This window comes from Oncorhynchus mykiss, chromosome 10 (genome assembly GCF_013265735.2).
Source record: "Oncorhynchus mykiss isolate Arlee chromosome 10, USDA_OmykA_1.1, whole genome shotgun sequence".
NCBI lineage: Eukaryota > Metazoa > Chordata > Actinopteri > Salmoniformes > Salmonidae > Oncorhynchus > Oncorhynchus mykiss.
This window is the reverse complement of record NC_048574.1, coordinates 26066338-26344234: the sequence shown is the minus strand read 5'-3', so window position 1 is coordinate 26344234 and position 277897 is coordinate 26066338. Positions and strand designations below refer to the sequence as shown.

At 43.3% G+C, this 277897-nt stretch overlaps 8 protein-coding genes and 1 pseudogene across 15 annotated transcripts in view; 3 read left to right on the top strand and 6 right to left on the bottom strand.

The window, feature by feature from the left end:
- Nucleotides 1–53708: 53708 nt before the first annotated feature.
- Nucleotides 53709–57988, top strand: LOC110533555 (biotin--protein ligase-like). Its single transcript, XM_036989963.1, has 5 exons — nucleotides 53709–53813; nucleotides 53969–54123; nucleotides 55195–55309; nucleotides 55504–55716; nucleotides 56086–57988. The coding sequence occupies exons 1-5, from the start codon at nucleotides 53750–53752 to the stop codon at nucleotides 56226–56228; spliced, it is 690 nt and encodes a 229-aa protein (XP_036845858.1). The 5' UTR covers nucleotides 53709–53749; the 3' UTR covers nucleotides 56229–57988.
- A 4316-nt stretch (nucleotides 57989–62304) lies between these two features.
- On the bottom strand, nucleotides 62305–79970 carry LOC110533554 (single-minded homolog 2). The gene is made up of 12 exons (XM_021617884.2): nucleotides 79598–79970; nucleotides 78491–78747; nucleotides 75721–75803; nucleotides 73055–73144; nucleotides 70335–70443; nucleotides 69093–69178; nucleotides 67372–67571; nucleotides 67117–67223; nucleotides 66627–66774; nucleotides 66142–66307; nucleotides 65321–65756; nucleotides 62305–64830 (listed from the first exon to the last, which is right to left on the bottom strand). Exons 2-12 carry the CDS (start codon nucleotides 78663–78665, stop codon nucleotides 64049–64051), a joined length of 2382 nt encoding a protein of 793 aa, XP_021473559.2. The 5' UTR covers nucleotides 78666–78747; nucleotides 79598–79970; the 3' UTR covers nucleotides 62305–64048.
- Nucleotides 79971–107320: 27350 nt separating this feature from the next.
- On the top strand, nucleotides 107321–189628 carry LOC110533553. 4 transcript variants are annotated; one of them, XM_021617881.2, is made up of 22 exons: nucleotides 107322–107621; nucleotides 116115–116205; nucleotides 124559–125109; nucleotides 157668–161016; nucleotides 161135–161179; nucleotides 164136–164251; nucleotides 168544–168703; nucleotides 169215–169354; nucleotides 170762–170888; nucleotides 171127–171162; nucleotides 171303–171424; nucleotides 172192–172321; nucleotides 173250–173395; nucleotides 175792–175918; nucleotides 176101–176136; nucleotides 176259–176368; nucleotides 176583–176709; nucleotides 177834–177961; nucleotides 178224–178347; nucleotides 187872–188030; nucleotides 188290–188449; nucleotides 188879–189628. In XM_021617881.2, the coding sequence occupies exons 1-22, from the start codon at nucleotides 107506–107508 to the stop codon at nucleotides 188977–188979; spliced, it is 6201 nt and encodes a 2066-aa protein (XP_021473556.2). In that variant the 5' UTR covers nucleotides 107322–107505; the 3' UTR covers nucleotides 188980–189628. The 4 variants fall into 4 exon arrangements, 3 of the variants coding, with proteins under 3 accessions (XP_021473556.2, XP_036845855.1, XP_036845856.1); XM_036989960.1 differs by having other exon boundaries at nucleotides 116091–116205; XM_036989961.1 differs by lacking the exons at nucleotides 107322–107621; nucleotides 116115–116205; nucleotides 124559–125109 and adding an exon at nucleotides 154602–154784.
- A 2793-nt stretch (nucleotides 189629–192421) lies between these two features.
- Nucleotides 192422–202581, bottom strand: LOC110533552 (B-cell CLL/lymphoma 7 protein family member B-A). The gene is made up of 6 exons (XM_021617880.2): nucleotides 202338–202581; nucleotides 201791–201866; nucleotides 201621–201723; nucleotides 199589–199753; nucleotides 199346–199422; nucleotides 192422–193741 (listed from the first exon to the last, which is right to left on the bottom strand). The coding sequence occupies exons 1-6, from the start codon at nucleotides 202427–202429 to the stop codon at nucleotides 193652–193654; spliced, it is 603 nt and encodes a 200-aa protein (XP_021473555.1). The 5' UTR covers nucleotides 202430–202581; the 3' UTR covers nucleotides 192422–193651.
- A 2029-nt stretch (nucleotides 202582–204610) lies between these two features.
- On the bottom strand, nucleotides 204611–210798 carry LOC110533549 (transducin beta-like protein 2). 4 transcript variants are annotated; one of them, XM_036989958.1, is made up of 8 exons: nucleotides 210681–210798; nucleotides 209791–209880; nucleotides 208618–208733; nucleotides 206447–206631; nucleotides 205905–206056; nucleotides 205616–205742; nucleotides 205378–205530; nucleotides 204611–205248 (listed from the first exon to the last, which is right to left on the bottom strand). In XM_036989958.1, exons 2-8 carry the CDS (start codon nucleotides 209876–209878, stop codon nucleotides 204789–204791), a joined length of 1281 nt encoding a protein of 426 aa, XP_036845853.1. In that variant the 5' UTR covers nucleotides 209879–209880; nucleotides 210681–210798; the 3' UTR covers nucleotides 204611–204788. The 4 variants fall into 4 exon arrangements, with proteins under 4 accessions (XP_036845853.1, XP_036845852.1, XP_021473554.2 ...); XM_036989957.1 differs by having other exon boundaries at nucleotides 210676–210694; XM_021617879.2 differs by lacking the exon at nucleotides 210681–210798 and having other exon boundaries at nucleotides 209791–210241.
- On the top strand, nucleotides 210286–213046 carry LOC110533551 (annotated as a pseudogene).
- Nucleotides 213047–218127: 5081 nt separating this feature from the next.
- On the bottom strand, nucleotides 218128–228474 carry pom121 (POM121 transmembrane nucleoporin). The gene is made up of 13 exons (XM_036989956.1): nucleotides 227665–228474; nucleotides 226712–226927; nucleotides 226355–226522; nucleotides 226143–226223; nucleotides 225761–225932; nucleotides 225408–225499; nucleotides 225223–225302; nucleotides 224965–225077; nucleotides 224771–224870; nucleotides 224410–224685; nucleotides 222858–224297; nucleotides 222570–222677; nucleotides 218128–222139 (listed from the first exon to the last, which is right to left on the bottom strand). Exons 1-13 carry the CDS (start codon nucleotides 228228–228230, stop codon nucleotides 222039–222041), a joined length of 3513 nt encoding a protein of 1170 aa, XP_036845851.1. The 5' UTR covers nucleotides 228231–228474; the 3' UTR covers nucleotides 218128–222038.
- A 20245-nt stretch (nucleotides 228475–248719) lies between these two features.
- ypel2a (yippee-like 2a) lies at nucleotides 248720–264327 on the bottom strand. Of its 2 annotated transcripts, none has more exons than XM_021617876.2 (5): nucleotides 264151–264327; nucleotides 253741–254033; nucleotides 251468–251511; nucleotides 251221–251329; nucleotides 248720–250672 (listed from the first exon to the last, which is right to left on the bottom strand). In XM_021617876.2, exons 2-5 carry the CDS (start codon nucleotides 253846–253848, stop codon nucleotides 250583–250585), a joined length of 351 nt encoding a protein of 116 aa, XP_021473551.1. In that variant the 5' UTR covers nucleotides 253849–254033; nucleotides 264151–264327; the 3' UTR covers nucleotides 248720–250582. The 2 variants fall into 2 exon arrangements, with proteins under 2 accessions (XP_021473551.1, XP_021473550.1); XM_021617875.2 differs by having other exon boundaries at nucleotides 253741–254020.
- Nucleotides 264328–272297: 7970 nt separating this feature from the next.
- Nucleotides 272298–277897, bottom strand: part of LOC110533546 (protein SMG8) — an 8844-nt gene continuing 3244 nt past the window's right edge. Inside the window, exons 3-4 of the mRNA XM_021617874.2 lie at nucleotides 273093–273992; nucleotides 272298–272800 (exon numbers count right to left, since the gene is read on the bottom strand). Of these exons, the coding sequence (XP_021473549.2) occupies nucleotides 272585–272800; nucleotides 273093–273992 (1116 nt within the window). The 3' untranslated portion in view covers nucleotides 272298–272584. The remainder of the gene's footprint in view (nucleotides 272801–273092; nucleotides 273993–277897) is intronic.

Below are 277897 nucleotides of genomic sequence, written 5' to 3'. Positions count from 1 at the left end.
GTTCGTCTAACGGTTTCAATGTTATGATCTCTAAGGACTTTCAATAGTAAAAGTCCCAAACACACATTCTAAGTGTTTTGCAATGGTATTGTGTTGGGTTTAATGGTAAATGTCACTAATCACACAACATATAGAGAGAAATGTTTTCTACTAATTTTATTGAAAAACATAGCGCCTTCAGAACGTTTTCATACCCCTTGACTTATTCTACATTTTGTTGCGTCACAACCTGAATTCAAAATGGATTAAATAGATGTTTGTCTCACCAATCTCCACACAATACCCCATAAAAAATGTTTTTAGAAATGCTTACAAATGTATTTAAAAAATGAAATACAGAAATATCTAATTTACATAACTAGTAAATACTTTGTAGAAGCCCCTTTTGGAGCGATTACAGCTGTGAGTCTTTCTGGGTAAGACTCTAAGAGCTTTGCACACCTGGGCTGTGCAACTTTTGACCATTATTCTTTTTAAAATTCTTCAAGTCCTGTCAAATTGGTTGTTGATCATTGCTAGGCAACCATTTGCATGTCTTGCCATAGATTTTCAATACGATTTAAGTCAAAACTGTAACTCGGCCACTGAGGAACATTCACTGTTGTCTGGGTAAGCAACTCCAGTGTATTTGGCCTCGTGTTGTAGGTTATTGTCCTGCTGAAAGGTGAATTTGTCTCCCAGTGTCTATTGGAAAGCAGACTGAACCAGATTTTCCTCTGGGATTGTTTTACCCCCCATCCCCCCCTCCCAACAAAAAAACTCCCTAGCATACCCATAACATGGAGTGGATTCCATGCAGCGACCCAAAAAAAAAACAACTCCGAAAAAGAGGGAAACGAGGCGGTCTTCTGGTCAGACTCCGGAGACGGGCACATCGTGCACCACTCCCTAGCATTCTTCTTGCCAATGTCCAGTCTCTTGACAACAAGGTTGATGAAATCCGAGCAAGGGTAGCATTCCAGAGGGACATCAGAGACTGTAACGTTCTTTGCTTCACGGAAACGTGGCTCACTGGAGAGACTCTATCCGAAGCGGTGCAGCCAACGGGTTTCTCCACACATCGCGCAGACAGAAACAAACAACTTTCTGGTAAGAAGAGGGGCGGGGGCGTATGCCTTATGACTAACGTGACATGGTGTGATGAAAGAAACATACAGGAACTCAAATCCTTCTGTTCACCTGATTTAGAATTCCTCACAATCAAATGTAGACCGCATTATCTACCAAGAGAATTCTCTTCGATTATAATCACAGCCGTATACATCCCCCCCAAGCAGACACATCGATGGCTCTGAACGAACTTTATTTAACTCTTTGCAAACTGGAAACCATTCATCCGGAGGCTGCATTCATTGTAGCTGGGGATTTTAACAAGGCTAATCTGAAAACAAGACTCCCTAAATTTTATCAGCATATCGATTGCGCAACCAGGGGTGGAAAGACCTTGGATCATTGTTACTCTAACTTCCGCGAAGCATATAAGGCCCTGCCCCGCCCCCCTTTCGGAAAAGCTGACCACGACTCCATTTTGTTGATCCCTGCCTACAGACAGAAACTAAAACAAGAGGCTCCCACGCTGAGGTCTGTCCAACGCTGGTCCGACCAAGCTGACTCCACACTCCAAGACTGCTTCCACCACGTGGACTGGGACATGTTTCGTATTGCGTCAGACAACAACATTGACGAATACGCTGATTCGGTGTGTGAGTTCATTAGAACGTGCGTTGAAGATGTCGTTCCCATAGCAACGATTAAAACATTCCCTAACCAGAAACCGTGGATTGATGGCAGCATTCGCGTGAAACTGAAAGCGCGAACCACTGCTTTTAATCAGGGGAAGGTGTCTGGTAACATGACCGAATACAAACAGTGCAGCTATTCCCTCCGCAAGGCTATCAAACAAGCTAAGCGTCAGTACAGAGACAAAGTAGAATCTCAATTCAACGGCTCAGACACAAGAGGCATGTGGCAGGGTCTACAGTCAATCACGGACTACAGGAAGAAATCCAGCCCAGTCACGGACCAGGATGTCCTGCTCCCAGGCAGACTAAACAACTTTTTTGCCCGCTTTGAGGACAATACAGTGCCACTGACACGGCCTGCAACGAAAACATGCGGTCTCTCCTTCACTGCAGCCGAGGTGAGTAAGACATTTAAACGTGTTAACCCTCGCAAGGCTGCAGGCCCAGACGGCATCCCCAGCCGCGCCCTCAGACCAGCTGGCCGGTGTGTTTACGGACATATTCAATCAATCCCTATACCAGTCTGCTGTTCCCACATGCTTCAAGAGGGCCACCATTGTTCCTGTTCCCAAGAAAGCTAAGGTAACTGAGCTAAACGACTACCGCCCCGTAGCACTCACTTCCGTCATCATGAAGTGCTTTGAGAGACTAGTCAAGGACCATATCACCTCCACCCTACCTGACACCCTAGACCCACTCCAATTTGCTTACCGCCCAAATAGGTCCACAGACGATGCAATCTCAACCACACTGCACACCGCCCTAACCCATCTGGACAAGAGGAATACCTATGTGAGAATGCTGTTCATTGACTACAGCTCGGCATTCAACACCATAGTACCCTCCAAGCTCGTCATCAAGCTCGAGACCCTGGGTCTCGACCCCGCCCTGTGCAACTGGGTACTGGACTTCCTGACGGGCCGCCCCCAGGTGGTGAGGGTAGGCAACAACATCTCCTCCCCGCTGATCCTCAACACTGGGGCCCCACAAGGGTGCGTTCTGAGCCCTCTCCTGTACTCCCTGTTCACCCACGACTGCGTGGCCACGCACGCCTCCAACTCAATCATCAAGTTTGCGGACGACACAACAGTGGTAGGCTTGATTACCAACAACGACGAGACGGCCTACAGGGAGGAGGTGAGGGCCCTCGGAGTGTGGTGTCAGGAAAATAACCTCACACTCAACGTCAACAAAACTAAGGAGATGATTGTGGACTTCAGGAAACAGCAGAGGGAACACCCCCCTATCCACATCGATGGAACAGTAGTGGAGAGGGTAGCAAGTTTTAAGTTCCTCGGCATACACATCACAGACAAACTGAATTGGTCCACTCACACAGACAGCATTGTGAAGAAGGCGCAGCAGCGCCTCTTCAACCTCAGGAGGCTGAAGAAATTTGGCTTGTCACCAAAAGCACTCACAAACTTCTACAGATGCACAATCGAGAGCATCCTGGCGGGCTGTATCACCACCTGGTACGGCAACTGCTCCGCCCTCAACCGTAAGGCTCTCCAGAGGGTGGTGAGGTCTGCACAACGCATCACCGGGGGCAAACTACCTGCCCTCCAGGACACCTACACCACCCGATGTCACAGGAAGGCCATAAAGATCATCAAGGACATCAACCACCCGAGCCACTGCCTGTTCACCCCGCTATCATCCAGAAGGCGAGGTCAGTACAGGTGCATCAAAGCTGGGACCGAGAGACTGAAAAACAGCTTCTATCTCAAGGCCATCAGACTGTTAAACAGCCACCACTAACATTGAGTGGCTGCTGCCAACACACTGACACTGACTCAACTCCAGCCACTTTAATAATGGGAATTGATGGGAAATGATGTAAATATATCACTAGCCACTTTAAACAATGCTACCTTATATAATGTTACTTACCCTACATTATTCATCTCATATGCATACGTATATACTGTACTCTATATCATCGACTGCATCCTTATGTAATACATGTATCACTAGCCACTTTAAACTATGCCACTTTGTTTACATACTCATCTCATTTGTACATACTGTACTCGATACCATCTACTGTATCTTGCCTATGCTGCTCTGTACCATCACTCATTCATATATCCTTATGTACATATTCTTTATCCCCTTACACTGTGTACAAGACAGTAGTTTTGGAATTGTTAGTTAGATTACTTGTTGGTTATTACTGCATTGTCGGAACTAGAAGCACAAGCATTTCGCTACACTCGCATTAACATCTGCTAACCATGTGTATGTGACAAATAAAATTTGATTTGACATGAGTACTCAGTGATTTGTTGTGTTTGGTTTGCCCTAAAAATAACGCTTTATATTCATAACAAATGTCACAAGTTGCAAAGAAAACCTGCTGCCTCCACTATTGCAACACCATTTCAACTTCAACATGTCAATATCATCAATACAACTATGCTTAGTCTAATACAGTGAAGACTAAAAGATACCAATAACTAATTAGTCAAATCAACATAAGCTTAAAAAGGAAGTGGCTGTCCATGGTTCTGATTTCTGTGTGTATGCGTACGTTCATTCGTGCAAGTAGAAAAAACATGTTGACTCACCCTACTTGTAGAGAAACGCCAATGACATCCTCCTCTTGTTCATGTTGACAAAACAGTCTATGACTCTCATACAGTATGCGCTTTTAGTTTTTGTTGTCCTAGGCTACCTGGCTAAATTGCTTGCTCGCTAGCCTAACTTCCTTTCATGGGCAATGATGAGCCAGCTAGTTAACATTAGCCTACTACATCTAGCTACATATTGAACTTCCATCCTGTGAGGCCAGGGTCACAATGTATATGGTTGGATCAGAATTGCCGTTATAATCATTTGCCAGTACGGAGAATTAATTAAAAAGTCAAAATCCCTATCTCCGTCCATGGCCAATTTTAGCTAGCTAGCTAGCTAGCTAGCCACCATAGGACAACGACACAACGAGATGCAACAATATATACTTTTTCTGTCAATGACGTTTTTCTTTTGATGTGAGTGGTGTGAAGCCAAATCCAAAATGGCTTCCCTTGGCACTTTATTTTGGTGTGCCAGGACCAACGCTGATTGGCTATAATTGTATAATTTTTATTAATCAAGGGAGGCCAAATGCTCGCTGGCTTACCTTGCATTCAATGCTACGGGCGGCAACAATATCATACTATTTTTGACCATACAGCATCAGATAGATGGGCAAAGTATATTGAGACAGAGGGGCGCTGTTTCACTGGCTCGGATGCTTTCTCCGGTGAGATACATTCAGCCTCTTGTGAATTGAAGGAACATTATGAAACACAGAGCGATGAAAGATCATTTATTACATTTTATTGGTCATTTTTTGGAGGAAGCCTGGCTTCCCTTAGCCTCCATGAATACACGCCAGTGAGGGACCTTACAGATAATTGTATGTTGGGGTACAGAGATGAGGTAGTCATTAAAAAATCGTGTTAAACAATATTATTGCACACCGATTGAGTCCATGGGTTGTGCCGTGGCGGAGATCTTTGTGGGCTATACTCTGCCTTGTCTCAGGATGTTAAGTTGGTGGTTGAAGGTATGCCTCTAGTGGTGTGGGGGCTGTGCTTTGGCAAAGTGGGTGGGGTTATATCCTGCCTGTTTGGCCCTGTCCCGGGGTATCTTCAGATGGGGCCACAGTGTCTCCCGACCCCTCCTGTCTCAGCCTCCAGTATTTATGCTGCAGTAGTTTATGTGTCGGGGGGCTAGGGTCACTTTGTTATATCTGGAATACTTCTCCTGTCTTATCCAGTGTCCTGTGTGAATTTAAGTACAGTGCCTTGCGAAAGTATTCGGCCCCCTTGAACTTTGCGACCTTTTGCCACATTTCAGGCTTCAAACATAAAGATATAAAACTGTATTTTTTTGTGAAGAATCAACACCAAGTGGGACACAATCATGAAGTGGAACGACATTTATTGGATATTTCAAACTTTTTTAACAAATCAAAAACTGGAAAATTGGGCGTGCAAAATTATTCAGCCCCTTTACTTTCAGTGCAGCAAACTCTCTCCAGAAGTTCAGTGAGGATCTCTGAATGATCCAATGTTGACCTAAATGACTAATGATGATAAATACAATCCACCTGTGTGTAATCAAGTCTCCGTATAAATGCACCTGCACTGTGATAGTCTCAGAGGTCCGTTAAAAGCGCAGAGAGCATCATGAAGAACAAGGAACACACCAGGCAGGTCCGAGATACTGTTGTGAAGAAGTTTAAAGCCGGATTTGGATCCAAAAAGATTTCCCAAGCTTTAAACATCCCAAGGAGCACTGTGCAAGCGAAAATATTGAAATGGAAGGAGTATCAGACCACTGCAAATCTACCAAGACCTGGCCGTCCCTCTAAACTTTCAGCTCATACAAGGAGAAGACTGATCAGAGATGCAGCCAAGAGGCCCATGATCACTCTGGATGAACTGCAGAGATCTACAGCTGAGGTGGGAGACTCTGTCCATAGGACAACAATCAGTCGTATATTGCACAAATCTGGCCTTTATGGAAGAGTGGCAAGAAGAAAGCCATTTCTTAAAGATATCGATAAAAAGTGTTGTTTAAAGTTTGCCACAAGCCACCTGGGAGACACACCAAACATGTGGAAGAAGGTGCTCTGGTCAGATGAAACCAAAATTGAACTTTTTGGCAACAATGCAAAACGTTATGTTTTGCGTAAAAGCAATACAGCTCATCACCCTGAACACACCATCCCCACTGTCAAACATGGTGGTGGCAGCATCATGGTTTGGGCCTGCTTTTCTTCAGCAGGGACAGGGAAGATGGTTAAAATTGATGGGAAGATGGATGGAGCCAAATACAGGACCATTTTGGAAGAAAACCTGATGGAGTCTGCAAAAGACCTGAGACTGGGACGGAGATTTGTCTTCCAACAAGACAATGATCCAAAACATAAAGCAAAATCTACAATGGAATGGTTAAAAAATAAACATATCCAGGTGTTAGAATGGCCAAGTCAAAGTCCAGACCTGAATCCAATCGAGAATCTGTGGAAAGAACTGAAAACTGCTGTTCACAAATGCTCTCCATCCAACCTCACTGAGCTCGAGCTGTTTTGCAAGGAGGAATGGGAAAAAATGTCAGTCTCTCGATGTGCAAAACTGATAGAGACATACCCCAAGCGACTTACAGCTGTAATCGCAGCAAAAGGTGGCGCTACAAAGTATTAACTTAAGGGGGCTGAATAATTTTGCACGCCCAATTTTTCAGTTTTTGATTTGTTTGAAATATCCAATAAATGTCGTTCCACTTCATGATTGTGTCCCACTTGTTGTTGATTCTTCACAAAAACATACCGTTTTATATCTTTATGTTTGAAGCCTGAAATGTGGCAAAAGGTCGCAAAGTTCAAGGGGGCCGAATACTTTCGCAAGGCACTGTAGTTTCTGTTGTTAGAAACCAATAAGATAAGCATTCCAGCAACATGATTTTGTTGAAAGACATATTCAAGAAATATCATACCCAATATTACATTTGGACCAACCCCTTCTTAACAACGATTAATACATGAGAAATCCAAATAAATGGTCAAAAGCCACCAACAACCCTTCACACCACACACCAAGCCCACCCCAACATCCAGTATACAGTATCAGTTCTCTGTTTGACAAGTAGTATGAAGCTGTGGCTTGGAGCATTGTTTATTCATAATAATTCATAATCATGTATTCTCAGTAAATTTGGGGATGGTGTTTTTCCCCTGTTCAGAGAAATTAGTAATTGAAGTAGATTGCATTTCCCCCCATAAATTAGCATGAAAGTACCAGATTTTGACCACCAGATGCTGCTGTTCCTGCTACTTCCATACTGTTTAATCCAATTTGCTCTCTTGTGTTTATGAAATGTATCACATTTCCAGGAAACAGCCCCTATGTGTGTGGATTATTCCCATTTAAAAAAGTCTGGATTAGACCATTCCTGGTAAACAAGCAAGCCATTAGGTTACAGCTGTTGCAATGGTTTCAATGTTGTGGTCTAAATGGGTCTTCAATGGTAAAAGTCCTGAACACTTTATTGTGTTTGGTAATGGTATTGTGTTTGGTTTAATAGTAAATGTCACTAATCACACAACATACAGTGCTTTCGGAAAGTATTCAGACTCCTTCACTTTTTCCACATTTTGTTACGTTACAGCCTTATTCTAAAGTTGACTAAATACATCTCCACACAATACCCAATAATGACACAACAACAACAGGGTTTTAGACATTTTAGAAAATGTATTTAAAAAATGTTTAAATGATTTCACATTTACATAAGTATTCAGACCCTTTGCTATGACCCTTTGCTATGAGAATTGAGTTCAGGTGCATCCTGTTTCCATTGATCATCCTTGAGATGTTTCTACAACTTGATTGGAGTCCACCTGTGTAAATTCAATTGATTGGACAGGATATGGAAAGGCACACACCTTGCTATATAAGGTCACACAGGTGACAGAGTGCATGTCAGAGCAAAAACCAAGCCATTAGGTTGAAGGAATTGTCCGTAGTGCTCCGAGACAGGATTGTTAAGTGGAAGAAGTTTGGAACCACCAATACTCTTCCTAGAGCTGGCCTCCTGACCAAACTGAGCAATCGGGGGAGAAGAGCCTTGGTCAGGGAGGTGACCAAGAACCCGATAGTCACTCTGACAGAGCTCCAGGACCTCAGATTAGGGTGAAGGTTCACCTTCCAACAGGACAACAACCCTAAGCACACAGCCAAGAAAATGCAGGAGTTGCTTCAGGATAAGTCTCTGAATGTCCTTAAGTGGCCCAGCCAGAGCCCGGACTTGACCCCAATCGAACATCTCTGGAGAAAACTGAAAAAAGCTGTGTGGCGATGCTCCCCATCCAACCTGACAGAGCTTGAGAGGATCTGCAGAGAAGAATGGGAGACTCTAGCCATATACAGGTGTCCCAGGCTTGTAGTGTCATACCCAAGAAGACTCAAGGCTGTAATCCCTGCCGAAGGTGCATCAACGAAGTACAGAGTGAAGGGTCTGAATACTTATGTAAATGTTATATTTCAGATATTCCTGTTTTTGCTTTGTCATTATGGGGTATTGTGTGTAGAGGAAAATAAACAATTTAATCAATTTTAGAATAAGGCTGTAAAGTAACAAAATGTGGAAAAAGTCAAGGGGTCTGAATACTTTTTGAATGCACAGTATACATATGTTTTCTAATAATGCAATGGTTTATAATTGTATTATTTTATTAGGGTTGTCACAACAGTCACTAGCCCATTTCTCCATAAAATGTTTGGGCTTATTGGGAAAGTCTTCATATGAGAATTGCACCATAGGGATAGCCCTCTCAGAGAACTGCCATTACTCAAGGAGAGTTGGGTTGAAACATTAGGTTGCTAAGAGAGGAACAAATTCATGGAGGACTAGCTTGACTTGTAAGGATGACCACAATTTATTTTCATCACGAGCAAAAGCTGTTGGTTTTCTACCCAAAGTTGCAAAGAAAATACTGTGATCCATTTGATAAACACAGGAGGGTCAAGCAGTAGTAGAAAAAGCGGCATCTAGTAGACTCGACCTGGCTTTCACACTAATTTATGGGGGGAAATGCAAGCTACTTTAATGGCTAATTTCTCTGAACAGGGGGAGAACCATCACCAAATTCACAGAGAATACATTACATGGTATGATTAAACAAAACTCCAAGGCTCAACTTCCTTAGGGGGTCTTTGACCATTTTAAGGTCTTAATCATTGTTGAGAAGGGGTTTGGTCCAAATCGGATGTTGGGTACTATATTTATAGAGTACTATATGGATCCTATAACTTCAAACGGACAATTTAGGTACAATCAATTAGCTTAATTTCTATATATCTTTTAACAAAATAATGTTTCAGGAATGCTAGTCTTATCTGTTTCTAACTATAGAAACCAGTTCAGAACAATCTGAGATGGTCGGTGTCTTTCTTGGGCTTTTTGAGGTGGAAGGTGACGAAGACATTTTTTGAAGACATTTTGTTTTTAGGTCCTAAATGCAGTTGTTGGCCAATGCTATCTCAGAACTTCACTTAATTATTGTCAAAGCTAGGCTATATCCCAAAACATTATCCAAATCATTTTTCCAAATCTATTATGAAACTGTTTCACATTGCTTAAAACGGAGAGCGGGCCACATTTTGCAATTAAAATATTGCCCTTTGTGCACATTTCCCCTGCAGTCCTGCTCAGAGAATCTGCTTTTAAAGAACTTTTGGAGAAGGGAAAGTCAGAGAAGCACATCACTTCCCTCTTCCTCAAAAAAACAGACTGAGATCATCCTCTCTGAGCATTCTCCCTGTGAGTGGGAGCTACTCTCAGAGAGAGGCGCCACCCAGCTAACACAATGCAGGAAGGGCGTGTGTGTGTGTGTGTGTGCTTGCGAGCATGCGCAAGTGTGTATGTGTGTGCGTCCGCCCGCCCGCATGTTTGCTTATATGAGTATGTGTGTGTGGGTGGCTGGATGGATGGACGGATTGTGTGTGTGTGTGGCCAGGAAAAGATCTGACATGGATGGAAGTCATAGCTCACACTCACAACACCTTATTGGTCAGTGCACAATGCAATTTCTCTATGTGAAATGAATGAATTGACGGTTTAAAAAGTGATACCAGTCTGTTATGTACAACCAGTCACTGCCTGGCAGGCTGAGGCTTTATTCCTCTATTGCGTTTGATGATGATGAGGCCTCTGGCTCTTTCATTGATATTCTAATAGGCCCACTGGCACAGTGCTTTGCTCTGCTGTGGTATGTGGGGAATTTGGACTGGGAATAATCAGTGTTTGAGATGGATTTACTCACCCATCTCAGAGGGATCTCCAAGCGCCCAGCCAGGCTAATGCATCTGATTGGCCTGACGGGCCTATGAGAACAGGAAGTGAAATACCTCAGGACCACACACAGTGAGGCTGTTTCTGGAGGCTTCAGTCTCAGCAGTTATGGGTAATGTAGTATAAAACCCACAACGGCTCTAGAGGCTAGAGTAGTTCTGTCAGATAGGCAGATATGCTGAAATGCCGCACTTGAATTGGGAAAGGATTGTGAAAATGTAATTATTTAAGCCAGGGTCTCAAGACTGCAGCCCAGGTGTAATGGTACCCTACTCTGTTGTACCCATTACTGTGAAAGACAGGTTTCTTGGCAGGGGGATATAAATGACAGCAGAAGTTTCCCTATGCACCCTGTAGCCTGTGGTGAAGTAACTATCCACTAGGTGGCAGCAAATCTCTATTTTGCTCCTTATGAATAGTACAGCCCCATAATTTTTTTTGTGGTGATGCATCTTAGCAAAGAGCAAATAATTCAGTCAGTTTGTTTAATGTTCTTGAGTATTCATTGTGTACACTTACTGAAAAATGTATTAAAGAACTTGTACGTCCAAATCAAAATCCCTTTGCCCTTGATTTATGAGCCCCAAAACTAATACATTAACCCTTGATGTCAAATAAAGACCTCAAAACATACCATGGACAGGAGAGGTGCGTCACACCGTTGCCCTCCACCTGGCAGATCACCACTGATGGGCCCACTTGAACGACTTTGACAAGTTAAGTGACTTATTTATCCATCCACTTGGCCTTAGTTGGCCTCCTTGTGCCCGACAACATAGAAAAGGCCCAAACTGTAGTATTATTATGACTGTTGGGTGTGTTTGGACTGGGCTGTGACCTCTTCACCCCACTGCCCTGGCCACTTTGTTACAACAAACACCAGGATGATGAAAGTGAGGGCATGTGGGACTGCTTCCAGATTGTTCTTGAAAAATGGAAGGTGCTATGTGGGGGGGAGGAGGAAGACTGTGAGGCTGGTGGATAGAGTTTTCTCTGTGCACTGTGTCTTGACTAAAGAGAGGGGATGGACTGTGTGCATCTGGCAGTGCAAGCTCTGGAATTTGTAGTGCTGGTACTGGTGGTATCCTTATTACCCAGGCTCCCTTGTTCTACCCCGTCACATGACATGGGTCTGGTCAGTTCCCCACGCAGACAGGTTTCATCAGGAAAGCGTTTATCCCCCATTTCACTCTGCTGCTCGCTTCATCACCTCTCTCTCTCTCTCTCTCTCTCCCTCTCTCTCTCTCTCCCTCTCTCTCTCTCTCTCTCTCTCTCTCTCTCTCTCTCTCTCTCTCTCTCTCTCTCTCTTTCTCTCTCCTCGCTCGCTCGCTTATTCCTCCTTCAGATAGATATTTTCTAGTCCGTATAAGTATAACCTACTTGTTCTGAGGAAGCAGCAGACACTGTCAGTGCTTTCAATTGAGAAACCCACTGAGCCCCCTCGTCCTTATCCCTGTAAGCCCAAAGATATCAGACGTGTTAACAGTGGCCCAACAAGTCTCCAGGGACCACTCTCTCCTTTATGATTGGCATAAAGCAGATAATTGAGGCATGCAGATAAGCGACTCTAATTGATTAACCATCACTGTATTCGCTAAATATGGATTTGGGCTAATTAGGCCATCATCCCTGTCCTCTCTCGTTGCCAAGGGGGTGCTAATCATATACGTTTGGGCAGCAGATGGTGCCTTAAAATCACCTAATTTGGGGAGATAAAAGGGGCACAACGTATCCTTTTTACAGAAACGTCTTATCTCCTCTTTATATAATGGCCCCTGTGGGGTGGCCACCCGCCAAAACTCATGAGTGGTGGTTCTTTTGAATGATCATCTTTGTATTTCTGCTACTCCCCTCCATACACTCTACTGCTACCTCCATACCCCTCAACATTCCCACTTCAACTCAAGACAAGAGGCAAGTGAAGTTGCCCCCCCCCCCCCTTCTTCCCTGAACACTTGTTGAAAAGTGTTGAAGCTAAAAGAATCGTGACAGCTCATGCTCTCATCTTCTCTAGCTCAATACCTTTAAATGAAGTGGCCAATTTACTCTCCCCTCACACAACTCGATTCTCGTCGTTAAAATAAGTGTTACTTCTCTATTGGAGGAATGCTAGCTAGGTTTCTCTCTGTTTGGGCTGCAGAGACAGAGGCCATGATGGACTGGAAGTGTGTAATGGTGTTAGTCATCGTTGGGGATCCCTGCGGGCGACGTCTCTCCAGTGTTAGATTAAATAAAGCACTTGCCAACTAGTGGCAGTGATGGGATTTGCTTTTTGTAGACAGTGAGGCTCTATGGGGTATACCAAGTCAATAGATACAAGGCAATCTGTTTGCTCATGGCTAAAACTAACACTAGAATTGGGGTCTTGGTAGCAGTACAATCTCATGCATTATGACTCAGCATTTATTTACAATTCAACTGTTTCTTTTAATTCACGCAATTCACTTTGCTGTTTTTGGCTGGGAACGAATTATCTAGCCTGCAGTGAATGCAAGGGAAATATTCTCTGTCTGCGTAGTGTCCATATACAGTATCATAGTAAATGAGGATCATGTCAAATCTCTCTGTGGAGAAGTTGCTCCCGCTGACATCTTGAGCAACATGGTTAGTGTTACACATGGTTTTAAAACACAGGAGAGATGTTTTCTGGTGGGAGTCATAAAGTGTGTGACCCTTTTGATGGATGAGAAGTGACTGGAACAGAATGTTTCACCACTCTGGGGACCAGCGTCTAATTCAGCCATGTAATTGATTATCCACAGCCGTTGATTATCTAATTTAAGACTGGCTTCAGCTCAGCTTTTTAACTCTATTCATAATTCATGTTGATTGTCATTGATGAAGATGGCGTCATAGGTGTCAGTATGTTTGTGGAGACCCCTTCAAATTAGTGGATTCTGCTATTTCATCTACACCCGTTGCTGACAGGTGTATAAAATCGAGCACACAGCCATATCTATAGACAAACATTAGCAATAGAATAGCCTTACGGAAGAGCGGAGTGACTTTCAACGTGGCACCGTCATAGGTTGCCACCTTTCTAACACGTTAGTTAGTCAAATTTCTACCCTGCTAGAACTGCCCCGGTCAACTGTAAGCGGTGTTGTTGTGAAGTGGAAACGTCTAGGAGCAACAACGGCTCATCCGCTAAGTGGTAGGCCACATAAGCTCACAGAACTGGACCACAGAGTGCTGAAGCGTGTAGCGTGTAAAAATCGCCTGTCCTCGATTGCAAAACTCACTGCCAAGTTTCAAACTGCCTCTGGAAACAACGTCAGCTTCAAGAAATGGGTTTCCATGGCCATGCAGCCGCACACAAGCCTAAGATTACCATGCGCAATGCCAAGAGTCGGCTGGAATGCCAAGCTCGCCGCCATTGGACTCTGGAGCATTGGAAACGTGTTCTCTGGAGTAATGAATCACGCTTCACTATCTGGCAGTCCGATGGACAAATATGAGTTGGTGGATGCCAGGAGATCACTACCTGCCCCAATGCATAGTGCTAACTATAAAGTAGGAATAATGGTCTGGGTCTGTTTTTCATGGTTCGGGCTCAGCTCCTTAGTTCCAGTGAAAGGAAATCTTAATGCTACAGCATACAATGACATTCTAGACAATTCTGTGCTTCCAACTTTGTGGCAACAGTTTGGAGAAGGCCCTTTCCTGTTTCAGCATGACAATCCTCCCATGCACAAAGTGAGGTCCATACAGAAATGGTTTGTCGAGGGGCCTCCCGTGTGGCGCAGCGGTCTAAGGCACTGCTTTGCAGTGTTGAGGCGTTCGCTTCCGGGTTAAGTCAGTTGAATGGTGTTTCCAATGACGTATTGGTGCATCTGGCTTCCGGGTTAAGTCAGTTGAATGGTGTTTCCTCTGACGTATTGGTGCATCTGGCTTCCGGGTTAAGTCAGTTGAATGGTGTTTCCTCTGACGTATTGGTGCATCTGGCTTCCGGGTTAAGTCAGTTGAATGGTGTTTCCTCTGACGTATTGGTGCATCTGGCTTCTGGGTTAAGTCAGTTGAATGGTGTTTCCTCTGACGTATTGGTGCATCTGGCTTCCGGGTTAAGTCAGTTGAATGGTGTTTCCTCTGACGTTGTCAGGTGCGTGAATGAGGACCCAAAAGCGAATTAACAAAACAGAGTTTCTTTAATGACGAAACACACGTAGGCTCAGATGGACAGGCAGATTCCGACAGGACAGGACAAGGTTAGATGAACCAGCAGATTCCGACAGGACAGGACAAGGTTGCAGCAAACACGACGATAGTCTGGTTCAGGCATGAGAAACACAAACGAGAATCCGACAAAGACAGAAGCAGAAACAGAGAGAGATATAGAGACCTAATCAGAGGGAAAAAGGGAACAGGTGGGAAAAGGGGTGAACGAGGTAGTTAGAGAAGACAAGGAACAGCTGGGGGAAAGAGGGGAAGAAAAGGTAACCTAATACGACCAGCAGAGGGAGACAGGGTGAAGAGAAAGAACAGGAACAGGACACAACATGACAATACATGACAGTACCCCCCCACTCACCGAGCGCCTCCTGGCGCACTCGAGGAGGAAACCTGGCGGCAACGGAGGAAATCATCGATCAGCGAACGGTCCAGCACGTCCCGAGAGGGAACCCAACTCCTTTCCTCAGGACCGTACCCTTCCCAATCCACTAGGTACTGGTGACCACGGCCCCGAGGACGCATGTCCAAAATCTTACGGACCCTGTAGATAGGTGCGCCCTCGACAAGGATGGGGGGGGGGGGGGGAAGACGAGCGGGGGCGCGAAGAACGGGCTTAACACAGGAGACATGGAAGACCGGGTGGACGCGACGAAGATATCGCGGAAGAAGAAGTCGCACTGCGACAGGATTAATGATCTGAGAAATACGGAAGGGACCAATGAACCGCGGGGTCAACTTGCGAGAAGCTGTCTTAAGGGGAAGGTTCTGAGTGGAGAGCCAAACTCTCTGACCGCGACAATATCTAGGACTCTTAGTTCTACGCTTATTAGCAGCTCTCACAGTCTGCGCCCTATAACGGCAAAGTGCAGACCTGACCCTCTTCCAGGTGCGCTCGCAACGTTGGACAAAAGCCTGAGCGGAGGGGACGCTGGACTCGGCGAACTGAGATGAGAACAGCGGAGGCTGGTACCCGAGGCTACTCTGAAAAGGAGATAGCCCGGTCGCAGACGAAGGAAGCGAGTTGTGGGCGTATTCTGCCCAGGGGAGCTGTTCTGACCAAGACGCAGGGTTGCGAAAAGAAAGACTGCGTAAGATGCGACCAATAGTCTGATTGGCCCGTTCTGCTTGACCGTTAGACTGGGGGTGAAAGCCGGAAGAGAGACTGACGGAAGCCCCAATCAAACGGCAAAACTCCCTCCAAAATTGAGACGTGAATTGCGGACCTCTGTCCGAAACGACGTCTGACGGAAGGCCATGAATTCTGAAAACATTCTCGATGATGATTTGTGCCGTCTCTTTAGCAGAAGGAAGCTTAGCAAGGGGAATAAAATGAGCCGCCTTAGAGAACCTATCGACAACCGTAAGAATAACAGTCTTCCCCGCTGACGAAGGCAGTCCGGTGACAAAATCTAAGGCGATGTGAGACCACGGTCGAGAGGGAATGGGAAGCGGCCTGAGACGGCCGGCAGGAGGGGAGTTACCGGACTTAGTCTGCGCGCAGACCGAACAAGCAGCCACGAAACGACGCGTGTCATGCTCCCGGGTGGGCCACCAAAAACGCTGGCGAATGGAAGCAAGCGTACCCCGAACGCCAGGGTGGCCGGCTAACTTGGCAGAGTGAGCCCACTGAAGAACGGCCAGACGAGTAGGAACGGGAACGAAAAGAAGGTTCCTAGGACAAGCGCGCGGCGACAGAGTGTGAGTGAGTGCTTGCTTTACCTGCCTCTCAATTCCCCAGACAGTCAACCCGACAACACGCCCCTCAGGGAGAATCCCCTCGGGGTCAGTGGAGGCTACTGAAGAACTGAAGAGACGAGATAAAGCATCAGGCTTGGTGTTCTTAGAGCCCGGACGATAAGAAATCACGAACTCGAAACGAGCGAAAAACAGCGCCCAACGCGCCTGACGCGCATTAAGTCGTTTGGCAGAACGGATGTACTCAAGGTTCCTATGGTCAGTCCAAACGACAAAAGGAACGGTCGCCCCCTCCAACCACTGTCGCCATTCGCCTAGGGCTAAGCGGATGGCGAGCAGTTCGCGGTTTCCCACATCATAGTTACGTTCCGACGGCGACAGGCGATGAGAAAAATACGCGCAAGGGTGGACCTTGTCGTCAGAGAGGGAGTGCTGAGAAAGAATGGCTCCCACGCCCACCTCTGACGCGTCAACCTCGACAACGAACTGTCTAGAGACGTCAGGTGTAACAAGGATAGGTGCGGATGTAAAACAATTCTTGAGGAGATCAAAAGCTTCCTGGGCGGAAACGGACCACTTAAAGCACGTCTTGACAGAAGTAAGGGCTGTGAGAGGAGCTGCCACCTGACCGAAATTACGGATGAAACGACGATAGAAGTTCGCGAAGCCGAGAAAGCGCTGCAGCTCGACGCGAGACTTAGGGACGGGCCAATCAATGACAGCTTGGACCTTAGCGGGATCCATCTTAATGCCTTCAGCGGAAATAACAGAACCGAGAAATGTGACGGAGGAGGCATGAAAAGTGCACTTCTCAGCCTTCACAAAAAGACAATTCTCTAAAAGGCGCTGGAGGACACGTCGAACGTGCTGAACATGAATCTGGAGTGACGGTGAAAAAATCAGGATATCGTCAAGGTAAACGAAAACAAAGATGTTCAGCATGTCTCTCAGGACATCATTGACTAATGCCTGAAAGACAGCTGGAGCGTTAGCGAGGCCGAAAGGAAGAACCCGGTATTCAAAGTGCCCTAACGGAGTGTTAAACGCCGTCTTCCACTCGTCCCCCTCCCTGATGCGCACGAGATGGTAAGCGTTACGAAGGTCCAACTTAGTGAAAAACCTGGCTCCCTGCAGGATCTCGAAGGCTGAAGACATAAGAGGAAGCGGATAACGATTCTTCACTGTTATGTCATTCAGCCCTCGATAATCTATGCAGGGGCGCAGGGACCCGTCCTTCTTCTTAACAAAAAAAAACCCCGCTCCGGCGGGAGAGGAGGAGGGGACTATGGTACCGGCGGCAAGAGCTACAGACAAATAATCTTCGAGAGCCTTACGTTCGGGAGCCGACAGAGAGTATAGTCTACCCCGGGGGGGGAGTGGTTCCCGGAAGGAGATCAATACTACAATCATACGACCGGTGTGGAGGAAGAGAGGTGGCCCTGGAGCGACTGAACACCGTGCGCAGATCGTGATATTCCTCCGGCACCCCTGTCAAATCACCAGGCTCCTCCTGTGAAGAAGAGACAGAGGAAACAGGAGGGATAGCAGACATTAAACATTTCACATGACAAGAGACGTTCCAGGAGAGGATAGAATTACTAGACCAATTAATAGAAGGATTATGACAAACTAGCCAGGGATGGCCCAAAACAACAGGTGTAAAAGGTGAACGAAAAATTAAAAAAGAAATGGTTTCGCTATGATTACCAGAGACAGTGAGGGTTAAAGGTAGCGTCTCACGCTGATTCCTGGGGAGAGGACTACCATCCAAGGCGAACAAGGCCGTGGGCTCCCTTAACTGTCTGAGAGGAATGTCATGTTCCCGAGCCCAGGTCTCGTCCATAAAACAGCCCTCCGCCCCAGAGTCTATCAAGGCACTGCAGGAAGCTGACGAACTGGTCCAGCGTAGATGGACCGACAAGGTAGTGCAGGATCTTGAAGGAGAGACAGGAGTAGTAGCGCTCACCAGTAGCCCTCCGCTTACTGATGAGCTCTGGCTTTTACTGGACATGAAGAGACAAAATGACCAGCGGAACCGCAATAGAGACAGAGGCGGTTGGTGATTCTCCGTTCCCTCTCTTTAGTCGAGATGCGGATACCTCCCAGCTGCATAGGCTCAGCACCCGAGCCGGCAGAGGAAGATGGTAGTGATGCGGAGAGGGGGGCAACGGAGAACGCGAGCTCCTTTCCACGAGCTCGGTGACGAAGATCAACCCGTCGCTCAATGCGAATAGCGAGTTCAATCAAGGAATCCACGCTGGAAGGAACCTCCCGGGAAAGAATCTCATCCTTTACCTCTGCGCGGAGACCCTCCAGAAAACGAGCGAGCAAAGCCGGCTCGTTCCAGTCACTGGAGGCAGCAAGAGTGCGAAACTCAATAGAGTAGTCTGTTATGGATCGATTACCTTGACATAGGGAAGACAGGACCCTGGAAGCCTCCTCCCCAAAAACAGATCGATCAAAAACCCGTATCATCTCCTCCTTAAAGTCCTGATACTGGTTAGTACACTCAGCCCTTGCCTCCCAGATTGCCGTGCCCCACTCACGAGCCCGTCCAGTAAGGAGAGATATGACGTAGGCGACACGAGCAGTGCTCCTGGAGTAAGTGTTGGGCTGGAGAGAAAACACAATATCACACTGGGTGAGGAACGAGCGGCATTCAGTGGGCTCCCCAGAGTAACACGGCGGGTTATTGATTCTGGGCTCCGGAGATTCGAAAGCCCTGGAAGTGGCCGGTGGATCGAGGCGGAGATGGTGAACCTGTTCTGTGAGGTTGGAGACTTGGGTGGCCAGGGTCTCAACGGCATGTCGAGCAGCAGACAATTCCTGCTCGTGTCTGCCTAGCATCGCTCCCTGGATCTCGACGGCTGAGTGGAGAGGATCCGAAGTCGCTGGGTCCATTCTTGGTCGGATTCTTCTGTCAGGTGCGTGAATGAGGACCCAAAAGCGAATTAACAAAACAGAGTTTCTTTAATGACGAAACACACGTAGGCTCAGATGGACAGGCAGATTCCGACAGGACAGGACAAGGTTAGATGAACCGGCAGATTCCGACAGGACAGGACAAGGTTGCAGCAAACACGACGATAGTCTGGTTCAGGCATGAGAAACACAAACGAGAATCCGACAAAGACAGAAGCAGAAACAGAGAGAGATATAGAGACCTAATCAGAGGGAAAAAGGGAACAGGTGGGAAAAGGGGTGAACAAGGTAGTTAGAGAAGACAAGGAACAGCTGGGGGAAAGAGGGGAAGAAAAGGTAACCTAATACGACCAGCAGAGGGAGACAGGGTGAAGAGAAAGAACAGGAACAGGACACAACATGACAATACATGACAGACGTATTGGTGCATCTGGCTTCGGGCGTTAAGAAGCAGTGCTGCTTGGCAGGTCATGTTTTGAAGAACGCATGACTCGACCTTCGCTTCTCCCAAGCCCGTTGGGGAGTTGCAGCAATGAGACAAGATCGCAATTGGATATCACGAAATTGGGGAGAAATAAAATCCAAAAATGCTATTTCGAGATTGGTATGGAAGAAGTTCACTTGGGCTGCACAGAGCTCTGACCTCAACCGCATCGTACACCTTTGAGATGAATTGGAACGCAGACTGCGAGCCAGGCCTAATCGCCCAACATCATTGCCTGACCTCACTAATGCTCTTGTGGCTGAATGGAAGCAAGTCCCCGCAGCAATGTTCCAACATTAAGTGGAAAGTCTTCCCAGAAGAGTGGAGGCTGTTATAGCAGCAAAGGGGGGGCAACTCCATATTAATGCCCATGATTTTGGAATGAGATGTTCAACGAGCAGATGTCCACATACTTCTTGTTATGTCGTGTATGTTTTCATGGAAGGATGGGAGCCATATGATATGACGAAACATGACCATATCACTGTAACTCATGAATGAAATTTCAACCTAGGATTCCTTTAGTTACTCATCACACAGGCCTTTTCTTCTCTTCCTCTGTGTCTCCAGGAGCGCAGGACCAGCTTCCTGAATTGGCTGCACACCCAGGTGGACAAGGAGAGGCTGCTCAAGTCCTGCAAGGCCTCCCTCAAAGTGATCCCCAGTGTGGAGCTCCAGGCTGCCCCCCCCCCCCCCCCCCCCTGCAGACCGAGGGGACCCTGGCCCTGGTCACGGACCCCCCAGAGTTCCAGAACTGCGAGCAATTTAGCCTGCATACCTATAGCCAGCCCCTGGAGACTCTCACGCTGGGGTGCACAACGCTCTACACACAGGTCACCCCCACCACCATGGACCTGCTAGAGGAGTAAGTTATTGTTACTTGCACCTTGCTCTGGGACAGGGAGGGAGGGGGGTAGCTGGTCAGTAAGGGCCAAATTCTAACCTAAGACTTACTCCAACTTGAAGTTTCACAGAACTCTCCTTTGATGTCAGTGCATGATTTACGCAGAAGTACAAGTTGTCTGCACTCATATCTCCAGTTAGGCTTAGCGGGTGTGGGTGGTAAATTTTGAGTTTACAAGCGATGTTAAATGAACATTGACACATACAATGACAAACGCACTGTGATACACTTGTCAGCGTAGCGCCATGAGGTGATTCGGGGTTTAGTAGTGGTGTCTAAATGAAAGTGAAGTTGTCAGACACCAGTGTGGCGAGCGCAGCGCCTGCACCATTACAGGGAATCAGGAGAGATTGATAGAGTGATAAAAAGAGAGAGAGAAAGCAAATGCGTTAGAGAGAGAGAGTGGTTGGTCCACCAACCATACTGTGGGTTGGCGGGCAGTCTGCTGGGCTGGAACTAATTTAATGGCTGAGTGACCTCACTGTAGCAGAGGCAGACTGCACCTAATAGAGGTCTTTGTCTACATCCCTACATCTCACTGGGAACTTGCCAGTCAACAGGCGGGATCCTAGGAACAGGTGGAAGCTATTAGAGCTGTCATAAAGTTTGAAAAATGGATTCTGGACCTGTGCTGAAGTGATTGGAACTGACAGTGTTGTCATTAAGGTTGTAAGGTAACGAAAGAGGGGGTTTTGAGTTTTGATTTCTCTCCCTCTGATTTTTCAGCGTTTTAATTTCCAGATGGTCCCCAGTCTTGATTAAGTGGTATTATTCTAGAGGAAAGCCTCTTGATGGATTGCTTTTCTTTGTTTTAGCCTATCCCTCAAGTGTATGGAGTTCTGTCAAGTGTATGGAGTTCTGTCAAGTGTATGGAGTTCTGTCAAGTGTATGGAGTTCTATCAAGTGTATGGAGTTCTGTCAAGTGTATGGAGTTCTGTCAAGTGTATGGAGTTCTGTCAAGTGTATGGAGTTCTGTCAAGTGTATGGAGTTCTGTCAAGTGTATGGAGTTCTGTCAAGTGTATGGAGTTCTGTCAAGTGTATGGAGTTCTGTCAAGAGTATGGAGTTCTGTCTATTATTTGAAATTATAGGATGACTGTGAGGGAACTTCCATTGTTTACCTGGACCGCACTTGCTCCTATCAAAAGGGAGCACCTGGGTTGTGTTCATTATTAAGCACCAAATGGAAGAAAATACTCCAAAACAGAATGAAACTGGGATGTATTATTTATACTTGTCCAATAATAAACTCTAGTTTTCGTTTTCCATTGCAAAACACCTTTTCAACGCTGTGTCCCAATGAACACAGCCCTTGTAATGTCAATTTAACCCTCACCCACACCAACCATATAGGCACCTGGCCGCCTTCCCAGTATTGAGTGTATTTTGGCATTATGATATGGACTGGTAATGATAGTGAAACTACAGTAGGCATCAAGTATGTGTGACTCTCAGTCATACTCAGTCGGTCTTTATTTAGACTGTGCAACATGCTTTTCTCAATGAATTTGCTGGCCTGTGCTCTTAGATGTGGGGCCTGTTTTTGTGCAGGTGGTAGTGGAATACTGTACGACTGATCCATGACAGTTTAGGAGCTACTCAAGTTTAGCTTGCAGTTTTCTTTGGAGGTCAACCAGGACACTGGATTTAATAAGCGTTTCCTATATTAGAAAGTGTTTATTTGAAAGGGGGACTATTTTCGATGCAGGGAGGGTAAGTGCAAAACTAATAAGTTATTCGTTCATTGAGCAGATTTATTTTTTTTCCCTGTTATGAACCAAAGAAAGACAGGAAGTAAAAATAGGCTGAATAATTCATGGATATAATTGAACTGGCAAAAAACAGCAATTAGCTGCACATTCCTATGTAAATGATTTTTTTATGGTGGTGTAGTCGTCAGTGTTGGCAAGGAAATGTCATTTCAAATGACTTACCGCAGGCAAGAAATGTTCTGACCAATGTATTACTCAAGCAACAACAAAACATGTTTGTTTTTTACCTTCTTTTCCTACAGAATGATGCCATTGTTGTATGTATATCTTTTAGTATACAATAAAATGCTCACAATTCTTTGCACCTCTTCCTCATCAACTGAAGTGTATTTAATCAAAGGCTATACTATGTATTATTTCCAGGTAAACTTTTTCACATTTTTAAACATTCTTGATCATGTTTCAGTTCACAAATAAATTGTGTCTTTACATTATAAACGTACTCCCCAAAACGCAGCTTTAATTATAGATTAATCAGCTCTTCAACTCAATGGTTGAGATTTTCTTTTATTGGGGGGATAAATAATGGGCCATTGAAGAGGAGATTAATAAAAGGGGAATTTGTGGGGCGGGGGGGTATAGTGCCTGGATCATTGGCTGAGGGAGCTGATGAAGATAGGGGGTTGGTATAGGGTGGTTGGGGGGGCCTATCTTGACAGGCAGGCAGGCAGGGTGTGAGCTCAGGGAGGAGGCGGTATGTTTGTCCAGAGTATTAGTCCTTTGTATGGCCAGGAGCAGCTAATAATAGGCTGAACCGAAGACAGAGGATAGTGTTCTCACAAGGTCACAAACAAGCTGGAAGCCAGTGGGCAGGTTACACACGTACTAACCCCACCGCTACACACTCACTAACCCCATTGCTACACACTCGCTAACCCAATCGCTACACACTCACTAACCCCACCTCTAAAAACTCACTAACCCCACCTCTACACACTCACTAACCCCACTGCTACACACTCACTAACCCCTCCACTACACACTCACTAACCCCAAAGCTACACACTCACTAACCCAACTGCTACAAACTCACTAACCCCTCCACTACACACTCACTAACCCCATAGCTACACACTCACTAACCCCACTGCTACACACTCACTAACCCCTCCACTACACACTCACTAACCCCATAGCTACACACTCACTAACCCAACTGCTACAAACTCACTAACCCCTCCACTAAACACTCACTAACCCCACCACTACACACTCACTAACCCCACCACTACACACTCACTAACCCCTCCACTACACACTCACTAACCCCTCCACCTCACACTCACTAACCCCACCACTACACACTCACTAACCCCACCACTACACACTCACTAACCCCACCACTACACACTCACTAACCCCAACGCTACACACTCGCTAACCCCTCCAAATCACATTCACTAACTCCACCGCTACACACCATCTAACCCCACCACTACACACTCACTAACCCCACCACTACACACTCACTAACCCCTCCACTATACACTCACTAACCCCTCCCCTACACACTCACTAACCCCTCCACTACACACTCACTAACCCCACCGCGATACACTCACTAACCACAACACTACACACTAACTAACCCCTCAACCTCACACTCACTAACCCCACCACTACACACTCACTAACCCCACCACTACACGCTCACTAACCCCACCACTACACACTCACTAACCCCTCCACTACACACTCACTAACCCCTCCACCTCACACTCACTAACCCCACCACTACACACTCACTAACCCCACCACTACACACTCACTAACCCCACCACTACACACTCACTAACCCCTCCACTATACACTCACTAACCCCTCCACTATACACTCGCTAACCCCTCCACTACACACCATCTAACCCCTTCGTTACACACTCACTAATCCCACCTCTACACACTCACAAACCCCTCCACCTCACACTCACTGACCCCTCCACTACACACTCACTAACCCCACCGCTACACACTCGCTAACCCCTCCACAATACACTCACTAACCCCTCCACTACACACTCACCAACCCCACCGCTACACACCATCTAACCCCTCCGTTATACACTCACTAACCCCTCTACCTCCACCTCAAACTCACTAACCCCACCACTGCACACTCACTAACCCCACCACTACACACTCACTAACCCCACCACTACACACTCACTAACCCCACCACTACACACTCACTAACTCCTCCACTACACACTCACTAACACCACCGCTACACACTCGCTAACACCTCCAAATCACATTCGCTAACCCCTCCACTATACACTGACTAACTCCACCGCAACACACCATCTTACCCCTCCGTTACACACTCACTAACCCCACCTCTACACACTCACAAACCCCTCCACCTCACACTCACTAACCCCTCCACTATACACTCAATAACCCCTCCACTACACACTCACTAACCCCTCCACTACATACTCACTAACCCCACCGCTACACACTCACTAACCCCTTCACAATACACTCGCTAACCCCTCCACTACACACCCACTAACCCCTCCACTACACACTCACAAACCCCTCCACCTCACACTCACTAACCCCTCTGCTACACACTAACTAACCCCACCACTACACACTCACAAACCCCTCCACTACACACTCACAAACCCCTCAACTAGACACTCACTAACCCCTCCACTACACACTTACTAACTCCACCGCTACACACTCACTAACCACACCACTACACACTCACTAACCCCACCACTACACACTCACTAACCCCTCCACCTCACACTCACTAACCCCACCACTACACACTCACTAACCCCACCACTACACACTCACTGACCCCACCACTAGACACTCACTAACCCCTCCACTACACACTCACAAACCCCACCGCTACAAACTCGCTAACCCCAACACTACACACTCACTAACCCCTCCAAATCACATTCGCTAACCCCTCCACTACACACTCACAAACCCCTCCACTACACACAATACTACTACACAATAACCCCTCCAAATCACATTCGCTAACCCCTCCACTATACACTCACTAACTGCACCGCTACACACCATCGTGCCCCTCTGTTACACACTCACTAGCCCGACCTCTACACACCCACAAACCCCTCCACCTCACGCTCACTAACCCCTCCACTACACACTCACTAACCCCACCGCTATACACTCAATAACCCCTCCACTACACACTCACAAACCCATCCACCTCACACTCACTAACCCCTCCACTACACACTCACTAACCCCACCGCTACACACTCGCTAACCCCTCCAAATCACATTCGCTAACCCCTCCACTATACACTCACTAACTCCACCGCAACACACCATCTTACCCCTCCGTTACACACTCACTAACCCCACCTCTACACACTCACAAACCCCTCCACCTCACACTCACTAACCCATCCACTACACACTCACTAACCCCACCGCTATACACTCAATAACCCCTCCACTACATACTCACTAACCCCTCCACTACATACTCACTAACCCCACCGCTACACAGTCACTAACCCCTTCACAATACACTTGCTAACCCCTCCACTACACACCCACTAACCCCTCCACTACACACTCACAAACGCCTCCACCTCACACTCACTAACCCCTCTGCTACACACTAACTAACCCCACCACTACACACTCACAAACCCCTCCACTACACACTCACAAACCCCTCAACTAGACATTCACTAACCCCTCCACTACACACTCACTAACTCCACCGCTACACACTCACTAACCACACCACTACACACTCACTAACCCCACCACTACACACTCACTAACCCCTCCACCTCACACTCACTAACCCCACCACTACACACTCACTAACCCCACCACTACACACTCACTGACCCCACCACTAGACACTCACTAACCCCTCCACTACACACTCACAAACCCCACCGCTACAAACTCGCTAACCCCAACACTACACACTCACTAACCCCTCCAAATCACATTCGCTAACCCCTCCACTACACACTCACAAACCCCTCCACTACACACTCAATAACCCCTCCAAATCACATTCGCTAACCGCTCCACTATACACTCACTAACTGCACCGCTACACACCATCGTGCCCCTCTGTTACACACTCACTAACCCCACCTCTACACACTCACAAACCCCTCCACTACACACTCACTAACCCCACCGCTATACACTCAATAACCCCTCCACTACACACTCACAAACCCCTCCACCTCACACTCACTAACCCCTCCACTACACACTCACTAACCCCACCGCTACACACTCGCTAACCCCTCCACAATACACTCACTAACCCCTCCACTATACACTCACTAACCCCAACGCTACACACTCGCTAACTCCTCCACAATACACTCACTAACCCCACCGCTACACACCATCCAACCCCTCCGTTATACACTCACTAACCCCTCCACTATACACTCACTAACCCCTCCACTATACACTCGCTAACCCCTCCACTACACACCATCTAACCCCTTCGTTACACACTCACTAATCCCACCTCTACACACTCACAAACCCCTCCACCTCACACTCACTGACCCCTCCACTACACACTCACTAACCCCACCGCTACACACTCGCTAACCCCTCCACAATACACTCACTAACCCCTCCACTACACACTCACCAACCCCACCGCTACACACCATCTAACCCCTCCGTTATACACTCACTAACCCCTCTACCTCCACCTCAAACTCACTAACCCCACCACTGCACACTCACTAACCCCACCACTACACACTCACTAACCCCACCACTACACACTCACTAACCCCACCACTACACACTCACTAACTCCTCCACTACACACTCACTAACACCACCGCTACACACTCGCTAACACCTCCAAATCACATTCGCTAACCCCTCCACTATACACTGACTAACTCCACCGCAACACACCATCTTACCCCTCCGTTACACACTCACTAACCCCACCTCTACACACTCACAAACCCCTCCACCTCACACTCACTAACCCCTCCACTATACACTCAATAACCCCTCCAATACACACTCACTAACCCCTCCACTACATACTCACTAACCCCACCGCTACACACTCACTAACCCCTTCACAATACACTCGCTAACCCCTCCACTACACACCCACTAACCCCTCCACTACACACTCACAAACCCCTCCACCTCACACTCACTAACCCCTCTGCTACACACTAACTAACCCCACCACTACACACTCACAAACCCCTCCACTACACACTCACAAACCCCTCAACTAGACACTCACTAACCCCTCCACTACACACTCACTAACTCCACCGCTACACACTCACTAACCCCACCACTACACACTCACTAACCCCTCCACCTCACACTCACTAACCCCACCACTACACACTCACTAACCCCACCACTACACACTCACTGACCCCACCACTAGACACTCACTAACCCCTCCACTACACACTCACAAACCCCACCGCTACAAACTCGCTAACCCCAACACTACACACTCACTAACCCCTCCAAATCACATTCGCTAACCCCTCCACTACACACTCACAAACCCCTCCACTACACACAATACTACTACACAATAACCCCTCCAAATCACATTCGCTAACCCCTCCACTATACACTCACTAACTGCACCGCTACACACCATCGTGCCCCTCTGTTACACACTCACTAACCCGACCTCTACACACCCACAAACCCCTCCACCTCACGCTCACTAACCCCTCCACTACACACTCACTAACCCCACCGCTATACACTCAATAACCCCTCCACTACACACTCACAAACCCATCCACCTCACACTCACTAACCCCTCCACTACACACTCACTAACCCCACCGCTACACACTCGCTAACCCCTCCAAATCACATTCGCTAACCCCTCCACTATACACTCATTAACTCCACCGCAACACACCATCTTACCCCTCCGTTACACATTCACTAACCCCACCTCTACACACTCACAAACCCCTCCACCTCACACTCACTAACCCCTCCACTACACACTCACTAACCCCACCGCTATACACTCAATAACCCCTCCACTACATACTCACTAACCCCTCCACTGCATACTCACTAACCCCACCGCTACACAGTCACTAACCCCTTCACAATACACTCGCTAACCCCTCCACTACACACCCACTAACCCCTCCACTACACACTCACAAACCCCTCCACCTCACACTCACTAACCCCTCTGCTACACACTAACTAACCCCACCACTACACACTCACAAACCCCTCCACTACACACTCACAAACCCCTCAACTAGACATTCACTAACCCCTCCACTACACACTCACTAACTCCACCGCTACACACTCACTAACCACACCACTACACACTCACTAACCCCACCACTACACACTCACTAACCCCTCCACCTCACACTCACTAACCCCACCACTACACACTCACTAACCCCACCACTACACACTCACTGACCCCACCACTAGACACTCACTAACCCCTCCACTACACACTCACAAACCCCACCGCTACAAACTCGCTAACCCCAACACTACACACTCACTAACCCCTCCACTACACACTCAATAACCCCTCCAAATCACATTCGCTAACCCCTCCACTATACACTGACTAACTCCACCGCAACACACCATCTTACCCCTCCGTTACACACTCACTAACCCCACCTCTACACACTCACAAACCCCTCCACCTCACACTCACTAACCCCTCCACTATACACTCAATAACCCCTCCAATACACACTCACTAACCCCTCCACTACATACTCACTAACCCCACCGCTACACACTCACTAACCCCTTCACAATACACTCGCTAACCCCTCCACTACACACCCACTAACCCCTCCACTACACACTCACAAACCCCTCCACCTCACACTCACTAACCCCTCTGCTACACACTAACTAACCCCACCACTACACACTCACAAACCCCTCCACTACACACTCACAAACCCCTCAACTAGACACTCACTAACCCCTCCACTACACACTCACTAACTCCACCGCTACACACTCACTAACCCCACCACTACACACTCACTAACCCCTCCACCTCACACTCACTAACCCCACCACTACACACTCACTAACCCCACCACTACACACTCACTGACCCCACCACTAGACACTCACTAACCCCTCCACTACACACTCACAAACCCCACCGCTACAAACTCGCTAACCCCAACACTACACACTCACTAACCCCTCCAAATCACATTCGCTAACCCCTCCACTACACACTCACAAACCCCTCCACTACACACAATACTACTACACAATAACCCCTCCAAATCACATTCGCTAACCCCTCCACTATACACTCACTAACTGCACCGCTACACACCATCGTGCCCCTCTGTTACACACTCACTAACCCGACCTCTACACACCCACAAACCCCTCCACCTCACGCTCACTAACCCCTCCACTACACACTCACTAACCCCACCGCTATACACTCAATAACCCCTCCACTACACACTCACAAACCCATCCACCTCACACTCACTAACCCCTCCACTACACACTCACTAACCCCACCGCTACACACTCGCTAACCCCTCCAAATCACATTCGCTAACCCCTCCACTATACACTCACTAACTCCACCGCAACACACCATCTTACCCCTCCGTTACACACTCACTAACCCCACCTCTACACACTCACAAACCCCTCCACCTCACACTCACTAACCCCTCCACTACACACTCACTAACCCCACCGCTATACACTCAATAACCCCTCCACTACATACTCACTAACCCCTCCACTGCATACTCACTAACCCCACCGCTACACAGTCACTAACCCCTTCACAATACACTCGCTAACCCCTCCACTACACACCCACTAACCCCTCCACTACACACTCACAAACCCCTCCACCTCACACTCACTAACCCCTCTGCTACACACTAACTAACCCCACCACTACACACTCACAAACCCCTCCACTACACACTCACAAACCCCTCAACTAGACATTCACTAACCCCTCCACTACACACTCACTAACTCCACCGCTACACACTCACTAACCACACCACTACACACTCACTAACCCCACCACTACACACTCACTAACCCCTCCACCTCACACTCACTAACCCCACCACTACACACTCACTAACCCCACCACTACACACTCACTGACCCCACCACTAGACACTCACTAACCCCTCCACTACACACTCACAAACCCCACCGCTACAAACTCGCTAACCCCAACACTACACACTCACTAACCCCTCCACTACACACTCAATAACCCCTCCAAATCACATTCGCTAACCCCTCCACTATACACTGACTAACTCCACCGCAACACACCATCTTACCCCTCCGTTACACACTCACTAACCCCACCTCTACACACTCACAAACCCCTCCACCTCACACTCACTAACCCCTCCACTATACACTCAATAACCCCTCCAATACACACTCACTAACCCCTCCACTACATACTCACTAACCCCACCGCTACACACTCACTAACCCCTTCACAATACACTCACTAACCCCTCCACTACACACTCACTAACCCCACCGCTATACACTCAATAACCCCTCCACTACACACTCACAAACCCCTCAACTAGACACTCACTAACCCCTCCACTACACACTCACTAACTCCACCGCTACACACTCACTAACCCCACCACTACACACTCACTAACCCCTCCACCTCACACTCACTAACCCCACCACTACACACTCACTAACCCCACCACTACACACTCACTGACCCCACCACTAGACACTCACTAACCCCTCCACTACACACTCACAAACCCCACCGCTACAAACTCGCTAACCCCAACACTACACACTCACTAACCCCTCCAAATCACATTCGCTAACCCCTCCACTACACACTCACAAACCCCTCCACTACACACCATCGTGCCCCTCTGTTACACACTCACTAACCCGACCTCTACACACCCACAAACCCCTCCACCTCACGCTCACTAACCCCTCCACTACACACTCACTAACCCCACCGCTATACACTCAATAACCCCTCCACTACACACTCACAAACCCATCCACCTCACACTCACTAACCCCTCCACTACACACTCACTAACCCCACCGCTACACACTCGCTAACCCCTCCAAATCACATTCGCTAACCCCTCCACTATACACTCACTAACTGCACCGCTACACACCATCGTGCCCCTCTGTTACACACTCACTAACCCGACCTCTACACACCCACAAACCCCTCCACCTCACGCTCACTAACCCCTCCACTACACACTCACTAACCCCACCGCTATACACTCAATAACCCCTCCACTACACACTCACAAACCCATCCACCTCACACTCACTAACCCCTCCACTACACACTCACTAACCCCACCGCTACACACTCGCTAACCCCTCCAAATCACATTCGCTAACCCCTCCACTATACACTCACTAACTCCACCGCAACACACCATCTTACCCCTCCGTTACACACTCACTAACCCCACCTCTACACACTCACAAACCCCTCCACCTCACACTCACTAACCCCTCCACTACACACTCACTAACCCCACCGCTATACACTCAATAACCCCTCCACTACATACTCACTAACCCCTCCACTGCATACTCACTAACCCCACCGCTACACAGTCACTAACCCCTTCACAATACACTCGCTAACCCCTCCACTACACACCCACTAACCCCTCCACTACACACTCACAAACCCCTCCACCTCACACTCACTAACCCCTCTGCTACACACTAACTAACCCCACCACTACACACTCACAAACCCCTCCACTACACACTCACAAACCCCTCAACTAGACATTCACTAACCCCTCCACTACACACTCACTAACTCCACCGCTACACACTCACTAACCACACCACTACACACTCACTAACCCCACCACTACACACTCACTAACCCCTCCACCTCACACTCACTAACCCCACCACTACACACTCACTAACCCCACCACTACACACTCACTGACCCCACCACTAGACACTCACTAACCCCTCCACTACACACTCACAAACCCCACCGCTACAAACTCGCTAACCCCAACACTACACACTCACTAACCCCTCCACTACACACTCAATAACCCCTCCAAATCACATTCGCTAACCCCTCCACTATACACTGACTAACTCCACCGCAACACACCATCTTACCCCTCCGTTACACACTCACTAACCCCACCTCTACACACTCACAAACCCCTCCACCTCACACTCACTAACCCCTCCACTATACACTCAATAACCCCTCCAATACACACTCACTAACCCCTCCACTACATACTCACTAACCCCACCGCTACACACTCACTAACCCCTTCACAATACACTCACTAACCCCTCCACTACACACTCACTAACCCCACCGCTATACACTCAATAACCCCTCCACTACATACTCACTAACCCCTCCACTGCATACTCACTAACCCCACCGCTACACAGTCACTAACCCCTTCACAATACACTCGCTAACCCCTCCACTACACACCCACTAACCCCTCCACTACACACTCACAAACCCCTCCACCTCACACTCACTAACCCCTCTGCTACACACTAACTAACCCCACCACTACACACTCACAAACCCCTCCACTACACACTCACAAACCCCTCAACTAGACATTCACTAACCCCTCCACTACACACTCACTAACTCCACCGCTACACACTCACTAACCACACCACTACACACTCACTAACCCCACCACTACACACTCACTAACCCCTCCACCTCACACTCACTAACCCCACCACTACACACTCACTAACCCCACCACTACACACTCACTGACCCCACCACTAGACACTCACTAACCCCTCCACTACACACTCACAAACCCCACCGCTACAAACTCGCTAACCCCAACACTACACACTCACTAACCCCTCCACTACACACTCAATAACCCCTCCAAATCACATTCGCTAACCGCTCCACTATACACTCACTAACTGCACCGCTACACACCATCGTGCCCCTCTGTTACACACTCACTAACCCCACCTCTACACACTCACAAACCCCTCCACTACACACTCACTAACCCCACCGCTATACACTCAATAACCCCTCCACTACACACTCACAAACCCCTCCACCTCACACTCACTAACCCCTCCACTACACACTCACTAACCCCACCGCTACACACTCGCTAACCCCTCCACAATACACTCACTAACCCCTCCACTATACACTCACTAACCCCAACGCTACACACCATCTAACCCCTCCGTTACAAACTCACTAACCCCACCTCTACACACTCACAAAGCCCTCCACTACACACTCACTAACCCCACCGCTATACACTCACTAACCCCTCAACTACACACTCACTAACCCCACCGCTACACACCATCCAACCCCTCCGTTATACACTCACTAACCCCTCCACTATACACTCACTAACCCCTCAACTATACACTCGCTAACCCCTCCACTACACACTCACTAACCCCTCCACTACATACTCACTAACCCCACCGCTACACCCTCACTAACCCCTCCACTACACACTCACTAACCCCTCCACTACACACTCACAAAGCCCTCCACCTCACACTCACTAACCCCTCTACTATACACTCACTAACCCCTCCGCTACACTCTCGCTAATCTCACATTTACACACTCGCTAACCCCTCCACTATACACTCACTAACCCCACCTCAACACACTCACTAACCCCTCCACTATACACTCACTAACCCCTCCGCTACACTCTCGCTAATCTCACCTTTACACACTCGCTAACCCCTCCGCTACACACCATCTATCCCCACCACTACACATCGTCTAACCTCTCCGTTACACACTCACTAACCCCTCCACCTCACACTCACTAACCCCACCACTACACACTCACTAACCACACCACTACACACTCACTAACCCCACCACTACACACTGACTAACCCCTCCACCTCACACTCACTAACCCCACCACTACACACTCACTAACCCCACCACTACACACTCACTGACCCCACCACTACACACTCACAAAGCCCACCGCTACAAACTCACTAACCCCACCTCTACACACTCACTAACCCCTCCAAATCACATTCACTAACCCATCCACTACACACTCACAAACCCCTCCACCTCACGCTCACTAACCCCTCCACTACACACTCACTAACCCCACCGCTATACACTCAATAACCCCTCCACTACACACTCACAAACCCCTCCACCTCACACTCACTAACCCCTCCACTACACACTCACTAACCCCACCGCTACACACTCGCTAACCCCTCCACAATACACTCACTAACCCCTCCACTATACACTCACTAACCCCACCGCTACACACCATCTAACCCCTCCGTTACACACTCACTAACCCCACCTCTACACACTCACAAACCCCTCCACCTCACACTCACTGACCCCTCCACTACACACTCACTAACCCCACCGCTATACACTCACTAACCCCTCCACTACACACTCACTAACCCCACCGCTACACACCATCCAACGTTATACACTCACTACACTCACTAACCCCTCCACTATACACTCACTAACCCCTCCACTATACACTCGCTAACCCCTCCACTACACACTCACTAACCCCTCCACTACATACTCACTAACCCCCCTACTACACCCTCACTAACCCCTCCACAATACACCCACTAACCCCTCCACTATACACTCACTAACCCCTCCACTATACACTCACTAACCCCTCCACTACACACTCACTAACCCCTCCACTACACACTCACAAACCCCTCCACCTCACACTCACTAACCCCTCCACTATACACTCACTAATCCCTCCGCTACAATCTCGCTAATCTCACATTTACACACTCGCTAACCCCTCCACTATACACTCACTAACCCCACCTCTACACACTCACTATCCCCACCGCTATACACTCACTAACCCCTCCACTACACACTCACTAACCCCACCGCTACACAACATCCAACCCCTCCGTTATACACTCACTAACCCCTCCACTATACACTCACTAACCCCTCCACTACACACTCACTAACCCCTCCACTACATACTCACTAACCCCCCTACTACACCCTCACTAACCCCTCCACAATACACCCACTAACCCCTCCACTATACACTCACTAACCCCTCCGCTGCACACCATCTAACCCCACCACTACACACCATCTAACCTCTCCGTTACACACTCACTAACCCCTCCACCTTACACTCACTAACCCCACCACTACACACTCACTAACCCCACCACTGCACATTCACAAACCCCTCCACTATACACTCACTAACCCCTCCACTATGCACTCGCTAACCCCTCCACTACACACTCACTAACCCCTCCACTACACACTCACTAACCACACCACTACACACTCACTAACCCCACCGCTATACACTCACTAACCCCTCCACTACACACTCACTAACCCCACCGCTACACACCATCTAACCCCTCTGTTACACACTCACTAACCCCACCTCTACACACTCACAAACCCCTCCACCATACACTCACTAACCCCTCCACTACACACTCACTAACCCCACCGCTATACACTCACTAACCCCTCCACTACACACTCACTAACCCCACTGCTACACACTCGCTAACCCCTCCACTATAAACTCACTAACCCCTCCACAATACACTCACTAACCCCTCCACGATACACTCACTAACCCCTCCACTATACACTTGCTAACCCCTCCACTACACACTCACTAACCCCTCCACTACACACTCACTAACCCCACCGCTACACACTCACTAACCACACCACTACACACTCACTAACCCCTCCACTACACACTCACTAACCCCACCACTACACACTCACTAACCCCTCCACCTCACACTCACTAACCCCACCACTACACACTCACTAACCCCACCACTACACACTCACTGACCCCACCACTAGACACTCACTAACCCCACCTCTACACACTCACAAACCCCTCCACCATACACTCACTAACCCCTCCACTACACACTCACTAACCCCACCGCTATACACTCACTAACCCCTCCACTACACACTCACTAACCCCACCGCTACACACCATCCAACCCCTCCGTTATACACTCACTAACCCCTCCACTATACACTCACTAACCCCTCCACTATACACTCGCTAACCCCTCCACTACACACTCACTAACCCCTCCACTACATACTCACTAACCCCCCTACTACACCCTCACTAACCCCTCCACAATACATCCACTAACCCCTCCACTATACACTCACTAACCCCTCCGCTACACACCATCTAACCCCACCACTACACACCATCTAACCTCTCCGTTACACACTCACTAACCCCTCCACCTCACACTCACTAACCCCACCACTACACACTCACTAACCCCACCACTGCACATTCACAAACCCCTCCACTATACACTCACTAACCCCTCCACTATGCACTCGCTAACCCCTCCCCTACACGCTCACTAACTCCACCACTATACACTCACTAACCCCACCTCTACACACTCACTAGCCCCACCAATACACACTCACTAACCCCTCCACTACACACTCACTAACCCCTCCACTACACACTCACTAACCCCTCCACTACACACTCACCAACCCCTCCACTACACACTCACTAACCCCACCACTACACACTCACTAACCCCACCACTACACACTCTTTAACCCCACCGCTACACACTCACTAAACACACCACTACACACTCACTAACCCCACCGCTATACATTCACTAACCCCTCCACTACACACTCACTAACCCCACCGCTACACACTCACTAACCCCTCCACTACACACTCACTAACCCCTCTGTTACACACTCACTAACCCCACCTCTACACACTCACAAACCCCTCCACCATACACTCACTAACCCCTCCACTACACACTCACTAACCCCACCGCTATACACTCACTAACCCCTCCACTACACACTCACTAACCCCACTGCTACACACTCGCTAACCCCTCCACTATAAACTCACTAACCCCTCCACGATACACTCACTAACCCCTCCACGATACACTCACTAACCCCTCCACTATACACTTGCTAACCCCTCCACTACACACTCACTAACCCCTCCACTACACACTCACTAACCCCACCGCTACACACTCACTAACCACACCACTACACACTCACTAACCCCTCCACTACACACTCACTAACCCCACCACTACACACTCACTAACCCCTCCACCTCACACTCACTAACCCCACCACTACACACTCACTAACCCCACCACTACACACTCACTGACCCCACCACTAGACACTCACTAACCCCACCTCTACACACTCACAAACCCCTCCACCATACACTCACTAACCCCTCCACTACACACTCACTAACCCCACCGCTACACACTCACTAACCACACCACTACACACTCACTAACCCCTCCACTACACACTCACTAACCCCACCAGTACACACTCACTAACCCCTCCACCTCACACTCACTAACCCCACCACTACACACTCACTAACCCCACCACTACACACTCACTGACCCCACCACTAGACACTCACTAACCCCACCTCTACACACTCACAAACCCCTCCACCACACACTCACTAACCCCACCGCTATACACTCACTAACCCCTCCACTACACACTCACTAACCCCACCGCTACACACCATCCAACCCCTCCGTTATACACTCACTAACCCCTCCACTATACACTCACTAACCCCTCCACTATACACTCGCTAACCCCTCCACTACACACTCACTAACCCCTCCACTACATACTCACTAACCCCCCTACTACACCCTCACTAACCCCTCCACAATACACCCACTAACCCCTCCACTATACACTCACTAACCCCTCCGCTACACACCATCTAACCCCACCACTACACACCATCTAACCTCTCCGTTACACACTCACTAACCCCTCCACCTCGCACTCACTAACCCCACCACTACACACTCACTAACCCCACCACTGCACATTCACAAACCCCTCCACTATACACTCGCTAACCCCTCCCCTACACACTCACTAACTCCACCACTATACACTCACTAACCCCACCTCTACACACTCACTAGCCCCACCAATACACACTCACTATCCCCTCCACTACACACTCACTAACCCCTCCACTACACACTCACTAACCCCTCCACTACACACTCACCAACCCCTCCACTACACACTCACTAACCCCACCACTACACACTCACTAACCCCACCGCTACACACTCACTAACCACACCACTACACACTCACTAACCCCACCGCTATACACTCACTAACCCCTCCACTACACACTCACTAACACCACCGCTACACACCATCTAACCCCTCTGTTACACACTCACTAACCCCACCTCTACACACTCACAAACCCCTCCACCATACACTCACTAACCCCTCCACTACACACTCACTAACCCCACCGCTATACACTCACTAACCCCTCCACTACACACTCACTAACCCCACTGCTACACACTCGCTAACCCCTCCACTATAAACTCACTAACCCCTCCACGATACACTCACTAACCCCTCCACGATACACTCACTAACCCCTCCACTATACACTTGCTAACCCCTCCACTACACACTCACTAACCCCACCACTACACACTCACTAACCCCTCCACCTCACACTCACTAACCCCACCACTACACACTCACTAACCCCACCACTACACACTCACTGACCCCACCACTAGACACTCACTAACCCCACCTCTACACACTCACAAACCCCTCCACCATACACTCACTAACCCCTCCACTACACACTCACTAACCCCACCGCTATACACTCACTAACCCCTCCACTACACACTCACTAACCCCACTGCTACACACTCGCTAACCCCTCCACTATAAACTCACTAACCCCTCCACGATACACTTGCTAACCCCTCCACTACACACTCACTAACCCCACTGCTACACACCATCTAACCCCTCCACTATACACTCACTAACCCCACTGCTACACACTCACAAACCCTGCCTGCTGCCCACTCACACTTATTTTATCTCATGACTTTAGACATCAGACCAAAAGCCTTTGAAACATTTTATAAGGATGCTGATATCTTGTGATGTATAATTGTTGACGCCAGGGGTTCCCCTCGGGGAACGCCCCCCCCCCCCCCCCCCCCCCCCCCCCTCCGTTCAGCTCAAACCGTGGCGCAGGCAATGCAAAAATATTTTTAGAAATATTTAACCTCCACACATTAACAAGTCCAATAGCTCAAATGAAAGATAAACACCTTGTTCATCTACCCAGCATGTCAGATTTTTAAAATGTTTTACGACGAAAACACACCACATATTTATATTAGACCACCACCGAAACGAAGACAAGAGGCAGCCATTTTGTCCCAGAAAATATAAAATTATGAAAGCAGGATTAAAAAATAAATCATTCACTAACCTTTTGAAAATCTTCATCAGATGACAGTAATAGGACATGTTACACAGTACATTTTTTTTTTTCAATAATATGCCATTTATATCCATAAATGTCCATTTACATTGAATTCATGTTCAGAAAATACTCAAAAATGTCAGCAGAAAATATAGGTAGCGCGGCAAGATAACGTAAATAGACATCATAAACTTTGACTAAATATACATGTTCTACATATAGATAAGGATTATAAGGATGCTGACTGTGACAACTAGTTAGTATTGTTTAATAGTCAGAATAATTTCTCGATGGTGGTGTGTGGCATCAAAACAGATTGGTAGCAACCCCTCACCCAGACAGACATCTCCCTCGAGTTCACTGGGGAGGCGCATTCTGCATCCGATAGCCGTTTAAAGAGCCTGTTTTGTTAAGGCCAATTGGCTGCCAGGCTGGTTGTTAACGGCGTGGAAGTGTTTATTTGTGAACAAGGTGGGAATAAGACCCCATGGTGTTCCTGAACACTACTCCACTGGGCCCAGAGAGACATAATGATGCTTTTCCTGCTCTGGTGAACCTGATCCTAGCCCCTGGAGCGCCACACTTACTTTTGTCCGGCGGTCTCTCCTTCCATTTCTCTCTCTATCCCAGGCCAGGCAGCAGGCCCGTACAGAAAACCCAAGGGCCCACTTTTACTCTACTCTAACTTCTTCTCCTTTTCTAACTAAACAAAGTTTGGCCCTGGTGAGAGGAACAAGTAATGGATGTAAAATACAAATGTTCTCAGTCTTCTATAATGTGGTTTATCATTTATCATACTTCTCAGTTAGTTTTGTTTGAGCGAAAAAAAGGTTTTATCCTTCATTACCACCAACAGCATATGCTTGATTTTCTGAATTTGAGTTACTTTCTAAAATAATGACTTGAAAGATGACCACCAGCAGTGTAATTTAGCAGTGAAAACCCACCATGTATTTGGTTTGAGTTGCAGGGACATAAACAGGACCCTGTTTAGCTAATGGGAGCAAAACACCTTCCTCCTCTGGAAGTGGGAATAAGACAAACACGGCGAACAAGGGGCTCTTCTGGTTAAAGCGGCCCAGTTGTTGGGCCAAAGCCCCGGCAATCACTGTTTGTTTTGACAGGGAATCCAAAATCCAAACAGACACTGTATGGAATTAAGGTCCTGTTTCCTGTGAAAAATACGAACCTTGTGCAGCGAAAAATGAGAGAGGGAGAGCGAGAGAGAAAGAGAGAGAAAATGGACGCCCCATAACTGCAGCAGCAGGCTTGTACATAAAAATAAAATTGGTCCAATTGACCTTGCATGCTCTACCTGCAATTATCGAAAATTGTAAGCAGATGCCTAAAGTCCTCATTTCATATTCTGGTGAACATCTGGCACGGCAGGCTGGCGTTAAAGTTAAAGTCTCTAGTGAGTCGGCATTCTAAGGAGATGGAATCTGCAGGTTAGGCTGGAGGAGAGGGCATTGCAGAGCATAGGCTTCAGATAAGAGTTCAAGTGGAGAAGGAGAGAGAGAGAGACACACACACACTTGCACAAGTGGGAAAAACACCCTCTGGAACACATGAACAAGACACGGAGGAGTTAACATTATGAACATATTTTGTTGTCAGAAATGCAATAGGTATCATCATCAGGAAGCAGAAAAATATGGGCTCAACACTTTGTGATAAAGGTTCTACCTCATGAAAACACAAGCTCCAAGGAAAGACCAACATCCTCTCCAAGACATACAGTGCCTTGAAAAAGTTTTCACAACGCCTTGACATGTTCCACATTTTGTTGTTACAGCCTAAATTTCAAATGGATTCCATTTTTTTTACTGGCCTACACACAATACCCCATAACATCAAAATGGAATTATGTTTTTAGAAATGTTTACAAATTAATAAAAAATGAAAAGCTAAAATGTATTGATTCAATAAGTATTCAACCTCTTTGTTATTGCAAGCATACATAAGTTCAGGAGTAAAAATGTGCTTAACAACTCACATAATAAGATATATGGACTCACTGTGTGTGCAATAATTGTGTTTAACATGTTTTTTGAATGACAACCTCATCTCTGCACCCCACACATACCATTATCTGTATGGTCCCTTAGTCAACCACAAATACCAGACCTTTTGGTAGATGGGTCAAAATAAAAAAGCAGACATTGAATATCTCTTTGAGCAAGGTGAAGTTATTAATTACACTGTGGATGGTGTACCAGTCTCTACAAAGATACAGGTGTCCTTCCTAACTCAGTTGCTGGAGAGGAAGGAAACTGCTCAGGGATGTCACTATGAGGCCAATGGTGACTTTAATGGCTTTGATAGGGATGGATCAACAACATTGTATTCACTCCACAATACTAACCTAATTGACAGAGTGAAAAGAAGGAGTATCCCCTTAACATGCATCCTGTTTGCAACAAAGCACTAAAGTAATACTGCAAAAAATGTGGCAAAGCAGTTAACTTTATGTACTGAATACAAATCGTTATGTTTGGGGCAAGTCCAATATAACACATTACTGAGTGCCACTCTCCATATTTTCAAGCATAGTGGTGGCTGCATCATGTTATGGGTATGCTTGTAATCATTAAGGACTGGGGAGTTTTTCAGGATAAAAAATAAATGTAATGGAGCTTAGTACAGGAAAAATTCTAGAGGAAAACCTGGTTCAGTCTGCTTTCCACCAGACATTGGGAGATGAATTCACCTTTCTGTAGGAAAATAACCTAAAACACAAGGCCAAATATACACTGGAGTTGCTTACAAAGAAGAAAGTCAATGTTCTTGAGTGACTGAGTTACAGTTTTAACTTAAATAATGGGCAAATGTTGCGCAATCTAGGTGTGGAAAGCTCTTAGAGACTTACGCAGAAAGTCTCACAGCTGTAATCGCTGCCAAAGGTGCTTCTACAAAGTACTCAGGGGTGTGAATAAGTATATAAATTAGATTTGTCCTATTTAATCTATTTTGAATTCAGACTGTAACACAACAAAATGCGGAATAAGTCAAGGGGTATGAATACTTTCTGTAGGCACAGTAGGTCCTAAAACAAAGACATCACAGAAAAGCACTAACTCTAAAGAGAGACATCAAGTTGCATCCCTCCATATGTTCTAAAGAGTGAGCTTTCTGACTGAAGCTCTATTATGGCCATTAAAGGGTCAGTCTTGCCTGGTCCAGCAAAGTCAGGGAAAAGAGGGCATCCCGCCCTCGTCTGCCCTCAGTAATGGATGACGCCTCCCATTGAACCCCTCCAAGGGTGCTATTTGAAAATGATAATTTGCTCAGCTCTTTGACGAAACAGGATTAGCTCAATTAATCACATTTCCAGATTAGTTTTTCCTCTCCTATCGACCATCACTTTTTGCCGGCGGATGATCAATGCAAACTTGCTTATACTAACCATGGCAAATCCAGTTGTGGAAATGAGCATCGACAGCAGAAATAATCTCTTAATTTGAGATATTTTGATCTGGGGGATTGGATAGGGATTGGATGGGAGAGTTATTTGGGGGGGAAATGGCTTTCAGTAAAATATCCTCCAATAAACTACTTATATCACTCTGCCTGATGAGTTATATTTGAATTAAAGTTGTAATTTCGGAAAAGAAAATCCAGTCAAATCAAACCATTTTGACATTGTCTGAAAGTTACTGTAATTATTTATGTAACATGAAGGCAGTCATCCATGTCAGTGTGGTCAAAAACAGGTTGCTCTTTATTTGCCAACACCACAACAGCCATTCCTTGTGAGTCTTCATCTGGTGTTTGAGAAGAACCAACATAGTAAAGCTTCAATCCTAGGTCTACTGAGGGCTAAAATCCACTTTCTGTCTGCTGTGTGTGATGTGTTAAGTATAACCCCCCACCCCCCTCTGGTGTACCACACAGCCCCGCAGCTAAATGTGTAGAGTTGCAGGAAAACAGCAACATTTTCTCTCAGCCTCATGGCAAAATGTGTAGAATAGCATGAGATTAGCTATAAAACTGCAAATGTTGCTTTGCCCCATGACAAAATGTGTAGAATTGCAGGAAGTTGTTTAAAATACATTGTTTTGCTTCTCAGACCTTGCAGGGAGCCTTCGCCAAAATGGGGTACACCCCTGCCAACCCCCCCACACCGTTCTCCTCCATACTGGGCCTTTACGCTAATCCGGGACACACACATACACCCTGTCTATGTGTCAGTCTAGTGGGGTGTGAGTTACCACTCCTCCCCACTTGTCCCACAGATGACTTGGCTGGTGGCTATTTATCCTCTGACCCCTTGGCCCTGGGTAAGTGACCCCTTTGGCTCAGCCCCCCCCCCCCCCCCCCTCCCCCTACAGCACCAGCCCCAGCCCCAGCCACACAAAAGCCTGGCCGGACTTAAAAGGACCCTGCTCTTCTGCTGGGAGAGTTGGTCCCCTCTTTCATACCCAGACGTGCTAATTTGTAATGTCTTTGTTCTGGGCTTGTAATGTCTGTGTTCTGGCCGGGCCCGGTCAGCGGCGATGAAATGGATGCTCCTGCTGTATGTAGTTGGTGATTGACTAGTAGTGGTTACTACTGCTGCAGTGTTTGCACTCAGACTCTCTCTTTCACTCTACCTGTCTCTCGCTCTCTCTTTCTCTCTCTCACCCTCTCTCTTGCTCTTTACCCCTATTTCTCCCTCTCTCTTTATCTTAATCCCTTTTTGCCTTTCCTCTCCCTACTTGAAGACACTGCTCTTTCAGGTTTAACAGTAGTGGACCTGTAACTGTTCGCCTGAGGTCTTCAGACATCAGTTCCCTCTGGTTAAAGGTCACAGCATTGTTTTGCATCCAACAGGTTAAAGTGTATAGAGAGGGTTGGAGGGGGAGGGGGCGAGAGAGAGAGGTAGAGAGAGGGCGTGAGTGTGTGTGGGTGCAAGGTGCAGTTTGAGGAGGGAGTCCCTGCACATGTGGCTGCTGCTGTTCCCAATCAGGGTCATGCTGCTGATTTGAGGAGACCAACCTAGAGCAACACAGCTGTTTTGTGCTACAGGCCCAGGCTCAGGGAGAAGCTGTCCATATCGTTGGGCCACCACCAGCAACCCAGATATATTGGGGGGAAGCGTGCAAACCGTCTTGCTTAAGACATGCAATAATGTATTTAATATTATGAATACTGTTTTTTGTCCGAGTCGCATGTTTGTTGGATCACGGGGACTTTGCATTCTTATTGCAGCAGTACAAGGGCTTTGTGGTTAAAGCAGGGTTTCCCAAACCAGGGGTCGTGACTCCATGTGGGGTCACCTAATTTGAAAATGGGGAATGGGGTCGCGAGAGAAACTCCAAATATATATTTTTCTTTTGCTTCAAAGAACCGGGGTTACATCCAGTAGCTGCTACATGCGGTTGTAATAAACAGACCGGTTTCTGTTTTCTTCCTACAAATGTGGCTTTATCTTTTAAATGGTTTAAGCTACAAGATATTATGACCCCATCACTGAAAGATAAGACTTGAACATGTATGTGTCTTCTGTTTCCCTTTACAATGCCAACAAGCTTCAAAAGACTCATTAGAACAGAGTGGACAAGACCAGGCATTAAATCAGACTGGGGGAAGATTACACAGAAGATTTGACAAAATTCTTGCATGATGATCTTCTGAACTTCCCAATTCCTTTCTGATGCATTTCAGTCACTTCAAACCATTATTCATTAGGACTAAAGTACTGTCAGACTGATTTGTAGTAGACTGTCATAGTCCAAATTAAAAAAGTTGACATTGGCCTTTGTTTACGTAACTTTTTTTAACATGTTGGGTCGTGATTTTCTTTGTATCAAAATGGAGTCACGGGCCAAAAAAGTTTGGGAACCCCTGGGTTAGAGTGTCCGCCATGTGATTGGAAGCTTCGGAATGTAATCCCCAGCCGAGTCATACCAAAGACTGTAAAAATGGGACCCGATGCTTCTCTGCTTGGCACTCAGTATTAAGGAAGAAAGTATTCACACAAGTCACATAATAAGTTGCATAGACTCACTCTGTGTGCAATGATAGTGTTCAACATGATTTTTGAATGACTACCTCATCTCTGTACCCCACTCATACAATTATCTGTAAGGTCCATCAGTCGAGCAGTGCATTTCAACCACAGATTCAACCACAAAGACCAGGGAGGTTTTCTAATGGCTCGCAAAGAAGGGCAACTATTGGTAGATGGGTAAAAACATAAAAGGCAGACATTGAATATCCATGTGAGCATGGAGAAGTTACAAATTACACTTTGGAAAGTGTATCAATACACCCAGTTACTACAAAGATACAGGCGTCCTTCCTAACTCAGTTGCCGGCAAGGAAGGAAACCGCTCAGGGATGTCACCATGAGGCCAATGGTGACTTTAAAACAGTTACATGGCTGTGATAAGAGAAAACTGAGGATGGATCAACAGCATTGTAGTAACTCCACAACACTAACCTAATTCACAGAGTGAAAAGAAGGGAGCCTGTACAGAATAAAAATATTCCAGAACATGCAATCTGTTTGCAAATCAAATCAAATCAAATCAAATTTTATTGGTCACATACACATGGTTAGCAGATGTTAATGCGAGTGTAGCGAAATGCTCATGCTTCTAGTTCCGACCGTGCAGTAATATCTAACAAGTAATCTAACAATTTCACAACAATAAGGCATTAGAATACCACTTTTAATATTTTGAAGCATGGTGGTGGCTTCATCATGATTAAAAAATGTATTTTTAATTACATTTTTTATTTAACCAGGTAGGCCAGTTGAGAACAAGTTTTCATTTACAACTGCAACCTGGCCAAGATAAAGCAAAGCAGTGCGACACAAACAACACAGAGTTACACATAGGATAAACAAAAGTACAGTGCATAACACAATAGAATAATCTATGCGCAGTGTGTGCAATGTGGTAAGATTAGGAGGTAAGGTAATAAATAGGCCATAGTGGTGAAATAATTGCAATTTAGCTTTAACACAATAAACAATAAACAATAACAATAAATAACAATATGGGGATGAGGTAGGTGGGTGTGCTATTTACAGATGAGCTATGTACAGGTGCAATGATCAGTAAGCTGCTCTGACAGCTGATGCTTAAAGTTAGTGAGGGAGATATAAGACTACAGCTTCAGTGATTTTTGCAATTCATTCCAGTCATTGGCAGCAGAGAACTGGAAGGAAAGGCGGCCATAGGAGGAGTTCGCTTTGGGGATGACCAGTGAAATATACCTGCTGGAGCTCGTGCTATGAGTGGGTGCTGCTATGGTGACCAGTGAGCTGAGATAAGGAGTGGCTTTACCTAGCAAATACTTATAGATGACCTGGAGCCAGTGGGTTTGGCGACGAATACGAAGCCAGGGCCAGCCAACGAGAGCATCCAGGTCGCAGTTGTCACGCCCTGATCTGTTTCACCTGTTCCTGTGATTGTCTCCACCCCCTCCAGGTGTCGCTTATTTTCCCCAGTGTATTTATCCCTGTGATTCCTGTCTCTCTGTGCCAGTTCATCTTGTATATTAGTCAAGTCAACCAGCGTGTTTTTCCCGTACTCCCTGCCTGACTCTGGACTACTTTCCCGCCTGCCTGCTCATCTTGCCTGCCCTGACCTTGATTCTGCCTGCTCTTCGGTACCTTTTGGACTCTGAACTGGTTTTGACCCTTTTGCCTGTACACGACCATTCTCTTGCCTTACCTTATTGGTTTAATAAATATTGTAAGACTCCAACCATCTGCCTCCTGTGTCTGCATCTGGGTCTCGCCTTGTGTCATGATAGCAGAGGTGGGTGGTATATGGGGCTTTGGTGACAAAACAGATGGAACTGTGACAGACTACATCCAATTTGCTGAGTAGAGTGTTGTAGGCTATTCTGTAAATGACATCGCCGAAGTCAAGGATTGGTAGAATAGTCAGTTTTACGAGGGTATGTTTGGCAGCATGAGTGAAGGATGCTTTGTTACGAAATAGAAAGCCAATTCTAGATTTAATTTTGGATTGGGGATGATTAATGTGAGTCTGGAAGGAGAGATTACAGTCTAACCAGACACCTAGGTATTTGTAGTTGTCCACATATTCTAAGTCAGAACCGTCCAGATTAGTGATGCTGGACAGGTGGGCGGGTGCGGGCAGTGATCAGTTGAAGAGCAGGCATTTAGTTTGACTTGCATTTAAGAGCAGTTGGAGGCCACGGAAGGAGAGTTGTATGGCATTGAAGCTCGTCTGGAGGTTTGTTAATAACACAATGTCCAAAGAAGGGCCAGAAGTGTTCAGAATGGTGTCGTCTGCGTAGAGGTGGATCAGAGAATCACCAGCAGCAAGAGCGACATATTGATTGATGTATACATATTGATCTATACAGAGAAAAGAGTCGGCCCGAGAATTAAAACCTGTGGCACTCCCATAGAGACTGCCAGAGGTCCGGACAACAGGCCCTCTTATTTGACACACTGGTTATGCTTATGGGTATGCTTATCATCTGAGTTTTTGGGGGATACAAAGAAACGGAATAGAGCTAAGCACAGGCAAAATCCTAGAGGAAAACCTGGTTCAGTCTGCTTTTCAACAGACACTGGGAGACAAATTCCCATTTCAGCAGGACAGTAACCTAAAACACAAGGCCAAATATACACTGGATTTGCTTGTTGAATGTTCCTGAGTGGCCTAGTTACAGTTTTGACTTAAATCGTCTTGAAAATCTATGCCAACACTTGAAAATGGCTGTGTGGCAATGATCAACAACCAACTTGACAGAGCTTGAAGAATTTTTTAAGAATAATGTGCAAATATTGTACAATCTAGATGAGGAAAGCTCTTAGAGACTTACCCAGAAAGACTCACAGCTGTAATAGCGGCCATATTGACTAACATGTATTGGGTGTGAATACTTGTGTAAATAAACAATGTCTTCATTTCATTTTAAACATGCTTTCACATGTCATTATGGGGTATTGTGCGTAGATGGGTGAAATGTTGTTTTGGGGAATTCAGGCTGTAACACACAAAATGTAGAATTAATTAAGGGGTATGATTTTTTTCTGAAGGCACTGTACTTACTTACACTGGCATGGGGAGTTATTCTTTTTCTTATTGGAGCAGTACACTGGCATGAGGAGTTTTTATATTTCTTATTGGAGCAGTACACTGGCATGGGGAGTTTTTATATTTCTTATTGGAGCAGTACACTGGCATGGGGAGTTTTTATATTTCTTATTGGAGCAGTACACTGGCATGGGGAGTTTTTATATTTCTTATTGGAGCAGCACACTGGCATGGGGAGTTTTTATATTTCTTATTGGAGCAGTACACTGGCATGGGGAGTTTTTATATTTCTTATTGGAGCAGTACACTGGCATGGGGAGTTTTTATATTTCTTATTGGAGCAGTACACTGGCATGGGGAGTTTTTATATTTCTTATTGGATCAGTACACTGGCATGGGGAGTTTTTATATTTCTTATTGGAGCGGTACACTGGCATGGGGAGTTTTTATATTTCTTATTGGAGCAGTACACTGGCATGGGGAGTTTTTATATTTCTTATTGGAGCAGTACACTGGCATGGGGAGTTTTTATATTTCTTATTGGATCAGTACACTGGCATGGGGAGTTTTTATATTTCTTATTGGAGCGGTACAGACACCACCATCCAAATGATCTGAAGTACATGTTGCTTCCCTTCAGTATAGACCATGAGGTTTCTCATCTAAAACAGTGTGAATTAACTCCTCATCTTTTGTCTCTCACTACATTTTCTCTCCTCTGCTCTTATTCTATTCAGGGAGAGGAGAGTTTCCTTGTCCATTTGTTTCACTTGCAGGTGAAAGCCCCGCCATTGTAGCCATCTAATTGCTAATTGTGGGCCTTTTCTCTCCCTCTTTGTGGACGTTGCTGAGAATTTTTCTAATGCGTTTGGGCTTTTCTCTGAGCCAGCGGCAACGACGCTCCGTGGATGTGCTTTCAAAATGAGATTAACTTTCTAGAGGAATGCATTAGCCCCCCAAGCTTTACAGCCCTGGACTGGCTGAGCTGGCCCTTATTAGAGATGGCTCTTCACTCAAGCACACACACACACACATACACTCACATGCACTTGCTTCTACGCACTCATATACATGTACACGCACAAACACCCATACCCCCCACCCCCTCCTTTATTGACAACCTCCCATTGAGCATATAAGAGCATTACCATGTTTAGGAGTGAGATGTTTTGTGTGATCTGTTGCTGATCTCATATTTGCGTTGCAGAAATTAATTTGATGCTGGTTTGCAATGCTAAGCTGGCCCAGGGAGAGAAGGGGGAACTGATTTCAGAGGGGACAAAGCCCCTGAAAAAGAGACATTTGGGGGGGGGGGGTAAAATACCCTCCACCCAGAAACGGCTCATTTTGGTTCCCAGCTTTGGGACAATGCAGCTTTTCTTTCTCCACTCTCTGTGGCTGGGCTGTGGACTGACTCTATAGTGGAAACTGGACCAGTCTGGGACTCACTGCTGGGCTGGAAGAGACAGACTGGAAGTGGCTCTCCTTTTCTTTCTTTTTTTCTTTCTTTCTGTCTCTCTCTCTGGCACTCTCTCACTCCAGTTCCAAATTATACCACTCACCACAGTAACCTTACTACTGTTTTTAAAAAAGCTGCTTTTGAGACATTGGACTAATAAGGACGCTGGAGCAAGCAATTGACTTGCACTTATTTTACCCATTACCAAACCATATGAATCAGTGGTCCACGATTTGGGCGAATATTGCCAATTGTGAAGGTAGACTTCCATATGGATATTGCAATGCACTTCAGCTAGAGTAAAACTTAGTGTACATGTTATGTCACACTTACTAACTTAAAAAGTGCATTGAGTATTCATCCCAGTGTTTTTTTGATGAGATGCTTCAAACTTACTACACTTGGAGGCATCTTCTCACATTGCCAGTAGTACATCTCCTCTTTTTTTCACCCACTTCCCACTGCATCTCAGTCCACTGTATCTCAGTCCATTACCTTCCTCCTTGGCTGTAAACAACGTAAAATCACACACGCACACACCTCTAACACACACAAATTGAAGAGCACGTGCACACCCACATGCTGCCCACACCCCCAGCTGTATCAGACACTTATTGGTGGACAACGCTATCCTGGCAGCTTGGTAAGAAGGTCAGCGCCTGTCTTCCTAGCCTTGTTAAGGCGCTGATGTTCTTATTAAAAGCTAATTCCTGGGGCTGAAGGACTCCAAAGAGCTAGCCTGGCCCCCATTCGCCTCCCCTCACGCCTTGATTGGCGAAGGGGCGGCCGTCGTCACGGAGCGGCACGCAGGGTTCTCCGGTGGTCCTGCCAAACTGCGCCAGCGCTCAATTAGGGCCCCTGCGCAGTGCTGCGAGCCTGGCCACCTCCTAACTGGCCTCAGCCACGGGGAGGTCATGCTCCTGCTAACAGGGCTCACACACGGCTCTCACACACACACAGCTCAAACTGCAGCTACACACTGTCACGGGGAGCAGCCGGCTGCCACCCCTCGCCTGGTTGGGAGGTGTGTGTGTGTCTGTGTGAGGGAAGATTTATAAAAGCAGTGTCACATTTACTATGCCAGTATACAGGATCTCATGCCTTTTTTTAACTAAACCATCCATGAAACTATTTTCTCATCACAGGTTCATGGCCAAGCATTACTCAGCATCATCATAATTGATTAGCCTAAATTACATGCTACTTTTTTATTTGTATTCCTCCCCATTTTATTAATCCTATTTTGTCAAATAAAGTACAGCAGAATAAAACATGTTTTCCTTTCCTGTTTTCCTTTCCTGTTTTCCTTTCCGTGTCTAGAGATTTCCAAGGCTTGAGTTTTTTGACACAGCAAACGCCCAGGTTTTTTGTTTTTGTTGGTTTTTACTCGTAGAGCACGTGATGGCAGTTTTTTGGCCGTTGGGCCATTATACCACGTCCAATCTAATTACTATCAGTTTGAGAGGACAAATTCTTACATCTGCAAAATCAGAATCTAGTTATTTTTTGACATTTTATATTCTCTTATTTCTCTTTTTGGCTTCCACCAGTCTCATTTACAAAGATCAAGGGATTTGCAGCTAACAATAACATTATGAAATGACTCCAAGAAATATATCTCTTGTCTGCAGCTCAGTAGCTCCCCAACCCACTCAGGCTATCATTTTTCATCTGAGAGATTGGATTTATTTGGTTTTGATTAACATTTGAGAATGTGTTTTTAAAAATGTATTGTGATAATTCTACATTGCTGTACATCCAAGCACAATGAACAAGTCCCTACAATAAAGTGAGCCCTAGTAACATCCAGCTAGACATACCATATGTTAAGTCCTAGATTGAGTCATCAGTGGTGGCAGTAGCCCCAACCATCCCTTTGATAAACACTGTCCTTAACAAGGCTCTTTAGATGAAGGCTGTTTGGCCACAGAGTTTGGGAGGATTAACACGGGACTGTTCTAATCTGATTTGCTGACACGGCCTCTTTGCATCAGAAAAGCTCACATTCCCCTTCTCTCTCATCTGCCCTGCCAGCTCCACAGTCTTTGAAAATGGGCCAGTAGATGAAGGGCTTCTTGGCTAAGACCTCTGGGTCAATTCATTTTCTCTGGAGATGACAGCTTGTTCAAATATTTCGCTTCACGGTTATTGACAGTGTGTCGCATCCAACTGTCAAACGCTGTCTATTTTGGCAGTGTGGATTTGTTTTTGGTTTTCAAGGTGCACATTGGCCATGGGGTCTTGTCAGTCTTTGTGTACTTACTGTATAACAATGTTTAGCACAGAAAGACTCCAGAGTCATTCAAGCTAGGTGTGCTTACATTAATGTGCGTTTTCTACCCTCTGCACAGTGTATACACACACACCATCCTTACATGGCAAAGACATCTTGCTGACCAAATGTTTAAGATAAGATTGTGTCCAGGACCTATGTGTGTGTCTAGCATTTGTGATGTGGGTTTGGGGTGAAAGGAGAGGTGCAGAGTTAACACCTCAACTGGCTGAGTAGTTTATCTTTAACAGAGTGTGATTAATGCAGGGTGGCCATGCGGCGCGACACTAGTAGCCCAGGGCCTTCTAGAAAGGAAACATTAACTACCAGGCGCCTGCAGCCAAGCTACTTGAGAGAACGGAGGAAACATTCTAAAATGATTGATAAATAAAGTCCTCTTTTTACTCTCAATGGAAAAGTAGTTGCTTGTGTATTTGTGTTTGACTAGTAATCACATATGAAGTAGGCCTATGTTTTTGGTGAGTTGTTGAAGTGGACATACGTCACACATAGGGAAGCAGACTACTTTGACTATGTGATTCATTAGCATTAGATCCCTTGATTGACACCTCGTTATTGTGAGTGTCATGTGTGTGTATGTGTGTGTGTCACAGGGGTCAAGTGGACACTTGTTTTCTTTGGTGAGGGGGATTGTTTGACTGGAGCACCTGGTGATAGGAAGGTCAGTGGTTCAACTCCAGTCCAGAGGGGCTAAGGGCTGGACACTGATGGGATGGGGGGGTGTACATGTACGTGTGCGTGTGAGAGAGAGATAGAAGGACCACTCGACTCAGCCCTTCCCCCTCAACTACCTAATACTTTGGGAAATGATTTCTCATAGCGACACCAATGAGTGAATGCAGAACTAATGTAGCTACTCAACTACCATTTCTCTTGGAGCTTTTCATTTACAGAGTTTTGCAATTGTATGAGTAATACTTGATCACTATAATCAGTTATGTGAAGGCAACACTTTCCTCTTTTGACAATTTGTCTTCCTTCCCTCCTGTCCTCCCCAGGTTGATGCTCCAGCTGCCTGAGGAAATGGGCTTAATGTCTGTAGCTGCTCGACAGACCCAGGGTAGAGGTCAGTTTCCGCCACAGCTCTATCTCTCTCTGTCTCAATGCACCTACATTGGTTAATTGTTGTACCTCGTCACAATGAATAACCTAAATTGTTACATCATGTCTCCTCTCTCTGCCTCTTTGTGTTTTTGTTGTTGTATTTTCCGTGTGTGTCAGGCTTCGGGGGGAAAGCAGGGCTGAGTCCTCTGGGATGTGCTATGTTCAGTGTGCAGGTGTCTGTGAGCTCCAGACTGGGCCAGAGGATCCCCTTCCTGCAGCACCTGGCTGCGCTGGCAGCGGTGGAGGTTGTACGCACCCTGCCCGGTTACCAGGTACAAACACTGCATACTGCTGCGTGGTACCACCATGCTATCTCCAAGCTATAGCCATAGACCCACCCTATCCCTATCCATGTCACTGAGCTTCAGCCTGTCATCACTAGAATACTTTACTTACTACACTAATACATTTCCATTGGGAGCACTCCTTATCCTGAACAAGGGACTCCAGGTTTCACACAGCTGTTCATAGCCAGTCAGGTGTCCCTCTTCTTATTGTTCTATTCAGTGCAATGCACTTCCCTCTCCAAATGGATGGTGTGTCCAACTCACTGATCAAAGGGTTTTGTGCTAGAACCCTCCTTTCTCCCCTTCTCATTAAACATTTATTTTACATGGTGTAAGGGCCCTATTTTGCTTCCAGGTGCTTGTGTTGTGTGTGTGAGAAAATATATGCACTGCAGTGTGGGAGTCTGATGAGAAACACTCTGGTGTCACACAGCCCAGTTGTTTATGGGCTCTGGCCAGTCAGCCAACATGTAGAACATGTAGAACGCATGGCACAGGATGTATTACCGGATGAAATAACAGCCAATGCTAACTTTGCCTAAATATTTATTTTAATCAAGACTAGAGGTCTTGGCTGGATATGCCATTTTTGGATGTACTATAGGCCTGTCAAAGCCATTGTAGAAATGTAGACGTGGGGCATGAGTTACGGGTAAATATAAACAGACATGGTGGCCGTTTTAGGTGATGTACTGCAGATGGGGCAGAACCTAATCTTCAAAGCCGGCCAGACTCAGAAGAGCTGCTCAGGTTGACAGATATACAGCATGGCATTTTGAACCCATGGAGACACTTCTACAGATTGGTTTTACAGACAGGCCATGTCAAACTCTGATTTTTTTTCTATCTCTGTTTTAGCTTGTAGTATTAGATCTGCTGTTTGTATGTGTAGCATCATGTCTTACAAGTGAGTTTTGTTTTTAAGTGGATACTGTATCATAATACTTGTACTTATGTACCTGTACAGTATATACTAGTAATGTATTGTACCTCTGAGTGCCACTTATTTGTCATACACGTTTGTGTATCTCATATTCAGTTTTGGTCTCTTTCTAGGAGATTGATCGCAGAGTGAAGTGGCCTAATGACATTTACTACAGTAACCTGATGAAGCTTGGAAGAGTGCTGGTGACATCAACAGTCATGGGACCAACCTTCCATCTCCTCGTTGGTCAGAATCTTCTTATATTTATGTTAATGCCAGTGCAGTGTAATGGATGATCTAGTCTAGCCTTAAATCATAACGTGGATTTAAGGCTAGATTGTGTTGATGTTTCTGCCAGTGCTTGGATAAAAAGTCATTTATATTACTCTTGGTGAAGAGTTTGTTCTTAATGAACGTCTTTAAACAATCTCCTTCTCCAGGCTGTGGCTTCAATAGGAGCAACAGCAACCCCACCATCTGTATCAACAACCTGGTGATGCAGCACAACCGAGAGTGTGGCACCAGCATGGAGCTCCTGAGCTCAGCACAGCTCATAGGTCGCACCCTCACCTCCCTGAAGCAGCTCATCTCTGCCTTCCAGGAGAGGGGTCAGAGGCCGTCCTGCCCCTCTACTACAAGAGATGGGTGCACAGGTAAACAAGCTGCAACACCCCTACTGTAATCTGTGGTACCTCCTCAGTGGGTTTGGTTTCATGAATTTTTCACATAAAGTAAACATTTTCATTGGTCCTGATATTTATTTGAGGGCATTGTGCAACAGAGCAATTCCGCTAAAAGAGAACGAGAATGCACCGGTACTCTGCATGCTATCTGTAAAATCTGCAGCTGCTGATCATGATATGAATTGTCATTCTAGAGGAAATTAATCCCACATCTCGCCACAGTCACAACAATAAACATCTCCTAATCTCCAGACGTAACGTAACGTAACATGTCCACATGTAAAAATAGGATTGCTTTTACACTACATTGACCATGATGTGCCCTCTGCCCTGTCTCAGCGGGACTCAGGTGTGTCTGTGGAGCGAGAACGGCCCCCAAGCCGACGTGGTGGGCCTCGACGACAAAGGCTTCCTGTAGGTGCTCTCTGAGGAGCAGGGTTTGGTCTCCTTGCAATCTAATGGCAACTCCTTCGACATGCTGAGGAACCTGGTGGTCATCAAGCAACGCTAGGACCCTGTAAGGACCCCTATGGAGTATGCCCACCTGGTTGCCTGAAGGGCATTTTAGCCAGTGGCATCACGAAAGAAGATTAGCCAGCTCCTTCGTAGCTTGAGTCGGAGATACACTAACTGTTTGTGAGAGGATCTCACACAACTAATCTGCAAGGTAAAATTACTTTTTTAAACTTTTTTTTTATTGTTTTTTACTAGTTAGAATTAGTATTTTACTCTATCAATGACTTAACTGCAAGTAAAAATACAAATTTTCTCTTATTTTACTTGATAGATTGGCTGAAGCTTATTTGGAGCCTAAAGCAACTGAATCCTTTTTTTTATACCATCCCATAGTATTTAGGAAGCTTTATTTAGGTCAATCTGAAGTTGGCCTGTTTAGTATAGTGTGGTGGTAGTGGAATTACTTGAGTAGTTCATATTACACTATCAAATTATAATTGGCAGCTACAGGATTTCTAAAATACAGTCGTTTATGAAGAATACAAAATTAGTCATTCACCAAATGCACTTATATTATGCTATACAATAGCATGATTTAAGTATTATTTAACAGTTATCTTGTTCAAAGGTTGTAAAATCAAATTGTCAACACTGATTATTTCCTTTTGGAATGTAGTATTCCATGTAACATCTTTAGTTACAACACTCAAAGACTATTGAGAAGGTGCTAGCTGTCGACAACAGTATTTCTTTCCAGAGGTATTGACACGAGGGCTATTAACATGTTAAAACACGTCTTTAACGTGTCGCTTGGAAATGTACCAAATCTGATTTGCGTAAAGACGTTATGATGCTATTGACATGGGAGGTCACACTTAGATGCAAATGCATTCACTAAGTGCAAACACATTGTGATAGACTGCCCGAAGGCTGACTCCTATCCCAACTGCTGGACTGTTAAGCATTGGTTTCTACTGAGCTACAGGCTAAACGAAGTCTGTTGCACTGAGTCATGTATTAACTTGTGTTATCATAGAACTTCATCAATTTGAGAACTAAAAGTTCATATTTACTTTAAGCCTTATTTTTGATATTTTGGAGGTTAGATAGAGTTTTTTTTGTACTCTTTAGGACAGGCTTCCTTTAAGTTTCAGAGACTATAATTGTTACTCAGTGACTGACAAGATACATATTTGTAAGATAAAGAGATGATCTGTATATGTGATAACACACACAATTGATGTAAAACATCCGCACTCTATAACTATGTAATTATGTCATAAAGGAATACTGGTTGCACTTAAAAGTTATTTGGTAACCTTTGAAGTGTCAATGATATAACTTGTCCTTCCAATAAGAGCAACACTATTATTCAAACACTATACTGAAATAAATAGATATACTGGACTTAGACTGGGATTTATAATTTTTCTGATACCTTTGCATGGGTATGAGGGTGTAGACACATTAATGAATACCCCTAGAGCAAAATTGGCTTTCAAGTCCGCTTCAAAATAATGCTGTTTGCAACAACGCAGTCTCCCATCTTAAGGCCTGTCGTTGGACAACAAAAAGGGGCCTCTCAAACGAAAGGAAGGAGGGTTCCTATTGCTCTCTTTGCTCTCCCTTTCCCTTCTCCATGCTCCTTGAGCTGTACTAAAGAGAAAAACACTGTGATTGAGTCCAGCTTTGCCCAGCAGTGGCTGTGGAGTGGGAGAGGGAGGGGGAAGCAGATTCCCTCCGCCTCCCGGTGGGGGAGTGATGAGGTGTGGGAGAGCCCTTTGGTGCAGGTGGCCAGTAGGGAGAGGGAATGGCTCGGGGGGGTAGGGGGGGGCTCTTCAACTGTGTTGGGCTTATTCCAATGGTCCTAAATGACACTTCATTTGTCTTCAGCACCTCAGGCCTTGGGCTCATCTCTGCTAGATTAGGTGAAAATATGCATGCAAAATCCACAAAATGGACACAGCCCTCACCTCATTACAAGCTCATTCCCCCTTCTCAGGTTTTAGGAAATATACCCAATATGGTTTCATCAAAGATTAGGTAGGCTAACAGAGTGGGTATTCAATGGCAACATTGAGGTATTGACAGTGCCTGGTTGTATGAATACTGTGTTACTTATTGAGGCATCACCGTAGTCCTCTGAATGCTGATAAAAACAACTGGATTCCAATGTAGCGATTTTGATCAATGGAGATGTAGGTCTTAGCTGCACCGTGCTGATGTAGCTGGTGATGTGTGCATGCATGTACACTGTAGTATCCACTATAAAGACAATCCTGAGTTTCTCAAGTCTAAAGTTCATTAAGTAAATAGCTTACCTCTGGATCCATAAATAGCGCTTCCTCGATATCCTATTAAACAATTTCAGTGGCAGGTCTCAAGGGTCAAAATTGATATATCCTGTTTAATATTGCCTGCATAATATCAAATCTCAATCCAGCCTCCCCAGGGACACAGCAGAGCCCTTTAGCTCACCTTCAAATATCAGAGCTTGTCTTCAAGAAAAACAACACTCTGTTTTAAAGGGTAATAAGATAGGAATTCTTGGTGTCTTTTTACGCTAATTCTGTATTCTGTAAGTTATACAAAAACAGAACGAAAGATGGAATAAAGGATTTTCTGCTGGTCTGCTGAAGTTTTTAATACAAGTGTTCTGCCATGTGTACTGGTTAGATACGGAATGGTTGACTGACTATTCATATCCCATCGTGATGAAACCTGAACAAAGACTAGCAGTGAAAAAAGCATATAGAGTGGACATACTGAATGTCACTGAAAGGGCTTTGAAAACTACTGGAAGGTGTATTGTTGCATTTCAATATTTGAATCTCTCTTTGAAACATGAAAATACCCCGTGGTTACTTGTAATGTTGTTTTTTGTGTGTTACTTTTTCTCATCTTTTTCCATGAAGCACAAATAACATAATGGTTATTTTAGGTTGCTTTAGAAATAGCTGGGAGCATAATTGATAGACAGTGATTTTGCAAAACATTAGGAACACCTGCTCTTTGCATGACATAGACTAACCAGGTGAAAGCTATGATCCCTTATCGATGTCACTTGTTAAATCCACTTCAAATCAGTGTAGATGAAGGGGAGGAGACATGTTAAAGAATGATTTTTAAGCCTTGAGACAACTGAGACATGGATTGTGTATGTGTGCAATTCAGAAGGTGAATGGGCAAGACAAAAGATTGAAGTGCCTTTGAACAGGGTATGGTAGTAGGTACCAGGCATACCGGTTTGAGTGTGTCATGAACTGCAATGCTGCTAGGTTTTTCACGTACACGTTTTTCCCTCCCGTGTGTATCAGGAATGGTCCACCATCCAAAGGACATCCAGCAAACTTGAGTCAACATGAGCATCCCTGTGGAACGCTTGACACCTTGTAGAGTCCATGCCCCAACTGTTACAGGCTTATTTTTTTCCATTTATGTTTTGAGGTTGGACTTTAGTATGTATAGCTTGTTAGCACGTAGGGCGCACCGACTGATATCACCTCGTTAGTTAGTATGTTTTGCACCTGTGCTGGTTGCCATCTCGTTAATGGGAAGGTGCTGGCCCAGGTGCTATTTAAGAGTGGCTGGCCCAGTGCTCCAGGTGTGTTGATAGATGCGAAGGGTTAACACCTTTAGTTGGCTTTCCCTATTTGGATTTCTAGAAAAACAATCCTTTATCTGATTTCCATGATTTAGTTTTGCTCCACCTTTTTGGTTTGCTTCCTGTCTTTAAGTTTGGTGTGGATTTTTCTTTTGTTTGCCTCTTCTTGGGCGAACTGAGTGGGTGTCTTTTAGGTTCCAGGTGTTTTTGTAAGTCAACTTTTAGTGGACACCCCCATGAGTGTCTTTCAGGACCACTCCTGTTTCATCTTGGTTGTTGGTCAGTGACTCTGTTAGTTCCCCGTTCTGTTTGAGCGACAATATTTGGGTTTTCTTGCTGGGGAACGTAACACAATGAATTGAGGCTGTTCTGAGGGCAAAATGTGGTGCAACTCAATAGGTGGTCCTAATGTTTTGTACCCTCAGTGTCCACTACAAGTAGATGTGGATCTCTGGCTGTGTGACTGACTGTGGCTTGTCCAAATAGCTCCCTGACTGTGTCCTAAGCAAAGTTCCCTCTGAGCTGCATGCAGTAGCCCTGAGAGCACCGCGCAGCTCCCCTGGGACTGCCATGCAAAATAAATATCATCTCACAGAGAAGAACAAGATGGAACTTCACTCAACTTTATGGCGCAGTGGTCACCAACCGGTCCATTGCAATCAACTGGTCTATCTCCAAGGCATTCCTAGTTGATCGCCAAACATTTCTGTAAAAACCAAACGATAAAACCTTGTGTTACAATTTTTCTTATTCCTCTCGGCTGTTGGCGGTAGGTGCACCTGATTCAGCTGCCCTGCACGCCGGGTAGGTGAACTGTTGCCATTTTGAATAATTTCATGTGTCTGAAGGTACAAACTCTGCCCTACTGGCGGGCCCAGAGAGCAAATCAAGTGTACTGTAGGCCTACCGCTTGCCAATCGGGTGGCTCAGTTTATCGTGTCTGCAGGAATGTAGCAGGCATCATTTAAATACAGCAAAGTGGATACTGTGAGATTTCAAAATGTTTAAAATGACTATGGAGAGACTGTCAAAAAATACAGCAAAGTGGATACTGTGAGATTTCAAAATGTTTAAAATGACTATGGAGAGACTGTCAAAAAATACAGCAAAGTGGATACTGTGAGATTTCAAAATGTTTAAAATGACTATGGAGAGACTGTCAAAAAATACAGCAAAGAGCTGCTGTTTTTATGTTTAAATTCTTACTCAGCATTGTCAACACTTTGTGTTCAACACTTTTATAAGCCATAAAATGTGTGTTTTTCCTATTTCCACTCAGTGCTACAACAAGCACTGCAGCAGTAATGAATGACTAGCAAAGTGTATCTATAGGCTTGCGTTGTTGTTTTCATTATTTATTATTTATTTGGTCAGTGTCAGTGGAGGAAAGGGAGAGCGGAGAGATGTTGAGAGGCGGACCCTCAGTCTGCTGCTCTCTCCCTCTGCTGAGACTGACCATCAGATGCAGACACCATCATACCAGTAAAAGTAATACAGTCAACGGATCTATTACCGGTGTGATCATATAGCCTACCTTAAGTTGGGAAATATAACTTTAAAAAATGTCCCTAACAACAATGCATCGGCAGGGCAATTCAAGCAAAGTCAATATCCGGTGACGATGTATTGGACCTATGACTTACCGCACAAACCTCCTTGCTACAGTACTGTTTTAAATTGGTTAACGTTGCATCAGCTTAAGTTTAAATAATGTAAAAATCTGAGTGGTAGATCTCGGCTTGCATTTTGACTCAGAAAGTGATCTTGACTTAAAGGTTGGTGACCACTGTTCTTTCCCTGATAACACTATCAACATTTCCCTTTACTGTGGCAATTGTGATCGAATCAACGCAAATGTTAGCCACTTTCAATGCACCATACTGAAACAAAACGAACTATGCAAGATATTTTGTTGTAGGTATAAAGCATCGGCATAGGATTCTATTGCATTGACACGCACAACTCAGCCCGTACTCCACACAGACCGGTGTGGCATAAACAATCAAAGCTGCAGTAGGCCTACATGCAAATAGACCATTGCCGTATATGGATCTGTGCCATTTACTTTGAACTGGACTGTGTTTACAGCATGAGCAGTCCTGAGTAGTAATGGGCTTGTTTTGAGATCAAAGCGAGTGTTGTTTGTAGCCACGTGTGCACATGTTGTTCATATCCTTTGCTAGTTAGTGAGTTATTAGCCCCGTTATAGATCATTTTAGTCAGCAATAGGGGAGTGATTGCTTCCTACAAGAGCACGAAACATGTACATTTCTGAAAAGGGAGTCAGGTAAATAGTTGTTTTTTTGTCTTAATGGGGCAGTGTTGTATTTTTAGACAAGATAAGCTAAGTACTGTAGCCAATAGACAGAGGGTAGCATCATTTGGTCTGACTCTATGTAATAATGGTATGGGAATAATAATGCTTTTTATTTTGTGAAGTGGTTTCTTGCATCAAACAACACAACAGTCACCTCCTTGTCTGAAGGACAAATGGATAAACAGGTTAATGTCAAGCCCTGCATGTTTTTTAAAGCAAAAGTCTCATGGAATGTAGGCATAAATTGATCACCCTGAAGAAGGCACAGTGATACCGAAACATTGGTGATTTACCCAATAAATGACGGGGAGTTTATAAATAGAGTGTGCGACTCTTTGTTTTTATAGCATTCAGTGAACACCACACATTGGCTGCTACTGTAGGCTCAATGATGTTAAAGTGTTATGAGATGGCTTTTCTCCATTGTTTTTGATGGTAGGCAACTCTAGTAGCCCTACGTTATGATCAAATAGCCACAGTAGCCTACTTGGCCACTGTTAAAACTGGAAATCAAAGTGTTCACAGTAAATGTGCGCTGGAAGTTGCACAGAATTTTCTGAACGTTCAAGTTTTGTGCTCAGTAGACCTGAAATTTGCTCAACGCTGTAAAACATTTGAGGGTGCAGTGGTCCTAAGGGAAATTTGGAGGTGTGTATAGATACAGAAGACCACAGTGGATAGACAGTTTCTTGTAGTCATTGGGAGAACACACTCCCACATGCACAGACATTTGGAGGGCCCATTTGACCAGGTTGATGGGATACAGGCAGGAGGACATAAAGGTGTATTTCAAGATTACATCACAGAAGAAAGTAAGGTTATATGTACCTATTATATAAAAGTGTTTGTAATTCTGACATTTACATGTGCTTGATATCACAGCAATGTCCAGACCTCTTCAATAACCAGATGACATCCACTATGCATTCTGAAGAATAAAGAAGAGCTGAAAATAGCCATGGACAACGACTGTCTGGCAGGACATTTCATTTGAATTGTTCATTCAGAATTAAAGCAAACTACCGTGTTTTATTTCATTTCATTTTCCCCAATGCAGTTGACATTTTTCTCATTATATATGTTAGATTCTGGTTTTCTTCATAAATAAGCAAGCTGCTATGTGTTGCACAATAATAAATACACACATTGTGTTTCCGATCTCTGCCATTGACATAATTGACCAAATTATTTAATGTTAACTTCAAAAGAGGGTGAACAATATTTACCCTCATTCATGTTTGCAAGAAAGTGTCCACGTTCAATACTTTTGCGTCTGTCATTTTCCCATTCAATATACAAGGTAGGGAGTGACAGCATTTATTATTTTGTGCTGGCATATCTTATGCCCTTTTTAATGTCGCTGTCACAAAAAAAGAAGTGCATTGGAAACCGTTGACACTTAAACTAGCTTGCAAATTGGGTTGAAATCATGCTACATTCAATCTAAATGCTGCTTTTTTAGACCATTTTATAGTATCTTCTTGTCCAGGTCAGTTATGATTGGTGCTTCTGAGTTACAACATTAGAGGGGTGTATTCTTCACAGGCAATTTGTACCTCAAATTATGTACTGTGTCATGGCTCAAAGGTCCTTGAGATTTTGTCAAAATAAATGGCTTTGAACTAGAATGTGACAATGCATTTATGCTATTGGATAAACAGTATGCAAAAATATAATATAATCAAGAAACCTGAAATGACTGGCTCCTTAGAGGAGTCTGACGTTGGCTTATTTGCGTAGAAAACATCTGAAAAACAGAAATGGAGAGCCAGACAGGGTCCCCAGAAAGTGACTCGACTTCTGGCTGACACAGTTACATAGTCACTGATACAGCTTCTGTTCATTGTCTGTGTTTCTGACCAAAAAGGCTGAAGTCTCAGGGTGTCTGTCCCTCCTTGTCTGGTGTCTGTCCCTCCCGAGCTGTGTCACCTCTCGTTGGTGATGATGACGGACGTGCCAATGTAATGAGGAATCTCCCTGTGGATCTCAGGGGAGGAGCTGGAGGCAGGGCTTTGGCTCTTGTATTCGTAAGAACCCATTTCATCGCCACGGTAACCGTAGCTGTCTGTCAAGTGGCCGAGGGCAGCATAGGGCGGGGCCTGGAAGGAGCTGTGTTTGGCCAAGACGTGGTGAAGGTTCAAAGACACGTACGGAGCCTGGGTCGGAAGGCCTACCCCGACTCCCATCCCAACTCCAACCCCCATCCACATCCTCCTTTCCTCCTCCCCCGCCTCAGGATCCAGCATCTTGGGGCTCCCCCGCTCCCCATTGCTGTCTGTGTGCTCCAGGGGGCCGGTGGCACTGTGGCTGTAGGGGGATTCCATCATACACAGCCTCCTGCGCTGCTCCAGGACCACCTGCATGGGGAAGGGTTGGCCCAGGCCATGGAAGGACCGGGACTGCTCGCTGCTCACCTTCCCCAGCACAGAGTTACTCAGCAGGGGACGGGACAACAGCTTCTCCCCTCCTACACAACCACTCCCCTCGGAGGCCTTGTGGAGGTAGTCTCGACTGAACGGCAGCTTGCTGTCCTCTTTAGTAGCCTGTGACTGGGAGTGCAGGCGGTCCTCTGTGGTCTTGTTCTGGCCAAGCGTGTGATGCTCATAGGGCTCTTCCTTGAACCTGCTGTTAGGGCGCGGGGTTGAGCAGCTGGAGAAGCCATCATGAAGGGGCTCGCAGGGGGGGTACCTCCTGCTCGCTGCGGGGCCTGTCGTGGAGAAATTAAACTCGGTGAGATTCAGACTAAAATGCTTCAGTGAAACTGAGCTAAAACGCTATCTTGAGAATGATTAGGGTTTAACAGGCACATCAGAGGAGCAGTGCAGGACACACTGTGTTTCTCCAATGCTACAGTCAGAAATTATTTTTCATGTTTTTCATGAACATTTCTGACCTGAGAACAAAAAGGGAGAAGGCGTAAAAGATAGAGCACTTTAAAGTGACAGTTCACCTTTTCTAAGTTTTAACTTATTTTCAACTTCCCTAAGGTGTTGTTTCCTCCAAGCTGCTTCTAAATTTGTTAGATGGTTATTTAGCAACATCCAGAATTTCTGGGCTAGCATTTTTTTTTAAATATATAGCATTGCTACTGGAAACCTGATCGTATCAGTTAGCAGTGCATTCAAAAGCATGCAGAAAAAGCTCTGCGTTCCTCAGTTCTGATTTAGAAGCCCCGTGCTTTTGAGCCAGAGCCATACCTGAATATGCTGCTGTGGTGGCTGTGGTAATGGAACACGATGCAGCAAATGGTCTCAGGATGTGAGCAGAGTTAGTACCATGGTGGATTTTGGCGTTGGCACAGCTCCACCGCCCCTCGCCCCCTCGACCTTGCAGGGAGCTGAGCAGCTGCTGGGCTGCCAGGCCAGGGGAAGACAGGGAGGGTGAGGCGGAGGAAGAACCCTGGGTGTGTCGCAACCTCCTCTGGGAGTCCGTGTGGGGTAGGTGTCCATAGGGGTAGGGGAAGGAGAGGCCATAGGAGGTGTTGCTACTACACAGGACCTCTCCAGCCTCTGGGCCCCCAGAGGGGCCTGAGATCTGCCCGTGACTGGGGTTCAGGGGGTAGGGGGTGCTCTCCTTCCAACTTCCTCCCAGGGGGGAGCAGTCCGGCTTGTCTGGGTGGTAGGTGCTGTTGGGCTGGAGGTGGAGGCAGTAGACAACAGATTAAGGTGGTGTTGTTATTTTCTAACATAGAAAGGCAATGAAGACAGTGTTGTGTACAGTTCATTTGTCAAGCTAAGACAAAAAATCAAGTCCTACTTGTTATATTTTTGGGATAACTATGAAGAGGATGTTTCATGAATTTTCAAAAGGAAAGTTACTGATTGTGAATACAATGCAAAAGGTCATTGCGTTGAGGAGTTTGCAGTGTCTCCTTTTTTCCCAAGCTGGATAAAGCTATTCATTCTGATATCTTAGTACATATGAAAGTACAGGTACAGTATGTAGGTTACTGTGTGTGTACTACACTGCATATGAACTGTATCAGTAACCCAGTGTGAGGAGCAATAGTCTGTAGTACCTGAGGGTAGGGGGCTGTTTTGAGTTTGCTCTTGATCTTGACTGCTTTGGTTTTGAGTTGTTTGCAGAGGTCCTGAGAGGAGGCCAGGCCACTCTTAAAGGCTAAGCTGGGTTTGGCCGCTCGACTCTGCTCCTGAGACAGCTGCATGTCTTTATACTCTACGTCCCTGTGGAGGGACATATACATACAGCACAGAACAGCTTGGATTAGCATCACACACACACATGTTATATCCTCTACACGTCAGCCCTGCACTACGCTTGGCCAACACATACTTTATCCTCAGGAAAGAAGAGCGCTACATTTCGTACTATGTAACATACACAGACAAACCGGGGGCATCACCTTACAAATTAGCCTGTGTTTCAAACCCAGACTTTTTGCCACAAAATGTCCACGTCTATTAAACAGAAGTGTTTTAGGGAGTGATTCACCTGTCACAGACCCACTCAGGTCAAAGGTCAAAGGGGAAAGTGTTGACTCACGTGAGAACGTAGTTGACGCTGACGATGCAGTGGGGTCTGGATGAGCGGCTGTTGTGGACGATGGTGGCGTAGCTCTGCACCCACACCCAGCCCCCATGCTTGGACAACATACGGTAGTACTTAGTGGTGACCTGCCCTTTCACCAACACTGCAGGAGAGAGTGGGAGAGAGAGAAATATTGGGGTGAGAGATAGATCAAATCACAGACTGGACAGTGCCTGAATAAAAGATTGAAAGACAGAAAGAGAAGTGTACATAGAGATGGAATACAAACAGAATGCTTGGGAGAGAGGGCCAGCAAAAGGCTGAGTTCCTTTGACAGGCGTGACTCATTAATACTGTATCATTTTTATTCTCCTCTTGAAACTGCATGCATATTCTGCGAGAAACTCCATAGCTGCCACTTATAGAAATCCTAACCCTCTCAAAGAGAGTGTGGGTTGTTTTGTAATAAGAGTCTCAATGTGGCCACAGAGGGGGACTGACTCACAGAGGTGGTGAGCGAAGCGTAGATGGAATACGTCACAGCCGTGCACGTGGTGGTACAGCGTCTTCTCAATCAGGTCCTGGGGTTCGTATCCTGTCAACTCAGCCACCCTTGAACCCAAAGGTCACGGGTTAAAAGTAAAACATTCGCAATCATGATGTTCAAATTCTTTGTTGTGTTTGTCTTTTATTTTGTATGATCTTTTTTTGTCTCATTGTACATTTGTTTGTTTCATCCCTCCCTCCTTTCCTTCCATACCTGGAGTCCAGGAAGATGAGCTTGAGGTCCAGGCTGGCCCTGAACATGAACATGTTACTATGGAGCTTAATCTCTGTGATACCACTGGGAGGCAGGGAGTGGCCCACCGCTACCAGGCCCACGATCTGATAACACGTGTCATACAATGCCATGTCCATCACGTACTGACGGATCTTCAAATAGCCACTGCAATGGATCACCTGGGAAGCAGAGAGATGAGAGGGGCTTTACACAGTGATATAGAGATAGATACAGATACATGCATGTACATAGATATAGCTAGACAGAGTCTTTACACCTTGCCTTAACATGTGTCCTGAATGTGGTTTTGTGTGCAAATTTAGGTTGATCTGAGAGATAGATAAATTGAGATACAACATTGTTGGTAATGCAGAATTCTTATCTCACTCACTCTGCAAAAGCAAGAGCAGGTTCAACCTTCAGGCTACAAGCAACTAAATGCCTCCCCCCATCCACCCCTCCCCTCCCTGAAACAGCTACGTGTCTAGAAGCTAAAGGGACTATTTATCTTCATCACTTCCTGTTTACCTATGCCCATGTCGGCCTCGCCCCGGCCATTCAATAGCACTTGCCCAGTTCACACGGATGATTTATTCTACTACTTAACATAATGGCTTGTTTATTGCCAATGTAAATTTACAGCAGGTCTCCATTGCAATCTGCTAGGTGATTTATATTATATGGGGAGAGGGAAGAAGGAGGGAGTCAAGAATACAGCTGTTGCATCTAAAGATGAGGATGGTGGAGGAACGACTGTGGAGTGTTTTAGGAGTGAGGTGGTTGTCGTCGGAGATTTGAGTGGAAATGCTGCAGCTGCTGAGACTCAGACAAATAATATGCAGTTTCAAATAACCCGTTAACACTGTGATAACACTATAATAACATTATAGACTCAATAGAACAAAACAAACCAATCTATAAATAGAATAAATATTTGTTTTGATATAATAATCTCTTCAAAATGCATTTCACTTGTATGCAAGTGTAGGTGTTTAATTTGAATGAGCTACTTTCTATCTTATATTGTTATTCAGGAAAGGTTTACTACTTCCAGAGACACAGATTCTCATGGCATACAGTAACAAAGAAATGTCATTTCAAATATTGCATTACATTATAGTACGCAAGGTGCAACTTTCACTGGGGACAGGGGGAGAAAAAATAAGAAACCTGCACACTGCTCTTGATAGTATCACTCCTCTTGATAATATTACTGCTCTTGATAGTAGTACTGCTTTTTATTTAGTAAGTTTTACGTGTCGGCCTCAAGGCCTTCGTCAGAGCTTTTGACGGGGGGATATGTCCCCCACACATTTTGAAATTGCATTTTTGTCCACCCCAGTTTTATCATTGGAATGTGATACAAAACCAGGCAACGGTGTGCTTTAGGACCATGTGGATGCCTCCGAGCGGTCGGGTAGGCTGTTTGGAGTGTAGATCCGACTGGATAAAAATAAATAATAATAATAATTATGTCTCTCCCACTTCTAAAACCAAAGTTGTGGCCCTTGTAGTAAGGCAGGTAGTCTAGCGGTTAAGAGCGTTAGGCCAGTAACTAAAAGGTTTCTGGTTTTAATCACAGAGCCGACAAGGTAAAACAGCTATCGATGTGCCCTTGAGCAGGGCACTTAACCCTAATTGCTCCTGTAAGTTGCTCTGGATAAGGGTGTCTGCTAAATGACCAAAATGTAAAAATTTACCTTATATCCTCCACAGGTCAGTCCTGCATTACGCTTGGCCAACACACACTTCATCCTCAGGAAAAAAGAGCGCTCCATTTCGTACTCTGTTACACACACACAGACAGCGAGGAGAATGACCATTAGCACATAGACACGCTAAAAACACTTCACAGTCACACACTCACCCTGGTTAAATAAAGCAGCAGATGTGGTTAACACACATGTGCATTTTCACATTTGAATGTCAATAAAGGTTGTCAAATAATTTTAAAAATGTGATAGAGTTTATTACTGTGATTAATCACGATTAATCGCAAATTCCTAATTTGCTCACATTGAGCTGTAATTTAAGTTGGATGGATGGCTCAGAAATAAGAAATATATTTTTTAACACACTTGAATTATTATTCTCAGGTAGGCTAAGTTATCTTTTTACAGGATGACATTACAAATGGTTTTATTTCACCACCTCCATGTGGAGTTTTCTTACATGTGAAACTGAAAATGTGATTTTCACATGATTGATTTTAACATGTGAAACCGCAAATTTCACATCTGCAACTGCAATTCACGTGAGGTGAAAACATGTTTTCTTCTCACATGTGAAAAAGTGGTGTTAACATGTGAACTCTAAATGTAATAACCTCAACATGTGAAAAAACATATTTGACTTGTGAAAATGCTATTTTCACTGTACATTTGACATGTATTTTTTGTAAGGGTTTGTATGTGTGTGTGTCTGTGTATGCATGTGTGTGTATGTGTAGGGGTGTTATGAAACTCCCCCAGAAAACAGTACTCCACTGCATGTTGAGTGCTGTTATTACATAAGGCTTAAGATGCTGCTCCTACAGGATGTTAATGAAAACCTGCCCATCCTTGAGGCTGCCTGGGTGTTGCCTGCCTTGTATTATGTATCATGGTGCTATACGTTAAAGTATTATGTGTTCTTATAGCACCTGCATAGATGAAGTATTTGAGCTATTTGTATGATGATGTCACACTGACTGACTTCCTTCTTACAGAAGAGGTAGACCTCGATGAAGTAGCATTCCTGTTGCTTACAAACATACAGAGAGTTGAGCATGCAGGAAAATTGTGATCAACTGACTGTCAGTTGGGAGAGAAAGAGAAATAAGTGAAAGAGTGAGAAAAGGCAAGGGAGAGGAAGCGTGAGAGAGAACAAATTTGACAGAGAAAAAAGGGAGGGAGAGAAAGAACATAAAGACAGAGATTGAATAAATCAAGTATGTTAGGCACCTTGCAGGAAGTGATGGTGGAGGGGCTGATGGGCGCTGAGTACAGCCGTCATCTCATCATGATCTGACGGGTGGATATACTCAAAAATACTGTTCCCCGTCAGCTCCACCTGACAGAAACAAATCAATCAGTCACTTCACATCAAGTTTCATCAGGCTGAGACTAGAGAAAATGGCAAGTGACAATATAGATTAGAGACCAACATATAATTTCTTCAATGACATGTAATCTCTAGCCTTATGTGAAGAAGACAGTCTTTCTGAATAGTGTTTTGAGGTCTTTTGATCTTTTAGCAGGATGATACTCTGTCATTACAAGGGATTACATCATCACAGAGAAATGCCTATTGTAGGGGGACACTGCCTGACTGTGCGTGTGTGTGTGTGTGTGTGCGTGCGTGAGCGTATGTGAGTGAGTGTGTGTGTGCCTGTGTGAGCGTGAACGTGTGCGTGTGCGTGTGTGTGTGTGTGTGTGTGTGCCTGCGTGAGCGTGTGCGTGAGCGTGTGTGTGTGTGTGTGTGGGCCTGCGTGAGCGTGTGCGGGAGCGTGAGCGTGTGCGTGTGTGTGTGTGTGTGTGTGTGTGTTAGAAGTGAGGAGGGGGGCAAATCTCTTGCCGCCCCTGAAATCGATCTCTGCATCCCTTTCAGCTCTGCCTCAAAGGGGGATGATGTCAGGAAACACAAGGGTTAATTTATGAAAGAGGCAATCATTTGCATGAGAACACAGAACACTGTCCAGACTCCACTTTGATCTATTTTACCTCCCAAATTTTGGGGTGGAGTCACTCAGTGAGCGGGTCACTGCTCACCACTTCAACAACAAATTGGTTTCTTCACAGTGTGGAGTTAGGCTGGACTAATCCATGCTTTGTAGTGAGAGAGCATTTGGACTGAGCATGCTTTTTGGTGTCGTAGAAACGGTGACAAGCAATAGCATGCGAGAGCAACAAGTGAAATATGTTCAAGCACCAATGTAAGTTAATATATGTGGGTTACTGATAATAAACAGACCTTTAGATTTCACACTGGAGGATGGGTTAACCTCAAAGTAAAAGCAGAGACCTTCTCAACACTCAAATAATGAGTGACTTTCACTGAATTCGCTGTTGTCTCTTTCGCAATTCATTTTAAAACAACACGGACCTTAGCCCACTATACCTCCACCTGACACACACACACACACACACACACACACACACACACACACACACACAAGATATCAATAAAAGCGGATGGTCCATTTGAATAAGCTTCACAGTGTACACAGGTGTGCACAAGCAGCATTTGCATCAGGGCTGCGTGCAAGAGTGGAACATTTAGAGTGGGTGGTGGTGTTGTTTTTATAGGATTGAGTTATTGCTGTTGCTCAGCCCCCCTGTTCTCTCAAATTCTTCCTGAGCACAGCCTTCAGTGTGTCTGTCTATGCTTGCTCAGGTGAGGTATATTTAAGACATCAGCATTTCTGTTTGCTATCCACAGCTCAGTACACAATCACTTCACATGAGTGCAGTGTTAGAATGACAGCGGTTACCTACTGTAGGTTCTGGCCACTTTCAGAATCAGAACGCCCCTATTAGTAGCTAAGCAAAAATCAGTGTGGACACACCCATTAAAAAAAACTGCTACATAGAATAGTACCTTTGGTCTGTCTCACCATGTCTAGGGCACCCCCAAAAAGAATTTCTATCGCTCACTTTGTATGTTTTGGAAAGTGAACCATATAGAACGACCATATGTTCGAAGTAGAGACCCAGAGTATACGCATCAGAGACAGGACTTCAACTATAAACCTTTGTTTTGAGGGAGGCTGCCGCAGATTCCATTTCACTTCATATTTTCAGTCACCACGTGTTAGATAGACAGCATCTCTCTCTGGGGGAACAGCAACTCTGAAGAAGTTGGCTTGTCAAGCAGCAAAGCCCACTCCTGAGTGATGATCACACTTCATTCTGATCATTGATGGCACCACAGAGCAGAGCCATAGGCTGTCCTACTGAAATATATAAGCCAAACCAGCAATGACACACTACTCCTCAGTCAAACTGCATGGGCCTCAGTTAAGGCAGGGTAAACAGCAAAAATATTTGACACACACACACACACATACATGTATACAGACACACACGAACACACAATGTACCACACATTAACACACGCAAAACATAAAATCATATTGGATGTCCAGCAATGTCGATGAGGACGTTGCTACATTTAGAAAGGCTGCAGGGACCATTCTAAAATAACGTCTTCAACATGGCTAGCTTAAGTTCCAACTGCAAATACCCCCCAGAGAGGCAGAAGTCAGAAGCAATAGCTAGCTAAGCTAACCTTAAATATTAGCATGAGCTGAGCAACTGTTTTTTGGGTTTCATATACCAATGCTACACTCACAGCATGAATAGCTGGACGTTTTCGCTCATCCCATATTGTTAAATGAACAGCGCCCACACACAAAGGAAGTCAACAGCACCTAGAATAGACGCACCGATCATATTCTGTGGCCAGTCCATGCCCTCTGACTTATCTATGTTAGGTGAACTTAGGCAACCTTTGTTTGGCATTCTGCAGCCTGTTTTACTGACTTTCAAATCAATGTTTAAACAGGCATATCAGGAGGCAGATGTCCCTTAGGTGACCTTGGTTGTGTTGAGGGAGGCAGACACAGCTTGTGGCATACGCAATGGTTGCCCAGGTCCAAGATGGAGGCAAAGCTATGTTTTACCTGGGATAGGCCAAGGTGGACTGACGCTGTCTCAGAGATGTACATGATTTTGCCATCCGAAGCGACAACGAATACAAAGCCGTCCAGAGTCTGGGGAATGAAACATGTGTTAGACCCGAAAATAGACGGTTCCATTTTGCATTAAAAAAAATGCATAGAAGGTCACTTAGAATTGTAGATTTTATACATTGCATTGTGATAGTTATAAATCAGCCTGATTAATAGTCTGATTAATAATGTATTGTATGTCTACTCTTTTGCAATGTCTTTAAAAAAACACACTCATCCTAATTTCTATCACATCTGGCTCTAATCATGACATGAAATCTATTACAAATTCTTGGCAAAGCCTACACATGAATTCCATAGGAAAAACATTTAAACAGTGCATTTTATCAAAATAATCAACTACATTTCCTCTTAAGAACTTGACAATTTTCCTAAATGCATATAATAGTGTTATACACATCTAAGCACCACTCTGCTCCAGGGTTCTATATTTACAATGTATATTTATGCACTATACATTTACCTTGAATTTGTATAGTATTTACTGTTATAGATTTGTTTTCTATTTCAGTTTACTTATGTGTGTTGTATATTGTCTAGTGCAATTATTGTCTTGCATATAATCTTATTGATAACATTGTGTTGTATTTACAGTATGTTGCATATATACTGAGTATACCAAACATTAGGAACACCTCCCTAATATTGAGTTGCCCCCCCTTTGCCCTCAGAACAGCCTCAATTATTTGTGGCATGGACTCCACAAGGTGTCGAAAGCGACTCCAATGCTTCCCACAGTTGTGTCAAGTTGGCTGGATGTCCTTTGGGTGGTGGACCATTCTTGATACACACGGGAAACTGTTGACTGTGAAAAACCCAGCAGCATTGCAGTTCTTGACACAAACCATACCCTACTACCATACCCTGTTCAAAGGCACATAAATATTTTGTCTTGCCCATTCACCCTATGAATGGTGCATACACAATCCATGTCTCAATTGTCTCAAGGCTTAAAAATCCTTCTTTAACATGTCTCCTCCTCTTCATCTACACTGATTGAAGTGGATTTAACAAGTGACATCAATTAGGGATCATAGCTTTCCCCTGGATTCATCTGGTCAGTCTATGTCATAGAAAGAGCAGGTGTTGTTAATGTTTTGTACACTCGGTGTATATTATGCTGCATTTATTGTGTTACATACATGTAATTGTGTTGTGTATATTGTATTCTATATACAGTGCCTTGCGAAAGTATTCGGCCCCCTTGAACTTTGCGACCTTTTGCCACATTTCAGGCTTCAAACAAAGATATAAAACTGTATTTTTTTGTGAAGAATCAACAACAAGTGGGACACAATCATGAAGTGGAACGACATTTATTGGATATTTCAAACTTTTTTAACAAATCAAAAACTGAAAAATTGGGCGTGTAAAATTATTCAGCCCCCTTAAGTTAATTTTTGTAGCGCCACCTTTTGCTGCGATTACAGCTGTAAGTCGCTTGGGGTATGTCTCTATCAGTTTTGCACATCGAGAGACTGAAATTTTTTCCCATTCCTCCTTGCAAAACAGCTCAAGCTCAGTGAGGTTGGATGGAGAGCATTTGTGAACAGCAGTTTTCAGTTCTTTCCACAGATTCTCGATTGGATTCAGGTCTGGACTTTGACTTGGCCATTCTAACACCTGGATATGTTAATTATTGAACCATTCCATTGTAGATTTTGCTTTATGTTTTGGATCATTGTCTTGTTGGAAGACAAATCTCCGTCCCAGTCTCAGGTCTTTTGCAGACTCCATCAGGTTTTCTTCCAGGATGGTCCTGTATTTGGCTCCATCCATCTTCCCATCAATTTTAACCATCTTCCCTGTCCCTGCTGAAGAAAAGCAGGCCCAAACCATGATGCTGCCACCACCATGTTTGACAGTGGGGATGGTGTGTTCAGCTGTGTTGCTTTTACGCCAAACATAACGTTTTGCATTGTTGCCAAAAAGTTCAATTTTGGTTTCATCTGACCAGAGCACCTTCTTCCACATGTTTGGTGTGTCTCCCAGGTGGCTTGTGGCAAACTTTAAACAACACTGTTTATGGATATCTTTAAGAAATGGCTTTCTTCTTGCCACTCTTCCATAAAGGCCAGATTTGTGCAATATACGACTGATTGTTGTCCTATGGACAGAGTCTCCCACCTCAGCTGTAGATCACAACAGTATCTCGGACCTGCCTGGTGTGTTCTTTGTTCTTCATGATGCTCTCTGCGCTTTTAACTGACCTCTGAGACTATCACAGTGCAGGTGCATTTATACGAAGACTTGATTACACACAGGTGGATTGTATTTATCATCATTAGTCATTTAGGTCAACATTGGATCATTCAGAGATCCTCACTGAACTTCTGGAGAGAGTTTGCTGCACTGAAAGTAAAGGGGCTGAATAATTTAGCACGCCCAATTTTTCAGTTTTTGATTTGTTAAAAAAGTTTGAAATATCCAATAAATGTCTTTCCACTTCATGATTGTGTCCCACTTGTTGTTGATTCTTCACAAAAAAATACAGTTTTATATATTTATGTTTGAAGCCTGAAATGTGGCAAAAGGTCGCAAAGTTCAAGGGGGCCGAATACTTTCGCAAGGCACTGTATATGTTGAATATATCCCACCTGCAGTAGATGGGAGCCCAGTTCCTTAGCCATGTTGTCCAGGGGGCTGATTCTGGTCGGCTGGCCCCAGGCCTCCCCCAGCCCTGTGGAGGAAACACACAACAGGCTTAGAATACATTACCTAGAGCTGCTTCCAGGAGAAGAGGACACTATGAAGGGGACACAAGATATAGCCTTACATAGTTTTTCTTCCTGGTCTGATCGGATACTGCAATGTCAAGGGTAAGGGTTTATGTCTATGACTCACATAGCTCTGCCTATAGGCTGTGTCTGACTTGGACTATAACTTTGATCACAGCCTGCAAAAGGCCATTCAGGCATCTTTGGCACTGCCACATATAATGCAGAGACACACATACTAAGCTATTGACCCAATGCCTTCTACGCCATAAGAAAAGATGGACACCAGCCAGCGTTAAAGGGTACATCAACCATGACAGATATCCCTTGAGATGCTGCTCATAATAGTTTGAGAAGTATTGAGCCTTGTAATGTATACAGTGTCTTCAGAAAATATTCATACCCCCTTGACTTACTCCACATTTTGTTGTGTTACCAGTAACTAAGAACAAGATACATTTTCCCTACAGTCACTCTCACTCGCTGTGATTTAATTTGGCTATTATATGCTTTGATCAGATACTGGGACATGCAAATAGCATCTGTGTGTTTATACTCAACATGTCTGTTTGCAGATGAGGCCAGCAAATTGTGACTTGACAAAATCACCCCTGAAATGTTTTTACAGATCCATGTTTTAGAATAAAGTGTTAGTAACATTTCAGAACTGTCATCTGAAATTATACAACTTTAATTTGAATTTAACTATGATTTGTGATAAAGTTGAATATTAGCATGCCAGGTTAGTCCATCATATACATTTGTAGCAGGTTGGAATTTGTCAAATGCTGTGAAATTAATAGCCAATTACACTTGTTTCCTAGTCTGGGTTTTCTCAGAAAAACCTATGATCACCCTACATTTTCTCAATGTAAACGTATACTTTGATTTGATTTGAGTGCTTTGACTGAGAAAACTGAGAAAATACGAAAAAAAATATTGCAATAGCCAAGTAGTCTAACTGACAACAAAATATTTTTCAATAATGTTTTGGTCAAACATTCAGAGTTAACAGCTCACGTTTTTTACTGTTATATTTTCATACTTTCACCATCAATACCCATTTCCTATAATTCCCTATGTCTTGATTAGGCGCCAGCTAAAGAATTAGGTGATGTGCAGGACAGGCCTTTTCCTGGATCTATAGTCCCAAATAACGATAAGTGGAAGCGACAGAGACGTTTCACCGGCGCGGAAATGTCAGAAATGTGTTTTCCTATTATGTATGAAATTTTTTTAAAGAACTACCTCAAACTAAAATACATTATTTTGCAATTTGCACATTTTGTGCATGGAATACACGAGATAAACATGCATAATTGGAATGAGGTGATAGGCCTATTATATTTAACGAACATTTGCGCATCATAAATATTGAAATCTGCCTAAGTATCTGATTTCCCAGAATAGTTATTTGCTAAATAAGATTACACATCCATTTGACAAATGTGAGGGAGAGTGGCCATTGAAATAGACTCGTTGGACGGCGGTCACATCTCTCTCAGTCCAAGGATGTCGGGAATTAAATTGAGACTCAGACAATATTCAATAGGCTACATCTGATGTCAAAAGAGAACATAAAAACAAAAAATGTATGGCAGACTGTATTTTAGCCTAGGTCTACTTAGGCAAGGATACTGTCTACAACTAATTAAAAAGTTATATTTCGTTTGAAAGAATGTAATTAAGGAGAAAAAACCCTATCTAATGATATATGCTATAACCAAAGTGCTAAACTAATATTTCGCTTTTAAGTTCATACAATTTAAAACACAGGCCTATGGTCTGTACTTTTGAAATAGCCAGCAGATAGCCAGCAGATATTTGCCTACTTCATCTATATAATTTATTAGTCCCAATTTATAATTCATATTCTGTTTTGTTGTGTAGCCTATAGTGTTTTGTAATATTGTTATACAGTGTATTTCTTTATTTGATTCCACAAGATATCACACTTTTTATTAGTGAAATGGTCATAAACTGAACTATTCAAATCCAGAACTAACGGGAGGCCCTTAGTCCGTGTCTTTAAGGTTTCTGTGACTTTATGAGTGATGACAGACCAATTCTATGAGAGGAAGAGGGCTGTTTTCCTGGGGTTTAGCCTGTCGAAGTGTTAGTTGTTTTATTGACCATAATTGGATGATTTATCATAAATCATAATCTAGAGCCTCGTGTTTAGGAGTGAAAACATAAATCATGCAAACAAACATGAAAAATAAGTATCTTTTGAATTGCATGACCAGGTGGGAAAGGGGAAAGTTGGTGAAAATTCTAATCCCACTTTTACGCACACATGGTCACCGTCACTACGCACCTGTATGTTGATATTTATTATTTGTATAGCACGTATTCTACTGGAGAATAATTTTCGAAATAAAACTCAAATTTTCAATGGGAACATTAACTTTGGGAAGTGACATTGGAAATCTACATGACTTCGAAAATGTGATTATATTTTGGACATATGATTGTCCTGCTGCGCTCAAAATGAACATTTATTTAGTTATATTTCCTGACCTGTTTTATGGGTATTTGTTAAAACCATAATACAAATACCAATATTATGTTTCGAGAACTGACATGTTCCTCTTCTCTTGAAGACATAATTATGATTAATCATTCCACTGTTAGTGGTAGCATAACTCACCATCTGGAAACACGGCTCTCATCTTCAGGTAACTGGTTGTCAGCCGAATGATTGAAGCCTTATCCAGTTGTGATGTGATGGCCGAAGGTAAAGGCAGTAATTTCGCCAGTTCATAAAATTCTCCATTTTCTTTTTCTCGTCTCGTCTTCGCTGCATTCTTGGACTTTTCCTTCATCTCTGACTGATGTAAAGTAATGCCTGTTGCATAACAGAACACCTTCCTCTTCGCCCTCAACACGTAGATTTAGCCTTTTTATCTTTGAATCAGAAAATGCACTTAACAATTAGATAGAAGCATAACGATATTGCAGCATATTCATTCTCATTTCTTGGCCGATCTACATGTGAAAAATAGTTCCTCTCCTTGTAGATTCCAGATACGTGCATGTTCACTGAAAATGGTTACATGTAATTCGTTAAATTCATTCTAAAAACCATTAGGCCTACATGAGGAAACAATAGTTGTACAAAAAATGTGGACAAACGTTGTTTTGCGACGCGTGTGCGTAACACAATTAATGTGGTAAACAACGCTAAAGTTACCAGTGCCCTGTGATCATCTGAACGGCTTTTTCTTAGATTACTTTTCATTCAAAAGAGTCAGTGAGTACACGTCTTTGGTAGGCTCCCTTCAGTCTCCAAGTGGTGGCATGAGAAACATGATGCTCTATTGAGCGATTAAACAACGGAATACGTCGACTCTGACAAACATCCCACGGATGAACGCCCCGTTTCGACAGGAATGACTCCCTTGAAGTATCAGAAAATGTCCGATGTTTAGTCACACCATCAACAGAAGATTCGGTTAGATTCGCTGTACCTTATTGTTGTGAATGTGTAGGGCTCTATACATATTATTAATGTGCGTGAATCAAAAGTTTATTTCAATCGTTGACTAACGAAAGCATGTGGATTAAGCCCATGTAGGTATACTGTTAACGTTTGAAAATAATTGGACGCGAAATTCTTCGTGCGTTATGGAAACGTAGGCCTATCCAACTTTTCCATTTGCCAAGTAATTAAAACCTAGATGCACACATGCCCCAGACACATTTCAAGACGTCCATGATGTAGAGACGTTTTTACAAAATATCAATTTGAAGTTACCTGCGTCTGGACTGTTATTTTTCACACTTAATTCCTGCGTGTGCTCGCTTCCATAACCACCAGAAATGTGTCTTCGATGACGCACTGGCACTGCAGTTAGGATGATTAGTGAATAAGGCCTATGTGTCCTTCCCATCAAATGCCCACCTTTTTTCATCGACTCAGGAAGACATCAACTGAGTTCTCAATTTCTTAATTTCAACGCCAGGATAAGGATGCATAGGAACTATGTTACCAATGGAGAGCATGATAAGTTGCCTCAGACAGTGGTAGGAACAATAACGCAATATTTTCCTCTTCGAGAAGTCTCGTTGTTCAGGTTCAATAATCCCAAAAGGCAGACCGATATTCCAAGCAGCATACGTTAATTCCTTTCGCAGAACCAAAGGCGGACGAGGGCGGTACTTGGGAGAGGGGGCACGGTTCCAAACAGTTACGTCACGGAGTCTCCGCTGCCTCTGTCAAAGCAACAGTGCAAGAAATTGTCTAAAAACAATACCAAATGCAGCACAGGGCTGACATGACAATAGACTTCATGCGTGTCTCTTCCAAATTCATCTGGTCACATTTTGTAGGCTATTGTCCAATTCAATGTGATGTAGCCTATGAAGTCAGTCCTGCAAGCCTTGTAGGAAAGTTTTTAGAACGATTAAACATTTTAGGCTTTATAACCTCTTCGGCCTACAGAAATTGAATTACTTACTGTTCATATCCTACAAAATGTATATTTTCAATAACAATCTCAAAAGATTAGCATAAAGATTTCGTAGGTCTGGGCCATAGAGCACTGGCTGAACGATTCAATGTGGTAATTTGAATATGCGTTTATAGAATCCCCTCATTATGTTTGCTTTCCATAATTTGTATTCCCATAATTTTGCATATTCAGTAGGCTATTCAAAACACACTTTGTCATATGATATACTCGTTATACCTCCTATATTGCATGGCGAGACAGCATGCAAAGTCAAGCCAGGCCAGAAGCAAGAAACACACATTATCTATAGAGTAGGGTTCCCCGGCCAGAGGCCCGCGGATGGTTTTATTTGGCCCCCCAAGTTTTCTGAGCAAAAAAAAATTTTGTTATTTTATTTTTGTAATTATTTTCGTTCCAAACATAAAATACTGTAAAATCACCAGGAAATGAGCTCAAAGGGATTTTGCTATAGGAAATCTGTTCCCAAGTATTTCCACGCATAAATAGGTCTATATGATCGCATCCCAATGTAATCAAAGTTTGAAATTATTATATTTTTATCAAATACTATAGCCTATCTGTTTGGGAATCTTTGCAGTGTACAAATAATGTATAACTATGTTCCACCCCCAGTGGTGTAAAGTACTTAAATAAAAATAATTTTAAGTACTACTTAAGTCGTTTTTTTAGGGTATCTGTACTTTACTTTACTATATCTTTTGGCCAACTTTTACTTCAATACATTCCTAGAGAAAATGATGTACTTTTTGCTCCATATATTTTCCCTGACATCCAAAAGTACTTGTTACATGTTGAATGCTTAGCAGGACAGGAAAATGGTCAAATTCCCACTATCAAAATAACATCCCTGGTCCTCCCTACTGCCTCTGATCTGGCGGACTCACTAAACACAAATGCTTCGTTTGTAAATTATGTCTAAGTGTTATCCATAAATGGCTATCCAAAAATGTAAAACCCAAGAAAATTGTGCTGTCTGGTTTGCTTAACATAAGGAATTTGAAATGATATAGTTTTACTTTTGATACTTAAGTAGACCTATTTTAGCAATTACATTTACTTATGATACTTAAGTATATTTAAAACCAAATAGCCTACTTTTAGACTTTTACTTAAGTAGTATTTTACTGGGTGACTTTCACTTTTACTTGAGTCATTTTCTATTAAGGTGTCTTTCATTTTACTCAAGTATGACAGTTGGGTACTTTTTCCACCATTGCTGGCCCCCGACCATCCGCTCAAGAAAAAAATCGGCCCACGGATGAATGTAGTTGGGGACCCCTGCTATGGAGGCTATATATATAGGTCCATCATTCATTTTCTATTTTGTTGTTAGCTTGTCATTTCTGTTTTTCAGGCCTACTGTTTATATTCCTATTGTGTAGGCCTACTTATAACAGTGTAGCCTAATTAAAAATGCAATTAACTTTGTAATGTACTAAAACATTATTCAGATAAATATCATACTAGCATTTCCACACTCGCTTTTTTGTGTATTTGGATAAATATTCCTTTAAAATAAACTGGAAAATACTAATACAACTAATTTGCCACGAGATCTTTTCTCATTAATATATATATGACTGATTCATAGGCTTATAGTATTGCGAAGTAAGAAAGTGCTTATATGCTCAATATTTAATTAATACGTTAATTAGATATCTTTACAAATGGCATTGGCCTAATATTTGTAGTTTTTATATATTTTAATTATAAGTTCATATTTACTGTTGCCAAAATAATTCACATAGGCCTACCACTATTCGTGCAATTAATTGTCCAATAACAATCTATTGTTGCCTGAATTTATCTCAAAATAAGTTTATTTAGCCTAAAACTTTTTATTGAATCTGTCAGAGAAATCTAAATGTGAGTGTTTTGAATGGTTGTCCCATTTAAACAGAAATTCCAACTTTAACGGCCATCCTACTGGGAAAAAAACTAGAATCAACGATGTTTCCACTTCATGTCAACCCCCAAAATCAATGTGATTACTTTGAATCAACATGGAAAAAAAACTGTTTGGATTTGACAAAAGTAATAGACATAAGTGCATTTCTTCTTTTTTTATAACCTTTAACCTAATCCAATGACATGGAGAATTTATTTGTTGACTTCACGTTGAATTAACGTTAGTTGACAACTCAACCAAATGTACATCCAAACTAGACATTGAACTGATTTCTGTGACCAGTGGGATGTTGCCAGTATAATTTGTGAATGTCTGAATGTAAACAAACCAAGATAATGTTTAGGGATCATCACATAATTCTAAAGCATGCAAGTTCTATTGATGTCTGTATGGCAAATAGAACATTAATTTGGCTAACTTGCATCTATGCTCATAAAATCACCCCAAAAGTTTGACAAAAAGTTCCTTGGCAGAAGTTACTGCAACCAGGTAAGGTTATGAAAATTAAGGAAGAAGTGAAAGCAACTGTGGTAAGCTAATATAAAATACCTAAAAATTCATTTATTTAAAATATCTGTGCATCCATTCAGCAAACAAATACTCTTTCATACTGAATTTGGATTTAAGAGCAATTCATCTGAGCAATGTTGTTATTTGCCCAATTATGTCTACTCTAGCAATTAAGTCAATTTTACACAACTACTGTTTACCTGTGTATTTCAATGTAATTAACAATTAGAGACCTCTCCGTGACTTGACACAAAATGGACCCAGGCAGCATACACTCATGGTCTGTTTCAAGAGCAGAAACAAATCTTTGATAGCAATGTGCCAGCTTCAATAAAAATGCTGAATATGGTTTTCATACCTGGCACACTACTGTAGCGCTCACAGGAAATAGCTGAGTGGGAACTGGACGCAGTTCTGTTGCAGGGACTGTGTGTGTGTGTCCGTGCGTGCATGCGTGCGTGTGTGCATGTGTTTAGTTTAGTTTATAAGGATCCCCCTTAGCTTCTGCTCATGCAGCAGCTACTCTTCCTGGGGTCTACGTGTGGACGTTCATGTGTGTGTGTGGATGGATATCCCTTTGACGTCTTGGTTACAGATAGACCATGGGTACCCAATCGATCTCTGTTCTCTCAAACTGACAGCAGTAGGGTTCGAACAGGACATCACCTGTCCCATGTGCAATGAACTAACCTTCAGGGAAACTCAAAACACAAAATTAAATAGAAAATAATACGTTGCTGTAATATTTGTTATAGGCTAGTCCTAGTCATCCTTGACTATTTTCCCATGTAAACAACCAAACACAAGGCTAACCACCCTTACAGGTCCAATGCACATAGAAGAGTCCTCAACACCTCTCATCTTATCACTAACCTAACATTTAGCTCGGTTAACACATTATTATCACACAAATGGCACTATATCATATGAGACGGATAATTGCTCCTTGAAAAAAAAACATGGGAGTCATTCATCCATTCAGTCCTTCACAGTGTGAATGGCAGCCTTTTAAAAAGGGCCTAATCAGCTCATTTATTTATGTTGTAGTGTTGGCTGTGATACTCAGGCTATCACTTTCTGCCTGGCTGTCACCGCTGATGGATTAACAGAGCGCTGGGACGATATGGAAAATCCTGCTGGAGGAGGAACTTGAAGGAGACACTAAAGGCCAATGCTTGTGGTTTCCCCCATCTGCCCGCCCACTTGTCTCACCCTCCCCATCTTAGACATCCTTCTATGTTCCTGGACTGGCCTATATGGATCTCTTGGATTCTAGAATAGCAGTGAATGAATGGAAGACATAGTAGTGCTTTATTACCTGGAGGGTACAGGTTGGATAGTTTGAGGGTTGCCATGCAGAGGATGGTAAGTGACTGATGAAATGGCCCACTGATGAGAGTTGTGTCAGAGATAAAATATGAACTCACCCTACATGTTGTTCTAGGAAGCTAAATTTGTATAAAAGCCTAAGTAGGTGTGTTCTCTTGTGCGTGTGCTTGCGAGTGTGTAAGAGAGAGAGAGAGAGTGACAGAGGAAGGTTGAAGAGTGCTGGAGGGTGAAAAGGAGCAGAGGCGGTGAGTAGGTTAACCCCTTATTAACCTCTGTTTGGGGAATTTACACACTAATTTAACTTTCACACTTCCAGGTGTTCTACTCCCGCCCAGGTCATTGTGTTCCCAGCAGCCTCTGGGCTTAGCCTCACCTCACACAGAGAGAGCAACCTGATATCAAACGACATTCACCAATATAGCCAATATGCACCACGGTAATGCTTATTGTTCTAGATGAAGGAGAGAGAAATTCCATGTTACATAGATGTGGGTTGTGCTCACTCCTATTCCATACTACATTATTTTAATTACAGGCAATAATGGCAAGAGGAAGAATATATTTGGGACAACAGCAATACTATTACGTTCTAATGATGTGACTTCCTGTAGTAGCAGAATATTACAAAGATGTAGATTGCAATATTTGGAGCAGTTCAATAAACTGAAACATGTGGAGAAATGCCCATGGAAATGTATAGGCCTATGTAATTTGCCATTATTTAATACCATATCACTTTTATAAAAGGGTGAATTGTTTTGGATTCTACCACTCACGAGAGGATTTCTCTCGAGGGTGTGTGTCCATACTGTCAATGTTTATCTCATTGACATTCAGATGAATCGAAGTGGAACATATTTGCTTGTTATTTAATTTAGGCTGGTGTGGAATAACATGAAAAATAGATTATGAAAATATGTAGTGCATGAAAATAAACAGTAGAGGTAGGATGAGTGATGAGGATCCAAACTGCGGCTAAATGCTAAATGGTATTGGTATGTATTTTGCTTTCCTACATTCAGTCCTCTCTCAGATTGCTTTTAGTCTGCATACACTCACCAATGCAGAAAGGTTGGTATTCAGCTATAAGTGAAGTAAAATCTAATTCTGGCGAGAGAGGAACATGCTCTCTCAAGGTTTGTTTCATACACCATTGAGTTCTGGGCATAGTCTCTCCTGCAGGAAGCTGTTGCTGCCGTTGGTTGTAGGAACAAAGGTACTTTTGGAGTTTAACTACAAACGACAAACATTTTAACAGTTCTGCATGAGCATTTAGTTTCACTGAAGAGGGTGTTGGAGGACAAAATTGAATAGGAAAATTTGTTGTTCCCAGCATTCAAATTAGATAGCTGTACAAGTTTGACTCTGAGTGCAGAAATTGTTGTATTAAAACTTTATAGTGTGGATATACACAGTGGTGTAAAGGACTTAAGTAAAAATACTCTAAAGTACTACATAATGTTTTTTTTTGTGTATCTTTACTATTTACATTTTTGATTACTTTTCCTTCACTACTGTACATTCCTAATGAAAATAATGTCGTTTTTACTCTATGTATTTTCCCTGACACCCAAAAGCAGGACAGGAAAATGGTCCAATTCACTCACTTATCCCTACTGCCTCTGATCTGGCGGACTCACTAAACACACGTTTGTACATGATGTCTGAGTGTTGGAGTGTGCCCCTGGCTATCCGTAAATTAAAAGACAATGGTACCGTCTGATTTGCTTAAAAGAAGGAATTTGAAATTATTTACTTTTGATACTTGAATATATTTGAGCAATTACATTTACTTTTGATACTTAAGTATATTTACAACCAAATACCTTTTTACTTTTAGTATTTTACGAGGCAACTTTCACTTTTACTTGAGTCATTCTCTATTAAGGTATCTTAACACACCTACTCATTCAAGGGTTTTTCTTTATTTGGACTATTTTCTAAATGATGATAGTGAAGACATCAAAACTATTAAATAACACATATGGAGTCATGTCGTAACCACAAAAGTGTTAACAAACCAAAATATATTTTATATTTGAGATTCTTCAAAGTACCCACCCTTTGCCTTGATGACAGCTTTGTACACTCTTGGTATTCTCTCAACCAGCTTCATGAGGAATGCTTTTCCAACAGTCTTGAAGGAGTTCCCACATATGCTGAGCACTTGTTGGGTGCTTTTCCTTCACTCTGCGGTCCAACTCATCCCAAAACATCTCAATTGGGTTGAGGTCGGGTGATTGTGAAGGCCAGGTCATCTGATGTGTCCAAACTTTTGACTGGTACTGTATATAAATAAATAAATAAATAAATACATTGAATAAATAAATAAAAAAAAAAAAAATATATATATATATATATATATATATATATATATATATATATATATATATATATATATATATATATACATATAAAACTAGGTTTGATGCCAAAATTAACATCTCCCCCCAACACTTGATTTTCTGTTATTCTTTCGTGCAATAACAGAGCATGTGCACCCGATTGATCCATAGGGGCAATGGGAGCCAAGAACAGTTATAATTTCACTCTACAGTGCACTGTTGTGGTTTCTGAAGGGACTTGTTTTAGAATGATGGAGAAATAGACTAGATACGCCAAGACATTCTGGGTATGGCCTACTTTAGTTCGTGGTGCAGCAGAGAATAGCTTTGTCAATTGGTTATAAGCAAATTCCATGTTCATTTTAGAAATTCAAGTCAAACTAACTAACTTTGCTATGGAATTCTGTGTGACTTAATGGGCATATGGCCAGAAGGTTAGTGGGGTTCATAATAATGTTGATGGTGATGATGATGGTTCATTGGTTGTAGCACAGAAAGCTGGAGAGGGGGAGAGATCAGAGAAGGAGAGTAGTACAATGTTTGATAGATGTTGAGCGTTGTCAGGCCAGACACACACACACACACATACATAAGCGCCTCTAGTGTTTTGGGGGCCCACCTCATGGCCGGAAAGAAAAATTGGCAGCTTTAAAGTTAATGTCCTGCAATTGTACACATTTTGCGAAGGGGCAGAGATGACATTTTGCAGTTTTAAAACAAATTACATGTGATTCAACTCATTTTGTCATGGGATGGAGAGAAGATGTTGCTATTTTAAAGCTAAATCCCTGCATTTCTACCCATTTTGCCATGATTTATGTCATGTTCATATGATATCTGAGTGAGAGTGACTAACAAAATCAATGGGAGCCTTCTGGAGGTCAGGGCCCCTGGGCATGTGCCTTGCGTGCCCGGTTAGTAATTTGGCCATGATTACTACAAGGTTTAGATAGCTGGGGCCCTATGCGCAGCACATAGTCTGTGTATAGGCAGAGGCTCTTCTGTAAACACACACACTCAGTCTCTCAATCTTTCTTTTTCTCATACATTAAGAAAGTCTAGATGTAGACCGACACTGCTGTCGAGCTGTAGATCTAGCTGTAAAGTTATGGGAGTGGTTTGGAGTGGTAATAGGAATGTTTTTGGGTGGTTGTGGGAGTTGACTTGACGTATCGTCCCCTCACTGTCCAGCTGGTGATGGGACACAGAAAAGTAAAACGATATCAGGTACTCTGGCCAATATAAATAATAAAGCACAGCCTGTAAACATAGGCGTGCCACTAATTATGAAAACAGACATACAGTAGGTCTATTGCTGGATAACTGATGTGATATTCCTACACAATATATTGTGAGACACTTTTACATAGCAGTTCAGCCATAACTCTTTCTTTGCTCTCAAGTACTTGAATGATTTGCCATCACAAACATCTCATAAATGCTTGTCTGAGGATAGGTCAACCAAATAAATCAAGAACTTGTCATTGCAAAAAAGACAGATGTCTGAAGAACTGCTAGTTTGTAGCATGGAATTGTACTCTATTGTAATTTGTAAGCGTTAGTATTCTGAAGATGTTGAGTGTGTTTGTTTAGTTAGTCCCGTTGCTTCCTATGGGGTGACACAATTCAGTCCATAAAAAGTGTCTAATTGTTCTAACATTAAGAGTTGGACTGGTTTAGAGGCAGAACATTACCAGGCAGATAAACTCTTTCTCCTACAGTAGCAACCTCTTATCTATGTTTCCCTCTTAGAAAAACAGAGATCTATCAAAAATACAAGGCCTGAAAGGCCCTTGAAAAAACAATTCAACAAATTTGCTGTATTATTGGTCTCCAGTCTCTTCCATTGAAGATATTTAGTACTCAAATCATTCTGATGGCAAGAGCAGGAAGTGAAAATAATGCTGACTACCTGGGGAGTGTATGTGTTCTCCACCATGATGCAAAGACCCCAAAGTAGCAGGCTGCACTAATTGACCCATCGACAGACACATTGACTCGTTTGTACCCACATGACTGGGAGGGGGCCTTTTTACCCAACCTCTGACAAACTGTTGAAAACTCACTTTCTGACAAAAAAAATATGTTTTAGGGCCCTTTAGGTAATGTTTTGCCCCTCTAATCGCACTTGTGGCATTTCTCAGTCACACATTATCAGCAAGACTGGAAATGGTTGCCTACAAGTCAGATTTCCCTGAGGAAACGGCTTCACGGTCCTGTGAGAAAGAGAAGGCCTTCGTTCAATCACTCACTCCTGCTGTGGTGGACCCACCCCATTTATACTGTAAGGACCTACCGGCCTAATGGAAAAACAGAACACACCTTGAGCAGAGGATGAAATACAGGCAGTCTAATGACACACAGTTAGAAGGAAACACAATACTCTAACTTTCCTAAGCGGGATAACCTTTCTTAAGGGCTATTTCCCACTTTGGGGTACCAGCTGAAGACATAGCGACTCCTGGGTCCGAGAGTTGAGTTCATTTACTGAGTCCATTCATGCTGTAATGCAGCCCACAGGGTATGAGTGTCATTTAGCTTGTGTGAAGTCTTCAAAGAATCATGTGTATAGCTCTGGCAAGTCATGGATGTCAAAACACTTCCTGGTAATAGTGGGGAATGTTCCTCTATACTTGAACTTGACTGATTACACACTGGGCCATTCCTGTGGTTAAACACCAAGGAAATAGCCAGTGACAATACCAGAAAGTTAAGTCAATATTTGATTTGAAAGGTTGTGATAGTTTTCATAAAGTCTGCATCCTGCACCTGAAGAGAAACATTTTAAAGTAAAGAATGATGTTGGGTACGTTGTTCGTGTTCTGGGGATATTCACACGATTTGTATCTGCCCAATATGTCCTGTAAAGTTATGGTCATGGCATTTGATAAGGGTAACTGTTTATTGTGTGGCAAATTTATGATTAGAATTCAAGCATCCTCCTCTGCATAAATGGATGAGGATCCATGTGGATAAGGATCCCTGTAAATGAGGATCCATGTAAATGAGGATCCATGTGGATAAGGATCCATGTGGAATTAATTAATTAAAAGGGTAAGACATAACAAGACTGAATGGAGATATTTTTCAGTTCTAAAGGGAGCCAATGTCTCTCTACACACACACACACACACACACACACACACACACACACACCCAGGGTAGTTTTATTAAAACCTTTAGAAAATGAGCCAAGCTTATGTAGACAGCACAGCTGCAGTCCTAGTTTGTAAGGGAGCTTCTTCTATAATAGAGCTCACAGCATATTATGGTGAACAGAGACACTAAGCTCTCCTGTAAACACCCGATATTGGACAAACAATAATCACTTCTCACTGAAAGGTTCAATTTACCACAGTAATGCAAAGGCATTTAAGGCAAAGAGGGTATTCGGCTTTAATGAACTTCTCTCATTTTAAATTTAATTTCTAGGTAATATGAAATCGTGCACCACATGATTTACACTTTTGCACATCAGTTGATTTTAAATTTTATGTGTCCATATATAATAACTCCTTAACTTAAACGGTCCTGAAATGTTGGGAATGCCTATTTTCAAGAAAATATATTTGCTGTAACATGCAGGGGTGTGATGATTGTTTGATTTAGTCTTTGTTATTTTATCTAATCAAGTGACAATGTCCTTGAACACTTGTATATGCACGAGTAGCCTAGTTCAGAGAGAGGTCAAGTTATCCAAGTTAACTGTAACCTTTTCCCCAGTGCGCAGTGTCGCTTTCCACCTTCTAGGCGAGACCTACATTGTGCAGTGATTCATCCATGCATTTTACAACAGTCATTGGGCTTGTTCGACATTGCAGCCGACAGTGCAGCCGACTGACTGGTCTACAAAGAACCTTGCATCCTAACTACTCATTATTATTTGCAGATCAGTCAGTCATTTTCCGATATGATGGGCCTGTAGCCTATAAAAAATACTTAAAGAAATGACTAGAGAAAAAAATATATAGTTTTATATTTCCCATCTAAACTATTAAAAAAAGTCACAAATCCGATGCAGAATTAAACATTTTGCCTAAATGATGCCACTTTTTGGAGCGACTGGTGTTACACGAAGGAAAAATGTAACCTCACATGAACCAGGACTAAACGTGAACTTAAAGGTTACAAATAATGCATGCATTTACGCCTAGAATTTTTTTTGACATTACATAAATGCATGGTTTTTCTTGCGGGAAGAAACAGGCACGACTGGTAATGTGATACGAGAGGCAAGCATGCTGTAGAATACATTTTGTACATTCAAGTGTTTACATTGCGCTCGCGGGAGAACCTGAGAGAAAATATAGACCTAGTAAATTAATTAGCCTGCATGCTTCCTCACTTAAATTATTTATAAAATATGTGGGATAGTGTAATTATGAGGTCCAGTATTATTTTGCTTTGGTGGTAGTCCTAATAGTCCTCATATACAAATATTTTTATGTAGGATAAATACATTGACTAAATTGTTAAACAACTTTAACAATGGCAATAATAAACAATGATAGTCAAATAATAATATACAATGATGATGATGATTTAGACAAACCGTATTATAATTATGTTTTATAATTATTTTATAATACTAATGTAGCCCAATGCTTATGTAATAGTGCTGTTTTAGGCTACTGTAGGCTAATTAATATTCCACATTGTGTCTTTAACTTTTGATATACATTTTTATTGAGCCTAAAGTGAGACAACTTTCCGTTCCATCTCAACCTCTTGCCAACCCTGATACAGTACTTATTTACATGACGCCTTTTCACATGCTCATGAATAAGGAAAGAAACATGATTTTATGGTGGGTAGGCTACCGATGGTTACTACTTTGGATATTTCTAAATCAATTATTGAACATGATCAGTGACTTACAACTTGAGCATTAGGCCACTGATATGTGACATTGCGGAAATATTTCTGGTGCTTTTAATTAAAGGTGCCCATTATAGTTTATTTTCATCAAATGTGCTATCGATTGTTAAACATTATGAATATGTATAATACGCACACACAAACACACTTCTTGACTTTAACTGAGTTTACACAGGGAGCCCAATTCTGATCTGATTGGCCAAAATAAAAAATATATCAGAATTGGGCTGCCTGTGTAAATATAGCCTTTGTGTTCCCTTACATGAGAACATTTGAAAAAGTACTTTAAACAAGGGTTCCCCCTAGTGGATACAACATTCAAAATAGTCTCTTATGAATTACATTTTACTGTATTTGGGCACATGTCTGCATTGTCAAGAAATCCAAAACATTTTTTACAGGGCCATTTTATTGTAGATCGACTGATCAAATGTCCGAATTGTGGTCTAGACATCTGATAATGATCCTCATTTAAAGCCAGAATCCTTCATTGAAACAATAACAAAGCAGTCAACCCACCTCTGTTTAGGTCAAAAGCTAAGGGATGGGAGAAATGTAACCACTCTCAAAATCATAGACAAGGCTATTGATGCAAGGAAAGACCATCCATGATATAAAAATAGCAGTTGACATTTTTTTTGAGACTGTACAGCATTTGATTGGGAGTCTCCCATCTCATATTGCTCAAATGAACCGCAAACCTGGTTTCAAAAACAGATGAAGCAACACCTCACTGCACAACACCTCTCCCCTATTTGACCTAGATAGTTTGTGTCTATGTATGGATATATAGGCTATGTGTGACATTTTTAAATTGATGTAGTTTTGTTCTTGCCTATTAATGTTCTGTATTACATCATGTTTCGTGTTTTGTGTGGACCCCAGGAAGAGTAACTGCTGCTTTTGCAACAGCTAATGGGGATACTAAGAAAATAAGAAAATACGAAAACTAGTTTCCCCTAAGAACAACAGCCATTTTCTGACACAAAAATGCAAAGTTAGGTCAAAATTAGTATGTGGATGATGGTCAGGCTTAGGCAAACAAACTATGAAGATTAATATGTTAAAATCCATTTTTCAATGTTTTTTGTAATTAACTCTTAAAAGTTAAAGTCTCTGTATCTTATTTTAATTAAATCAATCAAATATTGAAACAAAATAGCATTGCCCATCTCACTATTAATATCCTCACTATGATGAGGTTTTGATGTAAGGTCCATCTTTAAATTTTCATGCCAAATCATGTCCAAATCATCCTAAAGTATCTAAAAAAATGACTGTGTAACTCAATGAAGTTACTTGTGGATGATTTGGACATGACTTGGACATTATTTGCAAAATTCTCATTTAGGTACCCCCAACACACTCACCTTCAATGTTACTGCTTTCCATAAACAAGTGGATTATTTATCTTTAGGCTCCCCTAATTGTATTTATGGTAAACCTCAGACCCTTTACTAATAGACTCGAAATTCGGCTCAGGTGCATCCTGTTTCCATTGATCATTCTTGAGATGCTTCTACAACTTGATTTGAGTCTGCCTGTGGTAAATTAAATTGATTGGACATGATTTGGAAAGGTACACACCTGTCTATAAGGTCCCACAGTTGACAGTCCATATCAGTGCAAAAACCAAGCCATGAGGTTGAATGAATTGTCTGTAGAGCTCCGAGACAGGATTGTGTCGAGGTACAGATCTGGGGAAGGGTACCAAACAATTTCTGCAGCATTGAAGGTCACTAGAAACATAGTGGCCTCCATCATTCTGAAATGGAAGAAGTTTGGAACCACCAAGACTCTTGCTAGAGCTGGCCGCCAGGCCAAACTGAGCTATCGGGGGACAAGGGCCTTGGTCAGGGAGGTGATCAAGAACCCGATGGTCACTCTGACAGGGCTCCAGAGTTCCTCTGTGGAGGTAGGAGAACCTTCCAGAACGACAACCATCTCAGAAGCACTCCACCAATCAGGCCTTTATGGTAGAGTGTCCACTCCTCAGTAAAAGGCACTTGGAGTTTTCCAAAAGGCACCTAAACACTCTCAGACCATGAGAAACAAGATTCTCTGGTCTGATCAAACCAAGATTGAACTCTTTGGCCTGAATGCCAAGTGTCACGTCTGGAGGAAACCTGGCACCATCCCTACAGTGAAGCATAGTGGTGGCAGCAACATGCTGTGGGGATGTTTTTCAGTGGCAGAGACTGGGAGACTAGTCAGGATCGAGGCAAAGTACAGAGAGATCCTTGATGAAAACCTGCACCAAAGCTCTCAGGACCTCAAACTAGGGTGAAGGTTCGCTTTCCAACAGGACAATGACCCTAAGCACACAGCCATGACAAAGCAGGAGTGGCTTCGGGACAAGTCTCTGAATTTCCTTGAGTGGCCCAGCCAGAGCCCGGATTTGAACCCGATCGAACATCTCTGGAGAGACCTGAAAATAGCTGTGCAGCAATACTCCCCATCCAACCTGACAGAACTTGAGAGGATTTACAGATAGGAATGGGAGAAACTCCCTAAATACAGGTGTGCCAAGCTTGTAGCGTCATACCAAAGAAGACTCGAGGCTGAAATTTCTGCCAAAGGTGCTTCAACAAAGTACTAAGTAAAGGGTATGAATACTTATGTAAATGTGATATTTCAGTATTTTATATTTAATAAATTGGCAAAAATTTCTAAAAACCTGTTTTTGCTTTGTCATTATGGGGTATTGTGTGTAGATTGATGAGAGGAAAAAATGATTGGATACATTTTATAATAAGACTGTAACGTAACAACATTTGGAAAAAGTCAAGGGCTCTGAATACTTTCCGAATGCACTGTTTAAATACATCTGTATATACTGTATACAGTACCAGTCAAAAGTTTGGACACACCTACAGTAGCTGTTCAAGGGTTTATCTTTATTTTTACTATTTTCTAAATTGTATGATGATGGTGAATACATCTAAACTATGAAATAACACATATGGAGTCATGTCGTAACCACAAAAATGTTAACAAATCAAAATATATTTGAGATTCTTCAAAGTACCCACCCTTTGCCTTGATGACAGCTTTGCAGACTCTTGGCATTCTCTCAACCAGCTTCATGAGGAATGCTTTTCCAACAGTCTTGAAGGAGTTCCCACATATGCTGAACACTTGTTGGGTGCTTTTCCTTCACTCTGCGGTCCAACTCATTCCAAACCATCTCAATTGGGTTGAGGTCGGGTGATTGTGGAGGCCAGGACATCTGATGCTGCACTCCATCACTTTCCTTCTCGGTCAAATAGCCCTTACGTAGTCTCGAGGTGTGTTTTGGGTCATTGTCCTGTTGAAAAATAAATGATAGTCCCAGTAAGTGCAAAACAGATGGGATGGTGTATCGCTTCAGAATGCTGTGGTAACCATGCTGGTTAAGTGTGCCTTAAATGAGAAATAAATCACTGATAGTATCACCACCAAAGCACCCCCACCATCACACATCCTCTTCCATGCTTCACGGTGGGAACCACACATGGAGAGATCATCCATTCACCTATTCTGCATCTCACAAAGAAATGCCGGTTGGAACCAAAAATCTCAAATTTGTACTCATCAGACCGAAGGACAGTGTCCATTGCTAATGTCCATTGCTCGTGTTTCTTGGCCCAAGCAATTCTCTTCTTATTATTGGTGTCCTTCAGTAGTGGTTTCTTTGCAGCAATTCAACCATGAAGGCCTGATTAACGCAGTCTCCTCTGAATAGTTGATGTTGAGATGTGTCTGTTACCTGAACTATGTGAAGTATTTATTTGGGCTGCAATTTCAAGTTCTTGACATTTTCCAAATTGACTGACCTTCACGTCTTAAAGCAATGATGGATTGTCGTTTCTCTTTGCTTATTTGAGCTGTTCTTGCCATAATATGGACGTGGTACTTTACCAAATAGGGCTATCTTCTGCATACCTTGTCACAACTGATTGGCTCAAATGCATTAAGAAGGAAAAAAAAATCCACAAATGAACTTTTAACAATGTTTATTGAAATGCATTCCAGGCGACTACCTCATTTTTTTCACCTTTATTTAACCAGGAAGCCAAGTTGAGAACAAGTTCTCATTTACAATTGCGACCTGGCCAAGATAAAGCAAAGCAGTTCGACACACAACAACACAGAGTTACTCATGGTGTAAAACAAACATACAGTCAATAATACAGTAGAAACAAGTCTAAAAACGATGTGAGCAAATGAGGTGAGATAAGGGAGGTAAAGGCAAAAAAAGGCCATGGTGGCAAAGTAAATACAATATAGCAAGTAAAACACTGGAATGGTAGATTTGCAGTGGGAGAATGTGCAAAGTAGAAATATAAATAATGGGGTGAAAAGGAGCAAAATAAATAAATAAATAAAATAAATACAGTAGGGAAAGAGGTACATGTAGTTGTTTGGGCTAAATTATAGGTGGGCTATGTACAGGTGCAGTCATCTGTGAGCTGCTCTGACAGCTGGTGCTTAAAGCTAGTGAGGGAGATAAGTGTTTCCAGTTTCAGAGATTTTTGTAGTTCGTTCCAGTCATTGGCAGCAGAGAACTGGAAGGAGAGGCAGCCAAAGAAAGAATTGGTTTTGGGGGTGACCAGAGAGATATACCTGCTGGAGCGCGTACTACAGGTGGGTGATGCTATGGTGACCAGCGAGCTGAGATAAGGGGGGACTTTACCTAGCAGGGTCTTGTAGATGACATGGAGCCAGTGGGTTTGGCGATGAGTATGAAGCGAGGGCCAGCCAACGAGAGCGTACAGGTCGCAATGGTGGGTAGTGTATGGGGCTTTGGTGACAAAATGGATGGCACTGCATCCAATTTGTTGGGTAGGGTATTGAAAGCTATTTTGTAAATGACATCGCTGAAGTCAAGGATTGGTAGGATGGTCAGTTTTACGAGGGTATGTTTGGCAGCATGATTGAAGGATGCTTTGTTGCGAAATAGGAAGCCAATTCTAGATTTAACTTTGGATTGGAGATGTTTGATATGGGTCTGGAAGGAGAGTTTACAGTCTAACCAGACACCTAGGTATTTGTAGTTGTCCACGTATTCTAAGTCAGAGCCGTCCAGAGTAGTGATGTTGGACAGGCGGGCAGGTGCAGGCAGCGATCGGTTGAAGAGCATGCATTTAGTTTTACTTGTATTTAAGAGCAATTGGAGGCCACGGAAGGAAAGTTGTATGGCATTGAAGCTTGCCTGGAGGGTTGTTAACACAGTGTGGAAAAAAGGGCCAGAAGTATACAGAATGGTGTCGTCTGCGTAGAGGTGGATCAGAGACTCACCAGCAGCAAGAGCGACATCATTGATGTATACAGAGAAGAGAGTCGGTCCAAGAATTGAACCCTGTGGCACCCCCATAGAGACTGCCAGAGGTCCGGACAAGTGAAGCTGGTTGAGAGAATGCCAAGAGTGTGCAAAGCTATCATTGAGGCAAAGGATGGCTACTTTTAAGAATCTCAAATGTAAAATATATTTTGATTTGTTTAACACTTTTTTAGTTACTACATGATTTCATGTGTTATTTCATAGTTTTGATGTCTTCACTATTATCATACAATTTAGAAAACAGTACAAATAAAGAAAAACCCTTGAATGAGTAGGTGTGTCCATACTTTTGACTGGTACTCTATATAGAAGGTTTATAGATCTAACTTAATTAGATTATGTGAAACTTAAATGCGGAAGACACATTTCAGTTGAATACATTCAGTTGGACATCTGACTAGGTATCCCCCTTTCCCAACCCCTGGATAAGCATCTGACATATTTGATGTAACTATGCAGGGGGGAACAATCTGAAAATAAGGTCTGTGGGTGACAAACACATCTGATTGTCAATATAATCTTTTTGATTCAGTTTCAACCTCTATATCTCCTAGAGGGGGTTGTAAGGTCACCATGTCTCACTTTTGTGTCTCATCAGATTAAAAACTCTCTCGCTCTCTTTGCATGAGATGTCCGTCTTAATGGTTTTGTCGTTCTGGCATCCGAGATGTTGCTTTTGCTGCCCTCCAGCTCTGCGAGCACATGGCTGCTGTGAGTGAGTAAAATAAGCTAAACATGGCTCTGTAAAGTGGTTAATCACAAGCCCCGTAAGCTTTGCATTTACCCATCTATTAATCCTAATGACTCGCTAATGGACTATGTCATTCCTTCCTAGGCCTCTGTGCTAAAGAACTATGTGGCTGTTTATGCAGCCATGCAAGTGGTCATGGTTTGTTTTTCAACCATTTAGACGTGTCATGTAGGGTCGTTTGATGAACCTTAAGTGGTTTGTGCCAAATGTTGCAATGCACGTGTTCATGACCGATAACTAGGTGCTTGTTACATTTTTCAAATGATATTAATACATGATATTCCATACAAAATTATTTCCCCATAAAGGGTGGCATTAACTGAAGTCATTCATTATTTCAAGGGATGGGATGAAATTAGAAATGTATGGAAGTTCAGGTTTGTACCTGTCTCATATTATAGCCTCTTTCATGTGTGTTTTGAGTCCTTACTGCAGGTTGCATTGAGGGTTGGGTTGGTTGGGGCAGGCCAGCTGGCTTCTGTTAGGTGTCGCGAGGTGCAAATCTCTCTCTCTCTCTATTGTGTATTTCTCTCTCTCACACAAGCTCTCTCTTTTTTTCTCTCTTTCAGGGATGTCGATGTCCCCTATCTCATCATGTAAGAGGTGGTAGCCTCTCTGTGGACAACGTCACCCTCCTTACAAGTCGCGGAAATCATGTGTGAATCCAGCGCTAGCCATTTTCCTCTGACCCATCACCTGTGCAATGCCTTGTCCAATTAGCCTTGCTTAACCCTGCAGATGGGGAGTGTGTTTTCACAGACCACAGTCTATTAACATATACACAGAGACATACACAGACACACCATCGCACAGGTAAACCTAGACTCCACAGTCTAGTGTCCAAATAACTCAGGCTCTGACAGAAGAGAAGACGACGGCAACCAGAGCTGAATAAATTGGTCCTCTCCCCGAATTAGACGGGAAAATGGAAAAGGCCAGATCCTGAAATGAAAGAATGTTTTCATTAGCTCCTTCCACACACATAGACAGTCATACACGGACATGCATGTGCGCACACACACACAAACACACACTGATTGCTGAAGAAAAACAATAGCTAATTGTCACTGGTAAAACATTTAACAGTGTTCCTTTCTCTGCGGAGAGTTGGGGTATTAGTTCTGATGAAAGCCAGACCCTCCTATCAATACTCTCTATGGGATGGAAGACTTGCTCTGGAAAATGTAGTTCTGCATCTATAATATTGCGGCCTCCCTTTTATCCTGGGGCCCCTGGACCCTGGGGACTAATAGTTCTTAGCCAGTTAGGTGGCCCCTAGACCCTGTTCTCCTACCGATGGCAGACATATGGCTTCCGGCATTGTGTGCGCCATACAACAGATGTCATCGTCAGGCAAAGCAACCCAAAAACTAACTCACAGATATGTGCATAAACACATGTACACACACATACAGGCACACATGTGTGTGCACGCACGCAAACACACACACATGCTTAGACTTAAATTACAGAAAATAGTTGTTTCAAGTGATCAATCAAATAGTGGTTTTCATTGTGCAGCTACAGTATATGAACAGTATTTCTTGACAGCCCCTCTCCCCTACTTTCCCTCATAAACACTATGTTTTTGTAAGTATATCTGTATGGTGTTCAAGAGTGTTCAGACTTTTAATAGGTTCATTGAGAGTGTATAGTAAGTGCAAATATACTCACTGTACATCTGGAATGCGTTGAATGATGAATAACCAAACCCAGCGACTAAGGACCAGAATTTGAATGGTGGTATAATTGCAGTGACTGTCATGGTTGCTTAAGCAATTCTTGTTCTTATACATTTTTATAACTTTGATCAAAATCCCATTTCAGTTTTGATCACATGCTTCCATGATCACACTAGCTAACATTGGTGCTAGTAACAATGTAACACAATTACAATGTAAGAAACCACAGTTTTTTGTCAATGTTTAATACTGGTGGTGATTAAAGAGGAAGTTCAGTATTTTACAAAGTAATGTTATGTCACCCTGACATGGGCTAGCAGAAACTGTAATCCATGGATTGGTTTTCTTTAGACAGCCACTACATACTTTAGCTTAATTTAGCCACAACTAGCAAAAAATAAATGGAAGTGATTTGGGTAACCATGAAATGTAAAAAAAAAAAAAAAAAAGATGGCCAAATCAGTTTTAAGTAATATCAAATCCAAATAATTGAACTGAGTCTGGAACCAATAGGACCCTGAACAGCTTCTACTCCCAAGCAATAAAGAAGACTGCTAAAATAGTTAGTTAAACCAATAGTCTACACCTGTTGTTTACAAATCATGTGACATATACCATTTCATTTTTATTTCAGTTGATTTGGCCCTGAAATTCAGAAAATTGCATTTTGCAGAAAATTCTTAGCAACGTCTGTGTTAGCAATAGAATTGCTCCATTCTTTCTTTACCTCTTTTTTTTGCATCTCATTTCTACCACCTGCAAATAGTACCTTGGGTTGGCACGGATAAAGACCAGCAGAGAGTGTACTGAAATAGAGAAAGAGAATGTAGTGAAAGAGTGTTCAGCCATCTGTTAGGCTATCTGTCAGAAGACTCCTAGCACAAAGCAGAGATCCAACAGGAGGGATTTACCATTGCTCAGACTACACCCCCAACATGTAAAGATAACAATAACAGGTCTATATCCATACCCAAGCCCTCTCCACCTTCCTCTCAGCTGGACTAGCTCTTGGTCTAATTTGGGTCCTCTCGCCCACTTACAATAAACACATGGTGCCTGCTGCCCAGACTCCTAGCTCGGAGAACAAGCCCCGCCATTAAGATTTATTAAGGTTAAAATAAACAGATAATTAAATTACACCAGATCTGTTTCCTATAACCGTAAGTGAGGGGGATATAGCTGTCAGGCTCATTTTCTGGTTCCTATTAATAAATGTGGGTCCAATTACACGCTGTTACAAACCATTCCAAACCGACATTCTGTTCTTAAAAAAAAAATAGACACCCATGTTTTATTTCAAAAAATGTCTGCAAGAAATTACAATGATTATCTGCGTAAAATCTGTGTAGTATTTGTGTGTAGTATGACTTAACCGGTTCTCAACACCCTAGTCTAGGGTGTTTTGCCCTCTGTGTTTTTTTATGCCACACGCTCTCATGCAATTGTTACCTGTTCAACTCCACAAAATTAACTATGTTAAACTTTGATTCATTGTAGAATACATTTGTTTTGGTTTTTATAAATTAAGATTATTTAATTGTTTTACCAAGGCTGGAATTCAATAAGGAAAAGGTGCACTGCACCGTCACATTTTTCAGGGGATGCTGTGATTTTATTAGATTTTTCAGTATGTAAACATTATATAAAGTGGCATTGTTTAAAGTGACTAGTGATACATTTATTACATCCAATTTTTAATTATTAAAGTGGCTAGAGTTGAGTCAGTATGTTGGCAGCAGCCACTGAATGTTAGTGATGGCTGTTTAACAGTCTGATGGCCTTGAGATAGAAGCTGTTTTTCAGTCTCTCGGCCCCAGCTTTGATGATCATCTGCCTCTGATCTTGGCGAGAGAGCAAACATTCTCACATGAAATCTCACATCATTAGGTCATTGTTTGGGATGTGTCCCAAAAGAATTCACTAGAAACAGCTTAAACAAACTCAAATGCAGATACTTTGCTGTTATTCTGGCTGCACTGTTTGACGTGAGTGACTGTGTTAGCCAAAGTTGGCTAGCTAGCCAGGGAAAGAACATTGCCAGTCATCATATCAACGGAACATTTACAAAGAACGACTATCAATTGGATATCACGTCCATAGACTTAGAACAAAAAGACATATCAAGGGCCTCCCGAGTGGCGCTGCGGTATAAGGGACTGCATTGCACTGGGTCTCCTGGACTGGGCCGGGAGGACCTGGAGGCCCATGAGGCAGCGCATATTTGGCCCAGCGTCGTCCGGGTTAGGGGAGGGTCTGGCCCGGCCGGGATGTCCTTGTACCTTTGCACTCTTGTGACTCCTGGGGCGGGCTGGGCGCAAGCACCATTCTGTATACTTCTGGCCCTTCTTTGGACACTGTATTAACAACCCTCCAGACGAGCTTCAATGCCATACAACTCTCCTTCCGTGGCCTCCAACTGCTCTTAAATACAAGTAAAACTAAATGCATGCTTTTCAACCGATCGCTATCTGTACCTGCCCGCCCGTCCAGTATCACTACTCTGGACGGCTCTGACTTAGAATATGTGGACAACTACAAATACCTAGGTGTCTGGTTAGACTGTAAACTCTCCTTCCAGACTCACATCAAACATTTCCAATCCAAAGTTAAATCTAGAATTGGCTTCCTATTTTGCAACAAAGCATCCTTCACTCATGCTGCCAAACATACCCTTGTAAAACTGACCATCCTACTGATCCTCGACTTTGGCGATGTCATTTACAAAATAGCCTCCAATACCCTACTCAATAAATTGGATGCAGTCTATCACAGTGCCACCCATTTTGTCACCAAAGCCCCATATACTACCCACCACTGCGACCTGTACGCTCTCGATGGCTGGCCCTCCCTTCATACTCGTCGCCAAACCCACTGGCTCCAGGTCCTCTACAAGACCCTGCTAGGTAAAGTTTCCCCTTATCTCAGCTTGCTGGTCACCATAGCAGCACCCATCTGTAGCACGCGCTCCAGCAGTTATATCTCTCTGGTTACCCCCAAAACCAATTCCTCTTTTGGCCGCCACTCCTTCCAGTTCTCTGCTGCCAATGACTGGAACGAAGTACAAAAATCTCTAAAACTGGAAACATTTATCTCCCTCACTAGCTTTAAGCACCAGCTGTCAGAGCAGCTCACAGATGACTGCACCTGCACATAGCTATAATTTAGCCCAAACAACTACCTCATCCCCTACTGTATTTATTTATTTTGCTCCCCATTATTTCTATTTCTACTTTGCACATTCTTGCACTGCAAATCTACCATTCCAGTGTTTTACTTGCTATATTGTATTTACTTCGCCACTGTGGCCTTTCTTTTGCCTTTACCGACCTTATCTCACCTCATTTGCTCACATTGTAAAAAATACTTATTTTTCTATTGTATTATTGACTGTATGTTTGTTTTACTCCATGTGTAACTCTGTGTCGTTGTATGTGTCGAACTGCTTTGCTTTATCTTGGCCAGGTCGCAATTGTAAATGAGAACTTGTTCTCAACTTGCCTACCTGGTTAAATAAAGGTGAAATAAAAAATGCACGCTGACACGGTCCCCAGTTGGACAGTGTTTCCTCCGGACACATTGGTACGGCTGGCTTCCAGGTTAAGCAAGCAGTGTGTCAAGAAGCAGTGCGGCTTGGCAGGGTCGTGTTTCGGGGGACATATGATTCTCGAATTTCGCCTCTCCCGAGTCCGTACAGGAGTTCCTGTAATGGGACAAGACTGTAACTACCAATTGGATATCACGAAATTGGGGAGAAAAGGGGTAAAAATAAATATTAAAAAAATATAAATAAAATACTTAATGACTGGGTCGTGTCTCTGGCAACCGAACCGATAGAAAGAACAACCAGCCGGCTTGGGTATGTCACGGTCTTCCTCCTCATCTGAAGAGGAGAGGCGAGAAGGATCAGAGGACCAAAATGCGGCGTAGTATGTGTTCATAGTGAATTTTAATAAAGCAAACACTGAACACTGCAACACTATACAAAAACAATAAACCTATGACGACCGTGAAGCTACAAATGAGACCTGTGCTGACACAAGCCACTAACATAGACAATCACCCACAAACAAACAGCGCAACCCAGGCTACCTAAGTATGATTCTCAATCAGAGACAACTAATGACACCTGCCTCTGATTGAGAACCATACTAGGCCGAAACATAGAAATCCCAAATCATAGAAAATCAAACATAGACTGCCCACCCAACTCACGCCCTGACCATACTAAATAAATACAAAACAAAGGAAATAAAGGTCAGAACGTGACAGGGTAGCTACCCTAAATTTGCATCCGGACTATTGTACTGTATAATTTCTTGTGAAATAATGAAATAGTATTAATACATTAATTAAATGTTTTTTTAAATAAAAATATGTCAATCATTATTTGAATATGTTGGTGATAATGCCCTTGAAGTTGATGTTTTGAGAATATATTGGCACAGTTAGAATGCCCTCAACTTCGTCCAAAGAAGTGTGTTCAACGTCCACTAAGTAACTAGCTAGCAAGTTTAATAGCTACATTTAATAGCTACAAACTTGCTAGTATATCTAACCAAACCATCAGTCGCCTAGCTTGCCATTATACAAATCGAATTCAACAATACCAATGTTTTAAATTTGACTTTTACTTTCAAAAGCAGCTAAAACATAGAATATGTACTGTACAATTATACCATGCGTTAAAGCCGGTATTTGTAGGATATATTGGCATGAGTGTTGTTAGGCCCGAGACGAAGTCGAGGGTCGGGAAAACGGGCCAATATATCCTCCAAACACTGACTTTGAGGGCATTATCACTTTTACACAATGGGTTACCAACGTATTCAAGTAATGATTGGCATATTTTCATTAAAAACGTTATATTTATGAAATACTATTTTATCATTCCATAAAATATAGTCCCGCCACAAATCTAGGGTTGCTACCCAAGCTGACTGGTCGTTCGTTCTATCCGTTCGGTTGCCAGAGATGCGACCCAGTCGTTCAGTCTTTTTGTTCTGTATCTATCGTTCGTTCTAAATGTTCCATTGCTATACTGGCTGGCAACAACCTTATCCCTTGCTTGCTAGCTAGCCAATTATGGCTAACTTACAGTCAACTAAAAAGTGCAGCCAGAATAAGAGCAAAGTAACTGAATTTGAATGAGTTTTAGCTGTTTACTAATGACATTTATTTGGATACATCCATAACAATGAGCTACTGAGGCGCAATTTCACCTGGCATATAAAATGTGCTCACTCGTCAGGACACTGTTGTTCAGAGGAGCTAGCTAACACAATCACTTCAAACTGAAGCTGGAAAGACTGCAAACTAGCTACACTTTACATTTTTCCAGTTGACATTTCTTTGTATGTATCCCAAAAAATTATGCCAGCTGATTCATGATTTCAACTGGCTGAGAAACTCTGCCTGTCTGTCTGTTTGGTTCCGACTCCTGACATGTTCATTACTATGGGACAGCTGGAGACCAAATTTGAATATTGAAACAATGCTACAAATGTCGGAGAGACCGAAAGCAAGGTTTATGCAAATCTCCGCTTTTGAAAACCTAATGTTAGTTTAAAAGGACAGTGAGATAATGTCTAGATGCTTTTTATAGTGGAGATAAAGTTTATAAATTGCTTGGCTGGGCAATTCAGTCATAGATTTAGCCGGTGGTAACTTGTGGAATAGACACAGGCTGGAATGCGGTTTTAACCAATCAGCATTCAAGATTAGACCCACCCATTGTATAAAGGAAAATAATGCAGGCTCTAGAATGACCTTCAAGCCAATCAGAAACAAGCATTCAACCACTGAAAAATCGTAATAAAAAAATAAATATATATATATATATATATATATTTTTAAAAAAAATGTATAGTTGATTTTTTCCCAAAAGTAGTGCACTGGGCCTTTACTGGTTCTGTATTAGCAGACTGATATAGCCATCTGTAGCACGGGCAAAAATAATCCATGTTTTATTTCCTTGGCCTCTGCATAAATCAGGGCATTTATACTTGTTGTGCTTCGCCGAGCAGCGCAGAGCTGTTTTTATTTATTTAACTAGGCAAGTCAGTTAATTAAGAACAAATTATTATATACAATGACGGGCTACCAAAAGGCTTCCTGCGGGGACGGAAGCTGGGATTAAAAATATAGTACAAAACACACATCACAACAAGACCACAACAAGAAACCACAACACTACATAAAGAGAGACCTAAGACAACAACATAGCATGGCAGCAACATATGAAAACAAAGCATGGTACAAACATTATTGGGCAAAGACAACAGCACAAAAGGCAAGATAGAGACAACAATACATCACGCGAAGAGGCCACAACTGTCAATAAGAGTGTCCATGATTGAGTCTTTAAATGGAGAGATGGAGATAGAAACAGTCCAGTTTGAATGTTTTTTACAGCTCATTCCAGTCGCTACCTGTCCATGAGCTGCTGTGAAGGTAGTTGTCAAGGAAGTGAGTTTGTTTATACAGGACCTCACACCCTCACCTGCCGTCAACCAATCATGTCAATGCTGAGATATACAGAGCTCTCCACGTTGTTACAACATTTGAGAGGCGTACAGCGATGCAGTACAGAGCTCAATTTGGCCTCTGTGCCTCCCAAGGCAACGAATTGGCGTCCCACCATCCATACGGCTCCTCGGACCACATTTTCAGATCAAGCATAACCATTGATGAAAAACCCAAACCAGGAACTACAGATTCTCGCCGTTTCATTTGTCCACGGGCGATTAATAATCGTATAACGTCCACTGCTAATTTAATAACATAACAAAATCACAGTTTACTCCCCCACTCTCTCTCTCTCTCACACACACACACACACACACACACACACACACACACACACACACACACACACACACACACACATCAATTGTAAGTCTGCATGGAAGGCAGAAGGGGGAGCTCTTCTCTAAAATATTTCTCTATTCAACAACACAGCATGGGGAGCAATAGTTAGCAATTCCCTTCAAAACTAGGATGAGTTTACCCTCCACAGCTTCTAATGTTAACCATAGCGGGAAGTGCGGGGTATGCATGTCTTTTAAATCAATGTGTAGTAGGAACAACCTAATCTTACCCAACAGCAGTGGTTTGACAGTTTGCGCTATGTAGGGGCTGTTCTTAACTGACTTGCCTGGTTAAATAAAGGTAAAATAAAAAAATAAATAAATCTATGCGGTACAGTTGAAACCAGGATTCATCCGTGAAGAGCACATTTCTCCAGCGTGCCAGCCGCCATCGAAGGTGAGCATTTGCCAACTGAAGTTGGCTACGGCGCCAAACTGCAAGCAGGGCAAGACCCTGGTGAGGACGACGAGCACATAGATGAGCTTCCCTGAGATAGTTTCTGACAGATAGTGCAGAAATGATTTGGTTGTGCAAACCCACAGTTTCATCAGATGTCCAGGTGGTTGGTCTCAGACGATCCCGCATGCCAATTGCACGCTCCTTCAAAACTTGAGACATCTATGACATTGTGTTGTGACAAAACTGCACATTTGAGAGTGGCCTTTTATTGTCTCCAGCACAAAATGCACCCGTGTAATGATCATGCTGTTTAATCGGCTTCTTGATACACCACACCTGTCAGTTGTATGGATTATTTTGGCAAAGGAGAAATGCTCAGTAACAGGAATGTAAGCAAATGTGCAAAACATTTGAAAGAAATACGATTTTTGAGCGTATGGAACATTTCTGTGATCTTTTTACTTCAGCTCATGAAACATGGGACCAACACTGTACATGTTATGTTTGTCTTTTTGTTCAGTTTATTTGGTCGTTTCATATCCTTCAGAATGCAAAGGCATAATCTACAATACATCCATAGGACACACTTCAGCTACAGTGTAACCTACCACAGGTTGTGACTTGATATGAGAATACTGTACAGTATAGTGCTCAAGTATGGTTTTAATTTTAATTAACTGTAGGACTAAATGTAGTATCTTATCATACATTTCCTCTGTGCTTTTATGCTGAAACTGACAATAAACATATCATAAATAATTTCAAATGTAATAAATCAAATATTACATTTGATAAAGTAATAGACGAAATATGTTAAAATGCAAAATAGTCTACCACATATCGGTCAGTCAGTCAGTCACTAATAATCACCATAGAGGATTTGAGTACCGTGGGAATATGGACATATGGCAATTAGGGAATACGCAAAGTGGGACATAGCTTGGACCATGCTACCTCTCCTGTATGACGAAAAATTACACATAATTTGAATATGCCAAGTACCCTAGCTCCTCCCCCATTTCCTATGCTACAGCGCTGTAGGGGTTGGACTGGAGCAGAGCGCAGAATTATGGCCATACGGAGACGAGACATGAAGGAATTGACGAAACTATAGTTTCACACATTTTTATCGAGGTCACCTCAGGGACTCAAAGCTATTCAACTCCTTGTCCAGATGTGACTTTTTCCAGGACCGTTATGTCAAACATGAAACGACAAAGTTCATGGCAGGAGGATATCGCCCGAAACTTTTCCAGACTTTTTCAAATAAGTAAATCGCAGGACCCTGAGAAAACAGAGGAAAGCGACATCAGGTATGAACCACGCGGTTAACATTATAACAATTACAATACATCAGTGTCATGGTTTTAATTGTAGTTATTGCAAGATTGTATCAAAACCGCGCTTGAATATGATGTGAAGCACGAGGGCCAGAGATTTGACCCGAGCAGCAGAGACAGTGGTCGCAATCTGTTATATTTTCCATCTATATTGTAGGCTTAGTTAACCGTTCTCTCGATTAACTAACATTATCATTCTGTTTTCTATCAGCAGCGAAGTAGATACATATCTCTACAATGTAACCATATTAATTTGCTATTAATGGAAAAGTAAACAGCATTATGATCGTTAACGTAACGTGCCAGGCAGTGGCGAGTGCGAGAACTGGCACAAATCTGACCATCTGTCACAGTGGAGAAAACAATTTAGTGGTTTATAGTAACCCTCTTCACACAGCTACAATGGTCGCCATAGAACAAACATAAACGTTTTTGCCTGCTCTGATATAGTAGGGCCATAATAAACTTGAATAATAAGCATTGTATTTTAAACGCGTAGGCTACTTTTGTGTTATGGAATGATAACGTTCTTTACATGGCAAAACGCTGTACGAAACAGTTCAGTTGTCAGAGGGTGTGTCGATACTCTACCGTATTGCTGCACCTGCCTCAGGTGCCATCTTTTGAGAATCGCTGCCCTCTTAAAACTTGTGGAAACTTGATACATATCAAACTGGTTGAGTCAGGGAAGGATTCAGACTTATAGAGCCTTCAGAAAGTATTCACACCGCTTCACTTTTTCCACATTTTGTTGTGTTACAAAGTGGGATTAAAATTGATTTCATTGTACAATGTTTTTTACACAAAATACTCTAGTGTAAAATTATTATATTTTTATTCTGTACAGGCTTCCTTATTTTCACTCTGTCATTTAGGTTAGTTCTGTGGAGTAACTACAATTTTGTTGATATATCCTCACAGCCATTAAACTCTTAACTGAGTTTTCTCCTCATGGTGAAATCCCTGAGCGGTTTCCATCCTCTCCGGAAACTGAGTTAAGAAGGACGCCTGTATCTTTGTAGTGGCGGCGTTGTATTGATACACCACCCAAAGTGCTCAAAGTGATATTTAATGTCTGCTTTTAAATGTTTTACCCATCTACCAATAGGTGCCCTTCTTTGCGAGGCATTGGAAATCCTTCCTGGTCTTTGTAGTTGAATCAGTGTTTAAAATGTACTGCTCGACTCAGGGACCTTACAGATAAATTGTTTGTATGGGGTACAGAGATGTGGTAGTCATTCAAAAATCATGTTAAACACTTATTGCACACACATTGAGTCCATGCAACCTATTATGTGAGTTGTTAACCAATTTTTTTAATTTATGCTTGCCGTAACAAAAGGGTTGAATACTTACTGACTCAAGACATTTCAGCTTTTCATTTGTAAAAATGTAGAAAAACAATTCCACTTTGACATTATGTGGTATTGTGTGTATGCCAGTGACAAAAAAAAATCTAAATTCAATTCATTTTAAATTCCATTTTAAATTCAGGCTGTAACGCAACAAAATATGGAAAAATTCAAGGGGTGTGAAGGCACTGTATGTCTCTGTAAAGAGTGTGCCGTCAATATGGCTGTGTTAACAAATGACACGGCAGAAGTGTGTTTGGTTCGGAGGCCCAACGAGTACACCATTTTCAACAACATAGTACCATTTGGTGTATGGCAATAAACCCACCTGTTAGCCCTCATTCTTCTGCCGATGTGTAGTATAACATCCCTCATGTTCTCTGAGCTGAAGATGTACAGATGCAGATGAGCTATACAGTGCCTTCGGAAAGTACACTGCTCAAAAAAATAAAGGGAACTCTAAAATAACACATCCTAGATCTGAATGAATGAAATATTCTTATTAAATACTTATTTCTTTACATAGTTGAATGTGCTGACAACAGAATCACACAAAAAATTATCAATGGAAATCAAATTGATCAACCCATGGAGGTCTGGATTTGGAGTCACACTCAAAATTAAAGCGGAAAACCACACTACAGGCTGATCCAACTTTGATGTAATGTCCTTAAAACAAGTCAAAATGAGGCTCAGTAATGTGTGTGGCCTCCACGTGCCTGTAAGACCTCCCTACAATGCCTGGGCATGCTCCTGATGAGGTGGCGGATGGTCTCCTGAGGGATCTCCTCCCAGACCTGGACTAAAGCATCCGCCAACTCCTGGACAGTCTGTGGTGCAATGTGGCATTGGTGGATGGAGCGAGACATGATGTCCCAGATGTGCTCAATTGGATTCAGGTCTGGGGAACGGGTGGGCCAGTCCATAGCATCAATGCCTTCCTCTTGCAGGAACTGCTGACACACTCCAGCCACATGAGGTCTAGGATTGTCTTGCATTAGGAGGAACCCAGGGCCAACCGCACCAGCATATGGTCTCACAAGGGATCTGAGGATCTCATCTCGGTACCTAATGGCAGTCAGGCTACCTCTGGTGAGCACATGGAGGGCTGTGCGGCCCCCCAAAGAAATTCCACCCCACACCATGACTGACCCACCGCCAAACCGGTCATGGTGGAGGATGTTGCAGGCAGCAGAACGTTCTCCACGGCGTCTCCAGACTCTGTCACGTCTGTCATGTGCTCAGTGTGAACCTGCTTTCATCTGTGAAGAGCACAGGGCACCAGTGGCGAATTTTCCAATCTTGGTGTTCTCTGGCAAATGCCAAACGTCCTGCACAGTGTTGGGCTGTAAGCACAACCCCCACCTGTGGACGTCGGGCCCTCATACCACCCTCATGGAGTCTGTTTCTGACCGTTTGAGCAGACGCATGCACATTTGTGGCCTGCTGGAGGTCATTTTGCAGGGCTCTGGCAGTGCTCCTCCTGCTCTTCCTTGCACAAAGGCAGAGGTAGCGATCCTGCTGCTGGGTTGTTGCCCTCCTACAGCCTCCTCCACGTCTCCTGATGTACTGCCCTGTCTCCTGGTAGCGCCTCCATGCTCTGACAGACACAGCAAACCTTCTTGCCACAGCTCGCATTGATGTGCCATCCTGGATGAGCTGCACTACCTGAGCCACTTGTGTGGGTTGTAGACTCCGTCTCATGCTACCACTAGAGTGAAAGCACCGCCAGCATTCAAAAGTGACCAAAACATCAGCCAGGAAGCATAGAAACTGAGAAGTGGTCTGTGGTCACCACCTGCAAAACCACTCCTTTATTGGGGGTGTCTTGCTAATTGCCTATAATTTCAACCTGTTGTCTATTCCATTTGCACAACAGCATGTGAAATTTATTGTCAATCAGTGTTGCTTCCTAAGTGGACAGTTTGATTTCACAGAAGTGTGATTGACTTGGAGTTACATTGTGTTGTTTAAGTGTTCCCTTTATTTTTTTTAGCAGTGTATTACGACCCCTTGACTTTTTCCACATTTTCTTACATTACAGCCTTATTCTAAAATGAATTAAATAAAACCATTTCCTCTGCAATCTACACACAATAGCCCATAATGAGTAAGCGAAAACAGGTTTTTATAAATGTTTGCGCATTTATTAGAAACAAAAAAACAGATACCTTATTTACATAAGTATTCAGACCCGTTGCTATGAGACTCTAAATTGACCTCAGGTGCATCCTGTTTCCATTGATCATCCTTGAGATGTTTCTACAACTTGATTGGAGTCCACCTGTGGTAAATTCAATTGATTGTACATGATTTGGAAAGGCACACGCCTGTCTATATAAGGTCCCACAGTTGACAGCCTATGTCAGAGAAAAAAACCAAGCCATGAGGTCAAAGGAATTGTCCATAGAACTCAGAGACTGGATTGTGTTGAGGCACAGATCTGGGAAAGGGTACCAAAACATTTCTGCAGCATTGAAAGTCCCCAAGAGCACAGTGGCCGCCATCATTCTTAAATGGAAGAAGTTTGGAACAACCAAGACTCTTCCTAGAGCTGGCTGCCCGGCCAAACTAAACAATCGGGGGAGAACGGCCTTGGTCAGGGAGGTGACCAAGAACCCTATGGTCACTCTGACATAGCTCTAGAGTTCCTCTGTGGAGATGGGAGAATAGCTCAGAAGGACAACCATCTCAGCAGCACTCCACCAATTAGGCCTTTATGGTGGAGTGGCAAGACGGAAGCCACACCTCAGTAAAAGGCACATGACAGCCCAACTGGAGTTTGCCAAATGGCACTTAAAGACTCTTAGACCATGAGAAACAAGATTCTCTGATCTGATGAAACCAAGTTGAACTCTTTGGTCTGAATGCCAAGCGTCACCTTTGGAGGAAACCTGGCACCATCCCTACGGTGAAGCATGGTGATGGCAGCATTATGCTGTGGTGATGTTTTTCAGCAGCAGGGATTGGAAGACTAGTCAGGATCGATGCAAAGATGAATGTAGGAAGGTACAGAGAGATCCTTGATGAAAACTTGCTCACCTTCCAACAGGATAACAACCCTAAGCACACAGCCAAGACAACACAGGAGTGGCTTCGGGACAAGTCTCTGAATGTACTTGAATGTCCCAGCCAGAGCCGGGACTTGAACCCGATCGAATATCTCTGGAGAGACCTGAACATGGCTGTGCAGCAACGCTCCCCATCCAACCTGACAGAGCTTGAGAGGTTCTGCAGAGAAGAATGGGAGAAAGTCCCAAAATACAGGTGTGCCAAGCTTGTAGCGTCATACCCAAGAAGACTGGACTGTTTGATGGTGCCGAAGAGGATGGCTGACGTTTTATTGGCTCTTAACCAATCGTGCTATTGTTTGTTTTTTCACATTGTTTGTAACTTATTTTGTACATAATGTTGTTGCTATCGTGTCTTATGACCGAAAAGAGCTTCTGGACATCAGAACAGCGATTACTCACCTCGAATTGGAGAAAAAAAAAATCTGTAATGAGTCGGACGGGAAGGATATAGTCCAAACACACGAACAGGCCCTCATCCCCGGAGACAGAAACTGAAATCATTAACCGATTTCCTAGTGGCTAATCTGCCTTTGCCATCCTTACTGTTAGCTAACGTTCAATCGCTGGAAAATAAATGGGATGAACCAAGAGCACGTATATCCTACCAACGGGACTTTAAAAACAGTGATACGTTATGTTTCACCGAGTCGTGGCTGAACGATGATATTAATAACATACAGCTGGCGGGTTATACACTCTATCGGCAGGATAGAACAGCAACCTCTGGTATATTTGTAAACAACAGCTGGTGCACAATATCTAAGAAGTCAAGGTTTTGCTCGCCTGAGGTAGAGTGTCTCATGATAAGCTGTAGACCACACTATCTACCTAGAGAGTTTTTATCTGTATTTTTCGTAGCTGTCTACATACAACCACAGACCGATACTGGCACTAAGACTGCACAATGAGCTGTATACTTCCATAAGAAAACAGGAAAACGCTCATCCAGAGGCAGCGCTTCTAGTGGCCGGGGACTTTAATGCAGGGAAGCTTAAATCAGTTTTACCTCATTTCTGTCAGTATGTTAAATGTGAAACCAGAGAGAAAACATTCTAGACCACCTTTACTCCACACACAGAGACGCGTGCAAAGCTCTCCCTCGCCCTCCATTTGGCAAATCTGAGCATAACTCTATCCTCCTGATTCCTGCTTACAAGCTAAATTAAAGCAGGAAGCACCAGTGACTCGGTCTATAAAAAAGTGGTCAGATGAAGCAGATGCTAAACTACAGGACTGCTTTGCTATCACAGACTGGAACATGTTCCGGGATTCTTCCGGTGCCATTGAGGAGTACACTACATCAGTCACTGGCTTTATCAATAAGTTCATCGATGTTCCCACAGTGACTGTACGTACGTACCCCAACCAGAAGCCATGGATTACAGGGAACATTCGCACTGAGCTAAATGGTTGAGGTGCCACTTTCAAGGAGCGGGACTCTAGCCCGGAGGCTTATAAGAAATCCCGTTATGCCCTCCGACGAACCATCAAACAGGCAACGGGTCAATATAGGACAAAGGTCTAATCGTACTTCACCGGCTCCGACACTTGTTGGATGTGGCAGTGCTTGAAAACTATTACAGACTACAAAGGGAAGCACAGACGAGAGCTGCCCAGTGATACGAGCCTACCAGATGAGCTAAATCACCTCTATGCTCGCTTCGAGGCAAGCAACACTGAAACATGCATGAGAGCATCAGCTGTTCCGGACGACTGTGTGATCACGCTCTCCACAGCCGATGTGAGTAAGACCTTTAAACAGGTCAACATTCACAAGGCCGCAGGGCCAGGCGGATTACCAGGCCGAGCACTCCGAGCATGCGCTGACCAACTGGCAGGTGTCTTCACTGACATTTTCAACCTCTCCCTGTCTGAGTGTAATATCAACATGTTTCAAGCAGACCACCATAGTCCCTGTCCCCAAGAACACTAAGGTAACCTGCCTAAATGACTACTGACCCGTAGCACTTACATCTATAGCCATAAAGTGCTTTGAAAGGCTGGTCATGGCTCACATCAACACCATTATCCCAGAAACCCTACACCCACTCCAATTGCCATACAACCCCAACAGATCCACAGATGATGCAATCTCTATTGCACTCCACACTGCCCTTTCACACCTGGACAAAAGGAACACCCATGTGAGAATGCTGTTCATGGACTACAGCTCAGCGTTCAACACCATAGTGCCCTCAAAGCTCATCACTAAGCTTAGGACCCTGGGACTAAACACCTCCCTCTGCAACTGGATCCTGGACTTCCTGACGGGCTGCCCCCAGGTGGTAAGGGTCAGTAACAACACATCCGCCACGCTGATCATCAACACAGGGGCCCCTCGGTGGTGCGTGCTCAGTCCTCTCCTGTACTTCTTGTTCACTCATGACTGAATGGCCAGGCATGACTCCAACACCATCATTAAGTTTGCAGATGACACAACAGAGGTAGGCCTGATCATCGACGCGGCAGCCTATAGGGAGGAGGTCAGAGACCTGACCGTGTGGTGCAAGGACAACAACCTCTCCCTCAACATGATCAAGACAAAAGGAGATGATTGTGGAGTACAGGAAAAGGAGGACCGAGCACACTCCCATTCTCATCAGTAGAGGTGTTGTGGAGCAGGTTGAGAGCTTTAAGTTCCTTGGCGTCCACATCACCAACAAACTAACATGGTACAAGCACACCAAGACAGTCGTGAAGAGGGCACAACAAAGCCTTTTCCCCCTCAGGAAACTAAAAAGATTTGGCATGGGTCCTCCAATCCTCAAAAGGTTTTACAGCTGCACCAAGAGCATCCTGACTGTTTGCATCACTGCCTGGTATGGCAACTGCTTGGCCCCCGACCGCAAGGCACTACAGAGGGTAGTGTGTACAGCCCAGTACATCACCGGGGTCAAGCTTCCTGCCATCCAGGATCTCCATACCTGGTGGTGTCAGAGGAAGGCCCTAAAAATTGTCCAAGACTCCAGCCACCCTAGTCATAGACTACTCTCTCTGCTACCGCACGGCAAGCGGTACCAGAGCGCCAAGTCTAGGACCCAGAGTCTCCTAAACAGCTTCTACCCCCAAGCCATAAGACTCCTGAACATCTAATCAAATGGCTTCCCGGACTATTGGCATTGCCCCCCCCCCCCTTCTACGCTGCAGCTACTCTCTGTTATTATCGATGCATAGTCACTTTAATAACTCTACCTACATGTACATATTACCTCGATTACCTCGGCACCGGTGACCCCGCACATTGACTCTGTACCGGTATCCCCACATTGTACCGACTCTGTACCGGTATCCCCTGTATATAACCTTGCTATTGTTATTTTACTGATGCTCTTTAATTACTTGTTACTTTTATCTCTTACTTTATGTTAGGTATTTTCTTAAAACTGCATTGCTGAAAAAAAACAAAAAAACAAACAAACTGCATTGCTGGTTAAGGGCTTGTAAGTAAGCATTTCACTGTAAGGTCTACCTACACCTGTTGTACTCGTCATATGTGACTAATAAAATAACATTTTATTTTATTTGACACGAGGCTGTAATCGCTGCCAAAGGTGCTTCAACAAAGTACTGAGTAAAGGGTCTGAATACCTTTTGTTAATGTGATATATCATTTTTTCTAAAAAAACAGTTTTTTGTTTTGTCGTTATGGGGCACTGTGTGTAGATTGATGAGGGAAAAAAACTATTCAATACGTTTTAGAATAAGACTGTAACCGAACAAAATGTGGGCCTGAATACTTTCCGAAGGCACGGTATTTCCATGAGGAAAGTGACCACCATGGGGCTAACAGTTGTCAAACAATGTCCTGTTGAAGATGGTGGTACTCAGTACTGTAATGTCTACATACCAGTAGTACTGTACACAACTCTAGTGCTCTAAGGCTGCAATGTATGTTTGTTTTCATCCTTTCCTTTCCATCAATGACCGGTGTGCTGCAATGCCAAATGAGTGCCAGGGAGAACCCGACTTCCGCTGTATGAAACAAATGTTGTGCACCTCTGGTTTATTCTTCTCAGAATTATTTTCTCTCCAATCACCAGTGGCCAGCAGAATGGAGTCAACAGCAGCCTCCGCAGGGAGACCAGTGAAGGGGAACCATCGCTGCACCAAGAAGACCTGGAGCTGTCCAAGGTATGGATGTCAAGCAGTGCTGACTGGTCAATCCATACCTGGTGCCCATGACTGTGTACAAGTAAACAAGGCTCACACAGAGAGAACCTGTACCACTAACAGTACTGCTGTCAGATGTTGAGTAGGACAGTTGAAGGCGCAGGGCATGTGCTGAGGATTATGATGATTGCATAAGAAGTGGCCCAAGGGGTGTGTGTGTTGTGAATAAGTAAGGAATCTAACCATCAACCAGGGTGGTTTGGTTTTGCAGTCAGGGCTTAGAGCTCATATTTTCCACATAGCCTACTGCTGGGAAATTATTATGCTGACCCTGGCAGTATATTATTTGCACATAACCAGAAATAATTCTAGCATAGTTTTTAAAGCCAGCTTTGAAACAGGATTTGCTCCTGGATGAAATCAGACTCAAGTGGTCCTTTTTATAGTAGGGCTGAAATGAATGCCGGTCTGTAGCCATCTGTGTAATCTTTCTACCAGACATCCTCAAGCCAAATAAGGACTTACATGTTTCTGGGAAAATAAATACCCCTGTACTGTGCTCGTTAGGCATACGTTTCAGATAGATTATGAAAAAAATTATCTCTGTTTTCAGTTTCGATTGTTTGTTCTCCTAAATTAAATGCACTATTTATTATGTGGGTTGAATGCTGTAACAACACAGAATACAACAATTTAATAAAAGTCCCATGGTGGTAGTGACTGCTCATTACTGCTCATCCCTTATTAACCAGCACTTATTCACATTACTTTAAAATATTTCAGTTGTGTATATTACATTTGGTTTATTTTATGACTTTATTATTTCATTCCAAGCCATCATCTCTATAGCGCTGCTGCCTATGCCATCTGACAAAATCACAATTTTAGTAGTTCTTCAAAGTTAGTAAGGCATACTTTTATGACTGCTGAATACCAACTATCAATCACTTAGATGATGTAGTTTCAGTTGGAGACACAGTACCTCCAGTGCTTGGCTTGGGCAGGAGCTCGCTGGAGCTAAGTACCAGCACCTCAAATGCTCTTCTACTTGAGACCTCTATAGAATATTATCTCAAAAGTCATGTGGAGCTCCTGCACCCAAATATAAACAGTCCCAGCATCCAAAATTAGCTTCATTCCAAGTCAAGCACTGGATATCTCTCAAATCAACTGTTCTCTATCCCTCTCGATCACACGTTTTTTCGGTCTCTTCTCTCTGTGTTTATCGGGGATTTCTGTTGGAGAAGCAGTTTCTGCCTATCTTCATACGGTCTTTGTTTGAATGGTCTACTGGGAGACATTTCGATAACTGTACACCCACACTGTACACCCCGTAGAAAGGGTGCTGTATTTTCCATCCAAACAGGACACAATTTGTAGAGTTGTTGCTTGTGTATTGTTGTAATTGTCATTATTACAAATAAATGTTTTTAAAAATTGGCCGATTAATCGGTATCGGCTTTTTTGGTCCTCCATTAATCGGTAATGGTATCGGCGTTGAAAAATCATAATTAGTCGACCTCCAGTTCTTAGCACATTAATAAAGGGGTCTTTTCAGACCACACAGAGAGGCTAGCAGCTAATAAGGAACCATGTGAGAGACGAGGAGGGGTTGAAGAGAGGAAATGGGGGACAAGAGGAGGCGGAAGAGATTAAGGGGTAGAGAGACTTCTCAAGGCTATGAGTATAGTTTGTTTTGTCTTTTCCTTTTTTACATTTGAACATGTTGACCTTACAATAGGGTTGAGTGAATGTGTTGCTTGACAAGCACTGTTGGCCACACTTGATAACTTGAAAATTAGCACAAGCAACAACACTACAAAATGTGTCCTATTTGGATGGAAAACACAGCACCCTATCTACGGGGTGTACAGTGTGTCAAAAAAGATACACATCAAATAACACTATTTGACATGTCAAATAACACAACATAATCTGTTTCAGTAGCTATAGTTATCTAGCTACCTATATAGCTAGGTGTCATCTAAAATAACCCTAATTTATAAGACCGTTCTTATTTGATTAATGGTGGTTGGACCCATCTATGTGAAGCTAGCCACAATAAGGATTAGCCACAATAGTGGACTTTGCTGTTAGCCTTAAAAATAAAAGTATGGCATAATTTTACTATTTGTGTTCATTTGCATCACTGTCAGTGACATACTTTTATTTTGAAGGCAAACCGCAAATTCCACTATTGTACCTTATCCTTATTGTGGCTAGCTTCACAACACATAACCCGTTCCGCTCGAGCCTCACTAGCCAGATGAAGCTAGTGGGCTGCTTATAATGTTAGCTTTGGGCAACAGGGTTAAGTAGCTGGCTAGCTATTTATTTTCATGAACTGCAGTTCAATTTCAATAGGCGAACAACAAGTGGCTACCTAGCTAATACTTACTCACAAGGTTTCCTAAAACATTGCTAAGAATAATGCAAATGACTGCAGTTTCTACTGGTCATTGTTTTCAGGCTGGTTGTATTGGTGCCAGCTAGGTACCAAGCTAAAGCTAGCTACCCCAGAAGTTGCGGTCGAACAAATGATGCTTTATTACCAACGCGGTATTGTAAACACAGCGTTCGTGGCCGGTGTTTGCTTGTTTACATATTTTTTTGTACAGCTCTGACAGTGCTACTGTATCCTTTTTGACACACAAAGACCCAAATGGCGTTCCATAGTATGTATGTATGTGTTGAAGCTAATAGCAGTGACGCTACTACTGTGTAACTCCGATAGGGCAACATCTGAAAAATAGCGCAATAGTGTGTACCGGTGCGCGACCAGTCGGTGAAAGCCAACATCACCCACGACAGAGAACGGTTGATTGTCAACGGCAATGAATTCCATTATCTTGGTTTTAATGGATTTCGCCTTTGAGTTGTCTCGCTGAAATGTTCTTACTCTCTCAAATGACTGCTCGATCCACACAGCAGACATTGTGGACTATGTTAGGAATGCTGTGTTGCACGTGTAGCGCAACATTTTACTTGTCGTTATTATGTCACGTACCTACTTATAAAATCTTTATACTCTCTTTGGATAATTCATTCCAATCATTTAAAAGTTAACAGCACATAGGTATGTGTAGCGTGGTTCGTTCTGAGTTGTGTACTTTTAATTAGGACTCTGCCACAACTTGAAGGTCTGCTAGTTGAATTATTTTTATTTGCCCTGCACACGAAGAGACAACACACATTATGTTAACCCTTGGCGCAGTCCTAGCTCTCAGACACCTTGCTAGCCGAAGGTCAGGCAAAATAGACCCAAAAGGAAATAACAGGTGCCGCGTGCACACATTCAATGCACAACAGCACACCATACAATACAAGTAAAATGATACAGAACATAATTCGGACAAAATAAAAGACATACCTGCACACGAAGAGACAACACACATTATGTTAACCCTTGGCGCGGTCCTAGCTCTCAGGCACCTGCGCAAGCACATGGACACTCACTCAAACACTATCCCAAGTACTCACAAGTTACAATAGATAGCCTAGTTAGCGAGCTTTGTGAAACTTGTTAATTAACATAAATCTTTATATTATCCACATTGTAACAAACTTATGGTAGCATAACAGTACATTGTGTAACATTATGACGGTTTTATATTAAACAATTTCGGAGCCAAGGACAACATACCTTGCTAGCCGAAGGTCAGGCAAAAGAGAGCAATAAGGGGGTATGGAAATACAGATAACCCGCGATGGACCAAACCAAAATAAACAAAACTTTTACAGTCACATGTATGTACAATATTGATATGAAAAAGTGTTTGTACACCAAAGAAAAACATTAGCTATGCAGCTGTAATTAAATAAAAATATACACTGAATTATTATTATTATCAAATTATCAACATCCCCTCTTGACCTGTCCTATTTGAATTGGTCCTTGTGTGCAACTTGGTGAATAATCTAGGGGAACAACATCACACTGCTACACATGCACGGTAGCTGTGACATCGGTTTTAAAAATCTGTGTTAAACTAGACATCGGGCCGATGTCAATGTTGGTATTTTTGGCTAATATCGACCGATTCCGATATGTTCACTGATATATTGTGCATCCGTAATTGTGACTAGAACCTTACCAATAATAAACACCTCCCTTTAAAGGGTACCTACTGTAAGGAGGTCATAAAACAGTCATACACATTCATAAGCAGTGGGTAAGCATTTTACAAATGTTTACGCTTCTGTCAAGACCAGCAAGTTGACATTTCCGTTGTCACTTAGGTGGGTGTACTGCAATGACCAGCTTGGGGTCGCTGACCTAAGCATTTATGAAATGCCAGTTTTTCTTAGATATGTGTTATGTATGGATCCTTCAAATAAAGTGTTACCATCCCCTCTGTCAAACAGCAAAGCAACATTAGCATCTTCCCTCATTTTCAATTTGCTCTGTGCCCGGTCTTAGCTATAGCATGCTGAGTTTTCCTGGCTTGTCACCCTCTTCCTCTGTAAAGGTTGTTCTTGGAAATATTAAGTAGGTCAGTGGCAGCAACAGAAAATAGGAGGTTGCTTTTCTCCCTCAGTTTGTTGGCTTTGTCAGCTGGCCAAACAAGCAGAGAATGAGCTCATCAAAACACACTCCCGTAGCTCACGGCCGGCCACCCTTTCAGCCCTCATCAACATCCTGCGGAGCGTCTCGCCACAAAAATAGTGGAAGGAATAGAGGGAGTTATAGTGGAAGGAATAGTGGGAGTTATAGAGGGAGTTATAGAGGGAGTTATAGAGGGAGTTATAGAGGGAGTTATAGAGGGAGTTATAGAGGGAGGAATAGAGGGAGGAATAGAAGGAGTTATAGAGGGAGTTATAGAGGGAGTTATAGAGGAAGTTATAGAGGGGGGAATAGAGGGATTTATTGATATATTTATTTATATTTATTGAAATTGTCTCAAAACACTACAAAAAAACAACAAAAGAAAAAAGAAAATAACAAACAAATAAATCAAAAACAGAAACTGAGAAACAGAAGATAGACAGTACATGGGGGAGGGGGAGAGGGGGGCAAGACAGAGAATACATGGGGTTAAGACGTGTCGAACAGTAAAATATTATGGGAGTCCAGTAGGACAGGAGAGACAGTGAGTACAGTAGGACAGGAGAGACAGTGAGTCCAGTAGGACAGGAGAGACAGTGAGTCCAGTAGGACAGGAGAGACAGTGAGTCCAGTAGGACAGGAGAAACAGTGAGTCCAGTAGGACAGGAGAGACAGTGAGTCCAGTAGGACAGTGAGTCCAGTAGGACAGGAGAGACAGTGAGTCCAGTAGGACAGTGAGTCCAGTAGGGCAGGAGAGACAGTGAGTCCAGTAGGACAGGAGAGACAGTGAGTCCAGTAGGACAGTGAGTCCAGTAGGGCAGGAGAGACAGTGAGTCCAGTAGGACAGTGAGTCCAGTAGGACAGGAGAGACAGTGAGTCCAGTAGGACAGGAGAGACAGTGAGTCCAGTAGGTCAGTGAGTCCAGTAGGACAGGAGAGACAGTGAGTCCAGTAGGACAGGAGAGACAGTGAGTCCAGTAGGACAGGAGAGACAGGGAGTCCAGTAGGACAGGAGAGACAGTGAGTCCAGTAGGACAGGAGAGACAGTGAGTCCAGTAGGACAGGGGAGACAGTGAGTCCAGTAGGACAGGGGAGACAGTGAGTCCAGTAGGACAGGAGAGACAGTGAGTCCAGTAGGACAGGAGGGACAGGGAGTCCAGTAGGACAGGAGAGACAGGGAGTCCAGTAGGACAGGAGGACAGTGAGTACAGGAGGACAGTGAGTCCAGTAGGACAGGAGGACAGTGAGTCCAGTAGGACAGGAGAGAAAGTGAGTCCAGTAGGACAGGAGGACAGTGAGTCCAGTAGGACAGGAGAGACAGTGAGTCCAGTAGGACAGGAGAGACAGTGAGTCCAGTAGGACAGTGAGTCCAGTAGGGCAGGAGAGACAGTGAGTCCAGTAGGGCAGGGGAGACAGTGAGTCCAGTAGGGCAGGGGAGACAGTGAGTCCAGTAGGACAGTGAGTCCAGTAGGGCAGGAGAGACAGTGAGTCCAGTAGGACAGTGAGTCCAGTAGGACAGGAGAGACAGTGAGTCCAGTAGGACAGGAGAGACAGTGAGTCCAGTAGGTCAGTGAGTCCAGTAGGTCAGTGAGTCCAGTAGGACAGGAGAGACAGTGAGTCCAGTAGGACAGGAGAGACAGTGAGTCCAGTAGGACAGGAGAGACAGTGAGTCCAGTAGGACAGGAGAGACAGTGAGTCCAGTAGGACAGGGTAGACGGTGAGTCCAGTAGGACAGGGGAGACAGTGAGTCCAGTAGGACAGGGGAGACAGTGAGTCCAGTAGGACAGGGGAGACAGTGAGTCCAGTAGGACAAGAGAGACAGTGAGTCCAGTAGGACAGGAGGGTCAGGGAGTCCAGTAGGACAGGAGAGACAGGGAGTCCAGTAGGACAGGAGGACAGTGAGTCCAGTAGGACAGGAGGACAGTGAGTCCAGTAGGACAGGAGAGAAAGTGAGTCCAGTAGGACAGGAGAGAAAGTGAGTCCAGTAGGACAGGAGGACAGTGAGTCCAGTAGGACAGGAGAGACAGTGAGTCTAGTAGGACAGGAGAGACAGTGAGTCCAGTAGGACAATAGAGACAGTGAGTCCAGTAGGACAGGAGAATGGTGGTGGGATCGCAGGGCAGAGTGTAAGTTTACATCTGGATTAGAAGGACATTTGGGACAGTGAGGACTATTTATGCCTATTCTCTCGGTCAGTTCAGAGAGATTGTCTGGCCTCAGTGCCCTTTAATGACAATGTCCTGGAATCATGCCTGCCCAAAAAGTTTAATTTCTATAAAGTTAACATGGCTGGTGATGTTTTTGACCTGTAGAAGACCAGGACCAGGACCAAGACCTATAGAAGACCACTTTTTAGGAGTATTAAAAATATATGATTTGCACTGAATAACCATTTGATATTTATTTGATGTAAGTCTGTGAGACATGGTGGAGGGCTAAATCCAATCCCAGCCATGTGAGACATCCCCTGTCTGTCTGTGTGTTCTCATCCTTTGTGATGAGCTGAAGGATAATTGAGTGAGATGTTCACTTAAGGCCTCTCTGTGAAGGGTGAAGCACACACAGTGATACCAGAGCTAGTTCACTGGTTGAAGCTGTCCCAGAAGAGGCATTGTGCCCATATGCTGAAGGACAATGGGCTTTATGTCCATGTAATGGTTATAATATTACATGTTAATATGAATTCATTTGAATGCCTTTCCTTCATAATGTTCTCAGAGGACTGGAGGAACAAAGCAACATGGTTAAAACCTTTCCAATCCTTTCACCTACAAGCAAACAAAGAGAGGAGTATTGAGAATCCGCTCCTCACTCTGTGGTCCATTGTGTCTGGACCTTGACAGCCGCTGTCTGATTGATTTGGTGACCCTAATTCTGCCCCCTGCCCCCCTTCCCCCCAGCCCCCACATCCTAAGATTTGTCATGCTAAAAGCTAGTAGCACATTGCTTTGTGTCTCCTTGTGGATACTGTAGTCTCAAGGCAGGAAGTGATTTACAGTAGCTGAGGAAGTAAACAAAACCACAACATGAGTGTATGTTTTAATTGTTGACTACTAATGGACAGAGAGTGAAGGATGTCTATATACATGTGGGTGGGGTGAGTGTTTCCCATGAGTTTCCTCCTACATGTTACAAACAACATTTGGCCAAAACAGACAACATTTGAATAGGGTAATAACGTTGGGGGACTTTTCGATTGAAGATTAACCTAGTGGGAAAAACAAATAGAAATGTCATCATAATTACATCATTTTGTCATGACGTCATTTCCACTAGTTTTACCTGCTGGGAATGGTTCAATTAGACAGCCTTGATTCGTATTCTGTGCAGGAATGGTTTAGGTTGACAATGGCGATGACATAAATGCAGCAGAAGAATGTATGTGGTGCTCTTTTCCCTCGGTATTACTCATGCGGAGACGTACGGATGTGCAGCATGCTGTAAACACCGGCCCCATCTCTTTTACTACCCTGGCGGATTGCTGCGGTGCTGAGAGAGTTAACTGCATTGTGGGCAGGGCTATGGGGGAGGGGAGTGCTGTGTGTTTCATGGACACATTTGCATTAGAGAGCAGTTGCTGCCACTTAGCTGCTGTTGCTGTAGAGGGCACAGCCGATGGAAAGAGAAGAGGGAGAAAGAGAGTTTACCGGCTTTTCATGGGAATCTCACTCTGCTCTCATCCCCTGTTCTACCCTTTTGCCAGGGTGCTGCTGTGTACAGCTTTGTCAGTGGCAAGCATGCGGCTGAGAAAGTTCATCTGATTTGCTTTCACACACACCCCTCTCTTTCTCTCTCTCTCTTTTTTTGTGTCATTGTCTTGGGGTTCCAGGCATTCCAAGGCACGGAAGAAGAGGGAGATATAAGGGAAGGAGTACTAGGAGAGGCATTGGAGGACAGAGAGAGCCAGGGAAAGGAGAAAGGAGGAGAGGGCAGCAGCAGCATATCGGACCAGCCCCTCGTCCCACCCCCCTCAGTGGACTCTGTGCCTTGCTCTCCGGCGAGCCCCCCGGGAGCCGGCTCTCCCACGCGTCCTCCCCCTTTAGATGCCTTCTTCAGGAGACTGGGGAGTCTATTCCACTTCAAGGCTGAACCCGCCACAGCAGTCCAGCAGCAGGAGGAACAGCAGGCAGAGGAGGGAGAAGAAGGACAAGAGGAGGAAACTGCATTAGCAGTGGTGTCTATTGAGCCAGACCTCTCAGGAATGACATGTGGTGCAGAGGGGGACCAGGACCACTGTGACTCCGCCGGGAGTCTGACGGGAGGAAAGGACACTCGACACACAGAGACAGAGGACAGGAGAGAGGGAGAGTCTGACCTACACAGTGTATCGACATCCACAAGGAGTCCAACACATACAGACCTAGAGACACTGGAGAAACCGTGAGTACTGTACTTCCTTCACGTGTGTGTGTGTGTGTGTGTGTGCGTGTGTGTGTGTGCGTGTGTGTGTGTGTGTGTGTGTGTGTGTGTGTGCGTGCATGCGTGAATGTGTATAATGGTATTAAGGACAGTAATAACTTACAACTCCCTTAGATGTTTATCTATGTAACTCTCAATGTATGTGAACAACAAACTAGACATATTTTTGTTAATCCTAAACCTCAGTTTCTCGCCCTTTCTTGGATTGTTTCCGGAACGGCACTTTGAGTTTCCTAAGACCCAGTGTAGGAATACGAGTATCTTGGACGGCTTAAAGCAGAATTGGGACAATAACAACACCCAGGAAGTGTAAAGACCCTGGACAGACCTTCCATTGTAGCCTGACCTTAACGGGGGATAAACTTCAAAGGCAGCCTTAGCGGACCTGCTGGTAATTAGCAGTAGTGGTGCCAGGCCTGGAATGTATACTAGAGGTCGGAGGTGCCCCTGGGCATGGGTGTTGGCACTCCCTGGCACCAGCGACGGTCACCAATGTGAGCAGGAGCGTGCGGACAGGCTCTGCCCCGATATGGAACCTTACACCATCGCATGGTGGGATGAATGAACTCTTGAGGCGTCGCAGAATGTTTGGGATACAACAGGTCTGTGTTGCGGCACCCGTACTGTTTGACAGTGCTGCCTTTCATGTGACTGCCAAACCAGAAGTAGGATGAAGTGCCACTAGACACGGATCTATAATCAGTTTTGCATTTCTTCTCTAATGGTTAAAGTTAGTATTTAGGGGGATGGTAAAAACTGATCTTGGATCTGTGCCTATGAAGAAGTTGGGCAATCTAGGTTCATGGTTGCTGCTCCACCCGAAGGAGAGGAGCTGGGCTCTTGTATCATATCAGGACAATGCTAACATCTTTATGTAAACCCACAGCCAGTTAAAAGAGGAAGGAGCCTTTTACTTAGCCCTAATCCTCCTCAGTTACCTCAGGTTGACCCCATGGAGAAAACTACTGATTTGTTTAGCTCACCATTATCCAAACTGGTTTGTCTTTACACTGCACTCAATGCATCCAGAGGGATAGGTTGCCAAGGTCTGCATTCATCAGTTGGAAGTGCTCCACGGTACAGTAGCTGATGGGAGTAGTAAAGATAAGAGAGGCTAATGCATATACAGCAGGATAGTAATGCTTTATAGATAAGTGCTATTTAGCAGCAGACGAGCTGTCACAAATCAAGTCAGTACTCAGAAGGGACAACCTATTCTTCTTAAGTCTCCTGGAGACTCCTCTCAAACCTAAATACTATTGGTCAGTGATTGAAATGTGCAGTTCTTTATTGTGTGTGTGTGTGGTGTGTGTGTGTGTGTGTGTGTTTTGCCCACAGTGGCAGCTGGGTCTTCAATGAACAGCTGTGACAACTTTCTCTCTCTTTCTCTCTCTTCCTCTCTTTCTCTCTCCCTAGTCCCTGTCTAGCCCCTGGGCTATATTTTAACACCCTGTCCATGCCAATGTCAGCCAGGAGGGATGTCTTCAAATTAGAGGTCGACCGATTAATCGGAATGGCCGATTAATTAGGGCCGATTTCAAGTTTTCATAACAATCGGAAATCGGAATTTTTGGGCACCGATTTCCGATTATTAAAAAAATATATATATATATTTTATTTTTATACCTTTTATTTAACTAGGCAAGTCAGTTAAGAACACATTCTTATTTTCAATGACTGTCTAGGAACTGTGGGTTAACTGCCTTGTTCAGGGGCAGAACGACAGATTTTCACCTTGTCAGATCAGGGGTTTCACTAGTTAACTAGATCACTAGTTAACTAGTCCAACGCTCTAACCATTGCACTCCACGAGTAGCCTGCCTGTTACGTGAATGTAGTAGAAGCCAATGTTAATTGCTAACTAGCATTAAACTTATCTTATAAAAAACAATCAATCATAATCACTAGTTATAACTACTAATCCAGTTTAGCAGGCAATATTAACCAGGTGAAATTGTGTCATTTCTCTTGCGGTCATTGCACGCTGAGACAGGGTATATGCAACAGTTTGGGCTGCCTGGCTCATTGCGAACTAATTTGCCAGAATTTTACGGAATGATGACATTCATTGAAGGTTGTGCAATGCAACAAGCATATTTAGACTTAGGGATGCCACCCGTTAGATAAAATACCAAACGGTTCCGTATTTCACTGAAATAATAAAAGTTTTGTTTTCTAAATGATAGTGTCCGGATTCGATCATATTAATGACCAAAGGCTCGTATTTCTGTGTGTTATTATGTTATAATTAAGTCTGATTTGATAGAGCAGTCTGACTGAGCAGCAGCAGGCCCGTAATCATTCATTCAAACAGCACTTTCGTGCGTTTTGCCAGCAGCTCTTCGCAAGCACAGCGCTGTTTATGACTTCAAGCCTATCAGTCTAATGGCTGGTGTAACCAATGTGAGATGGCTAGCTAGTTAGCTGGGTGTGCGCTAATACTGTTTCAAACATCACTCGCTTTTAGATTTGGAGTAGTTATTCCCCTTGCGCTGCAAGGGCCGCGGCTTTTGTGGAGCGATGGGTAACGATGCTTCGAGTGTGGCTGTTGTCTATGTGTTCCTGGTTCGAGCCCAAGTGGGGGCAAGGAGGGGGACGGAAGCTATACTGTTACACTGGCAATACTATAGTGTCTATAAGAACATCCAATAGTCAAAGGTATATGAAATACAAATGGTATAGAGAGAAATAGTCCTATAAATACTATATTAACTACAACCTAAAACCTCTTACCTTGGAATATTGAAGTCTCATGTTAAAAGGAACCACCAACTTTCATATGTTCTCATGTTCTGAGCAAGGAACTCAATCAAACGTTAGCTTTTTTTATGGCACATATTTTACATGGCACATATTTTACATTACATGGCACATATTTTTACATGGCACATATTACTTTCTTCTCCAACACTTTGTTTTTGCATTATTTAAACCAAATTGAACATGTTTCATTATTTATTTGAGGCTAAATTGATTTTATTGATGTTTTATATTAAGTTTAAATAAGTGTTAATTACGGACTCCTGGGTGGCGCAGTGGTTAAGGGCGCTGTACTGCAGCGCCAGCTGTGCCACCAGAGACTCTGGGTTCGCGCCCAGGCTCTGTCGTAACCGACCGCGACCGGGAAGTCCGTGGGGCGACGCACAATTGGCCTAGCGTCGTCCGGGTTAGGGAGGGCTTGGCCGGTAGGGATATCCTTGTTTCATCGTACACCAGCGACTCTTGTGACGGGCCGGGCCGGGCGCAGTGCACACTAACCAAGGTTGCCAGGTGTTTCCTCCGACACATTGGTGCGGCTGTGTTGAGAAGCAGTGGGTTGTTTATCGGAGGATGCATGACTTTCAACCTTCGTCTCTCCCGAGCCCGTACGGGAGTTGTAGCGATGAGACAAGATAGTAGCTACTAACAATTGGATCCCACGAAATTGGGGAGATTAAATAAAATAAAAAAAAATGTGTTAACTGTTGTAATTGTCATTATTACAAATAACAAAATAAAAAAATCTCACGATTAATCGGTATCTGCCTTTTTGGTCCTCCAATAATCGGTATCGGCAGTCTCTCTGAGGATAGACTATGTTGTACTTGACATTTTCCTCTAAAATGCTGTTTTCAGGGCCTGTTCGGGTTTTAACCTGTGGGTATTTAGGTTGGCACAAAGGTAGACAGAGTTGTCCCATGGCCCTGTAATACATTTCTGCCCTCTGCCTATCAGATCAGATTACGCTGATGTGTTTGTGTGTGTCAGCGCTGAGAGGTGACCAACCATGACTATGCACCACATAAACACACGCTATGTTCTTCTACACACATACAGTGGGGCATAAAAGTATTTAGTCAGCCACCAATTGTGCAAGTTCTCCCACTTAAAAAGATGGGAGAGGACTGTAATTTTCATCATAGGTACACTTCAACTATGACATACAAAATGAGAAGAAAAAAATCCTGAAAATCACATTGTAGGATTTTTAATGAATTTATTTGCAAATTATGGTGGAAAATAAGTATTTGGTCACCTACAAACAAGCAAGATTTCTGGCTCTCACAGATCTGTAACTTCTTCTTTAAGAGGCTCCTCTGTCCTCCACTCGATACCTGTATTAATGGCACCTGTTTGAACTTGTTATCAGTATAAAAGACACCTGTCCACAACCACAAAATTGTAGACCTGCACCAGGCTGGGAAGACTGAATCTGCAATAGGTAAGCAGCTTGGTTTGAAGAAATCAACTGTGGGAGCAATTATTAGGAAATGGAAGACATACAAGATCACTGATAATCTCCCTCGATCTGGGGCTCCACGCAAGATCTCACCCCGTGGGGTCAAAATGATCACAAGAACAGTGAGCAAAAATCCCAGAACCACACGGGGGGACCTAGTGAATGACCTGCAGAGAGCTGGGACCAAAGTAACAAAGCCTACCATCAGTAACACACTACGCCGCCAGGGACTCAAATCCTGCAGTGCCAGATGTGTCACCCTGCTTAAGCCAGTACATGTCCAGGCCCGTCTGAAGTTTGCTAGAGAGCATTTGGATGATCCAGAAGAAGATTGGGAGAATGTCATATGGTCAGATGAAACCAAAATATAACTTTTTGGTAAAAACTCAACTTGTCGTGTTTGGAGGACAAAGAGTGCTGAGTTGCATCCAAAGAACACCATACCTACTGTGAAGCATGGGGGTGGAAACATCATGATTTGGGGCTGTTTTTCTGCAAAGGGACCAGGACGACTGATCCGTGTAAAGGAAACAGATTTTGAGTGAAAACCTCCGCCCATCAGCAAAGGCATTGAAGATGAAACGTGGCTGGGTCTTTCATCATGACAATGATCCCAAACACACCGCCCGGGCAACGAAGGAGTGGCTTCGTAAGAAGCATTTCAAGGTCCTGGAGTGGCCTAGCCAGTCTCCAGATCTCAACCCCATAGAAAATCTTTGGAGGGAGTTGAAAGTCCGTGTTGCCCAGCAACAGCCTCAAAACATCACTGCTCTAGAGGAGATCTACATGGTGAAATGGGCCAAAATACCAGCAACAGTGTGTGAAAACCTTGTGAAGACTTACAGAAAACGTTTGACCTCTGTCATTGCCAACAAAGGGTATATAACAAAGTATTGAGATAAACTTATGTTATTGTAACCCTAACCCTAAACCTAACTCCTAAGCTTAAAATAGCCATCATGGTGACGTGGGTAATGTCCCCACAAGGAGAAACTGGCTCCTAAGCTCATTATTAAGCACTATTATGTGTTGGCACACTGTCCCTATGCAATACTATTTTTATTTATTTATTTTATTTATTTCACCTTTATTTAACCAGGTAGGCCAGTTGAGAACAAGTTCTCATTTACAACTGTGACTTGGCCAAGATAAAGCAAAGCAGTGCGACAAAAAACAACACAGAGTTACACAAAGGATACACAAAAGTACAGTAGAAAAATCTATATACAGTGTGAGCAAATGGCGTGAGGAGGTAATGCCATAAATATGCCGTAGTAGCGGCGTAATTACAATTGAATTAAAGTTAGTGAGGGAGATAAGTCTCCAACTTCAGCGATTTATGCAATTCGTTCCAGTCAATGGCAGCAGAGAAATGGAAGGAAAGGCGGACAAAGTGGATTTTAGCTTTGGGGATGACCAGTGAAATATACCTGCTGGAGCGTGTGCTACGGGTGGGTGTTGTTATGGTGAACAGTGAGCTGAGGTAAGGCAGAGCTTTACCTTGCATAGACTTATAGATGACCTGGAGCCAGTGGGTCTGGCGACAAATATGTAGCGAGGGCCAGCCGACAAGAGCATACAGGTCGCAGTGGTGGGTGGTATATGGGGCTTTGGTGACAAAACGGATGGCACTGTGATAGACTGCATCCAGTTTGCTGAGTAGAGTGTTGGAGGCTATTTTGAAAATAACATTGTCAAATGCCAAAGCCGAGGATCAGTAGGATAGTCAGTTTTACGAGGGTATGTTTGGCAGCATGAGTGAAGGAGGCTTTGTTGCAAAATAGGAAGCAGATTCTAGATGTAATTTTGGATTGGAGATGCTTAATATGAGTCTGGAAGGAGAGTTTGCAGTCTAGCCAGACACCTAGATATTTGTAGTTGTCCACATATTCTAAGTCAGAACCGTCCAGAGTAGTGATGCTAGTCGGGCGGGCTGGTGCGGGCAGCGATCGGTTGAATAGCAAGCATTTAGTTTTACTAGCGTTTAAGAGCAGTTGGAGGCCACGGAAGGAGTGTTGTATGGCATTGAAGCTCATTTGGAGGTTAGTTAACACAGTGTCCAAAGAAGGGCCAGATATACAGAATGGTGTCGTCTGCGTAGAGGTGGATCAAGGAATCACTCGTAGCAAGAGCGACATCATTGATATATACAGAGAAAAGAGTTGGCCCCTGTGGTAGCCCCATAGAGATTGCCAGAGGTCCGGACAACAGGCCCTCCGATTTGACACACTGAACCCCAAATCAAATCAAATTTTATTTGTCACATACACATGGTTAGCAGATGTTAATGCGAGTGTAACGAAATGCTTGTGCTTCTAGTTCCGACCCTGCAGTAATATCTAACAAGTAACCTAACAATTTCACAACAACTACTTTATACACACAAGTGTAAAGGAATGAAAAAGAATATGTACATAAAAATATATGAATGCGAGATGGCCGAACGGCATAGGCAAGATGCAGTAGACGGTATAGAGTACAGTATATACATATGAGATGAGTAATGTAGGGTATGTTAACATTATATAAAGTGGCATTGTTTAAAACCTCTCTGGGATCGTTCGGGACGCTAGCGTCCCACCTCGCCAACAGCCAGTGAAATTGCAGGGCGCCAAATTCAAAATAACAGAAATCTCATAATTAAAGTTCCTCAACCATACAAGTATTTTACACCATTTTAAAGATACACTTCTCGTTAATCCAACCACAGTGTCCGATTTCAAAAAGGCTTTTCGGCGAAAGCAGAACATATCATTATGTTAGGTCAGCAACTAGTCACAGAAAGCATTCAGCCATTTTCCAACCAAAGAGAGACGTCACAAAAAGCAGAAATATAGATCAAATGAATCACTAACCTTTGACGATATTCATCAGATGACACTCCCAGGACTCAATATTACACAATAGATGTATGTTTTGTTCGATCAAGTTCATATTTATATCCAAAAACCTCCGTTTACATTGGCGCCATGTTCAGAAATGCCTACAAATGCCTACACATCAAATAACAGAAATACTCATCATAAACTTTGATGAAAGATACATGTTTTACATAGAATTAAAGATAAACTTGTTCTTAATGCAACCGCTGTGTCAGATTTCAAAAAAGCTTTACGGCAAAAGCACAATATTCAATAATCTGAGAACAGCGTTCAGCCACAAAAGCAAGAGTCATAAATAGCATTATAAATCTTCACTTACCTTTGCTGATCCTCATCGGAATGCTTTCCCAGGACTCCCACTTCCCCAAGAAATGTTAGTTTTGTTCGATTACGTCCATATTTATGTCCAAATACCTCCGTTTTGTTCGCGCGTTTAGTTCACTATTCCAAAGGCACAATGCGCGAATGCAAAATCCAGACGAAAAGTCAAAAGAGTCCCATTACAGTTTGTATAAACATGTCAAATGATGTTTACAATCAATCCTTAGCGTCTTTTTTATAATACATCTTCAATAATATTCCAACCGGACAATAGCGTATTCATTACAGAGGAAAAAGGAAGGAACGGCACGCTCGCGTGACCGCGCAGTAAACAACTGATTGGCCTCAGCCTAGTCCACTTGTTGAAACAGCTCTTATTCGACACCCTTCCACAATAGAAGCCTCAAACAATTTTCTAAAGACTGTTGACGTCTGCTGGAAGCCTTGGGAAGTGCAATCTGGCCCCATAGACACAGCATATTGGATAGGCAATCACTTAAATGAAACTACAAACCTCAGATTTCCCTCTTCCTGGTTGGTTTATGTCTCAGGTAGTTTACTCTGGGAACCTTATTCATCCAAGCTACTCAATATTGCCCCACTGTCACCAAGAAGTTAAAGTGGCTAGTGATACATTTATTACACACATTTTTCATTATTAAAGGGGCTAGAGATGAGTCAGTATGTTGGCAGCAATGTTAGTGATGGCTGTTTAACAGTCTGATGGCCTTGAGATAGAAGCTGTTTTTCAATCTCTCTGTCCCCGCTTTGATGCACCTGTGCTGACCTTATCTGAGAAGTAGTTGGTGAACCAGGTGAACTATACCATCAACCACTGCACTATTATACTTTCCACACAGTATGTGAACTGAACTAAGCAAATCCAGGCAAGAGGTGCCCATTGAAATGCATAAGCCTGTTGATTTCAATATGGATGGACAGCAAGGCAGATGGATGGTCTGAGATAGTGTATCCTCAGCAGATGATGTGAAATGAAAGAGTGATACAAAGAGGCCCTGCGGTCCACAGGCAGTTCTGTTCTGTTCTGCCCCCGTTATGGAACAAGAGAGGAAAGCAATAGTCAGACTCTGAGAGGGAGGAATAGGCCAAAAGACACCATGACCTCAGCAGAAGGGAGGGAGAGTGGGAAGTGGAGAGAAGAACAGAAGCAGTGTGCACGGGGACCTGGGGGAGAATGAGGGAAAATCACAGAGGAATGTGAGAGTCATGATGAGAAAACAGACATTTGAAATGCAAACTAATAAACAAGTGGAGTGAGGATATTTTGCTGCCTGGCTGAGACCCATCAACAAACTATCAGTTTCCTTTGCAACTCTGTTGATGTGCAGTAAATACATTCACTGCTAACTATCTTCCCCAACAGTTATAGTTTCTGCATGTGCAGCTGATAAACTGAGGCTCATGTTACCAATGGTTAGGAGTGAACTAAAATCACCCACATGACTCAACAAGGCCTTGACAGAAGGACATCTGTATCAGAACATCAGCCAAGTTAACTGCAACACTTTGACTGAATTGAATTCTGTCTGGAGTTATGTGAGCATGAGTAATGGAGATAGGCATGTGTGAATAGAAGCAAAATATAAAAATAATACCATTCATTTCAGAGATTAATTTATTTCTCAAGGTCAGTTGTCAGACAGCTGACTTTGATTTTTTGTTCCAAGATGGCGTAGCAGTCAGACTTCGTCCTCGTCTTGTCGTGTGTATCTTTTTATATAATTTTTATATCATTTTTCTTCGCATATATTTAAAAAAATATTTGTTATATTTTTATTTACCTCAACTTCATCATAGTCTCTTGCAATCCGCCTCACCCAATGTGGTATGGATCTGCTATTTTCTTTACTTTTGAACCGGAACCCCCAACAGAAGCTAGCCAGCTAACTAGCTACTAGCTAGTAGTCAGCCAGCCACTGCTAGCGGTCATCAGCTAACCTTTAGCCCGGACAACTCTTGGCAGTCTGCACAGCGCGATTCGAACCAGAGCAAATCTGACTTATTTTTCTCCATATCTCCGGATTCCTACCGCAAGCTCTGAACCTTCTCACCTGGATCATCGCAGCTAGCTAGCCGCTGTCCGAGTTGCCACTCCTGGCTAACGTCTCTGTCCCGAAGCAAAAACCAATTTGCCTGGAGCTAGCTTTTGCTAGGCCCATCTCCCAGCTAGCCGAAGAGGTCCATCAGTCACTCCTTGGGTTACAATACCTATTTTGCCAATTGGCCTGGCCCCTTTTACTGCCGACATGGAGCCCCGCCGATCCATCACGACTGGACTACCGACGTAATCTGCCCGAGGGGGGTTTTCAACTGGGTCCTTCGTTGCAACGTTCCCTGAATGCCAATCTGCTAGCCTGCTACCTGTCTAGAGCATATTGGACTGTTAGCTGAAGAGGCCCATTGGACAAATTCTTTGGCCACTATGCCGATTTTGCCAATTGGCCTGGGTCCTTTTACCACACGGAGCCCTGCTGATCCTTCACGACTGGTCTGCCGACATAACAACATGAGGGGGCTACAACAGACTTCTTCCGTCGCGACGTCCCTCTAAGGCCCTTCTGCTAGCTTGCTTGCCCCGGCCCGCTAGCTGTCTGAATCGCCGTGTCTCCAGCCTGCCGAGCTACTCAGTGGACCCTATGATCACTCGACTATGCATGCCTCTCCCTAATGTCAATATGCCTTGTCCATTGCTGTTTTGGTTAGTGATTGTGGCATCATTTCACTGTAGAGCCTCTAGCCCTGCTCAATACACCCTTTAGTTCTACCTCCCACACATGCGGTGACCTCACCTGGTTTAAATTATGTTTCTAGAGACAATATCTCTCTCATTGTCACTCAATGCATAGGTTTACCTCCACAGTATTCACATCCTGCCTTGAATCTATTCTACCGTGCCCAGAAACCTGCTCCTTTTACTCTCTGTTCCGAACGTACTAGATGACCAGTTCTTATAGCCTTTAGCCGTACCCTTATCCTACTCCTCCTCTGTTCCTCTGGTGATGTAGAGGTTAATCCAGGCCCTGCAGTACCTAGCTCCACTCCCATTCCCCAGGCGCTCTCATTTGTTGACTTCTGTAACTGTAAAAGCCTTGGTTTCATGCATGTTAATATTAGAAGCCCTAAGTTCGTTTTACTCACTGCATTAGCACAACCCTTTTTTAACCTTTATTTAACTAGGCAAGTCAGTTAAGAACAAATTCTTATTTTCAAGGACAGCCTAGGGGCAGAAAGACTTTTACCTAGTCAGCTCGGGGATTTGATCTTGCAACCTTTCGGTTACTAGTCCAACGCTCTAACCACTAGGCTACCCGCCGCCTCAACTCTGCCATCCCGGATGTCCTAGCCGTGTCTTAATCATGGCTTTGGAAGACTACCAAAAACCCTGAAATTTCGATCCCTAACTATAACATTTTCCAACAAGATAGAACTGCCAAGGGGGCGGAGTTGCAATCTACTGCAGAGATTGCCTGCAGAGTTCTGTCTTACTATCCAGGTCTGTGCCCAAACAATTTGAGCTTCTACTTTTAAAAATCCACCTTTCCAGAAACAAGTCTCTCACCGTTGCCGCTTGCTATAGACCACCTTCTGCCCCCAGCTGTGCCATGGACCATATGTGAATTGATTGCCCCCCATCTATCTTCAGAGCTCGTGCTGTTAGGTGCCCTTAACTGGGACCTGCTTAACACCCCGGCCATCCTATAGTCTAATTAACTGGGACCTGCTTAACACCCCGGCCATCCTATAGTCTAAGCTTGATGCCCTCAATCTCACACAAATTATTAATGAACCTACCAGGTACAACCCCAAATCCGTAAACACAGGCAACCTCATAGATTTCATCCTAACCAACCTGCCCTCCAAATACACCTCTGCTGTCTTCAACCAGGATCTCAGCGATCACTGCCTTATTGCCTGCGTCCGTAATGGGTCTACGGTCAAACGACCACCCCTCATCACTGTCAAACGCTCCCTAAAACACTTCAGCGAGCAGGCCTTCCTAATCGACCTGGCCCGGGTATCCTGTAAGGATATTGACCTCATTCCGTCAGTAGAGGATGCCTGGTTATTCTTTAAAAGTGCTTTCCTCACCATCTTAAATAAGCATGCCCCATTCAAAAAATGTAGAACCAGAAACAGATATAGCCCTTGGTTCACCCCAGACTTGACTGCCCTTGACCAGCACAAAAACACCCTGTGGCGTACTGCATTAGCATCAAATAGCCCCCACAATATGCAACTTTTCAGGGAAGTTAGGAACCAATATACACAGGCAGTTAGGAAAGCAAAGGCTAGCTTTTTCAAACAGAAATTTGCATCCTGTAGCACAAACTCAAAAAGTTCTGGGACACTGTAAAGTCCATGGAGAATAAGAGCACCTCCTCCCAGCTGCCCACTGTCACCACAGATAAATCCACGATAATTGAGAATTTTGATAAGCATTTTTCTATGGCTGGCCATGCTTTTCACCTGGCTATCCCCCACAGCAACTTGCCCAAGCCTCCCAATTTCTCCTCCAGCCTAATCCAGATAGCTGATGTTCTGAAAGACTTTCAAAATCTGGACCCCTACAAATCAGCCGGGCTAGACAATCTGGAACCTCTCTTTCTAAAATTATCCGCCGAAATTGTTGCAACCCTTATTACTAGCCTGTTCAACCTCTCTTTCATATCGTCTGCGATCCCCAAAGATTGGAAAGCTGCCGCGATCATCCCCCTCTTCAAAGGTGGAGACACTCTAGACCCAAACTGGATGCAGTCTATCACAGTGCCATCCGTTTTGTCACCAAAGCCCCATATACTACCCACCACTGCAACCTGTATGCACTCGTTGGCTGGCCGTCGCTTCATATTCGTCGCCAGACCCACTGGCTCCAGGTCATCTATAAGTCTTTGCTAGGTAAAAACCTTGCCTTATCTCAGCTCACTGGTCACCATAGCAGCACCTACTCACACTGCACACTGCCCTAACCCATCTGGACAAGAGGAATACCTCGACCCCGCCCTGTGCAACTGGGTACTGGACTTCCTGACGGGCCGCCCCCAGGTGGTGAGGGTAGGCAACAACATCTCCTCCCCGCTGATCCTCAACACTGGGGCCCCACAAGGGTGCGTTCTGAGCCCTCTCCTGTACTCCCTGTTCACCCACGACTGCGTGGCCACGCACGCCTCCAACTCAATCATCAAGTTTGCGGACGACACAACAGTGGTAGGCTTGATTGCCAACAACGATGAGACGGCCTACAGGGAGGAGGTGAGGGCCCTCGGAGTGTGGTGTCAGGAAAATAACCTCACACTCAACGTCAACAAAACTAAGGAGATGATTGTGGACTTCAGGAAACAGCAGAGGGAACACCCCCCTATCCACATCGATGGAACAGTAGTGGAGAGGGTAGCAAGTTTTAAGTTCCTCGGCATACACATCACAGACAAACTGAATTGGTCCACTCACACAGACAGCATCGTGAAGAAGGCGCAGCAGCGCCTCTTCAACCTCAGGAGGCTGAAGAAATTCGGCTTGTCACCAAAAGCACTCACAAACTTCTACAGATGCACAATCGAGAGCATCCTGGCGGGCTGTATCACCGCCTGGTATGGCAACTGCACCGCCCTCAACCGTAAGGCTCTCCAGAGGGTAGTGAGGTCTGCACAACGCATCACCGGGGGCAAACTACCTGCCCTCCAGGACACCTACACCACCCGATGTCACAGGAAGGCCATAAAGATCATCAAGGACATCAACCACCCGAGCCACTGCCTGTTCACCCCGCTATCATCCAGAAGGCGAGGTCAGTACAGGTGCATCAAAGCTGGGACCGAGATACTGAAAAACAGCTTCTATCTCAAGGCCATCAGACTGTTAAACAGCCACCACTAACACTGACACTGACTCAACTCCAGCCACTTTAATAATGGGAATTGATGGGAAAGGACGTAAATATATCACTAGCCACTTTAAACAATGCTACCTTATATAAATGTTACTTACCCTACATTATTCATCTCATATGCATACGTATATACTGTACTCTATATCATCGACGGTATCCTTATGTAATACATGTATCACTAGCCACTTTATACTATACTATGCCACTTTGTTTACATACTCATCTCATTTGTACATACTGTACTCGATACCATCTACTGTATCTTGCCTATGCTGCTCTGTACCATCACTCATTCATATATCCTTATGTACATATTCTTTATCCCCTTACACTGTGTACAAGACAGTAGTTTTGGAATTGTTAGTTAGATTACTTGTTATTACTGCATTGTCGGAACTAGAAGCACAAGCATTTCGCTACACTCGCACTAACATCTGCTAACCATGTGTATGTGACAAATAAAATTTGATTTGATTTGATTTGATTTGATGCTGCCACCACCATGTTTGACAGTGGGGATGGTGTGTTCAGCTGTGTTGCTTTTACGCCAAACATAACGTTTTGCATTGTTGCCAAAAAGTTCAATTTTGGTTTCATCTGACCAGAGCACCTTCTTCCACATGTTTGGTGTGTCTCCCAGGTGGCTTGTGGCAAACTTTAAACAAGACTTTTTATGGATATCTTTAAGAAATGGCTTTCTTCTTGCCACTCTTCCATAAAGGCCAGATTTGTGCAATATACGACTGATTGTTGTCCTATGGACAGAGTCTCCCACCCACTCTCTCATCCAGAGTGATCATGGGCCTCTTGGCTGCATCTCTGATCAATCTTCTCCTTGTATGAGCTGAAAGTTTAGAGGGACGGCCAGGTCTTGGTAGATTTGCAGTGGTCTGATACTCCTTCCATTTCAATATTATCGCTTGCACAGTGCTCCTTGGGATGTTTAAAGCTTGGGAAATCTTTTTTAATCCAAATCCAGCTTTAAACCTCTTCACAACAGTATCTCGGACCTGCCTGGTGTGTTCCTTGTTCTTCAGGATGCTCTCTGCGCTTTTAACGGACCTCTGAGACTATCACAGTGCAGGTGCATTTATACGGAGACTTGATTACACACAGGTGGATTGTATTTATCATCATTAGTCATTTAGGTCAACATTGGATCATTCAGAGATCCTCACTGAACTTCTGGAGAGAGTTTGCTGCACTGAAAGTAAAGGGGCTGAATAATTTTGCACGCCCAATTTTTCAGTTTTTGATTTGTTAAAAAAGTTTGAAATATCCAATAAATGTCGTTCCACTTCATGATTGTGTCCCACTTGTTGTTGATTCTTCACAAAAAAATACAGTTTTATATCTTTATGTTTGAAGCCTGAAATGTGGCAAAAGGTCGCAAAGTTCAAGGGGGCCGAATACTTTCGCAAGGCACTGTATTTGATTTATTTTGCTCCTTTGCACCCCAGTATCTCTACTTGCACACTCATCCTCTGCATATCTATCACTCCAGTGTTTAATTGCTATATTGTAAATATTTTGCCACTATGGCCTATTTATTGCCTCACCTCCCTTATCCTTCCTCATTTGCACACACTGTATATAGACTTTTTCTATTGTATTATTGACTGAATGTTTGTTTATTCCATGTGTTACTCTGTGTTGTTGTTTGTGTCCCACTGCTTTGCTTTATCTTGGCCGGGTCGCAGTTGTAAATGAGAACTGGTTCTCAACTAGCCTACCTGGTTAAATGTGTAGGGGACAGGAGTGAGTAAGAGAGAGAGGGATGAGATAAAGCAGCGGGATTGTCATTGAAGGGGAAGCTGCTTTTCACACACTGGGTGAAGAAGTAGGCCAAGCAACAATTATATTCATAGCACAGCAATTAACTACAGGACAATGGAGTAGCCACTCAGACAGCTGTGGCTGACACTGGGTAACCAAATTAAATCAAAATAAATGACATGGCTGATGTAGAGTTTTTTTCCTGCAGGGATGTAGGACTGGAAATGTAACAGAGGGATTGGAGGGGAGGGAAGCATCTGATTGCAACAAGGTAATGACTGATTAAATAAGGGATTTGCAAGCACTGTCTGGGTCAGTAGTTATAAAACACCAGTGGATTCTCCTCATCACACATATGCAATGACAATGAGCTATAAATAGAATGAGATATGAGAGGGACAGATTATCTAGGTTTTCATCCAGTTGGTGACAGATTTTCATGCGAATAGTTTTAAAAATCTGCATGAAACAATATGTGCATTTTCCCACCAAATATGTGTTTCCATCAAATTGACTTGTTGCGGATAAGGCTGTGCGTGATGACGTAGTGCACATAAAAATAACTTTTTCAATTAAATTGCTATGTACCATATAATAAATAGAAGTTTCAACTTTACTGATGGCTTTGTCACAACATTTTTGCGTTAGTTTATTAGGTACACCCATATATTACCGGGTCGGATCCCCCTTTGTCTCCAGAACAGCCTGCATTCTTTGGGGAATGGAAACGTTGCTCAAGTGATATCAAGGGACCTAATGTGTGCCAGGAAAACATTCCCTACATCATTACCCCATCGCCACCAGCCTGTACCGTTGATACCAGTTAGAATGGGGCCAGGGACTCATGCTGCATACGCCAAGTCTTGACGCAAAAGGAACTGGGAATCGTCGGACCAGCCAATACATTTTTTGTCACATTTAAACTCAGCAGAAAATGAAACAGCCCTTTTCCAGGACCCTGTCTTTCAAAGATAATTCGTAAAAATCCAAATAACTTCACAGGTCTTCATTAATGAACATGCACCTGTGGAACCGTCGTTAAGACACAAACAACTTACAGACGGAAGGCAATTAAGGTTAGAGTAATGAAAACTTAGGACACTAAAGAGGCCTTTCTACTGACTCTGAAAAACACCAAAAGAAAGATGCCAGGGTCCCTGCTCAGCTGCGTGAACGTGTCTTAGGCATGCTGCAAGGAGGCATGAGGACTGCAGATGTGGCCAGGGCAATAAATTGCAATGTCCGTACTGTGAGACGCATAAGACAACGCTACAGGGAGACAGAACGGACAGCTGATTGTCCTCGCAGTGGCAGACCACGTGTGATAACACCTGCACAGGATCGGTACATCTGAACATCACACCTGCGGAACAGGTACAGGATGGCAACAACAACTGCCCGAGTTACACCAGGAACGCACAATCCCTCCATCAGGACTCAGACTGTCCGTAATAGGCTGAGAGATGCTGGACTGAGGGCTTGTAGGCCTGTTGTAAGGCAGGTCCTCACCAGACATCACCGGCAGCAACATCACCTATGAGCACAAACCCACCGCCTCTGGACCAGACAGGACTGGCAAAAAGTGCTCTTCACTGATGAGTCGCGGTTTTGTCTCACCAAGGGTGATGGTCAGATTCGCGTTTTTCATCAAAGGAATGAGCGTTACACCACCAGCCATACTGCTCGTTCTGTGCGTGATTTCCTGAAAGACATGAATGTGTTCTGCCATGTGTTCTGCCATGGCCAGCGAAGAGCCCAGATCTCAATCCCATTGAGCACGTCTGGGACCTGTTGGATCAGAGGGTGAGGGCTAGGGCCATTCCCCCAAAAAATGTCCGGGAACTTGAGGTGCCTTGATGGAAGAGTGGGGTAACATCTCACAGCAAGAACTGGCAAATCTGGAGGAGTCTATGAGGAGGAGATCCACTGCAGTACTTAGTACCACACCAACTGCATTGACTGTTACTTTTGATTTTAACCCCCCCTCCCCCTTTGTTCAGGGACACATTATTCAATTTCTGTTAGTCACGTCTGTGGAACTTGTTCAGTTTATGTCTCAGTTGTTGAATCATATGTTCATACAAATATTTACACATCAAATCAAAGTTTATTTGTCACGTGCGCCGAATACAACAGATGTAGGTAGACCTTACAGTGAAATGCTTACTTACAGGCTCTAACCAATAGTGCAAAAAGGTATGAATGTATAGTTAAAGTGACTGCATATGTGATAAACAGAGAGTAGCAGCAGAGTAAAAGAGGGGTTGGGGGGGGGCATACAATGCAAATAGTCCGGGTAGCCATTTGATTACCTGTTCAGGAGTCTTATGGCTTGGGGGTAAAAGCTGTTGAGAAGCCTTTTTGTCCTAGACTTGGCACCCCGGTACCGCTTACCATGCGGTAGTAGAGAGAACAGTGTATGACTGGGGTGGCTGGGATCTTTGACAATTTTTAGGGCCTTCCTCTGACACTGCCTGGTGTAAAGGTCCTGGATGGCAGGCAGTTTAGCCCCAGTGATGTACTGGGCCGTATGCACTACCCTCTGTAGTGCCTTGCGGTCGGAGGCCGAGCAATTGCCATACCAGGCAGTGATGCAACCATGCTCTCGATGTTGCAGCTGTAGAACCTTTTGAGGATCTGAGGACCCATGCCAAATCTTTTCAGTTTCCTGAGGGGGATTAGGCTTTGCCTTCTTCACAATTGTCTTGGTGTGTTTGGACCATTCTAGTTTATTGTTGATGTGGACACAGAGGAAGCTCTCAACCTGCTCCACTACAGCTCAGTCGATCAGAATGGGGGCGTACTCGGTCCTCCTTTTCCTGTAGTCCACAATCATCTCCTTAGTCTTGGTTACGTTGTAGGTTGTTATTCTGGCAGCACCCAGCCAGGTCTCTGACCTCCTCCTATAGGCTGTTTCGTCGTTGTCTGTGATCAGGCCTACCACTGTTGTGTCTGCAAACTTAATGATGGTGTTGGAGTCGTGCCTGGCCATGCAGTCGTGGGTTCACCCATAAAGGGAGTACAGGGAGGACTGAGCACGCACCCCTGGGGGGCTACAGTGTTGAGGATCAGCGTGGCAGATGTGTTGCTACCTACCCTCACCACCTGGGGGCGGCCCTTCAGGAAGTCCTGGATCCAGTTGCAGAGGGAGGTGTTTAGTCCCAGGATCCTTAGCTTAGTGATGAGCTTTGAGGGTACTATGGTGTTGAACGCTGAGCTGTAGTCAATGAATAGCATTCTCACATTTTTTATTTTACCTTTACTAGGCAAGTCAGTTAAGAACAAATTCTTATTTTCAATGGGTTAACTGTCTGTTCAGGGGCAGAACAACAGATTTGTACCTTGTCAGCTCGGGGATATGAACTTGCAACCTTTCGGTTACTAGTCCAACGCTCTAACCACTAGGCTACCCTAGTGGAACACTTATTCTCACATAAGTGTTCCTTATTTCTTGTAAGCTTCCGGGTTAGAGTCCCGCACCTTGAGAGCGGCAGCTCTGCCCTTTAGCTCAGTGTGAATGTTGCCTGTAATCCATGGCTTCTGGTTGGGGTATGTACTAGAGGTCGACCGATTAATCGGAATGACCAAGTAATTAGGGCCGATTTCAAGTTTTCATAACAATCGGAAATCTGTATTTTGGGGCGCCGATTTCCGATTATTATTTTTTTTTACTTAAAAAAATAATAATTTTAATACCTTTTATTTAACTTTTATTTAACTAGTCAGTTAAGAACACATTCTTATTTTCAATGACTGCCTAGGAACTGTGGGTTAACTGCCTTGTTCAGGGGCAGAACGACAGATTTTCACCTTGTCAGCTCAGGGGTTCCAATCTTGCAACCGCACAGTTAACTAGTCCAACGCTCTAACCATTGCACACCACGAGTAGCCTGCCTGTTACGCGAATGTAGTAGAAGCCAAGGTAAATTGCTAGCTAGCATTAAACTTATCTTATAAAAAACAATCAATCATAATCACTAGTTATAACTACTGATCCAGTTTAGCAGGCAATATTAACCAGGTGAAATTGTGTCGTTTCTCTCGCGTTCATTGCACGCAGAGTCAGAGTATATGCAACAGTTTGGGCTGCCTGGCTCATTGCAAACTAATTTGCCAGAATTTTACGGAATTATGACATACATTGAAGGTTGTGCAATGTAACAAGCATATTTAGACTTAGGGATGCCACCCGTTAGATAAAATACCGAACGGTTCAGTATTTCACTGAAATAATAAACGTTTTGTTTTCGAAATGATAGTTTCCGGATTCGACCATATTAATGACCAAAGGCTCGTATTTCTGTGTGTTATTATGTTATAATTAAGTCTGATTTGATAGAGCAGTCTGACTGAGCAGCAGCAGGCCCGTAATCATTCATTCAAACATTCACTCATCGCAATCACAGCGCTGTTTATGACTTCAAGCCTATCAGCCTAATGGCTGGTGTAACCAATGTGAAATGGCTAGCTAGTTAGCTGGGTGTGCGCTAATACTGTTTCAAACGTCACTCGCTTTTAGATTTGGAGTAGTTATTCCCCTTGCACTGCAAGGGCCGCGGCTTTTGTGGAGCGATGGGTAATGATGCTTCAAGTGTGGCTGTTGTCTATGTGTTCCTGGTTCGAGCCCAGGTAGGGGCGAGGAGGGGGACGGAAGCTAAACTGTTACACTGGCAATACTATAGTGCCTATAAGAACATCCAATAGTCAAAGGTATATGAAATACAAATGGTATAGAGAGAAATAGTCCTATAAATACTATATTAACTACAACCTAAAACCTCTTACCATGGAATATTGAAGTCTCATATGTTCTCAGATTTTGAGCAAGGAACTTAAACGTTAGCTTTTTTATGGCACATATTTTACATGGCACACATTTTTACATGGCACATATTACTTTCTTCTCCAACACTTTGTTTTTGCATTATTTAAACCAAATTGAACATGTTTCATTATTTATTTGAGGCTAAATTGATTTTATTGATGTTTTATATTAAGTTAAAAATAAGTGTTAATTCAGTATTGTTGTAATTGTAATAATTGTCATTATTACAAATAAAAAAAATCGGCCGATTAATCGGTATCGGGTTTTTTGGTCCTCCAATAATCGGTATCGGCGTTGAAAAATCATAATCGGTCTACCTCTAGTATAGTACAGTCACTGTGAGGGGGACATCCTCGATGCACTTATTGATGAAGCCAGTGACTGATGTGGTGTACTCCTCAATGCCATCGGAAGAATCCTGGGAACATGTTCCAGTCTGTGATATCAAAACAGTCCTGTAGTTTAGCATCTGCTTTATCTGACCCCTTTTTTATAGACTCACTGGTGCTTCCTGCTTTAATTTTTGCTTGTAAGCAGGAATCAGGAGGATAGAGTTGTGATCAGATTTACCAAATGGAGGGCGAGGAAGAGCTTTGTACGGGTCTCTGTGTGTGGAGTAGAGGTGATCTAGAATTTTTTCCCCCTCTGGTTGCACATTTAACATGTTGATAGAAATTTGGTAGATCTGATTTAAGTTTCCCTGCATTAAAGCCTCCGGCCACTAGGAGCACCGCCTCTGGGTGAGTGATTTCCTTATACAGCTGACTGAGTGTGGTCTTAGTGCCAGCATCTGTCTGTGGTTGTATATAAACAGCCACAAAAAGTATAGCTGAAAACTCTCTAGGCAAGTAGTGTTGCCTGCAATTTATCACAAAATACTCTACTTCAGGCGAGAAAAATCTAGAGACTTCCTCAGATTTCGTGCACCAGCTGTTGTTTACAAATATGCACAGACTGCACCCCGCCCCCTCATTTAACCGGAGTGCTGTTCTATCTTGCCGGTGCAGCGTATTTCCCGCTAGCTGAATATCCATGTCGTCATTCAGCCACGATTCCGTGAAACATAGGATATCACAGTTTTTGATGTCCCGTTGGTAGGATATTCGTGATCGTACCTCGTCTAATTTATTGTCCAATGATTGCACGTTGGCAAGTAATATTGACAGTAACGGCAGCTTTCCCACTCGCCTTCTGCGGGTCCTCACGAGGCATCCTGCTCTGTGTCCCCTGTACCTGCGTTTCTTCCTCTTGCAAATAACGGGGATGTTGGCCCTGTCGGGTGTTTGGAGAATGTCCTGTGCGTCTTTCTTGTTGAAGATAAAATCTTCATGTTAAGTTTGCTGAAAATAAATGCAGCTGACAGTGAAAGGTCGTTTCTTTTTTTGCTGAGTTTAGGTGCAGTGAAATGTGTTGTTTAACAGGGTCAGCCAAAGAAGTACAGTGCCCCTAGAGCAAATTAGGGTAAAGTGCCTTGAATCAAATCAAACTTTATTTGTCACATGCGCCGAATACAACACGTAATGCTGAAATGCTTACTTACAAGCCCTTAACTAACAGTGCAGTTCAAGAAAGAGTTAAGAAAATATTTACCAAATAAACTAAAGTAAAAATAATAAAAAGTAACACAATAAAATAACAATAATGAGGCTAAATATACAAGGGGTACCGGTACTGAGTCAATGTGCATGAAGTGACTATAATCAACAGCGTAGCAGCAATGTAAAAACAAATGAGTGGCACATCGACAAATGTTTCACCTTGTAGGCTCTGGTATTCAAACCAGCGAGCTTTCGGTTACTGGCCCAACACTCTAACCACTTGGCTACCTGCTGCCCTTTTAGCTGATAGGAGTGGAACCCAGTATGGTCGTCTGCTGCAATAGCCCATCCGTGACAAGGACAGATGAGTTGTATGTTCCGAGATGCCGTTCTGCACACCACTGTTGTACTGTGCCGTTATTTGCCTGTTTGTGGTCCGACTGTAGGCTTGCACGATTCTTGCCATTCTCCTTCGACCTCTCATCAACGAGCTGTTTTTGCCCACAAGACTGCTGTTGCTGACTGGATGTTTTTTTGTTCGTCGCTCCATTCTCAGTAAACGCTAGACACTGTCATGCGTCAAAAGGCCAGGAGGCCAGACGTTTCTGAGATACTGGAATTGGCGCACCTGGCACCGATGTTCATACCACGCTCGAAGTTGCTTAGGTCACTTGTTTTGCCAATTCTAATGTTCAATCCAACAGTAACTGAATGCCTCAATGCCTGTCTGCCTGCTTTATATAGCAAGTCATGGCCATGTGACTCACTGTCTGTAGGAGCAAAACATCTTTGTCAACGGGGTGGTTTACCTAATAATCTTTCTCTAGATTATTCTAGATTATTTTATTTTGTCGACATTTGGAAAATTGCTTTTTCATTGTAAGCTCATTTACTTGCGTGGCTGCTAGCCAAATAGCGTTGCACTTCTGTTGTCATCTGATGAAAATGTAGCTATTTTATGACGAATGTGTTGCACTTATGTATTTTCTGTGAAGGAAAACTATATTTGCATGTCCCTGATCACTCTATTGAAGCAAAACTACACTGTTGACTTTCAAAATAAAATGCGACCCCTGTCAATACACAGCTCCACTCACTTGCTCCCGCTTTCTTCTGTTGTGCTATTTACAAACAAACACATGACTGGCTGAACTGTGCTGAAGAACTAAGTAAGCTTTATAATGTAAAACAATGTGACCGGTGAAATAAGAAAGTGATCTGCTTTCTCTCCTAACGCATTGCATTGACTGAAGGTATGTACTTACAAAATAAGTACAAATATTAAAATCTATTGAAAAACTTCAAATAAATAATTTCAAAAGTATTGACGGGATTGAAAAACCACCCCTCGGCTATTTCCAAATACCCCTGAACATGGGGTATGCTGTATATACGCAGTGGCGGTTTTAACATTGATGAGCAAAATGGGACTTAAGTTGTCAATGTAACTATTTGTTCAGCACTTTTCAAATGTGCAGCGACAGAATTTAGAACATGGGCCGTTCTTAGAGTATTCTCCCTGTACACCAAGTCAGAACCGTAGGATAAATGACAGGGGCATATAAGCTGACAATGAAAGCTCTTACAATATTCGATGATTACATTTCTCTAAAATTAAGAGGGGAAAAAGGACCAAATTATTAGCATGAGGCACATGGGCTACTAACAGCTTACTACACAACACACTTAGTAACGTTATTACTTTCTTAGCTACAGTATACATATCTCCCTGGCATATTACATAATTTATGCAGCAGCATACAATACAGTTTTGCACTCACTCATTGTTGAATTTGCGATTTCCAGCTTGTTGTGTAATATTTATGTCCAATGGCCGATGAGATACGTTTTATATATAATTTCTCTTCATTATTTATCTTCATATGACAAGGATTGAAAAGGATTTGCCAGTAGATTGTCGACTTTATTCATGATGATGACTGCTAGCTAAGATTTTGAAAGTATGATGTTGCCATGATCAGTCAAATCAAAGCTACTATATATGACATGATCAGTCAAATCAAGGCTATTATATAACGTGATTTGATGTCATTTTATCTGTGGCCAATGACCTTGAGCCTTTTTGGACGGGCACTTCTAATGTCAGCAGCCAGTCACGGCACAGCGCTCCTATTTTTTGCTGGCTCGCCCCACCACAGAAAGCACTGAGCTAGGCTGAAACCGCTGCATTTTGGAGCTGCCTTACTCAAGAATTCAAAAAGAGACCATGTTTGTATGCGGCTTTGTTAATTCAATAATATATATATATTTTTTTACATTGTTTGCAACCTGATATGTGACACATATTAATGCCAAAATAACATACAAAACAGGCAAGGCCCCCCTGCCCTGAATGACGGGTCGCCACTGTATATACGGTATAATGCCCAAGCCTAACACACACACACAAATGCCAAAGGAAATGCAACACCAAGCCCGCAGACAGCATACCAGACATTAATCTGTCTGGGAACAGGGTTCCGCTAGCAGAACCCCTTGCCAACAGCCAATGAAATTGCAGGGAGCCAAATACAAATCAACAGAAATCTCATAAATAACATTTCTCAAACATACAAGTATTAGGCACCATTGTAAAGATAAAATTCTCGTTAATCTAGCCACAGTGTCTGATTTCAAAAATGCTTTACAGCGAAAGCTCCACACACGATTATGTTAGGTCACCACCAAGTCACAGAAAAACCCAGCCATTTTTCCAGCCAAAGAGAGGAGTCACGAAAAGCACAAATAGAGATCAAATGAATCACTAACCTTTGATGATCTTCAACAGATGACACTCATAGGACTTCATTTTACACAATAGATGTATGTTTTGTTCGATAAAGTGCATATTTATATCCAAAAATGTAATTTTACATTGATGTGTTATGTTCAGTAGTTCCAAAACATGCAGTGATTTTGCAGAGAGCCACATCAATTTACAGAAATATTCATTATAAATGTTAATGAAAATACAACTGTTATGCATGGAACTTTCAATAAACTTCTCCTTAATGCAACCGCTGTGTCAGATTTCAAAAATGTTTTACAGTGAAAGCTCCACAAACGATTATGTTACATCACCACCAAGTCACAGAAAAACCCAGCCATTTTTCCAGCCAAAGAGAGGAGTCACAAAAAGCACAAATAGAGATAAAATGAATCACTAACCTTTGATGATCTTCATCAGATTACACTCATAGGACTTCATGTTACACAATACATGTATGTTTTCTTCGATAAAGTGCATATTTATATCCAAAAATCTCATTTTACATTGGCATGTTATGTTCAGTAGTTCCAAGAGAGCCACATCAATTTACATCAATTTACAGAAATAGTCATTATAAATGTTGATGAAAATACAACTGTTATGCATGGAACTTTAGATAAAATTATCCTTAATGCAACCGCTGTGTCAGATTTTTTAAAAACTTTACGGAAAAAGCATACCATGCAATAATCTGAGTACGGAGCTCAGAGCCCAAACCAGCCAAAATAAATATCCGCCATGTTGCGCAGTTAACATTAGTCAGAAATAGCATTATAAATATTCACATACCTTTGATAATTTTCATCAGAATGTACTCCCAGGAATCCCAGGTCCACAATAAATGTTTGATTTGTTCGATAAAGTTCATAATTTATGTCCATATACCTCCTTTTGTTTGGGAGTTTGGTAAACAAATCGAAACGCGCGTGCAACTTCCAGCGGAAAGGTCGGACGAAAATTCCAAAAAGTTATATTACTGGTCGTAGAAACATATCAAACGATGTATAGAATCAATCTTTAGGATGTTTTTATCATAAATGTTCAATAATGTTCCAACCGGAGAATTCCATTGTCTGTAGAAAAGCAATTGAACGGGATCTACCTCTCATGTGAATGCGCGTGACTGAGCTCGTGACTGCTGGCAGACCTGTGACTCATTCATGACCTTCTCATTTAGCCCTGCTTCATAGTAGAAGCATCAAACAACGTTCTAAAAAAAACTTGTCTTTTGGGGCCTGAATAGGAACCTTTTCATTAGAACGTTCTTAGTGTGTGAGGAACGTGGAAATTTATTGAAAATGAAATGCAGTAATATCTAATTTACGTAAGTATTCACACCCCTGAGTCAATACATGTTAGAATCACCTTTGGCAGCGATCTGGGTAAGTCTCTAAGGACTTTGCAGACCTGGATTGTACAATATTTGCATATTAGTATTTTTCAAATTCTTTAACCTCTGTCAAGTTGTTGGCAAACTGCTCTTCGCAAATTGTTGTGTTTGACCAAATACAATGCTATGTCAGTGCAGCCTTTGATATTATTGACCATAACCTGAGAAAACATACACTAATGTTCAAAAGTTTGAGGTCACTTAGAAATGTCTTTTTTTTTTTTAAAGAAATGCAAATTTTTTGTCCATTGAAATAACATCAAATTGATCATAAATACAGTGTAGACATTGTTAATGTTGTAAATGACTATTGTAGCTGGAAACGGTGGATTTTTTGAGAATTATTTACATAGGCTTCCAGAGGCTCATTACCAGAAACAGACACCTCTCAAGTCCTCAACTGGCAGCTTCATTAAATAGTACGTGAAAAACACCAGTCTCAACATCAACATCAACAGTGAAGAAGCGACTCCGGGATGCTGGTCTTCTAGGCAGAGTTCCTCTGTCCAGTGTCTGTGTCTTCTTTTGCCCATCTTAATCTTTTCTTTTTATTGGCCAGTCTGAGATATGTATTTTTCTTTGCAACTCTGCCTAGATGGCCAGCATCCCGGAGTCGCCTCTTCACTGTTGAAGATGTGTTATTTTTTGGGGCAATATACAGTATGCAGCGCTTTGTTTATAATGCACTGTCCACTCTCCCTTGAGGCTGTCCCAAGTTGATGCGCAAGAGACCAAACAGCCTCAGATCAGGCGCTCAGATCATGTTCGAGCCTCTGATTGGACAGTGAAACACACACGCTCGCACCTGCAGGTGACGTGCAGATGTTTCATTTCTCTCTCATGCCGTCATGGCTGAAGCCAGCACAAATTCCTACTATTTATGTGTCCAGGATAAACGTGGGACGTACCTCCTTATAAACAAACAGTCAGTTAAATTAATGGTTAATGCATCATTTTCAGGTCTATTAGAAGCGATTTAATAGACAAAACAATGTCATTGAACCAATTGACTGGTCAGAGATCAGGGCATTCATCAGCGAAGATGCATTGCAAGCTGATAGTATTTTGGACAACCAAATTGAAGTCAAAATGATTGATGAAATCGAAGTGTTTCAGCTGTATGGTGATTTGCGATTCATAACTTACATTTTACTGGTACTACCAGAAGTAGTAGGCCAACCGATAACACCAAGACAGAATGCGTTTCAAATGATGATGCGCCGCCGAGAACAGCTAGCATGTCCGGCAATGTACATCGCCAGTGGCACACACTCACTTCGTGCAGATCAGCAGCTCCACAATGATGTGATCAACTGTCCCCAAGGTGGGGGCTTTTCGTGACAATCAGAGGAGACAATTGAAGGAGGATGCGGTGAGCAAAGTTACTGGGCTCGAATTTAGTCACGCTTGCTTGATGCTTCTAATTGTGCATGTTCTAAATTCATTTTTTTTATTTTGGTGAAGATAGGCTATACTCTATGGCTGGATTTATGTATTTTTTACAATGCTACATTAATTTGGCAGATTGTCACGGCCGTCGTAAGAAGCGGACCAAAGCACAGCGTGGTGAGCGTACATATTCCTTTTTATTTAGGATGACGCCGACAAAAACAATAAACAATACAAAAACAACCGTGAAGCTTAAGGCTATAGTGCCACAAACAAAGACAACTTCCCACAAAGAAAGGAGGAATGGGCTACCTAAGTAGGGTTCCCAATCAGAGACAACGATAGACAGCTGTCCCTGATTGAGAACCATACCCGGCCACAACATAGAAATACAAAATCATAGAAAAACACAACACAGAATGCCCACCCCACATTACACCCTGACCTAACTAAATAGATAAATAAAACATCTCTCTAAGGTCAGGGCGTGACACAGACCTAACTTGATTGACCCTCTTTCTACAAGGCCTAGTCTATGAGAGGCCTAATCATATTTGTATGAATATTTTGTTAACACCTACAGGCTATAGAGATGCATTCAGGTAATGAACTCATTATTTTACATCAACATTTTCATTTGATTAGAATTATTTATTGTCAATCATTCTTGAATTAGAACATTTATTAAAAAAAAGTCTACTCTATTACCGTATACATCACATTAAGTTACGAGATTGGATAGCACTTTATTTGATCAGGAATAAAGAAACTGTCGCAAGTTATATAGAGGTTGCTTGTTGTGAGCCCTGAGGGAACTGTATAAACTTGGCCAGATGATTCTGCATCTTTGTTGCATTCTTCACATATGATTTGGCACAGTATTTGCAAATGTACACAGCTTTTCCTTTTACATTAGCTGCAGTGAAATGTCTCCACACATCAGATAGTGCCCGATGCATTTTCCTGTAAAGATTAGAAGAAAAAAATACAAAAAGAAATACAATTCCATGTACAGATAAATAATTTAAGCAGTTAGATTAAACAACTCTTTTGTAAGATACATGTTTTAAAATTAAATTGTTAACAAGTTAGAAATGATTTAAACACTTTGCTATTTACTAGTTAATAAAAAATCATGTACAGTGGGGCAAAAAAGTATTTAGTCAGCCACCAATTGTGCAAGTTCTCCCACTTAAAAAGATGAGAGAGGCCTGTAATTTTCATCATAGGTACACTTCAACTATAACTAAAAAATCCAGAAAATCACATTGTAGGATTTTTAATGAATTTATTTGCAAATGATGGTGGAAAATAAGCATTTTATGTTACTTAGCGATGATAGGCCCTTAAATCTCTTAATCAATCAGAGAAGATTACTGCTGGCAGGCAGCACTGCAGCAAAATATTTTATAGCTCTAAGATGGCAACAACCTCACTCTCTCCCATTTAACCAGTGGATACAGTTACTATTAGAAGTTATAGCATTATAATTATTGTCAGCGAGAATGGGAGGCATGGTTTCCGAGTGGGGAGGGAGGATGCAGGCAGGTGGATAGGGCTGGATAGGGCTGATGGTTTCACACTTATTCTGCCAACTACTTTATCATTTAACTGTTGTGGATGCTGACGTTTGAGGAAAGAACATCTATTTAATTCATTTTAAATTCAGGCTGTAACACAACATAATGCGGAATAAGTCAAAGTCAAGAGGTATGAATAATTTCTGAAGGCACTTTAAATGTTACCTCAAGACTAAAAACACAAGAGCAATTGACTTGTGAAGGTTGAGAATGCCTTTGAAAGCCTTACCATAGGACATTTACTAGTAGCTTATTTTTGAGCTCTCTCTCTCTCTCTGTCTCTCTGCTTTCTCTGTCTCACTCACTCACTCACTCACTCACTCACACACACACACACACACACACACACACACACACACACACACACACACACACACACACACACACACACACACACACACACACACACACACACACACAAACACACACACACACACACACACACACACACACACACACACACACACACACACAGCACAGCATGTAGGGGAAATGTTTGTAATGATTTGTCCCTGTGCGTCCGAGATGCTGGCAGGGCTGGAACAGCATCACTGGTTGGAATGGTTTCAGCCATTTGGCCGGTGAGCAGGACGTGGGAGCATGGCTAAGTTGCAGGAATGAGCCAGCCTGGTTTCCCTTCTCGATCCTGATTAGTGCTTTGACATCCATTTGTGTCACATCTGCTCCCGCTCTTCCCCCCCTGCCACTTGAGGGTGCCAGGCTGCCCTGCATCACGCACTCCTATCATCCATTACGCACACCTGCCTTCCCTCGTCAGGCACATCAGCGTTATTGGAATCACCTGGCCTCACTCATCACTTGTTTATTTCCTCCCCTATATTTGTCAGTTCCCTGCTCTGTTCCCGACTGCTGCATGGATTGTTTTTTGTCTTTCTTTTCTTCTATTCTGACGCTGTTCCTGTCTCGTTCCTTGTCCGTTCTTTATTAAATGTTTTACTCCCCGTACCTGCTTTGTCTCTCCAGCGTCAACTCATGTGACAATTTGCACTGTACTGACCACGGATCTATTTCAATATGGTAAGGTAAAGAGAGAGACAAGATTCGCACAGTCATTGGATAACATGTTGTTGTTACACTCAAGTGGCTTGATTAGCTCACACCCTTTAACAAGTTGGAGACCTGTAATTTTTCAAAAGGAAACATACAAGGTAGAACTATAGGTGAAATATAATATATACTGTAGGTCACATAAAGTCAGTGTCATGTTTTTATACCAAAGTCTCCTCTCCCGTAGCACACACCTCATCATACACACAGTGACTAATATTTTGTGGCTCAGTCAACCATCTATAAAATTAATCTATCTGGGCCCCTGTTTGTGATGGGTCAAAGCCACAGTTTGTACACAGTATCCTGGAGCTGTCACGCCGCACTGATGCCCCTGGGGCCTTGGAGTCTGAAAACTGAAAGCCATCAAGACAACGCTACAGACAAACAATCAGCTCCTTGTCATTGTACTGCAGTGGCGGTCAGTGCTGTTTATGAGGGAGGACACATATTTATTTTTCCATGAGCATGGCCTTATTTCTGTTACAGCATATTGGATGACTGTCATTCATATTCCATCCACCCAGTTCAATGTAAAAGCAATAGGTTTAGGCTACTACATGATACTCAAGTTTTCCCTGTACCCATCATGATGTTCTTACAACTTAGCCTATGAATTAAAGTTTACAACGTAGGTTCATACAGGTCGAGAGAAATATTTGAGGTGACAGACAGTGACACATTCAATACCGCCTTCCACACTCTTGCCTGCATCTAGCTTATCTAGGGTGTAATCATTAGTCCAACAGTTGCAGACGAGCGTTTCTATTGGACAAATTCAGGTATGTTTATCCCGGTTTCATTTGCTTCCGTTTAAGAAACATTTTTCAACAGAATCGGCGGAATGAATACACCCATGATCACGCGTAAACACCATGTTGTATTCCTTCTCGCCTCTATGCACCTTCCTCCTCTCACCTTTTCCCTTCCTTTGTAGACTTCAATGCACAACACATCAGCTGGGTGAAAAAAACAGCAGGTGAAAAAAACTTTCCAAGCCAAACCATGTCATAACCGCTACACACAGCCTACATCGTTGTCCCCATATTAGCTAAAGTAACATCCTAGTCAACATAGCTAATATAACTAATGTGTAAGTAAACCTGCTACAATAATGCAGTAATGTTAGTAAACTAATCACCACATGTTATGCACTGCAGTGCTAGCTAGCTGTAGCTTATGCTTTCAGTACTACATTCATTCTCTGATCCTTTGATTGGGTGGACAACATGTGGGTTCATGCTGCAAGAGCTCTAATAGGTTGGAGTACGTCCTCCGGAAGTTGTCATAATTACTGTGAAAGTCTCTGGAAGGGGGTGATAACCAAGAGCCTACTAGGTTTTGTATTGAAGTCAATGTACCCAGAGGAGGACGGAAGCTAGCTGTCCTCCGGCTACACCATGGTGCTACCCTACAGAGTGCTGTTGAGGCTACTGGAGACCTTCTGTCACGCTTTGATCTTAGAGAGCCTTTTATTCTCTAATTTGGTTAGGTCGGGGTGTGACTAGGGTGGGTACTCTAGTTTTTGTATTTCTATGTTGGCCTGGTATGGTTCCCAATCAGAGGCAGCTGTCTATTGTTGTCTCTGATTGGGGATCATATTTAGGCAGCCTTTCCCACTGGGGTTTTGTGGGATCTTGTTTTCTGGTTAGTTGCCAGTGAGCACGCCATTAGCTTCACGTTTAGTTTGTTTCTGTATTGTTTTGGTGAGTTTCATAAATTAAACATGTGGAACTCTACGCACGCTGCGCCTTGGTCCGAGTATGATTACCACGACGATTGTGACACCTTCATTGCAAAACAGTGTGTTTTAATCAATTATTTGGTCAAATGTGAATATATTTAGTATAGTTTATCTAAAAAGGATAACTTTTATTTTTTATGAAGTTCACTGAGGAGGATGGTCCTCCCCTTCCTCCTCTGAGGAGCCTCCACTGATGTACTGTATTTATAGTCCTCTTGGAGAATCCATTTAGACATTGTCGCTGTTATACGAAAGGCTTTTTTAGCAGTCAAGCTGGAGATATATTTTTTTAAGAATAACTGATTTTTTAAAGAATAACACCGGGATGCTGGCCTTCTAGGCAGAGTTCCTCTGTCCAGTGTCTGTGTTCTTTTGCCCATCTTAATATTTTATTTTTATTGGCCAGTCTGTGGTATGTCTTTTTCTTTGCAACTCTGCCTAGAAGGCCAGCATTTCGGAGTCGCCTCTTCACTGTTGACGTTGAGACTGGTGTTTTGCGGGTACTATTTAATGAAGCTGCCAGTTAAGGACTTGTGAGGCGTCTGTTTCTCAAACTAGACACTCTAATGTACTTGTCCTCTTGCTCAGTTGTGCACTGGGGCCTCCCACTCCTCTTTCTATTCTGGTTAGAGCCAGTTTGCGCTGTTCTGTGAAGGGAGTAGTACACAGCCTTGTATGAGACCTTCAGTTTCTTGGCAAATTCTCGCATGGAATAGCCTTAATTTCTCAGAACAAGAATAGACGGACGAGTTTCAGAAGAAAGTGCTTTGTTTCTGGCCATTCTGAGCTTGAGTGAGTGATGGTTGCTGATAATGGGCCTCTGTACGCCTATGTAGATATTCCATAAATAATCAGCCGTTTCCAGCTAAAATAGTAATTTACAACATTAACAATGTCTACACTGTATTTCTGATCAATTTGATGTTATTTTAATGGACAAAAAATGTGCTTTTGTTTCAAAAACAAGGACATTTCTAAGTGATCCCTAACTTTTGAACGGTTGTGTATGAATGAATCACCTAACCCCCTTCTCCTCACCCAAAGCAGCACTGAGGGAATATGTGTGTCCTTGTCTGTATTCTAATTCACCTTGTCTCTCTGTGTATTAGGAACAGAGCCTTGGAGGAGACTCAGGCGGAAGGCCACAGGGGAGGATGCCGAGAGGGTAAAGCAGTGGCAGACAGCAGCCCATTGAGTGAAGTTGAAGAGGCGGTGGATGAGCATCAGCGGCTCCTGGCCCTGGCCTGTCCGCCTGTGGTGACATACGGAACATACCGTGGCCAGAGGGACAAACGCAGAATAAGGCGGAGGCACCAGGTGCAGGTGGAATCCCCCAATTCAGGTGTAGAGGGCAGCACCTTGGGTGCGGTGACACACTCCACTTTAGAACTCGCCATTTCAAAACAAAGTGACATTCAGACTGTATCGACAAATCAGATTGGAGCTACAACCTCAGAAACCAATCAGAGAGGAGCTTGGACTTCGGAAACAGACTCTGTTTTGTGTCCAACTGGACCTGAGTCTAGTCACATTCCACTAACAACACAGACAGCAGAAAGGGCTGTGAGTCAAAGTGCCTTCCCTTCATCCGGAGAGACAACCCTGGCTACTGTAGGAGGCCAGGCCAAGGATTCTCTCTCTGGGATTGGCTCCGTCACATGCTCCCCTCCCGCACCCACAGAGGACTCTGCTGATGCCAGGACTAGTACAGCAGTCAGTGAGACCCACAGTGCAGAGCTGAGCCCACGGGATAAAATTACTCATGCAGAGATGGCCAGCGAGGATACGAACAGGGACACAGATGGGGACAGAGACACAGGGCTAAGTGAGCAGATAGAAACTGTATCTGCACACTGTTTTCAGACTGGGTCACCTTCATTTGCTGCTGCGTGGCCAGGCGCCGCGGGGACTGCGCAGCACACACATCTGCCTGCCACTGTTTCCGATGGTAATGGAGGCCAGCTGGCTCCGCATCCCATTTCACCGTCTGCCTCACTTTTATCAGCAACCGAAAGCCAGGGACCCATTCCAGCAACTAGGCACTCAGATTCTGGGGATGCTCTGGCTGCTGGACTGCATTGCTTTGAGTCAGGGAAGGAGGAGGGGGACGTTGTTCCTCCAGACAATCTGTTTGAGGAGGCCCTTCATTTGGAGTCTAAAATGATGGTGGATAACATTCTGAAGAATGCTCTAGCGGCCCTGGAGAGAGTCGAATCCTCTGAGTTGGAGGAGGGTGAAGTGCTCCAGAAGGCCATTGAGGAGAATTACCTGGTCCTACCCGTAGGCAGAGTGGAGGAGGAGGACGTGGATCGGTCCTTCGAGACGGATAAGCTGGTGGAGGTAGAGCCTTCAGAGAGGGGGGATGCCGTCCCGGCAGAACAGACTCTCTCATTAAACCCCAACCCTCTATCGGAGGGCCCCAGGTCCACCCCCTCCTCGGGGTATGAGTCTATCGCAGGCTCGGACACTGACATCAGGAGCAGCCCTGGGCCGGCCTGTGAGAGCATTGCCCCCACCACCGGTGTCTCAGACCACAGGCAGGGAGAACACTGTTCCGAGGGGACCAAAGGCACTGGTCTTCACCTACTGGTCAAAGGTCAACGGCTAATGGATGCTAATGAGCAACCGCGAGGGGAAGAGGATTCCCAGCCAAATGATCCTATTGAATCTGAATACAGTGGTAATAAGCACCAGAAAGGTGTGTTTCCTCTCTTGGGCGGTGGAGTGTCCTTCGAGAAACCAGGTCTCTATGGTGATAACGGAGATATTATTCAAATAATGAGAGCGGGTCTTGAGTATGAGTCTGTCTCAGGGATAACTAATGAAAACAAAGATCAAGTGCTCTGCACTTCAGGGGACAATGGTTGTAACGAGATGCTAGGCGTTAAAGAAACACAGGTAGGAGACGGCGCAGTCCACGTAGCCAAAGATGATATCGAAAGCAATAGACATAGTCCTAAACAAGACGGTAATGCTCAATATGGTCATGCTTCTGTGTCCAATAACTCGGAAAGTGCCAATAAGCTCAACAGCACTCTGAATGACAATACTTACCTGAGAACCCAAACAGCATTTTCTGAGCCTGATCTGCTTAGGAAAAGTTCCAAATATGAAGCTAAGGGCAATTCTGAGGCAAACCTCATGTCAGCCAGACCAAAACACACCCCAAACTCACTAGAACCATCTCAAGTCAGACATGCTATAAGTCAGAAGCCTGATGCCTGTATAATGCTTTGTGATGACGGCCAAGAGAGCGGCCCTGAAATATCATTGAAAGTTGGGCTGAATGACATCCCGGTCAGTGGGGATCAAAGCTTTGTACTGGTTGAGACTTACTTAGCCTCTGTGTTCTCAGAGGGCTCTGACTCTGGGGGTGAAGAAGATGAGGCCCACTGCAGAACAACAGGCACTATCAGCATGGACCCCTCTTTCTCAAGGAGACTCCCCAAGGACCTGAGCACCTCAGAGGGCCTTGTGTCTAATTCAGCTACTGACTCCAGTAATGAGGACAGGCCACAGTTGAGTTCGGTGAGCGCGTATCGATGCAACATCTCTCTGCAGCAGCAGAGTCAGGACTACGAGACACCGGGACACAGTGGTGCAGGTTCAGCCGCAGCAGTTATGGCAGGGTTTCACCAGGACCTGGGCAGCAGGCTAGCTGGGCTCCATGCTACAGGAGGCCGGAGAGCCCCAGGCCTGGAACCTCTCCTCCCCCTCCTCCCTGTCCCCCATCTTGCCTTCCATGACATGGAGGCAAGTGGTTTCTCCATCATTGATGAGGAGGAGGAGACGGATGCAGTGTTCGTCAATGACACAGGCCCCATGCTGAGCCCCACGGTACGGCGGGCCAAGGCCTACCCCTTCTCCCTGTCTCCCATCGTGGAGGAGGACAGTCTTCGCAGCGAGGCAGAGGGGAGCCTGTCGCAGGAGGACAGGGGCCTCATGGTGCCCCCGGCCACAGAGGAGCTGAGGAGTCTGAGCGGAGGTGTAGGGATGGAGCAGCTAGCCTCATCCTCCTCTTTGTCCATCCTGTCCTTGCTGCAGTCGGTCAGCGAGCGCCTGCAGTCCAGCGGCTACTCCGACACAGACGCAGACTCAGAGGAGCCCTCCACCCCTCCTCTACGGCGCCCCCTATGGGAGTTCTTCAACAGGGGTCAGGGGAAGGATAAGGAGGGGGATGGCCAGGGAATAAATGGAGACCAAAGCAGCAAGCAGGAGGGCCCACTTCCTCCTGATTTATTCATTATGGGACCTCGAGATGGGGATCCAATGAAGGACGTGAAGAATCTTTCCACCCCTTGGATTACAATCCAAAAACCTGCAGATTCACCAATGTATCAGTATTTGAAATCAGTGCATCCAGTGTTGCTAGAGCCTGATGATGACAACCGTAAACATCATGCCAAACTCATTCCGCGCCTCAGTGATAACAACTGTCCATCAACAGCAACTGACATGGTAAATTCAACATCATCTGACATTTGTATTCAATAATATTATATAAAGAAATGGTTATGCACCCTGACATTTAGAACTAATATATGTTAATATTTGACCCCTGTTGATGTCATTTCAGGGGGGAAATTGGAGTTATGGGAAGGTCATCCCAAGGCCTACACTGGTGAGATCACATGTATTACATGAGCCCTCTACTTTCTCACTGTCGTGCTAATTTCCGATCTCATCTTAATGACTGTCTTAACGTTTTAGGCAGTCTGCCTCCTAATCGCTGTGCTGCTGAATAGATTGGAGATGCCAGACCGCCTTTGAGCTGGACAGAACATTTCTCTTTCATTAGTTAATGATACCTCAGGCTGCAGAAAGTAGTGCAGCAACTCATCTTTTCAGTTTAATCTCTTCCTAAAGCCTGTCATAAAGGAAGATGAGATTGCGATTATGCAACGGGCTATTAATTGTTGTTGAAAGCTATCATCTGCTATCAAGGGCTGTAGTTTGTCAGAATCTGTGCAGAGGAGTGCGGGTCTCTTCTATAGCACTCGAATGACGAGGGAAAACCACCTACAGTGCTAGTCTGCAGCCTTGAGAGCTGAATGCAACAGTGAGTCAGGAACTTGGATCACAATCATATTAATATTCCTGTGGTCAGCACTGTATATGTAAATCAGGAATGGGTTTTGTCCAACAAACAACTTGTATGCCGTTTTACATACAGTAGATTATGAAGTTTATAGGCTCACAACACAGGCAGTGAACAAAGCACTGAGTGCCAGAGGTTTTGTCTACATTGTTGTTTCACACAATCACTAATGGAATTGCTTTGCAACCGCACAACCACGGTTTTCTGTTCTGTTAGCCGAGTTGGAAAAGTATTTGTTATCGAGGAGGAAACAAAGGGAGGAAAGCAGCAATTAAAGCAGTATGAAAGCAGGCAGACACTCGTAGCCTGGTAGGAGTGAAAAAAATGAAAATACACAGAGTGTTAATTATAGAAGAGACTTTGTTCTATAATGACTGCTTGGGGCATCTTTTGGGCTGGTTAGGGGACTAACGACACTCTTTCCTTCCTCCTTGGCCCCCCTTCCTCTCTCCCTTTCTGTCATCAGAAATGTGCTCGGGGCCTCAGGCGTAGTCACTCAACACCAATGTTCCCACAAATTTCTTGGGGTACTGAGCAAAGTTCAGGTTTTCTGAGCGCAAACTTGGACGTTGTGAAAATTCTGTGCAAATTCCGGCGCCCGTTTACTGTGAACACTGAGGCTGTACACACTTGAAATTCCAGTTTTAACATTGGCAAAGTAGGCAACTGTGGCTATTTGATCATAATCTAAGCCTACCAGAGTGGGCTACCATTAAAAAAACTATGTATAAAAAACATCCCATAACATTTTAACATGGAAATAGCAGTTCTATTATTCAGCCTACAGTAGCAACCAATGTGTGGTGTTCAATGTAGGTCTACATTACATTGGTCTTTTTTCCACTTGTCCTTAAGACAATGAGGTGACTGAAAATGTTGTTGTATTGTGTTTGATGAAAGAAACCACTTTACAAAATAAAATTCATTATTATTCTCATATCATTATTATTATAACAGAGAATCAGACAAAAATGTATGCTACCCTCTGCTGTCTCAAAATACAGCACTGCCCCTTTTAAATACATAAAAAAAGCTCTTTACTTGACACATTTTTCAAAGATGGCTAGAAATGTGCATGTTTTGTGCGCATGTAGGAAGCAACCACTCCCCCATTGCTGACCAGAAATTAGCTATAATTGCGCTAATAACTAACTAGCAAAAAATATGAACAAATATGCACACATATGCACACAGGGCTACATGCAGCTCTCGCTTTGATCTCAAAACAAGCACATCTACTCGCGACCATTTGTGCCTTTAATGCAATAGAATCCTACTCCGATGCGCTCTGCAAAATCTCTTGCATAGTGAGTTTTGATTCCCTGACCTGTCAATGTTTTTAATTTGCTATTTTTTTATTTTGTTATACTCTTGTGAATTCTATGGTTTTTACTAGATTACTTGTAGTTTTTCATGCTGTCTGTCTGTAATTGTGTAATGACTTGGTGCTGCCTATCTTGGCTAGAACGCTCTTGAAAATGAGATTTTAAATCTCAATGAGCCCTTCCTGGTTGAATAAAGGTTAAATACTAAGGTTCGATTGATATTAGTAAAATATGTCTATCACTTTTCACCATCAGATTAGCAACTTTTCTGTTCACACTGGCCATGGATGTGATGTGGCCAAAGCCACATTCCTGCTTCATGTATGAGTGCAGCTATTATCATACGGTAAATACCATTAGTATATAGACAAACAAAATAAAGATACTGTAGCAATTCAAACCAGGGGTAGGAACCGGTTCAGGGAACAGAACCGAAAACCAGAAAATAACAAACATTTTCGAGGAACAGAATTAGAACCTGGAACAGTTCGGGAACAGAATCATTATTTTAAAAGCATGGAAACCGGTTAATAATGTTATTTTAAGTTTCAGCATTTTTTTACCAGTCCCACAAAAATTGCAACAAAGCGCCTATGCAAAGCCCTCACTCTGTCACTTAGAAACTTATTCCAGTGTCTGCCTGACAGCTGAAAATCTTTGCCTGTGTGTGTAGGCTACCTTTTGTTTTGGTATGTTGCATTGAAAGTGGCTAATATTACATTGATTCAATCCCAATTCCCAAAGTAGAGGGAAACATTGATAGTGTTAACTAACAGGGAAGCCTCTAAGTTGAGTGAAGTTCAATCTTGTGCTTCTTTGCACAGCTGCACGTAGCTCAGCACCCGGCTCCATGCTGGAAACCCTTCCCCTCAGGCTTTTAAAACTTGACTGTGTTCATTTACACCCAGCGTTCTGTAATAATATCATTATGAAAACAACACCCAACCACCATAGTTCAGCTGTCACACAAATATGATCTAACCTTGAAAAACCTTGATATTTAATTATTGTATGGTTCCCCTGTTTTGAGTCAATAAATCAAATTCAGTTTAAAGACAATTTGCTGAGGTTGACTGTCAGACTGTATCCATTTGACAATATATTTAGCCCAGATGTTGCTCTATGTTTTCTAATGACTTACTCTGTTTCTCCAGATGAACATCTACGATGGTGTGACGTTCTCTGGGGAGATGTGGGAGATCCACAGAGACCAGGAGGATTCTGGGATGGTGTTTCCGCAGGGTGCCTCAGTGCGAGTCCTGGGAGGATGGTAAGAGGATCTTTAGAGCTAATTAACTTATTTTAAGGTTGCTTACTCCTTAAACATGCTCTTTGTGAGGGTGTATATCAGTCTTTGAATGACCAACACTCTGGGCTTCCAGAAGTGGTTCTGTCGGACCAAGGCCTAGAGTTTGTTGAAGCAGGTAATTGAAAATCTGTCAAACTTATATTAAGTCAACTGTAAAATAGCCCACTTGGATCAGAATGAGCCAGCCTTTCTGTAGTGGCATCCTCTGCTTTGGACTTATACCCATGTCTCTTTGCCTTCCTGCCTTACTCATGCACTCTCATGGAAGAAGGGCCTTATTATCACTGAACATAAGGCTTAGGACTTTTAACTTATGTCAGAACAGAACATCTTGTTTGAATCGGCATTGATTCATCTGAGACCCCATAATGTTCCTTCCAACTGTGTTGGGGGGGTTAATCTACTGGGCTGGCAGTGACAGACAGTAATTGGGTAACTCATCGCTGGTTGCTCCCATTAAAAGGCCTGTCAGCTAAACCACACAAACACTGTCATCACTGGGAATCAAGGCCTTGTCCAAATTTGAGTTCTTGAGTTTTTTCCTTGTCGTCATCAGTAGTTGGTTTAAAGGTGAATGGGGATGTTATTATCATTTTAAGTATTATCATGTATTCAATCAATCAGCAGAATAAACAACATTGGACAAATGACAAATACTTTGTCAGCGCAAGTCCATATCACATGATCATCTTTACATCCTTATCAATAACATACGGTACATTCATAGTACATGCACAGACCTATGAAGCCACAATTGATGCTACACTAATCGATTCCACCATTACAAGTAAAACAAAAAACAGATGAATTAGAAAATGAACCCCAAATAAAACCCACCCCATCACACAGCTCCCATCTGAGTGACCCTTTTGATTGAACTCCTCATAGCAAGAGATCTTACACTAACAGCTGCATTTGAAAACATTGTTACGGTTCTTACATTGGCACCATGAGAACGAGCAGTGGGCATTGCAGATACTTACATGTTTGGAGGGCCTAACTATGGATAGATGGAAGTCAATACTATTCCTAAAGAATCTCTCATACATCAATGTACTATCAGCTTCATATCATATTTCTACTGCAGTTCGAAAAATATGGATATTTTATCTATATTTCATGATGAAAAAGCAAAAAAGGTTTAATATATACTATACATAAGTTTAGTTGTTCATATTCATATAATGCTGCACTGGGTTTAACTAATGCACATGACAGTAAGTCTTTGTGCCTCTCTGCCAGGGGCAAAGCAGGTTCACGTACAGAAGAGCTTGGTAGCTGTGTGGCTATGCTGTAACACTGCTCTCATATTGAATGGATGCAGAACGAGAAACGTTCAGTCTTGCGAACATGTTCTGGCGCTGTGTGCTTTTTGTCAAATGACTTAAGCAAGGGCAGGCTTGCTCGACTCTGCACGGAAATGCTAGCGAAGGTTTGGTGCCTTACGCAATATCTCATGCTTTATGGATGGACCCACCTTCCATTTGTGTACTAGTGCGTTGGCTCAGCCCCCCGTTCAGAGCCCTAGACCTGTTGTATTATTTACACCAAACCAGCCTTTCCAAGCGAAAAATGGGAAAAGCAAAGCAGCTTTCCAACAATTTGTGTAGGAGCTCTCTCCCCGTCGACCAGATGGGAGGAGAGAAAGGAAGCGAGTCACGTTGTAGCTGCATTGTTGTATTTGTGTGCATTCTCCTCCGTCTAATTCTCAGGTTAACCGACCGACTTGGGTCCTATTGTTCCCTCTACGGTCCACAGAGGAACAAATATAACTCTAGCAACTCTATTGTTCCCCAAGCTAGTTTTGATTTGCAGTACAAGGGCTACTTTACAGGTTGACTTATTTAAGTTTGACAGATTTTCTAGTGCATGACTTAACAAACTCCTAGGCAGTGGTCTGACAGAACCACTTCTGGACTAGAGGTCGACCGATTATGATTTTTCAACGCCGATACCGATACCGATTATTGGAGGACCAAAAAGTCGATACCGATTAATCGGCCGATTTTTATTTATTTATTTGTAATAATGACAATTACAACAATACTGAATGAACACTTATTTTAACTTAATATAATACATCAATAAAATCAATTTATCCTCAAATAAATAATGAAACATGTTCAATTTGGTTTAAATAATGCAAAAACAAAGTGTTGGAGAAGAAAGTAATATGCATGTAGGAGGATGCATGTAAAATATGTGCCATGTAAAATATGTGCCATAAAAAAAGCTAACGTTTGATTGAGTTCCTTGCTCAGAACATGAGAACATATGAAAGTTGGTGGTTCCTTTTAACATGAGACTTCAACATTCCAAAGTAAGAGGTTTTAGGTTGTAGTTATTATAGTATTTATAGGACTATTTCTCTCTATACCATTTGTATTTCATATACCTTTGACTATTGGATGTTCTTATAGGCACTATAGTATTGCCAGTGTAACAGTATAGCTTCCGTCCCCCTCATTGCCCCCACTTGGGCTCGAACCAGGAACACATAGACAACAGCCACACTCGAAGCATCGTTACCCATCGCTCCACAAAAGCCGCGGCCCTCGCAGCGCAAGGGGAATAACTACTCCAAATCTAAAAGCGAGTGACGTTTGAAACAGTATTAGCGCATACCCAGCTAACTAGCTAGCCATTTCACATTGGTTACACCAGCCATTAGGCTGATAGGCTTGAAGTCATAAACAGCGCTGTGCTTGTGAAGAGCTGCTGGCAAAACACACGAAAGTGCTGTTTGAATGAATGATTACGGGCCTGCTGCTGCTCAGTCAGACTGCTCTATCAAATCAGACTTAATTATAACATAATAACACACAGAAATACGAGCCTTTGGTCATTAATATGATCGAATCCGGAAACTATCATTTAGAAAACAAAACTTTTATTATTTCAGTGAAATACGGAACCGTTTGGTATTTTATCTAACGGGTGGCATCCCTAAGTCTAAATATGCTTGTTACATTGCACAACCTTCAATGTTATGTCATAATTACGTAAAATTCTGGCAAATTAGTTCGCAATGAGCCAGGCAGCCCAAACTGTTGCATATACCCTGTCTCAGCGTGCAATGACCGCAAGAGAAATGACACAATTTCACCTGGTTAATATTGCCTGCTAAACTGGATCAGTAGTTATAACTAGTGATTATGATTGATTGTTTTTTATAAGATAAGTTTAATGCTAGTTAGCAATTAACATTGGCTTCTACTGCATTCGCGTAACAGGCAGGCTACTCGTGGAGTGCAATGGTTAGAGCGTTGGACTAGTTAACTAGTGATCTAGTTAACTAGTGAAACCCCTGATCTGACAAGTTGAAAATCTGTCGTTCTGCCTCTGAACAAGGCAGTTAACCCACAGTTCCTAGGCAGTCATTGAAAATAAGAATGTGTTCTTAACTGACTTGCCTAGTTAAATAAAGGTATGAAAAAAAATATATATGAAAAATCGGCGCCCAAAAATACCGATTTCCGATTGTTATGAAAACTTGAAATGAGCCCTAATTAATCGGCCATTCTGATTAATCGGTCAACCTCTATTCTGGACACCCAGAGTGATGGTCATTCAAAAAAATTCAGTTCAAGCTCATCAGTGATGGCGTGAGCCACAAAAATACTCTCTTACATGCTAATTATGAGGGATTTGACTTTCTCGTGAGATGCTTCCTCCCTCCTTGGGCGTCATCCCGAGCAGCCTATCCTATTAGGAGATATTGATCTGTGTCTCTCATGGTGGATGTATAATCGGTAAAACCAGGCACTAAACCATTTAGGAGGCTGTTTGTCTGAGTCAATATAGACAGACTCTTATCTCTTCGACGCAGTTCCTGACCATCCACATAGATTATTTATGGAATATTGGCGACATATTTAAACATAAAAAAACATTGGTGAGAGCCAGATTGATTTACATTACTGTCAGCACAGTGCTGTAATCCTCTCTTCAACATGTAACTTTAATCATCAACTGTTATAGTTCATGTGTTGGGTGTGCGTGTGTACTGGTAGGGGGTAATTTTATACATTTTTATTTATTTATTTTTTGTCACCAAGGAGTAGGGAAGGTGGGGCCTGGTTTCCATGGCAATGCCCTTGCTCTTTTTGTGTGTACTCTGTGCAGTCAGTTGGTGGCTGGCGTCTCTTATTGTGCTGAGTGGGTGGGAGAGAAAAAAAGACAGAGAAAGAGTCTGTGTATGAGAGGGACGGAGAGATGGAAGTGGGTGCTCACACAGTGTGTTTGTGTCGTAGCTGGCTGTTATACCTGGAGCCGGGGTTCCTGGGCCCCGGGATGCTGCTGGAAGAAGGGGAGACAGTACTGAGCCACCAACCAGGTCAGCAGCAGGCCAGCCAGGGGACAGAGGACAAGCCCACCACAATCACCATCGGCTCCATCAGAAGACTAGTGAAGGTTGGCATATTTATTACCATGACATTACAGTGCCATGCGCCATTAGTGATTTCCCTCCAACATTTCTATTGGTAGACTATGGTTCATTTATTTAGACCTACCAGGGCTGACTATCACTCCCTCTCTGAGAAGCTTTGGCAGAGGGCCAGGGTGTCTCTCTCTCTGTCTCTCTGTCTCTCTGTCTCTCTCTCTGCCTTTCTCTCTCTGTCTCTCTGTCTCTCTCTCTCTCTGTCTCTCTCTCGCTCTCTCTCTCTCTCTGTCTCTCTCTCTGTCTCGCTCTCTCTCTCTCTCTCTCTCTCTCTCTCATTCTCCCCTATTCTTCTCTGACTTTGTCAGTCTCTCTGTTATCCTCTCTCTGCTCCCCCTTTTCTCTCAATTTCCCCCTCTATCTTCCCATTTCTCAGCCTTAGTCATTATAATGGGGCCTGATAGAGAAGGATTGATAGAGCTGTGTGTAGTGGAATGTCTCCACATATTGAGGGAATGTTGTTGTGTCTCTTTCACCGTTCAGGATGACGGCACTCCAGAAATCCATCTGCTTCCAGCTGGAGCGCCAGGAGGAGCCACGGACCGTCTCAACTCGGAAGCAGACAGCTTGGGAACACGTGGTGGACCTATCCACCTCTCAAACCTGACTGTCAAGTCTGGCTGGTGAGGAGGCCTATCCTGTTAGTGGTAACTGTAACTGTAGAGGAACTCAATGTCTGAGGGGGCGCTTCAGTAGCCACAGGCTATATAGACTGAAATAGGAAGCACTTCCAATGCTAAAACAACTGGGGGGAATAACTCATTGAGGAGATGTGTCCTTGCCAACCAACATCCATATTGTTTCAACAGAATTTGGGTGGATTGTTCTCAGCTGAGTCATTGAGCTCCAGCTCTCTAGTTTCCTGCTTAAACTGTTATTTTCAGGGGTGTTTATAAAGCACACACATTCGGTACAGGAATTTTTATGGGTGGTAATAGAAGTGACAGAATTAACACTTAAAATTAAGTTTCATAATGTCTCACTTCAGGGTGGAGGTAGTGAGGTAGTTAATGTGGTAACTCTTCAATAAAGACCTTGTCACCAGACTCTGTAAAATCTATTTACTAACACACCCATATTTACAGTTGAAGAAAGCCACAGTTAGGATTGGAATTTGACTGCCAAAGTATGATGCAATTAGGGATGCGACAAATGTACAGTTTTGCTTAACATTTAAACAGCCATTTTTTTTATCGGCTTTCCGTTAAAACGAATCGAAAAATCACAAAATTACACCTCAATTCACAATGCAGAATAATTGACCTATTACATGTGTATGACCACTAGGGCCGGGCAAGGAAGTTCTATCTACCACAGTCATATAAGATTCAGAATTTTTGGAACGGAGGAGACTAATTAGTTTCTGTACTTTCGAAAACACAAACACTTGCGTCTTTCATAGCGAGCTAGTGAGGGAAGGAGAGAGAGGGGAGGGCCACAGACAGTCAGAACCGTGCATTAGGCCCATCTGTTTGCAATCAAAAGCTGTATCTCGCAATTTATTGGCTTGCATTGTCTTGCAATGTCTTGCCTATCATCAAAGAATAAACTAGGATATTCTACACGCAACAGACTGAAGACTGAACACACACTCGTGTCATTGGCAAAGAGAATCGAGCCATCTATACTGTGACTTAAATTTTGTGTGGAAAAACAATGTTTTTCCGTTAGGGGAAATGTTCCTTTGTTGTTCCATAGTTACAGGTTTTCAATCAAATATTTTTCTTCTCACAGAGAAGATGAGTGGTTTCTATTGTAGTGGAGATTAGCGACACTGACAGTATGACTGTGGACAAAGTATTTGTGTTTGATCAGGCATTCAACCATGCATACATTTCATGCATAAAGCAATGAACTGAGCAGCCTCCATAAATGTGGTGCCACATGAATAGATAATGTTTACCTGTAAATTAAAAACAATATCAGCGACGCCCGATGCTTGTAACACAAAAGTCTGCTTAGCAAACAATTGAGATTAGATTACCTGGGCCTCTCATTGATAATGCCTTCGTCTTGTTTTTCCACCTTAGTTGGCTTGCCTACTGTAGCCCTGGTTTCCATGGGAACTATGCGGTTATGGAAGCAGGCGGCTCCACAACACCTGGCGTTGGTCATCCCCAGGTCACCACTGTGAGGTCACTGAGACCCCTCAGAATGGTAAGGGTTCACCACGGTGGCATCACTGAGGTGGCTGACACTGCTTGGTTGTGGTCGGTTTCGGGCCCAATTACATTTCAATGCTGTACACTCAGAAAATGAGTTTATATTGATTTCCAAATTGGCCCATAGCCCATTAATTTGAAGAAATCCTATGTCTCAAAGTCTCAGAAATATATACGTCTGGGCCTCATTTTCATCAAGGTTTGGTTTCTTATGTTCTGTGTCTTTCTGACAGAGTGGGCTCAGAGTGAGGAGACCTCTGGATCCTAAGGTAAGACATTATTATCTGCAGGAAACAGCCGATCTCATACAGTTAAATAATCCCTTCAATTTGCACAATGATGATTAATGTTAATGAAAGTAAAATCATTTAGAAAGTGCATGAGATATTTTGTGTGTTTTTTTTTATAGATGTTGGTGTTTGAGCAGCCCCTCTTCCAGGGGCGGGGAAGAGAGCTGGGAGGCCACACCCCCAGTCTGGGAGCTGTGGCTGGGCTGAAGGGGGCGTCGTCGCTACGGGTCATTGGTGGAGTGTGAGTCCATGTCAATGCCCTCCCTCCTGTCTGCGCCTGCCTGTCATCCACAGCTGATGGAGACAGATGAGGACTCACTCATAGACTCAGATTAATGAACATCTCTAGGCCCTCTTAGTTAAATGTCATTCCAATTTGTATGGAGAAAATAAGGTTTGGTTTGTTTGGGAATTCACATGCATTTGTTTTTTGTGAGTGAGTGAGGGACAGAGTGAGGTAGGGAGAAAGGAAGTGCATTCATGCCAAGCTGCATACTTACTCTGGAATGCTACCTGTGCTGAGGTTTTTACAAGGTGTGTCATTCTGCTGCAAACAGTTTCACAATCTACTGGTCATGTAATTCCTCAGGAATGCTCCCTCTGCTGTCATATAGAGCAAATGTAGCTCACCTCCCTGTGCAAACATATGCCAAGTAGAACAGGAAGTGTGTGTGTGTGTGTGTGTGTGTGTGTGTGTGTGTGTGTGTGTGTGTGTGTGCGTGTGCGTGTGCGTGTGTGTGTACGCATGCTTTGGTGTGGTGTTTGGTTACAGAGAGGGTTGGTACGCATGACATCTGATAACATTTCAATTGTAACACCACAAAAAACCCAAACAATAAATCAATCAAACATTCCTTAGCACTAACTCAAGTGGCATATCCACCGCTCAGACACTGTTATCAGCACCAACGTATCATTGACACCCAGGCTCCTATTCAAGCTGTGTTGGTATAAGTGTGAGTAGGAGTATTTAGCTGGGGTTTGACCTGTGACCTCTGTGTTTGACAGATGGGTGGGCTACACTGGAGAGGACTTCACAGGACGGCAGTATTTACTGGAGGAGGGAGAATACAGTGACTGTGCAGATCTGGGTGGAGCCAATCACCCTCTGCTGCTTTCTTTCCGTTTCTTACAGGCAGTAAGTAACAGGATTTTAATAATATGGTTATTTACAATGTATTCAGTATATGTGGCTTATGTGGGTATGTGTACCTGTGCAAATCCTGAAAGCGTACTCTTGATTTGAAAGAATGAGGGAAGTCAATGAAATGTGTTGGGGTCTGTCTGTGTGTGTGTGTGTGTGTGTGTGTGTGTGTGTGTGTGTGTGTGTGTGTGTGTGTGTGTGTGTGTGTGTGTGTGTGCGTGTGCGTGTGTGTGCATGGCAGAATCATTTTGTTTGAAACCAGGCCAAATGTTTTATATTAACCATCGGTATGACCCAGTTGACACCCAGCAGACCTCCATTCCACTCCCTTTCCATCACCTCACCACTGTCTAAGTGTCTATTTTAGCCTCCTGATATCAGTCAGAAGCATTAGCTAGTAGAAACGCTCTAACAGTGAACTCCTGGCTAGGATAGGCTACGCTTCTAATAGGATTAAACAGGTAGAGTTAATTGCTAACTGTCTACCATACCGCAGGTTCATTAGCATTCCAGTTTCCTCCACCCCTAGTGCCCTCTGGCTGTTAGCAGCACCACTCTTTTGATCAACTATACACTGTTGTGTAATCACCAGCCACCAGCAGCCATTCTGTAAAGCTCCCGCTACGGATAGTGCTTACGGAATGAACTACCTGAGCTAAATGCAGCAGCTATGTAAATGCAGCTTGTAGAGTTTTTCAGTTTGAGGCTACTTGAACATGAAAGAACAAGAGAAAGGGAAACTTTATAGGATTTGGATAAAAGTGGTTTGTACAGTGGTGCTAGTTTCTATACAGTTAACCAGCCCACATTTCTTCATGTAAGCTCTGTTTTTGTGCTAGGCTACATTAGTGTAAGAGTTGTTGTAGCTATTTTATAAAGCAGTCTTACTAAGTGAGGTCTTCTGCATGGTTCCCATTGTTAGGACTTCATAGAGCCTTCAGTCTCACTGCAGGAGGAAACTGGGTCTCCTGGAGCCGGGAGAAGGGACATTTTGGATCTGGACGTCCCTGATCTGGAGAAGGATGGAGCCACTGAAAAGATCACCACCTTCTGTGTGAAGAGTGGAGTGTGAGTATCAATTAGAGGACCAGGGTTGGGGTCAATTCAGGAACTCTGCGCTTCACAGTTCTGTATGGGGTTTGACTGACAGCCATTCTGAACTTGAGCACTGCATGCGACAAGAAGTTGCCCCCTACCCTCCCGCTAATTGGGAAACTTTTGCACATGTCTGAGTTAGGGAAATGCTGTAAATGAAGAGGACTCAATGTATTTTGAAAGATGAGATGTTGAGGATTATAATAAATAAAGCTTGGATGTCATAAAAGGAAGCCCAACACCCGTGAGTCCAAATGTGTACTTCACTTTTCCAAATCAGAAAACTGAGTGTACAAAACATTAGGAACACCTTCCTAATATTGAGTTGCACCCCCTTTTGCCCTCAGCACAGCCTCAAATTGTCAGGGCATGGACTCTACAAGGCTTTGAAAGTGTTCCACAGGGATGCTGGCCCATGTTGACTCCAATGCTTCTCACCGTTGTGTCAAGTTGGCTGGATGTCCTTTGGGTTGTGGACCATTCTTGATACACAAGGGAAACTGTTGAGCGTGAAAAACTCAGCAGCGTTGCTATTCTTGACACACTCAAAATTATGCACCTGGCACCTACTACCATACCCCATTCAAAAACTTAAATATTTTGTCTTTCCCATTCGTCTACTGAATGGCACACATACACAATCCATGTCTCAATTGTCTCAAGGCTTAAAAATCCTTCTTTAACCTGTCTCCTCCCCTTCATCTAAACTGATTGAAGTGAATTTAAACAAGTGACATCAATACAGGATCATAGTAATAGCCTGGATTCATCTGATCGGTCTATTTCATTTTTGTACACTCAGTGTACATTGTCAAGGTTTATGATCACTATGTTTGATGTACAGTTACAAGATGACATGGCTTCATACCCTGGGTTGTTCTGAACAGAATGAGCCTATGTTTGTTGATTGTGTAGCAGCGGAACATGCACCTGAATGCATTCATGGCTCCTTTCTATGCACACCACAATTACAATCTATTTCTCTGATTTGCCTTGTGAAACCTAACACTGTAAGATCATATTTTATAACTTAGCTAGTCATGTTGGCAATAGAACAAGCATTCAAATGATGCCCACCTGACCCAGATTGAGATTTAAAATGGGACGTTTTGGATTGCGTTAACGGCAATAGTAATTGTGTGAAGGCGGGGATGCAGGATTGTGTTCCAAACAAAACAACTATAAGTGTGCTTGTTTTAGTTCCTCAACAGCACAGCTAGGAGAGCTCACAAAAACACCTTATAGCTGAAGACTTCTTTGTCATAAAAGTGCATTGAAGTTTCGTAGGAACTGTGCGCACTTTGGAGAGGTGTGTATTCACTTGGGGACACCAGTTAGTCCTCTCACTCAAACCCTTGTATTGTTTTTGTCTTATGTTACACCTACCCCAAATGTCCCACAAATAGTCTTATGGTGTTACTGAATGTATACAGCGTGTTTTCAGATTTTGTTATCAACAAATGCTGCAAAAATTACAGTAAATCTAAAATGCACATAAATCAGCAGTGTAATGTCTGCATTTAGTCTTGTCAGGTGAACTATTGTGTCCTCAACTTTGGTCTAATATTTTTCCCATAATCTCCAAACTGTTCACTTTCAATTGCTACAATGTTTATGCATATGCTTTTCATATTTCTTCTGTAAGAAATATAGGCCAATTCCATATAGGCCAATTCCCACGAGTGTAAAGGGTTAAATGGAAATCACTACAACTTTGCAGAAGACCAGTCATAATAACATCTTAATAGAGGTGCATCCCAACTATTATTGCAAAGCTACCATTAATTTACCAAAGTTACCAGAAACTTCTGTAATTTTAGTAATTAACAGGTAATCTATGGTAACTTTGGTAATTTTATCTTGAATAACTTGTATTCATTTTTAAAATATTTGTCCATATTGTCCATTAGTTTCTAGTGGATAGACCATATGGTTAAAGATAATGAATTTTAAAAGTATCTAATCAACAAAGGTATTATTTGAAATGAACTCTGCATCTCTTCCAACTATAGACTTTTTTCACCACTGCCACCAGTTTGGCACCAAAACATTTACAACAAAGATATAGTCAAATAAATAAGTGTTTTAAAAAATATATAAAGGATATTTCATGCTGAAACCCTCATATTAACCCCAATGATATTCACTAAATTGATGGTTTAAGTACACAAAGAGGACACTAGATGTCATCTGTTCAAATTCAAAAGAAACTTGAAAGTTACCAAACTTCTGGTAGTTTCCCATAATATACCCTCCCTTTGAAACCCTAATCCCAACAAACTAAAGTTCACAAAGTTTCACATGACTTTGTCATTCACTATTCACTGTGCCTCTCTGGTGCTGATGGTCTCCGGGCTGGTCTGTTTCAGATGGGTGGCGTACAGCGAGAAATACTTTGGTGGAGAGCAGTGCATACTGGAGAAAGGAAAACATCCTGCCACTCTGCACTGGGGTGGCAACCATGGAGCAGCCAAGTCTATCCGACCCATACGATTGGTGAGCTCCATATCGTAGCCTATTAGAGGAATAGACCATAAGACTGACATAAGAGTGACAAAAGGCGTGACATGCAGATGAAATCCCTCCTATGTCTCTTCTTTGTAGTTCTATGTGGCTCTCAGAAAATATATGGTATAGATGTTGGAAAAACACTTTTCAAAACACTTTTATTATTACAGCAGGACCTTTATGGCCTCAGAGAACCAAAGTTCATGGTATGTATATATCATTACACAACATTATTTTCACCTGCCAAAAAGAGACTAGGGAAAGGGGCAATCTGAGAATTGATACCCAGCCGTGAAGTGTGTACTAAGTTGTGCTTTTGTGTCTCCAGCTGTGGGCCTACAGCCAGCCCCACTACAGGGGAGTGAGTGAGGGGTACATGGGGGAGGCAGGGCACTGTGGCTCTGCCTCCCCCATGTCCTTCAGAGTCATCAAGGGAAGGTGAGTACTGGAGGACTACTATTTGATCTGTATTGATCCTAGAGGTGGAGTTATGTCCCCTTTTTACTTACAGGTTGCTAATTATGGATTGTCAGTATTCTACTGTAGGCATGCCACAATGTATCTTTAATTGTAGTTGCCACGGGAGGCATTGAACAATGTCTATGATGCTTATTGGCTTACTCACACTCACTGGTCTTCTTGCCCCATCCAGCTGGCTGCTTTTTGATGAGGAGGGTTGCTGTGGAAACCAGTACATCCTGGGAGAGGGCCTTTATCCCGACCTCATTTCCTGTGGCTGTGTGGCCACTTCTGTCAAATCACTGAGGCCCATTCCCTATGTGAGTGTACCTGGCATGACCTCAGCCCATTTACTGCTATCTTTAGGTAGCACAACAAGCTAGATGAGACATGTGAGCACACATTCAGTTTTAACAGTATTATATGCCATGGTAAATAGATGGTGATAAATACACTATATATACAAAAGTATGTGAACACTCCTTCAAATTAGTGGATTCTGCTATTTCAGCCACACCCATTGCTGACAGGTATATAAAATCGAGCACATAGCCATGCAATCTCCATAGCCAAACATTGTCAGTAGAATGGCCTTACTGAAGAGCTCAGTGACTTTCAAAGTAGCACCGTCAAAGGATGCCACATTTCCAGGAGAACGCTACCTGCCCAAATACATAGTGCCCACTGTAAAGTTAGGTGGAGGAGAAATAATGGTCTGGCGCTGTTTTTCATGGTTCGAGCTAGGCCCCTTAGTTCCAGTGAAGGGAAATCTTAACGGAACAGAACACAATGACATACATGATTCTGTGCTTCCAACTTTGTGGCAACAGTTTGGGGAAGGCTCTTTCCTATTTCAGCATGACAATGCCCCATGCACAAAGCGAGGTCCATACAGAAATGGTTTGTCGAGATCAGTGTGGAAGAACTTGACTGGCCTGCACAGAGCCTTGACCTCAACCCCATCGAACACCTTTGGGATGAATTGGAAAGCAGACTGCGAGCCAGGCCTACTCACCCAGGATCAGTGCTCGACCTCACTAATGCTCTTGTGGCTGAATGGAAGCAAGTCCCCGCAGCAATGTTCCAACATCTAGTGGAAAGCATTCCCAGAATACTGGACGCTGTTCTAGCAGCAAAAAGGGGGGGGGGGGGGGACTCCATATTAATTCCCATGATTTTGGAATGAGATGTACGACAAGCCGGTGTCCATATACTTTTGGTAATGTAGTGTAGAATACTGTAGTTTCCGTTCAGCCACCATTGGAGTGTCACAAATGACAACCTTTTCCCCAAACAAATATAGGTATAAAGGATGTATTGTGTATTTTGCCCTAATAAAGTTCAATGCAGGCACTTATTGAAAAAGGACAGAACATATAAATAAAGTAAATCCAATGGCATTCTCATCTAAGATGGCTCCCTTCCCTTCCTGTTACCTCTGTAGAGTTTCTCCGACCCGTCCATCAGCCTGTTTTCTCTGGGTTCCTATGAGGGCCTCAAGATGGTTGTTGTGACACCCACAGAGCACATGAAGGACTTCTTCACCCAGTCTCTGCAGGTCCACAGTGGACTGTGAGTAGAGAGATAGCCTGTCATCTCTTATGTCACTGAACAGCTAACATTACTGCCAGACACTCTACATAGAGAAGGAACTTAGGTTTCTTTGGCCTTAGACATGTGTCATGTTCAGTAAGAAAACAAGTGAAACAGGGAGGTACGACCTGAACTTGTCCAATAAGAAGGCTAATTTTTGTTTTCCGTTTTAAGATGTTTCTCTGCATTGCGCCCTAATGAATATGGCCCTGTTTCAGCTGAATGTGTGTGTCTTTGGCAGGTGGGTGGTGTATGAATACAGTAACTATAAGGGCTGTCAGATGCTGCTGCAGCCAGGGGAGCTTCCTGTGTGGGGAGAGCACAGTGGCTGGGACACCATTGGCTCCTTACGGCCCCTCAAACAGGTAAAACACACACACAAAATTGACAATCACTCTAATCACTCTTAAGTGTAATTTCCCATCTAGCACATTTGGTTCCTTGGAAGTTGTGGGAACGTATGTTTTTCATTTCCCATTGGTTCTGGGAATAAAGCTATATGTTTCCTGACCTGTAAAACTGAAGGTTTTTTAAACGTTCTGAGAACGGAAGTGAAAATGTTGCCTGTTCTGGGAACATGCATTTTTATTTTTATGCATTTTTATGCTGCAGGGATTTTCTGAGATCATTTTACTGTAGTTCCCTGAAAGTTTTCCTGGGAAGTTTTATTAACATTTTGTGAACAGAAATTCTAGGTTATTTTGAGGTTTTGGAATAACTTCCTTATAACCTTCAGTGAATGTTTCAATAAGACTTTTAATAACACTGCTAACTTAGTTTGAGTTAACTGTTTTGAAATCCAAACACAGATAGGACACAGGAAAATGTATTTGCCTAGGCATTAATCATGCAAACAGATGTATTTTTTTACTGTGGCACGGCGTCAGTGAGATTCAAACGCCTTTAATTTTTCCACATTTTATTGTTACAAAGTGAGATTAAAATGGATTTAATTGTGTTTTTTTTGTCAATGATCTACACAAAATACCCTAATGTCAAAGTGGAAGAATAATGCTAACATTTGTAAAAAAAATATATATATATATATATAAAAGGGACGTTTCTTTTTTTGGACCCAGTCTTTCAAAGATAATTCGTAAAAATCCAAATAACTTCACAGATCTTCATTGTAAAGGGTTTAAACACTGTTTCCCATGCTTTTTTAATGAACCATAAACAATTAATGAACTCTAACAGCTTACAGACGGTAGGCAATTAAGGTCACAGTTATGAAAACTTAGGACACTAAAGAGACCTTTCTACTGACTCTGAAAAACATTTTTAAAAAGATGCCCAGGGTCCCTGCTCATATGCGTGAACGTGCCTTAGGCATGCTGCAAGGAGGCATGAGGATTGCAGATGTGGCCAGGGAAATAAATTGCAATGTCCGTACTGTGAGTCGCCAAAGACAGTGCTACAGGGAGACAGGACAGACAGCTGATCGTGCTCGCAGTGGCAGACCACGTTTAACAACACCTGCACAGAGCATCACACCTGCAGGTCAGGTACAGGTTGGCAACAACAACTGCCCGAATTACACCAGGAACGCACAATCCCTCCATCAGTGCTCAGACTGTCTGCAATAGGCTGAGCGAGGCTGGACTGAGGGCTTGTAGGCCTGTTGTAAGGCAGGTCCTCACCAGACATCACCGGCAACAACGTCGCCTATGGGCACAAACCCACCGTCGCTGGACCAGACAGGACTGGCAAAAAGTGCTCTTCACTGACGAGTCACGGTTTTGTCTCACCAGGGGTGATGGTCGGATTTATGTTTATCGTTGAAGGAATGAGCGTTACACCGAGGCCTGTACTCTGTACTGGGATCGATTTGGAGGTGGCGGGTCCGTCATGGTCTGGGTCGGAGTGTCACAGCATCATCTGACTGAGCTTGCACTGCAGGCAATCTCAATGCTATGCAATACAGGGAAGACATCCTCCTCCCTCATGTGGTACCCTTCTTGCAGGCTCATCCTGACATGACAATCCCACCAGCCATACTGCTCGTTCTGTGCGTGATTTCCTGCAAGACAGGACTGTCAGTGTTCTGCTATGGCCAGCGAAGAGCCCGGATCGCAATCCCATTGAACACGTCTGGGACCTGTTGGATCGGAGGGTGAGGGCTAGGGCCATTCCCCCCAGAAATGTCCGGGAACTTGCAGCTGCCTTGGTGGAAGAGTGGGGTAACATCTCACGCCAAGAACTGGCAAATCTGGTGCAGTCCATGAGGAGGAGATGCACTGCAGTACTTAATGCAGCTGGTGGCCACACCAGATACTGACTGTTACTTTTGACTTTGACCCCCCCTTTTGTTCAGGGACACATTATTCCATTTCTGTTAGTCACATGTCTATGGAACTTGTTCAGTTTATGTCTCAGTTGTTGAATCTTATGTTCATACAAATATTTACACGTTAAGTTTGCTGAAAATAAACGCAGTTGACAGTGAGAGGACGTTTCTTTTTTTGCTGATTCCTCATTCCGAAGTTTTTTTGCTGATTCCTCATTCAAGGTTTTTATTTTTTACTATTTTCTACATTGTAGAATTATAGTGAAGACATCAAAACTTTGAAATAACACATATGGAATCATGTAGTAACCAAAAATGTGTTCAACAAATCAAAACATATTTTCTCCCTTTGCTGTTTCCTGAAGTCCACAATCATCTCTTTTGTTTTGCTGACATTGAGTGATAAGCTATTTTCCTGACACCACACTCCGAAGGCCCTGACCTCCACCCTGTAGGCTGTCTCACCTTTGTTGGTAATGAAGCCTACCACTGTTGTGTCGTCTGCAAACTTGATGATTGAGTTGGAGGCGTGCATGGCCACGCAGTCATGGGTGAACAGGGAGCACATGAGGGGACTGAGAACGCACTCTTGCCCCAGTGTTGAGGATCAGCGGAGTGGAGATGTTGTTTCCTACCTTCACCACCTGGGGGTGGCCGTCAGGAAGTCCAGGACCCAGTTGCACAGGGCGGGGTCAAGACCCAGGGCCTCAAGCTTAATGATGAGTTTGGAGGGTACTCTGGTGTTGAATGCTGCAAAATCTGTACTCCTATAAATCAGCTGGGCTAGACAATCTGGACCCTCTCTTTCTAAAATGATCTGCCGAAATTGTTGCAACCCCTATTACTAGCCTATTCAACCTCTCTTTCTTATTGTCTGAGATCCCTAAAGATTGAAAAGCTGCCACGGTCATCCCCCTCTTCAGGAGACACTAGACCCAAACTGCTACAGACCTATATCTACCCTGCCTTTCTAAGGTCTTCGAAAGCCAAGTTAACAAACAGATCACCGAACATTTAGAATCCCACCGTACCTTCTCCGCTATGCAGTCTGGTTTCCTAGCTGGTCATGGGTGCATCTCAGCCACGCTCAAGGTCCTAAACGATATCATAACTGCCATCGATAAGAGACAACACTGTGCAGCTATATTCATTGACCTGGCCAAGGCTTTCGACTCTGTCAATCACCACATTCTTATCCGCAGACTCAACAGCCTTGGTTTCTCAAATGACTCCCTCGCCTGGTTCACCAACTACTTCTCAAACAGAGTTCAGTGTGTCAAATCGGAGGGCCTGTTGTCCTGACCTCTGGCAGTCTCTATGGGACTGCCACAGGGTTCAATTCTCGGGCCGACTCTTTTCTCTGTATACATCAATGATGTCGCTCTTGCTGCTGGTGATTCTCTGATCCACCTCTACGCAGACGACACCATTCTGTATACTTCTGGCCCTTCCTTGGCCACTCTGTTAACAACCCTCCAGGCAAGTATCAATGCCATATAACTCTCCTTCCGTGGCCTGCAACTGCTCTTAAATGCAAGTAAAACTAAATGCATGCTCTTCAACCGATCGCTGCCCACACCTGCCCGCCCGTCCAGCATCACTACTCTGGACGGTTCTGACTTAGAATATGTGGACTACAAATACCTAGGTGTCTGGTTATACTGTAAACTCTCCTTCCAGACGCACATTAAGCATCTCCAATCCAGAATTAAATCTAGAATCGGCTTCCTATTTCTCAACAAAGCATCCTTCACTCATGCTGCCAAACATACCCTCGTAAAACTGACTATCCTACCGATCCTTGACTTCGGCGATGTCATTTCCAAAATAGCCTCCAACACTCTACTCAGCAAATTGGATGCAGTCTATCACAGTGCCATCCGTTTTGTCACCAAAGCCCCATATACCACCCACCACTGTGACCTGTATGCTCTCGTCAGCTGGCCCTCATTACATATTCGTTGCCAAACCCACTGGGTCCAGGTCATCTCTAAGTCTTTGCTAGGTAAAGCACCGCCTTATCTCAGCTCACTGGTCACCATAGCAGCACCCACTCGTAGCACGCGCTCCAGCAGGTATATTTCACTGGTCACCCCCAAAACCAATTCCTACTTTGGCCGCCTTTCCTTCCAGTTCTCTGCTGCCAATGACTGGAACAAACTGAAAAAATCACTGAAGCTGGAGATATATCCCTCACTAACTTTAAGCACCAGCTGTCAGAGCAGCTCACAGATCACTGCACCTGTACTTAGCCCATCTAACTACCTCATCCCCATACTGTTATTAATTTTGCTCCTTTGCACCCCAGTAACTCTACTTGCACACTTATCTTCTGCTGAGCGTGATCTATCAGTCCAGTGTTTAATTGCTATATTGTAATTATTTTGCCACTATGGCCTATTTATTGCCTCTATGTAGACTTTTTCTATTGTATTATTGACTGTATGTGTGTTTATTCCATGTGTAACTCTGTGTTGTTGTATGTGTCGCACTGCTTTGCTTTATCTTGGCCAGGCCGCAGTTGTAAATGAGAACTTGTTCTCAACTAGCCTACCTGGTTTAATAAAGGTGAAATAAAACAAATATAAAAAAATGCTGAGCTGTAGTCAATGAACAGCATTCTTACATAGGTATTCCTCTTGTCCAGATGGGATAGGGCAGTGTGATGGCGATTGCATCGTCTGTGGACCTATTGGGGCGGTAAGCAAATTGAAGTGGGTATAATATAATATAATTATATAATATAATATAATCCTTGACTCGTCTCTCAAAGCACTTCATGATGACAGAAGTGAGTGCTACGGGGCGTAGTCATTTAGTTCAGTTACCTTGGCTTTCTTGGGAACAGGAACAGTGGTGGCCATCTCGAAGCATGTGGGGACAGAGGACTGGGATAGGGATTGATTGAATATGTCTGTAAACACACCAACCAGCTGGTCTGCGCATGCTCTGAGGACGCGGCTAGGGATGCCGGCAGCCTTGCTAGGGTTAACAAGTTTACATGTTTTACTCACGTCGGCCATGGAGAAGAAGAGCCCACAGTCTTTGGTAGCCGGCCGCGTTGGTGGCACTGTATTGTCCCCAAAGCTCGCAAAGATGTTGTTTAATTTGTCTGGAAGCAAGACTTCGATGTCTGCGATGGAGTTGGTTTTCTTTTTGAAATCCGTGATTGTCTGTAGACCTTGCCACATAAGTCTCATGTTTGAGCCGTTGAATTGTGACAACCACATTTTCTATACTGACACTTTGCTTATTTGATTGCCTTATGGAGGGAATATCTAGACTGTTTGTATTCGGCCATATTCCCAGTTGCCTTGCCATGATTAAATGCAGTGGTACGTGCTTTTATCACAACGCTTGATGGTTTTTGCGACTGCACTTGAAGAAACTTTCAAAGTTCTTGAAATGTTCCGTATTGACTGACCTTCATGTCTTAAAGTAATGATGGACTGATATTTCTCTTTGCTTATTTGAGCTTGGTCCATAATATGGACTTGGTCTTTTACCAAATATCTTCTGTTTACCCCCCTACAAATTGTATTTTAAGAAGGCACACCCGTTAATTGAAATGCATTCCAGGTGACTACCTCATGAAGCTGGTTGAGAGAATGCCAAGAATGTGCAAAGCTGTCATCAAGGCAAATGGTGGCTATTTGAAGAATCTCAAATATAAAATATATTTTGAGTTGTTTAACACTTTTTTTGGTTACTACATGATTCCATGTGTTATTTCATAGTGTTGATGTATTCACTATTATTCTACAATGTAGAAAATACTCAACATAAAGAAAAACCCTTGAATGAGTAGGTGTGCTAATCTTTTGACCGGTAGTGTATATTCAGTATATATTTGTGATGTCCTATACATAAAATCAATTGCATGTGCTCTATTGCTCTCAATTGATAATATTGGAAGAAAAAGTACAACAAATTACAGATCTATGCGGCCCTCTGAATGATTGGCTCAACCTAAAGTGGCCCCCTTACAAAAATAGTGAGTAACACTGCCCTAGATCTATATGTTCACATTCCATTGGGGTTTGTGCATGTGGGAGGTGGTGGTGCAGTGTTTCCCAACTCCAGTCCTCGAGTACCTCCAACAGTACACATTCTGATTGTAGTGCGGGACAAACACACCTGATTCAACTTGTCAACTAATCGTCAAACCCTTGGTGAGTTGAATCAGGTGAACTTGTCCGGGGCTACAAAAAAAAGAAGTAATAATAATAACTTTATTTGTATAGTGCTATTCAATACAATTAAGAAAGTACTTCACATCATAAAATAATAAAGTACTAACAGAAAAACAATGACAGGAGGAAGGAGAATGAAAAAAGATAGCTAATTAAAATCATACATTGAAATCATCTTTATAAAGCTGTATCTTCTGCAGGAATTTAAAAAGAGGCACTGAATCTGCAAGCCTGATCTCCTCTGGCAGACCATTCCAAAGTCTAGGGACGGAATGGTAAATGCACCGTCTCCTTTAGTTTTCAACCTAGGCTTCGTTTTCAACCTAGGCTTTGTGTTCAACCTAGGCTTCGTTTTCAACCTAGGCTTCGTTTTCAACCTAGGCTTCGTTTTCAACCTAGGCTTCGTTTTCAACCTAGGCTTTGTTTTCAACCTAGGCTTTGTTTTCAACCTAGGCTTCGTTTTCAACCTAGGCTTCGTTTTCAACCTAGGCTTCGTTTTCAACCTAGGCCACGTGTTCCATTTTTAAATTGATGTAGTTCTGTCCTTGAGCTGTTCTTGTCTGCTAATGTTCTGTATTATGTCATGTTTCATGTTTTGTGTGGACCCCAGGAAGAGTAGCTACTGCTTTTGCAACAGCTGATGGGGATCCTAATAAAATACCTAGACTTAGGAATGGTCAACAGTGCCCTGCCAGAGGATCTCAGGTTATGTTCTGGCTCGTAGGGAGATAAAAAATCAGAAATATAGGATGGGCTAAACCATGCCTTGCCTTAAACGTGATTAATACAATTTTAAAATCTATTCTAAAAGTGACTGGTAGCCCGTGCCATTTTGATCTTACTGTAGATGATGGAGGGATTTCTGACTGAGTCATGTATAGAAAGAGTTACAGAAATCTAGATGTGAGGAAATAAAAGCATATATAACTTTCTCCAGATCAGTGAATGAAATAAAATGCTTGATTTTAGCTATATTTCTAAGATGATAAAAGCAGGACTGGACAACCTTCTTTACATGCAGCTCAATGTTTAGGTCAGGGTCAAAGAAGACACCAAGGCTTAGGTCAGGGTCAAAGAAGACACCAAGGTTTAGGTCAGGGTCAAAGAAGACACCAAGGTTTAGGTCAGGGTTAAAGAAGACACCAAGGTTTAGGTCAGGGTCAAAGAAGACACCAAGGTTTAGGTCAGGGTCAAAGAGGACACCAAGGTTTAGGTCAGGGTCAAAGAAGACACCAAGGTTTAGGTCAGGGTCAAAGAAGACACCAAGGTTTAGGTCAGGGTCAAAGAAGACACCAAGGTTTAGGTCAGGGTCAAAGAAGACACCAAGGTTTAGGTCAGGGTCAAAGAGGACACCAAGGTTTAGGTCAGGGTCAAAGAAGACACCAAGGTTTAGGTCAGGGTCAAAGAAGACACCAAGGTTTAGGTCAGGGTCAAAGAAGACACCAAGGTTTAGGTCAGGGTCAAAGAAGACACCAAGGTTTAGGTCAGGGTCAAAGAAGACACCAAGGTTTAGGTCAGGGTCAAAGAAGACACCAAGGTTTAGGTCAGGGTCAAAGAATACACCAAGGTTTAGTTCATGGTTAAAGAAGACACCAAGGTTTTGTCAGGGTTAAAGAAGACACCAAGGTTTAGGTCAGGGTTAAAGAAGAGACCAAGATTTAGGTCAGTGTCAAATAAGACACCAAGGTTTAGGTCAGGGTCAAAGAAGACACCAAGGTTTAGGTTAGGGTTAAAGAAGACACCAAGGTTCAGGTCAGGGTCAAAGAAGACACCATGGTTTCTGGCCGTAAGCTTTACATTGGTGGACAAATGACCAAGGTTATTTACAATATTGATTCTAGCAAGTTGGGGGCCAAATAAAACAACCTCAGATTTTTGTGTGTTTTTGTACTGTTGGGGGTACTTGGGGACTAGAGTTGGGAAACACTGTTGTAGTGTAACTGTGTTAGTGGGTTGTGTGACTGGCACAGTATTATTATTGAAGCTGTGTGTGTGCATGCGTGCATCTATGCGGTGTAACATGGATGGCAGTGCTATATTACTGATGATGTAGCTCTACAGTATGTAGACCTTGGTGTCTTCTTTAACTGTCTCTCTTGTGTTACATGGTGGTTTTCACATTACACAGTCCTTAGAGGAACCACCAGTAGGATAGCACCTGTTATTATTACTTTGTTGCAAAAGTAAGTACACTGTACAAAAATATAAATGCAACGTGTAAATGTTGGTCCCATTTTTCATGAAGTGAAATAAAAGATCCCAGAAATGTTCCATGTGGACAAAAAGCTAATTTCTATCAAATGTTGTGCACAAATTTGTTCACATCCCTGTTAGTGAGCATTTCCCCTTTGCCAAGATAATCCATCCACCTGACAGCTGTGGCATATCAAGAAGCTGATTCAACAGCATGATCATTCCACAGGTGCACCTTGTGCTGGGGACAATAAAATACCAGTTTTGTCACACAACACAATGCCACGTGCAGTAGGCATGCTGAATGCAGGAATGTCCACCAGACGTGTTGCCAGAATTGAATGTTAATTTCCTACCATAAGCTGCCTCCAATGTTGTTTTAGAGAATTTGGCATTACGTCCTCACCTCTCCGACCTCACAACCGCAGACCACGTGTAACCATGCCAGCCCAGGACCCCCACATCTAGCTTCACCTGCGGGATTGTTTGAGACCAGCCACCCTGACAGCTGATGAGTCTGTGGGTTTGCACAACTGAAGAATTTCTGCACAAACTGTTAGAAACCGTCTCAGGGAAGAGCATCTGCATGCTCATTGTCCTTACCAGGGACTTGACCTGACTGCAGTTCGGCGTCGCAACCGACATCAGTGGGCAAATGTTCACCTTCGATGGCCACTGGCATGCTGGAGAAGTGGGCTCTTCACGGATTAATCCCTGTTTCAACTGTACCGGGCAGATGGCAGACACTGTGTATGGCGTTGTGTGGGTGAGCGGTTTGCTGATATCAACGTTGTGAACAGAGTGCCGCATGGTGGAGGGGTTATGGTATGAGCAGGCATAAGATACGGACAACAAACATAATTGCATTTTATCAATGGCAATTTGAATGCACAGAGATATTGTGCAGATGCATATCTGTATTCCCAGTCATGTGAAATCCATAGATTAGGGCCTAATGAATTTTTCAAATGACTGATTTCCTTATACAAACTTTTATATTTTTGTTCAGTGTAGTTTAAGTACAATACAAATGGCGAAACCTACACAACCAATGCTAGGTAACCACTTCAGTTATTTTAAGTTATAAGTTAGTTTTTCCCTTTTGTGAACAATGTAGTTTCCCTGCAGCATTGCCTAGGGTTTATATAAAATACTGTGAAAGTTGTTGATCCTCATTCAGTCTGTACGGTGTGCTTTTTGTGTGGTCTCCCTCCAGCCCAGGCTGTATGTACAGGTGAAGAGCCGTGCTCTGGGCTCACTGCTGACCTCTGAGAGTGTCAAGGACGACTTCTCCCCAGCCGGAGTGATCCTGTCCCCGGCCTGCTCTCTGGACACCCAGCGCTGGCTCTTCACTGGAGGGCTGCTCCGCTGCAAGGTGTGTGTGTGCCTGTGCGTGCATTAGGGGAGAGAAAAAGGTAAAGTCTCAACATTTAAGCAAAACTAGAGTGGGAATATTCTGGGAAATATGCAATCCTCTTCCCTATGTTATGCTATGGTAAGTATCTGTGTGTGTGTGTGTGTGTGTGTGTGTGTGTGTGTGTGTGTGTGTGTGTGTGTGTGTGTGTGTGTGTGTGTGTGTGTGTGTGTGTGTGTGTGTGTGTGTGTAATATTGACACGGTGTGTGTTGCCTGTAGGCCAGTAAGGCGTGTCTTTCAGTGATTGGGGGGAAGGCAACAGTTGGGGCCAGAGTGGCCCTGTGGGCGGAGCATGGACGCACACACCAGAGATGGAGCCTGAACCACAACGGAACCATCTCTTCCCATCTCAACCACAAACTAGTACTGGACTTCAGAGGTGAGACCATAGAGATCCACTATAATGTATGGTCTTTGATAAACACAGAGGAGCCTACTGTAATAGTGGAGAGACCATAGAGATCCACTATAATGTATGGTCTTTGATAAACACAGAGGAGCCTACTGTAATAGTGGAGAGCAGGTTTCTGTTGTGTACTGCTGCTGAACTCAACTACCATATGCTATACTTAGTGGAGGATCTATTTTGAGATCATAACAACCATATTCACAGAGCCATCTCAGAAAAAAGCTAGAAATTGTATTGGTATATAATTGGTTATTCCCAGAACCATGAAATGTTGTATTTCCAGTTATACAAATACATTAGGGGGAAAAAGCATGGTTGTAACCTATTTACAGTTGTCTCCAAGACACAGTAGAAGAAAGATTGTTGCCTAAAAGGAACCATTTGTGAAATGTCTTTCAGGTGGAACGGGTTTCAAGAGGGACCACCTGGTCGTTAATGAATTTGCCACTGATCAGGCCACACAGTTCTGGGACATAGAAGAATATTTCAAAGACTCATAAAAAGTCAGGCCAAAGTGTCCCAGCACAGTATGGGAGATGTAGTGTTTGTTTCTATCCTGGCAGAGCACTTCTCCCAGCCATCTGGCCCACGTGTCCATGACGACAGAGCAAGAAGCATCGTGTTAATTTCCTGTCTTTTTCTGTTTGATCTCAGGACCCAGAAACCATTGCAGCAGTGCTGATATGGAGTAGTGATACAGAATCCAATTGTCTTTATCTACTTGAACATGTCAGTGTGGCACTTAATTTGTAGACAGTTGAGAACTCAGAGGAAGAATTAAATGTCAAATTAGAGGAACGTTTTTTTTGTTGCTGATGTCAAGAAATGTTGCTGTAAGCTACCCTCGTCCTTAAAACATCATGATGTCATGTCACCACTAACTGCCGCTAGCCCAAGGTTAGTCACTGGCCCGCTACAAATGTGTTCAGTGGGAGTGTTTTAAATGAGCATCTGGTTATTTCACTGAAGTAAACACAGAACCTTAATATATATGTATGATATTCAGGAATAGCTGTATTCAAATACAAAAATGGATGTCCATAAAGATAAGATGACAGTGTACAGTTCAGGCAAGCTGATGGTATATTAATAAAGATGTTTCTTTTTAAATCTGTGATTAATATTAAAGGTCAATGTCATATCTGTTCACTTGCTGTGGGTTGTTATTCAAAAGGTTCTGAGAAATTGAGCTGATTGGGAGAAAAGGATTGACAGGTACAGCATTCAGTACATTTTCAGAGGATACACTCCAAAGTATTGCAAGATTAAGATTATTTCTGATGGAGATTCATCATTTGCCAGTGTGAGTCAGTAGTCAGGCGGTTTTTCCATAGGCCTGGATGACTACAGTAACTTCCACAGTAGTCACAATACAGTACAGACATTTGGCTAGGCTGATCTTACTGTGCACCTCATTGTCCTCGTCACATGGGAAACAATAGCAGGTCCTGTCCTGGAAGAATACTGTATCACAGACCAACCATGTGCCATCTAACTTAAGTGTGTTTATTTAATCAATTGTGTACAGCCAGGCACATGTATCATAATCAATTTTGAGAAGTGCCACCAGTTGATGAAATATGACATGATTAAATCTGTATCGCTGAAGCATTAGAAATGTAACGGTAATTTCCGATTGAGCCGACATATGCAGTCTCCACTAACGCTGGGAACATTACCTTTAAATGTAACGCTAAACTTCCACGATACGGATTTAATAGAGTCCTTACAGTACTATCCAATCTGTAAACATAGATTCAATTGTCATTTGTCACACATCTCTCGTGACGGACGAAAACATAGCGCTCACGCAATACTTGGTTCTGGTTTGCCAAGATTACTTAATTACCCGTACATGCTTGTGTGTGTAATGTTTAAATTTCAAAAATGTAAGCACACCAGAGCAGGGTAGACTGTCAACTGATGGAATTGGTTGTGTGCACTCTAGCTCCATCTATTGGAAAGATCCCTTTATGGCCTAGTTTACCCGATGTAGAACTGATGTACAACACATTTCTTAAGGCATATAACACATGGTATATGTGTATTCAAAAAGAAATTCAAACAATATAATCTGCAGATTTCCAAATCCATACTCCTTTATAAAATAATTTGTACTTGGAAAATTACAATAAAATACAAAGTACTCCTTACAAACTCTTCTTAAAAAATACAATAATCCATTAGCAGAATAGGCCTACCATCCAAAATTAATCTGCAAGGTGGTCATTTAAATATGCATACAGAAGTCATCACATTGTAAATGCCTTAATTTTAGTGGCCCATTCAACATACTGGCATCACTTGAAATAATCATGTCTTATCAAGAGACTAACAGTACAGTACAATGAAGTAATAAGACTGAAAATGATAACTGTTACAAATTGGTAATAACTAGCGATATTGCGGGAGTTAACTTTTGTCGCCCAGTCCCAAATATTACAGCATTTTTCAGAAATGGCAAACCACAACGCAACACACTGATCTATTTGCCAAACATGAGTGTAATTGCTGTCGATTGTCAGAGAGAGAGAAAAAAAAAATATATATATATATACACACACACACACAGTACCAGTCAAACGTTTGGACACACCTACTCATTCCAGGCTTTTTCTTTATTTTTTACTGTTTTCTACATTGTAGAATAATAGTTAAGACAAACTATGAAATAACACATATGGAATCATTTAGTAACCAAAAAAAAGTGTTAAACAAATCAAAACATTTTCTATTTTAGATTCTTTAAAGTAGCCAGCCTTTGACAGCTTTGCATTCTCTCAACCAGCTACATGGGGTAGTCACCTGGAATGCCTTTCAATTAACAAGTGTGCCTTCTTAAAAGTACATTTGTGGAATCTCTTTCCTTCTTAATGCATTTGAGCCAATCAGTTGTTGTGACAAGGTTGGGTTGGTATACAGAAGATAGTCTATTACCAAATCCATATTTGGTATGTGGCTAAGTCCATATTAAATGGAAAGAACAGCTCAAATAAGCAAAAGAGAAATGACAGTCCATCATTACTTTAAGCCATAAAGGTCAGCTAATTCGTAAAATTTCAAGAACTTCCAAAGTTCAAAGCAGTCGCAAAAACCATCAACCGCTATGATGAAATTGGCTCTCATGAGGACCACAACAGGAAAGGAAGACCCAGAGTTACCTCTGCTGCAGAGGATAAGTTCATTAGTTACCAGCCTCAGAAATTGGCAATTAACTACACCTCTGATTGCAGCCCAAATAAATGATTCACAGAGTTCAAGTAACAGACATCTCAACTGTTCAGAGGAGACTGTGTGAATCAGGCCTTCATGGTCAAACTGCTGCAAAGAAACCACTACTAAAGGACACCAATAAGAATAAGAGACTTGCTTGGGCCAAGAAACACGAGCAATGGACATTAGACCGGTGGAAATCTGGTTCCCAACGTGAAGCACGGAGGTGGTGTGATGGTGTGGGGTTGCTTTGTTGGGGACACTGCGATTTATTTAGAATTCAAAGCACGCTTAACCAGCATGGCTACCATAGCATTCTGTAGTGATACGCCATTCCATCTCGTTTGCGCTTAGTGGGACTATCATTTGTTTTTCAACAGGACAATGACCCAAAACACACCTCTAGGCTGTGTAAGGTCTATTTGACCAAGGAGAGTGATGGAGTGCTGCAGCAGATGACCTGGCCTCCACAATCACCCGACCTCAACCCAATTGAGATGGTTTGGGATGAGTTGGACCGCAGAGAAGGAAAAGCAACCAACAAGTGCTCAGCATTTGTAGGAACTCCTTCAAGACTGTTGGAAAAGCATTCCAGGTGACTACCTCATGAAGCTGGTGGAGAGAATGCAAAGAGTAAGCAAGGCTGTTATCAAGGCAAAGGGTGGCTACTTTGAAGAATCTAAAATATATTTAAACTTGTTTAACACTTTTTTGGTTACTACATGATTCCATATGTGTTATTTCATAATTTTGATGTCTTCACTATTATTCTACAATGTAGAAAATAGTAAAAATTAAGAAAAACCCTTGAATGGGTAGGTGTCCAAACTTTTGACTGGTACTGTAAATAAATGGTTACTATTAAGTATTACAATCATTCCAAAATAACATAAAATAGTCAGTGTACATGCTAACCTGATCAATTAAATTTCCTAATTTCACTCAAGTAAAATATGACATAAAACATATAAGACAAGTGCTTCCTTGGGTTACTAAGGACGATAACTCAAGACAGATTTTAGACTGAAACAATCTGTGTTCATTTTACAAATGAACTCTTAAATAACTGAGACAACATCTTTAAGAGATAAATAACAAAAAAATAAGGACCTAGTAGCATCATTTAAGTAACTTGAAAAACATCACATACAATACTTGTAATTTTGAAACATTCTTCAATGTTAAACTTAGTGCGTTTGATTTGCACACCAGCGTGTCCCGGATGGACGGATATAACACTTGATTTAGAAATCGTCAAAACTGACAAAAGATCCTGACAGCTAGCATTGAGTAAACAAGTGTCAATGGCACAATATGAAGCTGCATTCAAAATAGAGCCAATCAGACTTAAAACCTACAACACTGACCATAGCTTAATTCATACATTTTCTGTCATTGCCTTGCAATAAATAGTTTACGTGAAAAGTTATATTTTGTAGACAGAAAACGTTCTCTCCCAAATCAAAGAAAATTTAAAAAGGGCATACATGTAACCTACCGGACTGCACTACCTCGGGAGAGTGGCGGTAGAGTGCTTTGGTTTTGTATTCCGCTGTTAATCCATTGAAACTAAATAGTGTCAACTAAACTACATATTCATGGGTGCTTTAAGGGAAAAATGAAATCACTTTGAAAGAGATTCAATATAAAATCATAACAAGTATGGTGGTCCTGGTATAACAGGTATGTCTGGTCCTTAAAATGTATCCATTGCAGTCATCGGAGGATAGACTTGCAGTCGTGCAACTCGCTGACTAAAAGCTAAGCAGGGCCTGGTTCAAAGCATTTTTTATTTTAAAATCAGCAAATTAGTTGAGAGTTCAATTTGTTTAAAATGTTTTGTTCAATGTATGAACCAGAAATGTCTGTCATTGAAAATGATAGACAATTTTTCCAAATCAAAAAATGAGATTCAACAAAGTGCCTGAAGTGAATTGGGTCCGAGTCTGATGCAGTGTGTTAGCTCATCATTGAGGAGCTCTGCAGGACAGAGTTCTGCTCAGAACACACCCTCTTCAGTGGTGGAGCTCCAGAACACTCCTCTTCCTCCTGTGTGGGGAAATACAGCCAGGTTTGTTTCAATCCATGTTTTATCAGTTTTATGCATAATGTATAATGAGTAGATTGTTGGACAAACTAGGAGTTTGATGTGCTGTTTTAAATAGTCTTGTAAGTGCACTACTGTTCAAAGGTTTGGGGTCACTTAGAGATGTCCTTGTTTTTGAAAGAAAAGCAACATTTTTGTCTATTAAAATAACATCAAATTGATCAGTAATACAGTGTAGACATTGTTAATGTTGTAAATGACTACTGTAGTTGGAAACGGCTGATTTATTTCATTTATTTTTATGGAATATCTACATAGGCCCATTATCAGCAACCATCATTCCTGTCTTCCAATGGCACGTTGTGTTAGCTAATCCAAGTTTATCATTTTAAAAGGCTAATTGATCATTAGAAAACTGTTTTGCAATTATGTTAGCAAAGCTAAAAACGATTGTTCTGATTAAAGAAACAATAAAACTGACCTTCTTTAGACTAGTTGAATATCTGGAGCATCAGCATTTGTGGGTTCGATTACAGGCTCAAAATGGCCAGAAACAAAGACCTTTCTTCTGAAACTCGTCAGTCTATTATTGTTCTGAGAAATGAAGGCTATTCCATGCTAAAAATTGCCAAGAAACTGAAGATCTCATACAACACTGTGTACTACTCCCATCACAGAACAGCACAAAATGTCTCTAACCAGAATAGAAAGGAGTAGGAGGCCCCAGTGCACAACTGAGCAAGAGGACAAGTACATTAGTGTCTAGTTTGAGAAACAGACGCCTCACAAGTCCTCAACTGGCAGCTTCATTAAATAGTACCCACTAAACACCCGTCTCAACGACAATAGTGAAGTGGCGACGCCAGGATGCTGGCCATCTAGGCAGAGTTGCAAAGAAAAAGTGATATCTCAGACTGGCCAATAAAATGAAAAGATTAAGATGGGCAAAAGAACACAGACACTGGACAGAGTAACTCTGCCTGGAAGGTCAGCATCCCGGAGTCGCCTCTTCACTGTTGACGTCGAGTCTGGTGTTTTGCGCATACTATTTAATCAAGCTGCCAATTGAGGACTTGTGAGACACTAATGTACTTGTCCTCTTGCTCAGTTGAGCACCGGGGCCTCCCATCCTCTTTCTACTCTGGCTAGGACCAGTTTGCGCTGTTCTGTGATGGGAGTAGTACACAGCGCTGTACGAGATCTTCATGGCAATTTTTCTTGGCAATTTCTTGCTTGGAATAGCCTTCATTTCTCAGAACAAGAATAGACTGACGAGTTTCAGAAGAAAGTGCTTTTTTTCTGGCCATTTTGAGCCTGTAATTGAACCCACAAATGCTGAAGCTCCAGATATTCAACTAAAGGCGGCCCGTTTTATTGCTTCTTTAATCAGAATAACAGTTTTCAGCTGTGCTAACATAATTACAAAATGGTTTTCTAACGATCAATTAGCCTTGTAAAATGATAAACTTGGATTAGCTAACACAATGTTCCATTGGAAGACAGGAGTGATGGTTGCTGATAATGGGCCTCTGTAGACCCGTGGATATGCATTTTTTTTTTTAATCAGTCGTTTCGGGCTCCAAAAGTCATTTACAACATTAACAACGTCTACACTGTATTTCTGATCAATTTGATGTTATTTTAAATGGACAAAATAAGTTGCTTTTCTTTCAAAAACAAGGACATTTCTAAGTGACCTCAAACTTTTGAATGTGTATAGTGTATATTGAACAAAAATATAAAGCGCAACATGTAAAATTTTGGTCCCATGAGCTGAAATAAAAGATCCCAGAACTGTTCCATCCGCACAATAAGCTTGTTCCTCTCAAATGTTGTGCACAAATGTATTTACACCCCTGTTAGAGGGCATTTCTCATTTGCCGAGATAATCCATCCACCTGACAAGTGGGGCACATCAAGAAGCTGATTAAACAGCATCATCATTGCACAGGTGCACCTTAAAAGGCCCCTCTAAAATGTGCCACAGACGTCTCAAGTTTTGATGGAGCGTGCAATTGGCATGCTGCCTGCAGGACTGTCCACCAAATCAAATCAAATGTTATTTGTCACATACACATGGTTAGCAGATGTTAATGCGAGTGTAGCGAAATGCTTGTGCTTCTAGTTCCGACAATGCAGTAATAACCAACAAGTAATCTAACTAACAATTCCAAAACTACTGTCTTGTACACAGTGTAAGGGGATAAAGAATATGTACATAAGGATATATGAATGAGTGATGGTACAGAGCAGCATAGGCAAGATACAGTAGATGGTATCGAGTACAGTATATACATATGAGATGAGTATGTAAACAAAGTGGCATAGTTAAAGTGGCTAGTGATACATGTATTACATAAGGATACAGTCGATGGTATAGAGTACAGTATATACGTATGCATATGAGATGAATAATGTAGGGTAAGTAACATTATATAAGGTAGCATTGTTTAAAGTGGCTAGTGATATATTTGCATCATTTCCCATCAATTCCCATTATTAAAGTGGCTGGAGTTGAGTCAGTGTCAGTGTGTTGGCAGCAGCCACTCAATGTTAGTGGTGGCTGTTTAACAGTCTGATGGCCTTGAGATAGAAGCTGTTTTTCAGTCTCTCGGTCCTAGCTTTGATGCACCTGTACTGACCTCGCCTTCTGGATGATAGCGGGGTGAACAGGCAGTGGCTCGGGTGGTTGATGTCCTTGATGATCTTTATGGCCTTCCTGTGACATCGGGTGGTGTAGGTGTCCTGGAGGGCAGGTAGTTTGCCCCCGGTGATGCGTTGTGCAGACCTCACTACCCTCTGGAGAGCCTTACGGTTGAGGGCGGAGCAGTTGCCGTACCAGGCGGTGATACAGCCCGCCAGGATGCTCTCGATTGTGCATCTGTAGAAGTTTGTGAGTGCTTTTGGTGACAAGCCAAATTTCTTCAGCCTCCTGAGGTTGAAGAGGCGCTGCTGCGCCTTCTTCACAATGCTGTCTGTGTGAGTGGACCAATTCAGTTTGTCTGTGATGTGTATGCCGAGGAACTTAAAACTTGCTACCCTCTCCACTACTGTTCCATCGATGTGGATAGGGGGGTGTTCCCTCTGCTGTTTCCTGAAGTCCACAATCATCTCCTTAGTTTTGTTGACGTTGAGTGTGAGGTTATTTTCCTGACACCACACTCCGAGGGCCCTCACCTCCTCCCTGTAGGCCGTCTCGTCGTTGTTGGTAATCAAGCCTACCACTGTTGTGTCGTCCGCAAACTTGATGATTGAGTTGGAGGCGTGCGTGGCCACGCAGTCGTGGGTGAACAGGGAGTACAGGAGAGGGCTCAGAACGCACCCTTGTGGGGCCCCAGTGTTGAGGATCAGCGGGGAGGAGATGTTGTTGCCTACCCTCACCACCTGGGGGCGGCCCGTCAGGAAGTCCAGTACCCAGTTGCACAGGGCGGGGTCGAGACCCAGGGTCTCGAGCTTGATGACGAGCTTGGAGGGTACTATGGTGTTGAATGCCGAGCTGTAGTCAATGAACAGCATTCTCACATAGGTATTCCTCTTGTCCAGATGGGTTAGGGCAGTGTGCAGTGTGGTTGAGATTGCATCGTCTGTGGACCTATTTGGGCGGTAAGCAAATTGGAGTGGGTCTAGGGTGTCAGGTAGGGTGGAGGTGATATGGTCCTTGACTAGTCTCTCAAAGCACTTCATGATGACGGAAGTGAGTGCTACGGGGCGGTAGTCGTTTAGCTCAGTTACCTTAGCTTTCTTGGGAACAGGAACAATGGTGGCCCTCTTGAAGCATGTGGGAACAGCAGACTGGTATAGGGATTGATTGAATATGTCCGTAAACACACCGGCCAGCTAATCTGCGCATGCTCTGAGGGCGCGGCTGGGGATGCCGTCTGGGCCTGCAGCCTTGCGAGGGTTAACACGTTTAAATGTCTTACTCACCTCGGCCGCAGTGAAGGAGAGACCGCATGTTTTCGTTGCAGGCCGTGTCAGTGGCACTGTATTGTCCTCAAAGCGGGCAAAAAAGTTATTTAGTCTGCCTGGGAGCAGGACATCCTGGTCCGTGACTGGGCTGGATTTCTTCCTGTAGTCCGTGATTGACTGTAGACCCTGCCACATGCCTCTTGTGTCTGAGCCGTTGAATTGAGATTCTACTTTGTCTCTGTACTGACGCTTAGCTTGTTTGATAGCCTTGCAGAGGGAATAGCTGCACTGTTTGTATTCGGTCATTTTACCAGACACCTTGCCCTGATTAAAAGCAGTGGTTCACACTTTCAGTTTCACGCGAATGCTGCCATCAATCCACGGTTTCTGGTTAGGGAATGTTTTAATCGTTGCTATGGGAACGACATCTTCAACGCACGTTCTAATGAACTCGCACACCGAATCAGCGTATTCGTCAATGTTGTTGTCTGACGCAATACAAAACATGTCCCAGAGCTGTTACCAAAGAATTGAATGTTAATTTCTCTACCATAAGCCGCCTCCAATGTAATTTTAGAGAATTTGGCAGTATATCCAACAGGCCCTACAACCGCAGACCACATGTAACCATGCCAGCCCAGGACCTCCACATCAGTCTTCTTCACCTGTTGGATGGTCTGAGACCAGCCACCCGGACAGCTGATGAAACGGTGTTTGCACACCCAAAGAATTTCTGCACAAACTGTCAGAAACCACCTCAGGGAAGAGCATCTGCGTGCTCATTTTCCTCACCAGGGTCTTGACCTGACTGAGGTTCGGCGTCATAACTGACATCAGTGGGCAAATGTTCACCTTCGATGGCCACTGGCATGCTGGAGAAGTGGGCTCTTCACGGATTAATCCCTGTTTCAACTGTACCGTGCAGATGGCAGACACCGTGTACGGCTTTGTGTGGGCGAGCGGTTTGCTGATATCAACGTTGTGAACAGATAGCCCCATAGTGGCAGTGGGGTTATGGTATGAGCAGGCATAAGCTACGGACAACAAACACAATTGCATTTTATCAATGGCAATTTGAATGCACAGAGATATCGTGACGCGATCCTGAGGCCCATTGTCGTGCCAATCATCCGCCGCCATCACCTCAAGTTTCAGCACGATAATTCACGGCCCCATGTCGCAAGGATCTGTACACAATTCCTGGAAGCTGAAAATGTCCCAATTCTTCCATGGCCTGCATACTCACCAGACATGTCTCCCATTGAGCATGTTTGGGATGCTCTGGATCGACGTGTTCCAGTTCCCACCAATATCTAACAACTTTGCACAGCCATTGAAGAGGAGTAGGATAACATTCCACAGGTCACAATCAACAGCCTGATCAACTCTATGGGAAGGAGATGTGTCGTGCTGCATGAGGCAAATGGTGGTCACCACAAATACTGACTAGTTTTCTGATCAATGCCCCTATCGTTAAGGTATATGTGACCAACAAACGCATATATGTATTCCCAGTCATGTGAAATCCATAGATTAGGGCAGAGTTCATTTCAATTGACTGATTTTCTTATATGAACTGTAACTCAGTAAAATCTTTGAAATTGTTATATTTATAATTTTGTTCAGTGTAAATCGGTTGAGTGACAAAGCTGTGGTGTCGAAGTGGAATGATCATTGAGATGTTAGATGCGCTTTACCTGAGTAGTGAGGGGCAACAAGTCCTCTTTAATTAGCAACGGAGGTTCGTCAGCTAGTTCACTTGGCAATGACGGCTCTGGAAAAAAAAGAAGAGTCAAATAAACATTTACTTAAAACCTCTTAAAGAATCTGAAGATATATTTGACCTTATTAGTTGACATCAGAATAATTGAAAAAGATCTTCAGTTAATGTTCCCGTGTAGAGGTAAGTGTGTGTGTGTACATCTGTCTGTCCGTCTTACCCTCCATGATCTCCTGGCCCAGAGTCGGGGGCTGTGAGTCATCTGTGCGGAAGTCACACAGGTTCTTGGGGCTCAGAGGTTCACTAGGCTGGGGGCTAGAGTTACTGCTGCTGTCCACTTTGGGCTGGTACGCATCAGACAGAGAGCTCTGGTTACTGTTCTCATCTGGGGAGGAAGAGAGTACAGGGAATATGAGGAAATGGAAAGAGCTCTAGGCCAGCATATAGTGAGGTCATACAGTGCATTCAGAAAGTATTCAGACCCCTTGACTTTTTCACATTTTGTTACATTACAGCCTTATTCTAAAATGGATTTAAAAAATACATTTTAAAAATACTCATGAATCTAAACACAATACCCCATAATGACAAAGCAAAAACATGTTTGCAAATGTATTAAAAATCAATTACATTTTTATTTTATTAAAAATATATATCACATTTACATAAGTATTCAGACCTGTTACTCCTTTGGCAGCGATTACAGCCACGAGTCTTCTTGGGTTTGATGCTACAAGCTTAACACACCTATATTTGGGGCGTTTCTCCCATTCTTCTCTGCAGATCCTCTCAAGCTCTGTCAGGTTGGATGTGGAGCGTCACTGCACAGCTATTTTCAGGTCTCTCCAGATATCTTCAATCGGGTACAAGTCCGGGCTCTGGATGGGCCACTCAAGGACATTCAGAGACTTGTCCCAAAGCCACTCCTGCATTGTCTTGGCTTTGTGCTTAGGGTCATTGTCCTGTTGGAAGGTGAACCAGTTGGAAGGGTAGCGCTCTGTAGCAGGTTATCATCAAGGATCTCTGTGTACTTTGCTCCATTCATCTTCTGCTCATACCTGACTAGTCTCCCAGTCCCTGCCACTGAAAAACATCCCCATAGCATGCTGCCACCACCATGCTTCACCGTAGGGATGGTGCCAGGTTTCCTCCAGACGTGACACTTGGCATTTAGGCCAAAGAATTGAATCTTGGTTTCATCACACCAGAGAATCTTGTGCCTTTTGGCAAACTCCAAGTGGCCTGTCATGAGCCTCTTACTGAGGAGTGGCTTCCGTCTGGCCACTCTACCATAAAGCCCTGATTGGTGGAGTGCTGCAGAGATGTCCTTCTGGAAGGTTCTCCCATCTCCAGAGGAACTCTGGAGCTGTCAGAGTGACCATCGGGTTCTTGATCACCTCCCTGACCAAGGCCCTTCTCCCCAGATTGCTCAGTTTGGCCTGGCAGCCAGCTCTAGGAAGAGTCTTGGTGGTTACAAACTTCTTCCATTTTAGAATGATGGAGGCCACTGTGTTCTTTGGGACCTTCAATGCTGCAGACATTTTTTGATACCATTCCCCAGATCTGTGCTTCGACACAATCCTGTCTCTACGGACAATTCATTCAACCTCATGGCTTGGTTTTTGCTCTGACAAGCACTGTCAACTGTGGGACCTTATATACACAGGTGTGTGCCTTTCCAAATCATGTCCATTCAATTGAATTAACACAGGTGGACTCCAATCAAGGAAAGGAAAGGGGAATACCTAGTCAGTTGTACAACTGAATGCATTCAACTGAAATGTGTCTTCCGCATTTAACCCAACCCCTCTGAATCAAGAGAGCTGTGGGGTGCTGCATTAAATCGACATTCACGGCGCCCGGGGAACAGTGGGTTAACTGCCTTGTTCAGGGGCAGAACAACAGATGTTTACCTTGTCGGCTTAGGGATTCCATCCAGCAACCTTTCAGTTACTGGCCCAACGCTCTAACCACTAGGTTACCTGAGTAGAAACATCAAGGCTGATCAATGGAAACAGGATGCACTTGAGCTCAATTTTGAGTCTCATAGCAAAGGGTATGAATACTTAAGTAAATAAGGTATCTGTTGTTATTTGTCATTGTGGGGTATTGTGTGTAGATTGATGAGGAGGGGAAAAGAATTGAACTCATTTTAGAATACGGCTGTAACGTACCAAATGTGGAAAAAGAGAAGGGGATGGAATACTTTCCAAATGCACTGTATGTCACTCAAAACAGTCCTCCATCCTCACCATGAAAATCCAGATGACTTGAATGTGTGTTTTCTGAGGCTGGATCTGTGGAGAAGCTATTCAGCTCCCTGACTGCTCCAGCCGGGACCCCCTTACTCTTCTCCTACAAGAAGACAAAGCATTACAAACTGACATTGCTACTTAGGTTGATAAATAAGAAAATAACTTACTTCTTTTGTATCCACCACTGGTACCCATTTGAATATCCTCAAAGATGTGTCTCCGACAGTGACCCATTTCTTCTCCCTGTGGAAAACAATGAGTGCGCTCCTTCACATTCAGATAGTTCAAGGGTCAAGTGCACCAAGGATCCCAGATTGCACAAACCGTTTACATATCCCTTCCATGTAGTGGAATTATACCCCAAATGAATGCAATGCTATTAGTGGAAGCTGCTACAAATAAGCGAGGATTGTTGGCTGGTAATCGTATTGATTACTACACGACAGTCACTGCATAGTTCGATTGCTAGCCTGTCTGTCCATTCCCCAATTATAAGCAAGCTAGCTAACTAGCTTTACACAAGTGTACTTTTGGGTCCCGCCTCTTGTTGAAAAGCCACTTGTCTCGAGGGAGAAAGCTTCACAGTGATAATCATTGGTTGTGCTCTCGGTCTTTCACTGTCATTCTGTCTCAAACCACGCCTCCATGTCGCTGAACTTTCTGTATCGGCAATCTTTAATGATCTTTCACACAAATAAATAATGTTGTACTTACCATCTTCTGACCCTCTCAATGGCCGCCATCACCTTCTTCATGTCATCTTTAGCGCGGCTTCGTGTCTCAGCGCGAACCGAGCGTCCAGACATATTTGTGCTTGGTTTTAGTTTTATTTGCCTCCGACAGACTGTTTAGCTTTAGCTAGCTCTCCGTCCTGCCCACCGAATCTCGCGAGCTTTCGGGACCCATTCACTTCTTGTTCTCACAGAACGCCCTCACTAAATGTGCATGTGTTTACATGAAGAAACCATCTGGGGTCACTTGTTACATTGTAGTTACACTGGCATCCCTAAGGCCGTGCCTAGACTTGACAGTTCAAGCAGCTTTCTTGTTCTTATCATGGAATTCCGATCTCGTCATACGTCTACACCTACATTAAAATGTATCTACCGTGTCTCTCCAATAGGAAACATATGTTTCTCCTTGCTCCCTCAGGACAACAGAAGTGTTTTATTTCAAAGGGATATTGTGTCTATTCCTTATGTCACAACTTACAGGAATACATTTGTCAATAATATCTGTTTGAAAAAAGTCAGTTTTTTTCCCCACACAAATAACTGCTAGTTAACAAGATCAAAAGAGGCATCTTTCAAAATGATCCATAAGTATTACCCTGCGAAACATTACCTGAAGAAACTAAAAAAAAACTAACATTAACTGTACTTTTTGTGTTGAGCATCCAGAAACAGTTTTGCATTTATTTTGTCATTGTCAACATGTAAAGAAATGAGTTTTATAATTGTTATATTCCTGATGACCTTTGTTTATTATGGGAGAATTTGCTGCTCGGTTTCCTTAACTATAAAAAGGATAGAGGAAAAACAATTTTACCTCATCTAATTGTGCTAATCGAACATTTTCATATTCATAAATGTACATTCACTAATAAAAAAAAACGTCCATGTTTTCTATGAGGAATTCTAGCAGTACATTAATACCATTTTACATTATTTTACATTACTGCAATAAAAAAAAACATAAAAAATTAAATGTTTTTTTTTAATCATTAAAAGCAGGAACGTATTTCCTCACCAGTGATATTTCCTAGCCTCTCGCTCCCAAAACATACGTTTTATGGAGAGCTGTAGGCGAATTGCTGAAGACGTCGTCCACTATATGCGACGTCTTGCATCCAGAGTGAAGAGAAACCCTGACCACCAGTAGTTGGTTACTGCCATCAAGTTGTTGTGTTATCAGATTTAGGTGCTTCCACCGTTTGCCAAATGCATACTGGCATTTGAATATGTTGCAGGCAAAAGGGAATCCTGACACAATGTGGGCCCAGTATACATTTTTTTAAATGTAACTAGGCAAATCAATTAAGAACAAATTCTTATTTACAATGACGGCCTACCCCGGCCAAACCCTAACCTGGACGACGCTGGGCCAATTGTGCGCCGCCCTATGGGACTCCCAATCACAGCCGGTTGTGATACAGCCTGGAATCGAACCAGGGTCTGTAGTGACACCTCTAACCCTGAGATGCAGTGCCTTAGACCGCTACACCTACATTTAAATGTAGGTGTAGACACAATGTGTTCGGTATTCCATCAGACCGAACACAAAAGCTGCATGAACTGTCAAGTCTAGACACCGAGTGTACAAAACATTAGGAACACTTTCTTAATATTGAGTTGCACCCCTTTTGCCCTCAATAACCTAAATTCATCGGGCATAGACTACAAGGTGGCAAAAGCGTTCCACAGGGATGCTTCCCACAGTTGTCAAGCTGGCTGGATGTACTTTGGGTGGTGGACCATTCTTTATACACATGAAAAACTGTTGAGCGTGAAAAACCCAGCAAGATTGCAGTTCTTGACACATTCAAACTGGTGCACCTGGTACCTACTACCATACCCCATTCAAAGGCACTTCAATCTTTTGTCTTGCCCATTCACCCTCTGAATGGCACACATACACAATCCATGTCTCAATTGTCTCAAGGCTTAAAGATCCTTCTTTAACATGTCTCCTCCCCTTCATCAACACTAATTGAAGTGGATTTAACATGCAATGACATTGGGATCATAGCTTTCACCTGGATAGGATGTCATGGAAATTATTGTTAGTTTAGTATGTTTCTACAGAGGAACTGTAGAAACACGAGGCACCCCAGCTGAATTCTGGTCCTATTATACAACAAATGTTTGTGTTGCCAAAGCAAAGCAAGCTCTTCTATAGTAGTAGGATTACTGGTCCAAGAAGACAGAGAACATAGTATTCCTGACTTTGAGGCAGGCAGAGCATTCACAAAACAAAACAGAGCCATATTTCTATAGAAACATATCATGATTTATTTATTAAAACCAGCATGCAAATGCCACATCCCTGACAGGAGTCAAATTGCATGCCATTCTGTGGAGGCAGTGTGTGAGAGAAGGGGAGGAAGAGAGAGATCGAAATAGGGGTCTACACACCAAGCCTAGGGTGGGGGGGGGCTTTAGTTCTTTAATCCTTGGGTGCTGTGAGCACAGTGTCCAGCGCGCTCTGCGCCTCCTGTATCTGCTGTTTTAGCCTTTGTTTCATGCCCTCGTTCTGGGCCTTCTTCAGCATGGCCTGCATGTCCTGGATGGCCGCACGGTAGCCCGGCGCATTGTGGAACACACGTACCGCCCGGTCCCCGCTGCACACCAGGTAGCGGCTGTTGATGTCAAACCTCAGATCAGTGATCTCCTCGCTGTGGACTCCGTGGAACTCCTCCTCCAGCTGACCCGTGGAGGTGCTGTACATGGCAACGCTGCAGCTGTTGGAGATGGCCACCACGCGGGCATCCGGCGACAGGGCCACACGGCTTCCCTCCGACGACTGGCAAGGCACTGACTTCAGTAGGTAGGGGTCCTGTTGCTTCTTGTACTCCACATCCGTGTCCCACAGTCGCCATGTGCCATCCTTGGACACAGTGGCCATTCTGGGGGAAACGAAAGACAGTTTCACATACCTCAATGGGGGAAATCTTCCTTATGAATGTTATCATAATGTCATCCATGCAAATCAAGCATCAATGTTTTGAAAGGATACCACACAATGCATGCCTTACCTGCGTGAGTCGTTAGAGAACGCAAAGGAATGGACTCCAGCTGAATGGCCCTTCAGGTCGAAGGCGCGGGCCACCTCTTTGAACTCGCCACCCTTCCCGAAGCACACCTCCCACACCTTCACGTCAGGAGTGAAGCCACAGGAGGCAACAAACCTGAAGACAGAAAACCATCCAGAAATGATCTGACTGAGAGTACATTAGCTATAAAAACCCGCACAGACTCGTTTAGGGTACTGACCTGCCACATGGTGAGATGGCAGCGTAGGAGTTGGTAATCTGGTTGGTGATGACAGAGGCCAGTACCTCTCCTTTCAGGTCCCAGATGAGGATGTTGGTGTCAGTGGAGGCACTCATGATGAACTTGCCTGGAACACAGAAAACAAAAAGGGAGACGGATGAGATTTTAGACTGGAACAAGGGTCTCTTTCATAACTTCTAACAGTCAATAATCATAAAAATTAGCATATCACACATTCACATCTTCCTGCCTTTTAGCCATTCAGTCTGAATACATTTAGCAGTCATACCCGTCTCTGCGATGCCGATGTTGATGACATTGGTCTTGTGTTTCTGAGGGAAGTCTTCAGGGGCAGCTTTGAAAGTGAAGCTACCATCATCCTTCTTGGTCATCTTGAAGATGCGAATAGTATCTCCGTTAGCCAGCCAAGTAATGAAGGCCCTGCAAACCAAGACAGAGTGAAAATAGGTATAGAAAGACAAGAGGCTCTCTATCCATCTACAGTGCATTCGGAAAGTATTCAGACCCTTTGACTTTTCCCACATTTTGTTACGTTGCACCTGAGCTCAATTTGGTGTCTCATAGCAAAAGGTCTGAATACTTGTGTAAATATTTTTTATTTAATACATTCGCAAACGTTTATAAAAAACTATTTTTGCTTTGTCATTATGGGGTATTGTGTGTATATTGATGTGGGAAAAAAAACATTTAATCCCTTTTATAATAAGGCTGTAACGTAACAAAATGTGGAAAAAGTCAAGGGGTCTGAATACTTTCCGAATGTACTGTATCTATACCCTTTGTTCTGGACATGCGTGGGTGTGTGTGTACTTTGAGTCAGGGCTGAAGCGGACCAGCGTGGCGTGGTCCAGCTCTACGTTGGCCCTCAGACATTTATGGTCTCTGTCCAGGAAGTCCTTGGTACTCCATATCCTGACAGTGCGGTCATCAGCACAAGTAGCTAGGTACTTCCCGTTGCTGCTGAAGTCCAGGGACGTCACATTGCCACTGTGACTCTGGGGAGAAAGACAGAGACGAGTCAGCCAAGCTGTTGTTGAATTTCCCCTACACTGACTGCCAGTCCTCTCCTCCAACCACCTGTCCAATCCCCCTCCAGCAAAGGAAGGACTTCAGCCAATCCACCAGGTTAAACACTCACCTGTCACTAATCAATGTGCAGACCAAACTTTACAGTTTGCAGAAGTGTCTTTTGCAATACCTTTCGTGTTTTTGGATGCGTTTAAGATAAGTTTGTTCTTATTTCTTAATTTATATTATCATTTGATTGGAGAACATTTACTGTTATTATTTCCCTTCCTTGTTTTTCCAGTTAATCATCTCCAACCATTGTGAATGAGTGGGCATCAGCCTTTTAAACTGCAACCTCCATCTCTGTGCTTTAATAGATACCACCATGATTGCCCCAACTCAAACCAGCAACCTAAACTCTGATCAGTTTTTACACAATCGATGATCAAGCATCAGATAATTCTGTAACCTCGTCACACACCACTGTCATTACATCATTTTTTTATTTTACCATTATTTAACTTGGCAAGTTTGTAAATAAGAATTTGTTCTTAACTATGACGGCCTAAAAAAAGGCAAAAGGCCTTCTGCAGGGACGGGGGCTGGGATAAAAAAATATAGAACAAAAACACACATCGCAACAAGAGAGACAATACAACACTACATAAAGAGAGACCTAAGACAACATAGCATGGCAGCAACATGACAACATAGCATGGTAGCAACACAACAACAACATGGTAGCAACACAACATGACAACAACACGGTAGCAACACAACATGGCAGCTGCACAAAACATGGTACAAACATTATTGTCCAGACAACAGCACATTTCCAGACAACAGCACAAAAGGGTAAGAAGGTAGAGACAAAAATACATCACAAAAAAGCAGCCACAACTGTCAGTTAGAGTGTCCATTATTGAGTCTTTGAATGAAGAAATTGAGATAAAACTGTCCAGTTTGAGTGTTTGTTGCAGCTCGTTCCAGTTGCTAGCTGCAGCGAACTGAAAAGACGAGTGACCCAGGGATATGTGTGCTTTGGGGACCTTTAACAGAATGTGACTGGCAGAACGGGTGTTGTATGTGGAGGATGAGGGCTGCAGGGGGGGGGGGCTAAGAGGGTATTAAGCATCAACCTGTGGGTCTTGCGATGGGTACACAGAGATTACCAGTTTACAGAAGAGTATAGAGTGCAGTGACGTGTCTTATAAGGAGCATTGGTGGTAAATCTGATGCCCGAATGGTAGAGAACATCTAGCCGCTCAAGAGCACCCTTACTTGCCGATCTATAAATTAAGTCTTTATAATCTAGCATGGGTAGGATGGTCATCTGAATCAGGGTTAGTTTAGCAGCTGGGGTGAAAGAGGAGTGATTACGATAGAGGAAACCAAGTCTAGATTTAACTTTAGCCTGCAGCTTTGTGTGCTGAGAGAGCCTTCAGCTTTGTGTGCTTTGTGTGCTGAGAGGACAGTGTACCATCTAGCCATACTCCCAAGTACTTGTGCCTGGTTGGTGCAGCTTATCATGCATTAAACAACTGGCTTGTGGGTTGGTTCTTAGCAACCCTTGGCAATGACATCATTCACTCTAGTAAATGCCTAAATATGTCCAGAGAGGAAAAGGTGAAACGAGAGGATTACTCTGCCCAAAATCTGAAAGCGTGAGATAAGCAGACCAAGTTGGGATATTTTGTATGGAGGACTATGAGAAAGTGTTGTAATGTTTAGGCTTTTACAAAATGTACTGATACAAGTGGATACATGTGGCATTCTGGCAACTTTGAAAAAAAACTGTTGTTCACACATGTATCTGCCCTCATTGGCTAGAATGGTCCCACCTGATCTTGCCTCCCATCTTCGAGAACATGCATTTCCATTGTTAGAGCGGTCACTCAACTATCTTGTCTATATAATAGATCCTCTTTGATAAGGCGTAATATGGGTTTCACAGTATGTGAAGCATGGCCCACCTTCAAGGAGGATGCCAGGAGACGATGGCTGAAGGTTTGCTGCTGGGCTTTCTCCTTGCGAGGACGCTGTTGTTTCTGTTTCTTGGCAGTGGAAGCCTTCACTGCACTTTCCTCTGCTGCAGGGGATGAATTGGCATCTCGTTACACAAGACGTTCAATATGACACTTTCTAGTAACTTCCATTATCAAAATGTTCAAACTTCTGGTTGCTTTCTCCTCTGGAAGCGGTAAATGTTTTGAATCAACATCTTACAATTCTGTAACAAAACAATGTTTAGGTCTATTAAATTGCTAGACGTGCAAAAACAGCAGCCATATTGGTGTAATTGGAATTAATGGTAGTAGAGGCATAATCCTTATATTACTAATGCAGGAAAATAAAAGGTGTTTGATATTAGAAATTGTGTAATATAATGATTGTCAACCTAAAATAGTCAAATAATTATAAATACAGTTTATAAGGGTTTTATACCAATGTACAAATAGCCTCTAAAATATATGTAAACAGACCATAAATGTCTACATTTTTGTTTCCTTGGAAAGCTTTGGGTGATATGATACAATATTGGTATTTGTTGCATTTACAACTTGTCTAAGTCTTATCATCAACTGATTTCAGCCAGTCTATGGTGCATGATTGACTGCATTGTTTGAATGGAATGTTGGCATATTGGCAGTTAATTAGAAAAATTCTAAAACTGGCTGCCTAGTTAGCTAACAAACAGTGCAGATACATTATTTAAATTCATTATTTTACACAATATCTTATCACAGAACTGGCAAACCATGGTTGACCAACTCCCTGACCCACAGAAGTATGAATTAGAATTCTAATTAATTGAATAAAGAAATTTAATAGGATCTCTATGGACTGCCCTTTATACCATCATAAGAAGATTAAAGTCCCTTCTAGTATTCTAATTGTATGGCATTGGTCACCATTTAATTCAATCTTTCTTCCAGCAACAAGTTTATGGCTGGCTTCGGGACATGTAGAGAATTTTGACCTGGTGCCAATACTTATAAATGAATATATCTATTCTAACTGTCATCAAGGGCCACTGGCTTATATTACATTGTGTAACTTGCACCTGTTTGAGACAGCTAGCTAACGTTAGTACAATAGCAATCCATAGCAACAAGACATGCAAACAAGCAAGAGGAGCAACTTACCAACCGAGTCCTCTTCTTTCTGCTCTAGTTGATCACTTATTTCTCCTTTCTGCTTTCCCACAGCGATTGCGACCAAAATTATCAGCATTCCTATTAATACGGTCAAGGCAATAAGAGCAGCAAACTCCATCTTTGCACAGTTGTGCCACGTTAGCACTGGCTAAAATTATAGCTAACTAAAGCTAGCTAGCAAACTCTGAGAAGCTAGCCTAGGTAACGTCAGCTACTTGCTGTGCATGCAGCTTTGCTCAGCTAGCAATATCGGTGTATTTAAATATAAATAATGTTGTAGTTATTAACTGTATGACATGCAAAAACGACTACTCTAACTTGCTTTACAAATGCATAAACATTCGTCTTCATTCAGTTTCTGAAGTCAGTAGCAGAGCACGGTCAAAGACAGTACAGTATGTAACAGTCGTAGGCACTTTGAGTTCTAACGTAAATCGATTCCTACATTTTTCATCCGGCAGTAAAGTTTTTTATTTTTTTGGCAGTAAAGCATATTGCCCACTTGTAGAAACGTGGGTGTCGTGGAGATATATTCATGTAGTTGTACATAATGATAACACATTATCTGTTTTCTAACAATGGCTTTGTACGTGAAAGCTGCCGAGATCATCGAGAAAGTGGAGAGGAACCAGGCTGCTTTATAGACTGGTTTACGACAGTACATTTCAGGTCATTTGCTACAGTGTACTGAGTACAGTAGCTAGCTAGCTAACGCCTTGCTCTGTCAACATTTACCACGTAGCTAACCAGTAAATATCAAATAACACAGACAACACCTTGCTGTTCATGCCTAGAAGCTAAAGATATTTTCAGCAGAGATTAACTTTACAGCAGTACTGTGGGTGTTAATATTGTTAACAATAATGCTCTCACCTCACCAGAATATCAAGCATCTGTTTGCACAGGTGTGAGACACAGAAGTTTTCATCTATCCTCCAAGAGATCATTGAGTCCACAAAGCTCCTCAAACAAACTAAAATAAAAAATGAATCTTGCCAAGGACCAGGTAATGTGAAACACATTGGACAATTCTCTCCCCCATCCTGCCTTTTTGAACAAAAAGCTTATTTTTTCAAAACTAGGCAAGTCAGTGAGTTACAGACATAATTCCAACGGTTTTAGAAGCTTTAGAGTGTTTTCTATCCAATAATAATTATTACATGCATATATTAGCAATTTTTGACAATTTTTTTTTCAGTTTACTAGGGGTACCCAATTTCTCCAAAGGGGGCGTAAATCTGCCATGTCCTCAACAAGTTAAGAACAAATTATTTTTTGCAGTGACCAATTGAGCGCTGCCCTATGGGACTACCAATCACAGTCCCTCCAACATATAGTTCTTCAAATCTGATATTGAATATGCAGGCATTTGTTTCGACCCAGACGAACACACCTGATTATGTACTGTAATTGATTCAGGCGTGCTAGAACATGGATAGAACAAAAGCTGCACACCCTGTGGATCAGATCCCCATGGACAAAGATTGAAGAACACTGCCCCAACACCATGGCTGGTCACTTACCTCTTGTTTGGTCCTGTCCATTGCACAGGTTCTGGTGTATGACCTAGTTGTTGGTAAGGGGCTGCAGTGTGGCGGGGCCTGGAAGGCTCTGATGATGAAGCACTGCTCCAGACTGCAGGCTGCCCTGGCCGGCATGAAAATCAAGCAGAAGGTCAGCTGCAACCAGGACCTACTCTCCTCCAGTCTCCAGCAGCCTGAAGGTTGGATTGATTGATCCTTATTACTCTTGTTAGAAATTTTAGAAAATATGTTATTTTAGCTGCAAAAATATGGAGTGGCATAGTAGTCTTAGATAGGAAATGTATGTACACTAATATTACTGGCTTAGTAACATGCTTCTGAAGTCTGTACAGCTGGTCAACTTTTTTGCATTATTCACACTGTCTGGGATACTTCACTGGAAATATGTTAAATATGACTTCCTCAGGCTATCAGCTCCCAAGGTATGTGCGTGTGAACATATTAAAGACCACGGTGGAGGACGCCATCGATTACCTAAAGAGAGAGGTCTTTCGCCTTCCTGGGACAGGCCTACAAAGTCAGTCAGTGACAAGCCTTGGATGTTTCTTCATTCCCTGTTAATTATATTGACTGAGCATGGACTCATTCTAGTGATCGAGGTTGACATTAGGCAAATTAAAACCAAAATGTGTGTTTCTGATGTCCAGGCTCAATGACCTGAATCTGAAGGGGAAATCCTTTGTGGGTGACCTGCAACTTTCAGACCTGCTGGTTGTCTCTGCGAAGACAGACTTCCATGGCCACAATCTCTACAAGGCTGGCCACATCATTCTACAAGACAAGGTATGGATTCTAAATGCGTCCTTCCATCCTTTCCTTCCTTCCTTCCTTCCTTCCTTGAGGTCATCACTGATCTGTACATGATTGGATGAGGTTACCTTGTAAGATCTATTCTGATAAAAGAAAGAAGCTAAGATGCATTTCAAACAAGGCCCATGGACTTGCATGTCTACTACTGTCTCCCTTATATCCCAACAGGCCAGCTGTCTCCCTGCGTACTTCGTGAACCCTCTTACAGGCAGCCATGTCCTGGCTCCTGTACAGTGCCGGGGAACAAAACCAACCACCTCGCCACCATCATGAATAACAAAGGGTAAAGCTTGATTGAAATATGGAGGGTCAATTTCCCAGACCCAGACTAAGCATACTCTTGGACTAAATACCATGTTTAATAGTCCAGAAATATACTTATTCTGGATCAGAGAAACTTGTGTCCTGTGATGTTAATCCTGCAAAAAGTTAAGGTTACAAAATGATAGCTCTTTTGATCAGATTTCAAAGCACATTGTAAGGGTTACTTGTCTCACCTCACACCTTTGACCAAAACCTCCTTTCTGGCCTGTGTTGAAGGAAACGGTTTGCCTTTGACCTGGACGCCAAGCATCTCTCCACAATGTCCACTCGCCTGCTCTGTACCAGACTCACATGTCAGCAGCTGGCCAATCAGGACATCCTAAAGGTGGACCCAGATGGGCCGCAGTATAGATGTGGAGTACATTCTACTTGACCCATCGTGCAGCGGATCAGGTAACAACATGACCTGTCTTTCTGAGGGGTATACTACAAAGCAGGTTCAATGAGTTAGCCAGCTAACTTTGATAAACAACCAGAAACAACCATACATTTTCTGATGTAAACTCAGCAAAAAAAGAAACGTCCTCTCACTGTCAACTGCGTTTATTTTCAGCAAACTTAACATGTGTAAATATTTGTATGAACATAACAAGATTCAACAACTGAGACATAAACTGAACAAGTTCCACAGACATGTGACTAACAGAAATTGAATAATGTCCCAGAACAAAAGAGGGGTCAAAATCAAAAGTAACAGTCAGTATCTGGTGTGGCCACCAGCTGCATTAAGTACAGAAGTGCATCTCCTCCTCATGGACTGCACCAGATTTGGCAGTTCTTGCTGTGAGATGTTACCCCACTCTTCCACCAAGGTACCTGCAAGTTCCCAGACATTTCTGGGGGGAATGGCCCTAGCCCTCACCCTTCGATCCAACAGGTCCCAGGCGTGCTCAATGGGATTGAGATCCGGGCTCTTCACTGGCCATGGCACAACACTGACATTGCTGTCTTGCAGGAAATCACGCACAGTACGAGCAGTATGGCTGGTGGCATTGTCGTGCTGGAGGGTCAAGTCAGGATGAGCCTGCAGGAAGGGTACCATATGAGGGAGGAGGATTTCTTCCCTGTAACGCACAGCGTTGAGATTTCCTGCAATGACAACAAGCTCAGTCCGATGATGCTGTGACCCTCCACCTCCAAATCGATCCCACTCCAGAGTACAGGCCTCGGTGTGACGCTCATTCCTTCGACGATAAACACAAATCCGACCATCACCCCTGGTGAGACAAAACCGCGACTCGTCAGTGAAGAGCACTTTTTGCCAGTCCTGTCTGGTACAGCGACGGTGGGTTTGTGCCCATAGGCGACGTTGTTGCCGGTGATGTCTGGTGAGGACCTGCCTTACAACAGGCCTACAAGCCCTCAGTCCAGCCTCTATCAGCCTATTGTGGACAGTCTCAGCACTGATGGAGGGATTGTGCGTTCCTGGTGTAACTCGGGCAGTTGTGATGTTCGGATGTACCGATCCTGTGCAGGTGTTGTCACACGTGGTCTGCCACTGCGAGGCCCATCAGCTGTACGTCCTGTCTCCCTGTAGCGCTGTCTTAGGTGTCTCACACTACTGTCATTGCAATTTAATACCCTGGCCACATCTGCAGTCCTCACGCCTCCTTGCAGCATGCCTAAGGCACGTTCACACAGATGAGCAGGGATCCTGGGCATCTTTCTTTTGGTGTTTTTCAGAGTCAGTAGAAAGGCTTTTGTGTCCTAAGTTTTCATAACTGTGACCTTAATTGCCTACTGTCTGTAAGCTGTTAGTGTCTTAACGACCATTCCACAGGTGCATGTTCATTAATTGTTTAGGGTTCATTAAAAAAGCATGGGAAACAGTGTTTAAACCCTTTACAATGAAGATATGTGAAGTTATTTGGATTTTTACGAATTATCTTTGAAATACAGTCAGCACCACCAAAGCCCTCACCCACTGCTTATTTGTGGCCCTGCTGGAGCGACAAACAGCACAGAGTCTAGAACAGCCGGCCTCTCAAACACTTTGAGTAGCAGTCATATTTATAAAAATTTAACTAGGCAAGTCAGTTAAGAACAAATTCTTATTTACAATGACGGCCTACCTGGCGACGCAGGACCAATTGTGCACCGCCCTATGGGACTCCCAATCACAGCCGGATGTGATATAGCTTGGATTCGAAACAGGGACTGTAGTGACTAGAGGTCGACTGATTAATTGGAATGGCCGATTAATTAGGGACGATTTCAAGTTTTCATATTTTTTTTACGCCTTTATTTAATCTTTATTTAACCAGGCAAGTCAGTTAAGAACACATTCTTATTTTCAATGACGGCCTAGGAACGGTGGGTTAACTGCCTTGTTCAGGGGCAGAATGACAGATTTTTACCTTGTCAGCTCGGGGGTTCAATCTTGCAACCTTACGGTTAACTAGTCCAACGCTCTAAACACCTGCCTCACGAGGAGCCTGCCTGTTACGCGAATGCAGTAAGAAGCCAAGGTAAGTTGCTAGCTAGCATTAAACTTAATCAATCATATTCACTAGTTATAACTACACATGGTTGATGATATTACTAGTTTATCTAGCGTGTCCTGCATTGCATATAATCGATGCAGTGCGCATTTGCGAAAAAGGACTGTCGTTGCTCCAACGTGTACCTAACCATAAACACCAATGCCTTTCTTAAAATCATTACACAGAAGTATATATTTTAAACCTGCATATTTAGCTAAAATAAATCCAGGTTAGCAGGCAATATTAACCAGGTGAAAATGTGTCACTTCTCTTGCGTTCATTGCAAGCAGAGTCAGGGTATATGCAACAGTTTGGGCCGCCTGGCTCATTGCGAACTAATTTTCCAGAACTTTACGTAATTATGACATAACATTGAAGGTTGTGCAATGTAACAGGAATATTTAGACTTATGGATGCCACCCGTTAGAGAAAATACAGAACGGTTCCGTATTTCACTGAAAGAATAATAGTCTTGTTTTCGAGATGATTGTTTCCGGATTCGGCCATATTAATGACCTAAGGCTCGTATTTCTGTGTGTTATTATGTTATAATTAAGTCTATGATTTGATAGAGCAGTCTGACTGAGGAATGGTAGGCACCAGCAGGCTCATAAGCATTCATTCAAACAGCACTTTCGTGCGTTTTGCCAGCAGCTACGCTGTTTATGACTTCAAGCCTGTCAACTCCCGAGATTAGGCTGGTGTAACGATGTGAAATGGCTAGGTAGTTAGCGGGGTGCGCGCTAATAGCGTTTCAAATGTCACTCGCTCTGAGACTTGGAGTAGTTGTTCCCCTTGCTCTTCATGGGTAACGCTGCTTCGAGGGTGGCTGTTGTCGTTGTGTTCCTGGTTCGAGCCCAGGTAGGAGCGAGGAGAGGTACGGAAGCTATACTGTTACACTGGCAATACTAAAGTGCCTATAAGAACATCCAATAGTCAAATGAAATACAAACGGTATAGAGAGAAATAGTCCTATAATTCATCAAATAACTACAACCTAAAACTTCTTACCTGGGAATATTGAAGACTCATGTTAAAAGGAACCACCAGCTTTGATATGTTCTCATGTTCTGAGCAAGGAACTTAAACGTTAGCTTTCTTACATGGAACATATTGCACTTTTACTTTCTTCTCTAACACTTTGTTTTTGCATTATTTAAACCAAATTGATTTTTATGTATTATATTAAGTTAAAATTAGTGTTCATTCAGTATTGTTGTAATTGTCATTATTACAACAAAACATTTTTTTTTTAAATCGGCCGATTAATCGGTATCTATTTTTTGTCCTCCAATAATCGGTATCGGCGTTAAAATCATAATCGGTCGACCTCGAGTAGTGACACCTCTTGCCCTAAGATGCAGTGCCTTAAACCGCTGCGCCACTCGAGAGCCCATTTGAATTACATCACATTCAATGAAACTCATTATTTGAAAGAGGATATTTATAGAAAAAACATCTAGATTATACTGTTTGCTGCATGAAGTTTTAATCACCAACAAAAATGCAACATTGTTAATGCTCGTCTTAACTAGTGTAGCAATCCAGTTGCTGCTGAGATGAGTCCAAGTAGTCCTTCTGCCAGTGAGGACAAGTATGAGGCTGAGATCACAGAATATAAGGATGAGGTTCAGGATGTGGCTGAGAAAGCCAACCAACCCTAATGAGGAAAAGACAAACATCAGGAGGAGCAAGGAGGAAGAAAAATATGGGACTGAGGATATGGCTGAGGAGCCTAACACCACTAAGGAACAGACAGATAACAGGAGGAAAGAGGAGTAAGAAAAACAATGTTGCCAAAGTGGAATGAGAATGTCCCTTCAAATGGACACTGGTTTAGGGTGCCTTGGTAGTCAACTGTGGCTGTTATTTGGACAAGCCATATTTCGCCCTATCGCAAGTCAACATCGAAGCTTGGCTGTGCCATGTTCTAACATGGTCTCAGAGCATTCTGAACATGTATGTTACATTTCATATGGTATGTATTAATTTGTGGATGTCCATCATCCATTTATGATATTTTACTAAATTACAAGTTGTATTATTTGTTCAGAATTAGCTAAATATACAATATATTACATTTTCAAAATGTATAATATAATACAAATACCAGAAATGTTGCATGTTATAGACAATATCAAAATGCGCAAAATAACTTAAGGCTATAATTTAACCTACAATATTTCTTAAGTATTTATGTAATTGTACTGAAAGTGTGTTTACATCACAGCAGTCATGTTTTTAATATATGCCTATGTGACTTTACTCAGATAAAAACGTGGTTACTGTCACACAAACATCCCTCCATACAGTAGATGATATAGCCACATCACTCATAACTTAAACTCAGTCAAAAACGTGACTTTCCTGTGTTTTATATTTCCACGCTGAGATGGGAATAATACTGTGAAAATGTCTATTTAGTGCAAGAGCTATAAGAGGGGGGAATGTCCATAGGGGGAGTAGGCAGCTGAATAACCACCTGCTTCCCCTGCTGATCCCCCTATGGACCCCTCCCACCACCATTTACCCTACCTGCTGCTCTCCCAGTTGACATTCCCCACCACCCCGAGTCTTTACTCTGCCTCCACCCCAAAATACATTATTGATTCATCACTGGCAGAGTTATATAGTGCTATTTCTATTGTTTTTTTATTACCATTTTCATAATTTTATTTCACTTAGTCCTGCATGTTAAATAAATGTACAGTGAAAAGATTCACTATACCCTACATTCACACCTGCAACCCTGTACATGTGACTAAACCCCCAAAGGTTTGATGTCCACGCCCCCACATCAATCTAATTAAAAAAACGGTTCTCACAAAATTGTCTGTAGCGTTGGAACGGTTTGGCATACAAACTATGAAAAGGTGAGACTCATGAACATGTTTTTCTTTAGGACTCCCACAGGCCTCATCTGTGGGTCCCCTCTATACTATTTGGGAAAATTAATTGAAGTATAAATGGACTGTATAGTACCAAAAATAAGGACTGTAATACATGTGACTTGTTTTTTCCCCCCTGATCTTAGATCGCTCAGATAAAGGACTTCAGAACAAAACTTTTTTTTTTTTGGGGGGGGGGGGGGGTCTATGCTCCATGTAGTGAATCTTATTCAATGCGTTTGTATGGGCTTATAGCAGTAAGGCCAAAAATAATTGCTTCAATAATTTTATTTACAGGTCTTAGACTTATGGGTTAAACACAGAATCTTCAAAAGGACCACCTGGAATTTCAGTCTGTTTGGGTGGGATGGAATTTTGGCCTGCCCTGAAATGATATTGAGATAAAAAGGTCCAAGGCAGCCGTTAAGACATCTAACGCTCTAAAAACACTGTCATATTATCAAAAGTCTACATTTCAGATAAGTCATTTGGTGCCTCCTCGACAACAAAAATAAAACACATAGAATAGCCTGAGCCCTTGGTTAAATCCATACGGTTAAGTATGGCCACAATAAGTCAAATTAAAACACCTATACTTATTTACACAGCTCTGCACAAGGCTGAATGACAATGTACAATTTACAAATGACTTAAGTGTATGGGGATTTGGTGATCTACTGAAGGACATCAATGTTGTACTAAAATGGGTAAAGCACAAAAAGTCAAATTATGAACAGAAAAAAATTTACAAATCATAGTACAAAATATTATACTACATTCAATGTTTGTGCTTTTCAATTGTGCATACCGGAAATCTCAACAATAACACAAGACAGCCTCCCGGGTGGCGCAGTGGTTAAGGGCGCTGTACTGCAGCGCCAGCGCGCTAACCAAGGTTGCCAGGTGTACGGTGTTTCCTCCGACACATTGGTGCGGCTGGCTTCCGGGTTGGATGTGCGCTGTGTTAAGAAGCAGTGCGGCTTGGTTGGGTTGTGTATCGGAGGACGCATGACTTTCAACCTTCGTCTCTCCCGAGCCCGTACAGGAGTTGTAGCGATGAGGCAAGATAGTAGCTACTAAAAAAACAAATTAAATGCCACGAAATTAGGGAGAAAAAGGGGTTAAAAAAAACATAAGACAATAATTAAGCCCTATCTATGGGAACAAACACTTCAACAAAAGGTGGCCAGGCCATTTGTGGTTTGAGTTAACGCCATCACCACATTTCCCAACCATGTCATAAGCATATTTCAAGATACAATAACATTTTCTCACAAGATATAAAAACAAGCCTGGTAAATGAGCAAAGCATGCATCAGTCTTTTTTCAAAAGCTGTCAGTCAAAATGACCACTGGGCAGACTGTTCATTTCTCACTTCACATCCAAATAACTGAGGTGGGGTGCTATCAATTGTTAAAGGGATTAGGTATAACACAAAACATGGGTATCATACATAAATGGCATACTGGAATAATGCTGCATATTGAAATAGATTATGCTTTTAAAAATGAACAGGGTACTTGAGTGTCCCAGCACAAAAAACATTAACGTCAGTATTTTTCTATACAGTCAGCCACACGCAAAGCCAGTCTCGCTCTCTAAAGTGACAATTCACATGTGTCAGGCTTGTACTGTACACAATGATCAGACAAACAGCATTCACATACACTAGCAGACCCAGTACGCTCTTGTATATAAAAAAGTGGCACTCTTCCAAATGGAAACTTTTAGACGCTTTTATTCCACCATTGCAATACGGTTGAGGAAAGATTAACAAATTCAATAACTATAGACCAATTGCGCCAGTGAGCCAAGCTTGAAGGAATTCTAAAAGGCAACCTGCTTTAATACAAAAATAAAGTTTGTGCGTTTTTTTTTTAATGTTCATTCATTGCCGCTATTTAGTCAAATCATGCCCCACACACACACACACACACCTCTTCCAAACACTAACTGGCTCGAACAGGAGAAGTTCTGATTAAAAATGAGTATTCAAAATCCTAGTTCTGTCTCAAGAGGGGTGGACCAATTAATAACCGATTCAACACCCGAGGTAATTTTTGTAACCTACATCGTTAGTAAAATGTTTTGCGCACAACAAAGAGGTTAAGTTTGACATGAAAGAAGACAATTCCCCTCCAGTTCCTTTAGTCCTGAGTTTCAATCCAGCATTAATGACAAGAACACCTCTCCTGCTGTGCACATTTGTGAATCTAGTTGTAGTCACACCCAAACACATTCATCATTAAATTGTTAAAAAGTCAACAAAACTCGTAACCTCACCCATTGAATGTGCAGATAAAACCCATGTCCGGCACTACCAATATGCCGCCATTCACCACATTACTTCCTCCAAGCCAGGCTCACAGAGGCAAAAACAGTAACAAGCAAAAAAAACACCAGAAAAGACTTGAAGGGAATCATACAAGGGAGGGGAAAGCGGGTTGACTGCTGAAGGCGCAAGTATGTCCATCTTCAATGCAGAAGAGGGGGGAGCATGTGAGCACCAAGCGCAGTTCATTTTAGAAATGCACTCAGCTTTGTCTTGGTAGTATACAAATGCAGGGGTATTGTGGTACAGTCCCCAGATGTTTCTGTCATGGCCAGTCAGAACTCTATGATAGATCTCATGGGGGCTCTGTGTGAAGGTGGGGGCTGGCTTTCAAGACATACATTGTTCTGTGCCATGTTGGTGGGAAACACTTACAACGCTGTATTTAATTGATCAAACAGGGTCTTTAATCAAGACTGTGACTAGTTGAATCTGGTGTTCCAGTGCTGGGCGAAAACCCTGCATCTCCTATGGCTCGCCAGGACCACCATACCCATCCCTCCCATAGCACACAACTGCTCTGACCACATTCAAAACGCATCCTTACGTCCTCTGCCTTGAAGTAATTCACTAGGTTAGGATAACTTGCTTTTTTCCATCCAACGGAATACAATCCACAGACAGTACTTCAAGGGAAGGAGGAAGGTTTTGTTAACGTTCTCAAACAGTTCCCCGATCGGTCTTGAATGTCCCCACCTCCCATCTTCACTATGGCGATAGCAGGAGTAGAGAAAAGGACTTAAGCGGTGGTAGAAGAGAGAATATTTTGTAGGTCAGACCTTTGGTTTTTAGCGCAAGTCCAGGGTAGCCCATTTACACAAACACAATATCAACACACGAATGACTACTACCCTGGGACTTCACATGATCATAATGCCATCCCCAGATCAGTTAAACATAAATTATGTATATCAAAAGGATTTTATTGTTCACCTTATTCTGTCAATAAGGATCAAACGAGTAGAACAAATTCCATTGTAGGAATGCTTCCCAGTGCCTGTGACACTGTACAATAATACAAGGGCATATCTGAGCACTACACTAAGCACTCATTCAAAACACAGGTAGGCCGAATTAGTTTGCCCTTTTATGTGCCAAGATGCCACATACCAGTCTTCATTAACCGAGTGAAACAGCCTTTAGGAATCCAAATTGAAACTTTACATGTAAAATAAACACAATTCATTATCTAAAAACTGTCAACATCTCCTATACATTATGGTTGCCATGTACAACTGGATATGTCCATGCAGATCATACTGACGTCAACCATATTTTGACCGTGGGCATACTTCCAAAAAAAACAGTTCAGCCCTTGTATAGGCGTTAACACACAGTCCTGCTTAGAATTTTATACAAAAACAAAATGAGTGAGAAGCGCGTCGGATCTGAACAAATCCTGCTCTATTAGCAAACCAAAAACGGGTCATAAACAGGTCTAGTAGGGGAAACCCAAAAAGCGGGGGGGGGGGTTGTTTGAATTGGATATGCTACACTTAAAGTCAAATGGATTTCAATAGTCTTTTGTCTTTCAAGTATAATACATTGTTTCGTTCTGCCTCCTATCCCCCTTTCTGATCCTCCCTGGGAGAGTGGCTACACTGTCAGAGCAGTAGGCATCCTAGGAGGGCCGTGTGCGCCTCTGCTAGCCTTGTACCACAAAGCAGGCCAGCCCAGGCCGGCCAGGGGAACAACAGGGCGGGGGGAGGCCTGTTGGTCTGACTGGGGTTACAATGGAAAGCTGTGTTAGCCATAGCAGCAGTTCAGCTCCTCTGGAGGGTGTAATGGGCGTCATCGATAGCAGTGCTGAATGGGTAAGGGCTTCCAAGCCATGCGCTACCTGCCTTGGCTAGGCTATTTCTTCCTGGGGTGCTGCCTTCGGGCCTGTAGCCTCTGGCGTGCGCCTGACGTTTTGGAGCCAGCACCAATGGAGAACGAGGGAGTTGATGGAGAGCCTGGCCAACAACAAAAAAACATGTCAATATAAAGATGCACCTGGCGGTTGACTATAACCATTACAGCTTCTCAGATTTAGTGTCTCCTGACCCCTCCTGTCTCAGCCTCCAGTATTTATGCTGCAGTAGTTTGTGTCGGGGGGCTAGGGTCAGTTTGTTATATCTGGAGTATCTGGTTCCTCTCTAGGTTTCTTCCTAGGTTTTGGCCTTTCTAGGGAGTTTTTCCTAGCCACCGTGCTTCTACACCTGCATTGCTTGCGGTTTGGTGTTTTAGGCTGGGTTTCTGTACATCACTTTGAGATATCAGCTGATGTACAAAGGGCAATATAAATAAATTTGATTTGATTAGGAAGAAACATACTATGCTTTTTGCTGCATGCTTCAGGCAGAACGCTAGAGAATCAGAATCAAGCTCTAGTTATTTTCTTACCGAATGCTGAGGGTGCCAAAGCACTGAATCCTTGGACTGGAGTTCCTGGGCTTCCAAAGGCGATAGGACCTGCAGCTGTGCTCTGGCCAAAAGTAGGGGTAGACGTCCCTGTACAATAAATAAACAATTAAAGACTAGAATAAAAGGCATCTATTAAACTTTGGTTTTGGATTGAACTGGACTTAAAATTGGCCAATACTGTAACATTTCACTGCCACCAAAATACAACATTGACCAACCTCTGATTTATTTTAAATAATAAAAATCTGTTGTGGATATTCTACTGACCGAAGGCTGGCTTGTCACTAACAGGAGCCCCGAAGTTGAAGCCTGGTGTCTGTGTTGTGAGGTTGGGTGTTCCAAACGGAGTGCCTGAAATTGCTGCGCCGAAGTTGAATCCTCCGGTGGTTGGCTGGACAGGGGTAGCGGGGGCCTGCTGTGCAGACACACCACCAAACGAGAAGGTTGGGGCAGAGGCTGGGAGTGTGCCGGCAGTCTGAGTGGCAGAGCCAAAGGCAGGGGCTGCTGGGACAGCCGCGGTGTTGCCAAATGCAAAACCTGTAGAGCTGGCTCCAAATGCCAGCTTAGTGGGCGTCCCAAATGTAGAAGCTGCCGTAGTGGCAGCTGCACCAAAAGCGAAGGGGGCAGGGGTGGCCCCAGCTGACCCAAATGTGAAAGGATTAGCTGCTGCAGAAGCAGCAGCCGGGGCCTGAGTCGCGCTAGGGAACGCTGATGCTGCTGAGGCGTCGAATGACGACTTCCCAAACGTGAACGTGGACTGGATTGCAGGTGCTGCAGCAGTAGTAGTGACTGCAGTGGCCATGCCAAAGCCACTGAAGGATGCGGTGGTAGAGTTTTGGGTGGCTGCAGCTTGGCCAAAGGTAAATCCCCCCTGGGCGGTGGCTGGGGGGGCGAGTTGAGTGGCAGCAGAGGTGGTGGTCATGGCACCAAACAAAAAGCCGTTGTTGCTAGTGGTGGCGGCTGCAGTGGAGCTGAGGGTGGGTGCAGGAGCTGTGGTGGAGCCGAACTGGAAAGTACTTCCTGTGGCAGGGGCAATGGTCGTGGCAGAGGTCATTGCAGGCGGTGCACTCCAGTTTCCAAACAGAGACTTGACAGATGGCGGGGCGGCTGGGACTGCGGAGGGGACTGGGGCAGGAGCGGTGCTGCTGGACACCCCAGTGAACAGGGAGGCAGCAGGGGCCACTGTACTGCTGTTGGTGAGCCTGCTGAGCAATGAAGCAGATGCGCTGGCTGTGGAGGGGGCTGAGGTAGCGGCTGGCTGTCCAAAAGCACTGGTGGCTGTGGCACTTCCAAATATGGGCTTAAAGGTTGGGACAGCAGGTGTGCTCTCTGTGGCTGGGGAGGCTGGGGTCACAGGCCCGAAGATGGGCTTGAACACAGAGGCCAGGAGGGGATTATTACTGCTGGTTGTTTCTGTGGTGGCAGTGGGGGCCAATGAGGAGGAAGGGGCTGTCAGTGTGTTGGCCAGGCCAAACAAGCTAGCTCCACCCAGGCTGGGGACACTGCTGGGGGCCTTGGTGACTTGGCTCAGCACCTGGATGAAAGCAGAGGACATGGTGCTGGCAGGCTGGGAGAGGGAGGTTGGGGCAGGCTGGAAGGAGGAGGCTGGTGTGGGCTGAGGAGCAGTCAAGCTGGTCTCTGCCTGCAGAGCAGAAGTCACCAGTGGTGCAGGAGTCATCAATACTTTCCCCAAGGAGACAGCCGGAGCTGGAGGGCAGAAAAAAAAGAGAAAAACAGGCTTTTGAGTAACATCTTCACTCAAAGACCACCAAAAAGAAGTGTCTTCCAACTTTAAATGATTGATATGTGATTAACAGACCTGCAGTGGTGGCAGCAGCACTGGCGAGGGCGTTGTTCCTCATCATTTTAAGAGACTCCAGGAGGGGGTTGGCCGCAGGGGTGGTGGTGACAGGTGTAGCTGTGCTTGAGGGGACAGGATCCAGGTTGATCACAGAGATAGGAGCCACCACACTGGCAGATGTCGATATGGAAAGAGGGCTGGCTAGCAGGGTGGCCAGGGTGGGTGTGGGGTCGTTTGACACAGGAGGTTGAGAAGATGTGGTCACTACTGGAGCTGGCACAGATTTCTCTGGTACTAAAAAATGACCACAACATCAATATCCCATACTTTTTGTTGTTGACAAACTGTTTTATAAAAGTTGTGATCTGGGAATACGCACCACACTCTTCAAGGACTGTGTTGATCTGGCTGAGAGCAGCTTTTTTCTCCTGATCCAGGTCTTTCACAGTGATGGTGTAGCCCAGCTCAGGAGGTGGAGGCTGCAAAGACAACATCAATGTTAAGACTCCACCTGTCAGATGATTAGCTACATGTCCCATTTGAATACATGTTCTATTACGCAGAATTTCTCACTAGAGAGATTTGGTCTCCTCTACGACTGGACACCAGCGGAATCTTGCGTTTCCGTTTCCCACTACCGGCAGAGTCTGACGCCACATGGACCTCGGGGGCTAGAGTCAGTTTTTCTGTAACAGGAAATATAGTACATTGAACGTTAATGTGGTGGCTCCAGTTATTTTCAATTACTTAAAATCAAAACATAAGTCTATTTTGGGACAACACCAAAAGCCCTGAGCCTGATCTGGAAGAACATCATAAACATGCTCTAACCAGTGGTGGGTGCTGGGTCCATCAACGTCTTGTCAGACCTCGTCGAGGACACAGAGCTGGGGGAGCGAGCATCCTCTTCCCTGGCAGACAGAAAAAACAAAGTCATAAAATGCATGCAACAATGGCAGTTCTCATTTCATCACGGGACATGGTGTGAACCTAGAAATGTCTAGAAGGGTGAATACCTGGGCTTTTTAGAGGCTCTCTCTGGGGTCTGGGAGCGGGATGACCCAGGGCTGGAGAGAGGGGAGAGGCTGCGGGTGGAGGCCTTTTTCCGCTTGAAAACAAACGTGAAAGTGAGGGTTAGGTTAAAGGGCATCACACACAGCTCTCTGATTCAGAGGGGTTGGGTTGAATGTGGAAGACACATTTCAGTTCAATGCATTCAGTTGAGCAACTGACTCAGTTGCCACCCCCCGGTTTTCTGACAATACTGCTCTGTGTAGGTCAGCTCTGTCAACTGAACTCCTGGCTGTCGATCCCAACAAGAGGAATACCCAATCAGAGGACTACTGTCCATCCAAATTATAAAAAGTACCTGAGCAAAGCCTTGTGAGGAGCTGAGAGAGCTGCGGATGGAGTTGCGGACCGAGCCCAGGGTGCCGCTGGGGGTCAGGCCACAGCTCACAGAACTGATGGAGGAGGTGCGCGACTTCTTCATCGTTGACTCCTCCATCATAGCGTTCAGTCCTCGCTTCAGCGTACCAGGCCTATAGGAGTTGGGAGTGGAAACAGGATTTCAGGAGAGATTGGAAGAGGAGATACAGTATTTGAATAATTCATTATTTAGATATAACTAAACATATCTATATAACACACTGAATGAAAGCACTGAATGAAAGCAAAGTCGCATTCAAATGTAATATCAGAACTTGAATTACAGAGGAAAAACTTTTTGTACTGGCATTGCTCACACTCACTTGGGCACCGGCTGTGTAGGAGCCCCATTGGGCAGCAGTGGCTCAAATGCAGAGTGAGCACTCCCACTGCTGTCATGACGCCTAAGTGAACAAAAAGCAGGTGTACGTTGTAAACAGTCTTCAAGAGCCACACAATACCAAGAGAGACACTGAAGTGTGAGAAGAACAGTATGTTGTATACAAAGGGATTGCATCCTGTGGTAGTCACATACCTCCTTTTGCTCTTTTGCCCTGCAGTGAAGCTCCTGTCATCTTCATTGTCCACCTCTCTCTTGCGGCTCTCTTTGAGCACGCTCAGAACAGTCTCCTTGGAGCAAGGGTCTGCAGGGGCCCCCAGGCCTGGAGAACCAAGGATTCCCGGGGAGTTCAAATGATCAAAGCTGCAGACAACATCAATTGCAGAACAAATGTCAGAAGGGCCACCCAACTACTAAGGATGTTTTCAAACTGCATATGGACACTCAAATAATGTGCCACAGAATGATCACAGAAGTACAAGTTGCTTGCATTATCACCAACAGATCTACAAAAATGTTGAGATGCAGCAAGACAGGGCCAATATGACTTACAAAGGGGATTGAGAGGTGTTGCGATCTGGCCTAGCAATCTTCACTGTGACTGGACTGTGGACTGCTGGGGAGTTTCGAGGGGTGAGAATGTTCTTCTTTCTGAAGCCGTCCCACTGGGCAGGGGGCAGGATGCCCACAGAGGATGTGCCGGTCTGCTGGAGGGGGTAGTGGCGCTGGGGAGTTATGGTGAACCTGCCCATCATGCCAAGGGGCTCCCTGTACACAATGTGACCATAGGATTAGGTCATTGCAGGAAACTGACTGAGGTAGATCATTTATAAACTGATTTTATATCCACAAACAGGAATTTAAACATAATAGGGGACATTTTATCTGTCAAGAGCCTGAGCTGACCAACCATTTGTTTAAATAGCTACTTTGATAGCTCTCAATGTTTTGAAAATGATAGTAAAAACTATTGTAAATTCAGTGATCTTTACAGTGGAAAAGATTTTTACTGTAAAACGTCCTATAATGCATGTTCAAAACATTGTTATCGCTTGTCTCGTGCCATACTGTCATCGAAAGTACGAACGACTATATCTAGAGCACGAACTGAGGTGGGAATGAACATTTCCTTGTAGAGAATGGAGCCGATAGCAACTCCCACATTTTCAAATATTGGAGGGAATGCTAGTATGTGTTGCGGCGAAGCAGCACTTCTTCTCAATACATTTAAAAACAAGCAACTGTTTTCCTATTTAATGATGACTAAATAGGAGACGAACCGTAGCAACATTGGAATCGTTTAAAATCGTGTGACAACTGCACCATGTGTGCAACATGATCCGTAGGCGCAATTTTATTTAACTACGGTTAACATATTGGCTACTGACAGTTGCAAACCAGCTAGCTACGTTAGCTGACAATGCTAGGCTAACTACCTAGTCATTGTTAGCTTGCCTAATAACTAATGCTACAGTTAGCTAGTTAAACATTATTTCAGTACTCACCTCCCAAATGACAGTCTTTTGTTCGGAGTATAAACAGCGTGATTGGGTCGCGCCAATATTTCGCGCAGTTGTTCTCGTGCGTTTGGGTTAACACGCGAATTCGCACCGGCTCGCGGCCTCCCAACAACTGAGGGAGGACTTTCTGCCTTCCCAATGTAACTTCCCATTAGTATATCTCGAGGACTGAACAGAAATGAGTCGCTTTGTCCCGCGACTTTCCGATAAATAGCGCTCTCGGAACGTCTTTGGTCGGTAAATACTAGCGGTTCCCTAACATCACCCTTGACCGTGCGACTTCTGACTCTCCCCGCTGTGGGTAATCCGTTCGCAATCTCTGGCAACCAGCGTCGCAGCACGGGTGGAATAGTCAGACCATGGCGTGGATGAGGGCCTAACCTAGCGTTGAGTGATTCTCCGCTGTGATAAATACAGGCAACGCAACAAACTCCAAGAATGAAAGCTATATAAAAAAAGGTTGGAATATAATACACAACTAGACAGAATATTACGATAGAACAAAACACGAGAGAGCTAAACGCTATGAACCGCTTCTCTCTTGGAGACATGGCGGCACCGCGCCGCCGGAGGACTTTGATATCCCATAATGCCGCGCGTCAACATTTCCCATAATTTATTCGCAAACCCCAATCAGCGCATATTCTGTGCAAAAATAATGTTTTACTGTTTACATTACTTTATTGCAAAAATAAATAAACGAATCCTAAAATAATCATACGAGTTAAATTGCTCTAACTTGGGTTTTTCACCGGCCGGGATTTAAAAATCATGATTACTTAGCCAATCATACAGATGATTACTGAATAAACTCAGAGAGGAAGAGAGAGGCTGAACTCGGCGGAAAATCTGTCTCCCTCCAGCAAGTGACGTTGTTTCTCCCACCAAGCAAGGAGTTTTTGGAGGCTAATGAGAGAGTGTGGACAAAAAAAAATGAATGGCCTATGGAGTACCACAGTATGAGTCATAATACCCACAAAACCTAGCGGTCAAACAATGAAATGGTTCCAATCGTTTTTCCACCATTCATTTTTCCCATAGTAAAAACAACAACACTTCAAATAAGGACTGTGTTTCTTGTACGCTTACCCTGGCGTGACGTTTTGATAACCATGTAAATCTCTCTACGACAAGATGACTTCTCTCTACGACAAGATGACTTAGCAATATATTGGACTGTATTTACCCCTAAAACAGAAATTCTAAATAGCTGCTAATGTGGCTATCATAAAGAACGACAAATCCAATGATGATCTTCGAGATGAGACTCCTAATAATGTTAACTAAATGTAGTAATGAATAAATTGGCTACATTTATTTAAATTGACAATTCTGTGAACTGTCCTGTGCAACTTTTAAATTAACAAAATACCTGTTAGCAAAGGTCAGTTAGAGATGACATTCAAGAGCTTGCAGAGATGTGTAGTCTTGCATGTTGTCTACTTTGACGCTAATTAGCATTTTCGAATCTGAGTAAATAGAGCTGAATATATTGATAAAAGTCACCTTGTCCGAGGGAGATTTACATGGTTATCAAAACATCATGCCAGGGTAAACCTACACAAAACACAGCCCTTATTTTGTATTTCTAAAATTTCCTATGGGGAAAAATAAATGGTGGGAAAATTAGGCTAGTTAACATAGCATCTCTCTTCATTGACTACAGGCAGTTGACGTCAACAACCCTCATCGAATATTCAAAAAAGGATTACAATAATGAGATGTAAACACCAATCAAAAGAAAGGATAGGTTGGAGCTAGACAGCCCGCCATGCTGCTTTGTGAACAATGACACCTGTACAGTCGTGGTCAAAAGTTTTGAGAATGACACAAATATTAATTTTCACAAAGTTTGCTGCTTCAGTGTCTTTAGGTATTTTTGTCAGATGTTACTATGGAATACTGAAGTATAATTACGAGCATTTCATAAGTGTCCGGCTTTTATTGACAATTAAATGTAGTTGATGCAAAGAGTCAATATTTGCAGTGTTGACCCTTATTTTTCAAGACCTCTGCAATCCGCCCTGGCATGCTGTCAATTAACTTCTGGGCCACTGATGTTAGCCCATTCGTGCATAATCAATGCTTGGAATTTGTCAGAATTTGTAGGTTTTTGTTTGTCTACCTGCATCTTGAGGATTGACCACAAGTTCTCAATGGGATTAAGGTCTGGGGAGTTTCCTGGCCATGGACCCAAAATATTAATGTTTTGTTCCCCGAGCCACTTAGTTATCACTTTTGCCTTATGGCAAGGTGCTCCGTCATGCTGGAAAAGGCATTGTTCGTCACCAAACTTCCTGGATGGTTGGGAGAAGTAGCTCTCGGAGGATGTGTTGGTACCATTCTTTATTCATGGCTGTGTTCTTAGGCAAAATTGTGAGTGAGCCCACTCCCTTGGCTGATAAGCAACCCCACACATGAATGGTCTCAGGATGCTTTACTGTTGGCTTGACACAGGACTGATGCTAGCGCTCAACTTGTCTTGTCTGGACAAGCTTTTTTGCTGCCCTTCTTGACACCAGGCCATCCTCCAAAAGGCTTCACCTCACTGTGCATGCAGATGCACTCACACCTGCCTGCTGCCATTCCTGAACAAGCTCTGTACTGGTGATCGCGCAACTGAATCAACTTTAGGAGACGGTCCTGGCGCTTGCTGGACTTTCTTGGGTGCCCTGAAGCCTTCTTTACAAGAATTGAACTGCTCTCCTTGAAGTTCTTGATTTAAGTGCAATCTTACTGGCAGCAATATCCTTGCCTGTGAAGCCCTTTTTGTGCAAAGCAATGATGACGGCACGTGTTTCCTTGCAGGTAACCATGGTTGACAGAGGAAGTACAATGATTCCAAGCACCACCCTCCTTTAGAAGCTTCCAGTCTGTTATTCGAACTCAATCAGCATGACAGTCATCTCCAGCCTTGTCCTCGTCAACACTCACACCTGTGTTAACGAGAGAATCACTGTCATGATGTCAGCTGGTCCCTTTTGTGGCAGGGCTGAAATGCAGTGGAAATGTTTTTGTGGGATTCAGTTAATTTGCATGGCAAAGAGGGACTTTGCAATTAATTGCAATTCAGCTGATCACTCTTCATAACATTCTGAAGTATATGCAAATTGCCATCATACAAACTGAGGCAGCAGACTTTGAAAATTAATATTTGTGTCATTCTCAAAACTTTTGGCCACGACTGTAGGTTATCAAAGATTATGGATAGACTGACAAGATACGTGTCTCTCCTCGCTAACAATGGGAAACTGCCAAAATAAAGGAATCACCAGCATAAAACGTCTTGTTAGGGCGTTGGGCCACCATGAGCCAGAACAGCTTTATTGCACCTTGGCATACATTCTACAAGTGTCTGGAACTTTATTAGTGGGATGTGACACCATTCTTCCATGATATATTCCTTAATTTGGTGTTTTGTTGATGGAAAACTCTTGTCTCAAGCACCACTCCAGAATCTCCCATAAGTGTTAAATTGGGTTGAGATCTAGTGACTGAGAGAGCCATGGCATATGGTTTGCATCGTTTTCATGCTCATCAAACCATTCAGTGACTACTTGTGCCCTGTGGATGGGGGTATTGTCATTCTATGGGGGCACGGTCATGGTTGGCAAAATAATGGCCTGCCCAGCATTTTTATACATGACCCTAAGCAGCTGTCAGAGCAGCTCACAGATCACTGCACCTGTACATAGCCCATCTGTAAATAGCCCATCCAACTACCTCATCACCATATTGTTATTTATTTTACTCCTTTGCACCCCAGTACTACTTGCACACTCATCTTCTGCACATCTATCATCCCAGTGTTTAATTTGTCATGATGTAGTAATTTTGCCACTATTGCCTATTTATTGCCTCACCCCCCTTATCCTACCTCATTTGCACACACTGTATATAAACTTTTTCTATTGTATTATTGACTCTATGTTTGTTTATTCCATGTGTAACTGTGTTGTTGTTTGTGTCGCACTGCTTTGCTTTATCTTGGCCAGGTCACAGTTGTAAATTATAACTTGTTCTCAACTAGCCTACCTGGTTAAATAAAGGTGAAATAAAAATAAATAAATACAGATTAAATTAATCTGAACTTCACAGGGTGGTGAAAGCGCATAGTGATGAGGCTGATGCTCCTTTCAATAAATATTCAGGGTCTTATTCTGGTGACATGATGATCAATGTTTGGGTGCCATTTGACAAATAAAAATGATCTTGCACTTTTGTCCATAATAATTTCATAATGTACTGTAGTAGAACTGTATCTGCAAGCTGTTGGCTAGAGCGCATGTGCCAATACCAGAGTGGGCACATTTGCTATACCTACGCAACATTTTTAGTGACAAGAGTTGAAAATGTGATGGAAACCCATTTAACATGTATTTTTTATGGGATGGGATGGGAATTTGCATGGGAATTTAACCTCAATCTATTTTTATGTGCACTACATATTAAAGCACATACTTTTATCTGCAACAAGTCAATTTGAGGGAAACAACTCTGATGGGAAATTGCCAGCATTTGGCCCCAAAAAAATAAATGAAAGCTGATTAAATAAAATTGTACTAGGCCAAATTGTCCAGGAGAGACTGTCTATCATAGCCTACTCCCCGAATTCGCTCTTCAGAACCTTGCGCTTTCTGCTAAGAAAAGAGGGACAGATGAGCCTTGATCAAGGCTACTGCAAAGATGGAGGCCTTTTTCATTGAAGTAAAACAAAAGTTAGAGAAAAAAGAGTAGGCCTATAGTAAAAAGCCTACAATGGGAATTTATACTGAAAACATATAAACGCAACATGTAAAGTGTAGGTCCCATCTTTTCATTAAATAAAATGTTCCAGACATTTTACATTCTCACAAAAAGCTTATTTCTTTCAAATTTTGGGCACAAATTTTATTATGTCCCTGTTAGTGAGCATTTCTCCTTTGCCAAGATAATCCATCCACCTGACAAGTGTGGAATATCAGGAAGCTGATTAAACAACATGATCATTAAAAAAGGTGCATCTTGTGCTGGGGACAAAAGTCCTCTTGAAAATGTGCAGTTTTGTCACATAGTACAATGCCACAGATATCTCAAGTTGAGGGAGCGTGCAATTGGCATGCTGTCTGTCTGCAGGAATGTCCACCAGAGCTGTTGCCAAATAATTTAATGTTATTTTCTCTACTATAAGCCACCTCCAACGTTGTTTTAGATTATTTGGCAGTACATCCAACCGGCCTCACAACCGCAAGACCATGTGTAACGACGCCAGCCCAGGACCTCCACATCCGGCTTCTTCACCTGCGGGATCGTCTGAGACCAGCCACCTGGACAGCTGATGAAACTATGGGTTTCCACAACCAAATAATTTCTGCACAAACTCAGAAACGGTCTCAGGGAAGGACATCTGGGGTCTCACCAGGGTCTTGAACTGTAAACCAGGGTCTTGAACTATTTCTGTAGTTTGCTGGGTATGGTAAGCACTAGTTTGTTCAAAACATTTGTGAAGGTCTAAACCAGTTTGCAAGTGTTTTTTTTTCCATTCCTTTGAGCCATTTTCCTTGGCCAAATTAAGTTCCAACTGTAATGCTGTTTGTTTGGGGTAATATAATAGCCTGCTCATATTTCCCCTATAAACAATGGCTTGCCTTACTTTTTATATTACCCTAATAAAGTTTAGAAACTTTTGTGAAGGTGTGGGTAGCTAATAAACTTTAGCTACTGCAAGCCTATTATATGAAGGCAGTGTGCACCAGAGCTCCAACTGACTCTGACAGTTGAATTTGAGGTGAGGAAGGATATTTCAGGCCTACCAGAATTACTCCTGTAATATAACAATATAATGCTTATCTTCATAAAAAATATTCTGATAAAAAATTAACGAATTAGCCTCCTTGTGTACAGTTGGTCTGCCCACTGTTCCTCGGGCGCCGAAGACGTTGATGTTGATTAAGGCAACCCCCCCGCACCTCTATGATTCAGAGGGGTTGGGTTAAATGTGGAAGACACATTTCAGTTGAAGGCATTCAGTTGTACAACTGACTAGGTATCCCCCTTTCCTTTTCCTTATATCTGTATAGCAGAAGCAGTAGCCATCTGACATTTAAAAAATGCTTGTCGGTGTGGTAGCGATAGCATATCGCTATCTCTCTGGGGCTAGGCCTTTATATAGGCTTTATTTTGTTTTTTTATATTAATTTATCATTTGCAATTTATATAGTGGATACCTAAGCCTATAGGCCTATAAATGCAATGCCCTGATGCATTTAGTGCTCAAATCTCCGACAGCTGAACCATGATGTGGACAATTATTGTTTTAGGAAAGTAGCATAAAAACAATAAAAAATAGACTATAAAGTTTTGCATATGCTACACATCAAACACAAGGAATAGTGCTTTTGTAATTTGTTCTGATCTGTTTTTAAGGACATGTAAATGTGGTTCATTTGGCCAATATCGATCGTTTATTGATGTCGCTGGCTGCGCCAAGTTGGCTCTGAAAGCATATGGATGTCCAGTAAATTCCTCTTTTGTCCGGTAAATTAAAATATTCCCGGTCACGTTGTCCTTTACCAAATTTTCCTGAAGGAAACCGTGAAATGTGCATTGTTTTTATGCAGATTTTAGAATATTCGCATGGAAATCCATCGCCAATTGGATGGAAATCTATACACCCTAAAGACCTTGGCAAGTGCACTAGTTCAGTGTCAGCACGTCATGGTTCACCAGCAGCCACAAACATCTAATGAATAAACTACAGACTAGGGTTGAATATTTTCCAGCTATTTCACAAATGTTCCATCCCAAAAATAATAACTTTTCTCCCAGGTAATCCGGTATTTCCTGCCCAAAACCGGAAGTGTCATTCTAAAGCATAAAAAGCATATTAATAGCCTATGTCTGGATTTTATTAGCTTTGATTGGCATGAAAATTCAAGTCTGATGCTATCTGAGCCTGATGAGCCATACAGTACATTAAGTCAATTTAATGAGCCCTACATTAAATAAATGTTATGAGCCCAAGCCCAAAAAAGCTGATTTGATTGAGATCCAATATACTATGATATAGGCTACCACACATTACGCACATTACGCATGACAGAAAAACATAAAAGCCTATAGATGTAACTATGTAAAAAAATAAGCTGACCCCGAAGGAGATGTGTAAATTGGACACTCATTCAAACCTTATATTACCATAGCATATGCTGCAACAAATGTAGGGACCACATTGGAATTAAGTCCACAACTTTATTGTGCAATCCTGATCACTTTTTAAATGATTTGTGTCTGTATATATGTATTTTTTGGGGACAAATAAAATCAATCAATCTAAACTGTGCTGCGGGCAATTTGAATGTTACAAAACACCAACAACTTTAATGACATTCAGAGATTGTCAAATCAAGCCTTTGATACTGGATAAGCAAGATTTCTCAAGATTGGCATACTGTAGTCTCTTTTTCTGGTGTTGAAATCACAAACCATGATATTGAAGTGCCCAACTTCAGTATGTTTTGTTTTTTGGTTGTGTGGTGCACAGAAATCTGTTGGTGGATAATTCGTTGCACATATTTCATATAATTTTAAATATAGCATTAAAATGTTGAAAATCTGATTTCCCCTTAGCTGATCATTGTCTAAAACCGGCTCTGATCCTGAAGTAATGAAACAAGCAGGGAGAGTAAGCTCCTCTATGTTGGTCGTTGAACTCTCAACCTTCTGGCCCATAGCCCTGCGTGGTATTTACCTTTACCTAATTCTCTCTTTCTCTCTTTCTTTCTCTCTCTTGGAGGACCTGAGCCCTAGGACCATGCCTCAGGACTACCCGACATGATGACTCCTTGCTGTCCCCAGTCCACCTGGCCATGCTGCTGCTCCAGTTTCAACTGTTCTGCCTGTGATTATTATTATTTGACCATGCTGGTCATTTATGAACATTTGAACATCTTGGCCATGTTCTGTTATAATCTCCACCCGGCACAGCCAGAAGAGGACTGGCCACCCCTCATAGCCTGGTTTCCTTCACTAGGTTTCTTCCTAGGTTTTGGCCTTTCTAGGGAGTTTTTCCTAGCCACCGTGTTTCTACACCTGCATTTCTTGCTGTTTGGGGTTTTAGGCTGAGTTTCTGTACAGCACTTTGAGATATCAGCTGATGTACGAAGGGCTATATAAATACATTTGATTTGATTTGATCTAACTAAAGCTAACCTCAGTTCTGAGAGAAGAGAAATATTGCCATGATAATTTATTTATCCCCAACAATATAGTTGACTTATAGCTCCAGATAGTGGGTAAGAAATGCTGGATTGTTTTTGTTTTGGAGGTCACATAAAAATCCAGAAGTCTTTACAATGCAAAGAAGTTTGAAAAGTGCTGAGGTTTGCCAACCAGACAAAGCCAATTAACCCTGTTATGGTGTTTCTCTTTCTGCCAGGCAGATTGTGGAATGTATTCAGAGGAAACGGCGATGCCAGCCAGGAAGGACATCAGAGCTGCGCAGGAATTTCCTTTCACGTCTTCGCCAAAGGCTATTATTTCAGTGATTCAGCTTTATTTGGCCTTATTTTAGCTAAGGCTACAGCCCAAGCATGATGACACAATCCTTCTGGAATTCAACATTTTGTACAGATTTCGGGTACTGCAATGTAGCTTTTAAATGTAAAAAAATGTAACCTTAATTTAACTAGGCAATCTTAATCTGATCTCAAGGTTCCAAATGTCCAAACGGAATTTGGTAAAAGGTATTTTATGTGCTCTGTGCCATCGGCTTGGAACGCCTTACAACATGCTTTTAAACTGGAAGAACTTGACCCGATTGGTGTTTTTAAATCATTGATGAAGGATTTTGAGGATGATTCCCTGACCTGTCAATGTTTTTAATTTGCTCTTTTATGATTTTGTTATACTCCTGTGAATTCTGTGTTTCTTGACTAAATTGCCTGTAGTTTTTCATGTTGTCTGTCTGTAATTGTGCAATGACTTGGTGCTGCCTATCTTGGCCAGGATGCTCTTGAAAAATATTTAAAATCTCAATGAGCTCTTCCTGGTTAAATAGAAAATATATATACGGTTGACACAGTTTGTCTCCCAAAGCTATAAACAGAGCATGTTTGGCCTTCGACAATCTGACACATTTCTCAGAATAACATCTGCTAAACACGTGTATGTGACCAATAAAATGTGCTTTTATTTAATAAGCCAGTCAGTCAATGCCAGAGTCGCCAGTCATTCCGTAAGGAAAGGAATTTCCTACGATTCCTAGTCAGGGTGATGCAACTGTTTATGGTCTTCCATTCAACCCTAAAAACATGTCAAACTATTTCTTCCATGTATGGTTGCCTTTAGTGCATGTGTCATTCAGACCAACTTCCATGGATAGTGGGGGCTTTGTTCTTAAAGCTGCACTTCCACATATGTCCAGCAGACGTCAGTCTCAACCCTTTTATTTTATTTATTTATTATTTATTATTTATTTATTTATTTATTATTTATTATTATTTATTTTATATAGAGGGAAACGAGGCGGTCTTCTGGTCAGACTCCGGAGACGGGCACATCGTGCACCACTCCCTAGCATTCTTCTTGCCAATGTCCAGTCTCTTGACAACAAGGTTGATGAAATCCGAGCAAGGGTAGCATTCCAGAGGGACATCAGAGACTGTAACGTTCTTTGCTTCACGGAAACGTGGCTCACTGGAGAGACTCTATCCGAAGCGGTGCAGCCAACGGGTTTCTCCACACATCGCGCAGACAGAAACAAACAACTTTCTGGTAAGAAGAGGGGCGGCGGCGTATGCCTTATGACTAACGTGACATGGTGTGATGAAAGAAACATACAGGAACTCAAATCCTTCTGTTCACCTGATTTAGAATTCCTCACAATCAAATGTAGACCGCATTATCTACCAAGAGAATTCTCTTCGATTATAATCACAGCCGTATACATCCCCCCCCAAGCAGACACATCGATGGCTCTGAACGAACTTTATTTAACTCTTTGCAATCTGGAAAACATTCATCCGGAGGCTGCATTCATTGTAGCTGGGGATTTTAACAAGGCTAATCTGAAAACAAGACTCCCTAAATTTTATCAGCATATCGATTGCGCAACCAGGGGGGGAAAGACCTTGGATCATTGTTACTCTAACTTCCGCGACGCATATAAGGCCCTGCCCCGCCCCCCTTTCGGAAAAGCTGACCACGACTCCATTTTGTTGATCCCTGCCTACAGACAGAAACTAAAACAAGAGGCTCCCACGCTGAGGTCTGTCCAACGCTGGTCCGACCAAGCTGACTCCACACTCCAAGACTGCTTCCACCACGTGGACTGGGACATGTTTCGTATTGCGTCAGACAACAACATTGACGAATACGCTGATTCGGTGTGTGAGTTCATTAGAACGTGCGTTGAAGATGTCGTTCCCATAGCAACGATTAAAACATTCCCTAACCAGAAACCGTGGATTGATGGCAGCATTCGCGTGAAACTGAAAGCGCGAACCACTGCTTTTAATCAGGGGAAGGTGTCTGGTAACATGACCGAATACAAACAGTGCAGCTATTCCCTCCGCAAGGCTATCAAACAAGCTAAGCGTCAGTACAGAGACAAAGTAGAATCTCAATTCAACGGCTCAGACACAAGAGGCATGTGGCAGGGTCTACAGTCAATCACGGACTACAGGAAGAAATCCAGCCCAGTCACGGACCAGGATGTCCTGCTCCCAGGCAGACTAAACAACTTTTTTGCCCGCTTTGAGGACAATACAGTGCCACTGACACGGCCGGCAACGAAAACATGCGGTCTCTCCTTCACTGCAGCCGAGGTGAGTAAGACATTTAAACGTGTTAACCCTCGCAAGGCTGCAGGCCCAGACGGCATCCCCAGCCGCGCCCTCAGAGCATGCGCAGACCAGCTGGCCGGTGTGTTTACGGACATATTCAATCAATCCCTATACCAGTCTGCTGTTCCCACATGCTTCAAGAGGGCCACCATTGTTCCTGTTCCCAAGAAAGCTAAGGTAACTGAGCTAAACGACTACCGCCCCATAGCACTCACTTCCGTCATCATGAAGTGCTTTGAGAGACTAGTCAAGGACCATATCACCTCCACCCTACCTGACACCCTAGACCCACTCCAATTTGCTTACCGCCCAAATAGGTCCACAGACGATGCAATCTCAACCACACTGCACACTGCCCTAACCCATCTGGACAAGAGGAATACCTATGTGAGAATGCTGTTCATTGACTACAGCTCGGCATTCAACACCATAGTACCCTCCAAGCTCGTCATCAAGCTCGAGACCCTGGGTCTCGACCCCGCCCTGTGCAACTGGGTACTGGACTTCCTGACGGGCCGCCCCCAGGTGGTGAGGGTAGGCAACAACATCTCCTCCCCGCTGATCCTCAACACTGGGGCCCCACAAGGGTGCGTTCTGAGCCCTCTCCTGTACTCCCTGTTCACCCACGACTGCGTGGCCACGCACGCCTCCAACTCAATCATCAAGTTTGCGGACGACACAACAGTGGTAGGCTTGATTACCAACAACGACGAGACGGCCTACAGGGAGGAGGTGAGGGCCCTCGGAGTGTGGTGTCAGGAAAATAACCTCACACTCAACGTCAACAAAACTAAGGAGATGATTGTGGACTTCAGGAAACAGCAGAGGGAACACCCCCCTATCCACATCGATGGAACAGTAGTGGAGAGGGTAGCAAGTTTTAAGTTCCTCGGCATACACATCACAGACAAACTGAATTGGTCCACTCACACAGACAGCATTGTGAAGAAGGCGCAGCAGCGCCTCTTCAACCTCAGGAGGCTGAAGAAATTTGGCTTGTCACCAAAAGCACTCTCAAACTTCTACAGATGCACAATCGAGAGCATCCTGGCGGGCTGTATCACCGCCTGGTACGGCAACTGCTCCGCCCTCAACCGTAAGGCTCTCCAGAGGGTGGTGAGGTCTGCACAACGCATCACCGGGGTCAAACTACCTGCCCTCCAGGACACCTACACCACCCGATGTCACAGGAAGGCCATAAAGATCATCAAGGACATCAACCACCCGAGCCACTGCCTGTTCACCCCGCTATCATCCAGAAGGCGAGGTCAGTACAGGTGCATCAAAGCTGGGACCGAGAGACTGAAAAACAGCTTCTATCTCAAGGCCATCAGACTGTTAAACAGCCACCACTAACATTGAGTGGCTGCTGCCAACACACTGACACTGACTCAACTCCAGCCACTTTAATAATGGGAATTGATGGGAAATGATGTAAATATATCACTAGCCACTTTAAACAATGCTACCTTATATAATGTTACTTACCCTACATTATTCATCTCATATGCATACGTATATACTGTACTCTATATCATCGACTGTATCCTTATGTAATACATGTATCACTAGCCACTTTAAACTATGCCACTTTGTTTACATACTCATCTCATTTGTACATACTGTACTCGATACCATCTACTGTATCTTGCCTATGCTGCTCTGTACCATCACTCATTCATATATCCTTATGTACATATTCTTTATCCCCTTACACTGTGTACAAGACAGTAGTTTTGGAATTGTTAGTTAGATTACTTGTTGGTTATTACTGCATTGTCGGAACTAGAAGCACAAGCATTTCGCTACACTCGCATTAACATCTGCTAACCATGTGTATGTGACAAATAAAATTTGATTTGATTTGATTTGATTTGATTTGATATGTCCAGCAGACGTCAGTCTCAACCCTTTTATTTTATTCTTCACTGAAAATCTCCTCTTTGTGATAAATGTACTTTTTTCCCTTTGGGAATGAAATCCCCTCTCTTTCCCGTTCTCAATGTTGTTGGATCTTAAAATACCACCGGTACAATTTGTTGAAAATATGGAGAGTTTGGTGAATTTCAGCAAGCTCTCGGTATGCAGTGTTCATGACATGCCTATTATTTTCAAGGAAGTAAATGTTTTAATCTTTCTTTCTCTCTGTCCATTTTAGTGTGTGTGTGTGTGTGTGGGGGGGGAAGAGGGTTGATTTAGGGGTTCATGGAGTACCAGCTGTCCTAATACAGGTTTTTAGGGGCAGTTGTGTAACGCCCCCCCCTTCCCATCACTTTCCTCTCCCCAAAGCTCATCTCCATTTAGTCACGGGTCAGAGGTTACCCCCTAAATCAGTAGGCCCATGTGATGATGCCTCTGAGCGAGACTCTGTTGTCCTATAACCCCCCTCTTCCACTCAACCACCCACTCACACAGTCACACACAACCCTTTCCTCTCCCCCTGGTCTGGTACTTTCGGAGAACAAAGCCACCCCAATTGGCCAGGCTCTCACTCATTAGCCATGATCAGCTCTGTGCAGATGGCGCTGGGCTAACCACTAGGCTAATGGCTGCTTGGATTAACATTCTGCTGCCAGACACCCACCCAGCACCCACAGGAGGGGTCGGCCAGACCAATTACCAATCCTAATCTTAAAGGAGGGGCCTGGTGGGGTGGGGGTGAGGGAACCACCTCTTTCACTGATTACTCCCTCTTTTTGTCTCACTCCTCAATTACGATTGTGTCAACACATGTGATCTTCAAAGAGTCTTTTGTATGGTTTATCGGATGGTGCTGGTGTTTTGGGTCTGAAAGTTTAACAGTCTTTATGTGTGTTTCTTTGTGTGTTGGAAGGTATATGTAGATGTGAGGATGTGCAAATTGTAGGCAACATTCTGTTGTTTCTCTCTTTTTGTTGGTCTGTCTTGCTGTCAAATTATTTGTGTCACTGTCTGTTCTAAGAGTCTCTCATACATAAGTTTCATATTCAAGAGGGTCGTAAACTAAATGCAGGGTTGCCCTGCACTCCTCTACCAGCTGTGGCTCTGGTACTTACATGAACTGCCTGTCTGCTACAGAGTGCAGGGTAATTACAAAACACAGACCAGCCCAACCCCCAGCCCAAGCAGCTACCCCTTTCTTGCCTTGATGGGTCCCGATTCTAGCCCTCCAAACCTCAAGGCCCCCTTCTATTTTGTCTGATTCTACCCTGTTCTGTACTGGCCTTGGTAACTTGCAGGTGCATATAACGGCCATGCATCCTTCCTGGCATCAATGCCATTGAAATGGAACAGGCCACTCTTTACAGTGACATACTTGTCATCTGCCAGCTGGACACCTCAAATCACCCTGAGTGTGTGCACTGTATGTGTTTTCTCTCTCTCACTGTGTTTGTGCGTGCTGTAGGTATTTCTCTGTGTATGTGTGTACTTACAGACAGCAGATGGCCTGAGCGCCTCCTGAGCACACTGATCAGCTTAGTGTAGGCCAGGGCCAGTTCCTGTGAACAGAGTCAACCGTGTCAATCGTAATTAGACTTGTTTATGTCCTGTGGATCCATTCTCCTAATGTTGGCCAGTGCAGTTGGAGCCATTATGGGGACAAGCAATGATAATTGTAGAAGACCTTGAGCCACTGTGGTGACAGTTTCACAGTGCATTAAATCTTTGAATAAATAGACATTCACTTGCGTTGGGCCAGTGATAACAGTCTGGTTTAGTCACCATGTGTTTGTATTAACGGATGTTGATAACACGATGAAAGGACTTATTGTATGTCCTTGGTACTTGTTACAGTAAAGCAGGATGTTCTTTGTCATACTTTGACAGCCTCAACCAGGATAATCATCTTTACTATAGGCTATAATGAAGCATATTGTTAGTCAGGCTTTATGTATTGTTTAACATTCAACAACCCCATTTCTTCAGTGTGTGTTATTTATTTATTAACCTTAATTTAACTAGGCGAGTCAGTTAAGAACACATTCTGATTTACAACGACAGCCTAGGAACAGTGGGTTAACTGCCTTGTTCAGGGGCAGAATGGCAGATTTTTACCTTGTCAGCTCGGGTATTCAAATTAACAACCTTACGGTTACTGGCCCAACACTCTAACCACTAGGCTACCTGCCACCCCTGTTATCAGAAGCAAAGCATTAGATGTAAGTCTGTATGAACAAAGGAATTATTCTCTAAAATATCAGCAGCTCGTTCACTTATAATAAATAACACATATACAGCACCAAAGATATTTATAACTAACCAAATAGTTCACCTTTGTCATTTCAATGGGAGCAAATGAAGCATAGTGGGCAGAACAAGCAAGGAGGTGGGCAGAGCCAAGCATGAGCTAGTGAGATTCTATTGGTGCATTCTAGCATGTATTTGCATATTTCCGTTAAGGAACGCCTGGTCTGTGAAGTGTGGGTGTGCAATAACACAATTTGGCCATGCACTCATTGTAAACAAGTTAAATTTTTTGAAACTTTGGCTTTGAGTGATGTCTACAAAACATAGTGCACTCTGTTCATAACATATCGTAGTTTTGGGAACAGACAACTGTATTGAGATCTGGATTTGATTTCATTCATCTGTGTCTTTTAACCCAGTCTTTGTGTGTCTTTTAACCCAGTCTTTATGTGTGTCTTTTAACCCGGTCTTTATGTGTGTCTTTTAACCCAGTCTTTATGTGTGTCTTTTAACCCAGTCTTTATGTGTGTCTTTTAACCCGGTCTTTATGTGTGTCTTTTAACCCAATCTTTATGTGTTTCTTTTAACCCGGTCTTTATGTGTCTTTTAACCCAGTCTTTATGTGTGTCTTTTAACCCAGTCTTTATGTGTCTTTTAACCCGGTCTTTGTGTGTCTTTTAACCCAGTCTTTATGTGTGTCTTTTAACCCGGTCTTTATGTGTCTTTTAACCCAGTCTTTATGTGTCTTTTAACCCGGTCTTTATGTGTCTTTTAACCCAGTCTTTATGTGTCTTTTAACCCAGTCTTTGTGTCTTTTAACCCAGTCTTTATATGTGTCTTTTAACCCAGTCTTTGTGTGTGTCTTTTAACCCAGTCTTTATGTGTGTCTTTTAACCCAGTCTTTATGTGTCTTTTAACCCAGTCTTTGTGTGTCTTTTAACCCAGTCTTTATGTGTGTCTTTTAACCCAGTCTTTATGTGTGTCTTTTAACCCAGTCTTTATGTGTCTTTTAACTCAGTCTTTGTGTGTCTTTTAACCCAGTCTTTGTGTGTCTTTTAACCCAGTTTTTATGTGTGTATTTTAACCCGGTCTTTATGTGTCTTTTAACCCAGTCTTTGTGTGTCTTTTAACCCAGTCTTTGTGTGTGTCTTTTAACCCAGTCTTTATGTGTGTATTTTAACCCGGTCTTTATGTGTCTTTTAACCCAGTCTTTGTGTGTCTTTTAACCCAGTCTTTATGTGTGTCTTTATGTGTGTCTTTTAACCCAGTCTTTGTGTGTGTCTTTTAACCCAGTCTTTATGTGTGTCTTTTAACCCGGTCTTTATGTGTCTTTTAACCCAGTCTTTATGTGTGTCTTTTAACCCAGTCTTTATGTGTCTTTTAACCCGGTCTTTGTGTGTCTTTTAACCCGGTCTTTACGTGTGTCTTTTAACCCGGTCTTTACGTGTGTCTTTTAACCCAGTCTTTGTGTGTCTTTTAACCCAGTCGTTATGTGTGTCTTTTAACTCAGTCTTTGTGTGTCTTTTAACCCAGTCTTTGTGTGTGTCTTTTAACCCAGTCTTTATGTGTGTCTTTTAACCCAGTCTTTGTGTGTCTTTTAACCCAGTCTTTATGTGTTTCTTTTAACCCGGTCTTTATGTGTGTCTTTTAACCCAGTCTTTATGTGTGTCTTTTAACCCAGTCTTTATGTGTTTCTTTTAACCCGGTCTTTGTGTGTCTTTTAACCCAGTCTTTATGTGTGTCTTTTAACCCAGTCTTTGTGTGTCTTTTAACCCAGTCTTTGTGTGTGTCTTTTAACCCGGTCTTCATGTGTGTGCCAGTGTATGTCTTGTATGGTGTTTGTGTGTCTTTTAAGTTGCTGTTTAAACACACAAGGAAGTGTGTGTGGCTGGGAGGGAAAGCTGTGTAGGGCTCTGTTATTTTTAGCAACTGCGGGTCAAAGTAATAACTCTGAGTCTCCCAGCACTAACCACTCTTTCTTCGATCCACAACCACTATGGGCGTCCCGCCCTAACCCACCACCCAACCCAGCCTCAACCAGTATCCAGCCTCACACATGTCTAATTACAGCTTTACAAACACACGTACACAATGTCAAAACCACTCACCACTGCTAATTAAAGATGACACACAGACACCTTAAGGCTCTACTGGGCTGTACTGAATTACAAGTGTATCCCCCCCTCTAACCCCCGTCCCCCAAGCAAATCCCTTTCATACATATGTTCACTCTTTCCAAAAACTCCACTCCACACCCATTGGCCCCGCAGACTAAATAGAGCATGTGGTTCCTGAGGCCAGGACCAAAGAAAATGGAGCAGCAGCTGCAGGAGAGGAAACGCTGCTCTCACTGTTCATGAAGGACTCTCATACAGGAGGAGTATGTGACAAGGCCAGCACTGTGCATTCAGAGTAATGTACAATGGCCCTATCTATAGCAAATAATGTTATGGCTTTGGGACTAAGAGACTGGCTGGGCCTGGCTCCCCAGTTTCAATCAGAATTAGTTTTCCCCCACAAAAGGGCGTATTACAGACAGAAATACTCCTCAGCACCGAAGCTTATGGTAGTTAAATGAACATTCAATTCTCTGGCAACAGCTCTGGTGGACATTCCTGCAGGCATCATGCCAATTGCACACTCCCTCAAAACTGAAGACATCTGTGGCATTGTGTTGTGTGACAAAACTGCACATTTTAAAGTTACCTTTTATTTTCGCCAGCACAAGGTGCACCTGTGCAATGATCATGCCGTTTAATCAGCTTCTTGATATGCCACACCTGTCAGGTGGATGGATTATCTTGGCAAAGGAGCCAAGTGCAAAACATTTTTAGAGAAATAAAGCTTTTTATAACATTTCTGTGAACATTTTACATCTTTTTTTTTTCAGCTCATGAAACATGGAACCAACACTTTACATGTTGCCTTTATCTTTTTGTTCAGTGTATATACATTTTTTGTTGATGTAGTGGTTAGCAAGTGGGGTCGGGCATTTTAGTAACCCTGTTCCACTGCTACATAGCTTAACGTTGAATACAGTATCAAATCAGTTCTATTTGAATGTGTGATGCTCCCATTACAGCAACTGACCTGTAATTGAATATTCACATGCAACTCAAACTTTAATGCTTCTCTTCCATTGCTTTCAATGCTCTTATCTTGGCTCAAGAACAAGTCATGCACACATATCCCAACTAAGCGTTTCTATCCCTAATAAAACCACGCAAAATAATATATTAGGGAGGGATGGCAACCCAGAATTTTACTGTGGCATTGTACCATGATGTAGAGTACCAGTCAGGGAACACTAATGCCAACCATTCATACTGTTGCCCCTGAAACCCAGTTGCTAGGAGACCCTGTCCCACCATCTGCTGCTATTGAAATAGAGCAGGAGGTCCAGGCACATCCGAGAGCCCGGTGATGATAACCAGCTGAGGCTAATACCCTCTTCAGACATCCAATGTACAAAATGTCTAACTGCATCTATTTTTACACATTATGTACCAGCCTTAGAGAGTCCAGCAGATGTTGGGACAAATTATTTTGTCTCATGGGATAATAAATGCATGCATGAACAGTTGTCAGTTATGCAAGTTTCTCTGAAATCCATCTTAATGGTGCGATCCTAGCAGCTGGAAAGTCAAAGCATTACAGCGCCTTCAGAAAGTATTCACACCCTTTTCCCCCAAAACATTGTGTTAGTCTGAATTTAAAATTGATTAAATTAATTCATTAAAAACTGGCCTACACACAATACCCCATAATGTCAAAGTCGAATAATGCTTTTATATTTTTATATTATTACATTCGATTCATTATTTTTTTTTTTTATCCCTTTTTCTCCCCAATTTCGTGGTATCCAATTGGTAGTTACAGTCTTGTCTCATCGCTGCAACTCCCGTACGGACTCGGGAGAGGCGAAGGTCGAGAGCTGTGAGTCTTCCGAAACACAACCCAACCAGCTTCTTGACACAATGCCCATTTAACCTGGAAGCCAGCCGCACCAATGTGTCGGAGGAAACAACGTACACTTGGCGACCTTGTCAGCGTGCACTGCGCCTGGCCCGCCACAGGAGCCGCTAGTGTGCGATGGGATAAGGTCATCCCTGCCGGCCAAACCCTCCCCTAACCCGGACGATGCTGGGCCAATTGTGCGCCTCCCCATGGGTCTCCCGGTCACGGCCGACTGCGACAGAGCCTGGACTCAAACCCAGAATCTCTAGTGGCACAGCAAGCACTGCGATGCAGTGTCTTAGACCACCGTGGCACTCGGGAGGCCCACTGTTTTATTTTTTTAACAAATTAATTAAAAATTAACAGCTGAAATGTTTTCAGTTAATAGGTATTCAACCCCTTTGTTATTTTTATTTTATGTGCTTAACAAGTCACATAAGTTGCATGGACTCACTCTTTGTGCAATAATAGTCTTTACCATGATTTTTGAATGACTACCTCATCTCTGTACCCCACACATACAATTATAGTTGAGCACTGCATTTCAAAGACAGATTCAACCACAAAGACCAGGGAAGTGTTCCAATGCCTCGCAAAGGGCACCTATTGTTAGGTGGGTAAAAGAAAAAAAGCAGACATTGAATATCCCTTTTAGCTTGGTGAAGTTATTAATTACGCTTTGGATGGTGTATCAATAAACCCCTTCACTACAAAGATACCGGCATCCTTCCTAACTAAGTTGCCGGAGAGGAAGGAAACAGCTCTGGGATTTCACCATGAGGCAAATGGTGACTTTAAAACAGTTACAGAGTTTAATGGCTGTGAGGATGCATCAACAACATTGTAGTTACTCCACAATACTAACCTAAATGGCAGAGTGAAAAGAAGTTTGCGTGTACAGAAATATTCCAAAACATGCATCCTGTTTGCAATAAGGCACTAAAGTAAAACTGCAAAAAAAGTGGCAAAGAAAGGAACTTTATGTTCTGAATACAAAGCCTTATGTTTGTGTCAAATCCAACAAGACATCACTGAATATCACTTCATATTTTCAAGCATGGTGGTGGCTGCATCACGTTATTGGTATGCCTGTCATCAACAAGGATTAAGATGTTTTTTTGTTTAAAAATAAACAGAAAAGAGCTAAACACAGGTAAAATCCTAGAGGAAAACCTTCTTCAGTCTGCTTTCCAACAGACACTGGAAGACAAATTCACCTTTCAGCAGGACAGTAACCTAAAACACATATACTGTATATACTGGAGTTGCTTACCAAGACGACATTGAATGTACCTGAGTGGCCTAGTTACAGTTTTGACTTAAATCGACTTGGAAATCTATGGCAAAACTTGAAAATGGCTGTTGAGCAATTATCAACAAATAACTTGACAGACCTTGAACATTTTTTAAAAGAATAATGCGCAAATATTGTACAATCCAGGTGTCTTAGAGACTTAGAGACTCTTAGAGACTTACCCCAAAAAACTCTCGGCTGTAATCGCTGCCAAAGGTGATTCTAACATGTATTGACTCACTTATGTAAATTAGATCTTTCTGTATTTCATTTTCAATAAATGTGCAAACATTTCTAAAAACATGTTTTCAATTTATCATGATGGGGTAGTGTGTGTGTGTGTGTGTGTGTGTGTGAATATGGGTAAGAAATAAATATTGAGTCTATTTTGAGTCCAGGTTCGACAAAATGTGTAATAAGTCAAGGGGTATGAATACTTTCTGAAGGCACTGTATGTACAATACAATGACCCTGGTTGCCAGATCTGTTTCTGTTTTAGCCAGCTCATTTGTGGTTTTTATTTATTTTATTTAACTAGGCAAGTCAGTTAAGAACTAATTCTTATTTACAATGACGGCCTACCGGCGAACAGTGGGTTAACTGCCTTGTTCAGGGGCCGAATGACAGATTTTTACCTTGTCAGCTCGGGGGATTTCATCCAGCAACCATTCAGCTACTGGCCCCATGCTCTAACCACTTGGCTACCTGTGGTTGTTGTCATCTCAAAAGCCAAAGGGGTTGGCTAAAGTACAAGACTAGCAACCAAGCGAGTATAAAACATACTTTGGCCTCTGTTTCAGATCGATCAAATGAGAATCTTTATTGAGTCTCCATACTGTATATTGCCATCAATTTTCCTTCCTTTGCAAAATACTTTTTTTCTTTTTTTTTTCTCTCTCCAAATAGTAAAAAAGTAGGAAATCTAACTGTCCAAGGGGCCCCAAGACAGACAGCAGAGCATAGACTAAAATAATCATCAATTGAATAAATAAAACATTGAATATGGCTATTTACATGGTGTAATACTGTTTATCGTTACATAATAATGCACATGTTCATAGTGAATATACAGGTATTAACATTGTAATTGTCGCAACCAAACAATGCATTATCTCACAGAGAAAGGCCAAGGTTCGACAGTGGCTCTCGGCCAATCACAATCTTTCATTCGGCAACTTCCTGATACTAGCAATCAATCGCAAGGTCCATTGTTTGGTCAACTTATTGTTGATGGGAGTCTTTGGTTGTTGTGCTGGGATGAGTGACACCCTCTGATTGGGTATTCTGTGGCTTTCGATTGGTTCTCCTGTTCCAGACTGTAGAAAGTCCATTTTAAATGTTGTAATTCTCAAATCTTATAAAATCAACAACAAAACAAAGCAAGGAGGCAGTGGAGGATGCAGACCCAGGTAAACAGAGAACCACCAGTTCACAACCATCAGTCTCTGTGAGGTGCGTGTTAGAAGTTGCAGCTCTAGGATCAGCTTTCCCTCTCCATATTCTAACCGTAACCTCTGGGGGTATGGGGGGTGACACAACACTGACTTCAGATCAGCGTCTAGGAAAGGGGCACTTCACATGCCTAATTTCCTCATCAGTTTGCACCACCTTCATGTCTGCATTGCTTTGAGACTGAAAAGATCTACGGGTGCTACATTTTTACCCCCGGTCTCTTTACCCAGTTGACATGTAAACCTTGTGCAATCTGGGTTCCTCTCACACACTGCCATTACTAAAACATTCACAGAGGGTGGTAATAGCACACTCAGATCGGCAAAGGGATGACAACTTGAATGACACCTCCTTTTTAAGATTGCTACCATTGGAAGTGAGGGGGGAACCAACAAAGCTACGTTTTAACAAGGGGGGAAAAGGGGATTGTCCCCAAACAATACCAAATAAATTAACAAATATATCCATAGCTTAAACACATGCTCGAATAAAAAAATTAAGAACAGCAAATATTTTTTTTTCAGATGAACAATCAAGCAGTATTAGATTTATGACAATCTGTTTCAAACTCGATCCCGAACAATAAGGTGCTGATTTGGTTGAAAGGAGTTTTGGACGATTTCAGGCTTCAAGAAGTCTGGTGATTCTGGTTGGTTGGTGTCTTCCATGAGTCTGCCCATCATAGAGATCCTATACAATGATTCTAATTCCTAATTCAATGGAGTCCATTGAAACATAGTAACCAAAAAATGCATTCATGTGGAAGGATCCATGTAGGGTAGTGAGGGTGATTGCAGGTAAAAAACGGAATGTTGAACAGAATTTCACCTCATTGTAGGGTTAGTGGGTCTTGGGGGGTTGGAGGGGTCCATTCTTGTCTGTCCATTACCATGGTCATTGTTCATCTCATTCATCCCCCAGAGAGACCATAACCTATGACCTATAACCCTTAACCTGTGGGCTCCTGTCCACCCTGAGGCCTGGAAAAGCTTCAGCATGCAGAGTGAATACAAACACACGTCTCTGTGCAACTGTGTGTGTGTGTTTGTGCATATCTGTATATGCTTTAGACTGGTAAACACACATGCACGCACACTCGCGCACACACACCATTACACCTGTGTATTGTGGGAGTACATGAGCTGTGTCTCAGGTGAATAGGGCCATGTGGATGAGCTAGCAGTAAACCTTAGGGGTTAGGTAAGCCCCCTCAGTCCCAGCCATTGTCCTTGATCATGTGGGCCAGCTCGATAATGAACTTCCCCTCCTTGTACTTCTGACTGCTCTCAAAGGCATGCTCCTGCAGAGAGAAAGAGAGACACACTGGAGCATTGTCGTGAATGTGAACAGTGTGATTTTCTATCTGGGGTAATCTCCCTTTCTTGTTATTTTATACGTAATCCTAATAAAATACGTAGTGTGCATGTTTGTGTGTGTGACGTAGTGTGTTTGTGTGTGTGACGTAGTGTGTTTGTGTGTGTGACGTAGAGTGCTTGTATGTGTGTATGCATGGGTGAGAGTGTGTGTGTTTGTGTGCTTATCATCCCCCTGTTGATGGGTGTACTAGGTCGGCAGCAGCATTTTTGGCCCCTTGACAGTGCTGGAGCATTAGGCCTCGTGGAGGATATTAATAACATCACACAGATGGCAACACCATAAAACACTACAAGGCCACGTACCACCCGGGTCTCTCTCACTGACCTCCACACACCCACATAGTTACCCCACAAAGCGAAGCCAGGGACACCAGCAATGTGGAGCATTTGTTTATCATGTCTATAGATGTGTTATACACCTGCATGTCTAGAGATCTGTTTGTGGGGGATTCCTATGTAATTAGCTACTTACGTATTTCCAGCCCAGCGTGGTCTTACAGTTTTCACAGTAGATATCAGCCACCGCGTGAAGCCCTGTCAACAGAACCCTCTCTTCTGCTGGTCCACACCCCACGTTCACCCTGAGACGGAGAGCAAGAGGAGTGTGATAAATGGAGAGAAAGGTGAAGAAAATAAAATGTAAAAAATAGAGAGGGGTGGCAAAGTGATAAAATGGGGGTTTGATTTGGAGAATAATAAAAATAGGCTCAGGTACTTACACTGAGTTGAAGAGGTAAGCTCGACCTTGACTTCCTTGGAAGGACTGGATGAGAGACAAAGAGAGAGGGAGAACAGGATGAGAAAAGTCACAATCCAATCACGGGAGTAGACATTAATGGTCTGTTGTTTTTTTCCACCTGTTTTCCACAGCGATGCTAGCATCAAGGCAGACACATGGCATCACTCACGTTCCTAAAACAAAGGTATCCCATTCTCTATCCCATTAAAAACATCTCAATGATATGCTAACATGGTATTGTTTTTCCACTTATATGGTATGTACCGTACATACCTACCTACACCGTACCTACCTAGCCACTTATATGGTATGTACCGTACATACCTACCTAGCCACTTATATAGTATGTACCGTACATACCTACCTAGCCACTTATATAGTATGTACCGTACATACCTACCTAGCCACTTATATAGTATGTACCGTACATACCTACCTAGCCACTTATATAGTATGTACCGTACATACCTTTAACCTATATTAATTTCAAGCTTTTAACGACAACTTATTTTCAACAACGACAAAGGAGTTCACAGGAGACACATAATACAAGCCTTTTGATAGGCTGAGTCAGAGTTCTGACCTACCATATGGCCATAGAAAAAACAGCCCTGAGGGAGAAGGCTTTACGATTGGCTGCTTTTGCCAAGCTGGTAGTGTGTGTCGCAATGTGACATGTGTGTAGCTCCGTAGCCACCAGGAGCCTGGGTGGATCTGTGTGGTGTGTATGGTGGGGGGATGGATCTCTGTGGTGTAGTGTGGGGGATGGATCTCTGGTGTGTAGTGTGGGGGATGGATCTCTGTGGTGTGTATGGTGGGGGGATGGATCTGTGTGGTGTGTATGGTGGGGGGATGGATCTCTGTGGTGTAGTGTGGGGGATGGATCTCTGTGGTGTAGTGTGGGGGATGGATCTCTGTGGTGTAGTGTGGGGGATGGATCTCTGTGGTGTAGTGTGGGGGATGGATCTCTGTGGTGTAGTGTGGGGGATGGATCTCTGGTGTGTAGTGTGGGGGATGGATCTCTGTGGTGTGTATGGTGGGGGGATGGATCTCTGTGGTGTAGTGTGGGGGATGGAGCTATATGGTATGGGGTGGTCCTATGTAGCTCAGTTGCTAGAGCATGGAGCTTTGCAACGGCAGGATAGTGGGTTTGATTCCCAGGCCAGGACCACCCATAAAATGTACGTACGCATGACTGTAAGTCGCTTTGGATTTGACAGCGCTGATGTGGTACTGTGGCGTGTGGTGTAGTGTCATGTATGGGGTGGTGTGGAGCTGTGTTGTATGTGTGGTGTTTGGTGTGGAGCTGTGTTGTGGCTATGTTCCATGCCATCTAATATATTGTAGATAAACATGAAGCCCCTATGGTTTAACACACACACACACATGCACACATTTTCTCCTACAAACTGTCCTTTCTTTTTCTCACTCGCTCTCTCTCTCTGGCTTTCTCACACAAACACACATTACACACAAAATCATCCACCCACACACACATGCAATCATTGCCCTCTTTATTTTAGTTTGACATAAAAACATGCTGCTTCCATGGAAACGGTGTGTTTGCAGAGTGAACACAGTCAATCTGCTTTGATGTGCTGCTGGCTTACACTAAAAGCCCACTAGTGTCTATGAAAAGCTGTGTGTGTCTGTGTATTAGGGAGCTTTGTGGCCTGGACTCTCCATCCACCCGGGGATATTACCCATGATGCTCTAGTCTAGAGAGTTCCAGGAGGTGACAGTAATATGATGACCTCTCTCGCCCCTCTCTTTTATGGTTTGATCTCGCTCTCATTTCCTTCGTTATTTCTCTCTTGCAGTTGCACACAAAGCTAAATGGATTAAGGGCTTTTCCTTGATCCTGACATGTGTTCAGTAATTCAGGGCTGTTACTGTGTTAATGACCACAACAACTGGTGGAATAAAGTGAACCCGGGTCAACCTGGTGGAACACGATGAATGTCCAATGTTATCGTAAGCAAATGAGCAAATGGAAGCAATTGCGTTGAGACAGAATCTAGTCTCGGTCAAATGCAACCGCACACACACACACACACACACACACACACACACACACACACACACACTAAGGCCCTGCAGTAGATGCTAGGAAGTGCGCCAGCATAAGGATTTACAGCTGTTAAAATATGGGGTTTAACTACAACTGCAGAGCTATGCAGCTTCATACACATGACATAGCTGCCCTGTTCACAAATGTACTTCAACTTTTTTGTCCTTGTCGAAAAAGCCTACCTTGGAGATGAGCTCGTCATGGTTGGCCAGGTGAGCTCGACAGTGGATGCAGCTGTAGGTACGGTGGCAGTTGGGCAGGTAGGCCTGGAAGGTCTTGGAGCGCGTCATGATGACAGTTGCCTGGGAGACAGCGGCGGTTTCAGGGGCGACGGCGTTGCTGTTGCTGGGCGAAGTATGGGGGCGGTGCAGGAAGGGGCTGCCGGCCCAGGACGGCTCGCAGGGGAAGCACCGCAACACACAGGTGAGGGCCGTGGTGGGGCGTGGGGTGGGAGGCACACACCTGGGGAGGGACACTTTAATATGGATCCACGATAACAGATCATGTTTATCGTCAAGGCACAGAAATATTTTGCGTTGAGAATGCCAAATATGAATATTACACACATGCATAAACGCACACAGACACAATGATCCAGACCTACACTCCACGGAGTGGGAAAATCATTTTGAAAAACGCCAGTTCATTGACCCAATCTTTCCAACAAGTCTTACTTGAGGCTCTCTCTTATTAAAGCATGGTGGAAAGTGTTTGTGAATTTTTACCCAATTCAATACAATGCTCTCCATCAGGAGTGTGTAGCTAAATGTATGTGTGTGGTCTATAGATTATGGCAACCAAACACCCACAAAGAGGAGCTGAGGGAAGGAAAGGTGTGTAGGACAGGATGTGTATGCAGTAGTGGCGAAGAGGAGCTGAGGGAAGGAAAGGTGTGTAGGACAGGATGTGTATGCAGTAGTGGCGAAGAGGAGCTGAGGGAAGGAAAGGTGTGTAGGACAGGATGTGTATGCAGTAGTGGTGAAGAGGAGCTGAGGGAAGGAAAGGTGTGTAGGACAGGATGTGTATGCAGTAGTGGCGAAGAGGAGCTGAGGGAAGGAAAGGTGTGTAGGACAGGATGTGTATGCAGTAGTGGCGAAGAGGAGCTGAGGGAAGGAAAGGTGTGTAGGACAGGATGTGTATGCAGTAGTGGCGAAGAGGAGCTGAGGGAAGGAAAGGTGTGTAGGACAGGATGTGTATGCAGTAGTGGCGAAGAGGAGCTGAGGGAAGGAAAGGTGTGTAGGACAGGATGTGTATGCAGTAGTGGCGAAGAGGAGCTGAGGGAAGGAAAGGTGTGTAGGACAGGATGTGTATGCAGTAGTGGCGGAGCTAGTAAAATGCTACTTCTACTGGCCTCAGTGGCCTGCTACTGTTCCACCACCAAAATGGTCAACATTGATGTACATTATCGTGTTTTTTAAATATTTTTGTATGTACTTTATGTACTCACAACATAGTTTTTCTTAGAATACTTTTACATTGCACTTTTTAATAGCTCTGGAATGATATCCACCTGTACAATGTTAGCAGTGGCTTTGAATTCTAAAACAGGCCTAATTAAAACATAACCTGCTATACACACGTCATATGTGAACCTTTCTGCATTTTGAATGTTCTCTATCTTGAAAACATAATTTCTGACATTAAAAACATTTTGGGACTGTATCATCAGTGGACTAATGAAACAAATACCAAAATATAGTTTTTGAGTGGTCAACGTCAATATACCAAGCACATTGAGAGAAGGAACTGTTAGTGAAGCAAAAAGAACATGATAAGAAGAGATCTTTACCTTGCTAATTGAATAAGAGGAAAGATTTGTTGAGCTAATCAAACATATGGCAGAGTGGTTAGCCTCGCTCGCGTACACACACACACAGGCGATTGATTAGATGCTGTGATCAGAGGGTTGTGACATCAGCACCACAAAGGCTAAAGTGGCAAAGCCAGTGCTGAAGAGATAACAGACAAGCAGAAATGGAGGAAGGGTACACTACTGCTGTACTGTACCCACTTATCACACCCTTTGTCACAACCACTGACCGCCTGCTTTGACACACAACGTGATAAAAAGGTAGTCTGCTTCATAACATTCCAACTACCCTTGACAAATAAAAACATGCCATGCTTTTTCATAGGTCTACATTTCACCTGGTCTGACTGCAAGACAACAGCAAGAAGGAAGCAGACAGACTCGTAATTCAGACTCATGTAAGGTTTCCATTTTGTAACATTTTTGGGATGACTCTTTGGATGATTCCATCCTGTGAAGAAGGGCTACCACATTTCCCCCACTGGCCACATAAACAATGGCCGTGCCCTTATTTTGTCCTTTACAGGGGCCCTATACTGTTAGTGCACACTAGCCATACAGAGGGAGTCCAGAATGCTCACTCCTGTATCCCTACTCAGCAGTTTGCGCTAGGTAAGCGGCTCATGCCATGTAAGCCTGCTGTAAAGCCTGCTGACTAAGGACCTAGGGCCTGGCACAATATGTAGGGGGCACCCACCACCCTCTGAGAGAAGAATGGAAGTGCTGAGCTATCTCTCGCTCTCTGGGCAAGGGTCACCGCCATGGTGGCAGTCAAAGTGACAACAGCCATGACACTAAGGTCCACTGTTACCTCTGAGCTGACACTATGTGAGTGTGTCTTTGTGTGTGTGTGTGTGTGTGTGTGTACCATTCCAAATGGCCAATCAATCAGTCAAGCGCAATCTCAAATGATTAAAGGCGCTAGCTGTATCAGTCGAGCCTGTTCAAATAAACACACATCGCCTTTTGACGGAATCAAGCTTGGGATTACAAACGTTCATTTACTGTGACCACCATTGATATGAAAAAGGAACTGTGCCCATAGATACCTAATGTCTAATCATTGCCATCCTGCCCATTCAGAAGCCCCAATCAATAACTTATAGCTTAGTCTAACCATGTCAGCCCGAGAAGAGAGAAATGACACCCATCTCCAAACAAAAAGAGGTTGGCTGGGCTGTATTAGCCATACATTGTCAGCTTTGTCTGTGGGCAACAACTGCAGCACCTCACACAGACTGCACGTGTTTGTGTGTGTGCGTGCGTGTGTGTATATGCGGTGTGGGCAGGCATCACTAGCTATTCTCTACCCTAACAAGCACAAATGACAGACTCCATCCTTAATGTCTTCCCTCTGGGCAAAACCAATGAAAACAAAAGCAAGCCTCTACACGGTTCATTAACGGAGCCTCAATAACAGGTCTACCTTCACCCCAGCAAAACGGTTAAAAATAAACGCACATATCAAAAGATGAAAGACTTAAACAACAGCCAGACAGCAAAGATAAGAGATGACAAGCTATCATGGTGAGGTCATTTCAAATAGGCCTAAAAACTAACCCAGCAACCATTTAAATAGTCTGGAAATTACTGCCTGGCTACCAATGAGCCCCAGTCATCCAACCATCCCATGTAAGATCTGAATTCATCTACTATAGGCCCTATGTAGCGACACCTCACCCCCCACTGCCCTCACCCACACCGTCTGGCCAGGTAGGACACCTCCTTCTCACAATCCACATCTAAAACCTACATTCAACACAGGACGGAGACTCCGACCAATATTCACAAGTCACTGAAGGAGACACCTCTCCATGGGGAAGGAAATTCTCCATTGTCCTTCATGATTTCAGATCACCCAGGAACACCCCCAGCGGAGAAGGGCCCTCTCCCTCTTCATCCCCCCTTTTCAAATTGAGATTACAGACTGCAACCAAATCACCGCCATTGAATAACAAAGGAACTAGCCTTGGTGGAGGTTGCATCAAATGGTCCTCTGTCAATGGCAGGGCCCTTCACGTTTGCACAACAAAAGAGATGTTGCAGACTGTAGGATCTGGAGGACACCAAGGAACCAGAAGGCTATAGTGAGAAGGAAGAGAATGAACCTTACCAAAAACATGCTTATTATTTTGAAGGAGTGAGACTGTTGAAACAGCACCATTCATCTGAGATATAATGATCTGACAGCTGTCGCAGCTTTTTGGCACATGTTGTCATTAGCTAACTGATGAAGAGTAATCAGTTAAGGTTACATTTGTTAGTGTTTGTGAGGTGTTGCTCAGCCAACTAGCTAAAACAACACAGGCACGTGCCCTGGGAACGGAGATGAGGCTGGCATGGCAAGAGTGACGGTCATTAGAAAACACAGGGGTCGGAAAAGAGAATGAAAGGGTGTGAGAGAGATCATCTAAAAAAGGGCAGGCAAAACGAGGACAGAGATGGAGAGAGAAATGGTGACAAGTACAAGAGAGCAGCAAGAAGAGAAAGAGAATAAGAAAACCAGAGAGATAAATAAATAAATAAAGAGAATGAAAGACAACTGTAGGTTGAGAGAGAGACATTATAAAATATGATAAATAAATAAAAGGAGAGAGAGTGGGAGAACCAGGTCAGTGGCAGCAGTAGTACTGGTGTTAGGGACATTATGTTCTGATTTTTCCAGCCTCTGTGATGGCGATTGAATGACAAAGTGAGCTACCGTACTAACCTCAGTCTAGCCATACGCAGCCATTCGTATGCAGACTGACTGAGAGAAAGCCTCCTACTCAGAAGGCCCTGGGGCTCACAACAACACTCCCACACAGCTATATCTCTGTTGCACTGCTTGATGTATTGGCACAGACTTCATGACAAACGCTAGGATTTTGTGCTTCCAATTATTTAAAAGGCTGAAAAGGCATTTTTTTGACATGGTACAGAGCCAAGGAAAAGGTGACAAACATTGAGCGCTTAACAATATCAAGTGATGCATCTTCTATGATGTGTTCCATAGGTAGCTTCATTTGGGTGGTTTTAAAACTACCTATTAAGTGGTTGATTTATTTATTTGCCAGTTAGGTTGCTATTTCATCATAATGACCTTAAGTCAGATGACAATGAAAAGTCCAAAGGAACAGAGATGTTACTGTGGGTAAAGATAGCTACCCATTCACCCCTCTGCCAACTTAGTTGAGTTGATTTAGAGTAGAGAGAAATAAAGAGAATGAAAGACTGCAGTAGGATGAGGGAAAGATAGAGACATGATAAAATGATAAATAAATAAAGGAGAGAGTTGGAGAAGCAGGTCAGTGGCAGCAGTAGTACTGGTGTCAGGTGCTTGTGAGTGTGACAGTATACAGCTACATGGCCAGACTAGGCTGCTGCTGTATGTAGGCCAGCCACTCCATCACTAGACTGCACATACGGCTCCCAGTAACTCGGCACTGCTAGGCTACCACTGCTAGGCTACCACTACTAGGCTACCACTATTAGGCTACCTATCATTCAGTAGCAGAGCAACAGACCCACAGGGGACAAAGCAAAGCACAGGGTCTGGCCAGACTGACAGTCAGGGGGCGGGGCCACTGAGGGATGGCTGGCAGATGACGTCAGCGGAGGATGGATACATGTAGGTCTACATTGGCCTGCACACATTTTGACATGCACAATACACACACACATTGATAGAAATAAACATAGAAACACACACCATGCACAAGCACACACACTCATCACATACGCTGCAGCTACTGTTTCTAATCTATCCCAGGGGTAGGCAACCCTGATCCTGGAGTGCCACAGGCACTTCCTATTTTTTATTTAACCGACCTGAAAAGACCAGGTGTGTTGAATTTAGGCAATCACTGAACTGATCAATTAGCTCAGTTGGTCAGGTGTGGTGCCTAGTTAGAACAAAATCCTGTAGTACCTGGGCCCTTCCAGGAACAGGGTTCCTACTCCTGATCTATCCTGTTACCTATTCACTTTAACCCTACTTACACTACATGGCCAAATGTATGTGGACACCTGCTCATCAAACTACTCATTCCAAAATCATGGGCATTAATATGGAGTTGGTTCCCCTTTGCTGCTATAACAGCCTCCACTCTTCTGGGAAGGCTTTCCACTAGATGTTGGAACATTACTGCAGGGACTTGCTTCCAGTCAGCCACAAGAGCATTAGGGCACTGATGTTAGGTGATTAGGCCTGGCTCGTAGTCGGCGTTCCAATTCATCCCAAAGGTGTTTGATGAGGTTGAAGTCAGGGCAATGTGCATGCCAGTCAAGTTCTTCCACGCCGATCTCGACAAACCATTTCTGTACAGACCTCGATTAGTGCACTGGGGATTTATCATGCTGAAACAGGAAAGGGCCTTCACTAAACTGATGCCACAAAGTTGGAAGCACAGAATCCTAGAATGTCATTGTATGCTGTAGCGTTAAGATTTCCCTTCACTGGAACTAAGGGGCCTAGTCCGAACCATGAAAAACAGCCCCAGACCATTATTCCTCCTACACCAAACTTTACAGTTGGCACGTAGGCAGCATTCTCCTGGCATCTGCCAAAACCAGATTCGTCCGTCGGATTTCCAGATGGTGAAGCCCGATTCATCACTCCAGAGAACGCGTTTCCACTGCTCCAGTCCAATTGTGGCGAGCTTTACACCACTCCAGCCAAAACTTGCCATTGTGCTTGTGTGCGGCTGCTAGGCCATGGAAACCAATTTCACAAAGCTCCCAACGAACAGTTATTGTGCTGACGTTGCTTCCAGAGGCAGTTTGGAACTCAATAGTGAGTATTGCAGCCGAGGACAGAGGATTTTTACACTTTAAACTGGTTATTTTGTGTAGATTGTTGACCTTTTTTTTTATTAAATCCATTTTAATCCCACGTTGTAACAACAAAATGTGGAAAAAGTGGTGTGAATACTTTCTGAAAGCACTGTATACTAGGCCTGATTCGATTCAATCAATCATAGTTGAAATTTGAGAGGATTTTTTAAAGATGACACATTCAAGCAGTTACAGTTGTCATTATGTAAAATAACATAAAGCATGTTTGAATATACACGAGTGAAATAAGAGACCTGTGTTCACTGATTAACGCCATGATTTGACATTCCCTGACACTTGAGGATAATAGGTTTGTCATTTAATCAAGGCCTCAAAGCAGTGGTTCAACACAACCGGTATTGAATGAAGAAAAGGGCGAATGCGAGAAATCACATCTACATCTCCATGCCCACCCGAATGTTACCCTAAATACTGTAACATAGCACTAACAGCTATATATCTCCCACCCATTTTCTATCAAAACCGACCGGGCCCTTTTTCCTCGCCGCCTGAAAATAGACGTCATCCTTTTCTATGTCGCAGTTTCATGTTGTTGTTGTTTTCTACCGTTTCCATTTCTTCATCCTTCAGATCTGAGAGGTTAGCGGCATGCTAGAGCTAATGTCCTTATATCTATATCAGCATACGCGCTTTGGCACTCGGCATTCCCATTCTGTGAGCTTATGAGGCTCCCGAGTGGAGCAGCGTTCTAAGGCACTGCATCTCACTGCTAGAGGCGTCACTACAGACCCTGGTTTGATCCTGGGCTGTATCACAACCAGCCATGATCGGGAGTCCCATAGGGCGGCGCACAATTGGCCCAGCGTCGTCCGGGTTAGGGGAGGGTTTGGCCGTCATTGTTAAATAAGAATTTGTTCTTAAATGACTTGCCTAGTTAAATAAAGGTTAAATAAAAATGTATTATAAAATACCACTTCGCGGCTGAGCCATTGTTGCTCCTAGACGTTTCCACTTCACAATAACAGCACTTAGAGTTGACAGGGGCAGCTTTAGCATTGCAGAAATTTGACACACTTGACTTGTTGTAAAGGTGGCATCCTATGATGGTGCCAATTTGAAAGTCACTGAGCTCTTCAGTACGGGCCCTTCTACTGCTGATGTTTGTCTATGGAGATTGCATGGCTGTGTGCTCGATTTTCTACAGTACCTACCTCAATTACCTTGTAGCCCTGCACATTGACTCAGTATTAGTACACTGTGTATATAGCCAAGTTTTCATTAACCATTGTGTATTTATTACTTTTTTCTATTATTTTTCTCTCTGCGTTGTTAGGAAGGGCCTGTAAAGTAAGCATTTCACTGTTAGTCTACACCTGTTGTTTACGGAGCATGTGACAAATAACATTTGATATGATTCCCAGTTGATATGTGGTGGTAGTCTATTATTACCACAGACTTTCATGTCAATCAGATCCTGTTCAAAACGTAGACATGGAATGACCCACATCCTTCACAACACAGGACAAACTCCTGAATGTGTTGAGGGGGTGTAGAACTTTCTGCTAATGTCCCAGCTGGTGTGAATGACTGGCAGGAAATAGGTGTGACCAGCTGGATAGAACGTGTAAACATCCCCGCCATGCTCTCTCCCTCCATTTATTAGCATCGGGTGAATGAAAGGGCCAATGCAGACAGCTGGTCTCTGAATTGATTCACTGCCATATGAGGACCCAGCAGTGTCTTTTGAATAGCACTCTTTCTACACACACAAGATGCTATGAAGCGGTGAAGAAGATACACACTAATATCATATCCAGTTGGGGTCTATTGACTTGTACAGTGTTCTGTTGCATATGTGATGCGCATTAGGGTATGTATACTATACCGGCATTACCTCACACAACCCTACCAAGATGCAAAGTATGGAGTAAACTCTGACTGAATATACAACACTGTAGGCTGTTCAGGGGAAATGGAAGTTGAATTGTAAGATTCTTGACTATGAGTATCACCAGCTTGACTGTATTATACCTGTCCTGTATGCTCTGATTTTTTTAGTCTCTGTTGTGGTGATTGAATGGCAAAGTGAGCTACCGTACAAACCTCAGTCTAGCCATACGCAGCCATTCGTATGCAGACTGACTGAGAGAAAGCCTCCTACTCAGAAGGCCCTGGGGCTCACAACAACACTCCCACACAGCTATATCTCTGTTGCACTGCTTCATGTCCTGACACTGACTTCATGACAAACGCTAGGATTTTGTGCTTACAATTATTTAAAAGGCTGTTTTTTGTCATAGTACTGAGTGGCTAAGAAAGAGGTGACAAACATTGAGATTGACAAAATCAAGTGATTCATCTGCTGTGTTCCATAGGTAGCTTCATTTGGGTGGTTTTAAAACTACCTATTAAGTGGTTGATTTATTAATTTGCCAGTTAAGGTTATGACTAAATTAGGAACCTAAGCAGTAGCAGTGGATGGGTAAAAATCAACGGGGAAGCCATGCACCCTACTTGTAGAGAAACACCAATGCCATCCTCCTCTGTTTCATGTTTATCACGCTATCACAGTACACACTTTTATTTTTTGTTATCTTAGGCTACGTGGCTAAAATGCTTGCTCGCTAGCCTAACTTCCATTCATGGGCAACATTAGCTAGCTAACATTAGCCTTCTACATCTAGCTACATTTTGAACGTCCATCCTCTCAGGCCAGGGGCACACCAATGTATGAATTAATGGTTGGATCAGAATCGTTGTTATAATCATTGACCAGTACGGAGAATTAAGTAAAACCACAATTCCAAATCCCTATCTACATCCATAGCTAATTTAGGAAAGGGACAATTTTAGCTAGCTAGACACCGGAGACCAATAACACAATGAGATGCAACAATTCAAGTTGTTTCTGTTAATGACATATGCTCTCAAAGCAATTTGATAGGATAGAGCCAAATCCAAGCCGGCTTCATTTGACACTTTTTTTTCTGCCAGGACCATTCAGTTGTGCTCGCTCAGTTTAGCTCAATGCTGATTGGAAATATTGTTCTATTTTTGGGGTCAATGGAGGCCAAATGCTCCCTGGCTTCGCTATGGCAGGCAAAAATGTAATATTCGTTTGGACCAGATATCAGATAGATGGCCTACACGTAAGAGAGACAGAGGGGCGCTGTTTCGCACACTCGGATGATAATGAAATGTGGAAATGAACAGAGATGTTACAGTGGGTAAAAATAGCTACCCATTCCCTCTCTGCCAACTTGGTCAAGCTGATTTAGAGTAAATTAGATCTATGAGACTAATCAAGGCGAACCAGCTGTCATCTGTTTATGTGGCCCACCATAAAACTGGATTCACTATTTTGGTATGGTTTTGTAGGAATGGAGAAAAACGATAGAGCCCTCACTAGGCTATGAGGTCACTGAAAATCAATAGGAAAGATTGACATCAGTCAGGTATTGTCGAACCTTTGACAATGACATCGATGTTACAATGTTACAACCATAGAATTAGGAATTATAATATAACCACTAAACGATGGTAATATTTTGAATAGCTGTTAAAACAACTAATTTAAGCCTGTCAATTATATTAATATGGCAGAAGTAATGAAAACTGATTTTCAACATTGGACAAAACTGTCAACAAAAACAAGTCAGAGCCAATTTAATTTCATAACGCATTCCGTTTTGCAACTTCCACTTCCATCGCGCGTCTTAGGGTAGACGACAGTGAAGCGGTGGTGCAGAATACGCCACTGCCAACTTTGTGTAATCTAAACCAGCGCATCCAGTGCCACTGCGGACATTCGACATCAATTCCACTCGCATCATAAACTACAACCGCAGGTTATACACCAAGCATGGTCGGTCAGAAATGTTATTGTGTAATTGCTGTAAAATAGTTATAATCATGTCTCAGGCCCCGTTATGAACTTTCGGACAAGATGCTATCCGTTTTAAACCTACCTGTACAGTTGTGCAATAACAATAAGCATTGACTGTACCTTTGGATAGAGAAAATTCAATCGTCGCCTCTTGTCCTTTGCAGATCACAACTTTGTGTTGCAAATCCTGCTCATTCCGTTAAAGGGTTTTCTTCTACGCGTTGACTTCAAGCCTCGATAAACAGAGGATGTTAATCGGATACTGACTGTAGAGCGCACGGTTTAAATTGAGCAAAGACAGTACCCCGTCTAGGGCAGACTGACATTCAAGGGAACCAATCAATGTAACATTACAGCATAGCAACATTGTTCCCATTGGCTACAGATGGTAATGCGGATGACCAATCGTTGCGCGGTGAGCATCAAGTGCCTACTTTCATTTACACCCGCAACATTAGGTGCCTACTGTACGTTGCGCAGTGGTGAACCACATGCGTGGCGATCATAGACAGAAGTTCTTTGCACACTTTGCGCCTCAGTAAGTAACGTTAAGCCTACCAATTTACCAAACAACATGGACAAATGTCAATATTGTCCACAATTACAGTCATGGTTATGCTACTCGCTGTATATTATCTATATATATTTATATATATATATATAGTCACTTTACCCCTACCTACGTGTATAAATTACCTCGACTGACCTGTATCCCCGTACATTGCCTTGGTACAGACATCCCCTGTATATAGTCTCGTAATTGTTATTTTATCGTGTTTATTTAGTAAATATTTTCTTAATTCTATTTCATGAACTGCTTGTTGGTTAAGGACTTGTAAGTAAGAATTTCACGGTCAGGTCTACACTTGTTGTATTTGGCGCATTGATTAGAGCAAACCTTGTACCTGCAGAACCATATATTAATGTTAAGCATTATAATAAAAACTGGAAGTATGCATGACCATGCCATACATACAGCACTGAAGGACACAATTAAGGAAAGACCAAATATACATAAGAAGCATTGGAAATGACAGCGTTATTTCAACTTTTGCAGGGGAAATAATTACTTTCTGTTAGTTGGCCATGTAGAGAATTCTCACACCACACTCGAGAACTTGGTTAACTGCGACATCTAGTGGGTAATGCTGTGCCATATCTGATAATTCAGTGGCTAGGGTTCCAGTAGCCCAAAATAAGCCTCATCATGGCTAGAAAGGATCCAGCTTCTGTCAAATGTGCGTGTTTAGCTAACCCTAACCCCTTTCCCAATTATATTATCCTAATACGTAAATTATTCTAATCTGCTATGAAATGTCAAATATGACGTTAATTCGACAAAAGCCGCACCCTTTCTAGCCATGACCAAGAAATCAGCTAGAGGGTTCGGAACAGTGACCACTTTATATGCATACCAATATTCCGTTATTATTCGGATACTCAATTATTGTGTTTTTGAGTTGACAAACATACCCCGTTTACAATAACTTAAAAAATGTTGTATCCCGGTTATGAGAAACCCGATAAAATGCCTGGAATATGCTGATCTAATGACGGGATACTGTGGCATGTAAGCAAACATCTAATCATGTTTACTGTTGTTTTTTCGGTCTGCGCAGGCTCAGTTTCGCATATCATTGTGGTTGTGTGATGTTTTCATCTGATTGTCAAACAAATCACTTCAAAAAGTAGGCTACCTGCGCAGTTCGATCCTCAACAATAATAATTAGTTTACTACTGGCTACGTTCACCGCTAATTTAGACACATTTATGCTTATCATTTCCGACATTTGGTAGGCCATACTATAATATCCGACATTTGGTAGGCCATACTATAATATCCGACATTTGGCAGGCCATACTATAATATCCGACATTTGGTAGGCCATACTATAATATCCGACATTTGGTAGGCCATACTATAATATCCGACATTTGGTAGGCCATACTATAATATCCGACATTTGGTAGGCCATTTGTTTGTCAACTACAGTTTGATACATGCAGCTTCTCTTATTTCATAACCTCTTGCTCCAGAAGACTAAATAAAGTAGTGCTCACTAGAATACTAGAATACTGTCACTAGAATATTGATAAAATGCATTAGTAATCTAGTTAACCCCGGTAAAGTTGTCTGTTTCGTTTAGGGACTGGGAGAAAACGCAATAACTCCAAAACAGATTGGTCCTGTGCGAAATGTCCAAATGTCATCCGTTTGACTGGTTTTAAGAAAATGAAAAGCTGAGAACGAAAAAAACGCGTTTCTGATAAGACTTCAGTGGGTCTTGAGTGCATATTTTATATATACTGTCTGATTGCATAACAGTGTAAAATATAACACATTGCATGCATATTCGCATCTCAAGAGGAGATGCTGAAATAAATCAGATTAAATCATATTTCTCCACTCCTTTTCCTGAGACAAAATTAACATTTGTTGTACAATTTCACTGTAAGAACTGCATAATTCTTCAGGAGTTACTATTACGTTACATGTGAGAGGTTATAGGCCTACAGTCAGTGTCCAGATTTAATTTACTATTCCAAACACGCTGGTTTTCACAGCATTTCTCTGTTATTTCGAGATGGGCTAAAACTGCAGCCAGCGAGGAGAAATTATCTACAATGCTGGCCATATCAATATATATATTTTTAAGTTTCTGAAGTATCTTGAGGGACAAGTAGCTAGCTACAATGAGGTTAGTTTTTTTGAAAAATCAGCTAACCTCGTAAACTACCTAGCTAGTTAAAGCACCTAAAAAAATAATGCATATTATTGACCTAAACGATTGGCCATGTTAACCCAGTCGCGAGTTTATCCAGGGTCAGTGATACAGAGTATATATATATATATATTTTTTAAATGTAAAAGGCAAGTCAGTTAAGAACAAATTATTCTTTTGATGGCCTACCCTGACCAAACCCAGACGACGCTGGGCCAATTGTGAGCTGCCCTATGGGGCTCCCAATCACGGCCGGAAGTGATACAGCCTGGATTTGAACCAGGGACTGTAGTGACATCTCTTGCACTGAGATGCAGTGCCTTAGACTGCTGCGCCACTTGGGAGCCCAACCTTTGGAATTTAGGTACATTATGAAAATAAGGAGATGACAATTAGGCTACAGGAGATGTCCATTACAGGTAACATTTTATGAGGTTAATTTAATTTAATTAATTTTAGCGTTCCAGTTGCTCCCATAGATGAACAGTACATGGTTGCTCTATGTTAGAGGTCTTCACGGGTCCTTTGGACCTGTTCCGAAATTGATCCGTGACTTTCTCATACATACATTCTTTAAAAAAATAACAGAATTCTGTTTCTAGTGTACCAGAGGACAGTCAGAATGTCCCGTGGGAAAACAGATCCGAGAGTAGAAAGAGAACGAAATCTCCAACTGGGCGCTGACAGCGCCATCAATAAATCAGTGACGTTGGCCAAATGATCCACAGTTAGGCCCTACATGTCCTTACCTGCATATATCAAATTACAAAAACACTATTCGATGTGTATCATATTCTAAACTTTATAGCTTAGAGTCAACGGAACCCGAAATTCCGAGATCCGACCTGGGAAATTTCTAACTTTTTGTCTAGGATCTGGGTGGGTCTGATATAATTGCCACGGTATGTGCAATTAAAATGTATTTACTGACTGAACCCATCCTCTGTTCATTTAATGTATGTGAGGTGATGAGAACTGAGCAAGCTTGTAGCTCACCTCTGCTGCTGAGAAGAGAGCGAGTGAAAGTACTGTTAATTGTGAAGATGGAGGCCTTTTTAATTAAAGTAAAGCGAAAGTTAGAAGAGAAGGAGTATAGTGAAATGGCGACAAGGGGAATGTCCTCGTGGACAAGTTTTAATATTGTACTGGACAAAGACAAGAAAGTTGGCGCGGCAAAAAGGACCGTGTGCAACTCGCTATTCAGGTTTGATGCAATTTTACCAATTAATTTATTTTCGTATTCATTATCATTTGTTTTATCATTATTGTATGCCATTATTATTGTATGCTAAATATGTTCGCTTTTTGTTGGCTAAATTAAGTTTGAACTGTGTTTTTAATTTTTTTGCTCAGTATTTAGACAAGTCTAAAGAAATGCATGTCAGTCTGGGGAACATATTTTTAAATATCATACAGTGGACACATGTATACAATGCCCTGATGCATTTAGCGCTCAAATACCCGACAGCTGAACGGTGAGGTGGGCAATTATAGTTTGAAGACAGTAAAAAAAAAAAAAAAAGCTATAAAGTTGTGAATATGATACACATCGAATAGTGTTTTTGTAATTTTTTATAGGTAGGTAAGGACATGTAGGGCCTAACTGTGGATCATTTGGCCAACATCGCTCATTTATTGATGGCGCTGGCAGCGCCCAGTTGGAGATTTCTTTCTATTCTTGGATCTGAACGGGTCTAAACCAGCACGGGTATGTTTTTTCATGGGCCTTTTTGGAACAGATCTGACTGTCCTCTGGTCCATTCGGAACGTATCTCAGTTGGAAAAAAAATGAATGTATGCATGTTGGGTTGGGTGGGAAAGCTCATCTCCTGTAGCCTAATTGTCATCGCCTTATTTTCATACTGTACCTAAATTACAAGGGTTGGATTTGCATTAGACAATTTATGTCAGCACCTTAATTTAACTAGGCAAGTCAGTTAAGAACAAATTCTTATTTACAATGGTGACCGGACATGATACAGCCTGGATCTGGTTTGCCTCATATACATTGTCTAATGGTATCATTTTAGATTGAGAACATATAGCTGAACATGTAAACAAGGTATTCCTTTAGCTATTCTCTGCTTCAGATGACAGATGCCCACAAAGCCAGTAATGCTATCATGCTGTAGGCCTATGGCTGCAAAATGAATTAACATATCTGATGTACTGAGAGTGACAATCAAATAAAACAGAGTAGAGAACTTACAACTAGACAAAAAGGAAATGTTCATTTCAGGACACAACACAGAAACATTACAGACAGAACACATTCATCTCTTTATTGCAGGATTGTGATATGTGATTAATCAACATTGACACTAGTTCATTAACAATTAAAACAAAGTTTAAACGCTTCACTTCAAAATATACAAATAAGCCAACTTATACAGTGGGGCAAAAAAGTACTTAGCCAGCCACCAATTGTGCAAGTTCTCCCACTTAAAAAGATGAGAGAGGCCTGTAATTTTCATCATAGATACACTTCAACTATGACAGACAAAATTAGAAAAAAAATCCAGAAAATCACATTGTAGGATTTTTTATTAATTTATTTGCAAATTGTGGTGGAAAATAAGTATTTGGTCAATAACAAAAGTTTATCTCAATACTTTGTTATATACCCTTTGTTGGCAATGACAGAGGTCAAATGTTTTCTGTAAGTCTTTACAAGGTTTTCACACACTGTTGCCGATATTTTGGCCCATTCCTCCATGCAGATCTCCTCTAGAGCAGTGATGTTTTGGGGCTGTTGCTGGGCAACACAGACTTTCAACTCCCTCCAAAGATTTTCTATGGGGTTGAGATCTGGAGACTGGCTAGGCCACTCCAGGACCTTGAAATGCTTCTTACGAAGCCACTCCTTCGTTGCCCGGGCGGTGTGTTTGGGATCATTGTCATGCTGAAAGACCCAGCCACGTTTCATCTTCAATGCCCTTGCTGATTGATGGAAGGAGGTTTTCACTCAAAATCTCACGATACATGGCCCCATTCATTCTTTCCTTTTCACGGATCAGTCGTCCTGGTCCCTTTGCAGAAAAACAGCCCCAAAGCATGATGTTTCCACCCCCATGCTTCACAGTAGGTATGGTGTTCTTTGGATGCAACTCAGCATTCTTTGTCCTCCAAACACGACAAGTTGAGTTTTTACCAAAAAGGTATATTTTGGTTTCATCTGACCAAATGACATTCTCCCAATCTTCTTCTGGATCATCCAAATGCTCTCTAGCAAATTTCAGACGAGCCTGGACATGTACTGGCTTAAACAGGGGGACACGTCTGGCACTGCAGGATTTGAGTCCCTGGCGGCGTAATGTGTTACTGATGGTAGGCTTTGTTACTTTGGTCCCAGCTCTCTGCAGGTCATTCACTAGGTCCCCCTGTGTGGTTCTGGTATTTTTGCTCACCGTTCTTGTGATCATTTTGACCCCACGGGGTGAGATCTTACATGGAGCCCCAGATCGAGGGAGATTATCAGTGGTCTTGTATGTCTTCCATTTCCTAATAATTTCTCCCACAGTTGATTTCTTCAAACCAAGCTGCTTACCTATTGCAGATTCAGTCTTCCCAGCCTGGTGCAGGTCTACAATTTTGTTTCTGGTGTCTTTTGACAGCTCTTTGGTCTTGGCCATAGTGGAGTTTGGAGTGTGACTGTTTGAGGTTGTCGACAGGTGTCTTTTATACTGATAACAAGTTCAAACAGGTGCCATTAATACAGGTAACGAGTGGAGGACAGAGGAGCCTCTTAAAGAAAAAGTTACAGGTCTGTGAGAGCCAGAAATCTTGCTTGTTTGTATGTGACCAAATACTTATTTTCCACCATAATTTGCAAATAAATTCATTAAAAATCCTACAATTTGATTTTCTGGATTTTTTTTCTCATTTTGTCTGTCATAGTTGAAGTGTACCTATGATGAAAATTACAGGCCTCTCATCTTTTTAAGTGGGAGAACTTGAACAATTGGTGTCTGACTAAATACTTTTTTGCCCCACTGTATGCAGCAGTTTGGGCCACCTGGCTCGTTACAAACTGTTGAAAGGCCATTTATTCCTAACAAAGACAGTAATTTAGTTGCCAGAATTGTATATAATTATGACATAACATTGAAGGTTGTGCAATGTAACTTGCCACCCTTTCGATAAAATACGGAACGGTTCCGTATTTCACTGAAAGAATAAACGCTTGTTATTGAAATTATAGTTTCTAGATTTGACCATATTAATGACCAAAGGCTCGTATTTCTGTGTGTTTATTATAATTAAGTATATGATTTGATATTTAATAGAGCAGTCTGACTGAGCGGTGGTAGGCAGCAGCAGGCTCGTAAGCATTCATTCAAACAGCAGCTCTTAGCAATGCTGTTTATGACTTCAAGCCTATCAACTCCCGAGATCAGGCTAGCAATACTAAAGTGCCTATAAAAACATCCAATAGTCAAAGGTATATGAAACACAAATGGTATAGCGAGAAATAGTCCTATAATAACTACAACCTAAAACTTCTTAACTGGGAATATTGAAGACTCATGCTAAAAGGAACCACCAGCTTTCATATGTTCTCATGTTCTGAGGAACTTAAACAGTAGCTTTTTTACATGGCACATATTACACTTTTACTTTCTTCTCCAACACTGTTTTTGCATTATTTAAACCAAATTGAACATGTTTCATTATTTATTTGAGACTATATTTATTTTATTTATTATATTAAGTTAAAATAAGTGTTCATTGTTCATTCATTATTGTTGTAATTGTCATTTATTACAAATATGTATAATAATCAGCCGATTAAATCGGTATCTGCTTTTTTTGGTCCTCCAATAATTGGTATCGGCATTGAAAAATCTTAAATCGGTCAACCTCTAGTATGTATGTACGGTCACTTTGGGGACGACGTCATTGGTGCACTTATTGATGAAGCCAATGACTGATGTGGTGTACTCTTCAATGCCATCGGAGGAATCCCAGAACATATTCCAGTCTGTGCTAGCAAAACAGTCCTGTAGTTTAGCATCTGCTTCATCTGACCACTTTTTTATAGACTGAGTCAACGGTGCTTCCTGCTTTAATTTTTAGCTTGTAAGCAGGAATCGGGAGGATAGAGTTATGGTCAGATTTGCCAAATGGAGGGCGAGCTTTGTACGCGTCTGTGTGTGGAGTAAAGGTGGTCTAGAATTTCTCTCGCTCTCTGGTTGCACATTTAACATGCGGATAGAAATTTGGTGAAACGGATTTAAGTTTCCCTGCATTAAAGTCCCCGGCTACTAGGCCCGCCGCCTCCGGGTGAGCGTTTTCTTGATTACAGCTCTTTTAAATGCTGTCTTTGTGCCAGCCTCAGTCTCGTGGTATGTAAACAGCTACGAAAAATACAGATAAACTCTCTAGGTAGTGTGGTCTATAGCTTATCATGATCTACTCTACCTCAGGCGAGCAATGGTTGTCTGAATAATGATCATACTAGAGTCAAACTCAAAATAAGCCTCTATACAGGACAGGTTGGATTGAGTGTGCACAATAACAGTGAATAAAGCCAACAGACAAGGATGATCCATAAGATGCCATTTATTCTCTCCTTAATAGACATGAGATCAATATCTTCAATTTGAATATGTCCAAGTGGAAATGGAGTTGTGCACAGACCAACACTTTTATTTTATGAGATTGCCATTCATAATAAACTAATCCAGCCCAATTCCATTTAACTCAAAATAATTTGTTAGGGGATAAAACAACACCAGGCAAGAGGTCACGGTCCAACCAACACAGTCATTTTTACAATAACCTTGCAAGTAAGTGAGAGCCACTTTGCGGTGCAATGTTATGAGTGGGGGTTACTGTGGTGGAAGGGGGCTGGCAGTGTTGGCACGCAAGATGCCTCTGAGGACCTTGTAGTTGGCCAGGGGCTGATTGTCTTTAGGTGGGTAACATGGGCCACGGTCTGTGACGTAGGAGTAAGGGAAACGTAGGACCCACAGGCCATCAGGGGGCAGCACCAGCTCTGTCTGCTCTGGATGGAACACTGAACAGGGTGGAGAGCCCAGTTGGACCTAAGAAGAAAAAGGGGCAGTGTTTTACAGTCAACATTAAAGCATTACATCTCAAACAACAAAGTGACTATTTGCAAAAAATAATAATAATCTCCAGCCGACACAGCCTGTTACTACACTAACAACTCAAAATGAATCCAGTTCTAAATGCATTGAGAGTTTAGCATAACTGGTGTTTGTCACCAGGAAAACATGAGAAGTGAGGAATTTACTTATAGATGAGGAAAACATGAGAATAATTAACTTCTGACAAACACCAGTTGACAGGTAAATGAAGGCCAGGCAAGTGTACCTGTGGGTTAAGCGTTATCTCCAGGTGGGCGTCAGGTACAACAATGTAGAGACGCGCCAGCTGGGCATAGTTGGGTTTCAGGCCGCGCCCCTGGGCTGGAGAAGGGATGTACAGGGGCATGTCTGTGTTCAGGGCCCTGGTGGCCGGCTCTTTTGCCCCTCCAGGCCCAAGCACCTTCACCACTTTATCAGGCCCTGAGCTAAGGAAACGCCGACCCCTACTGTCCTCGTACTCAAAGCCCACGAAGGCCCGGGCCACGTCATCTCGCCTGCGTCCCCTACCAAGGCCCCCTGTGCTCCCCCGCTTTCCCACTAGGGCTTTGTTGGGGGCCGGCCAGGAAGAGGGTCCCCCATCCAGGGGCTCAATTAGGCCCACTTCATCTTCAGAGCGGGAGCGAATCACTACGTCCCAGGGCAGGAGATAGGAGGAGCCAGGCAGGAAGCCTGGCTGCTCCAGGCCAGTGTGGGGGTTGTAGGCCTTGGCGGGGCCCAGCTTGACCAGCGACCAGCTAGAGAACTTGGGCAGCAGGCCTTTGGGACAGCCTGAGTGGAGCATGCCTGGGAGGTACTCCACGGTGGAGGCCTGGCGGTCTACCAGGCCGGGCCTCTTCTCCTGGCCCTCGCCTCCCACTCCGTCTCCATAGGGTCCCAGGCTGTCAGTGGACTGACCCAGGCTGAGGGCCAGGCTGAGGCTGGTGCTCTCCCCAGGGGTGTGGGATGCTGGTATACTCTCCTTCAGCTTCTCCACCTCTGATGGCTCTGACCCTGACGACAGGACTGGGGCTGCCACCTCAGGGGACCTGGGTGCTTCTTCGCAGGCCGGGTCTGGATCTGGGGTGCTCGGCTGGAAAACAGGAAAATCGATCCTCTCCAGCATCCCGCAGCATTTCTCTTCAAGCATCTACAGGGCAACAGGGTCAGATAAAGTGAAAAGACTGAGGTACAGTTGGGGGTTATGCTGGTGTCCTCTGCAACAACCTAGTCTCAGAGCATTTTGTATTATTCCGTACGTAAATCGGTGACCCTCCATTTAGTATGAATTGTTACGTTTCGTATGGTATGTACTAGAGGTCGACCGATTAATCGGAATGGCCGATTTCAAGTTTTCATAATCGGAAATCGGTATTTTTGGACGCCGATTTAGGCAACAAAAAAACAAAAAAAAATACACCTTTAACTAGACAAGTCAGTTAAGAACACATTCTTATTTTCAATGACGGCAGTTAACCCACTGTACCTAGGCCTTGTTCAGGGGCAGAACGACAGCTTTTTACCTTGTCAGCTCGGGGGATTCAATCTTGCAACCTTACAGTTAACTATCCAACGCTCTAACCACCTGCCCTCATTGCACTCCACGAGGAGCCTGCCTGTTATGCGAATGCAGTAAGTTGCAAGCTAGAATTAAACCTGGCCTTCATTTACCTGTCAATCTTATAAAAAAATCAATCATATTCACTAGTTATAACTACACATGGTTGATGATATTATTAGTTTATCTAGCGTGTCCTGCGTTGCATATAATCGATGCGGTGAGCATTCGTGAAAAAGAACTGTCGTTGCTCCAACGTGTACCTAACCATAAACGTTAATGCCTTTCTTAAAACCAATCCACATTAGTATAGACTTTTAAACCTGCATATTTAGCTAAAATAAATCCAGGTTAGCAGGCATTATTAGCCAGGTGAAATTGTGTCACTTCTCTGCATTCATTGCACGCAGAGTCAGGGTATATGCAACAGTTTGGGCCGTCTGGACTCGTTGCGAACTAATTTGCCAGAATTTTACGTAATTATGACATAACATTGAAGGTTGTGTAATGTGACAGAAATATTTAGACTTATGGATGCCACCCGTTAGATAAAATACGGAACGGTTCCGTATTTCACTGAAAGAATAAACGTCTTGTTTTCGAGATGATAGTTTCCGGATTCGACCATATTAATGACTTAAGGCTCGTATTTCTGTGTGTTATTATGTTATAATTAAGTATATGATTTGATAGAGCATTCTGACTGAGCAATGGTAGGCACCAGCAGGCTTGTAAGCATTCATTCAAACAGCACTTTCGTGCGTTTTGCCAGCAGCTCTTCGCAATGCTTCAAGCATTGAGCTGTTTATGACTTCAAGCCTATCAACTCCCAAGATTAGGCTGGTGTAACCGATGTGAAATGCCTAGCTAGTTAGCAGGGTGTGTGCTAATAGCGTTTCAAATGTCACTCGCTCTGAGACTTGGAGTAGTTGTTCCCCTTGCTCTGCATGGGTAACGCTGCTTCGAGGGTGGCTGTTGTCGATGTGTTCCTGGTTCGAGCCCAGGTAGGGGCGAGGAGAGGGACGGAAGCTATACTGTTACACTGGCAATACTAAAGTGCCTATAAGAACATCCAATAGTCAAAGGTATATGAAATACAAATCGTATAGAGAGAAATAGTCCTATAATTCCTATAATAACTACAACCTAAAACTTCTTACCTGGGAATATTGAAGACTCATGTTAAAAGGAACCACCAGCTTTCATATGAGCAAGGAACTTAAACGTTAGCTTTCTTACATGGCACATGTTGCACTTTTACTTTCTTCTCCAACACTTTTTTTTTTTGTTTTTGCATGATTTAAACCAAATTGAACAGGTTTCATTATTTATTTGAGGCTAAATTGATTTTATTGATGTATTATATTAAGTAAAAATAAGTGTTCATTCAGTATTGTTGTAATTGTCATTATAAAAATAATATATATATTTTTTTATTTATTTTTTAAATCGGCCGATTAATTGGTATCGGCATTTTTTGGTCCTCCGATAATCGGTGTTGGTGTTGAAAAATCATAATCGGTCGACCTCTAGTATGTACTAATTTGTGGATGTCCAGCGCTCATTTCTTATGATACAAATAACAATTAATATTATATGTAAAAAATTTGCGAAATGTACAATATGTTACGAATTTTAAAAACATGTTAGGAATTCTAGCTAGGTGGCTAACGTTAGCTAGCTGGCTAACGTTAGCTAGGCTAGGGTTAAGGGTTAGCTAACACGCTAAGTAGGTGTCAAGTAGTTGAAAAGTTGGTAATTAGCTAAAATACTAGCGTAGTATAATGAGATTCGAACTCACAACCTTTGGTTTGCTAGACATTCGCGTTATAGGTACACCCATTACCAACCACCTTACTTTCATTTTTGCCTCAAGTAACCAGCCTCTGGCGCAATGGTCTAAGTAAGGCACTGTGCCACCAGAGATTCTGGGTTCGAGCCCAGGCTCTGTCGCAGCCGGCCGCGACCGGGAGGCGCACAATTGGCCCAGCGTCGTCCAGGTTAGCCAGGAGGGATATCCTAGTCTCATCGCACAGGAGTAGTGACTCCTGTGGCGGGCCGGGCGCAGTGCACGCTGACCAGGTCGCTAGGTGTACGGTGTTTCCTCCGACACATTGGTGCGGCTTGGTTGGGTTGTGTTTCGGAGGATGCATGGCTCTCGACCTTCGCCTCGCCCGAGTCCGTATGGGAGTTGCAGCGATGAGACAAGACAGTAACTACTACCAATTGGATACCACAAAATTGGGGAGAAAAAAAAAACAACAAATACCATCTGGCTCATGTAACCATATCAAATGTAACATATCATACTAATTTGAGAGTCCCGGTCTTATATTTAGTATGTTACGTCTAGTCTATGAGACCAGGCTGTCTGCAGAGATCTGTTGGTGGATATAGTACTTTAGTATTCTGAAGCACAAAACACGACATAATACAGAACAGCAAGACAAGAACAGCTCAAGGACTGAACTACACACATTTAAAATAATAAAACAGTTAGACACATTGCTGACACAACAGTACATACACATACGGTGCATTCAGAAAGTATTCAGACCCCTTCACATTTTGTTACGTTATATATATATATATATATATATTCCCCCTCAATCTACACACAACACCCCATAATGACAAAGCAACTTTTTTTTTGTGCAAATATATTAAATATAAAAAACAGATACCTTATTTACTTCAGACCCTTTGCTATGAGACTCGAAATTGAGCTGAGGTGCATCATGTTTCCATTGATCATTCTTGAGTTGTTTCTACAACTTGGAGTCCACCGGTGGTAAATTCAATTGATTGGACAGGATTTGGAAAGGCACACAGGTGACAGTGTGACAGTGCATGTCAAGGCAAACACCAAGCCATGAGGTTGAAGGAATTGTCCGTAGAGCTCTGAGACAGGATTGTGTCCAGTCACAGATCTGGGGAAGGGTACCAACAAATTCTGCAGCATTGAAGGTCCAAGAAGTTTGGAACCACCCAAACTCTTCCTAGAGCTGGCTGTCCGGCCAAACTGAGCAATCGGGGAAGAAGGTGACCAAGAATCTTGGTTTCATCAGACCAGAGAATCTTCTTTCTCATGGTCTGATTCCTTTTGCTGCCTTTTGGCAAACTCCAAGTGGGCTGTCATGTGCCTTTTACTGAGGAGTGGTTTCCATCTGGCCACGCTACCATAAAGGCCTAATTGGTGGAGTGCTGCAAAGATGGTTGTCCTTCTGGAAGGTTCTCCCATCTCCACAGAGGAACTCTGGAGCTCTGTCAGAGTGACCATCGGGTTCTTGGTCACTTCCCTGACCAATGTCCTTCTCCTCAGATTGCTCAGTTTGGCCAGGCGGCCTGCTCTAGGAAGAATCTTGGTGGTTCCAAACTTCTTCCATTTAAGAATGATAAAGGCCACTGTGTTCTTGGGGACCTTCAATGCTGCAGAAATGTTTTGATACCCTTCCCAAGATATGTGCCTTGACAAACCTGTCTTGCAGGTCTACAGA

What these genes read in the sequence shown, in the direction of transcription:
- ypel2a (XM_021617876.2), bottom strand. Translation starts at nt 253,848, where the DNA reads ATGACGCGCTCCAAGACCTTCCAGGCCTACCTGCCCAACTGCCACCGT. An exon ending in ATGACGAGCTCATCTCCAAG is followed by an intron (nt 251,512 to 253,740) that starts GTAGGCTTTTTC and finishes TCTCTCATCCAG; the next exon opens with TCCTTCCAAGGAAGTCAAGG. An exon ending in CCACGCTGGGCTGGAAATAC is followed by an intron (nt 250,673 to 251,220) that starts GTAAGTAGCTAA and finishes TTCTCTCTGCAG; the next exon opens with GAGCATGCCTTTGAGAGCAG.
- LOC110533554 (XM_021617884.2), bottom strand. Translation starts at nt 78,665, where the DNA reads ATGAAGGAAAAGTCCAAGAATGCAGCGAAGACGAGACGAGAAAAAGAA. An exon ending in TCCACCTTGGCCTATCCCAG is followed by an intron (nt 70,444 to 73,054) that starts GTAAAACATAGC and finishes TGTTTCTGTCAG; the next exon opens with GTGGAGCTGACGGGGAACAG. An exon ending in AGCGTCAACTACGTTCTCAC is followed by an intron (nt 66,308 to 66,626) that starts GTGAGTCAACAC and finishes GTCCCTCCACAG; the next exon opens with GGACGTAGAGTATAAAGACA.
- LOC110533555 (XM_036989963.1), top strand. Translation starts at nt 53,750, where the DNA reads ATGCTCCAGCTGCCTGAGGAAATGGGCTTAATGTCTGTAGCTGCTCGA. An exon ending in TCGACAGACCCAGGGTAGAG is followed by an intron (nt 53,814 to 53,968) that starts GTCAGTTTCCGC and finishes CGTGTGTGTCAG; the next exon opens with GCTTCGGGGGGAAAGCAGGG. An exon ending in TACAAGAGATGGGTGCACAG is followed by an intron (nt 55,717 to 56,085) that starts GTAAACAAGCTG and finishes GCCCTGTCTCAG; the next exon opens with CGGGACTCAGGTGTGTCTGT.
- LOC110533553 (XM_036989960.1), top strand. Translation starts at nt 107,506, where the DNA reads ATGTCAAACATGAAACGACAAAGTTCATGGCAGGAGGATATCGCCCGA. An exon ending in CTTTCCGTTTCTTACAGGCA is followed by an intron (nt 172,322 to 173,249) that starts GTAAGTAACAGG and finishes TCCCATTGTTAG; the next exon opens with GACTTCATAGAGCCTTCAGT. An exon ending in TTCTGTGTGAAGAGTGGAGT is followed by an intron (nt 173,396 to 175,791) that starts GTGAGTATCAAT and finishes GGTCTGTTTCAG; the next exon opens with ATGGGTGGCGTACAGCGAGA.
- pom121 (XM_036989956.1), bottom strand. Translation starts at nt 228,230, where the DNA reads ATGTCTCCAAGAGAGAAGCGGTTCATAGCGTTTAGCTCTCTCGTGTTT. An exon ending in GAGGAGACCAAATCTCTCTA is followed by an intron (nt 224,871 to 224,964) that starts GTGAGAAATTCT and finishes TTGTCTTTGCAG; the next exon opens with CCTCCACCTCCTGAGCTGGG. An exon ending in CACAGTCCTTGAAGAGTGTG is followed by an intron (nt 224,686 to 224,770) that starts GTGCGTATTCCC and finishes GTCATTTTTTAG; the next exon opens with TACCAGAGAAATCTGTGCCA.
- LOC110533552 (XM_021617880.2), bottom strand. Translation starts at nt 202,429, where the DNA reads ATGTCTGGACGCTCGGTTCGCGCTGAGACACGAAGCCGCGCTAAAGAT. An exon ending in ATTGAGAGGGTCAGAAGATG is followed by an intron (nt 201,867 to 202,337) that starts GTAAGTACAACA and finishes TGTTTTCCACAG; the next exon opens with GGAGAAGAAATGGGTCACTG. An exon ending in CAGTGGTGGATACAAAAGAA is followed by an intron (nt 201,724 to 201,790) that starts GTAAGTTATTTT and finishes GTCTTCTTGTAG; the next exon opens with GAGAAGAGTAAGGGGGTCCC.
- LOC110533549 (XM_021617879.2), bottom strand. Translation starts at nt 209,920, where the DNA reads ATGGAGTTTGCTGCTCTTATTGCCTTGACCGTATTAATAGGAATGCTG. An exon ending in TCCTGGCATCCTCCTTGAAG is followed by an intron (nt 206,632 to 208,617) that starts GTGGGCCATGCT and finishes CTTTCTCCCCAG; the next exon opens with AGTCACAGTGGCAATGTGAC. An exon ending in GCCATCTCACCATGTGGCAG is followed by an intron (nt 205,531 to 205,615) that starts GTCAGTACCCTA and finishes TTCTGTCTTCAG; the next exon opens with GTTTGTTGCCTCCTGTGGCT.